This window comes from Lucilia sericata, unplaced genomic scaffold (genome assembly GCF_015586225.1).
Source record: "Lucilia sericata isolate MDLA Ls3-8-SP2 unplaced genomic scaffold, ASM1558622v1 Contig000115F_arrow, whole genome shotgun sequence".
Lineage (NCBI taxonomy): Eukaryota > Metazoa > Arthropoda > Insecta > Diptera > Calliphoridae > Lucilia > Lucilia sericata.
The window spans coordinates 129,459-361,069 of NW_023994147.1; the positions used below are offsets into that span (position 1 = coordinate 129,459).

The 231,611-nt window shown below is 29.8% G+C and overlaps 25 protein-coding genes and 6 non-coding genes across 53 annotated transcripts; 16 read left to right on the forward strand and 15 right to left on the reverse strand.

Moving 5' to 3' along the window:
* Positions 1-2,125: 2,125 nt before the first annotated feature.
* On the reverse strand, positions 2,126-34,376 carry LOC119600488 (mediator of RNA polymerase II transcription subunit 12). The gene is made up of 5 exons (XM_037950742.1): positions 34,258-34,376; positions 33,634-33,750; positions 5,662-6,001; positions 2,523-5,604; positions 2,126-2,457 (listed from the first exon to the last, which is right to left on the reverse strand). Exons 2-5 carry the CDS (start codon positions 33,652-33,654, stop codon positions 2,265-2,267), a joined length of 3,636 nt encoding a protein of 1,211 aa, XP_037806670.1. The 5' UTR covers positions 33,655-33,750; positions 34,258-34,376; the 3' UTR covers positions 2,126-2,264.
* An 8,504-nt stretch (positions 34,377-42,880) lies between these two features.
* On the reverse strand, positions 42,881-44,750 carry LOC119600435. The gene is made up of 2 exons (XM_037950642.1): positions 42,982-44,750; positions 42,881-42,920 (listed from the first exon to the last, which is right to left on the reverse strand). Exons 1-2 carry the CDS (start codon positions 44,748-44,750, stop codon positions 42,881-42,883), a joined length of 1,809 nt encoding a protein of 602 aa, XP_037806570.1.
* A 1,156-nt stretch (positions 44,751-45,906) lies between these two features.
* On the reverse strand, positions 45,907-47,757 carry LOC119600436. Its single transcript, XM_037950643.1, has one exon. The coding sequence runs from the start codon at positions 47,755-47,757 to the stop codon at positions 45,907-45,909; it is 1,851 nt and encodes a 616-aa protein (XP_037806571.1).
* A 421-nt stretch (positions 47,758-48,178) lies between these two features.
* LOC119600437 lies at positions 48,179-50,608 on the reverse strand. Its single transcript, XM_037950644.1, has 5 exons — positions 50,205-50,608; positions 49,671-50,099; positions 49,459-49,571; positions 48,866-49,416; positions 48,179-48,220 (listed from the first exon to the last, which is right to left on the reverse strand). Exons 1-5 carry the CDS (start codon positions 50,606-50,608, stop codon positions 48,179-48,181), a joined length of 1,539 nt encoding a protein of 512 aa, XP_037806572.1.
* A 3,545-nt stretch (positions 50,609-54,153) lies between these two features.
* On the forward strand, positions 54,154-55,967 carry LOC119600438. Its single transcript, XM_037950645.1, has 4 exons — positions 54,154-54,441; positions 54,673-55,406; positions 55,461-55,799; positions 55,964-55,967. The coding sequence occupies exons 1-4, from the start codon at positions 54,154-54,156 to the stop codon at positions 55,965-55,967; spliced, it is 1,365 nt and encodes a 454-aa protein (XP_037806573.1).
* Positions 55,968-56,743: 776 nt separating this feature from the next.
* On the reverse strand, positions 56,744-58,572 carry LOC119600439. Its single transcript, XM_037950646.1, has 2 exons — positions 56,815-58,572; positions 56,744-56,749 (listed from the first exon to the last, which is right to left on the reverse strand). The coding sequence occupies exons 1-2, from the start codon at positions 58,570-58,572 to the stop codon at positions 56,744-56,746; spliced, it is 1,764 nt and encodes a 587-aa protein (XP_037806574.1).
* Positions 58,573-60,259: 1,687 nt separating this feature from the next.
* LOC119600440 lies at positions 60,260-61,328 on the reverse strand. Its single transcript, XM_037950647.1, has 2 exons — positions 60,319-61,328; positions 60,260-60,266 (listed from the first exon to the last, which is right to left on the reverse strand). The coding sequence occupies exons 1-2, from the start codon at positions 61,326-61,328 to the stop codon at positions 60,260-60,262; spliced, it is 1,017 nt and encodes a 338-aa protein (XP_037806575.1).
* A 3,291-nt stretch (positions 61,329-64,619) lies between these two features.
* On the forward strand, positions 64,620-66,249 carry LOC119600441. Its single transcript, XM_037950648.1, has 2 exons — positions 64,620-65,899; positions 66,159-66,249. Exons 1-2 carry the CDS (start codon positions 64,620-64,622, stop codon positions 66,247-66,249), a joined length of 1,371 nt encoding a protein of 456 aa, XP_037806576.1.
* Positions 66,250-66,273: 24 nt separating this feature from the next.
* LOC119600443 lies at positions 66,274-69,139 on the reverse strand. The gene is made up of 3 exons (XM_037950649.1): positions 69,112-69,139; positions 66,333-67,725; positions 66,274-66,280 (listed from the first exon to the last, which is right to left on the reverse strand). The coding sequence occupies exons 1-3, from the start codon at positions 69,137-69,139 to the stop codon at positions 66,274-66,276; spliced, it is 1,428 nt and encodes a 475-aa protein (XP_037806577.1).
* Positions 69,140-69,384: 245 nt separating this feature from the next.
* Positions 69,385-71,046, reverse strand: LOC119600444. The gene has a single exon (XM_037950650.1). The coding sequence runs from the start codon at positions 71,044-71,046 to the stop codon at positions 69,385-69,387; it is 1,662 nt and encodes a 553-aa protein (XP_037806578.1).
* Positions 71,047-73,012: 1,966 nt separating this feature from the next.
* Positions 73,013-74,707, reverse strand: LOC119600445. Its single transcript, XM_037950651.1, has one exon. The coding sequence runs from the start codon at positions 74,705-74,707 to the stop codon at positions 73,013-73,015; it is 1,695 nt and encodes a 564-aa protein (XP_037806579.1).
* A 15,462-nt stretch (positions 74,708-90,169) lies between these two features.
* Positions 90,170-94,079, forward strand: LOC119600464 (transitional endoplasmic reticulum ATPase TER94). The gene is made up of 6 exons (XM_037950689.1): positions 90,170-90,394; positions 91,127-91,229; positions 91,297-91,743; positions 91,890-93,479; positions 93,552-93,706; positions 93,787-94,079. Exons 1-6 carry the CDS (start codon positions 90,378-90,380, stop codon positions 93,878-93,880), a joined length of 2,406 nt encoding a protein of 801 aa, XP_037806617.1. The 5' UTR covers positions 90,170-90,377; the 3' UTR covers positions 93,881-94,079.
* A 707-nt stretch (positions 94,080-94,786) lies between these two features.
* On the reverse strand, positions 94,787-95,983 carry LOC119600446. Its single transcript, XM_037950653.1, has 8 exons — positions 95,973-95,983; positions 95,860-95,895; positions 95,691-95,753; positions 95,521-95,583; positions 95,351-95,413; positions 95,181-95,243; positions 95,010-95,073; positions 94,787-94,894 (listed from the first exon to the last, which is right to left on the reverse strand). The coding sequence occupies exons 1-8, from the start codon at positions 95,981-95,983 to the stop codon at positions 94,829-94,831; spliced, it is 429 nt and encodes a 142-aa protein (XP_037806581.1). The 3' UTR covers positions 94,787-94,828.
* A 5,955-nt stretch (positions 95,984-101,938) lies between these two features.
* LOC119600465 (cAMP-dependent protein kinase type II regulatory subunit) lies at positions 101,939-151,112 on the reverse strand. Of its 13 annotated transcripts, none has more exons than XM_037950703.1 (10): positions 151,002-151,110; positions 148,508-148,568; positions 125,830-126,083; positions 108,179-108,363; positions 107,535-107,635; positions 107,257-107,352; positions 107,045-107,192; positions 106,879-106,954; positions 106,430-106,612; positions 101,939-102,265 (listed from the first exon to the last, which is right to left on the reverse strand). In XM_037950703.1, the coding sequence occupies exons 3-10, from the start codon at positions 126,050-126,052 to the stop codon at positions 102,135-102,137; spliced, it is 1,143 nt and encodes a 380-aa protein (XP_037806631.1). In that variant the 5' UTR covers positions 126,053-126,083; positions 148,508-148,568; positions 151,002-151,110; the 3' UTR covers positions 101,939-102,134. The 13 variants fall into 13 exon arrangements, with proteins under 13 accessions (XP_037806631.1, XP_037806626.1, XP_037806628.1 ...); XM_037950698.1 differs by having other exon boundaries at positions 148,508-149,101; XM_037950700.1 differs by having other exon boundaries at positions 148,508-148,873; positions 150,859-151,110.
* A 1,196-nt stretch (positions 151,113-152,308) lies between these two features.
* LOC119600457 (palmitoyltransferase ZDHHC15) lies at positions 152,309-158,368 on the forward strand. 6 transcript variants are annotated; one of them, XM_037950673.1, is made up of 8 exons: positions 152,315-152,472; positions 152,769-153,086; positions 153,164-153,285; positions 153,468-153,574; positions 153,745-153,982; positions 154,038-154,188; positions 154,252-154,381; positions 155,362-156,791. In XM_037950673.1, the coding sequence occupies exons 2-8, from the start codon at positions 152,954-152,956 to the stop codon at positions 155,741-155,743; spliced, it is 1,263 nt and encodes a 420-aa protein (XP_037806601.1). In that variant the 5' UTR covers positions 152,315-152,472; positions 152,769-152,953; the 3' UTR covers positions 155,744-156,791. The 6 variants fall into 6 exon arrangements, with proteins under 6 accessions (XP_037806606.1, XP_037806604.1, XP_037806601.1 ...); XM_037950675.1 differs by having other exon boundaries at positions 152,318-152,472; positions 152,773-153,086; XM_037950674.1 differs by having other exon boundaries at positions 152,321-152,575.
* Positions 158,369-159,094: 726 nt separating this feature from the next.
* On the reverse strand, positions 159,095-161,551 carry LOC119600471 (putative methyltransferase C9orf114). Its single transcript, XM_037950713.1, has 2 exons — positions 160,728-161,551; positions 159,095-160,142 (listed from the first exon to the last, which is right to left on the reverse strand). Exons 1-2 carry the CDS (start codon positions 161,443-161,445, stop codon positions 159,232-159,234), a joined length of 1,629 nt encoding a protein of 542 aa, XP_037806641.1. The 5' UTR covers positions 161,446-161,551; the 3' UTR covers positions 159,095-159,231.
* A 76-nt stretch (positions 161,552-161,627) lies between these two features.
* Positions 161,628-163,354, forward strand: LOC119600449 (activating signal cointegrator 1 complex subunit 1). Its single transcript, XM_037950660.1, has 5 exons — positions 161,628-161,664; positions 161,729-161,900; positions 162,238-162,340; positions 162,399-162,818; positions 162,878-163,354. The coding sequence occupies exons 2-5, from the start codon at positions 161,744-161,746 to the stop codon at positions 163,269-163,271; spliced, it is 1,074 nt and encodes a 357-aa protein (XP_037806588.1). The 5' UTR covers positions 161,628-161,664; positions 161,729-161,743; the 3' UTR covers positions 163,272-163,354.
* Positions 163,355-163,641: 287 nt separating this feature from the next.
* Positions 163,642-181,675, reverse strand: LOC119600448 (lysophospholipid acyltransferase 1). Of its 5 annotated transcripts, none has more exons than XM_037950657.1 (9): positions 181,423-181,632; positions 180,661-180,938; positions 169,463-169,686; positions 169,076-169,244; positions 168,403-168,573; positions 167,931-168,278; positions 167,665-167,865; positions 167,451-167,582; positions 163,642-167,326 (listed from the first exon to the last, which is right to left on the reverse strand). In XM_037950657.1, exons 2-9 carry the CDS (start codon positions 180,751-180,753, stop codon positions 166,625-166,627), a joined length of 2,040 nt encoding a protein of 679 aa, XP_037806585.1. In that variant the 5' UTR covers positions 180,754-180,938; positions 181,423-181,632; the 3' UTR covers positions 163,642-166,624. The 5 variants fall into 5 exon arrangements, with proteins under 5 accessions (XP_037806585.1, XP_037806583.1, XP_037806587.1 ...); XM_037950655.1 differs by having other exon boundaries at positions 166,093-167,326; positions 180,661-180,918; positions 181,423-181,675; XM_037950659.1 differs by having other exon boundaries at positions 166,625-167,326; positions 180,661-180,913; positions 181,529-181,646.
* Positions 181,676-183,693: 2,018 nt separating this feature from the next.
* On the reverse strand, positions 183,694-187,985 carry LOC119600460 (putative homeodomain transcription factor). The gene is made up of 11 exons (XM_037950681.1): positions 187,618-187,985; positions 187,414-187,553; positions 186,860-187,137; positions 186,603-186,796; positions 185,706-186,537; positions 185,381-185,633; positions 185,182-185,316; positions 184,723-185,122; positions 184,530-184,659; positions 184,209-184,466; positions 183,694-184,141 (listed from the first exon to the last, which is right to left on the reverse strand). Exons 1-11 carry the CDS (start codon positions 187,641-187,643, stop codon positions 183,914-183,916), a joined length of 2,874 nt encoding a protein of 957 aa, XP_037806609.1. The 5' UTR covers positions 187,644-187,985; the 3' UTR covers positions 183,694-183,913.
* Positions 187,986-188,968: 983 nt separating this feature from the next.
* Positions 188,969-198,566, forward strand: LOC119600491 (SRSF protein kinase 3). Of its 2 annotated transcripts, XM_037950746.1 has the most exons (5): positions 189,430-189,516; positions 189,663-189,739; positions 189,824-190,816; positions 195,251-196,270; positions 196,332-198,566. In XM_037950746.1, the coding sequence occupies exons 3-5, from the start codon at positions 190,024-190,026 to the stop codon at positions 197,282-197,284; spliced, it is 2,766 nt and encodes a 921-aa protein (XP_037806674.1). In that variant the 5' UTR covers positions 189,430-189,516; positions 189,663-189,739; positions 189,824-190,023; the 3' UTR covers positions 197,285-198,566. The 2 variants fall into 2 exon arrangements, with proteins under 2 accessions (XP_037806673.1, XP_037806674.1); XM_037950745.1 differs by lacking the exons at positions 189,430-189,516; positions 189,663-189,739 and adding an exon at positions 188,969-189,097.
* A 3,862-nt stretch (positions 198,567-202,428) lies between these two features.
* LOC119600489 (ubiquitin conjugation factor E4 B) lies at positions 202,429-207,752 on the forward strand. The gene is made up of 11 exons (XM_037950743.1): positions 202,429-202,726; positions 202,789-202,889; positions 202,955-203,048; positions 203,114-204,004; positions 204,069-204,775; positions 204,876-205,844; positions 205,917-206,029; positions 206,156-206,333; positions 206,403-206,549; positions 206,620-206,962; positions 207,027-207,752. Exons 2-11 carry the CDS (start codon positions 202,836-202,838, stop codon positions 207,323-207,325), a joined length of 3,795 nt encoding a protein of 1,264 aa, XP_037806671.1. The 5' UTR covers positions 202,429-202,726; positions 202,789-202,835; the 3' UTR covers positions 207,326-207,752.
* A 570-nt stretch (positions 207,753-208,322) lies between these two features.
* Positions 208,323-211,077, forward strand: LOC119600492 (N-alpha-acetyltransferase 35, NatC auxiliary subunit homolog). The gene is made up of 5 exons (XM_037950747.1): positions 208,323-208,458; positions 208,518-209,500; positions 209,557-209,738; positions 209,800-210,819; positions 210,875-211,077. Exons 1-5 carry the CDS (start codon positions 208,448-208,450, stop codon positions 211,013-211,015), a joined length of 2,337 nt encoding a protein of 778 aa, XP_037806675.1. The 5' UTR covers positions 208,323-208,447; the 3' UTR covers positions 211,016-211,077.
* LOC119600493 (programmed cell death protein 2) lies at positions 211,017-212,557 on the reverse strand. Its single transcript, XM_037950748.1, has 3 exons — positions 212,011-212,557; positions 211,868-211,952; positions 211,017-211,813 (listed from the first exon to the last, which is right to left on the reverse strand). The coding sequence occupies exons 1-3, from the start codon at positions 212,277-212,279 to the stop codon at positions 211,088-211,090; spliced, it is 1,080 nt and encodes a 359-aa protein (XP_037806676.1). The 5' UTR covers positions 212,280-212,557; the 3' UTR covers positions 211,017-211,087.
* A 200-nt stretch (positions 212,558-212,757) lies between these two features.
* Positions 212,758-221,121, forward strand: LOC119600490 (protein tamozhennic). The gene is made up of 5 exons (XM_037950744.1): positions 212,758-213,550; positions 215,217-215,379; positions 215,448-215,647; positions 215,713-215,980; positions 216,048-221,121. Exons 2-5 carry the CDS (start codon positions 215,256-215,258, stop codon positions 218,324-218,326), a joined length of 2,871 nt encoding a protein of 956 aa, XP_037806672.1. The 5' UTR covers positions 212,758-213,550; positions 215,217-215,255; the 3' UTR covers positions 218,327-221,121.
* A 2,425-nt stretch (positions 221,122-223,546) lies between these two features.
* Positions 223,547-223,618, forward strand: Trnat-ugu. Its single transcript has one exon. It is a non-coding gene; the product is annotated as a tRNA-Thr (tRNA).
* Positions 223,619-223,803: 185 nt separating this feature from the next.
* Positions 223,804-223,875, forward strand: Trnat-ugu. The gene has a single exon. It is a non-coding gene; the product is annotated as a tRNA-Thr (tRNA).
* A 220-nt stretch (positions 223,876-224,095) lies between these two features.
* On the forward strand, positions 224,096-224,167 carry Trnat-ugu. The gene has a single exon. It is a non-coding gene; the product is annotated as a tRNA-Thr (tRNA).
* A 308-nt stretch (positions 224,168-224,475) lies between these two features.
* Positions 224,476-224,547, forward strand: Trnat-ugu. Its single transcript has one exon. It is a non-coding gene; the product is annotated as a tRNA-Thr (tRNA).
* Positions 224,548-224,945: 398 nt separating this feature from the next.
* Trnat-ugu lies at positions 224,946-225,017 on the forward strand. Its single transcript has one exon. It is a non-coding gene; the product is annotated as a tRNA-Thr (tRNA).
* Positions 225,018-225,724: 707 nt separating this feature from the next.
* On the forward strand, positions 225,725-225,796 carry Trnat-ugu. The gene has a single exon. It is a non-coding gene; the product is annotated as a tRNA-Thr (tRNA).
* Positions 225,797-226,210: 414 nt separating this feature from the next.
* LOC119600487 (SET and MYND domain-containing protein 4) lies at positions 226,211-229,286 on the forward strand. The gene is made up of 7 exons (XM_037950741.1): positions 226,211-226,735; positions 226,822-227,017; positions 227,080-227,436; positions 227,504-227,746; positions 227,811-228,146; positions 228,200-228,539; positions 228,940-229,286. The coding sequence occupies exons 1-7, from the start codon at positions 226,420-226,422 to the stop codon at positions 229,132-229,134; spliced, it is 1,983 nt and encodes a 660-aa protein (XP_037806669.1). The 5' UTR covers positions 226,211-226,419; the 3' UTR covers positions 229,135-229,286.
* The last annotated feature ends 2,325 nt before the right edge of the window (positions 229,287-231,611 follow it).

The window sequence follows — 231,611 nt, forward strand, 5'->3', positions numbered from 1 at the left end:
CTTTCTTACAACTTCCGCACTACGGAACGTATACGTTGATCGATTGTTTGTCTATCACGTGTTGGTTTGTTATTTAAATTGATGGTTTAGTAAATATTGGATCATGTATTAATATTTTTTATTATTAAATTACGAATGTTAGTTTATCAACTCTTTACCTGGTAAACAATAACATATACAAAAGAATAATATTGACAAAAAGAAATATAAATATAACCAGACTACGTCGACGGAGTATTTAGCACATTAATCATTATAAATAAATTTATTATTAATTGAGACCAATGCGTTGTTTAAATAACCATAAGTTATTGTTACAATAATAATAAAACAACGATATAGTCCTTAATAGTTTAATTGAAACACTAGCAGGTGTTGTTCTTGAGGGAATTCAAATTTCCATTATGGGTAATAAATTCCAAAACGTTATATTCGAAATGTGTTTTTATTGCTCAGTTTTTATGTTCTGTAGTTTTTATATTTTGGCATGTTCTAGGTTATAGAAAAGTGATAAAAATTTTGTTTTATTTCCTGAAAATTAGTTTAAGGAATTGAAAGTTTCCTGTAGTAATGTCACTTTAATGCAAAGGTCGAAGTATTAGGGAAATTGGGCAAGTAAATTTCAGAAATAATATTCGTGGGAATCGGAAATTTTAAATCTCGGAAGTCTGGTAATATATCATAAATTTTATTCAAATAGAGTAAAGAAGAATTATATGCTACATATAAATCCCTAAGTATTCCTATCAGTTAGAGGGGGCGTCTTTAAATTGTGACAGGGTGTGAAAACAATTGATCTTATCACGATCGAGGTGAGAGCCTTGACATATTTTCGCCGAATGCTATGTCCTAGAATCGTAACAGTTCGACTGAGCGTCTTTTAAGTTAGAACAGGGAGTTAATTTTATTGAAAATATATTTCATTCTTATCACAATCGAAGTAAGAACTTTGAGAGTCGCAAGGCTCTCTGCGAATTTATCAAAGTCGATATACATAGTTATCGGTTGTCTATCTATCAATCAATCAATCAATCTATCTATCTATCTATCTATCTATCTATCTATCTATCTATCTATCTATCTATCTATCTATCTATCTATCTATCTATCTATCTATCTATCTATCTATCTATCTATCTATCTATCTATCTATCTATCTATCTATCTATCTATCTATCTATCTATCTATCTATCTATCTATCTATCTATCTATCTATCTATCTATCTATCTATCTATCTATCTATCTATCTATCTATCTATCTATCTAAAAAAACAGTTATGAGACTACTTCTAGAAAAGTTCCCCTCGTTCTAACATGTTAGAATATTATAACATTTTAAACTGTTAGCGATAACTTCGATTTTATCCTTTTCAAAATTTTAATAAAAACAAACACTTTAAATAATTTTTTAATAAATTTTTTATAAAAATTTGTTTATTTACTAAAAATAGTAATTTAGATATAATTTGTTTTTCTTTTATAATTTCCATATTTACAAGAATCAAATACAATAATAAAATAATAAAATAGTTTATGTGTAAAAAAATAAAAATTAACTAAAATTATTAATGTTAAAGAAAAATACCCACAGTTTCAAAACCAATCTCATCATTCTCAGATTGTTGTATAATTTCGAAAATTAAAACTAAACAAAATTAAACAACAATCATGGTGATTAAAAAACCGTTAATAAATTTATACAAACTAAAAAGATTTTTACAATAGAGTTTAGTTTTTTTTTTTTTCATCTTGACGAATGACAGGCGGACAGATAGACAGACATTTAGGAAATAATAATAACAATAATAATGAACGAAGAAGAATTTATAAAATTAATTTAGCTCTAATTGTTTAAATTAATTTAAAGTCATTTTAAAACAAATATTTTGCCATTTGTTTTAGCAACGACTAAACTTTTAGTTTAAATGTTAATGTAGCATTTTTTGAAAGTGTAAAACTAAAGAGTTTAACACTTTTGATGATAAAATAAAATTAATAAAAAAAATACACAACTAAAATGAAAAATGAAGAAATAAATGGCGTCATGTGTAATAACGTATGCAAGCAATTCCTTGCTGGACCATTGATTTTAATGATCTTATATTAAGTTGATTTTGTGGCACTTTTTTTTCGTTTGTTGCAAGTAGGAGTGACATTTGCAATTGCATAGTTTACTGTTTTCTATTCCAATGATATTTTATTATACAAGCAGTCTGTTTTTTTGTTTTTGTTTTTAGCTAGGAAGTGTCTATAGTTGATTATTTAACTTGATAATGGCTGCATCATTGTTTCCATAAAGTTGGGATCCAAAGTTGAGCCATGCTCCAAGTCTTCCGTGCTGGCGTTCTCTTCAGCTACACTAACGAATTTACTGGAAAGTTCGCCATTTAATTTATTAATTTCACCGGTTGTTATGTCATACATAAAGATTTCTTGTTCCGAAGAATTAGAAGACCTAGAATGGAAAGAGTTTAATATTTGAAAAAAAGCTTTGATTTCCTGCGTTAAGATCATACTCACTTTGCTACTAACAACACTACAGACTGTTGATCTACATCTGTTCTGGCCTCCTTTTCGAGCCATCTTTTGAAATTTTCCTTGGTGGGTTTTTTCACTAAAGTTTTAATTAAATCACCGCCCAAAAACTTAACCTCTTTACTGTCCTCCACTACAGCACCATCTTGCCCAACGGGAGTATCTACTGGAGCCAAAACTACCACACTTTGCAAAAACTTGCCTCTCAACTCTTCATTGTCTGGTTTGGGGAAGTTAGCACCATTGATTTTCAAAGGCAAATATCTGTTATATTGACGTTCGCCAGATGTTAAGGGAGCCTCAGAATTTTCCAATTTTTGACCATCGAAACGTACTACTTTAACATCGGTTTGTTTGTTGTGGGGCACTGAGCTGGATTGTTTAACACGTTGTATTTCTTTTTCATCAAGCGATACTTTATCGCCATTGGGCTTGAGTACCGTTAAGACCTTTTTCGATTCGGATATCTGGGCACCACCGCCGGCGCCATAAAAGTGTTGCAAATGTTCAGCGGGTAAGTTTTCCAAAGCAATATCTCCCACCTTGTCATAATCCAAAACAGAAATATCAGCATTACCCAAGATACCAGAAGATAACAATTGTTGTCTCAAATCATCGGGTACTTCATCGGGCAACTGCAAAAGCGTTTTGGGATTTACAGTGGTGGAAGAAGTGGTTGTACTAGAGGGTGTGGTGGTACTAGATGATCCAGCACTGGTTGGTATATAAGCATTTTGATTGTTATTGGATTCTTGAGTATTGCTGTTTCTATGCTCTAATTCTTTAAAAACATCCGAGTGATAGTTGGAAACACTGTAAGGTGAGTTGTTGGCTGTTAGAGAGGATTGAGCCTGGGTGGCTGGTTGTCCCTGTCGGGGTTGTTGGTAGTAGTTATTGTATTGTTCCTGTGAAGGTTGTACACTGTTAATAATTTGTGTGGAATGTTGCTGTTGATTGCTGCTGGAACTTTGTGAGTTCTGATAAGAATGAGCAGCCTGATATTGTTGGTAAACATTGGGTGGCATGGGTGTAACAATCATAATTTTCTGTCCATCTGTAGCTTCACCGAATTGTGGGGCTTGAGTTGAGGTAGGGGCACTTTGTTGGGCTGTTACAAAGTTGCTAAAAGATTGTTGATGTTGCTGTTGCGAATGCACTTGAGATTGGCTGTTGTAAGGAGCAGCTGTAATATAATGACCATGCAATGCTTGACTTTGAGGTTGCTGTTGTTGTTGCAACTGTGGTTGAGGAGCCAAATTTGGTGCTGGCATATCATGAATAACCTGATTTTGTGTTTGATATTGATTGTTGCTGTATTGGTTTTGCACGGTCTCGGTTATGTGTTGCTCAAATTTGGGTATCGATTTCAACAACTCGGTTTCTTTAGAGGGTTTAATATCCAACCAACTCAAATTGGGGAGTGTAGAGGAACTTTGTTGGTTGGAAGATTGGGTTTGATATCTGGTATTCTGTTGCACTTGTGTCTGTTGTTGTTGCTGATGTTGCTGCTGTTGTTGTTGTTGATTTTTGTTTTGGGTATAGTAAATGGAATTAGTTTGTGGCTGGCTAGAGGATTGTGATTGTGCGAAGGTCTGCGTATGCTGTTGCGTTTGTGTATGGGCTGGTGGTTGATATTGATGCTGATTTTGAGTTTGATATTGCTGCTGATGTTGTTGGTATTGTTGAGTTTGTGGCTGCAATTGTATTTGAGTTTTGTAATTCACCTGACTGGGTGGCAATGTGGGCGAAGATAGGGTGAAGGTTGGATGTTGTATGTATTGTGGTTGTTTTTGGAATTGATACTGTTTCGTATTATATTGTGTGTTTTCCAATTTGGCGGCAATTGGTGTGGGTTTTGTTTGTTGTGGAGCTGGTGCTGGGGTGGGACGGAATTTAATAGGTTGATAGGGTTGAGATGCATGTCTGACGGGCAATTCTTGGGTTTTTGGTGGAGCTGTAGGGAAGACTACCGATGTCTTGGGGGATTGTGTGGGTTTATGCGATACAGCATTGTAATATTGATTATGTTGTACACTTGATTGTTGTTGATGATGATGTTGCTGTTGTTGTTGGTGCTGCTGTTGCTGTTGGTGTTGCTGCTGTTGTTGTTGTGGCTGATATAATTGATTGTGGTTGACATAATATTGCGACTGTTGTTGCAATTGTTGATGAATTTGACTTAAAGGTTTGTTTTGTGTCTGTTGGGTGGGAGCTGGTGCTGAAACTGTAGGATTTGAGCTGTAATGAGGTTTTTGTTGGGGAGCTTGTGAGTGGAACGATTGCTTTTGGAAGTAGTTTGTAGAATGGTGTTGGTTTGATTGTTGAGAAGAAGATTGTTGTTGTTGTTGGCGGAAATTGCTAGACTGAGTGGGTGTTTTAAAGAAGGTGCTCGAATGTTGATGAGGCAATTGCTGTTGCTGATGTTGTTTTTGCTGTTGTTGACTGTGATATTGTTGTTGCTGTTGTTGAGCTTGGTACTGCCAGGGGGCTGATGACTGGAAGAAACTACTGGTAAAAGGTGATCTAGCTTGACCTTGAAAATCATTTCTAGCATTCAATTGAAATTGAGATTTTACACCAGTTTGAGGTACCGGCACAGCCACCACTTGACGTTGTACACTTTCAGCATCATGTTCCTCTAAGATATGACCAGTCTGTGACTTATCTTCCGAGCCGAATGTTACATGTATACCACTATTACTATGATACTTTTCCGAGTCGGGATGTATAATAGTTCTTAAAGTTGTGGATTTAACAGGAGGCAAAGGTGTTACTGGATAGTGGATAATCTCTTCTTCTTCATCTTCCTCTTCTTCGGTTTCATCGTTATTTAAAGAGGCAATGGGACTTTCTAAGTGCAATTTATTATTTTGATCCTTTTTGTAGTTGACATAGAAAACATGTACTTTTTCCTTCTTCTTTTTGGTTTTGGTGACAACAGGTTGTAAACTTTCCTCTGGTAAAGTTTCATTGGCATCTTTGATAATGATTTCAATAATTGGTTCAGGAGCTTCCAAATATTGGGGATAAGGCGAATAGTTCAAATGGTAATCACTAGGGAATTGAGCTAAAATTGAAGGTATTTATTAGAAAATTGTATTGAAATGTTTAAAGTTTAACCTACCAATAGCATTTTGTCCATTGAAATAACCAGATTGTGTACTATAAGCCGATCTAGATTCTGAACCATAACCAGCTCTTCTGGCAGCGATTTGGGGATACAAAAATGAAGGATTATTGAAATCATATAAAGTGCGTTTTCCACGATTTTCTCCGGGTTTGACAGATTTCAAAGATTTCGCTGAACGTCCAGTAGCAGTAGAAGTTGCTGAGGATTTTGCTGGCTTAGCAGTGGTTTTATTATCACCAATAGCAGGTTTCTCTGTTGGTTTCGATTTCTTATTGGCATGTTCATTCTTGCTGGTGGCAGTAGCTGCTGCTAGGGATATTAAAATCCCAATCAACTAAAAGTAAAAGAAAGGGTATTTAATTATATAACTGATAATTAAAGCTAATAGATTAATTATTATAATGTGTGACAAATTGATTACGAAAAACCCCCCAATGTGTGATAATTAAATTATTTGCGAACAAAATTTAATAAGATTTTTAATTAATTGGAAAATTGCGCCATGTTTAACATTGTTTATATTTTTAGTTTAAATAACCGATTAACATCGCTAAACTAACTAACTGACCGACTAATCCGCTCATTAATCATCTGCAGGTGAAGGTTATTTTATAACAAAAATCTATATCGTACACTTTAAATGCAATATAACAAGAAACCTTATCAACACTTTTGTATTTTTTTCAGTTGTTGGTTTAAAGCTTCTGATATTGGTCCCTAGATAAAAGACTCATGCGGGTCAACTGTTTTTACATTTAACTAAAATTTTTGTTAAACTAATTTTCTTTATATGATGAGGGTTATTAAATAATAACAGTCTACATGTCTAAGTAGTATAGATAAAAATGTGAAAGGTGTCTTCATATGAAAAAAACTAAAGCATTTTTAGTACAAATATTTCTGAACAATAACTAGTCAATGTCATTTGTTGGCCTCTTTTGCTTATTATTTTTTTGAGTTTTTTTTTTTTTTTTTTTTTTTTTTTTTTGTATACAATTAATTCTGAATTTGTCTATTAAATTAAATGGTTATCACATGCTGTTGATAACAATAAAATATCTGACAAATTGTTATAGTCTTAAACATTATTGTTAATGTAATATTTTATGACAGCTTCTATAGAATTGTTGTTTTAGGCAATTTATTTGAATATTTTTTTTGTTAAATTTATTCAACTTTAACACATCTATACAGGGTTTATTGTTTGGTATCTGTTAGTTGGTTTTTCCAATTGTTGTTAGGAGATTAGATAGTGAACTTTTGTTCACTTTAGTTTCGGTGTTATAACATCGAAAAAGGTGCATCATAACACTTTGATTTATGACAGTAACAATTGAATCATAAAAGAAAAAGAATTTCTATTAGAAATCCTAATTTCTATAAAAGAGAGAATTTTTGTGGAAAATTTTATGAAAAATACAAAAATTTGAATTTGCATAAAAATGTTGAAATTCTATGAAACATCAACATTTTTATAAAAATAATAATTTTTTTTGAAAATTTTAAATTTCTACGAAAAAATTCCAATTTTTATGTAAATTCGAAAATTTATAAAAAAAATTAAAATTTTTAGGAAAAATTCGAAATTTTCTAAAAAATTGGAATTTTTATGAAAAATTTAATTTCTAGAAAATTTCTTTGAAAAATTTGAATTTCTATGAAAAATTCGAAATTCTATGAAAAATACAGAGCGAAAAAAAAATATACACACCTGGTATCAAATTGACACCAAATTTTTCAATAACATCCGTTGTCAAGAATATACATACAATAACAACATGTAATGTTGACCACGCAATGTTGTCAACATTGCAACAATTCGTTGTCGCAATCTAAAGTTTATGCACATCCGTTGTCTAAAAGTTAACAAACGTGGTAAGCTCACTATGGACCACGTATTTTGAGCTTACCACGACAACGGATGTTATTTAAAAATTTGGTGTCATTTTGGTAGCAGGCGTGTATATTCTTTTCCCTCTGTGTATGAATTTCCATGAAATTTACAAAATTCTATATGATATATTCAAAATTCTATAAAAATTTCAAAATTCTATTCGATTTTCACAACGGTTTGAGTTATTTAAACGGTTGAAGCGGTAGTTCCAATACCCTATTGGTGCACTTGCCAAAGAACCAATTTTGAAACATTTTGTATCAAATTTAATTTCTTTTTTTCTCTTATTCCAAAGTACAGGAAGAAAACGTACCTACAAGTTATTTTCTTTTCAATTAAACACTTTCAAAAGTCAGCCCCATAAATAAACCTTTTTTGTAGATCTTTTCATTTTCAATGTTTTCTCTCAACTATTTGTGTTGAATTTTAATTACTTTCTTACATTTGTTTGAATAAATAGTAAAAAAGTTAAAAGTTTTACAAACACACATACATATTTTAGGTGTTTTTTACCAATTATAAATTCATAACTTTTTCTTGTCATATTTTTTTTTTTGTTAAATTTTTACGATTTCAAGTTGTGGGAATAATTTTGGACAGGCTTATAGAATAACAAGTACATTATGATTAGAAACATTTCGAAAGTAAAATTTTGACAAAAAAAAAGTTATTTATAAAAAGAAGTCTAGAAAAAGTTATTTGTAATTGAATTTGCATAATTTTAACCAAAAAAAAAAAAAATAAACATATGTATAAATAAATTTTTAATTTAAATAATAAATCTTCGACTGTGGGTTTCAAATGCAGCTTCAACTCTTTATTATGCACTTTACTTGGAAATTTATGAAAGTCATTTTACCACAAAATGCACTTAAACATTTGTCAAGTGTGCGCTCTCAGACTATCAATAAAATGACGTCAGAATATATACAATACTTTGTTTAATTTTTCACATTAAATTCAACTAACTGCAAGTGGAAATTATTGTTAAATTTTCGTGTTTACGATCTAAATTGTAATGATTTCGTTACAATTTACAAATGCCAAATGGCAGATTTACTATCGAAAACACGTAGATTTTCAATTATCTGCGATAGTAAACTTTACAAGTCTGGCCAATTTTTTTTGCAAAGATTTGCACTGCTTTAAGCTATTGCTAATTAAGGGAAATTGTTTTGTAATTACAAAAAAAAATAATTTTAACGTTTAAAGAGAATTTTGATAGTTCCGTCGTTATCATGCCGGTAACTAATTACATTTAACTGCAAGTCCAATTACTTTTAATTGAGCACTAATACATTACTATTGTAATTGATCAATTACCAATTAAAAATAATTATAATTTCAAAAATTCAATTACATTTACATGCAATTGTTATTGAAAATTACCAATTACAAAAAAATGTGATTAGTAATTGTTGAATTACGAAAAATATAATTAGTAATTCTTCAATTAAAATTACAGGTAATAGTATTTGCAGGCAATACTTAATAATTACAAGCAATTGTAATTTTTTAATTGTAATTCTTTAATTTCAATTACAAGTAGTTGGAATTCTTTAATTTCAGTAACAATTAATTGTAATTCTATACTTTCAATTAAAAGTAAAAATAATGAAAATATTAATTGCCATTCAACAAGTCTAGTCTGTATGGTTTCTCATACATAAATCCCTTCTTTACAAACCATTGAATTTTCTAGATCGAAGTTCGGCCCACAAAGCGCATTCCCAATCCATTTATTAGTTAGCATTCCACAATGTGTTTAATCAAATAGAATCAACACAATTAGAAAGCAATTTAATTGTTTAGATACCGTTAATTGTAAGCGTTTTGAATGCTAATGCTGTAACAAGTTTTCATAGAGACCACTAACACCCACGCAATACAAAATGTCTACCACTATGGCCAATATTACACCAAACTTGGTCTTGCAATCAAGTCCATCAATAGTGAGTGTCAAATACAAATTTGCAAAGTTACAACACAAATAACAATTCAAATAAAAAACCAAGGAATTTTGATTTAGTAGACTCTCATTCAACACCAACAATGGGTGTACGTGCACTTGTGTATAAGTTTTAAACCAATAAGGCCATGACTTCTAAAATGCATTTTTTCCATTATTAGAAGTATGCAAAAAGAAATAACAAATTGGCATATAAATTATATAAAAATTCCTAATTTTTTTAACAGCTGCAGTGGGACAGGTGCCAAAATATTTCACACACACATTCCCCCCAAAAAATACTTAATACACACTAACACTTTTAAATAAGCATAAAAACGCACTTACATATACATACATGTATTACGAATTATTGTCGGTTGGTATTTAAATTTTGAAATGAATACCCAGAAACTTTCACCCATTGTGAGTATAAATATAATGGCATTATATTTTTCGATTTGATATACTCAAACTCATAGTAATAAGTGGGATAAACCTAAATTAAAACTTAATACACATTTCTTAAATTTCTTAGTAAATTAACATTAATTTTAGATTTTGATTTTCTTTGGAATATTGTTAATGTATCTTCTTAATGAGCAATTAGTAAAATATTAAATTCATAATACATTTTCTTCAAATAAAACCTTTAGTTGTACTATAAAGCATAAATAAATGAACATGGTTGTTACGCATAATAATAGAGTTGATTACAGAAATCATTATGATGAGATAAGAAGCTCATGATCATAATGATGATGTTTGAGATTATGATAGCGTCATTGATGTTGGTGTTGTTGATGATGTGTGTAGGTCAGTTACAAGTTTAAACTTTTTTCTTTTGAATGAAACATTTCAAACATACTTTACATATATGCAAATTGTTAGGTCATTACAATAAAAAGTTTAACCCTTAAATGATCCACAACGAAACGGCCTCCCAATGAGGTTTTCTTTCATTACATAATGAAAAAAAAAATTACAAAGGAGCAAAATTTAAACAATTTTACTGATCTTGAAACGGTATAGTCTAGTCTATAGTCTAGTCTATAGTCTAGTCTATAGTCTAGTCTATAGTCTAGTCTATAGTCTAGTCTATAGTCTAGTCTATAGTCTAGTCTATAGTCTAGTCTATAGTCTAGTCTATAGTCTAGTCTATAGTCTAGTCTATAGTCTAGTCTATAGTCTAGTCTATAGTCTAGTCTATAGTCTAGTCTATAGTCTAGTCTATAGTCTAGTCTATAGTCTAGTCTATAGTCTAGTCTATAGTCTAGTCTATAGTCTATAGTCTAGTCTATAGTCTAGTCTATAGTCTAGTCTATAGTCTAGTCTATAGTCTAGTCTATAGTCTAGTCTATAGTCTAGTCTATAGTCTAGTCTATAGTCTAGTCTATAGTCTAGTCTATAGTCTAGTCTATAGTCTAGTCTATAGTCTAGTCTATAGTCTAGTCTATAGTCTAGTCTATAGTCTAGTCTATAGTCTAGTCTATAGTCTAGTCTATAGTCTAGTCTATAGCCTAGTCTATAATCTAGTCTATAGTCTAAACTTCGTTAGTTCAAATCTAAACATTAAACTCGTTTTTGAAATGTTAAAAATTGAGCAATAGAGGGTTAAAAACAGTTTGCTACAGCAACTTAACATTTAAGTTAAAATATACATATATGTGTTTGTTTAGTATGTATAACTATGATGTAATATTTCTCCCATTTATGTTTATGTTAAAAAAACAATTTTTTTTTATTTGTTTTCTTAATTTCAAAATCACAACATTGCTTTTAAAAACATAAACAAACTAAACCCATTTATTGAATTCGGTTCCAATAAAATATGCAAATCTATTTTAAATAAACCTCTTGAATATGGAGAATCAGTTTTTTGCCTTTATACATTATCACCTCTTTTTTTAAATATTTATTATTTTAATTTTATATGCAAATCTGCATGATATGTTTGGTATAAAATTACATAATGTTTTTTTTTATTATTGTTTTCTTTAGTATATTATTATGATTTGTTGGTGTTAATTTGTTAAGTATGTTGTTGTTATAATAAAAAAAAAGATAATGTCTGTCTGTGTAGCTGCCTCATGCATTCATTCAACACTTGTATCTATCTGATCTTGTTACAAATCTTCCTCTTGAATAATATCAAGTTTGAATGTGTTAAATGTTGAAAAGAAAAGAAATTTGGCCAAAAAAAGAAATACCAAAAAATAATAGTAAATAACAATAACAAGATTAAAACAAACCCATAACACAACAGTGGCTGGTAATAACATAATACTTTACTATAATAATAACAGCAGCAGCTGCTGCTGTAGCAACATATTGCTATAGCTTTTAACCATAAACATCCAGAGTAATAGTAGTTGATAAACAAATTATAAAATACATATGAGTGTAACGTAATTAATGTTTTGTTACTCCTATATCTTCCATATAATGCTTTGTTTGATATTATATCATGAATATTTATGTCAGTATGTTGTGTCTTTTTCTTTTTAAATTGTGTATTATGATCCATTTATTATTAAACACTTCTCATGTTTAATTTATTCCATCATTATTATTATTATCATTAAGAGGGGGTTGAATTTAAATTTACTTTATTTTAGAGACATTTATCTCATGCCAATTTAATGAAAATAATAGGGTTTGTTTTGACTTTTAAGGCACCCTACACTGTAATGTTATAGAAAAAGGATGATAATGAAGAGCAAGTTTAGACAAGGCATACATTAATCAAAAGACTATATACAAGACTTTTCACCATTCTATAGACATGTTTATATTCCAGACTATCGGCAAGAATATAGGCCTTACTATAGACTAAACTATAGTACAGACTAGACGCCAGCATATAGACAAGACAGTAGTCCAGACTAAGGCAAGGCTATAGTTCAAACTTTAGACAAGACTATAGCCCAGAATATAGACAAGACTATAGCCCAGATTATTGACCTTACTATAGTCCAGACTAAAAACATGACTATAGGCAAGTTCAGATTAAAGACAAGACTATAGTCCAGACTGTAGCTACACAAGACTGTAATCCAGGCAATAGACAAAACTATGGACAAGACCATAGCCCATACTATAGTAATGTTTAAAGACAAGATTATAATAGTCCAGACTATAGATGAAACTGTAGTCTAGACTATAGATGAAACTATAGTCCAGACTATAGACCAGAATAAAGACAAGACAAAGACTACAGTCCTCACTATAGACAAGACTATATACTAAACTATTGACCAGACTATAGACATGACTATAATCCTGAATATAGACTATACTCTAGTCCTGAGTATAGACTTGTCTATAATTCTAACTACAGACTAGATTAAAGTACAGACCATAGACAAGACTATAGTCCAGACTATACACAATACTATAGTCCCGAATATAGACTATACTACAGTCCTGCATATATAGACAGACTATAGGTCTGACTATGAACAATACGTAGTTATACTACGTAGTTATTTCTACTGTCGACTTTGTTACCCGCAATTTTATTTTGATTTCAAATCTTATTTTTCACACGCCTTGTACTCGCTCTTAATTTTAAATGTCCATTGCAATGTAATTGAAAATCTTAAACGCCACCATAAAATCTGTTTTGGATTTAAGCTCATCATGAAGTTTCATGCAATTATGATGACTTACGTTTACCATCGAATATGTGGTGTATTGTTATGATTGTTAAAAGTGTATATAATTTGGGTTTTTCAACGAAGTTGCAAAAAAGTAATAATAAATGACATATAAAATTAAAATTTAATTGTGTCTTGGTTTACTAATGAAAATGTGAGATTTGTGGAAACAATTAATTAAGCAGCCCACGTGAAAATAAAACTGCACTTTAGTTTATTGTTTTATGATGTTATAGTTTTTGTGACAATAGGTTTAGAAAACTATTGAAGGAAGATTTTTGAATTCATTATCAATTGCAATATTAATGATTAAAAATTTTGTAATTATTTTCATTTTAAAATTTTTTTATTATGAAATAGTTATTTGCAAAATTTTATAATTTCTTTTCCAAAATTTAATAAATGTGCAAAAAACTTAAAACATCAGTTAAATTGGTTTTAAAACCACTAAAGAATTATGACTTGCAAGTGTGGTTGCTGTTAAAAATTCGTAAAAAAACAACACAGCATCACAGGTTTGTGGCTTAAGTCTTTCGTTTTTGGGTTTCATATAAACAAACTATACAAACTGCTGCTAGCTAACCATCACAATTACACTTTCAAGTGTTGTGTATTGATAAACTCTAATTATAAGTTGTTAAAGTTTGCTTTGATTTGAAATTTTTTATTTTTACATAATCTCCAAATTAACAGGATTAAACATAAAGGAAATTTGTTAAAAAAAAACACATTTCCTGTCATTATATAGAGTAGTAATAAGAAACAAAATTAATAGCATACATACATATATTGTGCTACTACTAACCCAATTATAAAAAATAATATTGCAAAACATTTTTAATTTATATGATTGATAAATTTTTCTATTTTCTTTAAGATGTTTGTGTTTAAGTTTTTTCAATTTGTTTAATTATCTATAATATGTTAAACATATTTTATAATGTTTTATGTTTTTTTAAGATAAACAATTTTTTAAACATTTTTAATTTAGTAACAGCAGAAAAATTAAGTGTTAAATGCCACTTTATTATGCAATAAAGTGAAAACATGAGTTTGTTTTTACAAAAAAAAAAAACTGCTCATCATCTTTAGTTAAATTACCTACAGAAACTAAAACGTAAAAAAAACAAAACAATACAAGATTTAAACATTTATACTTAACTGTAAATAACTTGTACTAAAATCTTGTTTTAACTTTCAAAACTCATCTTAAAATTTTGCACATACTTATACACCATTTATCATTTAACAATGTGTAGATATGTATGTACCATACACTCTCATCAATATGATGTGATGCAATTCGAAGATTTCAAAAAAACTTAATACAACCGCAAAGTAAGAAATATGTCAGATTATTGCATTTTAGCAACAAAAAAATAAAGGATTTTAGTTGACTTTGCAAAAACAGAAATAAAAAAGTTACCGGTCTTATATAAATTTTTTTTGCTTACACTCCTATGTAGAGAGTCTTATACAAAAATAAAATTCCTAGGCACTTGTTTTAAATGCAGTTTTTTTTTGTGTGTTTTAATTGAAACAACTTTAACTGAAAATGCTTTACAATTAATTGCTTTAATAAATATTACGTTTGTAATTGCAGTAAGTGAATTTCATTACACTAATGTGGAAATTATTCGATTCAAGATTCGAATAAGACAAAAAAAGACAACGGTGCAGTCCTAATAATAGATAAGAATAAAGTCCTGACTATAGACCAGACTATAGACAGGACTTTAGAAAAGATTATAATCCAGACTATATACAAGACTATAGCCCAGACTATAGAAAAGACTATAGTCGAAACTATAGACAAGACTGTGGTCGAGACTATAGTCCATACTATAGATAAGACTATAGTCCAGACTATAGACAAGACTATAGTCCAGACAATAGACAAGACTATTGTCCAGACAATAGACAAGACTATAGTCCAGACTATAGACAAGACTATAGTCCGGACTATAGTCCTGACTATAGACAAGACTGTAGTCCAGACTATAAAGAACACCATAGTCCAGACTATAGACAAGTCTATATTCCACACTATAGGCAAGACTATACTGCCTACTATAGACAAGTCTAAAGTTCAGACTCTAGACAAGACTATAGTCCAGACTATAGACAAGACTATATTACACACTATAGCCAAGACTATAGGCCAGACTATAGGCCAGACTATAGTCCAGACTATAAACAAGACTATAAACAAGACTATAGTCGAGACTATAGACAAGACTGTGGTCGAGACTATAGACAAGACTATAGTCCAGGCTATAGACAATACTATAGTCCAGACTATAGACAAGACTATAGGCCAGACTCTAGTGAAGACTATGGTCCAGACTATAGCCCAAAGTATAGACAAGACTATAGTCCAGACTATAGAAAAAACTATAATCCGCGCTATAGACAAGACTATAGACAAGACGATAGGCAAGACTATAGACAAGACTATAGGCGATACTACAGTCCAAACTATAGACAGGACTATAGTCCAGATTATAGACAAGACTATAGTCCAGAATATACACAAGACTATAGTCCATACTATAGATAAGACTATATTCCAGACTATAGACAAGACTATAGTCCAGACAATAGACAAGACTATAGTCCTGACTATAGACAAGACTGTAGTCCAGACTATAAAGAACACTATAGTCCAGGCTATAGACAAGTCTATATTCCACACTATAGGCAAGACAATACTGCCTACTATAGACAAGTCTAAAGTTCAGACTCTAGACAAGACTATAGTCCAAACTATAGACAAGACTATATTACACACTACAGCCAAGACTATAGTCCAGACTATAGACAAGACTATAGTCCAGACTATAGACAAGACTATAGGCCAGACTCTAGTCAAGACTATGGTCCAGACTATAGACAACACTATACTGCTTACTATAGACAATACTAAAGTCCAGACTTTAAACAAGACTAAAGTCCAGACTATAGCCAAGACTATGGCCCAAAGTATAGACAAGACTATAGTCCAGACTATAGAAAAAAACTATAATCCGCGCTATAGACAATACTATAGACAAGACTATAAACAAGACCGTAAGCAAGACTATAGACAAGACTATAGACAAGACTACAGACAAGACTATAGACAAGACTATAGACAAGACTATAGACAAGACTATAGACAAGACTATGGACAAGACTATAGACAAGACTATATACAAGACTATAGACAAGACTATAGACAAGACTATCGACAAGACTATAGACAAGACTATAGACAAGACTATAGACAAGACTATAGACAAGACTATAGACAAGACTATAGACAAGACTATAGACAAGACTATAGACAAGACTATAGGCGAGACTATGGACAATACTACAGTCCAGACTATAGACAGGACTATAGTCCAGAATATAGACAAGACTATAGTCCAGAATATAGACAAGACTATAGTCCAGACTATAGACTAGACTATAGACAAGACTATAGGCAAGACAATATACAAGACTATATTCCAGACTATAGACAAGACTATTGAAAAGACTATTGTCCAGACTATAGACAGGACTATAGTCCAGAATATAGACAGGACTATAGTCCAGAATATAGACAGTACTATAGTCCAGACTATAGACTAGACTATAGTCCAGCCTATAGACAAGACTATAGTCCAAACTATAGACAGGTCTATAGTCAATACTGTAGACAAGACTATAGTCCAGACTATAGACAAGACTATAGACAAGACTATAGTCCAGACTATAGACCAGACTATATACAAGACTGTAGCGCCTACTATAGACAAGACTAAAGTCCAGACTATAGACAAAACTATAATCTAGGCTATAGACAAGATTATAGTCCAGACTATAGACAAAACTATACTCCAGACTATAGACCATTATAGTCCAGACTCTACACAAGCTATAGTCCAGATAGTCTGTAAAAGTATCAGTGACAGACTACTAGTGATCTAACTATTTTAAAAAGTCACTTCTACAAACGTATTTTAAATAACTAGTTTCCTAGTTCCTCCATTATACAAAATTCGCATAAGTAATAACACTAAGTCAAACTAATTTTCCAACTCAACATGTCATAACGTAAATAAATTGAAAAAAAATATTTATACATTTGTTAACAACCCAGACTTTGTGGTGTCATAAGTTGTCTGTAATTTTTTTTTTTTTCTTACAAACATTTTTTTCGGCATATGATTTTTTCCACGTTTTCTTATTTTCAAACAATTGTTATAGTTTTTCTACTAACGTTTATTTTCGTATACATCTCAGCTAATTTTTTGCCAATTGTCTTGTCTTGTAAGACTAAATTGTTTCTTATTTTTTTGCAGTTCTTTTTCTCAGGTTATCATTTTCATAAATAGTCGTAGTACAAGTACTAAAGTAAATATTATAATTATTTTGCTATTGTTGTTGTTTTTGGTATCTTTATTAATAACTATTTAAAATAGCATGTTTTAGTTTTTGCTTTTTTGCAAAATGTTATGGGATTTAAAACATGTTGTGCATTATTGTTTATTTTTATTCCATATAAATTTACATTTGTTTAAAAACAAATTTATTGTTCCATTATATTTGTTATTACTAATGGATTTTGTTTTGGGTTAATAAATTTATTAATTATGGGAACTAAAATTTATATATATTAGCGAAATATTGAATAGATAATATGTAAAAATAAATTGAAAAGAATTCTCAGATTTTCTATGTATTCAGAACATTTAGAAATCTTAAATTAAATCGGAAAACCTGCTTGCAATATGCGGAAACTGAAATTGGAGAAACTATAGTTGAACTAAAAACTTTTATTTGAACTAATAAGTTCCTCAATTCTGACAGGTTAGACTGGTTTTTTATTAAATTTGCCGATTTTTGAAATCGAAGAAATTAAGTTCAACTTTTACTTCCGTATCAATTTTCTTATACATACTTCGAGGAATTTGAAAAATTTGTGTATTGTTTTTAGTAGTTTAACTAATTAAGCGCCATATTGTTTGGTTATAAACAATAACAGCTGATTGCTACTTAACTAGTCCATATAGTTTATAATAATGCAAAAAATGTTAACTTAACATTCTCCAGTAAAAATGTGATTAGAGTAAAAATAAGTTTGATTGCAGATCACCCATATGACTTTTAAAATTACAAAACTGTAACAAATCATTATTATTAGAAAAATACATTTTGAAATTTCAAAGTAAACCTAAACATTTCTTTTAAATTACGCCCCAGGAATAACAAACTGTCTGTTTTTCAAACAAAAATTATGCGGTTAAGCCCGCTTAAATTCACTTTATACTATTATGCAGTATTTTTTATATATTTTCAAATTATCTACTGATGCCACTTAAACTATTTAAACAAAAAAAAACTGTTTTTATTTTAATAAGATTAACCCACTTTTTGGGTCTTTGTTGAAAACTGAAAACAAAAATTTACAATTCAAATAAAAAAACGGAAACAATAAAAAATTCGCTAAAAATAAATGAACAAAGTAAATGTGCGTTTAAAAGTTTAATTTATTACTTAAATAAACTATTATTGATTATTTGTTTATCGCTACTATTTATATAATAAATTGAAGATTTTGTAAGCAAACTGACAGTTGGATTTTAAAAATGAACTGGGTTTTGTTTTCGAGAGGCATAATATTGATTTGATTTGGCTTAGTTGAATGCAGAAATATTGCTAAAGAAAAAGGTTACTGACACTGAACTGGTGCCATGTGACTGGTTCTTTGGTGGGTGGGGGTCAGTTCTAGTTTTAACACTTTACGTGAAGGACATCTTTTAGGCTTTATTTGTCGGAAAAATGTAGCAAAAATTGTCTAAGAATAAAACGGATTGATCAATATAGCAAGACTTGTATGAACTATATTCTTGACTATATTATAGGCTATAGTCTGGACTATAGTCCGTACTATAGTCTGTACTATAGTCTGTACTATAGTCTGTACTATAGTATGTACTATAGTCTGTAATATAGTCTGTACTATGGCCTGTACTATAGTCTGGACTTTAATCTGTACTATAGTCTGGACTATAGTCTGTGCTATAGTCTGGACTACAATCTGTACTGTTGTCTGAACTATAGTCTGTACTATAGTGTGGACTATAGTCTGTACTATAGTGTGGACTATAGTCTGAAGTATAGTCTGTACTATAGTCCGGACTATAGTATGGACTATAGTCTGTACTATAGTCTGGACTATAGTCTGTACTATAGTCTGGACTATAGTCTGTACTATAGTCTGGACTATAGTCTGTACTATAGTCTGGACTATAGTCTGTACTATAGTCTGGACTATAGTCTGTACTATAGTCTGGACTATAGTCTGTACTATAGTCTGGACTATAGTCTGTACTATAGTGTGGACTATAGTCTTGACTATAGTCTAGACTATAGTCTGTATTATAGGCCGGACTATAGTCTGGACTATGGTTTGTACTATAGTCTGGACAATAGTTTGTTCTATAGTCTGGATTATAGTTTGTTCTATAGTCTGTATTATAGTCAGGACTATAGTCTGTACTATTGTCTAGACTATAGTCTGTACTGTATAGTCTAGTCTCTAGTCTGGTCTATAGTCTATCCTCTAACTATAGTCAAATCCATAGTCTGAACTATAGTCTAATCTGTACAATATTCTAGTCTACAGTCTGGACTATAGTCTAGTCTCTAGTCTGGTCAGTAGTCTAGTCTCTAATTTAGTATACAGTCTGGTCAGTAATCTAGTCTATTGTCTAATTTGAACTCTTCAGTCTATAGTCTAGTTTAGACTATAGTCTAGTCTCTATTTTGGTCAGTAGTCTAGTCTCCACTCTATATTCTAGTCTAGTCAATAATCTAGTCTGGACTGTAGACCAATCTCTAGTCTGAACTATAGTACAGTCTATAGTCTGGACTGGTCTAGTCTATAGTCTAGACTATAGTATGGACTGAGTCCGTAATCTCTAGTTTGGACTTTAGACTAGTTTCTAGTCTATAGTCTGTACTACAGTCTGGTCCCTAGTCTAGTCAATAGTTTGGATAGTCTCTAGTCTGGCCTTTAGTTTAGTCTCTAGTCTGGACAATAGTCTAGTCTCTAATCTCGACAATAGTGTGCGCAACAGTCTAAAATATATTCTTGTCTATAGACTGGTCTGTAGTCTGAAGTTTAGTCTCGTCTCGAATTTAGTCTGTTCTATAGTATATAGTTTGTACTATGATTTAGTCAAGTCTCTAGTCACTAAAAGTCTATAGGGTATTTAATAGTGTTAACTGTAGTCTAGTTTTTGGTCTGTACTTTAATTTCTTCAATCTTTGGTATACAACTTTGGAGACATTTTACTTGGAGAACCGCTGTGACCTTTTCTTATAGAAAATTATATTCTCTTGAAAACACTTTCTTACAAAAATTTTTCATTTTCTGGAAACACGTTTGTACCTGAAATTTTGCGCTTTTTATAGAAAAATGTCTTGTAGTTACGGTTCCTTCAGGCTTTGGATGTTAACCACTGATTTATATAACAGCTAATTTATTTCAATAATAGAAAAATACCATTTGCTTCAAGACTTTAAATAAAATCGTGGGAGTTTTAAGTAATTTCTCAAAAGTTAATGCAAAAACTGCAAATTTATGTTTGTCACAAACATATGTATCTAAGTGCTTGTTAACTTTATCAAAACTTTTATAAAGTTTTCTTTAAATTAAACAATAAGGCTTGCTTATGCAATGAAACGCAGCCATTAACACTTAAGGCCATTAACATCCTGCAAAATACATAGAAAACCAGCAGCAGCTGAATGTCAATAACATTTCCTTAAAAAGAAACAAAACTTGATTTAGTTTTTATTTTAAATCGATTTTTGCTCATATTTGTAACACAAGTTTAATTTTGTTACATTTGCTTCATTTAAACAAAAGTTTAACGGGCAAAAAAAGCAGAAAAACTGCGACAACTAAGCCAAGTCAAGCAGTTTATTCACATAATATTTTAATGTTTTTTAAAAGCGGAAGTAATAAATGACAAACACGAACCAAAAACTAACATTTACAACAATGGCTTATGAAAAAAATAATGCCAAATAAGAAAATTTAAGCAAAAAAAATCCAAATAAAACAGCCAAAATCAAAAACAGCCATCTCCCGCTGTGTTATACAAACACACATTGTAATGAAAACGAAAGTTTAAGCCAGAGCAAAAAAGATTAAGCCAACAGCCAGCAAACGAAACACCAAAGCAGCAAAAAATTATGGGCCAAAAAAAAAAACAACAGCTTAAAAAAAAAACAGTTTACCAAATCTCAAGTGAGTGTGGTCAGTACGATAAAACTGTGTTTTTTACAAAAGAATTTTATTGTTTATTTCAATAATTATGAATTTGTTTTGGCCAATAATCATTAAACATGTTTGTGTCTTAAGTCTTTTTAAAGTTTATTTCAAAACAGAAAGAAAGATGCAGTAATAAAAACCGGTACACAAGTTAAAGTTGTACCTTGGAAGCCACAAAAAGAAAGAAAGATTTGTATTTGTCTTAAACATTTTCAATAAAAAGTAAAAGTGGTCAAACTTGTAGCACAAAACACAAGGACGGACTGTTAAAACCCAATGAAGAAAAAAATTTTAACAAAATTAAATAAATGTAATAAATATGTACAAAAAAAATATATAAAAACAAAATCAAACTATTGTTGTTACAAGTCTTAAACCTGATACAGTTGTTGAGGACGTTTGCTGAAGATTTTAAACAATAAATATTGGTTTAAAATTTTTATTTTATATTGTTATGAAAATTTCAAAATTTTTGTTTATTTAAACTAAACTGCAGTTACTATTTTTTATGTTTTTGTTTTTCGGTACAAGACCACAACATTTCCATTTCAATTTCATTTCAAGACAAGGTCATTTAGAGCATTATTTTGTTAAATTTTTATGTTTCATGTTGTTGTTTGACATAATAAAATTGTTGACAAGAAATCTTTTAAAACTAATTAAATATACATACACACTGATATGGTCATCTAAAATTATGTAAATTTTTAGTTAAAGTTATTTAATTTTGTTGCTGGCAATGTGATAATCAAAACACACACACGCGCACATATGATGGGGTAGATGACGTTGATGATGATGAAGTTATTTAAAAGATTAAAGATGTTAACCGAAAAATCCACACAATTTAATTCCCTTTATATTGCAACTTTAGTGAGTTTGTATCAGTTTTTATTTCACAATGTCATCAAAACAAATCCATATTTATCTCTTATAATAAAATCACATAAAATTCATTTTAATGTAGTCAACCTCATAATGTTGTTTATCATCATTATGTTTATAATTAATATTGGAAACAACAATTTTGTAGTTTTGTTTTCTTTCATTTGGTTAGACAAACCAACGTTTTATTGCAAGTGCACCGGCATTGTGGCCACAATAATTCGTAATAAAACAAGATAGATGCACTTTGTTGTAAGAAATAATCACGCAACAGTTAAGAATAGAAAACTGGCACAATAATACCCTACACTACTATTATATACTTTGCCACTAATGTTTGTAACACTCAATGCAAACATCCAACTTAAGAAGAACAAGAAGTAGATACTCAAAGCCCAAAGTGAAAAAAGTCTATGGACCAGTCTATTGATTATTATGTGCTATTTTGTGGACTATTCTATGCACTACTCTATTGATGAATCTATGAATCAGTCTATTGACTATTCTATAGACCAGTCTACTGAATAGTCTATGGATTAGTCTACTGACTAGTCTTTGGACTGCTCTACTGATTAACCTATGGACCAGTATATAGACTATTCTATGGGCTAGTCCACTAACTAGTCTATGAACCAGTTTACTGACTATTCTATAGACAAGTCTATGGACCAGAATGCTGCCCAGTATATGGACTACTCTATTGTTTAATCTATAAATCTGTCTACTGACTACTCTATAGAGCAGTCTACTGAAGAGTCTATGGATTAGTCTACTGACTAGTCTGTGGACTGATCTACTGATTAACATATGGACCAGTATATAGACTATTCTATGGGCTAGTCCACTAACTAGTCTATGAACCAGTTTACTGACTATTCTATAGACATGTCTATGGACCAGAATGCTGCCCAGTATATGGACTACTCTATTGATTAATCTATAAATCTGTCTACTGACTACTCTATAGAGCAGTCTACTGAAGAGTCTATGGATTAGTCTACTGACTAGTCTGTGGACTGATCTACTGATTAACATATGGACCAGTCTATAGGCTATTCTATGAGCTAGTCGACTAACTAGTCTATGGACTAGTCTATAGACTATTCTATGAGCTAGTCCACTAACTAGTCTATGGACCAGTTTACATACTATTCTATGGACTAGTCTATTGATTAGGTTATGGACCAGTTCATTAACTATTCTATTGACCAGTCTACTGACTATTCCATAGACTAGTCTATGGACCAGAATGCTGCCTAGTCTATTGAGTATTCCATGTACTACTCTACTGATCAATCTATAAACCAATCTATTAACTAGTTCACAGACTAGTTGATGGACCAGTACACTGGCTATTCTATGGGCTTCTATACTGACTAGGTTATGGAGTAGTCTATTGACTAGTCTTTGGGCCAGTATACTGACTAGTCTATGGACTATTCTACAGGGTACTCTACTGATCAATTTATGGTCCAGTATACTGATTATTCTATGAGCTAGACCGCTGACTAGTCTTTGGATTACTCAACTGACTATTCTATGGACTAGTCTATTGACAAGTTTGTGGACGAGTCTACTGACTATTCATCGAAGACTCTACTAGTCTATGAACAACTCTACTGACTAGCCTATAGAGTACTGTACTGACTAATCATGAACTACTCTATTGACTATTCTATGCACTAGTCTATTTATTAGTATACTCATAAGTCTATGGAACAGCTTGCTGACCAGCATATGGAGTAGTTTATGAATAAATCTACTGCTTAATCTATGAGTTAATCTTCTGACTAATCGAGGGAGTACTCTGCTGACAAGTCTATTGACCAGTCTACCAGACATAGTCAGTAAAAGGGCTGACTAATAGATCCAATTTTCCGCAAATCGTATTGATCACAGTGCTAATTTTATGTCAGCAACTGTGATAACACATTATTGAAAGTAAAACCTTTACCACACACAACATACAACTCAAATCGCATCTTTTTGTTTATTACTTTACGTTATTTTTTTTACAATAAAGAAGCCACCTCAAGATAACGACGCTGCAAGTAAAGTTTACTTGACACACAAAGTGAAAGGTTTTTTATATATATTTTTACAATACAATCTGCAAAAAATCAACTGTAAAGAGTAAATATATTTTTATGGATTTATCTGCGTTTGAGTAAGAGTTAAATCATCTTTTTTAATGAATTATTTTTATTTTAATGTTAATTTGAGTTTGAGTTTTACTACATGTTGCAATAGTAATAACAAACTGAAATAGTTGTAAAAACATACAAAGTAAACAAAATCGCAGCAAGTAAAAATGATTCATATGGTAAAATTTGAAAAAAAAAAGTAAATCCCATGAATCATTTTAACAAAAAATTACGCAAATTTTGAAAGAAAATTCCACTAATATCATTCGATCAATCAATTTTGTGTAACATTGACATTATATGAATCATGTTACGAATAATCACATACTGATAACTGTTTATGTAGGTTTATAAATAGCTAATTAACTTAATTTTATGTATGTTTATTAGTTAATTTGAACTATTATATATATTTCCATCCTTCATAATCTTTATTGTACAAGAAGTAGTTAAGTTTGTTACTCAATACTTATGATCTTACTTATACACTAACAGTTTTTTACCAATTATTTATCATGTCTGCTTGAAATATATACAAAATAATATGAAAATTTACATCTCTTTTGTTCAAAACCATTTTTACAGATCATTGAAGTGTTAAATAAGTTTCCGCAAATTTTGACGAAAACCATAAAATTGTAAAGAAATTTATATAGTTTGTAATATTTACACACGTTTAACATGTTTTTTTTACGTCAACAGATATGTTAGTTTACATGTATGTGATAACCCACTTGACCAGGGCTTTGAACATGATATTGCTATTAATCAGGTATATTTGTTCGCTATTTATCCTTTTAAAATTGCACTAGTTTAACTTTTATCTTAAGTCTTGTCTATTGACTACTCTATAGTCTGTCTAGTTTATTGATTAGTCTATTTACTAGTATATTGACTTAACTGTTGACTAGCCAATAAAGTAATCTGTCAGGTGTATAAACTAGTCTATTGACTAGTCTATTTACGAGTCTGTTGACAAGTCTATTTACTAGTGTGCTGACTTTTATATTGGCTTGTCTACTAACTATCTGTTAGAGAATCTATTGTATTGTCTATTGACTAGTCTATGAACTAGTTTATTAAATGGTCTGTTGACTAGTCTATCGACTAATCCCGATACTAGTCCATTGAATTATCAGTTCATTAGTCAATTGAGTAATCTATTGACTTGTTTACGGACTAGTCTAATGACTGCTTTATAGACAAGTCTACTGTCTGGTCTATGGGCTAGTCTGTCGACTAGTCTATTGACTAGTCTATTGACTAGTCTATCGACTTGTCTATTGAATAGTCTATTGACTAGTCTATCGACTAGTCTATTGATTGGTCTATTGACTAGTCTATTGACTTTCTATTGATTAGTCTATTTAGTCTGCTTACCATTGTCTTGTCTATTACTTGTCAATTAGTAATCTATGGACTAGTCCATTGAATTGTCTGTTTATTGATTATATATAGACTAGTCTAGTGAATTGTCTGTTGACTAGTCTATTGACTAATCTCCATACTAGTCCATTGACTTATCAGTTCATTAGTCAATTAAGTAATCTATGGACTAGTCAATTGAGAAATATATGGACTAGTCTAATGACTGCTCTAATGACTAATCTACTGTCTGCTTTATGGACTAGTCTATTGAATAGTCTATTGAATAGTCTATTGATTAGTCTCTTGACTAGTATATTGACTTTCTGTTAATTTGTCTAATTACTACTCTGTTTACTAGTGTGCTTTCTATTAACTAGCTGTTAGATAGTCCATTGACTAGTCAATTGAGTAATCTATGGGCTAGTCCATTGACTGGTGTATGGACTGGTCTATTGACTGGTCTATGGATTAGTCTATAGTCTAGTCCTTAGTATCTATACTAGTCTACAGTCAAGTCTATATTCAAGTAGTAGTGGAACATAGTTCTAGTCTATGGTGTAGTCCATGGTTTTTGTTTCTCAATTGAAAATAATTTGTGCATTCAAAAATTAATTATAATTGATTTCATCCTGTTGCTGTTAATGTTTGTTAAAAAAATCAATTAATTAATATTTATTAGCATAATGTTGAAAAAAATATTGATTTAAACATTTTAATTTTAAACTAACAATAGGAAGAAATCATAAATCGAAGGTTAATTGTCAACTTTAATATTAAAAAGTATCCAAAATAAACAAAATTTTAACATATAGCAAAAAAAAAACGCAAATAATTAGCCATAAAAAAGTTTTGAAATTTTTCTTTTGCTTTAATTAGAAGAGATAAACAATTGGCTAAAAAAACTTTAAAAGTTAAAATAACAAAGTTGTTAAAAAATCAATATTGAAAAAAAAGATGCTGGCCAGAAGTCACAAATAATTTTCAATAAAATACTTTCAATTAACCTTCAAATAAAGTTGATGATGATATTTTCGTTAAATAGTGTGTGTGTGTGTTTTTTTTTTTTTGTTGTTTTTAGTACCATTGAACAATTTAGACCAACAATCATTTTGCTTATTGTTGGTCAAAACAAAGAAGCTACAAGATCATCATCATCATTCACAACCGACAACATTTTATTGTAAAAATCAAAAGAAGATCAAAAGTGAATAAACTTACTGAGTTTATAGTTGTTGTTGTTGTTGTCTTAACAACTAAATAACAAAAGTCACATAAACTTTTTATATACACATATGTATACACATTTGTATGTATGTTTTTACTTACAATTTACTTTACATTAAATGCAACATTTTAAATTGTTTCGTTTATTTGTTATTTTTTTTGATTTAATTGAATCTGTTGGTGAATAATGATGATGATGGCCCCTAACTTTAATGTCGATAATAAATTGATCATTGGCCAAAAAAATTTCAAAATTTTGTTTGAATTGGAATTGACCTAGTTTTTGTTTTAGACTGTGAGGGTATTTTTCAAATATTTTTTTTTATTTTTAATAAAACTGAAAATACTTTATGGCGTTTTAGGAAAATTAATTAAATTAATAATTTTTAGTTTTTAACACAAATTAGTTTTTTTATTAATTTTAAAATTAAAAGTTTTTTTTGAGTTTTAACTTAACAACAGGTGGTTAAGTATTTCAGTTTTACTTTTAAAAGACCTTTAAAATTTTAATTTTTCTTTTTTCTTATAAACAAAAAAAATAGTTTTGAGGGCATTTTTAAATTGTTGTTTTATTTATTTTTGTTGTTTTTTTTAAAGGTGCGTCTCGTTTTTAAGTTTCCATTTCAATTTTATAAGACTGAATTGATTGTTATTTTTTTGTGTATAATATTTGTTTATAATTTTAATTTAATATTCTTGTCACATGCAAACTGCCCATTTGTAGTGTGACTAAAAAGAAATTATTTTTCTGGTAGAAAGTGGGGAGTTTTTAAATACCATTCAAAGAAAGACAAAAATATTTGTGCTATTTTTTTGTCTGTACATTGTAACTTTACTTAAGACAGGAAATATAGTGAAAAAAATAAGAAATTTCTCTATTGTTTATAAATTTCTTTTTAGCAAATTAATGGAATATAGTTGTTTTTTTGTGATTTTCTTTTATAAAGAAATTCTTAGAAGAAAAAAACCCTAATGCTGCTAAAACATGACTTAACAAAAGTATCAGTACTGTAATTTGTTCTGTAATCAAACGAAGTTTGTAAGATAAGTTTTAGCCCATGTTTTGACACCTCATAACTGCAATTTTTTTATAACCTCATCAAAACTCTAAAAAATAAAGTATTGAAGAGGCTTTTAAACTTTTCTTAAAATTTTTTAATGCAAAAAACTTTCTTACTTTATTATATAGTCAAATTAAAAAACTTAAGCTAAAAAAGAATTCTAGACTTTAAATCAAAAACAAAACTGTAGCAGTGGCAGCCTAAAAGAGATTGTGTGCAATGATGTTAAACACAGCTAAACCATCAATGTGTTAGTGCAAGCTGTCATGCAATTAAATATCATTGTTATTTATTTTTGAAAGTTCGCATTGGGGGCCTAGTAGTGTTCGTGTCCTGAGGCAAAGTTTGGTTTTACAAACAAAGAAGTCATAGGTTAAAATCACAAAAAATAATAATTTTAAAAAAAGGTCTGTTTTTTTACTTTAGAGAGAGAAGTATTTGCTATGGCCTTTTACAATATAGCCCCTTATCTTAATAAACCAATAACTCTTATACTTCATATTTGTATGACTTGTTTAACTATATAGTGTAAACTTTAGTTTGTGTAACCGCTACGCCAACATACCTAAAGTACACATGTAATGCTTCCATTGTTGCACTATAATTGTTGTATGTAACATTTAAATTAACAATTTACGGGCATGCTTCAGCATTTTTTTTATGTAAATATTTATTTTATGTATTGTCTTTCTTTAAAATCAAGTAGTACTTGCATATTTAAATAAAATATGTACGAATGTACTTTTGCTGTTGATTTGATGTTAACAACTTGTCTAGGTGTTTAAAAACACTTTTAAGTTTAATTTATTTATTTAAAAAAATTATAGAAAAAAAAAAACAAAATAAAACAAACCAAAATAATAAACAAATTGCTGTATTTACCGCAAGCAAGTAATAACAGTTTTATTAACCAAAACTGTCTGTGTAATGCATGATGACCCATTTGACAAGTCATCAATCAGTCAGTGATTTTTTTGGCCAAAATTATTTTTTTTTGAAACAGAAATGTTGATATTTTTATAATTTTTTCTTTTCTAGACTAGACTATAGACTAGACTATAGACTAGACTATAGACTAGACTATAGACTAGACTATAGGCTAGACTATAGACTAGACTATAGCCTAGACTATAGACTAGACTATAGACTAGACTATAGGCTAGAGTATAGACTAGACTATAGACTAGACTATAGACTAGACTATAGACTAGACTATAGACTAGACTATAGACTAGACTATAGACTAGACTATAGACTAGACTATAGACTAGACTATAGACTAGACTATAGACTAGACTATAGGCTAGAGTATAGACTAGACTATAGACTAGACTATAGACTAGACTAGACTAGACTATAGACTAGACTAGACTATAGACTAGACTATAGACTAGACTATAGACTAGACTATAGACTAGACTATAGACTAGACTATAGACTAGACTATAGACTAGACTATAGACTGGAATATAGACTAGACTATAGACTAGACTATAGACTAGACTATAGGCTAGAGTATAGACTAGACTAGACTAGACTATAGACTAGACTATAGACTAGACTATAGACTAGACCATAGACTAGACTATAGACTAGACTATAGACTAGACTATAGACTAGACTATAGACTAGACTATAGACTAGACTATAGACTAGACTATAGACTAGACTATAGACTAGACTAATAGACTAGACTATAGACTAGACTATAGACTAGACTATAGACTAGACTATAGACTAGACTATAGACTAGACTATAGACTAGACTATAGACTAGACTATAGACTAGACTATAGACTAGACTATAGACTAGACTATAGACTAGACTATAGACTAGACTATAGACTAGACTATAGACTAGACTATAGACTAGACTATAGACTAGACTATAGACTAGACTATAGACTAGACTATAGACTAGACTATAGACTAGACTATAGACTAGACTATAGACTAGACTATAGACTAGACTATAGACTAGACTAATAGACTAGACTATAGACTAGACTATAGACTAGACTATAGACTAGACTAGACTATAGACTAGACTATAGACTAGACTATAGACTAGACTATAGACTAGACTATAGACTAGACTATAGACTAGACTATAGACTAGACTATAGACTAGACTATAGACTAGACTATAGACTAGACTATAGACTATACTATACTAGACTATAGACTAGACTATAGACTAGACTATAGACTAGACTATAGACTAGACTATAGACTAGACTATAGACTAGACTATAGACTAGACTATAGACTAGACTATAGACTAGACTATAGACTAGACTATAGACTAGACTATAGACTAGACTATAGACTAGACTATAGACTAGACTATAGACTAGACTATAGACTAGACTATAGACTAGACTATAGACTAGACTATAGACTAGACTATAGACTAGACTATAGACTAGACTATAGACTAGACTATAGACTAGACTATAGACTAGACTATAGACTAGACTATAGACTAGACTATAGACTAGACTAGACTAGACTATAGACTAGACTATAGACTAGACTATAGACTAGACTATAGACTAGACTATAGACTAGACTATAGACTAGACTATAGACTAGACTATAGACTAGACTATAGACTAGACTAGACTATAGACTAGACTATAGACTAGACTATAGACTAGACTATAGACTAGACTATAGACTAGACTATAGACTAGACTATAGACTAGACTATAGACTAGACTATAGACTAGACTATAGACTAGACTATAGACTAGACTATAGACTACTATAGACTAGACTAGACTATATAGACTATAGACTGGTCTAGTCTATAGTCTAGACTATAGACTAGACTATAGACTAGACTGTAGACTAGACTATAGACTAGACTATAAACTAGACTATAGACTAGACTATAGACTAGACAAAAGTCTAGTCGATAGCTTAGACTAGAGAATAGTTTAGTCGTTAGTTTAGACTAGACTATTGACTACTATGTGGTCTACTTATCAAAAGTAAGAAAAGGTGCAGGACTTGCAAAAATGGGATTTCAGGAAAGCAAGGGTCCATTATAGTAATTATGTACCTTTATTTATTTACTTCTTTAAATATATTACAAAATTATTAAACCTCAATTAAATAAACATAAATGTCTCAAACGACACTTGTTGTCATAATTAAAAGTGGTCATTTAATAAAATTTTAATTAACATTTTAGGTGTAATTACACACATTTTTATATGTAATTACTAAGTGTGTCATAATTATTGCGCATGCGTACGTACGTTGATTTAAATAAAACATGTTATGTTATAATTTGATGAGTGGTTGTGCTACATTCATTTAAATAGTGCAACCGTTATACAAAAAAATTGGAATTTTTATTTTAAAATTGTTATTTGCAATATGCTAATTAATCGTCAAATGTTAATTAATAAAAAGCATAAAACAAAAATAGGTTGTGCAATACATATATTTAAATGAAACACTTAAATCTAGTTTTTTTGTAACACATATTTATGGGAGAAATTGTCAAACTTTTCAATTTTGTTTTAAATATTTATGGATTTATGTTAATTTGTTGACAGTGGTAAATATACTACATATGATAACTGGTTATTACTTGTCACTTTTAAGAGGGTTTATGAAATTTTTAAGTTTTTTTAATTTATTTGTACTTTTCTTATTACTAACAAATTGAATTTTTTTTCTAATTCACAGATAACATTTTATTACGAAAGAAATTTTAAGATTTTAAAATGAAAATAAGGTAAGTTTTTTTAAATTTTATTTGTTTTGATTTCTATTAATGTTTAGTTATTCTATGTCCTTATTAAGACGAACATGCTCTATGCGTATGTCTGTTCGTTGTTTAAATGATGAACATGATACTCTACTGTGAAATATCGGAGGCTTTAAATGGGGACCCTGGGCCCCCTCTACTTAATGCTTAACACACTAACACACTAAAGGTCCTAAAAATAGTCCATATTTTCCATAAATGATTTAATTCCTAATATGGACCAAGAGAAATTTTTATCATAACATATTTTGCCAATTTTTACGTAAATCGTCCCAGAAATTTAGAAGATATTAATATAAATTGATCTTACAAATTCTGATTCCTTATAGATAGCGAAGTCGATTTAGCAAGTGTATCTGTCAGACTGTCCGCATTTTTATTGAAAAGAACTTTTTGAAGACCCCAGATATCTTTAGAATCTAAATCTTCGATAATTTTATCTGTTATGCTTTCAAAAAGTTTGCTATTGAAAAAGGATTTATAAATACTGGAGATATGAGTAAAATTTCGAATTAATAATAGAATCAAGCTTTAGTTAGAGATATCTTCAAGAATACAGAAGATATAACTGAGGTTAAGCCTTCATTTTAAAGTCGACAGCATGGACTTTCAGATGACATAACAAATTTGATAATCATAAGTATAAAATGTCTCAAATAGGGCCAGAATTATGTTTTTTTCAAAATATAGAAATTCTGAGAAAATTTTGTTTCGAATATATTCGATTTTTCGAACATGATTTTATGAAAAAAATTCGAATTTTCAAACATTATTTTATGAATAATAATTTCAAATTTTAATTCAGAAATTATATTGAAAATACTTTAAAATTCATGAAAATTTTAAAATTATTTTTAAAATTTTTAAGTTCGAATTTTGGAAATGCAAAAATAAGCTAAAATTATATATCTAAGATTCCTAATTAAACTTTACTATTTCAACAAATTTGAAAACAATTCTCAGAAAAGTTCGAATTTTCGAACATTATTTTAAGAATCATAATATGAAATTTCAAATATTAATTCGAATTTTCGAAAGTTTGTATTCAGAAATTATAGTGGAAATACTTTAAAATTCATGGAAATTTTAAAATTATTTTCTTAATTTTTAAGTTCGTAATGTGAAAATGCGAATAAACGAAATCATAATAACTACCAATTTTAATTCGAATTTTCGAACACATCTTTAAAAATGTATTTTCAGAAAATAAAGTGAAAATAGTTTATAATTCATGAAAATTTTAAAATAATATTCAAAATTTTAAAAATTTCGAAATTTAAACTTTTTTAAAATATAAAAAAATTAGAAAAATTTTCGCACAAAAATTCGAATTTTCAAACACTATTTTAGAAACATAGAGATTAGTTCAATAACTTTCAAAATTTTTTGAATAAAACTTCGAATTTTATATTAACAGGTTTGAACATTTTTCGAACAGAAATTCGAATTTTTGAAACTTTTTTTTTAAAATCCTGATCTTTTTAAAATTTTTCGAATATAACTTCGAATTTGATTTTGATTTCAAATATGGAATGTGTTCGAACATTTACTTAGAAATTCTGACCTTAACTAACAATACCTCAAAAATCATTACAAAGTAAGTCATTACTTTAACATTCAAAATTTCAAATTTTAAAAAAGCGTTATTTTTCAATTTTTATTTTTTTTTTTTATTTTTTACTTACCAACAAGTGTGTAATCCTCATATTTGATTAGTTTTCCAAACGTTTTATTGGTATTTCCTCAAAATTCACAATTTGAGAAATTGTATAATTTTAATTTAACAACTTGAAAGTATAAAGCTAAAGGATTTTTTAAAAAAGAAAACAGAAAAAAAACGAAAACACAAAGATTATATAAAAACGAATTTAAGGAAATTAAACTACAGGTTTTTTACATAAAAATCTTGTTATTTTTTTTAAATTTAACAATGAATATTAAACACTCCAAAGTTTTTCTTCTGTTAAGCCAAATGTATCCTTTGAAATCTAGTAATTTTTATAACATTTGTTTATTTTCTCTTTATATGTTTTTTTTTATATCATAATAACCATTGTATGTAAATATTGCAAATGTTTTTTTCTGCGTTTTTTTTTTCACAAAAAATATATACAAATTTTAAATAAAACACACAAAAAGTATGAAAGTAACTTTCGCGCCCACTGCCACTTTTGTATAATTATGATACTAAGTATTTGGCTATAGAGAGATAGTTAAAGTAAATATGTTGAGTATCTGTAGTTTAAAGTTTCAAATATAGAGTAACACAAAAAAAAAAAACGAAATAAATTTTTTAATTTTTTGCACACCTTGTGTGTTTTTGGTAAAACACTAAAAAAAAAACGCGACCGAACGTCAGTGAAGCTAAAGTTAAACTAAATTTATTAAAACCAAAATTTCCGTCAAGCCAACACTGAATGAAGACTTCAGACGACGACTTTACACACTACACAATAGCAGCAACAAAAAAAATTATGAAAAAAAAAAACATAAAACCAAAAACACAACTGAAAGCAACACCAACAACATCATCGAAATGGAAATGCAAAGAGGCGTCTTGTGTTTTATTTTTTCTTCTTTTATTTTGAATTTTTGTTATATGGTGACGCGCACACAATTGCTTGGCACCAGCAACAAACAAAAATTGAAGATTTGAAGAAGCAGCAACTTGTTTGAGACAAAAACTACCTTTCGTTTCAAGAAAAACAAAACATACATACAACAACTACATATTTTTGAGAAGACAAAAAAAACGTCATTATTGTTGGCCAAAATACAAAATTCATATAGAAAACAATACAGAAAAAAATAAACTAAAACTAAAATTTGTCTTTTAAATTCAAAACTCTCCCCGTTGTTGGTGGTGGTACTGATATAAAAATATGTTGCTGCTGTTAATGATGATTATGTTGCTAAATGTTGCTGCTAACAATGTTTTGCTCTCTTCATGTTGTTAACCGTAACAAATGCAATTTATACATACAAATATTAAGTAAAAGTGTTGCAAATAAAATTGTTTTATTTTAAGTACTTTTATGTACGAGGTCAAGTTTACAATAGAGAGTATAAAACAAAAAATCATGTAATCAACTTTTCTATACGCTTTACAATTCGGAAACATCCGGAAAAGTAACTTTTAGGCCTATAAATTAGGTAGATTTTAAAACACCTAATTATCTATGGTACATTAGGCCATTTGGGCTTTTTGTGTAAAGAAAATTGCAATTTTAGTTTCGCCCTCAATAAGCTGCATAGTTTAAGGTACAACACGATTTCTTATTACCATATGAAAGGTCTTAAAAAATCATATTTCTAAATTGCTTTCAGCTTAACTATAGACTATAGACTAGACTATAGACTAGACTATAGACTAGACTATAGACTAGACTATAGACTAGACTATAGACTAGACTATAGACTAGACTATAGACTAGACTATAGACTAGACTATAGACTAGACTATAGACTAGACTATAGACTAGACTATAGACTAGACTATAGACTAGACTATAGACTAGACTATAGACTAGACTATAGACTAGACTATAGACTAGACTATAGACTAGACTATAGACTAAACTATAGACTAGACTATAGACTAGACTATAGACTAGACTATAGACTAGACTATAGACTAGACTATAGACTAGACTATAGACTAGACTATAGACTAGACTATAGACTAGACTATAGACTAGACTATAGACTAGACTATAGACTAGACTATAGACTAGATTATAGACTAGACTATAGACTAGATTATAGACTAGACTATAGACTAGACTATAGACTAGACTATAGACTAGACTATAGACTAGACTATAGACTAGACTATAGACTAGACTATAGACTAGACTATAGACTAGACTATAGACTAGACTATAGACTAGACTATAGACTAGACTATAGACTAGACTATAGACTAGACTATAGACTAGACTATAGACTAGACTATAGACTAGACTATAGACTAGACTATACACTAGACTATAGACTAGACTATAGACTAGACTAGACTAGACTATAGACTAAACTATAGACTAGACTATACTTAGACTATAGGCGAGACTATGTACTAGAACAGCTGGACTATAAAATAGACTATTTATCAAAAGTTAGGAAAACAACCGAAAATGTCGTGGGGTACCGCGGTATTCTTCGATATCTAAAAGTACTCAATTTTCCATGTCTGGTCCATAGTAAGCCCTCTTGAAGAAAATAATGTAATTTTATTTAAATCATTTAAAAATTATGGTCTTATGATAAAAAATCCACAAAAATGATTTGTTTTAAGAAAAGAGTCACAGTTTCAAATTATTTTTATTCGCTATTCTGAAAACCTCCAGTCGACATACGTACATACATATATATATATGTATATCTTCATATAGGAAGCTGATAACTTTGAACTGCAAGAATAAAGTTGAGTTTATTATGGTAATCCATCATTAAAAACTTCAAACGTTTCAAGATATCTAAATAATAAAACATCAAATAACATTTCTAAAGCACTGTAATTAATTTTTATTATTTCGAAACACATAATTTTTAAAATTCAACTTTTTTCTCCTCAAATACTTCTTCATACAATAGTGAACGACAATTTCACTAAAAAACAACAACACACTGCACGTCAAACCAATAAATAATATTATCCAAATCAATAGCAAATCATTTTCCGTTAAATCTTCATATGTTTTAAGTCTGCTCTCATCACGAAAAGTAATTCTATTCGAACTCAATAAATCATTAAAAACTTCTACTTGCCAGGCATGAATCAAACCACTCGAATGTATTTTATGCACTAAATAATTCAATGGTTCCTTATAGGGTGAATGTTTTCCCAATGGTAAACCAAATAATAGTACATTCCACATATTCATACCTTCAGAGACACAAAATTTTTTCTGAGCATAATACATTTGTACATGCGAATAAACGTTCCATAAAGCTGAAGAAAGCGTATAACCGTAAGTGGAATTGAAACTATCTCTCACTTCCTCAAAATAAGTCGAATTATCGGTATAAACTATATTATCTTTCATTTCGTTGCTAACGATGTCATCGCTCTCTTCAATATCTATTAAATCCCACTTATTCAAAAGTATTTTTTGTTCACTCTCACGTAACTCCTTGAAAGTTGGTATTTGCGAGTGAAATGGTGGACTGGTGATAAGAGTTTGTAAATGGGCCGAAAAATGTGTACTCATATACAGGCCCAAAATAAAAATCAATACATAAATCATACGAAGACTTAATACACTGGATTTTTTTAAATTAAACGATTGTCCCAATATTCCTGGTATTACTTTATCACACATTAGCAGATTTAACCAAATCATTTGTTTATAGAATAACTTCTCTATAATCGTATGCAGCAGAGAAAATATTATAGTAAAGATAATAATTACAACAAATAATTGCGGATTTAACATCAAATCGTAGACTTCACAAATGTTCATTCTTGTAGAGCAGGGTACCATGATCATCCATTTACTTACTTCAGTGGGATAGGACATGTGTCTTAATGTGCGAGCACTAAAAATTGGATTCACCGACATGGGAATATCCAATTCCCCATTTTTAGTCATATTTAAAATATTGCTGTAGTGTATAATTTCACCAATCTCCGGCTGAAATGGCATTTTCAAAGTGACATTAAAAACTTCCGCAAATAATTCAACCATTTTGGTAGCAAGACCACTGTACCTTATTTGACCTTTTCTATCTCTATACATTATAGAGCGTGGCACCAATTGATCGGGTAAAGTCAATAAGGTCTTACCTTTCATATTACGCCAATGTATGGGAAAATATTCTTCATTTAACCGGCCAAATTGTCTTGTTTTCAAATGATATTGAGGATATGGCAGCAGTTGTAAATATTCCAAAGAAGTTTCTTCCATAATGGAGGAATTTAGAAAATGCAAGATTCCATTTGTAATTTTATATTCTTCGCAGACTTCTAGAACCTCATTTTGCAATTTCTCAGTTTTATGAACATTTACGAAAATCATTAAAATTCTTATTTGTCGCAAATAGTCGAGGACATGTAGGAAATGGTCCCAGAGATCGATGGTAAACGAACGTTCTATTATTACCACTGCTATTACTTCATTATTAAATTGTTCTTTGTAGTTAATATTTGATTTATTGTTCATTTTATTTGTTATTATAACTTTGGGTTCCTTTAACTTATAAATCATTTGTAGTCTAGGATCTTGGGGCATCCTGTGTTGCACCATTAGTATAGAATCAAAGGTTTTTTGAGTTTTTATTTCCATTAATAGTTTTGTATAGAAATGAACACTTTCTTCTTGTATTGGATTTATTAATAATTTGGGATACAAATGTCCGCTGCTAATGGCAGTACAAAATAGTAAAATAATTAAGCGGTTTAAGTTGTACATTTTCAATGTTTGAATTCTAAATGAAACATTAAGGTTTGAACATTTTGTTTATTATAATTTTTCTGCTAATTACATTACTTGTTTGCTCATTAAAGCAAATGTTTATGACAGTTTTAGTTTTAACATTTTTATTAAAATTAATGAAGTTTGTAGGAAATTTAAGAAATTAAAAAGGATTTCCGTGTTTGATTTATAATTTTCTTTGAAGAAGTTTGGAAAAATGGAATCCACACATGTTTTTCATTTACGTAACATTCTCGCACTAAGTGAATAAACTCTCTCACCAAAAGATATTAAGTAGCCCCTGCTGGGCTAATTTATAGTTTGGGGAACCGTGATTCGTTTAAGAAACTTTTGTTTTGGAAATGGTAAACAAATAAAGAAACATTCAAAGATTTTATATATATATATATATACATACATACATTTGATCCTTTGATCCGTTTATACTTAAAACACCAGTATGACGATGAAATTCTAAGGATCAAAATCTCGCTACAAAGTATCATGAGTACCGGTTCCTAATTGACCCTAACATATTCTCAAGTTTAAGTTATCTCGAAGATGGAAACAAGTATAACAGAGATTAATCATTTATTTTAAAGACGACAGATTGGACTTTCAAATGACATATCAGATCAAAAAACTGATATAAAAGGGCGCAGCATAACCCTTAGAAAAGTATACACTGTTTTCTGAGAAATTTATAACTCTTTCAAGTTTCGTATAACTAAGTCCATAATTAACTCGTCCCAGTTTTTGTCTCAAGTATTTTAATCTCAAAAAATGATTTTAAATAAAACAAAATTAAGATTTGTAAAGCATTTTATGATCAACTTTTATTATTTCAAAATCAAGACTTCTTAAAGTTCAACTATCATATCTTCTCTTCAAAATATTTCATCATACAACAATGAAACACAATTTCAATAAAAAACAGAATCACGCTGCACATCAAACCGATTACCAATATTATCCAAACCAATAGCAAATCATGTTCCGTTAAATCTTCATAAGTTTTAAATCTACTCGCATCATGAAAAGTAATTCTATTCGAATTCAATAAATCATTAAAAACTTCTAATCTCCAAGCATTCAACAAACCACTCGAATGTATTTTATGCACTAGATAATCCAATGGTTCCTTATAGGGTGAATGTTTTCCCAATGGTAAACCAAATAGTAGTACATTCCAAATGTTCATATCTTCAGAAACACAAAATTTCTTTTGGGCATAATACATTTGTACATGCGAGTAAATGTTCCAGAGAGCCAATGTAACCGTATAGCCGTAGGTAGAGTTGAAACTATCTCTCAAGTCACCAAATAATGTCGAATTATCGGTATAAACAATAGTTCCTTTCATTTCTCTACTAAGGATGTCATCGTTGTCTTCAATGTCCTTTACATCCCATTTATTTACAAGTATTTTCTGTTCACTCTCACGTAACTCCTTGAAAGTGGAAATATGCGAGTGAAATGGTGGACTAGTGATGAGAGTTTGTAAATGGGCTGAAAAATGTGTACTCATATACAGACCCAAAATAAAAATTAATACATAAATCATACGAAGACTTAATACACTAGATTTTTTGAAATTAAACGATTGTCCCAATACTCCTGGTATAACTTTATCACACATTAGCAGATTTAACCAAATCATTTGTTTATAGAATAACTTCTCTATAATCGTATGAACTAGAGAAAATGTTACTGTGAAGATAACAATTACACCAAATAGTTGAGGTGTTAACATTAAATCGTAAACTTCACAAACTGTCATTCTTGTAGAGCAGGGTACCATGATCATCCATTTACTTACTTCAGTGGGATAGGACATGTGCCTTAAAGAGCGAGCGGTAAAAATTGGATTCACCGACATGGGAATATCCAATTCCCCACGTTTAGTCATATTTAAAATAATACTGTAGTGTATAATTTCACCTATTTCCGGCTGAAATGGCATTTTCAAAGTGGCATTAAATACTTCTGCAAATAATTCTACCGTTTTGGCAGCAAGGCCACTGTGCCTTATTTTACCTTTTCTATCTCTATACATTATAGAGCGTGGCACCAATTGATCTGGTAGAGTCATTAATGTCTTACCTTTCATATCATGCCAATGTATGGGAAAATATTCTTCATTTAACCGGCCAAATTGTCTCGTTTTCAAATGATACTGAGGATATGGCAGCAGTTGTAAATATTCCAAAGAAGTTTCTTCCATAATGGAGGAATTTAGAAAATGCAAGATTCCATTTGTAATTTTATATTCTTCACATGCCTCTAGAACCTCATTATGCAATTTCTCAGTATTACGAACATTTACGAAAATCATTAAAATTCTTATTTGTCGCAAATAGTCGAGGACATGTAGAAAATGGTTCCATAGATCGATGGTAAACGAGCGTTCTATTATTACCACTGCTATTACTTCATTATTAAATAGTTCTTTGTAGTAAATATTTGATTTATTGTTGATTTTATTTGTTATTATAACTTTGGGTTCCTTTAACTTATAAATCATTTGTAGTCTAGCATCTTGAGGCATCCTATGTTGCACCATCAATATAGAGTCAAAGGTTTTTTGAGTTTTAATTTCCATTAGTAGTTTTGTATAAAAATGTACACTTTCATTGTGTTTTGGATTTGTTAATAATTTCGGAATCAAATGTCCACTGCTAATTGCAGTACAACATAGTAAAATAATTAAGCGGTTTATGTTGTACATTTTCAATGTTTGAATTCTAAATGAAACATTGGAATTTGAATATTTAGTTTGTCATAATTTTACAGCAAATTACTTTATTAGTTCAGCTCATTAAGGCAGGTGTTTATGACAGTTTTATTTTTAACATTTTTATTATAATTAAGGAATATTGTTGGAAATTATTAAGGAAGTTTTAACTATGAATTTCCTTGAACCAGAATTTAAAAAGAAAGTAAAAAGGAAGAATGATTGAAGCCCACACAGGCTTATTTCTCTCACCGAGAGATTTTCTTATAAAAAAGTTCTCTTCTCTCACCTAGAGAAATTAGAGCGCCTACTGGACTCTAGGGGCAGGCATGGAAAAGTTGAAAAGGATTTTTTAGGTTATAAAGTATTAAACTAATTTTCCGCTAGACTAAACTATAAACTAGACTCTAGTCTATAGACTAGACTATAGACTAGACTATAGACTAGACTATAGACTAGACTATAGACTAGACTATAGACTAGACTATAGACTAGACTATAGACTACACTATAGACTAGACTATAGACTACACTATAGACTAGACTATAGACTACACTATAGACTAGACTATAGACTAGACTATAGACTAGACTATAGACTAGACTATAGACTAGACTATAGACTAGACTATAGACTAGACTATAGACTAGACTATAGACTAGACTATAGACTAGACTATAGACTAGACTATAGACTAGACTATAGACTAGACTATAGACTAGACTATAGACTAGACTATAGACTAGACTATAGACTAGACTATAGACTAGACTATAGACTAGACTATAGACTAGACTATAGACTAGACTATAGACTAGACTATAGACTAGACTATAGACTAGACTATAGACTAGACTATAGACTAGACTATAGACTAGACTATAGACTAGACTATAGACTAGACTATAGACTAGACTATAGACTAGACTATAGACTAGACTATAGACTAGACTATAGACTAGACTATAGACTAGACTATAGACTAGACTATAGACTAGACTATAGACTAGACTATAGACTAGACTATAGACTAGACTATAGACTAGACTATAGACTAGACTATAGACTAGACTATAGACTAGACTATATAGACTAGACTATAGACTAGACTATAGACTAGACTATAGACTAGACTATAGACTAGACTATAGACTAGACTATAGACTAGACTATAGACTAGACTATAGACTAGACTATAGACTAGACTATAGACTAGACTATAGACTAGACTATAGACTAGACTATAGACTAGACTATAGACTAGACTATAGACTAGACTATAGACTAGACTATAGACTAGACTTATTAGACTATAGACTATACTATAGACTAGACTATAGACTAGACTATAGACTAGACTATAGACTAGACTATAGACTAGACTATAGACTAGACTATAGACTAGACTATAGACTAGACTATAGACTAGACTATAGACTAGACTATAGACTAGACTATAGACTAGACTATAGACTAGACTATAGACTAGACTATAGACTAGACTATAGACTAGACTATAGACTAGACTATAGACTAGACTATAGACTAGACTATAGACTAGACTATAGACTAGACTATAGACTAGAATAGACTATAGACAGACTATAGACTAGACTAAGACTAGACTATAGACTAGACATATAGACTAGACTATAGACTAGACTAGACTACTATAGACAAATGATGAATGATCAAATGATAGGATAAAAAAAAGAAATTTCTTGCTTTTTCCATAGAAAAATCTGTCTTAGAAAACATAAATTAATTTAAATTTTATAATAACTTTATTTCGTGTTAAATCCTTGTACAGCTGAACCTCCATTGCTTTTTATTAACATACAATTTTAGACAACAATTTATTAAAATTTCACAAAAGAATACCAACGAACTAAACATTAAACCAACAATTAAAATCAGCCAAACTAATAATAAATCGTCTTCATTTAAATCTTCATACGTTTTGGCTCTACTCGAGTCCCTTAGAGTAATTGTTTTCGATTTCAATAGATCAATATAGACTTGGGAACGCCAAGCATCTATTAGACCCGCAGTATGTACTTTATGTATTACATAATTCATGGCCTCCCTATATGGTGAATGCTCACCGAGAGGTACTCCAAACGGTATTACATCTTGAAGATTCAGGTCGTCAGTAACACAAAATACCTTTTGAGCATAATACAATTGAATGTTGGCAAAAATTTGCCATAGACCCGTGGTGACTCCATAACCATAAGTTGTATTAAAGTTTTTACGATATTCACTGTATAAAGTAGCGTTGTCGGTGTATTCTATGATTCCCGCCATTTTCTCCTTGACCAAGTACTCGTTGCCCTCCATATTTGTAATGTCAAGTCTATTCATTAGTATTTTGTTGCCACTTTGGCGCACTTCTTCAAATGTAGTAATGGTTCGTTGAAACGGTGGACTGGTAATGAGGGTTTGCAAATGTGCCGAAAATATTGTGCTATTATAGACTCCCATTATAAAAAGCAAAATATAAATTAAACGTAGACTTATTAAACTGGACTTTTTCAAGGCAAACGATTGACCCAATATACCAGGTATAACTTTATCACTCATTAGTAGATTTTGCCAAATCATTTGATTATAGAATAGTTTTTCGATAACAGTATGAACAAGGGAAAATGTTATAGTGAAAAATATGACTATGAATAATAATTGAGGACTTAATATTGCCTCATAAACTTGGCTAACTTTCATTCTACGACCACAGGGTACCATAATCCTCCACTTACTTACTTCTGTAATGTACGATAGCTGTTTTAAGGTACGACTACTAAACACAGGATGTACACTCATGGGCATGTCCAACTTTCCCTCCTGGGTCATGTTCAAAAGTACACTGTAGTGAATTACTTCGTTAATTTTTGGCTGATAGGGCATTTTTAAAGTGGCATTAAATACTTGTGCAAATAATAAAATCAATTTGGCAGCAAAACCACTGAACTGCAGCTGTCCTTTAATATCACGGTACATTACTGAGCGCGGCATATTTTGATCGGGAAGAGTTAGTAAAGTTTTACCTTTCATGTCTAACCATTGAGTGGGAAAGTATTCTTTACTGTCTTTAGCAAAATGTTTTAATTTCAGGTGATATTTTGGATAAGGTATCAAATGATAATAATCAGGAGTCAGATCAGCAGAAGATGAATTTATAAAATGTAATAAAACATTAGTGAATTTAAATTTCTCACAGTGTAATAAAACATTCCGCTTGAATTGTTCCTTATTGTAAATATTCGAAGCAATAATTAAAACTCTTACTTGACGCATAGAATTTAAAATATTTGAAAAATCATGCCACATTTTTTGCTCAAATTCCTGTTCCATTATTACCACTGTCATGATATCGCTATTGAATTGTCCCTTGTAATAAAGACTGCTGGAATTTGTCAATATGATTTTTGGCTCTCTTAATGTATAAATCGCTTGCAATCTTGGATCTTGCGACCTTGTCTCTTGCATCACTATCAGACCATCATAGGTTTTTTGAGTTTTGATTTGATTTAATATTTCCTTGTAGAAGTTGTGATTTTTATAATTTTCTTTATCATTTAACTTTTTTAGTAAAAAACCGTTGATAATGTTGGAGCAAATTAGTAAAATTATTAAACATTTTGTATTGAACATTGTGAATGATAAATACTTATGGAAATATTCTAATTTGTAATTCAAAATTTGATTTTAATAGCAAAATTAACGACTTTTTTCGCCTCTCATTAGGGCAGATGTTAGTGACAGTTTTGTTTTCATTGTCATTAAAATAAGTTATTAAAACAAAACACTAATTTAGTTTCTTAATTAGTTAGTAGATTTGTCAAATAGATTGTAGCCCAAATATCGATTTTTGATTTTAAATATATAAAAATTACAATTATTCTACGCAAGACAATTGACAAGTCAATGTACCAGTCTATTGAATAGTCAAAAAATGGTCTACTGAATAATCTGTGGACTGGTCTATTGACTAGTCTATTATCTAGTATATGGACTAGACTATTGAGTTGTCTACGGACTAGACTGGTGACTAGTTTACGGACTAGTCTATCATATTGATTAATGGACTCTAGACTAGTCAATATTGACTAATCAATGGACTCTTGATTGGTCTATAGACTAGTCAATGGACTAGTCTATTAACTAGTATATGGACTATTAAATGGACTAGTCTATTAAATTGTCTTAAAACTATTCTACTGAGTAGACTAGTGACTATTCTACGGTGTAGACTAGTGACTAGTCTATGTACTAGTCTATTGACTCGTCAAAAACTGTTTTTTCGACTAGTCAATGAGGTGTCTTGGTAAAAACTAGTCTACGGACTAGACTAATGACTAGACTATTGAGAAGTCTATGTACTAGTCTATTGACTAGTCTATGTATTAGTATATGTACTAGTATATGCACTAGTCTATGGACTAATCTATGCACTAGTCTATGCACTAGTCAATTAACTAGTGTGTGGACTAGTTTATTGGCTTGTCTAAAAACTAGTCTACGGGCTAGATTATTGACTAGTCTATGGACTAGTCTAGTTATTAGTCTATTGTCTGATAAAAACTAGTCAATCGAATAGTCTATAACCTAGCATATGGACTAATAAATGAACTAGTCTAAGACTAATAAATGGGCCAGCCTATTGACTAGTCAAAAACTAGTTAATTCACTAGTCTAAGGACTATACTATAGACTAGCTAAATATGTATCAAAATTGGCCTTAAACTATTTTATTGTTAGCCATTACAAATAAAACAAATCAATTTCGGGATACAACAGATTATATATATTACTTTTTATTTAACTTTTTCCAAAATTTTTGACGAAAACTTTCAATAGAACAATGAATCAAAATTTCCGCTAAGAATATCACTAAACTCGAAATTAAACCAACTAACAAAATCGTCCAAACTAATAACAAATCATGTTCCGTTAAATCTTCATACGTTTTAATCTTGCTCGAATCGCGCAAAGTGATTTTTTTCAACTTTATCAAATCACTAAAAACATGTAACTGCCAGGCATACAACAAACCACCGGCATGCATTTTATGTACCAAATAATCCATAGGTTCCTTATATTGCGAATTGTTCTCCAGAGCCATACCAAACGGTATTAAACTTTTTATATTCATATCTTCCGAAGAACAAAATATTTTCTGAGCATAATTCGTTTGCATAGTAGCGAAGATACTCCACAAAGCCGATGTCACTGTATAACCATAAGAGGTGTTGAACTTACCACGATAATGATAATACATGGTGGTATTATCGGTATACTCTATTGTTCCTTTCATTTGCTCATAAACCACATAATCATTATCATCTACATATTTCATATCCAATCTATCCATTAGAATTTTCTTACCACTTTCACGCAGTTCCTCGAAAGTATTAATTTCTCCATGCAAAGGTGGTCTTGTTATAAGGGTTTGTAAATGAGCCGTTATTAAAGTGCTTAGAAATAGGCCCATTACAAAAATCAATATATATACCAAGCGCAGACTTATTAAATAGGATTTTCTGAAAGTAAACGATTGACCCAATACACCCGGTATAACTTTATCACTCATTAACAGATTTAACCAAAACATTTGATTATAGAATAATTTCTCTATAATGGTGTGCATAACCGAAAATGCTAGGGCGAATGTTATTACAATCAAAAATAATTTAGCGGTTAACAATTCCTCATAAACCTGATTTATATCCATTCTTTTGGCACATGGCAACATTATTTTCCATTTGGTCAATTCTATGGGATAAGAAAGACGCAATAATTTTCTACTGCTATCTATAGGAGCCACACTCATGGGCATGTCTAATATGCCATATTTAGTCATATTTTCCAAGGTACTAAAATGTATAATTTCACCCAATTTTGGCTCGTATAGAAGTTTATAGGAGGCATTATAGTATTCGATAAAGGTTTTCACTAATTTGTAAGCAAAACCTGTTATCTGCAATTGTCCTTTGGAATCTTTATATACAGTAGAACGTGGTATAGTCTGATCGGGTAGAGTTATAATAGATTTACCTTTCATATTACGCCAATTGGTGGGGAAATATTCCTTAGCTGTAGTAAAGTTTATAATTTGAAAATGATACTTTGGATAAGGCCACAAATAGTAATAATACCGACAAGGCTGATCCGCCAAAGAGGAATTTAGAAAATGTATAATAACATTGGTGGTTTTAGATTTTTCACATTCCTGCAGAATCTCACTCAGCAATTTCTCATTGTTGTAAATATCTACAAAAATCATTAAGATTCTTATTTGACGCATATATGCCAAGATGTTAACAAAATGTTGCCACAATTCCCATCGAAATTTAAACTCCATAATTATTACAGCCATTATATCACTATTAAATTCTCCCTTATAATAGAAATCCTGGGGATTTGTCATTATAATTTTGGGTTTCTGTAGACTATAGATTGTTTGCAGTGTGGCATCTCGAGGCTGCATATGTTGCACTATTAGTAAACCTTCATATGATTGCTGTCTTCCCATTTCTGTTAGTAGATCCTTGTAGAAATTTTGATTTTTAGTCTCCTTAATCGAGACATAGCTGAACAACTGCCCACTGGTAATTGTAGTGCAAAGGAATAAAATGAATGAACGATTTGACTTGCACATTGTAAATGTTGATAAAACTATTGGGAACTTCTAATTTGTAAGTAGATTAATAGTGGTAGTTAATATTTAAAGTCTGTTAATTAGTGTAAATACTAATGGAAGTTGGAATTTCAGTCATTAATGAATGTAAAGAATATTGAAAGTGTTAATTAATCATATTTGGGTAGGTTGATAGGAGGATGTATACTACATCACATCCGAAGAAATACACACATCCGAATATGTATTTTTATTAGTTTTAACCAGTTCCAAGTTCTAATAAGAATTAATTATCCGAAACTGTCAAAATACCAATTATATACATTTTTTATTGGCGGGGACACGCCCACCTCCCATATATCTCGATTAATAAAAATTTCGTATATTTTGAATCTATTGACCGAATTGGAACAAAAAAGTTAAACAGATAAATAATACTAATTTATGTAATAATCGTTCCAATGCCACGCCTACCTCCCACCAGCTAAAATATAAAAATTTCATATATTTTCAAACAGTTAAATTATATCAATCAACTCAGAGTCACTTCTTGAGTCTATATTTGATTTAGATTATTAATAAAGTTTAAGATAGGTTCATAATTTCAGATAGCCCCAATACAAACGTCCTCTCGGAATATCGTATTAATACATATTTATTATATAGCAATTGTAATGAAAGTTCATACAAGTAAGTTTTAACTACCACGTTGTTAAGTTTGATGAAAATTTTAGTTTCTTATTAAAAATCAGACTAAAAAGTTTTATATATGTAGATCTAAATCGCTTTGAGACTTGAACTATATTACCCTTGGCCACACACAAGTCCTTTTCATCCATTTCCTTCAAAAGCCGAAAAACCCGATATATATTTTTAGACGATCTGCCAAGTATGTATTTGATACTAATGGTAAAAGAGATAGGGTTCCAAAATAGTTGGAAACTGAAAAAATTTTGATCTAAAATATATACAAAATTTACTTACATCTTCCCTTTTTCCAATTAAATATATTCTGCATTAAATTAATTTATTTTCTCTTTGACAATATTTTCTTAAATCTAAAAAATATTCTTTCCATAAAAAGCAATAAAATACCTACTGCCATCAGGAACAAATACATCGAAAGTACCAATTCAAAATCTTGCAATTTTAGAGGTCTTTCACCTGGCACCTTGCCACTCCAATCAAGCATCGAGGGCAATTTATCTTTTGCCAAGTCATCGGGAAAGTTGATAGTCAACCAACGATTAATCAACCCAAAGTCCCTAGCAATCATGATTAAATTGTGGACTGGTGTACGATAGATAGAATTCTCTGCCAAGGGAAAACTTAAGACATTAGTATGGAACATGCAGGCGTCTTCGGAAAATATAAAAAGTTTATTTTTTAAAATATTCTGCTGATGGCTGAAGAGAGAATTCCAGTGTATGCCTATGGTGGGATAAGCATAAGAAGTGTTCAGACGATTTCTCATTTTGTTGTATTCCTCATAGTTGGTAATGCGATGTAATAATTTAAAATTTTTATTTGCGCCACTAAAATATGACACTTCTCGATCGGATAATAAGGTATAAATATTATTCTCATACAAATCCGTAAAAGTTTTTAATTGTTTCTCCTTAAAAGGTTGAGTGGAAAAGGTTTGTAGAAATGCATTGTAAATAAGACTAAGATATAGACCTGTAAAGGACAGTAAGATGTAAATGAATTTGATAAAGAAACCCGCCTTTAGCCACACTTTAAACGGTTGACCCAAAATCCCTCTAAGAGCGACATCGTTGAGTATGTAATCGGAGAATTTGACATAATGTTTGACAACACCTCTTCTATGTCTTCTAAACAGATTTGATCTTTTTAAATTTATTAGTAAAGTGAATAGGTATAAATTAGTTATGCTGATGGTAAACAATTCCGGGGTTATCAAATAAAAGTACACTTCCTTGAGAGGCATATATTTAGCCTTCGGTATCATAAGACAAGCATTCATAACTTCAAATGGATAAGAGTAATAAATCATCTGCTGAGCATTAATCACTGGTACTAATGTGCCGGGTAAATCAATGGTATAGTTTCTGGTTAAGGTCTCCAAATAGCCATAAAATAAAACATCTCCCTTTTTAACGGGAAATGGAAACTTCAAGGTAGCATTTAAATATTCTGCCAGCAGATGAATAAAATGACCCACATAACCGGAAATTTTCACTTTACCATTTTTATTTACAGTCAAAAAAGTACGTGGTACTACTTGATCGGGCAGTGTAAGAAAAACGTGACCCTTTAAGTCTTTAACACGATTGGTATATAGTAAATCCCCCTCCTTATGTTGCCGCATTTCTAAAGTAAAATTCGGAAATGGTGTATAGCTGTATAAATGTTTCGTTACAGGATAATCTTTAAAAATTGCCAAAATATTAAGAGAATTCCGTTGCCAGCAGAATTGAAAAAAATTTTCCAATTTTGTTAAATACTTTCCACTTTCATTGTGATGCATATAGATCAACATTTTAGTTTCACGTATACTTATAAGACTTTTAAAATAGGGAGCCAATTCTATAGCAAAATCAGACGTCAGTTTCTTTAAACAAACAACACACATAAGATTTGTATTTAAAGAGTCTTTGAGAGACCATGATTTAAGTAGATTTTCTATTATCAGTGTAGCATTCAAATATTTTATATACAAATCCAGATCACCACAATTTTTCACTGATTCTTCATATTTAATTAATATAGTTTGTATATCATTCTGCTGTTCGGTGGTATGGATTAATTCAAATATTTCGGATTCTATTGCAAATTTGTGGGTTTTTAATATTTGTTCACTTTGTATTGGTTTAAGAAATATCACATAAAGCACCAACTGTAGCCACATTTCGTTATATTTTGAAAGCTTTTTGAATTTCTTAATAGAATTTATGGAATTAAAGAAATTTTCCTTGTAACATAGGCATTTATAGGTTATTTTTTCGATGTTTATCTCTTGTTTAGCATCTTAATTGTTTGTAAATGAAAGGGATTTACTAATCATTCTATAGTTTTATTATGTGTAAATTTTTTATAAAAACTTAGATTTGGATAGAATGATATTATTCTATTTTTTATACATATTTAATGATAAATAATACAACATGTTTACAACCCACCAAACAGTTAATTTTCTCTAGTATTGTTACTAGTTCATTGTTATAAAAAAGAGGTGTCAACTGATTTCCTGTTAAGTTAAAAAAAAATCCCTAAATTAAAGAATTGAATGGAGAATTTGTTGTAATTGTGAAAAAAAATATTACATACAGAATTTTGAATAATTCAACTGTAAACTGAATAATATACGGGGAGAAGAGTTGGTATTTTTGGTTCTATTTAGTATAAAATACAAAGTCCATTTCTATATAAACTGTTACGTAAACCAGGCATGGAAAATTTAAATTTTGAAATAGTTAATTATCAAAAACATTACTTTTTATGGACTAAACGCACAAAATCACATTTCGTTTATTTATGCATAAACTAGTTACTGACTAATCTATTTTCGAGTCTAATGATAAGTCTATTGACTCGCTTATGGACTTGTATTATGCCGAGCCTTTGAACTAATCTATGTACTAGTCTAATCTATGTATCTAGTCATGTGAGTCTAATCTATGTACTAGGTTGGGGTTATGTTATTGACAAGACTATTGATTATCTAATCTAGTGACCAGTACATTGATAAGTTTGTTGACAACTCTATTAACTGGACTATTTAGTACCCTATGGACTAGTCGATTGGCATTTTTCGATATCAAAAAGTCTTGAAAATATGCAACAATTATGTTTCCATGCCTGTCACGAATCATTTCTACTTCAAGTTTCTTTATATTACGTCATTTACTGGAGTATGAATGGTCCTAATATTTCCGAAACATAATACGATTACTGTGACTGATGTTCGTTAACAAGCTTCTCATGTAGCTACTAAAAGGATAACAGTGTTAGAACTTCCAAACGTTTAATTTAAGAAAATAAAAAAGGCCAAGTAGTGATTAGTAATTGTGTAGATCATTTGGCCTTAAACTGCTAAATGATCTATATACCTTACAGATTTCAAATTGAAAGTAATCTGCTAACAAATGCTGCTAAAAGCCACGAATTTTAAGGCCATAAAAACAAATTTTGCTAATTTTAATTCAAATAAAGTGAAAAATGTAAATAATTGATGCAAACAAGTTTTAGGACTAAATACCTGTCATTCAGCATTGTTAAACATTGTAAATAGAAACGATTTAAAGTGGCACGTTTTAAAAGGGATTGCAATGTCAGCAATTTTATTTTGGTAAATTTTCAAGGTTGGCGTTATCGGTATTTAAACTTATTTTTGTCTTATTTCGGTAACGGTATCTTTGTGTTATCGGTATTTATTCTTATTTCGTTATTGGTATTTTAGCAGTATCAGAATTTTGGCCCATTTCGGTATCGGTTTTAGGACTTATTTCGGTATTGTTATTTTAACGTAAACGGTAGTAGTGCTGAAAAAGTATTTCAGCGGTAACGATAGTTTAGCGATAAAAGTTGACAATCTTGTAAAATATCAAAATTTTCCGGGAAAAAATCGGTTATTAAGTGAAAAATCTGATTTTTCAAGTTTTTAACAAAAATTGAATTTCTTACTAATATCTGATTTAAAATTTCAAATAGAGTCGTCTATAGTATTTACTAAAGAGTTGTCTATAGTCTGGACTATAGAATCGTCTATAGTCTGGACTATAGAATCGTCTATAGTCCCGACTATAGAATCGTCTATAGTCCCGACTATAGAGTCTTCTATAGTTTCGACTATAGAGTCGTCTATAGTCTGGACTATAAGTCGTCTATAGTCTGGACTATAGAGTCGTCTATAGTCTGGACTATAAGTCGTCTATAGTCTGGACTATAAGTCGTCTATAGTTTGGACTATAAGTCGTCTATAGTTTGGACTTTAAGTCGTCTATAGTCTGGGCTATAGAGTTATAGACTGGACTATAGAGTCGTCTATAGTCTGGACTATAAGTCGTCTCTAGTCTGGACTATAGATTCGTCTATAGTCTGGGCTATAGAGTCGTCTATAGTCTGGACTATAAGTCGTATATAGTCTGGACTATAAGTCGTATATAGTCTGGACTATAAGTCGTCTATAGTCTGGATTATAGAGTCGTCTACAGTCTGGACTATAGAGTCGTCTATAGTCTGGACTATATAGGCTCTCCACTTTGGGCGTTGCATAACAAAATAAAAATATTTTTAAATAAATTATTGAAATTCAACTTTAACTAAAATTATGTTTCGCCAACTTTCCAACACTTTTACTGTTTATTTTCAATTTCAAGTTCATTTGCCCATTTGTGGAATTGAACGAACATAATTTGTACAAAGTTGCAACATTTATTGGTGGTTTAAAAAAACTTACTGATGTTTAACAACTCAACAAATGGTGTGATGAACTTTATTAGGTTTCTTTTATATTTTTTTGATGTTTTCTGTTTTTTTTTTTTTACAAATAAAACGAGGTCTTGTTAAGAATTCATTTAATCAAGTTTAATTATATACATTTATTTATATACAATAATTATTTAATAGATTAACACTTTAACAATTGCTTTGGCATTTAACAAATAAAACAAAAATAACTAAAATATTTTAATAAATGACCCCAAACAATAGTGAAGAAGAAAAACGCATAAATACAATACAGACAGAAAGACCATCATAAGTCCATATAAAATATATAACAAACAAATAAATACCACAAATCATTTTCAACGTTTAGCTATTTTAGCTAACATATAGTCATGGTACGTACTTACTACCTTTTTTACAGTTTAATTTTACCAGACAAGTTAAATTCCTATTTGTAAGTGGCGGAATGAATGAATACACACTAGGGAGCGATAAGTCCGTCTGTATTGTAATGGATGAGCACGTGAAAAGATAATTGCAGACCGCATTCATAAATACACAAAAGGTGAATAGATAGAAACCAAATAGGTTACATCATTTTGACTAAACAAATTACTGCAATTATAGGCATTTTTTTGATAAATTTACCACCTCTAAAAAACGATATTTTATTATACCTTTGACCAAAGTAAAAACGTCTATAAATGAATGTTATTACGAAATTTGAATATTTAGTTCACTTAAATCTTCTTTAAATCGAACAAGGCTAAAAAATATATAAAGCAGAAGAAAAAATATAAAAGAAAATAAAATAAAAACTATAAATCGTGCATATATTCAAACAAAAAAACCTAAAACCACAAATAATAAACGGCTGCCAGTCGTCAGTCAGCGAGCCAAGTCAAGCTTAACAAAAAGATGATAAATTGGAGCATATTTTTAATGTCTATTATGGGTTTTAATTACAACCAAATACCAAAACAATTAACAAACATCCTTGATGAAATGTTTCAAAGCCAACAGTATGAAACATTAATATTAATTGAAAATGAAACCCAGCCGAGACAATTTTTATACTCACAGTTCTACGAGAGCAACAATAACAAATCATCCTTGGATTTAATACCAAAATTGTTATTAACACAAGATAATATAGACATTTTGGAAACATCTTGGAACATAAATTCTCAATTGTTAATAATACTCAGCCTACCACTACCATACTCTACACAAAATGTTGATATTTTAGAGAAATTCCTACAAATTCATCCAAAAACTTTAAACATTAAAATAGTGGCTTTAATAAAAACATCCTACCAATTAATTAACAAAGAAGATATACAAAATTATTTTCTATATTTTAAAAAATTAAAATTATATAATGTACTAATAATACCTTTTACATCACCTGACATCAATATATTTTATACCTACTATGCTCTGCCCTCCTTGAAAGTGCTTAAAAGACAATTTAATACTTTGAATGCCTCCGACTATTTTGTAAAACAAATACAAAATTTACAGCAACACCCTTTGCTCACTTACCCCGATCAGTTACAGCCCCGCACTATACTACTATATGATAAAAAAGGTCAAATCAAAATGTTGGGCTACATCGGACGTCTTATTACTTGTTACGCCCAGAAAATAAATGCCTCTATAAAGATCCCATTTCCCATAAAAATCAACAATCCCATATTCTTTACCGATGTTATGGAAATGACCTTAAATGGTTCTTTGGATATACCCGCCAGCATTGTCAACCCGAATGAAGCAAAAGCCATGAAATATTACAGTCGTTATGTAGAATTGAGTAAATGGTTTCCCATGTTACCGGTTGCCGACTATTTGACTCCCTGGGAAATTTATTATACCTTAATTCTACAAGATTTCGGTGCCATCTTCATTACCATGTTTGTCATTTATACTCTTCTTTTGCTGATAATAGAACTTCTAAGGAATCTTACGGCATCTTATACATCTGTACTTCTGAAATCTATAATAAATCAGCAAGTTTTTTTGGGTCTCTTGGGTTCCTCATTTCAAATTGTCAATCGCAGAAAATACTACACCTCCTACAAGTTTTTCATCTTACTTATACAATTTACGGGTTTTATGTTGGCCATTTTCAGCAACACCTACTTAACCTCCAACATAACTACACCACCCAAACATCAGGAAATCAATTCTTGGGATTATCTACAAAAATTAAATTTAAAAATTCTTATGCTACAACAAGGTTACGATTTACTGGACTTGTATGTTACGGATGAATTAAAAAAGAAATATATACCTTTTATTAATGTTATAAAAAATGTTCCGGAATTTGTTAAATTGCGCAATAGTTTAAATAAATCTGTAGCCTATGGCGTCACCAGCAGTCAATGGCTTATCTATGAAAAACAACAAATGTATTTTTCCGAAAAACTTTTTCGCTATTCCAATAACATGTATTTTACTAATTTTATGATTTATGTTCTGCCCCTGCCGGCAAATTCCATTTTTGAAAAATCTTTAAATCATTTTATAGCGAATTTAGTTTCAGCAGGTATATTACAATACTGGTATAGGTCATCGTTCTTTGATATGATTGAAACGGGACGTATGTCTTTTAGAGACATGAGTTGCGCTCGTGGCTATAAGCCGGCCACGTATGGGGATCTAAAAATAGTTTGGTTTATCTGTCTAAGTGGATGGATAGCAAGTTTTTTGGTTTTTATTGTAGAGTTAATATTTTATAAAAATAAAAATTTAAAATAAAACCAACTTTAAACTTGTGCATTTAATGTGTATTTTCTTAAATTTTTTTCTCAAGATAAGGACAATCACTCAGTCTAGACTATAGACGACTCTATAGTCCAAACTATAGACGATTCTGTAGACTAAACTTATGACGATTCTATAGGCCACAGTATAGACGATCCTATAGGCAACACTATGGACTCCATAGGCAAAACTCTATAGGACAGACAACTCCAGAGACGAATCCAGACTATAATTTACTCTGTAGATGACTCTATAGTACAGACTTTAAATGACTTTATAGTCCAGACTATAAATGACTCTATAGTCCAGACTGTAGAAGATGACACTATAATCCAGACTATAGATGACTCTATTGTGTAGACTTTAGATGACTCTATAGTCCAGACTATAGATGACTCTATAGTCCAGACTGTAGAAGATGACTCTATAGTCTAGACTATAGATGACTCTATAGTCCAGACTATAGACTACCCAATAGTCCAGACAATAGACTACTTTATAGTCCAGACTATAGACTACTCTATAGTCCAGACTATAGACTACTTTATAGTCCATACTATAGACTATTCTATAGTGCAGACTAATCTATAGTCCAGACTGTAGAAGACTCAATAGTCCAGCCTATAGACGACCCTATAGTCCAGACTATAGACGACTCTATAGTTCAGACTATATACTACTCTATAGTTCAGACTATCGACGGATCTATAGGTCAGACTACTAACGGTTTAGTATGGTCCCTCTTGTCTTGTGTCATTACGAAAACATCCAATAAATTTAAATTTTATTTTATTAATTTCTTCCACTCTTCAAAACATTTTTAATATTCTTATATCTAAAAAATAATCTTTCTAAAATAAACACCAAAATCGCCAGCATTAGTAGGCCGATATACATTACGAAAACCAATTCCATATCATCCACACGAAGCGGTCGCTTTTCTTCTTTCGGTACACTAAAATCAATTAATGTACTTTTGCCAGCAGCCAACATGTCCAAAAAGTTAGTTTGAAACCAACGTTCCACCAAACCATGATCTCTTACCAGCATAATCAGATTATGTAAAGGTTCACGATATATAGAGTTTTCAGCTTGAGGAAAACTCAGGAAATTTGTACGCAAAAAACAGGCATCATTGGAAAACATAAATATTTTATTTTTAAACATATTCTGCTGCTGATTGACGAGTGTTTCCCATTTCATATTGTCGGTGGGATAGGCGTAAGTATTGTTTAAATGACTTCGTAAATAAGTAAATTCCTCATAGGATACAGTTTTTAACAAGAGATTAAATGACATGCCCATATTTTCATAATGTGAAACTTCTGAGTCCGATACCAAAGTATAGATTTTGTTTTGACGCAGATCACTGAATGTTTTTAATTGTTTCTCCTTGAGTGGACGCGTTAAAAGTGTTTGTAGAAATGCTACATATGTTAGACTGAGATATAGACCAGTGAGCGATAGTAGAACGTAGATACACTTGATAACAAATCCAGCTTTAAGCCACATTTTAAAGGGTTGTCCCAAAATACCCCTTAGAGCAACATCATTTAAAATGAGATCGGAAAATTTAATTATATTTTTTGCCCCTCCAGCAGTTTGCCTCGTAAAAACACTCAACTTTTTAACATTTAATACCATGGTGAATAGATACAAATTTAAAACACTGATAATACAAACTTTTCCATTCATCATGTGGAAAAATATTTCTTTAAGTGGCATAGTTTTGGCTAGAGGTATCATTAGACAAATATTGGTAATTTGATAAGGATATGAATAGTCCAGCAAGTATTTAATATCTAGCACAGGAACTACAGTACCAGCTATATCTATAGTATAGTTTCTGGCCAAATTCTCTAAATAACCATAGAACAACAATTCACCCTTTTTAACAGGAAATGGAAATTTGAGTGTAGCATTCAAACGCTCTGCTAAAAGATGTATAAAGTGACCCACATAACCGGAAATTTTGATTTTACCCTTTTTTTTAATTACAGTCAAATAAGTCAAATAAGTTCTTGGTTCAGCCTGATCAGGCAGTGTTAATAGTGTATAACCCATTATGTCCTTTAAACGATAGGGAAAGATCTCACTGTTATTTGTGTTTACTTTAAATTCCATCTTAAATTTTGGAAAAGGCCTATAGGCATAATAGTACTTCGTTAGGTAATAGTCTTTAAATACAGCTATAACATTGAGCGATTTCTGTTGCCAACAATATTTAAAAAAATCCTCCAATTTTGTCAAATAATTAGCACTTTCATTGTGATTGATATAGAATATCATTTTCGTATCTCTGATACGCTTCAAACTTTCAAAGTACGAATCCAATTCGATTTTAAAGTCAGTGGTTAAACCTTTCAAACAAACTACACTTAAGATGTTGGTATTTATAGTCCCCTTCACATACCAGGTTCTATGCAGATTTTCAATTATAATTGTTGAATTCAAAAATTTGATATAGAAATCCAATTCGCCACAACTATCAACAGTTTCATCGTATTTTAATAATACCGTCTGAAATTTATGTTGGTGTCCAGCAGTTTTGATGAGCTCAACTAGTTTGGTTTCCATTTCGAATTTATTAATTCGAAGGATTTCTTCATTACGTATTTGTTGGAAGCAAACGAAAGTTATTATGAAACGTAACCACATTTTTGTTAGCTATTTGGACAATTTTTAACTATTAACTAATATGAGTTTTTTGGGATATTAAGCATTTATAGAAATTTAGTTTGGTATTATCTAGGATAAAATATCTAAATGCTTTATATTTTTTATTTTTTTGGGCTGGTACTACAATATGAACAATGGTTGGTGGTAAGTTTTGGAGTAATTCTTAAAGAATAATGTGTCTTTGTTAAGAGTTTATTTAACTATATTAAACATTTATTGTATTAAAAGTACAATACCAAATTTGTAAGTTTGAAATACGAAATAATAACTTAAAAAATGTTTTGATTTTGACATGCAACACACTATAGACGACGTCAAGACTATAGACGACTCTATAGTCAAGACCATAGACGACTCTATAGTCAAGACTATAGACTATTCTATAGTCAAGACTATAGATTACTCTATAATCAAGACTATAGACTACTCTATAGTCAAGACTATAGATTACTATAGAGCTTATAGGCTACTCTATAGTCAAGACTATAGACGACTTTATAGTCAAGACTATAGACGACTCTATAGTCAAGACTATAGACGACTCTATAGTCAAGACTATAGACTACTCTATAGTCAAGATTATAGGCTACTCTATAGTCAACACCATAGACGACTCTATAGTCAAGACTATAGACTATTCTATAGTCAAGACTATAGATTACTCTATAATCAAGACTATAGACTACTCTATTGTCAAGACTATAGACGACTTTATAGTCAAGACTATAGGCAACTCTATAGTCAAGACTATAGACTACTCTATAGTCCAGACTATAGAAGACTCTATAGTCAAGACTATAGACGACTCTATAGTACAGACTATAGAAGACTATATAGTCAAGACTATAGACGACTCTATAGTCAAGACTATAGACGACTCTATAGTACAGACTATAGAAGACTATATAGTCAAGACTATAGACGACTCTATAGTCAATACTATATATGACTCTATAGTCAAGACTATAGACGACTTTATAGTCAAGACTATAAACGACTTTTTAGTCAAGACTATGGACGACTCTATTGTAAAGACTATAGTCTCTATACTCTACAGTCAAGACTATGGACGACTCTTTAGTCCAGACTCCGCCAAAAAATGTCCCCCCTTTTGTTGTAACTATTAACTGCAGATCCAAATAATTAACACCTTTTTTGTTAAACTTTATTTAAATATTAAACCGTTTGTGAAGACTATATAGTCAAGACTATAGACGACTCTATAGTCAATACTATATATGACTCTATAGTCAAGACTATAGACGACTTTATAGTCAAGACTATAAACGACTTTTTAGTCAAGACTATAGACGACTCTATTGTAAAGACTATAGTCTCTATACTCTACAGTCAAAACTATGGACGACTCTTTAGTCCAGACTCCGTAAAAAAATGTCCCCCCTTTTGTTGTAACTGTTAACTGCAGAACCAAATAATTAACACCTTTTTTAAGCTTTATTAAAATATTAAACCGTTCGTGCACAATTTTTGTAAAAAGATAATTAACATCACAAGTTTAAAACTTAAATTAAATGTTTTACTGAAACGTATTTAATCCTTTCTATCACAAAGACTAGAAAAGCAAAAATCATACATCCACAATATAAAAACCAAATCCAATAAAAGTCATGCCAATGGATTAAACCGTCATATTTATTCGATGTACTTAAATCCTTAAAGGATAATATTTTCAAACGTATTAAAGTTATGAAAACTTCATCGAACCAGTGCTGCAGCAGACCCGTATCACGAACATCCAACAAGTGCTGATTCAACAATTCCTTATAGGGTAAATCGGGTCGTATAGGTATAGCAAACAAACTCATTCGACTTAAACACAAATCCTTGGAAAAGTAAAACAATTTACGTTGAAATAGTTTTTGCTGTTCATGGTATATAGTCCAACTGGGATAGTCCACCGGATAAACATAACGCAAGTCCATGCTATCACGTAAATTTTTAAAATCCGAATAATTATCACTTGTGATAAATAAAATATCCTGATAATTTTTGTAAAAATTATAATCCCAATCTTCTAAGTCTCTGGGATGTACTGCAACTTTTAAACCAGCTTGTCTTATGTCTTCCAGATTTTTAATTTTTCTCTCCAGAGGTGGTGAGATTAGATTAGATTTTAAATAGACCGTATAGATTGTGGTGATCATTAGACTGGTATAGAATATTAAAATATAAACATATTTTATAAAACCATTAATTTTCTGCGGCATAACAAACGATTGACCCAATAGACCACGTATGATTTTATCACTAAAAATCACATCGATGAGGCATAACTGACGTAGGGTATTAAATTGGCCAATATTTAAGAATACTGCATATATCATCGAAAGCAAAACTATAAAGAGCAACACATGCCATTGTGCAATATTAAAAAATATGCTCTGTATAGGTTTAGCTGTGGGTAAAGGTATCATAAAACATTCATCCATAAACTCCAAAGGATATGAGAAATTAGTGGACAAACCCTCAAGTTTTAAGGGAATCACTATGGAGGGTATATCAGTAAAACCTTGTATAACATAATCATATAGTTCTTTGTAATGTGACACATTTCCCGTGCTAGTTATAAACAAATCAGCTAAATACCTCTCAGCAAAAGTTTTCACACAATTGCCCACATAGCCTTCCAAATTTGTCTGCCCAAATTTATCTCTATACAAAATATTAAAAGGTGGCAATAGATTTGACTGTGTGATGATTAAACGGCCGGCCATGTTAAGAGATTTTTTCACAAATATATTTTCATTTTGTTGCTGTTGTAATATTTTGTAAGTTTGTGACCAAATATCACAATTATAAAATGTTTGTTTAATTATGGAATCCTCAGTTAATAAAATATGTTGAATATTACCAATTTCATACATCTGTGATTGGCATATATCCTTCACTGCCTCAAAGGATTCTAAAAGTATTATATAAGGCAAATAACGAAATTCCACATTTGCAAAATATAATGTTAAAGGTCCCATACACGATATAATAAGCGATTCTTTGGAGTAAGTCTGCAATAAATGTATGTTTTTTATACTCGGCATTATAACCCAGGGTTCATTTAAATGTTCTAGCATAGAATCAATTATACAGTCACTTAAAGATTCTTTAATTATTAGAATATAATTGAAGTTATTTTCTAAGCGAATTTTTCTGAATAATTGCAAAAAGTTTTCTTTGAATTCCGTCATATTCTTTATTAATGGCGGTTCAGATGGGGTAAATAAAATCCCTTTTCTGGCATATACCATAACAAAAAATAAACTGCACCACAATAAAATTATTTTCACTTTACACATTTTAAAAGTCGATTTCAACTAAATATTCGAATTCTCTTTTAACAAACATTTTATTCTAATATATTTTTTTCTATTTTAGCTAAGTAATAGATTTAATTTTATAATATTCACATATGTACATACCCCGCAAGAAAATGTTTTATAAAGTAAAGTTTTTAACATATAAATACATACATAAATACCAGCCAAATATCTAGGTCTTTCGAGAAATGTTCTTAACTAAATTGGAATTATAATGATGCTTTAGATGTAGTTAAAATTTTCCACACTCTTTCGACAATTTACGTATAACATTATTAATAAGTCATGCTTATACTACTTCTACGTAATTCACAAGTGATCACAATATACAAAAAGTTCTTTTGCTGGGATATTTACATTAACATTTTTTTTAATATGTGCTACAGAATTATTTACCTATCTATACCTTTCATCAAGAGTGTTAAGAATTATGATATGTAGTCGTTAACTATTTTTTTAAATCGCATGTAATGTTCATAATATAAATACCCAGCAAAAACTTTTATTACCAATTAAGGGGTTATAATGCTAAAAGAGCATTTTGAAGTCATTATTTTAACACGGTGATGACAAAGCAGGCAATTACTTACCACGCTCTCTTATAAATAGGGAGTTTTGTTTTTGAATAAGTAGTAGTCATTGAAAAGTAAGTTGTTGGGGTAAGCGGAACCCTATTTCCTGGGTAAGAAGATACCGATGACAGACAGAGGTAAATACTTAGGGGTAATTCTTGAACAGAAATTAAAAAGGAGACTCCGCATAGAGGATAGGATCAATAAGGCACATCGGTGCTAGGCGCTATGTAGGAGAATTATAGGCCTGAAGTGGGGCCTTAGTCTAACTATAAAACTGTAATTAGACAAATCCTAGCTTAGGCTTCAATAGTTTGGTGGACACTACAGGGAGTTCAGCGTACATACTGCTTGGATATAAGAAGTGCTATGAGTACAACGTCAACCAAGGCTAGATATTCCACCCATATATAAGATATGAGGCGGCACGTACAGCCAATCGGCTCATAACTTAAGACGAACTGACTAATACGTGGCTATACACAAGCATCGGACGTGTCCGATCGCATACTAGACACAAAACATGTCGGTAACTTTGAAACACTGATCCCAGATAGAATGTCTTGGACAAGCGGAACATTAGAGCAAATACCAGTAGAAATCCGATGCTACACGAATGGCTCTAAATTGGGGGATAAAGCGGGCCTGGGGTTCTATATTAAAGACCCAGAAATAGAAATATACTACCGTTTACTTAACCACAATACTAGCTTCCAGACAGAAGTCCGGGTAATAACGGAATGCGTAAATTGGATTAGAATAAATATGCCAACAGGGTTAACATATTCACCGACAGCCAGAAGGTAATTAGGGCGATGTCAGGTAATAAAGTGCAATCTAAGACCAGGACACTCGGGAGCGGACTGTACTAGCTTTATAGGGGTGTAAGCTTGAAATAGTTAAACTGGCGGGCGAACTCAAAACCATTCGAAGCAACGAGGGTTGAATGGCTTTCGTAAAAATTAGTTCTAAATGTCTTGGGAGTGATAATAGTTATATCTCACGAATACTGATTGGAAAATTCTTAGGAATAACGACCAGAAAATAGAGCTTTTAAACATCGGACGTTAATATGTTCAGTGGATACTATATAAGGTTTTTGTTTTTACCAAGTAACATTTTACAGCATGTAAGCCCGATAAAGGCCTAGATGTATTTTTTTCAGATCCTGCTATCAAACTAGTGTAAATGCCGACTATCGTTATGATCGGGCCACATGACCCTAGCAAACATTTTTTAGTAAATTCGCTTAAAAACTATAGTATCGCGATAAAACTTTTATATAAACATTAATCTATACACTATTTTATTAAGATCGGCCAATATTTGACCCTAGCCCCTATATAAACACACTTACAGAAATTACTTTTTTATCTTTAAATTACTTAACAATGTCGGAATTAAGATACATTTTTCTATATGTCTAGAATAAAGATTGTTATAGTCTGAAACAACTGACTTCTTTATTTACCCATTGGCCACTGGCTGTGAAAAAAAATTATTAAATTTGTTTTAATTTAATAAAATTAACAACCACAAAACACAAAATAATTAAATTGATTGCAGTCAAGGGAAACAAAAACTGTCATTAACACATGTTCCAAGGACTATTCACATAATGGGAATTGAAATATTTCAAAAAATCACAAAATGTTCATCATTCGTAATGTTTAACTCGAACAGTTTAATTATACTACTTGTCTTTACAAGTCAAATAAACGGAAATTTTGTCCAGCAATATTACACCAGAAATGAAGAAAAACATTTAAATTTTTACAAAAACATTTTAAATAAAATCAAACTGGAACAGGCATATGAAACAGTGTTAATAGTACAAGAACAACATTTGCCCAAAGACGAAAGATTAGAGAAAATTTTCGAAATTAAAGAACCAAAAATAATCATTTATATGAATTCTACAAGTTTTTACTATAAAAAACATTATAATAGTGAAATATTAATGGTGATTATTATGGAAAATTATTTTAATGAACATCTTTGGAGTTCTATAACTTTGACTTTAAATTTTATGCGTCAAATAAGAATTTTAATAATTTTTGTAAATACTATTAAAACGGAACCACTCGAAAGCAGAGTTTTAAAAGAATGTGAAAAATATAAAATGATGAATGTAATCATACATTTTCTAAATACTTCGCTAGAAATATCTCAGGAATATTGGCAGTTGAAACCCTTTCAAGATTATCATTTTCAAAATAGAAGATTTGATAGAGAATTTAAATTGTATCCTCAACATTGGCGGGATATGAAGGGTAAAACTGTTTTAACTCTAGCCGATCAGATACAGCCTCGTTCTTTAATATGGCTGAATGCTAAAGGACAACTACAATTAAGCGGTTTTACTGCCAAATGTGTGCAATTATTTGCTGAGAAATATAATGCCTCCTTAAAAATGGCCCTTCCCTTAAAAATTAATGAAATTCTACATTTAAGTATTATAGACAACATGACTAAACATGGTCAATTGGATATACCCATGAGTTTGGAGTCATCGTTTTTAGGCGATAAGTGGTTGAGTCTTTCGTATCCTTTAGAAATTGGCAAATGGATTATTATGACACCCTGTGCCCGGCCAATGGAAACTAAGAAAATATTCATATTAATTATAACACCACAAGTATTTGTCTTTATAATAGGCTTTACGATAATATTTTCCGGTCTGCTTAGCTTAACAGAGAAACTATTTCACAAACGCTGCTATTGGCTGAATATATTTGTAAATGATAAAGTTATACCGGGTCTTCTGGGACAATCGTTTATTTTAAAGAAATCCGGTGTTTGTAGTATAAAATTGTTTTATGTTTTAATCTTAACATTGGGTTTACTATTAAGCACCTATTATTCGGCTCATTTAAAAACACTCATTACCAAACCGCCTTTACAAAAGCAATCAAAAACCTTTGATGATTTACGTACTGCCGGTAAGAAGATATTAATGGATATATTGGATATGAAGAACCTAGATACCAATGATAATGGCATTATGGAGAAAATGCAGGATTCAATTGTATACCTCAACAACACTACTTTATATCATAAATATCGCAAGAGTTTCAACACCACCTATAGTTATACCGTTACCACGGGTCTTTGGAATATTTTCCTAAAGAAACAAACTTTCTTTACCCACAAAATATTTTGTACTTCTGAAAATATATATATAATGGATTTGCTTATGCTTAGTATACCTTTACAGGAGAATTCGATGTACAAAGAAGCTTTGGATTATCTAATACATCGTGTACATTCGGTAGGCTTGTTCTATGCCTGGCAATCTCATACGTTTTACGATATGTTGAGATTGGGTAATATCTCTCTTAGAGATACGAGTAAATTAAATTCCTTTGAAAAATTGTCGGAGGAGGATTTATTATGGATTTGGTTAGTTTTAATAATAGGTTTAATTGTTTTTTTAATGGAAACTTTGGGTAATGTTTTTTTTTACAAAAATCCAAAATAAATATAAATAAAACTATGAAATGAATTTAATACATTTTGTTTTTAATTTAATTTAAAAATATTTATTTTAAAATTGTGAAACGAATATTAAATTATATATGTGCAATTTTTGTAAAAGACCCTTCAAAAGTTTAAACTTATTTAATTTTAAAGTTTACTAAAAGTTTTTACCAAAACATAGGTCATCAATTCCACAACAAAGACCATACCAGCAAATATCATACATCCACAATATAATAACCAAATCCAATAAAGATCATTCCAATGAATAAGACCATCATAATTATTAGGTGCACTTAAGTCCTTAAAGGATAATATTTTTAAACGTATTAAAGTTATGAAAACTTCATCGAACCAGTGCTGCAGCAGACCCGTATCACGAACATCCAACAAATGTTGATTAAACATTTCCTTATAGGGCAAATTGGCTCGTATAGGTATAGCAAATAAACTCATTCGACTTATGCACAGATCTTTGGAGAAGAAAAACAATTTACGTTGAAACAATTTCTGCTGTTCATGGTATATAGTCCAACTGGGATAGTCTACAGGATAAACATAACGCAAGTCCATGCTATCACGTAAATTTTTAAAATCCGAATAATTGTCACCGGTTATATGCAAAATATCCTGGTAATTTTTATAAAAATTATAATCCCAATCTTCCAAGTCTCTGGGATGTACTGCAACTTTTAAACCAGCTTGTCTGATGTCCTCAAGATTTGTAATTTTTTTCTCCAAAGGTGGTGAAATAAGATTTGATTGTAAATAGGCCGTATAGAAAGTCATGATCATTATATTGGTGTAGAATATTAAAAGATAAACATATTTGATAAATATAGTAATTTTCTGTGGCATTACAAACGATTGACCCAATAGACCACGTATGCTTTTATCACTGAAAATCACATCAATTAGACGTATTTGATGAAATGTATTAAAATGTTCAATATTTAAGAATATTGCATATATTATCGAAAGTAAAACTATAATTAGCAATACATGCCACTGAGTTATATTAAAAAATATACCCTTTATAGGTTTAGCTCTAGGTAATGGTATCATAAAACATTCATCTATAAACTCCAAAGGATATGAGAAATTACTGGACAAACCCTTATGTCTCAGAGGTATAACTATTGAGGGTATATCGATTATACCTTGGATCACGTAATCATAGAGTTCTTTGTAATGTAACACATTTGCTGTGCTCATTATGTCCAAACCAGCAAAATGCCTTTCAGCATAAGTTTTCACACAATTGGCCACATATCCTTCTAATTTTTTCTTTCCAAATTGATCATTGTACAAGATATTAAAAGGTGGCAATAGATTTGACTGAGTTACGATTGCACGACCAGCCATATTAATATAATTATTTGCAAATATTTTTTCATTTTGTTCCTGTCCTAATATTTTGTATGATCCAACCCAAAGAGGACAATAGTATAATGTTTGATTGCGCATAGAATCCTCAGTTAATAGAATATGTTGTAAATTGCCAATTTCATAATTCACGGAGTTGCATATGGCATTCAATGCTTTAAAAGATTTCATAAGTATTACGTAACGCACATAACGAAATTCTACATTTCCAAAATGTACTATTAAAGGTCCCATACAGGATATAATTAACATTTCTTTAGAGTAAGTCTGCAGCAAATGTACATCATTTATATTCGTCATTATAAACCAGGGTGCATTTAAATGTTCAAGCACAGAATCAATTATACAGTCATTTAAAGATTCTTTAATTATTAGAATATAATTGAAATTATTTTCTAATTGAATTTCTCTTAATAATTGCAAAAAGTTTTCTTTGAATTCCTTATTATTCTTTATTAACTCCGGTTCAATTTGGGTAGATAAAACACCTTTCCCGGTAAATACGATGACAATAAATAAAGTGCACCATAAATAAATTATTTTAACTTTAAACATTTTAAAGAACAATTTCAACTGAATGTTTCGATTATATTTTACCAAATACTTAGATTTATTGTCTACTAATATTCATACATACCCAGCAAAATATGTTAATTATAAAGTAAAGTTTTAAAATTATAACAAAAATCTTGTTTTATTGAAAACCTTTTTAAAGAAATTATAAAATATATTAATTTAATATAAAAGGTCATATATATACAATTTCCTAGATTAAAACATAATTACTTATGTATAAACTATTCTTAAATAATTGGGAATTATAATAATGCTTTGTATGCTTTTAAATTCCCCTACACATTATTTCAACAGTAAACATATACATATGTATATCATTATTAATAAGTCATGAATTAACTACTTCTATGTAATGCATAACTAAATACAATTGCTTTTGCTGGGATATCTTTTGATACAATGTTGTGTTACTATTATAATGAAATTGATTGCATAAAATTATGAATTATTTATACCTTTCATCAAGAGTGTTTAAAACTATTATATATTTTTATAAATCGCATGTAATTTGCATAATACACATTAAAATATTGGCATAGAGCAAAGTGAAACGGCTCTGTAATAAAAAAAAACTAGTCCCCTAATGGGTTATTAGCGGTAAAAGATCGCTTTCAGAAAGTCGATTTATACATTTTCTAAATACTTGGCAAGAATATCTCAGGAATATTGGCAGTTGAAACCGAATCGATTTATAATCATAATTTATTTGTAAATAAGAATTCAAAACCCCGGGTCATATTTAACTTTAGTTCCCATAACCCTTTCAAATTCTGTAGAAGATAATTAACCCTCAAATGAAAAAGAAAGATCCATAAAGATCAACACAGATGGTAAAAACCGGTAGAAAAGTATTGAAATTGATACAATCCGTTGTCAAAAGTGAACTTACCGCATTTTTTAACATTTAGAAAACGGATGTGTATAAAAATTTAATAACTCCAAGTTATCATTTCGACAACCACCATTGTAGTTTTGACAACGCATTGTTGTCATTTCGATTACACATTGTGTCATTCCCGCAATTTATCGCTGTGATTTCGACACGAATCGTTGTTATTTCGACAACGCAACGTTCACTTTATTATTATTTTTTTTTTTTTTTTTTTTTTGATTTGATAACGTCGTCTATTTTTTAAATATTTGTTGTTGATTTGACAACAATCCGTACATACTTTGACAACGGGTGTTAGTGAAAAACATTTTTGTGTCAATTTGTTACCAGGCGTGTATAATTTTAAAACGTTTTGTTTTTCCCTCTGTGTAGGTTCATATACATATAAATAGGTCAACTTTTTAAAATTCACTTTAAATTTACCACACTTTCTAGTTTAACTTAAATTTTCAATCAAATTTTTAATAAATTTAAGTATTTTAATAAACAAATTAGATTTTTAATGTTAATTTATTAACAAAAGTCATTCTTATATAAAATTCTATATAATAATTCATTTAAAAACTTTACAATACAATAACTCCCCTAAAAACACAAATAATGAAAACAAAATGCAGGCGGCATATAAAATCCATATCCATAAATAGTCCATTAACTCTAAAACCTGTCCATATTCATCAGCGATACTTAAATCCTCAAAAGAGGACAGTTTAAGACTCACCATGGTTAAAAAATTATTCTCCAACCAATGATCTAAAAGACCCGTATCTCTTACATCCAATAAATGCTGATCAAACTGGTAGCGGTAAGGCAATCCAGGTCGTAGAGGAAATGATAGTAAATCCAAATGGCTCAAACATAATTGAGAAGAATAGTAGAAAAGTTTTCTTTGAAAAAGTTTCTGACGTTCATTAAACACAAACCAACGAGTTTGAGAGACCGGATATATATAACGTATATCCATGTTCTGACGTAATGTTAAAAGTCTTTCAAGATCTCTTACTTTAACAAAGATATCATTATGTTGTTTTAAAATTTCAGGACATAGAAATACTGATTCTCGATAATTTATTAATATTTTATAATTATTTTTACGTATATCATCATAAGTCTCCATGCGTTTTTCAAGAGATGGATGAACCATATGAGATTGTAAATAGGCTTCATATGTGGTGCAGATTAGTATACTACTATAGCAGAGCAAAAAACAAATGTACTTCATAAATAGCGAAGTTTGTCGGGGCATCACAAAAGACTGACCCAATAGGCCGCGTATGCTTTTATCATTTAACACTATATCGATCACATTCAAATTTTTGAAATTATTATATTGTCCGATATGAAGTAAAATGGCGTATATAAAAGAATAACAAAGTATAATAAGCATGACATTCAGTTCAATAATATCCAAAAATACATGATAGGCTGGACGTAAATGAGGCAAGGGAATCATATAACAATATTCCATTAACTCTACGGGGTAGGAATATGTCTCCAAAGTGCTGTTGTGCATGGTAAAACGATTCACCACGGCTGCTATATCTAGTAAACCTTGAAATGTTTTATTACCTAAAAGATCGGAATACACTGTCACTCCCATATTAGCTGGTGGCACTATTACCAGAGTGGCATTGTATCTTTCGGCAAAGGTGGTCAAGTAATTTGCAATGAAGCCAGTTATCTGCAATTGGCCAAAATCATCATAAAATAAAATACTGCGTGGAGGTAATTGATCCGATTCTGTGACTATCGGCAGTCCCTGCATATTAAGAAATGGATTAGCGAATAATGTTTGGCTGACGGTTTGTACATCTTTTTGTATATTACACTTTAAATAATCCTCGTTTCCTTCCAGAGCTTTTGATGTTAATATTAGATTCTGAAAATAGCCATTGCTATGTATACTAACACATAATTTGCTTATTTCCTCTTTGCTTCCTTGTAAATCAGCAGTTGTTTGATACCAAATAATATGAGGCACATATTGATAGACGGTATTTGAAATATTCAATTGATTTAAATACTGCCATGAACAGGTTAGTAAAAGAAAATTAGTCGAATGCTGCAGTTGTAGCAAATGTTGCTGTTTCAATGTAGTTAGCAGAATAATGGGTTCACTTACTTCACCAATAGAATCCTCCAATACACATGAACTTTTCTTTGTCACATTCTTCACTATGACTATATAATCATATTGGTATTCGAGGCGTACCATGTTTAAAAACTGTACAAATTGTTTCACTAAATGTTCATCACGAATCAATGGCTGATTGAGTAGTTCATTGGGGAGTAGTCCTTGACTGGGATAAAATAAAATAATGCCCAAATAAATAAAATATATTTTATTCGTATGCATTTTAGCTGTTAACTGAACTAAATATTTTAAACTTTTGAGCAGATTTTCCTTTTTTAACCGCTCGAATACAAAACTTTGTCTTCATTAATTATTTATAGTTGTTGAACATAGTTTTCGTTGTTATTTATGGAAATATTTTGTTAAAACATTTAAGGATAATTGTTTTGACAAGTTACATGAATTTTTTGTGCGACAAAAGGTCCCTGAAGTTTAAATTTATTTTTAAAGTTGGTGATAAACTTAATTTACTTGTTGCTGATGAACTATTTTCTGACGTTTGACCTTAATTCTGATGAAAATTATTCAATGTCAACAAGTAGAAGTGATTTATTTGGCAGGGGCGTTTCATACATACCTCTAACGATGTATCACACAAAAAGCTGTATTACAATGTAAAAATATCGATTCTATGCAGACGATTCCCGAACACGACCTATAACAGATGTACCTTATGCAACAAATATCCTCCTTTAAAACTGACTAACCAACGAACCAATCATCGAACCAACAATCCAATGAACGAACACACCAACGAACCGAACAACCACTAACTAACGAACAACTAATAACTAACTAACTAACTAACTAACTAACTAACAACTAACTAACTAACTACTAACTAACTAACTAACTAACGAACAACAACGAACGAACAACTAACTAACAACGAACTAACGAAACGAACTAACTAACGAACTAACGAAGAACGACGAACTAACAAAAAACTAACGAACGAAAACGAAAACGAACGAACTAACGAACGAACGAACGAACTAACGAAGAACGAACGAACGAACTAACGAACGAAAACGAACGAACTAACTAACGAACCAACCAACGAACGAAAAAACGGACGAACGAACGAACGAAAGAACGAACGGACGAACGAACGAACGACTAACGAACAAACAGAACGAACGAACGAACGAACGAACGAACGAAACAACGAACGAACGAAAAAAACGAGAACGAACTAAAAACGAACGAAAACGAACGAACAACGAATAACGAACGAAAACGAATAACGAACGAACTAACTAAACGAACGAACTAACGAACTAATAAGAAACTAACGAACGAAAACGAACGAACAACGAACGAACTAAAAAACGAACTAACGAAACTAACTAAAAAAAACGAACGAAACTAACGAACTAACGAACTAACTAAACTAACGAACGAACGAACAACTAACGAACTAAACTAACTAAACTAACAATAAATAACTAACTAACTAACTAACTAACGAACTAACTAACTAACTAACTAACTAACTAAACTAACTAATAACTAACGAACTAACTAATAACTAACTAACTAACTAACTAACTAAACTAACAACTAACTAATAACTAACTATTAACTACTACATGACTGACTAAACTTAAAACCTATATATTATCACAGATCAATAAAGCGTAACTGACGCACCGAATTACAACGACCAATACTTAAGAAAAGAGCATAAATCATTGAAATCAAAATATATATAAACAATACTCTGTTCTGTATAATGTTGAAAAATATTTGATTTATAGGTTTTACTCTTGGCACAGGTATCACATAGCATTCATCCATAAGTTCAAAGGATATGAGAACTTACGAGATAAACCCTGTTTCAAAGGTATCACTATAGATTAAGACCTACATATTTTTTGTACAGATATTTTGGTTTGAACTTGTTAAGGTTTAACAAATTTTTTTGAAAACCTCAAACATTATCTAATTGTCACGAACTCAGAATTCGAGTTTAATTATATTCTTGGAATATTTTATTTTAAAGAAAACAAGAAGAAAAATTAAAAACCCTTTTAATATAATTTATTTAAATAATATTATTTAAAAATCTCATAACAATTATTTCCCCTATAAATACCACGCTAGATATAGTAATACAAATCGTATACAACACCCATATCCAAAATAGATCATCTAGTGTGATTTCATCTTCCTCTATATCGGCTGTACTTAAATCTTCAAAATTCGTATGGCCAAATTTTAACATTGTTAAGAAAGTATTACTGGTCCAATGTTCCATAAGACCGACATCACGTAATTGCATAATATGACGATTGAAAAGATCACGATAGGGCCAACCAGGTCTCACAGGCATGGCAACCAAAAATAGCTCTTTCAAACACAATTGCGAGGAATAGTAATACATGCGGCGTTCGAAAAGTTTCTGTTTTTCATGATAGACCGACCACAGGGGTCTAGTAACGGTATAGGCATAACTAGTATCCATAGTGTCACGTTGTTCCACATACAAATCATAGTTTTCGTAAAATATAAAAATGTCTTTGTATTTATTGACTATATAAGGATCCAGATACTTTAATTCACGTGTGCTGGCCTTAATATGCAAGCCTGCCTGACGTATGTCATCATATGTAAGCACCAGTTGTTTAGAAGGAGGTTCGGTAAAATACGATTGTAAATAGGCCTGATAGGCGGTATTAAGCAGTAGGCTGGTTAAACATATTAGAAAACAAACATATTTTAACAATAAGCTAGACTTATCGGGCATTATAAATGATTGACCCAAAAGACCACGTATACTCTTATCATTCAAAAACACATTAATGAAAGTCAAGTACTCCTTGGATCTATACTCAGCCAAAGTTATTAGAATGGCGTAGATATACAGCAACATTAAGATAATGACCATGGTTCTAGTGTCCACTACAATGAAATATAAAATATTAGTGGGTAAATAATGTGGCAAAGGTATCATGTAGCAAAAATCCATAAATTCCACGGGATAGGCCAAATTTATTAAATCATCATAAACCGGTCTAACACCAGTTGCCACATCCAACTTGCCCTCCAAAGTACGATTCTCTAGAATTTCAAAAAATGTTTTTATGCCCACTTTTAAAGGATATTTATAGACCAGAGCAGCATTTACACGTTCTGAAAATGTTTCCAATATATTACCCACATAACCATCCATTTTGATGGCACCAGAGGCATTGTAATAAATAAAACTACGCGGCAACATTTGATCCGGATGGGTGGATATTTTAACATTTTCTATATTAGTCCATAGATAGGGAAAAACCTGAACATTTTCTTCGAATACACCAGGAATAATTTCAGCCACTTTATCTACTTTTCCGAAGTCTACTTTGCAACTGTGGTAAGTTTTTGTTGAGCCATAGTCTTTTAATATAATAACCGCTTTATAAACTTCCGTTTTCATAAGAGTTTGACAAATGTCAAAAATATCTTCCTCATCTGTAGCTAAAATGATATGTGGTGCTAATTGATAATCGGTATTGAACCAATACTCATTATTGTATTCCATATAATGGCAGGACATTATTATTACATTAGTGGAATGTGTTGAGCTTTTCATAATTTCCAATTCCCTTGTATTTAAGAAAATACTAGGAATTTCAATTTTTCTTAGCAACTCCAACAGTAAACAGGACTCCATAGGTGTGGTAATATTTCCCCCGTTAACTATTAAAATATAGTCATAAGTTTGCTGTTTTTTCACTTGTTTCAATAAATCCATCAAAGTTAATACAAATTTTTTCTTTTCCAACCAATTTTCCAAAAAATTTACTTCTAATTTCGCCATTGTTAAATAAATTGTTAAATTTATTAAAGCCATATAATTTATAAAATACTTTTTAAACATATTTAATTATTGCAATTTCTTTTTTCTCTCGACTTGTTGTTATTTATTGGCTGCAATTTTTTCTGTTTTATTTAAAGTTTTGGAATTCAGTCAGTGAATGCCTAATTGTAACTGGCCCACACAAATCACAAATTGTGCAAAAATTGTAACATTTAACAGGCATGTTATGTCATGTTAACTGCATGTAAACAAGTATCATCAATGAATTTATTAAGTAGAAAACAATGTTTATTAAATAAACTTTATTTATTTAAACAAATAACAAAAAAAAATAATTAAAGGAAATAAGAGAGAAATAAGAGGAATAAGAGATAAGACAAATAATTGCTTAAATAAATATTCTAAATGTGGAGTTTACCATTTTGGCAAATCAAGCATCAATTTGACTAAAATTTATACAATTGTTTCATATGTTGAACTTTCTGAAAAGAATATTTGATTATGAATGAATATGTATAGTTTGTTAACATAACATATCGCCCATTTACTACAAGACTGGTATAACTGAAAAAATATTGTTTCGGGAAAAAATAGCTTTTAATATTTTATGCCTTTTTACTATTTTTCAACTATTTAACAAATCATGGGATTTGAAAAAAAAAAGATTTTTGAAAATAGATAAAACTTTAGAACGGCAAATTTTAAGTTATGACAGTTTTGTTATAAATGAGTGTTAGCATAAATTGCATGTTATTTGCAAATTAAATGCTCATTTATAAAAGTTAAAAATATGTATCACCCAGTTTATAATTTAGTTACAAAATAAATTATTGATTTTCTGAATTCAGTACGTCATTTTAGGTTTTCGAACAAAAAGATCTATATAAAGAAATCTATATTCGTCTTTGCCGAATCTTATATATGGGTCATTTTGTGTTAGCTTTTAAAATCGATGTCTTCCGATTTTGATGAAATTTGCACCAAGGTTAGTACTACTGGGCAAACACAAATATTCAGCGCTATCGGTCCAGAACTTAGAGGGAGTCAAAGTTCGACATTTTGGTCATACAGGGGTTTAATCAAATGAGTGTAATTTTTCACCTATTGGTCTAAGCAAAAATTATCCAAAGGAGTCGAAATAAAACACACAAAAACAAAATACACAAAGCAATGAAACCTACACACATCCAAACATACGTTTTTTCCAATTTTGTTGTTGCTTTTTTATCAAAGCATGCAAATGAAATTTTCAGGTGGTTGCCTCGGATTTTTGCTTATATCTCCGTTATTTATGGACGGATTTTGCTGATTTTTAATAGTAAACTTTTCGAAGACATGTTTAACAGAATTATTGATGATTTGGATCCCGAAGATATCTGGGGTCTTCAGACAATTGATTTTAACAGACAGACAGACGGACATGGCTTAATCGACTCCGCTATCTATTAAGATCTATAATATACATATATAGGATCGGATTATATTAAGGAAATTACAAACGGAATAACAAACTTATATGTTTATTCCCTTCTCACGAAGATGAAGTGTTGTGTTTTCACTCAGAAATAACATTTTAGTGGCAATTGGTGAGAAGTGATCACAAAGCCTCCAGTTTAGAAAGTGGATTTCTATGTTTTCACTCAAAAATCTATTTTTGGTGCCAATTAAGAGTAATCACAGATTTTAATCCTTTTTGCCCTAGGTCCTCTCGTTTGGCCAGAAAACTGACATATATGTTTTCACTCAAAAATCAATTTTTGGTAGGAACTAAAAGTGATCACATACTTCAATCCTTTTAGCCCTAGAGCCTCTAGTTTATTCAGAAAATTAACTCTCAACCCCTTCCCTTCCCTAGAGCATCTAATTTAGCCAGATAATGCACTTTTATGTTATCAATCAAAAATCGATTTTTGGTGAAAACTCAAAGTGATCACAGATTTCAATCCGTTTTGCCCTAGATCCTCTAATTTAGAAAGAAAATGAACTTTTATGTTTTCTCTCAAACAAAATTTTTGGTCGGAAATAAAAATTATCATACCTTCAATCCTTTTTGACCATGGGCTTCTAGTTTAGCCAGAAAAGGGACCTTTTTGTTTTCACTCGAAAGTCGAATTTTAGTAGCATCTAATCTATTTTGGCCTATATGCTCCTGTTTAGTCAGAAAATTGACTTTTATGTTGTCACTCAAAAATCTAATTTTGATGCCAATTAATCACAGATTTAAATCCTTTAGGTCATAAATCCTCTAGCTTAGCCCAAAAATTGACTTTAATACCTATTTAATGATAGCCTAACAAAGCTTTAAGCAATTTTAAATTTTGTTGAGGTTTTCTTTTATATCTATCTGCTTTGAAGATTTACATAAAAATACTATTGGGGGACTATTTCCTAACTTAAACCCTTATCAAACACGACCCTGCTTACTCTATATCTACTATTAAATGTTTTCGTTTCTTTATTTTGACATTAATTTGATTTTATTTCGCACAGTTTGCTCAAATAATAATCATTTAGTTTGGTAACACCTCCGCAAACAATATTTTTCATATGATAAATCGCAAAAAATCTTTAATTAAAGTATTTCTAAATCGATATTTTTTTCTAGTGTTTGAGAAGGTCAAAAAGTGGTTAATTAATACAATTTCAAAAAGATCCTAAAACAAAAGTGTTTTAATTTTTTATATTTTTTTAACACAAACTAGAGTGACATATTTATGCAAATTTTTAAATAAAAACAAAAAAATAATTTAATATAAAACAAAAAACAATGTGTTAATAAGTATCTAAAATATTTTAACGGTTTTATGGCAAATGCCTTTTCGAACATCAAATAGGTGACCTAATACCCATAATTGCCCAATAGTGGTAACTAAGGCAGCATACATTTAAATACATATATGTATGTAGTACATAACTGTCATAAATTAAATTGGAGTCTGTCTGCTCAGCATTACAAATATGAATATTATACAACCAATTAGCAGTAGCAGTTCCAACAGCATCTTGTTAACAAACTGCAGCAGCCAAAAAGGTATAATAAATTTAATTAAAATATTTTTAAAACAATAGCAAACAATAAGCAAAATTAAATTATCAACATGATTTACATAGTTTAAAAGACATTTGCCAAGTAAATACCAAAACTATTCGATATATTTTTTTCCAATATAACATTTAATATTTTCAATATTATGTGAAACAAAACAAGACTAAAACTATGTTGACCGTTAAACTATGTTACGTTTTTTTAAATATAAGTCTTGCATAATAGTCGTAATTTAGGCTCATTTGCACATTCATTTGTCTCTCAGTTTTGGTGTGTTTTTGAAATGAATTTTTTGTCACTCGACACAGAAAACGATTTTGAATTTAATGCGGAACTAACATTGGCAGACATTTTACAAATGTTTGAATGTATTTGAAATGTATTTTAATTTTGATTTTTGCATATCAATGAGGATTTTTTAACACCACTCAAACTCAAATTCAAAATGTATAAATTGTTTGATTTGTTTTATTATTTTATTTGGGCTGGGCTTAATCTAATAAGAGTATCATATTTTATTAATATTTTATATTTTGACAACTAATCTATTGATGTGCGGGTCTATTAGTAATCCATCAATCAGTCCATACAATGATCCACCTCCACTTTAAATATCTGTGTGACATACGAATGCATTGATTGATAAGACGCTTTAAATCATTAAATCCATTTTGATTGATATGTAAATGAAGTCTAAAACAAAGTAATTTTCTTTTATATTTTAAGTTTAATATTAATAAAAATCAAAGACATAACAAGTTCAAAATATCAATAAATTTGAAATAGATACCAATTGTCATATAATAAAGTTGTATAAGGTAAATTGACTTCCAAAAAGATATTAAATATTTCTTTAAATGAATAACTAGTGCAATAAATTGTCACTGCAACTAATCTAATGTCTTAAATTCAAATTAATTTATTTATATTGGACAGCTGTGTAGAGTAATAAATTTTGCTAAATTTGTTACGTAATATATATTTCAGCTTACAACTAGTTCTGCAAAAATAAAAAGAAGAAGACCCGAAGCGCAATGACCCTCTTTAGAAAATTCGATTTTAGATAGATCGATAGATCGATAGATCGATAGATCGATAGATAGTAGATAGATAGATAGATAGATAGATAGATAGATAGATAGATAGATAGATAGATAGAATAGATAGATAGATAGATAGATAGATAGATAGATAGATAGATAGATAGATAGATAGATAGATAGATAGATAGATAGATAGATAGATAGATAGATAGATAGATAGATAGATAGATAGATAGATAGATAGATAGATAGATAGATAGATAGATAGATAGATAGATAGCTAGATAGATAGATAGATAGATAGATAGATAGATAGATAGATAGATAGATAGATAGATAGATAGATAGATAGATAGATAGATAGATAGATAGATAGATAGATAGATAGATAGATAGATAGATAGATAGATAGATAGATAGATAGATAGATAGATAGATAGATAGATAGATAGATAGATAGATAGATAGATAGATAGATAGATAGATAGATAGATAGATAGATAGATAGATAGATAGATAGATAGATAGATAGATAGATAGATAGATAGATAGATAGATAGATAGATAGATAGATAGATAGATAGATAGATAGATAGATAGATAGATAGATAGTAGATAGATAGATAGATAGATAGATAGATAGATAGATAGATAGATAGATAGATAGATAGATAGATAGATAGATAGATAGATAGATAGATAGATAGATAGATAGATAGATAGATAGATAGATAGATAGATAGATAGATAGATAGATAGATAGATAGATAGATAGATAGATAGATAGATAGATAGATAGATAGATAGATAGATAGATAGATAGATAGATAGATAGATAGTTTGGAAAAGTTTATTATTTCAGCATTTAATATACAGTGGCAAGCAAAACTGGATACATATCAATCAAGTGTATGTTAAAAACCCAATAAAATCCAGAAAATATTAAACAAAAATTTTATATTGGTTTTAAAATAAGCAATAGAAGAATAAGAAAATAAAACAATAGAAAATTCGCGAATATTGAAACTTTATCTCAAGTTTTAGCTAATTTTATTAAAAAAGTCTATGTATCCACTTTTGCACGTTTAAATTTAATTAATCTAGCAACACAAGTAAATTTAAAAATAACAATGAATTTGAGTACTGCTACTTGATTTACCTTTGAAGAAAGCATCAAAACAAACAGTTACCATTTTTGAGTCATATTTGTAATTTTTTTGCAAATATTTTAATTTTCTAGTTTTAATTAGAAAAATATCAAGTTTATTGGGAAACCAAATGGTCGAAATGACAAAAAATAATTACTGTGCTCGTCAAATTGCCAAGAAGTTAGGAATTTGCCACCGAAGAGTGCTACAAGTGCGAAAAAGAAAAATATGAGCACACCAGAAGTTAAGAAATGTCGATCGTGTTTGCTTTCGGAGAGAGATGCCAGAACTATGGAGCGTTTATTGACATCCAAACAGGTAAAAATACAAAAAACAGGCTATAGTCGCCATAAATAAGTCCTTAAGTGAATGGGCAGTCCGGGGAGCTCTTCGTAGAATTGGCCTTATATCAGCCGTAAAGCAGAAAACACCAGCGTTATCAGAAAAAAGTGTGAAGGATCGTCTTAAATTTAGCAAGAAGCACAAAAATTGGAGTGTTGATGACTGGAAAAGGGTTATATGGTCCGATGAAGGGTTATATGGTCCGATGAAATGAAAACTAATCGTTTTCAGTCTGATGGGAAGGAATATTACTGGCACCGCCCTTATGAAAGCTAAAAAAAGCACCAAGTAAAACAAAAGGGTGAAACAAGCGGGTGGTAGTCTGATGGTGTGGGCTTGTTTCACTTGGTAGAATCTCTGTTCTTTAATAAAATTAGATGCTATAATGAAAAAGGAGGATTATTTGAGCATTTTCAATCCAATATTCCAGATTTTGTGGAAGAATGTACATATCCAGAGTCAGAGGTTATACTCCAACAGGATGGGGATCCGAAGCATACGGCAAAAATCGTAAAGAATTGGCTTTCAGCGCAGAATTTTCAAACGATGCAATAGCCAACTCAATGCCCGGAAATCAATCCAATTGAAAATTTATGGGCTTTGTTAAAAAAACGTCTTGCGCAATTCGATAATGCCCCAAGAAATCTTAAAGAACTTTGGTCGAGAGTACAAACGGAGTGGTCTAGTATTCCGCACCGGACCATTGAGACCTTGGTCAAAAGTACGCCTAAACGTATAAAAAGTGTCATAAAAGCAAAAGGACTTTGCACAAAATATTAAAAATCAAAATTTTTTTAAAACGTGCAAAACTGGATACTTCGACTTTATTTATAAATATGTTTTAATTTTTAGATTAATATTTAATTATCATGAATTTAATTTTGTTTTCTTTTTATATTGCTTTACTGAATATTTAAAATTGAAAACTTTATTATTTTTCCTTTATTTTATGGGTTTTATAGCATTTTTAAGTCTTATTGGCTAAATATGTATCCAGTTTTGCTCGCCACTGTACATACATGTTGCTTAAACGATTATTATTAAACAATAGTAAGTACTTTTAACCAGATTACAACCAGACAAGTACTGTTAATCTCAATTCCTATTATGACTAACATCAATTTGCAATCACTTCATTGAACTCTACAATGTAATCAACCACAAGTTCGATAAAGTACAAAAACCAAATATCGGTTAATTTGAAATATACAACAAATTGAAGAAGAAACTAAAACCAAACCAAGGTTAAAACCAGATAAAACTACATGAATGTGCATATGAATGATTATATACAAACATACAATAATATATAGACAACGATTAAGACTGAGACATAGACAGACAAGACATGCAAACTAAAGTTAAGATTAAAGAGAAAGGAAACAGAAGTGAATAAAAACTAAAAATCAACTGTAAAAATGTTAAAGTTTTTAAAACTAATGACAATAATGGCGGCGGCGTTGATGCCTCTAATGATGATGATGTTGATGCACCGTAATAGAAGTTTAAATATTATAAGAAAACATTAAAAAAATGCCAAAAACAAATTCATAAAATGTTTAAGATTTGAAAGTAAATATAAAAATATAAAGTCAAAGTTCTATTAACAAATCTTGCCACAAACAAACACACTTCTTTTCTGTAAACAGACATACATATATTAAATACATTTTAACAATTTACAATTTGTAATAGTATTATAGTAAATTAATTGAATCTGTGTTGTCTGCAACATTAAAAAAAAAAAAACAATCACATGAAACGAATTTGAATTCGAATGACTTTGGTTTAGATTTGTGCAACACACTCGCAGAAGACAAACAACTAACGAAACGTTTTTTAATTTTTATATCTTCATCTTTAGTTTGTGTTTTGTTGTTTTTTTCTTGTTTCAATATTTGTGCGTGATAAATTATGTGTGTTCAACAACAGCAACTACAATATTATTGATCGTGTTGCATGCTTTTTTAATCTGTTGCATAATATTAACTTGATCACATTCAAAAACAGTACCCCCAGCCTCCATCAAAAAGATCAATAACTGGTAAAAAGCAACAACATTAATTTTAATAATAAAAAATAAAAATAAAGTATGTTTCTGTGCAATCACTTGCCGTCATAAATTTTTTGGATTAAAACGGAAAAATGACCAACTGACAAATGACCTCAACTGTTAAATGTGAAAAAACAAAGAAGAAGATCTAAAATGATCAATCTGGAAAGTGACGGAATTTATTTTTTTAGCTTTAAACAAATAAATATTTTCTAATACTATTTATTAAACCCTTGAGCTAAATGTTTTTTTTTTTTAACTCTTTATTTTAACATTACAGTTTAAAATTATTTTGTAATATTTACTTTTACTGAGGAAAATTTTGAGGGAATAACATCCCCTGGAGTTTTAATGAAACATTAATGACTAAATTATTTCGTTTAGTAGTTTTAAAGTAGAAAACTATTGGACATCAGGGCATCATTAGAAAAAAACTAAATTTTCTAAAATTTAAACAATATATTGAGAATTTTGCTTTAAAAAGTGGCTGAAATCCCAGACTGATTCCGCAAGCAGTTCTGTAATGCAAGCCGCCTGTATTCATTATTGTTTGTGGTGGAACCCAATTAGGTTTTATTCAAAATGGCCACCTTTAGAACTAGTTCGCTGAAAGTTTTTTATAGTCTACTTTGTTTCTAGAGATCGGTTCTGGAATCAAATAATTTTGTTTAAAATTATCACCCTTGAAACTATAGTTTTCGTCTTCAAAGTCTTCTCTTATTAAACAGTTCTATAATTTGCTCTTTTAGGAGACTTTTTCTGGAATTTGTTTTAAATTAAACTTGATTATTTTCATTACAATTTATTTGATATCTTGAAAAGCCCCGATATCTTGAATATATAGTATTTGAATACTTATCCCACCTAGATTTTATGGTTTTCTCTAACATCTTAGATATAACAGATCCTCTCTAACATCTTAGATATAACAGATCCTTACCTCGAAAGAGACTATTGCGATACTAGTATTATGCCTCTTATATTGCCTCTGGAAACTTAACGGTAATAATTTCCACAAATTGTTTGGTATAACTTAAAAACTAAAGAAATATTATTAATAATTTATTTATTGTAATTTTATTGTTTTATTTAATATTTATTATTGCCAATAATAATAATTTAGTTGCTTTAAACATGAATCAAATTTAAAATTTGCAAACAAATTTACTACACTTGTAAGTTTTGGCAAAATAAAGTTTAAACGAAGTAGATAGATAACAATTTATGTGTCAAAGTAAAAGGTATTTTGGGAATTTTATTTTTGGTTTAATTTCGTTTGGTTTTGTAATTTCATTTGATAAATTTTGATTGAACGGTTGAGTTGTTTAAAAATGATCATGATTGCAATGATGACGAACGATGTTGATGTTGTTGATGATGATGATGATGGTGACAAAAGATTACATAGTTTATAGTTTAATTTTAAGCAAAACTTAAACTACATTTGCATAATTTTACTAAAACAAAAAACAAAACGATTTTAAAACTCATCCGTAAAGAAATGCCAATTTTATATCATGATTGTTGTTTTATCATAACATAAAAATTGGCAAATGAAATTGTTATTTATGATTTTTTTTTTTACTTTTATTTTTATATTATGCAGAAATATATAATTATAATGGTTTAAGGAATTTATTTTAGGAGACAAACTTATTAATAAAGAAAAGCACAAAAACCCTGAGAAAATAAATTTGAAGAAATTTAACTTTGCAAATTTTAAATCTTTTTCCTAATTGAAAGCATTTTAAACGGCTGAATATTTCAACTTTTAAACTCACGTTTTATGAGTTATAGAAGTTTTTTTTATGCAAAAAAATCTCCATGACTAGGAAACCCATAAACGGTTATGCACACTAATCTTTAAAAGTCTAACTCTAGTTATTCTAGTTATTTAAAGTTTTTTTTTAACAAATTTTTTATATATTTTAATCAAATGCTTTTTTAAATGATTAATATTTTTAAATAAATAAAACTGTTGTTTTTAATATTGGGGTTTTTTCTTTAACCTTCAAACTGTTTCAAGTCAAATGTCACATTTTTTTATAGGAACATTTTTCAAGGTGACAAATGATTCATTTGTTATTAAAAAAATATGCATTTAAATTTTAGCAATTTCTTAATACTATTTCCTTATAGTTTAAAAAGCATCTCTAATAAAACTAATTGATCTTAAATATGTATTCGTTTAAGTTTTTATACCAGTATTATAATAAGATTTAAGTAGCAGAAAAATTATTTTTATTATAGAATTATTTATGCATTTTTGTTAAGCTTGAAATTTGTATGATTTTTGTGACGAGGAGGGAGGGGGGAGGAAGGAGGAGGGGGGAGGGGAAGGAAGAGGGAAAAAAGAGAAAGGAGGGGGCAGCAGGCGAAGAGGGCGGAAAGGGAAGCAGGCAGAAGGGACGGGGAAGAGGCGAGAGAGAGCGAGCGAGCGAGCGAGAGCGAGCGAGCGAGCGAGAGCGAGAGAGGAGCGAGCGAGCGAGCGAGCGAGCGAGCGAGCGAGCGAGCGAGCGAGCGAGAGGAGCGAGCGAGCGAGCGAGCGAGCGAGCGGAGCGAGCGAGAGAGCTAGCGAGCGAGCGAGCGAGCGAGCGAGCGAGCGAGCGAGCGAGCGAGCGAGCGAGCGAGCGAGCGAGCGAGCGAGAGAGCGAGCGAGCGAGCGAGCGAGCGAGCGAGCGAGAGAGCGAGCGAGCGAGCGAGCGAGCGAGCGAGCGAGCGAGCGAGCGAGCGAGCGAGCGAGGAGCGCGAGCGAGCGAGCGAGCGAGCGAGCGAGCGAGCTAGGAGCGAGCGAGCGATCTATCTATCTATCTATCTATCTATCTATCTATCTATCTATCTATCTATCTATCTGTCTATCTATCTATCTATCTATCTATCTATCTATCTATCTATCTATCTATCTATCTATCTATCTATCTTATCTATCTATCTATCTATCTATCTATCAATCTATCTATCTATCTATCTATCTATCTATCTATTCTATCTAATCTATCTATCTATCTATCTATCTATCTATCTATCTATCTATCTATCTATCTATCTATCTATCTATCTATCTATCTATCTATCTATTATCTATCTATCTATCTGTCTGTCTGTCTGTCTGTCTATCTGTCCTGTCTGTCTGTCTGTCTGTCTGTCTGTCTGTCTGTCTGTCTGTCTGTCTATCTATCTATCTATCTATCTATTTATCTATCTATCTATCTATCTATCTATCTATTTATCTATCTATCTATCTATCTATCTATCTATCGATCTATCTATCTATATATCTACATATCTATTTTTCTTTCTATTATTATAATATTAAATAACAGGTGTTTTTAAAACAATAAAAAATTTAGGCTCGCCATCTATTCGATGCCTACTTTTGGTAATTATTTAACAATTATCTCTCACTGACTCAATTTCATAATATCAGTCAATTCAAAATAGTTTTTCTTTTCCACAAACAAACACTTTTATTGAATACAATATATTTAAAAATCACAAATTGCATTTTAATCATTTTATATCAATTATTAGATCTTGAAAATAAAAGAAAAAGTTTAAACAATTTGATATTTGATTTAAAATAAACAAGCCTCTAAAATTGTAATTAAAATAACAAAAGTCAACAACAATAATGATAATAATATTAAAAGTGATAACAATTATTAAAAGTTTTACAGTCATAAGAAAGTAAACTTTCGATCTTTTTTGGTTTTTGGCTTAAAAAACCTCTTCAACACAGCAAACAGCATAAATACATACGCATGCCAAGCAAATGAAGATCATTAAGAATCACTTAATGGAATGTTAAAATTTTTAGTTTCTTTTTTCTTTTTTTTTAATGTAACTGACTGACCGACCGACTCAGTAGTGACCCGATCAACCTGTTTTTAGTCTGGTAGGTTAGTGATCACAGTATAAACAAACTCTTCGTTTACATACGAACAGACAGACAGACGAAGATACACTCATATCGATTCCAGTAACCAAAGAGAAAATGTCTGTATGAATAAAAATTTAAGAAAATTACAATCATTATGCAACTTTTACAAATAAATGGTATTTTTTCAACGTTCACAAATGATCATGCATGGGAGGGAGTATAGAGGGTTGGGTTGGAAGTTTAGCTTAGAGTTAAGTGTTAGTGGCAACAACATTTAGTTGGTGTTCACATTTTTTTTCCATCTAGTGATAATGAAGCTAAACTTAACAATGAGTTGGAAAAATTCAAAAATTATTTTCTACTAATATGTATAAGTAATTTAAAAGGGATCATTATATCCATACACACACACAAAATTACTTTTTAAATTGGACAGGCGGAAACTAAATGATCTTGTTGTTATTTGTATCATTGTTGTTGTTGCCGGGTTTGAATTCGTTTTGACCGTTGAAAAAGAATGATGACCAACGATTTGTCAATTTAAATGATTTGTTAAGATCTGGTGGTAAGTGAAGAAAAACCAAAACAAATAATTGCAGTGAATGTCCAATGAACAGCAAACAAATTTAAATTTACTTTCAAAAATAATTACAACAAATTATAAATCTACTGACTGTCAGTCGATATGTCTTTATTTGACGGCTATACATATACATATGTATATTTTTGGTCACAATGTTAATTTTATAAGATTTGTTAACTATGATATTGAGGCATAAGTTGATCGACGTCATAGATGATCTTAAAATTTCTTAACAGCTAATGGACCAAAAAGTAAAATATATGTATATACATATGTAAATACATGTGTGTATATAAGTTGTCTTCCTGTAAAGTTTTAAATTTTTCCAATAGGAGTTAATATACAATTTTAGTCTATTACACTTGTAAATGGCTAAATTTTAGCCACATTTAGATTCTTACATGGAGATTAATACATATGTATATATACATATGAATATAATCCAAACTGGTATTTAAATAAATAGTTAACATTTACTTAGTATGAGTAACTATATAGTACCCATAATAAGCATCATCAATCCATTAAAAAGTCTTTATTTTAGTGATGTAATATTCACACTTAAATACTCACAACTCTCTATTATCTCCCCATGTAGGGCGCTTTAAGTTAAAAATAATACTACTATTAAAAAAACAATATAGAAAAAAATTCACAAAAATATTTTATCCATTTACTTAATTTCATATTACAATGTTTATTTTTAATATCCAACATGTTTTGAGTGTCAGTTTGATGTTAGAAATGTCAGGTTTTTTGACAAATATTTAGACAGAATGTTATTTAAGATAAATTATCTATAAAGATCTCTCACAGTTCCCCGTTAATATTATCTTTCATTGGGCATGTGTATCATTTATCACTTGACGATGGCAGTAGGTTATGTGACGCGTACTCGGGGAATAATTAAATGTTATGACACCGTCTTAATGACCCCTAATTTATGTCTTCTCACATTCAAATTGTAATTTCCCAAAAAAAAATATAATTTTAAAAAGAAAACTTTATACGTGCGGGGTAGAGTGACGACGGACGTTGGTCATATTGTTGTAAATGGAGTGATAATGTTTTTTCTATACAATGTGTCTGCAAAATTAAATTCACATGGGAATTTTGTAGGTTGTTTTTGTTAATCATTATTTTTATTCAAATTTTCATTGTAACACTGCGAATTGTCAGTGCAAGCAGTACTTGAAAGTATGCGAAGATTTGTGAAGAAATTTTATGAAAAGAAATATCTTTGAGTCCGTTTATAGTTTTTTGATAAAGGGTAGATTTGTTTTCGATCATCGTCATGGAACTGTTTACTGCAGAGTGGTATTTATCTATCTATATATCTATCTATCTATCTATCTATCTATCTATCTATCTATCTATCTATCTATCTATCTATCTATCTATCTATCTATCTATCTATCTATCTATCTATCTATCTATCTATCTATCTATCTATCTATCTAAACATTGCATTCTTTTATAACTCTTATCACAGTACAATAGATTATTTTAAAATTTTAACAAAATTGTAACATTTGTTGTTATTTTTTCAACATTTAATTTAGTTTTTCCTACAAATAAGTAATATTTACATTTTTCTTTATATTCGACCAACGTAGTATGTAGGTACGTCCCGACACTTGGATGGAATACACTTTGTGTAATTGTCTACGCTTGTTGTTTTTAGTAAAAAAATATTGTCGTAATGACAAGGAAGGAAATAAATTTTAATGTAATTTAGGGAAGTATTTTACGAGTTTAACACACTTTATTTTTCATTTTTTAACTATTAATTTATTTAGTTGTATTTATTTATTTTGTCTTTAGTTTATTTTTCTCTATTATTCAGACTTCTGCGTGTGACATTTACGTTACGCTTTGTTGGACAAATAAAATGATGATACACATGTAAATACAGCCTTTATGGAGGAAATTTACAACTAAAGCAATTATTGTTAAAAAATACCACTTATTTTTGTTAAACATATAAATTTTTAACTAATTAAATAGTATTAATTTTAATTAAGTAAATTGATTTTTTAAGAATTAAGGATTTCCAATGACAACATGAGAATAATGTAATGTATGTATATAGGAATTAAATATTGAGTAGCATTTTAGTAAATATGTATTAGTCAAATATTTAGTAACTTACCTTATCTTAAAGTTTTGATTTAAAATGAATTAAAACTTATTTAAATGTATCTTTTATTTATATATAAGTTATATTACATAGTATATTAAAGAAAACTAATAAAATGAAAAGCATTTTTAAATTTTTTCTTTAATTAATCTCAAACATTTTTTCTTTCTTAATTTAATGAACAATAAAAGTAATATTTTCATTTAATATATCTTTAATGGACATTTTAAATGTCAACTTTAACCGGACGTAATTTTGTTTTCTTTCTTTTTTATAAAAACAAAAACTAAAATGAATCATAAAAACTATACAATGTAATATGCACTTAAAAAAATAAAAATATTTTAATGAATCATAAATGATCATTATGAGCACGATTACTACGATTTACTTGCTTGATGACATGACTTCTTGTGTATTCAAATGGCATTGGGATCCAACATAAAATTTTGACTTAATACAATTTTAAATGGTATAATTGTTTTGATTTAAATACGAGTGAATTTTATAGATACTATATAAACACTTTTTACTCTAATTAATTAAAAAAAAACAATATTCGTTACTTTTTTATTATTCGTTTTTAATTATAAGATTTTTGGCAAATAAAGAAAGACCTTAGTTATTAAAATGCATGATTTTCCAAATGGATTTCTTATGGTTGTCAAATTTTGAGAATTTAATTTATTTAATAAAATGTAGAAGGGATTTTAATAATATTTATAACACTTTAAGATAATATATTATATCTAATCAAAAATATAAATAATCGATAACCTGTTAATTCAATTTAAAAACGAATTGGGTTATATACGCTCCCACATTCTACTGATAGAATTTTATATTTGAGTGAAATACCCATTTCTGTAACAAAATTTCCAAAATTAATCCAGAATTTGGTTTTATTAAGTCTTAAATAACTTTATTAAACTAATTTTTATTTAAAGTTTTAAATTCAGTTAAAAATAGTTTATTTTTTAACAGAAATCAGTATAAAATAACAATAACTGTTAAAAACCAAAAAAAATATAATAACTAACTAACTAAGTTATCGATATCTTTAATTTTACTAAATTAATCACATTCTATAACAATTACAACCCTGTACTTATGCCGTTTTACTACAACCCTGTAATGACAATGTCAAAAAACGAAGGTCTGCAAAATTTGTTGTTATATCAATGTTGTCAGCACTGCAACGAGTCAGCTCTTGATACGAAAAGTAGTTTTTTGTGAATAAAATACGTTCGTGCAGTGCAAAAAGCGACTATTGCAAAATTTAAACTTTCAATAAATAACATAAGTTTTAAGTGTAATTTATTAAATTATTTTTAAATAAGTAATTAACTAAACAAATAATACAATAAATATGGCCGATTCAAAAGGGTAAGTCTAATAACGCCAAAAAATTACAAAGAAAATAGTTGATGAACACAGGCCCTTAATGAAAAAAGCCGACAAAATACAAAAAATGCAGCTGAGACGACGACGTCTAAAAAAAATGTTTCAATTTCGCGTCGTCATTGTGTGGAAATAATTAGCAAATAATGGAAAATGGTATAATTATAATGAAATTCATGAAATTTTAACTGATTTTGTTACAGTTTTGAAATACATTTTTATTTATTTGCCAATGGCAATTCTATTGTTTTGTTTAAATAAATTTTTTAAACAATTTAGAGGGCTTTTAAATTTTAATCAATAACTGAAGTTTTCCATTGTTTTGAGTGTTAAATTTTCTTTGTTAAAAATTTTGAAGAATTATTGAAACCTAGTTTTGGGTAAAAAAGTTGCACATAAATTTAACAGCAAACGACTAAAACAAAGAAAACAACATTCTAGTGTTTTGTGAGAAAGAAGAAATACAAAATAAAAATGGCGAGCGGTGGTGGTAATAGTGGACGTAAAAATGGTGGTGGTTCAAGTAAAATTTTTAGTTATTGGCACTTAGATCCTATCAGTGGGAATGAAGATGATGACTCTAAAGAAAATGATATTAAACAACAAATGCCTATAAAAGAAAAACGGTTGTCATAGAAATTTCACAACTATTTTGTTTTATTTTAAAAAAAGTTTTTTTTTTACACAATTTTACTAATGTTTTGCTTTTACTTACAGTGAAGATTTGGCTACCGCTATTCTTAAACGTAAAGATCGTCCCAATCGTTTGATTGTCGATGAAGCCACCAATGATGATAACTCAGTGGTGTCGTTATCACAGGTTGGTTTATCTAGATGCATTCTAAAATATGATATATTTCTTATCACATTCTTATCCCTTGTTATAGGCAAAAATGGATGAATTGCAATTATTCCGTGGTGATACCGTTATATTGAAAGGTAAACGTCGCAAGGAAACCGTTTGTATTGTTCTCTCCGACGATGCTTGTCCGGATGAGAAGATTCGCATGAATCGTGTTGTTCGTAATAATTTATGTGTTCATCTTTCCGATGTTGTTTCAATCCATCCCTGTCCGGATGTTAAGTACGGCAAACGCGTTCGTATTTTACCAATTGATGATACCACCGAAGGTGTCACTGGTAATTTATTCGAGATTTATTTGAAACCCTACTTCTTGGAAGCCTATAGACCCATCCATATGGGCGATAATTTCATTGTACGCGCTGCTATGCGTCCTATTGAATTTAAGGTTGTTTTAACAGATCCTGAACCTTACTGTATTGTAGCACCAGAAACTGTTATCTTCTGTGATGGTGATCCAATTAAGAGAGAGGTAAGTGTTAAAGAAATGTAAAATAATTTACTCCAAAAAAAATCAAAATAAATGACAGCAAAATTAACTATACTTTGAAAAATGTTAATAATGCTAAAGAAATTTTAAACAATTTTCCCATTTCTTTATTATTTCTACTTTTGCAGGAAGAGGAAGAATCACTAAATGCCGTCGGTTACGATGATATTGGTGGTTGTCGCAAACAATTGGCTCAAATTAAAGAAATGGTTGAACTACCTCTACGTCATCCATCACTCTTCAAAGCTATTGGTGTTAAGCCACCACGCGGTATTCTTATGTACGGTCCCCCTGGTACTGGTAAGACCTTGATTGCTCGTGCAGTTGCCAATGAGACTGGTGCGTTCTTCTTCCTAATTAATGGTCCTGAAATTATGTCTAAATTGGCTGGTGAATCTGAATCGAATTTGCGTAAGGCTTTCGAAGAAGCCGAAAAGAATTCACCAGCAATTATATTCATTGATGAAATCGATGCTATTGCACCTAAACGTGACAAGACTCATGGTGAAGTAGAACGTCGTATTGTTTCGCAATTGCTTACTCTTATGGATGGCATGAAGAAAAGCTCTCATTTGATTGTTATGGCTGCCACTAACAGACCCAATTCCATCGATCCTGCTCTACGTCGTTTTGGACGTTTCGATCGTGAAATCGATATTGGCATTCCTGATGCTACTGGCCGTTTAGAGGTTTTGCGCATTCACACTAAAAACATGAAGTTAGCTGATGACGTTGATTTGGAACAAATTGCAGCTGAAACTCACGGTCATGTAGGTGCTGATTTGGCTTCGTTGTGTTCGGAAGCTGCTTTGCAACAAATCCGTGAAAAGATGGATTTGATTGATTTGGAAGATGATAAAATCGATGCCGAAGTTTTGGCTTCTTTGGCCGTAACCATGGAGAACTTCCGTTATGCCATGACCAAATCAAGTCCTTCGGCATTGCGTGAAACCGTTGTCGAAGTTCCCAATACCTCTTGGGCCGACATTGGTGGTTTGGAGAATGTGAAGAAGGAATTGCAAGAATTGGTTCAATATCCAGTTGAACATCCCGATAAGTTCTTGAAGTTCGGCATGCAACCCAGTCGTGGTGTTTTGTTCTATGGACCGCCTGGTTGCGGTAAAACTCTCTTGGCCAAGGCTATTGCAAACGAATGCCAAGCTAACTTCATTTCCGTCAAGGGTCCCGAACTGTTGACCATGTGGTTTGGTGAATCCGAAGCTAATGTCCGTGACATATTCGATAAGGCACGCTCGGCTGCGCCTTGTGTACTCTTCTTCGATGAATTGGATTCGATTGCCAAGGCTCGTGGTGGAAATGTTGGTGATGCTGGCGGTGCTGCTGATCGTGTTATCAATCAGATTCTTACTGAAATGGACGGTATGGGTGCCAAGAAGAATGTCTTCATCATTGGTGCCACCAATCGTCCCGACATTATTGATCCAGCCATCTTGCGTCCTGGACGTTTGGATCAACTTATTTATATTCCACTTCCCGACGACAAGTCTCGTGAAGCTATTCTCAAGGCCAATTTGAGAAAATCTCCTTTGGCCAAGGATGTCGATCTTACTTATATTGCCAAGGTAACACAAGGCTTCTCAGGTGCTGATTTGACTGAAATATGTCAGCGTGCTTGTAAGTTGGCCATTCGTCAAGCCATTGAAGCTGAGATCAGACGTGAAAAGGAGAGAGCTGAAAATCAAAATTCAGCCATGGATGTAAGTTTATTAAGCAAATTTGTCAAAGGTTCTTTCTATTGTAATTTTGATATAAAAAATACACTTTTTTAGATGGACGAAGATGATCCAGTTCCAGAAATTACACGTGCCCACTTTGAAGAGGCCATGAGATTTGCACGTCGTTCAGTATCTGATAATGACATCAGGAAGTATGAAATGTTTGCCCAAACATTACAACAATCTCGCGGTTTTGGACAAAACTTTAGGTAAAATTTTGCATTAATTACGTTTTTGAGATAAACTTAGTAACCCAATTTGAATTTTTATTTTCTTTTATTACTAAAAGGTTCCCTGGTCAATCCAGCAGTCAACAGGGTTCTGGACCAAATGCACCAGCGAATCCACCAGGCGACAATGGCGATGATGATCTATACAGTTAGATTTTTAGTTTTAATTTTTTATATAAATCATAAAGAAAAAACATTTACAAGAAAAATAAACACGAACGTACTACATTCAACAAACATCATTTAAAAAGAACAAAAAGATAATAATAAAAAAACAACAAGACAGTTTTCTTATTAAAACTTTTTATTAAACTGTCTGTCTGTCATCTGTGAATGGAAAAAATAAAAGAAATTTAAACAACAACAAAACACATTCTCTTATATAAGATATTTCTATGCTATTAATAACATTATATATGAAGAATAAATACATTTAAATAATATAAAAAACAAACCATAAAATGTAAAAATCTGAAAAAAAAACATTAAATTCATGATGACTTGACCAAGAAATTGCTGGGAATATGTGTCTCTTTTGTCCACCGTAGACAACAGCAACTTTTAGATGTAAGTGCAACTAAAATCAAGATTTTGGTAATAAATTATGAAAAACCCAAGATGTTTGAATATTTACTGCGAGATGGAATGGAGTTGCGGAGAATGATGCCAGACTATTTTGGGAAGTTACGAAATAGCTTCTTTAGGTAAGTGTGAAATATTTTCTAAATTCGCATACAACTTTAAATGTTTGGGTAAGGAGATATATATTTATGTAGTTTATATAAACAAGAGATACTACAACTCTTAACGTTCCTATGACAATCGGTTATACACACCGGAACGACTCGGAATTCAACGAATTACGTTATAATAACCACAGATATAACCAGATTTGTCAGAACTGACGTTTATAAAAAGCGATTATCAGCTGAGCTTACCCCCATAATATGAAAGAAAGAAAAAATATCACATATACGCACACTAATGTGAAAAAAATATCAACCATATACTACCTTTTTTAACATGTGTTCAAAAATAAATAAATAAATAAACACAAAATTTATTGAAAAATTTTCACAATTTTTTATTTTTTTTGTTTATTTATAAAAAAATAACAAAAATGAACTCCAACGAAGTTGTACCTTGTGGAAAAATGGTAAGTAATATCTGCAAATAAAGAAAAATACATTTTAATACGTTGTATTTGTAATAACATTAATTCTTTGTTTTTTTGCAAGAAATTTTTTAATATCTGGAAATTTTCTAATTGTTGGCTACTGACCTGGAAGCTAATGGACGAATTGGACCAAATCTCTCCTGGATCAGCGGTAAGTACCCTCAAGTGCCTGAAAATAAAACAAAAAAACAAAAATCATTATTAACAAAGTTTTTCTCTTTTCGTTTAAGGGTACACTATGGACAAAATTTTACAAATTTTGTCAAGGCTACTGACCTGAAGCTAATGGACGAATTGGACCAAATCTCTCCTGGATCAGCGGTAAGTACCCTCAAGTGCCTGAAAATAAAACAAAAAAACAAAAATCATTATTAACAAAGTTTTTCTCTTTTCGTTTAAGGGTACACTATGGACAAAATTTTACAAATTTTGTCAAGGCTACTGACCTGAAGCTAATGGACGAATTGGACCAAATCTCTCCTGGATCAGCGGTAAGTACCCTCAAGTGCCTGAAAATAAAACAAAAAAACAAAAATCATTATTAACAAAGTTTTTCTCTTTTCGTTTAAGGGTACACTATGGACAAAATTTTACAAATTTTGTCAAGGCTACTGACCTGAAGCTAATGGACGAATTGGACCAAATCTCTCCTGGATCAGCGGTAAGTACCCTCAAGTGCCTGAAAATAAAACAAAAAAACAAAAATCATTATTAACAAAGTTTTTCTCTTTTCGTTTAAGGGTACACTATGGACAAAATTTTACAAATTTTGTCAAGGCTACTGACCTGAAGCTAATGGACGAATTGGACCAAATCTCTCCTGGATCAGCGGTAAGTACCCTCAAGTGCCTGAAAATAAAACAAAAAACAAAAATCATTATTAACAAAGTTTTTCTCTTTTCGTTTAAGGGTACACTATGGACAAAATTTTACAAATTTTGTCAAGGCTACTGACCTGAAGCTAATGGACGAATTGGACCAAACTTGCAAACTTACACAATAATCCAATTGGTAAAGATGATATTATCAAATGGGAATTAAAGACGGAAAGGCAAATGTTCAATTTACATTTTGGACATTCATTTTTCCCATTGAAATTGTAAAATGAAAATTCACTTTCCGGCTTTACTGGACACTTAAAAATTCAAACTCCTACCTTGTCGGATCCTTCGGAAAGAAAGCGGTGAAGATTCTCCCCTCCTGGACAATCCTTAACACATTTGCGGCTCCTGAAAAATAAAGAGAATATTAGAAAAAAATAAATTTAAAAATTTCCAAATGAAACTTACATGTTGCTGTTTTTTTGTTTTGTTTTTTTCTGCGGCCAATAAAAAATTACGAAACTCCAACTACTACTCTTAAATGACACAACAGAAATGAGGAATTTGCGCCGAAATCGCCAAAATTGACACCAATTTTGGCGCAAAAAGAAAGTTTTCCTCATTTTTTTCACAAATTTGTTTAAAAAAATTTACATTTCAATGTAAATAAACAATTTTTTATTTAACCCTCACAAAAAAAAGAGATAGCTATACATATTATATTAATATTTGCTGTCTTCTTTTTATTTAAGGGTTAAATGAGTGATGCCACTTTGACAAGTTTTAGTGCATCTTTCCGCCGCTTGGTGGCCGTGTCGCCTCTGCTTACTTTGTGATAATAACTACCAATGTTTTAACGGTTTCTGATTAAGCGAACGATAAATCTGGCAGCCTTATTTCACGCCATTGGCGAAATGAATCTGGCATTACTGTATAATAGTCTTTTCACAAACCGGAAGTAACTACATAAAGTATCATTTCCTAATACAAAACACGTTAAATAAAACACAAATTTAATTTTTAAAGTTTTGTTTGTTAAATTTTATTTGCTTTATTTCTTTTTTTTCTTAATTTGTTTTGCTGACTTTTTCCGTGTTTTAATGTATGTTCTAAAAACATGAATACTTTTTTCTTTGCTTTTTTTTTATTAATATTTTTTGTAAATTGGGATTAAAAATCGATTGTTAATTATTTTTGTAAGTAATTCTGTTTTTTTATTTTATTATAATCATCATCGTCGTCGTCGTCATTATTAGCGTTTAATATTTTATTCTTTTTATTAATACAATTTAATATTAAACACTTTATATATGTGTGTGTGTGAGTTTTCTTTTTTTTATTTTCAATTTTCGCATAGCCAAGACAAAAAAGTTATGAAATAACTGATAAAATAGTTAATATTTAAATATTTAAAACAAAAACTAAAGAAATTTTAACACAAAAATGAGAAATGGGGAAGAGGTGTAAGGGTTATGGGTAGTTTTTTTTTTGTTTTTTGTTATGATTTTTATTTATTGATAGTTTTCTTTTTTTATTTGTTTATAAATTATAGTGGCATTGTGCATGGCTAGCTCTTACATAACTAATTTCTTTCTGTTTAATAATTATTTTCATAATAGTTTTACACATACAACACAACAATTAAATTATTTTCTTTTTTTGTATTACGCTTTTTTAAGTTTTTTTCTTAAAATGTTTTATTATTTTTTATTTATCTTTTACAATTTAAATAAAATTGTTTTAATTTTTATTTTTATTTGTTTAATAAATGATATTACTTTATGTAGTTTTGATGAGAGAATGTATGAAATATGTAAATAGCTTGTGTGTATGTGTGTTATGTTTAAGAGTTTTTCTTTTAGTGTTTGTATGTATGTGTGTTGGTAAATGAAGAAAATGTCCAGCACTTTCATTATTATAATAAATTTCTTTAATTTTATGTTTATAGTTTTAGCTGCTTTTATTTTCTAACAAAAAAAACTATTTGCTTAAGGATTTTAAGTTTTTTTTTTATTAATTTAAGGAAAGTCTATGTTTTATAAGCAGCTTTTTTAAGAGTTTTTAACTTGTGTGTGTGTGAGTTTAAGGTTTTTAAATTATTTTGTTATACAATTAATAAATTCCATTGATATATGTATGTTTGTATGTATAATTTTGTTTTGTTTTTATAATTTTACTTAAATTTAAACATTTATGTTTTTAAATTGTTTTTGTTTTTAAATAAAATTAATTTGAAGAAACATTTTCAAAATTTTTGACTATAGCTGCAAAAGAACCATAATTTATGTTTATGAATTGTTTAACAAATTCCTTTATAGTTCAAATTTAATAGCATTTATGTATGTTTTTTATTTTTTGAAAATGTTGCTTTTCAATTTAATTAAAGTTTGACTTGCTTTCATAAGTTATAGTTTAATAAGCTCATTTTAGTGGAGGATGAAATGTTTTTTTTTTTATTTTTTGTTTAAATTATAAAATTAATAAAATTATTATTTTGCTACCTTTTTGACAGCCTCCTGTATTAGATTTTTTTAATTTAATTTTTTCCTTTTCTTTTGAACAAACTTAAATATTGCTTTTTTGAAAAATTTTTTAGTTTTTAATCAAAAATTTTTAATTTTTTTTTATATCATAAATTAAATATTTTAGTCCTTTTATGATATTTTTTTATGTATCTGTTATGATTGTGCTAGAGTTTTTTTATATGCTTTTATTTTTTTTCTTCTATTATTAGCTGTGTTCCCATCAATTTTTTTTTTTTTTCGTTTTCTAAGAGTTAAATTTTATTAATTTAGAATTGTTTTTATTATTTATTAACAGTGTTTAACGTTTTATTATTATTATGTTTTTGGTAAATTGTTTCTTTTTAATTTTATGGCTGTAGTTTTTAGTTTTCAATTGTATTTAAGCGTTTTTTCTTATAATTGTTGGTTTTTTTTCTGTTTATACCACTTAAAATTATTATGACTAAAAACATCTAACTACAAGTTTTTATACGCAAAATATAACATTTACAAAAATGTTAGGTTTTTATATTTTAATAACATTTCTTTTATAGAAAAAAACTAAAATTTATAATCTAAAATAAATTTAATAAAATTAAAAAAAAAATTTAGTCCCCATTTTCAACCCTCAATATGTCATTTCTCTAACCATGCAGCCTTTTTGCTTTGATTTTTCTCATATATTACCAATCGTTTACTAATTATAAATTAAGGTTTTTTATTGAATTTTGTTTGTTTTATATTTTGATATTTGGTTTTCATATCTAATTTTTTTAATTTGTTGTTTATTCATTTGTTTTCTTTCTTTATAAATTACACTTTACTTTTCCTTTCGTTTTGCGCTTAAATCTTCACTAGAATAAATTATTCATACTTTTTTTTAACTAAAAATAATAATAGGTTTAACAAAAAAAATTAAATTAACATTAAATTATTCCATAAGGAGTAACCTATAAAAAGATGAATGTAAATATTAATAAAATATTTTCTTTACTTTTATTAACTTTATTAAGAGTAAAAATAATGCCTCAATTTTTCATATAATGGCTTTATCCAGTACATTTGTAGACAGTTACTACAACTGTCTACTCCCTTTCAAGACTTGAAATAATTTAGAATTGAAATCTATAATAAACTTCTCTGAAAGTCATCAACTATTTTCTTACTTTGTACTAGAAAAAGTAGTACCAAAAAGCACCCTGCAATATTTCAATTCAACATTTTTAAATGCTGAAATCTTTAAAAAGCGTCTTAAAACCTTTACTCGATACGAAAATGATAAAAGAATGAAGGTCATCAGTATTTTAAACTCTCAGTTGTAATTTAACAGAAATGAACTTTGGAAATTCTTAAGGAAATTCTAATTCATCTATATTAAACTAGCCAGGATAGGCTATCCTTATCAAAGTTAAATACAATCGAAATTTGGATTACAAATGTATAGAAAGATATCATGCGAACAGAACACTCTCATACATTTATTATAATAAAGTACGTTTTCGTTACTATAAAACAGTTGATGCTTCTGTTTTTATGTGCCAATGAAGAGTTCCTTCTTATACATTCTCATTTACCTACTCATGTATATTTAAACTTAATCTTTCCATTTTATAAAAGAGAAATTACCAAAAGTTGCTTCTAATAGATTATCAGACTATGTAGTTTCTTATTGGTTGGTTCCATATTATAGAAAGTTCAATTGGTCCCATTGGAAGAACAAAAAAAATTCCAATAGGTAATAGTAATGATTTTCAGAAATTTTTATATCTAAGAGGTACTAATTGATAGAGGAAAAAGTACTTGGATGCTATCTTTTATAGGTTCTAATTCAATCAAAACGATGTGCGTTTAATTTTCTGTTTTTAGGTTCAATTAAAATGTACCTGTTTAAGAACAAAAAAAGTACCAAAATGTTCCCTCATATATATTATCATTTAATTGGGACCAAGTATGTTAAAATTCTTATAAATTCAACTTTTTATGAAAACTGTTCATTTATACAAAAGGTACGTTTTAAAAAAGTACCAAATTATTCAACCACATTTAGATCTAAGTATGTATTGGAATCTAAGTTCAAAAAAGCCTAATCATTAAGTATAACTTTTAGTAAAATTTAATCAAAATTGGCTCAATGAGTTTCAACTATCTTTTGGTACTTTTTTCTCCCTAGCAATGCAACAGAAATTTTATTCTAAGAATGCAACATCTATAAATATTTATATGTACAAAGCAACTGATAGAAAACAGTTGTTTTATAAAATAGTACCAACAATAGGTTTTAATACACCTTAAACATCCGAATTTCCCAAAAGTACCAAACTTATATTCGTAATTTTTCAGAGAGTTATGAATATGATCTAAATTATATTTATATGTTTACTGGTTTAAAAGGTACATGAGGTTAAAAAAAAGTACCAAAATACAGTTTTTAACCATTTCCCCCTAAAAAGAACCGAATTTCGAAAAAGTACCTGACGCTTTTTTTAAATAAACAACGATAAGTGTATGATAAGAGAATCGAATTTCCAAAAATCCTTCCTTAGTGGATCTACATGACCAAAAATACTTTTACTGTGAAAACCGTTTAGGCAGCACAAAGATCAATCAATCCGTAACGCGACTCTTTTTATATATATAGATGACTCTTTATGAAATAACAATTAAAAGAAATCGTTTTCTTAAATAAAAAATACAATAATTGTAATAATGGCAAATTTACAAGAAAAATACATAATAATAATAATAAGTAAATAAAATTTTATATAAATATAAAATTAACTAAATAATTAGTTAAATATAAACAAAAAAGAAAAATAAACTAATAAAATTAAAAATAATAAAAAAAATCAATAATAACAAAATTAAAAATACATAAAATTAAAAGAAAAATAAAAATTGTTTTATAATAAGTTAAATTAATTTAACATAGTATACTACATACATAAAAAATAGTATAATTAAGATCTTTATATATTTCATTTGATGAATAATTTGTTTTTTTTTAAAGGATTTAAATTAAATAGTTAACATGCTTATTTGTTTTATTACAATTTGTTTTTTAATTAAAATTATTTAAACAGTAATAATGATAATAATTATTAAATATTATCAAACGTTTAGATGTATATGTTGTTGTTATAATTATGATAATAATGTTATTAAAGACAAGGAAGAAAAGGGTCCATATTATAATAATTATAATTATAATAATGATATTTATTTTTATATTTTTCTTTGTTTTTTCAAGTTTTTGTGCAAAATTGGGCTTTGAGCTTTAAAATGTTTTATCAATTATAAATCGAGAAGCATTTTGTTTAATTTAAGTTTTGATTGTTAATTATTTAGGGTTTTTGTTTTGTTTTTCTTTTCTATCTTTTGTCTTATTTTATTATTAATGCAAATCAATTTATTTATTACTTATTTATCTAATGTAAATCTTTAAACTTAAGATTTATTAAAAACAAAACCAAATGTTTTGTTGTTTGTATTAGCTGGGTTTGGTTTTAAGGTTATTTTTAACGTTTCTCTTAACAAACAAGCAACGCCCGGATATGGTCAATAATAAGTTTAATGTTTGTATTTAAGTTTTAGAGAGGGCCTGGCTGTTTTAATAATTGTTGTGCTTTTGTTTATTTTGTAACTTACATTTTGTCAAATATTTTAGTTTTTGTTTTTAAATTTAAACTAGTAGTTGTAGCTTTTTGTTAAATTTTTTTTTGGTGATCGTTTTAAAAACATTTTTCTGCGTTTTCATTCTTAAACATTTTGTGCAGTTGTTTACGTTTTGTAGCTTTTTAATCATGTATATGTTGTTGGTTTATTTGTATCTATGTGTTTTAAATAATATGTTGTTTTTTTTTCTTGTTGTTTTAATTAAAAATATTTTTTTTTAAACATCAGACTTTTTATCGTGTATCGGTGATATTATTTTTGCTGCCAAAAATCTTTATCAATTGTGTTTCATAATCATCTATGTTACGCTTCATGATGTCCATACAGGGTCCCAATAAACGTTCGAATGCCTCAACCTCTAGGACTGTTTTAAAAGATTTGAAAAATTTGTTTAAAAAATTAATGTTTGGTTGAAAATTAATTGAATATATGTGATAGAACACAATTCTTTTTCGGTTAAATTGCTAGTTACAAAACTTTGTAGATTGTCATGCTGTGATAGATATAGGAGAGAAACACACAATAAACATACACACATATAAAATAATACAGATAACACAAAATATACATTTAAAATTATATTATTAACAAATAATCCAGTAAAAATAGACTAGTCTACAGTCCAGTCTATAGTCTAGCCTATAGTCTAGGTTATATATAGTATATAGTCTAGTTTATAGTCTAGGCTATAGTCTAGTCTATAGTCTAGTCTATAATCTAGTCTATAGTCTAGTCTATAGTCTAGTCTAGTCTATAGTCTAGTCTATAGTCTAGTCTATAGTCTAGTCTAGTCTAGTCTAGTCTAGTCTATAGTCTAGTCTAGTCTAGTCTAGTCTATAGTCTAGTCTAGTCTATAGTCTAGTCTATAGTCTAGTCTATAGTCTAGTCTATAGTCTAGTCTATAGTCTAGTCTATAGTCTAGTCTATAGTCTAGTCTATAGTCTAGTCTATAGTCTAGTCTATAGTCTAGTCTATAGTCTAGTCTATAGTCTAGTCTATAGTCTAGTCTATAGTCTAGTCTATAGTCTAGTCTATAGTCTAGTCTATAGTCTAGTCTATAGTCTAGTCTATAGTCTAGTCTATAGTCTAGTATATAGTCTAGTCTGTAGTCTATAGCCTAGTCTATATTCTAGTCTATAGTCTAGTCTATAGTCTAGTCTATAGTCTAGTCTATAATCTAGTCTATAGTCTAGTCTATAGTCTAGTCTATAGTCAAGTCTATAGTCTAGTCTATAGTCTAGTCTATAATCTAGTCTATAGTCTAGTCTATAGTCTAGTCTATAGTCTAGGCTATAATCTTGTCTTTAATCTAGTCTATAGTCTAGTCTATAGTCTAGTCTATAGTCTAGTCTATAGTCTAGTCTATAGTCTAGTCTATAGTCTAGTCTATAGTCTAGTCTATAGTCTAGTCTATAGTCTAGTCTATAGTCTAGTCTATAGTCTAGTCTATAGTCTAGTCTATAGTCTAGTCTATAGTCTAGTCTATAGTCTAGTCTATAGTCTAGTCTATAGTCTAGTCTATAGTCTAGTCATAGTCTAGTCTATAGTCTAGTCTATAGTCTAGTCTAGTCTATAGTCTAGTCTAGTCTATAGTCTAGTCTAGTCTATAGTCTAGTCTAGTCTAGTCTAGTCTATAGTCTAGTCTATAGTCTAGTCTATAGTCTAGTCTATAGTCTAGTCTATAGTCTAGTTTATAGTCTAGTCTATAGTATAGTCTAACCTATTGAGTGCATCGTATATACTAGTCTATCAACTGGTCTATGAGATATTCTGTTGAGTGGTCTATGGATTAGTATATTGACTAGACTATTAATAGGCTATTGACTGATGAATGGGCTGGTCAATGGTCTATTCTATGTCTTTCGACTGGTCAATGGACTAGCCTATTAACTAGTTTTTGGATCATTCTATTGATTAATCAATATACAAGTCTATTAAACGTACTACTTTATTGATTACTTAGATAAAAAAGATACTTAATATGCCGTGGAGGTACTGCGATATTTTTCGATGTGAAAAGTACTGAAAAAAGTACAATAGTACTGAATTTTACATGAGAAATCAAATTTGTAATTTGATTAACTATAAAATATTTTATTAAGGGCTTGGTTTTATTATAATTTATTATATGAGAGGAAATTTTGTAAAAATAGTTTCATCCTTAAGAGCGATGTAAAATTATTCAGAAAATTAAGTTAATCACTTAGGTTAAGTTACGAATGTTAAGACACAAATACTAAATTTAAAACTAAACACCAAATAATTCTATTAGGATATGGATTATACAGACCAACAAAATGGGAAAAAAGGTAGAAGCCCAGAAACCAAAGTATACTTTTACTAAAGCGCTGAATCCGAATCTGCCTTCAGAATATATCGTTTAATAAAGTTTTAACATTTGAAGCCACTATAAAATCCAAAAAGAATATATTGCCTTTATTTTACAATTTTAAAACTTTAATGGTTGATATTTCAGCAAGTTATTTTTAAACAATTCAAAAAGTATCCTAGCAGTTCGATCGGTCGAACAGTCCCGAACTATCTATTTAACCTACCATTTAGGGTTACCACATAGCCACCGTCTGCTCAGGTGACTAGCTATTTTAACATATGATTGTACTACGAGTAAGTCAATCGTCACCCCAAAGATTACGAAGAGGTAGATAAAAAGCTTAAGTTTTCTTTTAAGGGGATACTAAAGTGACGATTATCTTTCGATTATCTTCCTCGTTTACAAAGAGTACGTCAGTGACGAAAGACGAATTGGAGCCAGAGCAAGAGAATCAAATATAGCCATTTAGGGAACTTTTTCAATCTTTATGACACGATATAAACCTCATTTTGAGGCCAGATTCTGCGCTGCTGCTTTAGAAAAGTATACCTTGGTATCTGGATTAAACATGTACTGTCCTGTGTTATTAATACATCGAATTACACACATATACACAAACATAAAACACAAACATTAAAAAATAAAATGTATAAGATTAAGGAAAGGACTGGAGTTTTAATATTCGAAATTTTTGTTTCATAAAAAAATGTTTCATAAAAACATAATTATTTTTTATTTGAGGCCAAATTCTGATTTCGAATTTAAAAATGATAAAGATTGTCTAAAACCCAATAATAAAAAATAATCATAAAATTTTATAATAAAACCTTCACCAAATAGAAAAATTTCCTTTAAAAATTGTTCTTAAGTGTAATAAACATATTTGTAAGTGTTTGTGTATATACATATATAAGTACATATGTGTGATAGTGTATTAAATAATAATATATTGTGGTATTAATAAAATACAACAATATTTGCAAAAAAAATATATAAAAGCTAAGTTTATACCCAAGTGGCACATGCTGTTGCAGTTTTATTTTTGGGGTTAAAACGACAGTCAGTTTTTTTACAATATTCATTACAATTTCTTTTTAACACCAATCTTATCTTACCAGTACGAGAAAAAAACAATAATTTTGACAAATAGCATTCAAGCGCCATAGTAAAGGGTTTAAACCTAAAAAAATTTTGTGTGTTTTGCTTTTCTTTTCTGCCAGATTTAGATTTTTTTTAAATAAATTTAATAATGATTTTATTGAACAATACAAATTGTACAATAATTGAAATGTAATTATATTCAAATAGTTTTTCTTGATAACTCAATTAATTGAGATTCATAAATGCCCACCCGCTTTTTCATGATATCTTTAAGGAAACCTAAAATTCTTTCAAAGGCTTCAGTTTCCAAAACTTAAAATAAACAAAACAATTGAAAACAAAAATGTATTTATTATTAATTAAAACATTAGCAAGTTATGTATAAAAATTTAAAAAAAACAGTATATAAAAAAAGAAGTAAACAAATCTATAATTGTAAATGTTCCATATCTTTAAGTTGATCATAATAGGAACGTAAATCTTCATCCAAATAACGATAATCACTAATGGAACGTTCCAGTAATTTAGTACATTTTCCCAATAAACGTTCAAAACAATCTGTATCTAAGACTACATAGATTATCACAAAAAATCCCATATAGAGATATAAGGAAATGCAGTATGGAAATGTAAAGTTATGAAAAATGTTTAACAGTTTGCATTTTTTATAAATGTTTGATAAATTTATATGAAACAAATGCATTTCAAAATATATTAATAAATACAATTCAATTATTTAAAGCCATACAGGGTGGTTGGTATATTTCGTAGGAATGTTTTTTTTGATTGGGAATGGGGGTATGGAGGTAGAAAAGAAGCATAATATGTGTTAAAAAAATGAGGAAAAACAAAAGGAATGGAAAAAATATGAAATTAATAAAAATATATGTAACAAATAACTACATAAAGAATAAAAAAAAACTTCAACAATACATAGAGAAATATTAAAATTTAACACTACTACTAGTCTAGTAACAAGCTTAAGGCTTTTTAAAAAAAAAGACAAAATAGAGTTCTAAACAAAGAAATAAATTTTAAAAATTTCTAGCAAAATATTTGATTATATGTTTTGTAAATACTTTATGGTCTACTTACATGCCACTTTAACGTCGCAATCTGCATAAACCGAGGCAGCACGTGGCCGATGTGTTACCAGGGCCAATTCACCAAAGTATTCTCCCTTGCCAAGTTTAGAAATTTCTATTTCCGAACCATCTTGATCCATTTTAATGGCCACAGTACCTTCTTCTATGAAATACATGCCATCAGCAGCATCACCTTTGGGTAAACGAGAGAGAGAAGGATTCATTAAAATTAAATTTTAGTTTTAATCCCGGTCATTATTTGTTTAGTTTTAAAACTTCGAAAATAATTATAAAATTTTCAGGAATTTTTAAGTTTTTTTTTTTTTTTTGTTCATAAAAATTTAAATTATCTTATAAAACTAAATTTTTCATAACTTTAAACAACTTTTTCACTCAAACCAATTTGATTTCAAGAGAATATAAAAAAGCTTTTAAATAACACCAGCCAGCAGCCATTACCTTGTTTAATAATTCTTTCATTTTTGTTATAACGTTTGGTAACCAAAGCATCAGCCAAATTCATACGTTCATAATTCTAAAAAAAACACGTAAAATATTTAATATTCCATAGACATTAAAGTAAAAAAAATGTTGGTCTGTTTTTATTATTACACAACGCACACACCTGTAAAGCTTTTAGCATTGGCACACTATCCAATAATGATTCATACATTTTTCTCTTTTTAAATGCGGATTTCAATAGGATACGACGGAAAGTCTGACGATCCATAGCCCACAATAAACCTTCTGTTTCCGCCTGTATAGTTGCAGCTCTAAAACATATTTAAATATTCAATATAAAGCATAAAAACAAAAAAAAACATTTAATTCCTTTACCTGGGCATATTGTAGAGTAAAGCCAGTTCACCAAATATACCACTATTGTTGTATGTATGTACATGATTGTCATTAACAATAACTTTGTATGTACCGCTGTGTAAAATAAAACAAAAAGAACAAAAAAACACACACAAAAGTTATAATCTACTCAAATACATAGAAATTGAAAAAAAAAAACCCTACAGGGCGTATGAGTATTATGAACATGTTATTAACACTCATACGTCACGTATGCATACGTTAAATAATATTTTATTGAAAATGTTAAAACTTACGATTCAATAACATAAAAGTTATCACCATCATCACCCTGACGTATTATATACTCATCGGGTAAAACCCTTCTTTCAAACATGGCATCCAGTACTTGATTCATCTGAAATTTTTAAGAAAAGAAATTATTATTTTTATTTAGGGAATTAAAACAGGGATGGAAAATTCATTTTTTTTGTAAATTATCCCCACGATATTAAGTACTATTTTCTATTGAAAACTAAACAGTCAATCGACTGGTCAGTAGACTAGTCCTTAGAGTAGTCAAACGACAAGTCCATGAACTAATGAATAAACTTGTCTAAAGCCTTGTAAATCTATACAATATAGTCTATAAAGTAGTCCATAGAGTAGTCTACAATCTGGTCAATATATTAGACTAATCCTTAGACTGATCCATAGACAAGTCTAAAGACTATAAAATAAACTAATTCATAAAGTAGTCCAAATACTGGTTAAACGGCAAATCTATACATTAAACGTTAAACGGCTAATCTATACATTAATCCATAGACTAGTCAATAAACTAGTACATGGACAAGTCTAGTGTATAAAGTAGTCTATAGACTGATCAGTATGCTAGTCAATTGACTAGTGAATGATCTTTTAATCCTAAAAGTACTCCATTTGACAGCAAGTTACTTACTTGTTCTTTTTCCAAGGAACGGAATAATAAAACATTCTTAACCGATTCTACTAATCGGGCGCGCTGTTCATCTGATTTGGGAAATACGGCAGTGGCCCCCTCATCGTCATCAGCATCATTTTCTGGATCATAGGCCTCGGCAAAGACAGACTTACGACGTGTGGAAAAACGTGGTGCTGCAGGTTCTGAAAAGGTAAAGAAAACAAATATTTAGATAAGTTTACTTCTACTTCAATCCAAGAAAAACAAGAAACCAAAGAGGACTTGATGGTAGAAAAGTTTCTCAGGACTAAAATTCCCTGCTAACTTAACAAACACTTCATACTTTTAGGGATTATAGCAGCTTTAAAGATATTTAAATGTATTCGTATAATTACCTAAAAATCTACACAATTTTAATGCGAAAATTAACCGAAGTTTACTATAATAAACTACATACAATTCTAGAGAATATCTCCCTGGAATCTTAGGAATTTCTTAATTGTGCAATAAATTGCAAAAAAAACATGTAAGCTATTTATTAAGCATATTTTGTGATGGTTTCATTATAATTTATTCTCAACTGTATTTTTAATTTTATTTAAACAATTAAGGAAATATAAAACAAAGAAAATGATATACGATATAAATGAAATATAGAGGCGCTTACCAACAAGTAAAGATCCAGACACTTGTGAACTCATATTTATCAAATGTTGCACACAACAAGAAGACAACAATAACAACGTAGAGAAGGATGACGGACGGATGTTAGTGCTGATTAAAAACGTGAAGGCTACAACTATGACCACAATAAAGAAGCGAGACGACGAGACAATATATAACACTTAACGAAATGTTTCTTGTTGTTGTTGTTTTCTATTTAAACAACAATTAAATCTGAAGATGAATGCAGTTGCAAATTAATTGAAACAAAGTAAGTAAAACACAATTTAATATTCAATTTAACAGTTTCAAGAGCTTTCACACATACTACTACTAATGATTGATGATGTGTTTGTATGTATGCATGTTGAAATAAATAAATCATTGTCTTTCCACTGTGAAACAATAACTTAAAAGCAAAAACAATTATTGAAAATAAAATTACATTATGAGTATGAATATGAGTATAAACGAATGAATAGCAACAAGTACATTAATATATTGGCTAAGGGCATTAGTAATTTCGTTAAAATTATTTCCCTATTATTGTTATGTTTAATATTTAAAGGCAACTTTAAACCTATTTGAAAACCATTATTATAAAGAATGACAATACAATATTATGTTGTTTTGTTAAAGCTGTTGAAATCAGATTTCCCCTGATCTGGACAATATTCTGATCCAACAAGATGGTATGTATTGATTTGACCATTCCTTTTCTAACACGGCAAAATATTGGTCGCAGACTCATTGGGTTCTTATTACATTTTACGATGATCTAGACTGGACTATAGATAGCCTTTGTTTGACATTGAAAATCTGAATATATAGATTCACACTTGTCCAAAGTCAGTATAAGATTTGCTCAAAAAAAAAAATACCAATATGAAATTCGACATAAACTAGTTTTAAAAGAATCAAAATCTCTATATTAGAATCGGTCTATAATTGATCCTTTTTTACTTCCATATAACCCTTAGTACAGAAGATCAAGCAAGAGATCGTTTAAAAGTCAAGGAATAAGTATAGAATTTAAAGAAAATGATTTGTTATAAGAAATTAATTACACTCTTGACCTCCGTAGAGTTCGGACCATAATCCTGATCAAAAATTTGATCTCCATATAAAAACCGACACATTCTAACAAAATTCAGCATGAATCTTATATGATGATAACAAGTTTTAAAAGTATCGTTCCAATATAACCTATACATACATAGGATCGATGGTAATTTATGAACATAGGTAGTAAGACGTAACTGAGTTTTGAACCAGTTCCGGTATACCTTGTACATCCCAATCGTGAGAAACAAATTTCTAACATTTCCCAATTTTAACTATAAAATTGTTGAAAATAATTTACAAATTTTCATAAAAGGTTTTTCAGAAGATAAACTTTTATAAATTCGAACTTAAGTTCGCAATTTTGAAATTTTAAAACTTTTGAGAAATTTATTATTAAAGAAATATCCTATAATATTATTATTTTTATAGTTTATTCACTTTGCAATTACTTTTTTTCCCCACACCAATATTAATAAAACTGAGAGTAAACAATATAAACGTATGATATGAAAACAAAACGAAAAGAAAAAATAATTTTCAAAAATAGATTTGAATATTTTTTTTGCATCAATCAGAAAAAAGCACACTAATTTTTCTCATTATTATTATTTGTTATAGCAATTAGAACAAAAATAAATTACATCATTTTATAAGATTTTTAAGATTTTATCTGATAAATTTAAACGAAAAAAAAAAACAACTTGAAAATTTTATTTTGTTTAAGTATAAATTTAGTTTAAAGAAAATATTTAACATACATTTGTGTAATTACTTTGTACACTTTATTTTTCCGTTGATATACCGTTTTTTATTTTTAGCTTTTTTTGTCGGTATTATTTTGTTATAAAGAATGTTTTAATTAGATCTATCGTAAAGTTTGCTTTTAAGTTTAATTAGCTGGCGCGTAACTTTAACATAATGAATAGTGTGACTTTTGTCTATAAAAAAAATGTGTAGAAGGCGGAAAATGGAGCAACAACAAAAACAGATAAATTTATTTTAATTAAAATAAAATACAAAAAAAAATGTCTTCAAAAACACACGCATAATAAGGTAACTGTAGGACAAAGTAACAAAACAATTTAACCTTTTTTGGTAAATGAAATAAAAAAATGAAATAAATTAAATGTAACAAGCCTTTTTTTCTAATTCTATATTACAAGAACTTTGACAATTGTAAATGTCACACATTTAATATAGTCGTAAAGAGAGAAAGAGGCGGCCTTAGAGTTGTAAACTCTACACTCTTTCCTTAATCTGCATACATGACTTATTTAAGAGTTTGTATCACTGTCACATACATATACATAAGTAAAAATGACACAATTTTAATTAAAAATTTTAGCTAATGTATTTCAATCACTTGATAAAAGACACTAAACGAAAATGAACACACCGCAATAAACCGTGTTGAGAAAAGAATAGAACTGACAACTGAGAATGACAAACGTAGACTGAAATTTGTCTACTAGACCAAAGATGTAAAAAGCATAAAAAGCCTGTGAAAATATTACACACATACATACATATATAGAGGGACAGACAGACAGACGAACGGACGCACATACCCAATGTACACATAAAGAAAGATTCAACAAGTCATTAGCAGTTTATGCAAAATGAAGAACACAACAAGTATGACAAAACAAAAAACAAAAAGAAAAAACGAAACTACTCATATTGTTCTCCTACACAAATGCTCAATTTTATTAAAGCCAAAAAGTGAAAAAAAAAGAAACTACTCAACCTGTTGGTTACAGCCACACAACAGCAACAACAACACAAATAAACGCAAAATCCTACATCCAAAAACAGCAACAAAAGAGAAAAAACCCACAAAATTTTTTAAAAATTACAACAGCTACTGGTGGTTGGTGGCACGCTACTGTTTGTACATTAGACTTGCCTTTAAAAAGTAAAAACATTTGAAACTCTGGTTATCATATCTGCTGGTAAAAATAATCTTTAGACATTGAGAAAATAGGCGCAAATGTACGGAGTCTTACAAATTCCTGTAAATTTTCGATATCTTCACATTTAGGAGTTAACACACCCACAATATTGGCTCTGCCTCTTTTCTTTGTTCAGATTCTTGTTAAAGAATTGTAGAGATTCTTGTTATTTCAATTTTTGAAACATTTAAACCAAATCCACTGATATAAAGCCCATATGATATAAATAATTATTCAAGGAAATCGGTGCAGCCGATTAGCATTCTATAGGGAACAGACAAATAATGTTTGATATATAAACAATCAAACTTTTCGGGTTAGTATGGGGGCTAGGGCTATTTTAAGCCAGAACTATACGGAATTTGAGGGAGTGATTTCTTAGAACAATCGAGTTTTATCTGTTAGGTTAGTCCAGTCCAATTATGGACCGATTCGATGAAATTTGGTAGAGATTTTCGTTCTTGTTTATATCGAATTTTTTTCGCAATATTGGAATATTTAAGCCAGCTAGGAGCGTTGAAGGCATCTTCTGAATTTGATCTTATAGCCCCTAGTTCTTTTAGTATGGCCTCTATTATGTTTTCAACAAACAGACGGTCATAGCTAAATCGCCTTATAATATTACAAGGACCCAAAATAAAGAACAATGTTTCGATGTATTTCGATACCCGAAATTTTCGCCATAGAAAGACACATTTATTATTCACAAATATTTATAGAGTCAATAAAAATCGTCAAATGAAAATATTTATGTATGTTTGCAATTATGTGATGGTAGAAAATACCTTTGAGTACATTGCTTATATTGGTATCGAATATTTATTAGAAGACCAATATGAATGACAGCAGCTAGGATCTATTAACAAACATTTAACTAATACTCAGAATGACATGGGCATCAACAGCATTAACATCAACATCATCATTGCCATCGTCACCACCATCGAAGCAAACATTGTTTTAGAACCAAAGACTGTCAAACAGTTCCATTGAGTGTGTGACTGAATGACTGACTAAACTACAAACCCAGTATTAAGTATGTACAAACAACATACACGAGTATACCAGAAACTGACCTTTTTAATGTACACACACACACACGCTATTATAAATATTATTATGGGTATTCTCAAACCCAATACCCAACTCAACGTCTAATATACATACACACGCACACAAGGTTTTGAAAGGATTTTATGTTGACGGAACAAATAAAACTTTTAAATGTCTATTTGAAGAAACTAAAGAACTTAAAATACTATTTTTAGTAAAAAGTTTAAAATTTATGAAAACAACTTATGCACCTTTGACTTATTATTTTATAAAAAAAAAACTTTTAAAACTTTCTTGAACCCATAATTGAGAATCATATTAAGGAGTCATTTTATTAAAAGGAAATAAACTAAAGTAAAACTTTAAAAGTTCTTGGAGATTGGTTGTAGTTTTTATTATGGGATCACATAGTTTTTATTATGGGATCATATAGGACGAATATGCCGATAAACGGGATCTTTTCAAACTTGAAATATCTCGAAAACCTGATCGGTTACGAATTCTCAATTTTTTAGAAAACTATACTCCAGCATGTAAAATTTAAATTTTCAAATAGTACTAACTTATAACTAAAGTAATAAAAAAACTTCCGGTAGACTGATTATAGAATAAACTATAGACTGGACTATAGACTAGACTATAGACTAGACTATAGACTAGAGTATAGACTAGACTATAGACTAGACTATAGACTAGACTATAGACTAGACTATAGACTAGACTATAGACTAGACTATAGACTAGACTATAGACTAGACTATAGACTAGACTATAGACTAGACTATAGACTAGACTATAGACTAGACTATAGACTAGACTATAGACTAGACTATAGACTAGACTATAGACTAGACTATAGACTAGACTATAGACTAGACTATAGACTAGACTATAGACTAGACTATAGACTATAGACTAGACTATAGACTAGACTATAGACTAGACTATAGACTAGACTATAGACTAGACTATAGACTAGACTATAGACTAGACTATAGACTAGACTATAGACTAGACTATAGACTAGACTATAGACTAGACTATAGACTAGACTATAGACTAGACTATAGACTAGACTATAGACTAGACTATAGACTAGACTATAGACTAGACTATAGACTAGACTATAGACCTATAGACTAGACTATAGACTAGACTATAGACTAGACTATAGACTAGACTAAGACTAGACTATAGACTAGACTATAGACTAGACTATAGACTAGACATAGACTAGACTATAGACTAGACTATAGACTAGACTATAGACTAGACTATAGACTATACTTCATGCTAGACTATAGACTAGACTATAGACTAGACTATAGACTAGACTATAGACTAGACTTAGACTAGACTATAGACTAGACTATAGACTAGACTATAGACTAGACTATAGACTAGACTATAGACTAGACTATAGACTAGACTATAGACTAGACTATAGACTAGACTATAGACTAGACTATAGACTAGACTATAGACTAGACTATAGACTAGACTATAGACTAGACTATAGACTAGACTATAGACTAGACTAGCTAGACTAGACTACTAGACTAGACTATAGACCTAGACTATAGACTAGACTATAGACTAGACTATAGACTAGACTATAGACTAGACTATAGACTAGACTATAGACTAGACTATAGACTAGACTAGACTATAGACTAGACTATAGACACTAGAGACAGACTATAGACTAGACTATAGACTAGACTATAGACTAACTATAGACTAGACTATAGACTAAGACTATAGACTAGACTATAGCTAGACTATAGACTAGACTATAGACTAGACTATAGACTAGACTATAGACTAGACTATAGACTAGACTATAGACTAGACTATAGACTAGACTATAGACTAGACTATAGACTAGACTATAGACAGACTATAGACTAACTATAGACTAGACTATAGACTAGACTATAGACTAAGACTATAGACTAGACTTAGACTAGACTATAGACTAGACTATAGACTAGACTATAGACTAGACTATAGACTAGACTTAGACTAGACTATAGACTAGACTATAGACTAGACTATAGACTAGACTATAGACTAGACTATAGACTAGACTACTAGACTAGACTATAGACTAGACTATAGACTAGACTATAGACTAGACTATTAGACTAGACTATATACGGACTTAGACTAGACTATAGACTAGACTAGTAGACTAGACTATGACTAGAACTTATAGACTAGACTAATAGACTAGACTAATAGACTAGACTAGAACTAGACTTAGACTAGACTAGACTAGACTAGACTATAAGACTAAGACTATAGAACTATAGACTAGAACTATAGACTAGACTATAGACTAGACTATAGACTAGACTATAGACTAGACTATAGACTAGACTATAGACTAGACCTATAGACCTTAGCCTATAGACTAGACTATAGCTAGACTATAGACTAGACTAGTAGACTAGACTATAGACTAGACTAGAGACTAGACTATAGACTAGACTATAGACTAGACTTAGACTAGACTATAGACTAGACTATAGACTAGACTATAGACTAGACTATAGACTAGACTATAGACTAGACTATAGACTAGACTATAGACTAGACTATAGACTAGACTATAGACTAGACTATAGACAGACTATAGACTAGACTATAGACTAGACTATAGACTAGACTATAGACTAGACTATAGACTAGACTATAGACTAGACTATAGACCTAGACTATAGACTAGACATATACTAACTATAGACGATATAGACTAGACTATAGACTAGACTACTAGACCTAGACTATAGACTAGACTATAGACTAGACTATAGACTAGACTATAGACTAGACTAGACTAGACTATAGACTAGACTATAGACTAGACTATAGACTAGACTATAGACTAGACTATAGACTAGACTATAGACTAGACTATAGACTAGACTATAGACTAGACTATAGACTAGACTATAGACTAGACTATAGACTAGACTATAGACTAGACTATAGACTAGACTATAGACTAGACTATAGACTAGACTATAGACTAGACTATAGACTAGACTATAGACTAGACTATAGACTAGACTATAGACTAGACTATAGACTAGACTATAGACTAGACTATAGACTAGACTATAGACTAGACTATAGACTAGACTATAGACTAGACTATAGACTAGACTATAGACTAGACTATAGACTAGACTATAGACTAGACTATACACTAGACTATAGACTAGACTATAGACTAGACTATAGACTAGACTATAGACTAGACTATAGACTAGACTATACACTAGACTATAGACTAGACTATAGACTAGACTATAGACTAGACTATAGACTAGACTATACACTAGACTATAGACTAGACTATAGACTAGACTATAGACTAGACTATAGACTAGACTATAGACTAGACTATAGACTAGACTATAGACTAGACTATAGACTAGACTATAGACTAGACTATAGACTAGACTATAGACTAGACTATAGACTAGACTATAGACTAGACTATAGACTAGACTATAGACTAGACTATAGACTAGACTATAGACTAGACTATAGACTAGACTATAGACTAGACTATAGACTAGACTATAGACTAGACTATAGACTAGACTATAGACTAGACTATAGACTAGACTATAGACTAGACTATAGACTAGACTATAGACTAGACTATAGACTAGACTATAGACTAGACTATAGACTAGACTATAGACTAGACTATAGACTAGACTATAGACTAGACTATGGACTAGACTATAGACTAGCCTATAGACTAGACTATAGACTAGCCTATAGACTAGACTATAGACTAGACTATAGACTAGACTATAGACTAGACTATGGACTAGACTATAGACTAGCCTATAGACTAGACTATAGACTAGACTATAGACTAGACTATAGACTAGACTATAGACTAGACTATAGACTAGCCTATAGACTAGACTATAGACTAGACTATAGACTAGCCTATAGACTAGACTATAGACTAGACTATAGACTAGACTATAGACTAGACTATAGACTAGACTAGAGTCTAGACTATAGACTAGACTAGAGTCTAGACTATAGACTAGACTAGAGTCTAGACTATAGACTAGACTAGAGTCTAGACTATAGACTAGACTATAGACTAGACTAGAGTCTAGACTATAGACTAGACTAGAGTCTAGACTATAGACTAGACTAGAGTCTAGACTATAGACTAGACTAGAGTCTAGACTAAAGTCTATAGACTATAGACAAAGCAAATGCATATTCAACTGCCTTTTGAATAATCATAAGTCTTGTAATGGTTTGGTTGACATTGTAGGGTTAATACAACATGTACTTTATTGCCTGTAAATCGGTCTAATGTAGGCGTATTAAATTTCGTATATTTATAAACTTTAATAGAAAAAGGACCCAAAAATATATGTTTGTATGTGTGTGAGTAAAAGTTGTATTAACCATATACTAAAATAGACAATAGTACAGTCAACATAACTAAATCTACTAAACACAAAAATATCTATTGATGACTTCCTGTAGCCTATAAAAAGAAAAATTCATTTAAACATTTTATTTTATAAATTTATATCCTTGTCTTTGCAGCACTCAAATGCTATTAAAACATTAAAAAGGGGGGAGAAATAAATTCCTGTAGAAAATATTTGTTTTTTTTATGAATTTTCTTGGAGTTATCAAGTATTCGAATAAAGTAACGATATTTTATATAACAAATTCTTTGAAGACAATAGAGCTAAAAAAGAAGCTATCTTATTTTTATCAAATTACTAATTTTTGAATGCTCAATATAAATTTGGTTAAAATTGACTTTACATTTTAAACCAAATATTTTCCAGAAAGTATTTAGATAAATATACAATACCAAATTTTTAGGAATACAGTTTATTGTGTTTATTAACCACTAAAGTCGAGATAGCTAACTTTGCTTCTAAACCATTTGAGAGCTAGTGATGTAGTAAAAGTGATATAGCTTTATTTTCGCTTTATGGCTAATCGATTAAATACAAACGATTAAATGAAATAATTGTTTGAACACCAATTTTTTTGCTCATAAAAATAATAATAATTGTCAACATGACTTTGTTCATGTTCGTGAAAATATGTGGGAATAATGTACAAAATAATGTATGTTGAAAAATAATCTAAAAAAAAAGAATTTAACAAGAGTCGAAAAGTGTTGGTTGGATTTTATTTTTATGTATGTGTTAATGATTGTGAGGGTGTTTCTTTATATGAGTTTATCATCATCATCATCATTTTACCAAAAAACAAAAAATGTGACAGTACAAGTCGTATTGTTCTTTTGTTTTAAAACAATAACAACAACAAAATTAGGGCATATGTATACTCGGGTGGTCGTTTCAATTGAAATAAAAGTTTAATTCAATTTAGGAATAAGTTTTTTTAAATGTATGTACTTGCCTCAATACTTTGTAAACTGTATCAAAGTATAAAAAAAGTAATTTCTAAAAGTTAACAACTTTTATAAGAAAAGTTATTTGAAAGATTTATTCAATATACAGATTTTGGTCTACCCTAATAAGCATCCAAAAAATAATTTATTTACAAAGAAAAATTAATTAAATAAAATTTTTACATACATATGTATGTATATTGTAAATAAAAACATATTTCAAGATAATCTGGATTATTTTTATTATATATTTTCACATATTTTTGCATGTGTAATTATAATAAAATTTTATTTTCATTAACATATTTCAACCCCTTTGTTTGCTTTTATTACTTTATTGAGGACTAAACATCCTTTTTTGTTTGTTTCTAGATTCATTAACATAGAATTAAGTATTTTAAAAAGTGTTATAAGGAGAATAGGATTTATTTTTCTAACAATATTACTTCTTAATTTTTAAAAATTTTTCTATTGAAATAAATCCTTTATATGTTAATTTAAAACTTTGTTTTTAGGAAAAGCTTCCGAAAACTTCCGAATCCTTGTGCTCATTTTTAGAGATTTAAACATTTTCAAACATTTGGTCGTATTCTTTAAGTGATCTCGTAATATAGAGATTATTTTAGCAATTAATTAGTTAAAATTCTGAAATCGTTGTAATACTGTTCATAAAAAATTCATTTTATAGCAAACACCACTATAGTGGAGAGAGTATTTTGCGTATGTGCTGATGTTTGTAATACCTAAAAATATTGGTCCTACTCCCATCTTAAAGTGTACCAATCGGCTCAGAAGCACTTTCTTAGTCGACTTAGCTATGTCCGTTCGTCTATCTGTCTGTCCGTCAGTGTGTTCCTGTAAACCTACAGGTCGCAATTTTCAAGATAATTAGATTTGGCACGTACTCTTCCTTTGACCTATGTTTAAAATCGGTCCATTATTTCGTATAGCCTCCACACAACCGTATCCCCCGAATAGGGCCTTTGAGCTCATAAATAGGTTAAATGTTCTGTATCACTCCAAAAATCGACAAATCTTTGTTTTATATTAAATGTAGGGTATCATATGGCTATATATAAATTCTTACTTGTTTTGGGTTGGTTGTTCTAGTGTTGTTTAGTCCACAGTTTATGAACTAGTCTATATAGGTATCACTCTTTTGATTTGATTATTGACTGGTATATGGATACGTCTATTAAATAGTCTGGACTATTTTATTGATTAGTCTAGTAACAATTCTATGAAATAGTCTATGGACTAGCAAAAGCAAAACTATTTCAAAACGTACTGCAAAAAGCTTAATAAAATCGATATTTTGTATAAAATTGATTGCAAAACTAAAATCGCTTATAACTTCGTAAATACTGCGCTTTTAAAGAAAATAAGCTTAATCCGTGATCACTTCCAAATTTTTAAAAAATCGATATTTTGTATGAAATTGAGTGCAAAACTAATATCGCTTATAACTTCGTAAATACTGCGTTTTTAAAGAAAATAAGCTTAATCCGTGATCACTTCCATATTTTTCAAAAATCGATATTTTGTATGAAATTGAATGCAAAAAATAGCTTATAACTTCGTAAATACTGAGTTTTTAAAGAAAATAAGCTTAATCCGTGATCACTTCCAAATTTTTCAAAAATCGATATTTTGTATAAAATTGATTGCAAAACTAAAATCGCTTATAACTTCGTAAATACTGCGTTTTTAAAGAAAATAAGCTTAATCCGTGATCACTTCCAAATTTTTCAAAAATCGATATTTTGTATAAAATTGATTGCAAAACTAAAATCGCTTATAACTTCGTAAATACTGCGTTTTTAAAGAAAATAAGCTTAATCCGTGATCACTTCCATATTTTTCAAAAATCGATATTTTGTATGAAATTGATTGCAAAACTAAAATCGCTTATAGCTTCGTAAATACTGCGTTTTTAAAGAAAATAAGCTTAATCCGTGATCACTCCCATATTTTTCAAAAATCGATATTTTGTATGAAATTGAATGCAAAACTAAAATCGCTTATAACTTCGTAAATACTGCGTTTTTAAAGAAAATAAGCTTAATCCGTGATCACTTCCAAATTTTTCAAAAATCGATATTTTGTATAAAATTGATTGCAAAACTAAAATCGCTTATAACTTCGTAAATACTGCGTTTTTAAAGAAAATAAATACAAATTTTTCAAAAACTTCGTAAATACTGAGTTTTTTATCCCTGAGAACAAATCAAATATCAAAATAGTTTTCTATTTAATTCACTTATAATTCGGACAAGGAAACGACTTTGGAGTTATCGGCAGCAAGTTTCAAAACATGGATAAAAAAGCAAAACACTAAAACAATGGTTTTTATCCTTAACAGTCCCTTAATTATGTTAGCGCTCTAGTTACTACTCAATTGGTCAGTTGACGATTTATATGATCGTTGAATAATACGAAAACCATGCATGGAGAATTAAGTACTATTGTACTCCTTCAAAACTTGTTGACAATGTGAATAGACTGCCTCTCTCATGGACTAATCAATTGACTAGTTAAAATGCCAATCAATACACTAGCCCAAAGCTTTTCTTTCCAAAAATGTAGGTTTTTGGAAAAAGTTTATACTTTTTCATAATTTTATTTTTCTAAGCGTGGAATGTCATTGGCGTATTACTCAAGCCATGTCTTAAAATAGTTTCTTAGGACAAAAATAACTATTAGCCCAGCTAATTGATCATAACTACACTAGAAGCCTATTTTGGAAGCAAAAATGTCTTATAAACATTTGGCCAAATATTACTTTACCTTTTTTCATTATAATTTTTCTTAATTATCTATACTATCAAACACGAGACCATTACTTTTATCCCCAAATATGTATCAACATATTCCCTTTAATAAAAATGTCCTTTTTTTCTCCTAAAATCCTAAAATTTAATTCAATTATAAAGTGTGTGTTAATAAATAAAGACCTTAAGCTTTTCTTTTATCTATTTCGTTTAAATCATTAAAATAGAGACATTATAAAAAAAAGCGGAAATTTAAACAAACAAAAAAAAAGCAACAAAATCTGTCTGTTATTTTCTGCTTGATCGACTGAAAGGAAATGTTCAACATTTTTAAAAAACACTTTAATCAGGACGATTTTTTTTATATTTTTAAATCAGCTACACTTCGATAAATATACAAAAAAAGGATATGAATAATACATATACACACACATATACGCATACACTTACGCGAAAATAAAATCATGTTAACACACTTACATTCTTTAGCTATCACTCACTCATTTAGGTGAAATCACTAACAACACAAGCGGAATACAAGCGAACGAACAAAAAGATTGATTGAGTGGTTTTTATCTTATTAAACATCATGTTTATTATAAATATGTATGTATGTATGCATGTAACCATTGATGAATTAAGTTTAACAGAAGAAGAGAAGAAATCACACCCACCACCCAACAAACAGGAAATACTACTAATTGTCCTCTTTTCTTATTGAGTATTTTGTAAACAATATCAAGCTTAATGTTATTGTAAATATATACAAATGGATGTATATACATATATGTACATATATGTATGTATTTAGTTTGTATGCTTGTTCATGTTTATGGTGGTATTTGTTATTGTAAATATCCTTTAGTATTATTACAACAATAATAATAAGAAAAGACTTGTCTGTCTGTCTGACTGACTGTTAGTCAAACAAACGGAACTGTTCGATAACAACACATTTAACAAAACAGTAGCAAATCAAACTACAAGAGAATTTCTTTTGTTGTTTTTAATAATACAAGAACAACAACACGAGTACTTTGTTTTTGTTTTCGCTCTGATTCTGTTGTTGTCACTATAACAACAACTACATATAGCAACAATTTAATGTATAGAGCAAGAAGTGTTTGTTTACTTATGGGTCTTGTAAATGTTGTTGATGTTTTGCGATTTCTGTTGCTGATATTTTATCAAACAATATTCTTCTTCATCTTTTTCAATTCACTTGTACACTCAACATGATGTTAATAAATACATACATACATACATCTGTATATCTGTATCCTTTTATATACACAACTATAATTAGAGCCCTGTAGTTGGGGTTGGTACTTAGGATTAAAGACTTATCTGTAACATGAGTTATTTTAAAATGTTCCAAGATGATTAATTCCCCTTTTGAATAATACAATCACATTTTGTTGTACTCATTAAAAATCCCAGAATTTTGAGTTATGCTATTCTTATAGTAAATAAGCGACATTATAAAAACATGTTAAAATTAATTTAAGTTTTGTGTGTTTGCATGTTGAAGTGTGTATCCTCGTTTGTTTAACATCCGTTAGTATGTAGTTGTTGTATTCCTTTTAACCCCTTTAGATGTTATTTTTTATTGATTTTACATGCAAATCATTATACATACATACATCTATTTATCTATTAGTATACCTATCTATGTATGTATACATTAGGATGCCCTAAATAATCTTTATATCGTATTCAGGATCCATATCTCGAATAATTCTTTCAGACATGAACAATATGAAACTGTATGTTGTTATTGTTTTGTTATTAAAGCGAAATTCCGAAACAACTTATGAATATATTATGAAAATTAAAACAAAAAAGTTAATGATAGTCAGGGATGGATGATAAAAGTACGTTATATCAATTGCCTTTTTTCCAATGTAAAAAGTACCAACCTAATACTTTTATCTGTAAGTATGAAAATAGAAAAGTGTAAGTTTTTCATATTACATACATATTTTTTTTTAATATGTAAGTCTATTTGTGTGCAACTCATATATACAAAAATAAAAATAACGGAATATTGTTTATATTGGCGCGTGTCTATTTTGTCTTTGTTCATTGATGTTGAACATGTGATAAAATTGAAACGGGTTTTGTATTTTAAATGAGAGAGTATTATTGAAAAAAACCCACAACACAACAACAAAAATATCACACAGGACTAATACCAATATTAACACACGTAGAAGAGTAAGTAATTGTATGTAAGTGTTATGTGATGGGTGGTTGAAATAAAAAAAAGGATTCACCTAGTAACATTATTCAACTTAAGTGGCAATATGAATACAATTAATGATTTTTTTATACATATTTACATACATATGTTTGTATTAAACTGTGTGAAGGCTTTAGAAGCTGATAATTTATGCCATAATATTGCTGCTAACATCCCATTCCAATAACTAGACTGTTATTAAATAATTTTGAAAAGCCTTATACAGTAATCCCTTGTTTTACAGCATTAATTACTTCTAATCATTTTTGGCTTTTCAATTTACGTTGACAAAATTTGTATTCCTTTCTAATTGATTTACATTTGACATTTTCTAGATTTTATTATAACGTAAATCGAGTGATTACTGTAAACATGTTTTGCTATAATTATGTACATTTGTATGTACGCTTGCTTGATTTTCTATTATATAATTGCTTTCTATTTATAAATCTTGAAGACATATTTTATTTTTAATTTGCTATATTTTTTTAGACCTTATTAATATTGAAAATTTGATTACATATAAATAGAATATCAGAATTATTAAAACATTTAGTTTGAAAATAAAACCTTATTTAATATAAATTGTTGAAGTTGTTTATACAAAAAATCGATTTTTTTTAAATTTTTGAAGTGATAATGGAAAAATAGGTTATGGGAGGGAGGATATACGAAATTGCATACAACACTTTTGTAAGAAGTTTGTTCCATAAACGAACAACGCGGCGGTGCTCAAGTAAATCAATAGAGTTAGATACCCTACTTCGCCCTCTCCCATATGCGGTCGAGTAGCAAAAGACTAGATAGAGTTGGATGTTTGAAAATAGATGGTCATTTATGAAAATAAAAAGCAGGGCTGGGGAAAGAACGGAGCCTTGCGGTAACCGTGGATTAATCTCGTATAGATGTCGAAGTGATTTACGTGAAGGGCATCATTTCCGTTTATGCGGATGGGATGGCCACTTTTGAGTCACCAACAGCACCTAGTGACGTATTCTGTAGACCGAAACACGAAAACAGTACTTACAGTGAACACACTGTGGTAAATTTGGTATAAAAAGAGAAAACCCTGAACATTACCGGACAAGGAAGGAAAAATTCTATGATATCATTTTTATAAGATACTTTTCATCGATCACTATTCAACCCAACACTCTTCTCATTCATCCAACACCCTAGGTATACGGGTGGGTAAGGTCCGCATACTCCATCATATACACTTAACACCAACTCATTTCCAACGCTTAGCCCCGCAATCTGCGGGGTATCTGTTGTCTTCGCAACAGCACTGAACTTATACAGAATCATAGACTTTTAACCATCTTTTAACCGAAATTCTCTTCCCACGAATTTGGGTTTAAGCCACAGCCACCACGTGCTCCCCAAATAGACCTCTCCAATAACCAGGACAAGAGAAAGTCCTAAACTCTGCCCTGTGGGTTAACGGTTCCCGTGGTTACAGATTATATGGTTCTCTGGTTCGACCCCATATCAAATCATTCCAAAGAAAAGCCAAGGATACATTTGATCATTTATAGACCCGGCAGACTTAAACCTTTATTTTGTAAATATTTTATATATTAAAAAGGATCAGTTTGCTAATTTCAATTAACAAAATGGTCCCAATCTATATGAATAAAATATCTAAAAATAAATTGTTTTATATTATTTATAAATTATATAAAATTACATAATGAAGTCGCCTTTAAGTATAGGTATATAGTAACACCATTTCCAATTGATTGAGACTTATCGAATGTAGCATTCATTAATTTTATTCTTTGGATATTAACTTAAAAGCTTAATTCTATGATTTTTATATTCAATGTATATATGTATATATATAAAAAAAAAAACTTATTTTAATTCAAAACTTATAAATTCAACAAGCAACAGATTAAGTTTAAATTAAATTGATTCATTTAAAAGGAATTTTCGGACTTAAAGCTTTAAAAGATAAATCAGGTTCAAAAAAGAAGCTTAGAAGCTTTTTTAAACTTTTTGATATAATAAGAAAGTTTCAAAATACACGTGAAAATGGTGTAATCAGGCATATTGCATATATATTTACACTACGAACACAAACAAACTAACATGTATACTAAATATGTATGACAACAATGACTGACAAAGCGCCACATTGTTGCATGCCACACAATAATTGTCGTACAACAAGCGGCACAACATTTTTTACTTTGCTTTTCTTCACTTCTAAAACGTGCGTATTGCTTTTTATTTCTTTTATTCTATTATTCTTTTTCCCTTCATCCCCTACCGACATTAACATGAAATTTATGCATGTTTGTAACGACAATATCAAACTATTATACAGTATGACGTCAATCTTTTCTTTAAATTACATAGAAAATATTGTGGAGGTTGTCGTGATTGAATTACAAAAGAAGAATTATACAAAGAGAGTAAAATTTTTACCTATTTGGTGTAAAAGGAAAACTTTAATGGATTGATTGCAGTGTAATTTTTATTGTACTTACCATCATCTTCTTCTTGAGACATGACGCTATCGTCGACGGAACCACGATCCGTTTCACGAATGAATCCCACTTGTCGGCGATTCTCTTGAAGTTTTGTAAAGTATTCGACGGCAAAGTCAACAACATCACCTGGCTGTTCCAGCAGATAGGCAATGGAGAATTCCAATAGCACCTCTCTTAGTGCATCGGGCACTTGAATACGTTGCTTTTGTTCGTTTGACATTTCGATTGATGTGTGTTGTAATGGCTGATTTCTGAAAAAAAGTAATATTAAAATTTACAACAATTAAGTTTCAGAAATATGTAAGAAAAACAAAAATATTTTAAAATACATTTTTGAAATAAGGTCCACTTTCGCTAATTTGCAAAAGTTTGGCCAATTGAGAATCGATTTGTTCTGAAATGTGATTTTATTGTTGTGGCAACGTAGAGGTCTAGTTGTGCAGTTCACGAACGGTGAAATTCTTTTAAAAATATTTATAAAAATCACTTAGTTTTTAAACATATTTTTCTAGATTTAATCAAAGAAAATTCGTTTCATTTTATCCACTCAGTTAGCAAATAAATCATTTCGAAAGTTAATTTTCTAACAATTTGTTTTTGTTAATTAACTAATGATATTAATTATTTTGTACATTTCTCTTTATATTGTTTTTTCAAGTAATTCATTTTTAATGTAAATGACAATATTTTTATATGATTAATAGGTAGATTTTTAAGCAATTCACTAAAAATATATTTTACGAGCTATTTTTAGAATTCATGGAATTACTTGTTCAAAAAATAAGTATTTTCAAGAACAATAACGATAAAGATATTTGCACAACTATTTATAACATTTTTCAAAATAATTTTTATAAGGTTTAAAAATAGATTTAACCAAAAATTAAAATAAATAATAAAAACTACAACAAACATTATCATATTATGATAAAAATATGAAAAGAAGAAAAACAATATTGCCCCTTCGTAATATAGCAAATGTTTATGTGTAAAATGAAATATTAATTTCAATAAGTGGGTGTGAAAAAATTATAATAAATCTTCGTTTAAAAGGTATGAAAATAAAATAACATAAACCCAAACACACTATTAATTAACATTTCAGAAATTTACACTTTATTAAAAGCTAATAAACTGCATTTTAATGAATGTGGATTTATTAAAATTGTGTGAGACAACAAAATGATTACAATAAAGTTTTTTTTTTGCTGTTGTTGTTATTTTACTACAATGACAAATACTATAAATATTATTAGTCCGTGGTTTATGAAACAGTTCAAACAGTTAGACAAACGGATGATAATATCAAAATTTATGCACATTTTATTTAAACGATTTATTATTATTCATCACGTGACGTTAATTTGATAGACATAATATTAAAGAGAGGGGACAAAGAGAGAAACAAGGGGGGAACGAAAGGGGGGAGCAGGGGAGAAAGGAGAAGAGAGGATAGGGACAGAGGGCCCGAGGGAACAAGAAAGAAGGGAGGGGCAGGGCCGGGGAGGGAACGCGCGGAGAACGAGAACGGCAACAAAGCGGAAAGGGGAGAAGGGGAGCGGGGAAACACAAGAGCAGAGGGACACGAGGGCGCGAGCGAGCGAGCGAGCGAGCGAGCGAGCGGCGAGCGAGCGAGCGAGCGAGCGAGCGAGAGAGAGAGCGAGCGAGCGAGCGACGAGAGAGCGAGCGAGCGAGCGAGCGAGCGAGCGAGCGAGCGAGCGAGCGAGCGAGCGAGCGAGAGAGCGAGCGAGCGAGCGAGCGAGCGAGCAGCGAGGAGCGAGAGCGAGCGAGCGAGCGAGCGAGCGAGCGAGCGAGCGAGGAGCTAGCGAGCGAGCGAGCGAGCGAGAGAGCGAGAGCGAGCGAGCGACGAGCGACGAGAGAGCTATCTATCTATCTATCTATCTATCTATCTATCTATCTATCTATCTATCTATCTATCTATCTATCTATCTATCTATCTATCTATCTATCTATCTATCTATCTATCTATCTATCTATCTATCTATCTATCTATCTATCTATCTATCTATCTATCTATCTATCTATCTATCTATCTATCTATCTTCTATCTATCTATCTATCTATCTATCTATCTATCTATCTATCTATCTATCTATCTATCTATCTATCTATCTATCTATCTATCTATCTATCTATCTATCTATCTATCTATCTATCTATCTATCTATCTATCTATCTATCTATCTATCTATCTATCTATCTATCTATCCATCTATCTATCTATCTATCTATCTATCTATCTATCTATCTATCTATCTATCTATCCACATGTATATATAATAGAAAATTGGTACTGGAAAAGCTAAATTTACGAAAATTCTTCAATGTTGCAGGATAAAGAATTTAAAGACTTCACTCCTGTAACGCGGATTGGACATATTCTCTAATTTCAATTGTTTTATTGGAAACTTAATAATTAAAGATGACAATTTTTTTGCGGCAGCCTAATTTCCTTTCGCAATACATTTTATATTTTTAGTTTATTAAAGCAAAAATTACAATAACTTCAAACAAGGTTTTCACATTTAGCTTAATTGTCATTATGATGAATAACAAAATATAGATCAAGTGTCACATCAGATAAACAAAAAAATCAGATTAGAATAAACTCATTGAAAATTGAAATATTGAAAACAAATGATTTTGTTTTTGTTAGCTTATAAAAACACGTAGAAAGTTTTTGTAAAACACTTAATTCTTTAACAAATTCTATTGTTACAATTAAATTAACATTTGAATAGTTTTTGTTTAAGCAGTAAATCGTTTAATTTTTATAGTATTTTTGTTAAACAAAAATTAGGTGTAAAATATGTGACACTTTTATTTTCCGAAAAATTATTTTCATCTTATTGTTTCGATTGTATTTGTAACGAAAATTGAATTGAATTTTGTTCAGGTATCAGTAAAAAGCTATTGTCTAATATATTCTATTGTAGTAAAAATATACTTAAAGGATCAAAGATGAAAATTAGAATTTTAAATTGTAAGATTTTGTTTTACAAAATAAGATATTGATTTAATCCGTTTTGACATATTTATGTTAAAAAGGCATAAGTTATCATTGGTTTATTAAATGAGTTTCTCCAAACAAAATTCTCTTTATGAACTATCAATAACTTTATGAATATATAAACAATGTTCAATAAGGATAAGAAATTATATTTAAAATGCATAGCCTACCAAATGTTCTTATATTGATTTCCACAATATTATGTGATCTTTAAAAACCACAATTAGTACTAATACGACTTATAAATGTTTAAGACCACAAGAACAATTATATAATAACGACTTAACTAATATATGTATTTGTAGTTACATAAATATAGTAATGCCTATTTGTATTACCAAAAGTTGATGGCCATAAAAATATTAATTTTTTGGCACCATTTTTGTTGCCACTTTGAAAAGAAAAAAAGTTTATAAAACAACAAGTTTACAGCAACGTGCTCATGTTTAAAGTCATATCGATTTTTAGTGGTGTCTGAAAATGAAGAAAAATAAAACTTATTTTGGTCACACAATAGTTATAATCATTAAAAATGCAAGTGAGAACCTAGTTACGTAGTGACACAGACAGACAGACGGCTATGGTGGAAGGCAGGCCGGCAGGCAGGGAGGAAGGTAAGTGCATAGTCATTCAGACAAGGTGTTGTTTTTTTACATTTCAATTACTTATGCGTCTACGATGAATAAGTATTTTGTTGAAAGAAAACTACTACGAATAAACAAAGATTGTTGTATAAAACTAGAAATAAAATGAAAAATTTTTAAATAAAAATCAGCAAACGAGTAGAAACAGATAAAGTTTTAAGCACAAACACCTTCACAAACAAATAAATAAATAAATAAACAAACAAAACCTACAGCGAACGGCAGCCGCAGTAGTAGTAGTTGTTGTTTTAGCAGTAGAATTATTTAGCCAAAATACATTGATATTCAGACAATCAGCTAGTAGTTAGCCAATATGTCTGTCAGTACGTCACTGCGACAGTTAATCCGTCATTATGTATTTGTATTTTTTTATAGTACAACACGCAGACACACAGCCTTAAAGTGGTCTTATGGGTCAAGGTGGTTTGGCTTATTGTAGTACCTATACAAATGAAATGCGAATACAAAATGAAAATAAACAAACAAAAACAGATACGACACAATTAGAATTATAAAAATAAGTATTTTTTCAAACCCTTTTTAGAAAAATAAAGAATTATTTTACAATTTCTATTTTAAAGAAAATGTTTATTTTTTACTAAAATACCGAATTTGCAAGTAAAAGTATTTTAAGAGAAAAAACCCAAAACAAGTGGTGACAAAAACAAATTCAAAACAAACAAAAAAATTTTAAAATTTAGATCCCGCAAATACAGACATCACCAAATCGAAATATTTTACACTCTTTAGGGTCGGGATATCATATTTATCCTTCTCACAAATTTGAAGGGCATAAGAACTTAAATACCGGCACCATAAAACGTTTCATTTACCAACTCTGCATAAAAACAGGTTTTTACAAAAACTCCCGACATTCGGAATTTTAAAAACAATCTCAAAATCTTGGAATATTTTGTTATAACAGGATTTATCAGTTTTGGATTTTTTCAATTTTAACACATTTGAATCAGTCTATTGTAAATGCAATTTAGTTCATAAACATTCACAATCGCTGCTGGCGGCTGATAGTTATAGAACAGCAGTAGATGTAATCAATTTGAATTAAAATAGATTTTAATGGCCTGCAATAATACTCGATGTACTTTTAGAAGAATAATATAAATATATTTATTAGCGACCGACTTAAATGAAAATTGGCAAATTTGACATTTTTCATAAATCTTAAATATTTATTAAAAGAGAAAAATATTTTTTATTAAATGTATTCCAGCAATAGAGAAAGTTTAGTAAAGTGGAAAATTTAATAATACTAATTAATAACAAAAATAGTACTTTTTGGTCTTAAAGTACTAAACTAATTCTCCGCTAGACTAGATTGTAGACTAGACTATAGACCAGACTATAGACTAGACTATAGACCAGACTATAGACTAGACTATAGACCAGACTATAGACTAGACCATAGACCAGACTATAGACTAGACTATAGACTAGACTATAGACTAGACTATAAACTAGACTATAGACTAGACTAGACTAGACTATAGACTAGACTATAGACTAGACTATAGACTAGACTATAGACTAGACTATAGACTAGACTATAGACTAGACTATAGACTAGACTATAGACTAGACTATAGACTAGACTATAGACTAGACTATAGACTAGACTATAGACTAGACTATAGACTAGACTATAGACTAGACTATAGACTAGACTATAGACTAGACTATAGACTAGACTATAGACTAGACTATAGACTAGACTATAGACTAGACTATAGACTAGACTATAGACTATAGACTAGACTAGACTAGACTATAGACTAGACTATAGACTAGACTACTAGACTATAGACTAGACTATAGACTAGACTATAGACTAGACTATAGACTAGACTAGACTATAGACTAGACTATAGACTAGACTATAGACTAGACTAGAGACTAGACTATAGACTAGACTATAGACTAGACTATAGACTAGACTATAGACTAGACTATAGACTAGACTATAGACTAGACTATAGACTAGACTATAGACTAGACTATAGACTAGACTATAGACTAGACTATAGACTAGACTATAGACTAGACTATAGACTAGACTATAGACCTAGACTATAGACTAGACTATAGACTAGACTATAGACTAGACTATAGACTAGACTATAGACTAGACTATAGACTAGACTATAGACTAGACTATAGACTAGACTATAGACTAGACTATAGACTAGACTATAGACTAGACTATAGACTAGACTATAGACTAGACTATAGACTAAGACTATAGACTAGACTATAGACTAGACTATAGACTAGAACTATAGACTAGACTATAGACTAGACTATAGACTAGACTATAGACTAGACTATAGACTAGACTATAGACTAGACTATAGACTAGATTATAGACTAGACAATAGACTAGACTATAGACTAGACTATAGACTAGACTATAGACTAGACTATAGACTAGACTATAGACTAGACTATAGACTAGACTATAGACTAGACTATAGACTAGACTATAGACTAGACTATAGACTAGACTATAGACTAGACTATAGACTAAACTATAGACTAGACTATAGACTAGACTATAGACTAAACTATAGACTAGACTATAGACTAGACTATAGACTAGACTATAGACTAGACTATAGACTAGACTATAGACTAGACTATAGACTAGACTATAGACTAGACTATAGACTAGACTATAGACTAGACTATAGACTAGACTATAGACTAGACTATAGACTAGACTATAGACTAGACTATAGACTAGACTATAGACTAGACTATAGACAAGACTATAGACTAGACTATAGACTAGACTAGACTATAGACTAGACTATAGAAGACTATAGACTAGACTATAGACTAGACTATAGACTAGACTATAGACTAGACTATAGACTAGACTATAGACTAGACTATAGACAAGACTATAGACTAGACTAATAGACTAGACTATAGACTAGACTATAGACTAGACTATAGACTAGACTAGACTAGACTAGACTAGACTATAGACTAGACTATAGACTAGACTATAGACTAGACTATAGACTAGACTATAGACTAGACTAGACTATAGACTAGACTATAGACTAGACTATAGACTAGACTATAGACTAGACTAGACTATAGACTAGACTATAGGACTAGACTATAGACTAGACTATAGACTAGACTATAGACTAGACTATAGACTAGACTATAGACTAGACTATAGACTAGACTATAGACTAGACTATAGACTAGACTATAGACTAGACTATAGACTAGACTATAGACTAGACTAGACTAGACTATAGACTAGACTATAGACTAGACTATAGACTAGACTATAGACTAGACTATAGACTAGACTATAGACTATAGACTAGACTATAGACTAGACTATAGACTAGACTATAGACTAGACTATAGACTAGACTATAGACTAGACTATAGACTAGACTATAGACTAGACTATAGACTAGACTATAGACTAGACTATAGACTAGACTATAGACTAGACTATAGACTAGACTATAGACTAGACTATAGACTAGACTATAGACTAGACTATAGACTAAACTATAGACTAGACTATAGACTAGACTATAGACTAGACTATAGACTAGACTATAGACTAGACTATAGACTAGACTATAGACTAGACTATAGACTAGACTATAGACTAGACTATAGACTAGACTATAGACTAGACTATAGACTAGACTATAGACTAGACTATAGACTAGACTATAGACTAGACTATAGACTAGACTATAGACTAGACTATAGACTAGACTATAGACTAGACTATAGACTAGACTATAGACTAGACTATAGACTAGACTATAGACTAGACTATAGACTAGACTATAGACTAGACTATAGACTAGACTATAGACTAGACTATAGACTAGACTATAGACTAGACTATAGACTAGACTATAGACTAGACTATAGACTAGACTATAGACTAGACTATAGACTAGACTATAGACTATACTATAAACTAGACTATAAACTAGACTATAAACTAGACTATAGACTATAAACTAGACTATAGACTAGACTATAAACTAGACTATAGACTATAAACTAGACTATAAACTAGACTATAGACTAGACTATAGACTAGACTATAGACTAGACTATAACCTAGACTATAGACTAGACTATAGACTAGACTATAAACTAGACTATAGACTAGACTATCGATTAGACTATAGACTAGACTATAGACTAAACTATAGATTAGACTATAGACTAGACTATAGACTAAACTATTGACTAGACTACAGACTACATTATAGACTAGAAAATAGACTAGACTATAGACTAGACTATAGACTAGACTATACACTAGACTATAGACTAGACTTAACTTTCAAACTATGTGCTTATTTCGCCATACCTGTATCCTTAGTAAAAAAACATAACATGAGTGTGACAATTTGTGGAAAAAAAAACTGAAAACACTTAAAAAGTTTCAAAATTTAATTAGAAAATACAAGTGTAGGCATGTGTGAAAAGATAAACATGATTTCCAAATCTCGCTCAGCAGACGACAGCGTGTGTTCATGTGCATTTTATAAATTTTATTGGTTTAAAATTGATAAAAGTTAAATAAAACTTAAAACATCATGTTTTAAAACTTGACTAAATGCCAAGTTTTATATGGCAAACTTTTCTTTTCAAATGGAATTGCAACGAACGGCAGCAGAATGGTTGAAGAAGAGCTCAACCAATAGGAGACCATGAGGATAATAAATTCAAACAATGAAGAAATTGACTTACGTAGGTGCCAGTGATGGCGGCGTCGGCAGTAGAAAATCACCAACAGCAGGATTGCCTGTAGTTTGAGATGATGCTGGATAATTTTCGTTTTCATTATTGTTATTAAACATTCTATTTCTTTATTTTCTTTTAAGTATGTGGCAAATAAGATTAGTATTGATTTCTTGCTGGTGTGCTATTTTTCTTTAAAATTTGTCTAAAAGCCAAAAAAAAATATATTTTTGGTTTTTTTCTCAAGTTGATTATAAAATTGTCATACTGAAGTAGTATTGACATATTTTTTTAAAAATCATTTTTTACCAAATGTTCTAAAACTTGATTATATATTTTTGTAGATTTTTTTTTACACTAACAAAAGTCTAACATTCACTGCTGGTTGGTAAATCCTATGAATTCATTCAATGTTCGTGAGGGATGTTATATCCGGAATAATATTACTCCCAAGATATTTGGATCTATTTTCGACAAAAGCGTAACAATGAAAAGTAAATCGCTAGAAAATCGATCTTTTACTAGAAAATCGATCTTTAACTAGAAAAAACGATCTTTCTGAAAATCGATCTTACACAAGAAAATCAATCTTTAACTAGAAAATCAGTCGTTAACTAGAAAATCGATCTTTCACTATAAAATTGTTTTCTCTAGAAATTAATTTTTAACAAATTGATTGATATTGATTCTAGGGTTCTATAACTCGACTTTCGAATAATCGAACAATCGACTTTTTGTCGAAAAAAGTCGAAAAGTCGAAGTCGACTATTTTGTTCCAAAAAAGTTGATAACTCGACTATCGTCTGTGAAAAAAGTCGAAAAGTCGACATTGTTAATAAAAGTCGAAAAGTCTGAAAGTCGAAAAAAGGCGATAAGTCGAATAAAGTCAAAAAAAAGTCGTAACAACTCGAAAACTCGAAAATTGTAGAAAAAAGTCAAAAATAGTCGGAAATTTTAAAAAAGTGGAAAAAAAGTCAAAAACTCTAAAATAGTCGGAAAAACTCGAAAAAAGTCAAAAAATAGTCGAAAAAATTCGAAAGAAGTCAAAAAGTCGAAAAAATTCGAAAAAAGTCGGAAAAAGTCGACTATTTATAAAATACTTATAGTCGAAAAGTCTAAAAGTCGTCTTTTAATTAAATGAAAAAAGTCGAAAAGTCGACTTTTCATAAAATGCAAAAAGTCGAAAAGTCGACTTTTAACTAAATGAAATGATTCCTCCTTTTCAAAAACAAATTCAACATAAAGATCAAGGCCTTTATTAATGCTGCAAAAACCCCGTTCTTAGTTCCCAAAACTCAAAATCGATTCATGTTTAATTTTTAGAACATAAACCCAATATTTGTAAATTTTATATTAAATTTATATTTGCCTAAAATGCAAAAGTTCACTTCACACGCTATTAAGCTAAACACAAAAAAAAAAGATTCCCAAAATATGTAATAATAATGATTTCAAGGAAAAAATTAAAAAAAAAATCTCAAACTCAGCAAAATAATCCCTTTCCTGGGTACTGTTATTTTAGCAAGAATTTTTAAAAATCTTCCACATGATTAAATTTTTGATTAAATTTATAACAAAAGATAAACTCACATACACTAAACATAAATAAAAAAATAAATGTAATAAAATCTGTGACAAAATATTTAAAAATTTATGCATCAAATTACAAAATGTGCAAAAAAACACACGACCCAAAACTATATAAAGTGAAAAAAGTGTTTTAAAAATATGATCATGTGCTTGTTGATATTTGTTATTCGTTCATACTTGTTTGTAACACAAACATTAGAGACAACAACAGTTGGTCAGATAAAATGACCTTCACAATTTATGTTATTGTTGTTGGTGTTATTGCTATTTGATTCACACTAAATTTATTATCGATACTTAAATGTTCTATATAAAAAAAAAAAAAAACAGCATCAGCAGCAGTTGTTTAAATTTTACTTTTTTCATCAAAATAAATATAAAGAAAACTTAAATGATGTAATTTCACAGTTTTTATATTTTTATTTTCATGTTTTGTGCTCAACACTTGTTTTAGAAACCATTAAACTTTATTAGACCTGAGCAATTAAATAAACCAAAAAAAAATATTGAAAAATTTTTGCTTAAAACACGTTTAAGTCATACATTTTTCATAATAAAGTTTTTTGTTTGCTCAATATTTGTTTTCTTATCAAGTTGCACTAAATTTTTAGTGGAAAATGATAAAAATATTATAACAACAACTAAATTTATTCTAAAGTAGTTTCTAGTTAATGAAAAAATATTCTACTGGTATACATACATGCATATTGTATGTTTGTATGTAGGTACAACTTTATAAGATAGAAGTACGTTAAGTACGTAGTATATTTGTAGTTACTTAGCCTACACTCTTGAATATTTTGTGAAATTTAAAGCAGGAATGTTGGAGTATTCCAAAAATAACTTTTTCAAGTAAAACTTTATAATTTTATATAACTACAGTCGCGTTTATGGTAATAAGTACAATATAGTCTAGTCTATAGTCTAGTCTATAGTCTAGTCTATAGTCTAGTCTATAGTCTAGTCTATAGTCTAGTCTATAGTCTAGTCTATAGTCTAGTCTATAGTCTAGTCTATAGTCTAGTCTATAGTCTAGTCTATAGTCTATAGTCTAGTCTATAGTCTAGTCTATAGTCTAGTCTATAGTCTAGTCTATAGTCTAGTCTATAGTCTAGTCTATAGTCTAGTCTAGTCTATAGTCTAGTCTATAGTCTAGTCTATAGTCTAGTCTATAGTCTAGTCTATAGTCTAGTCTATAGTCTAGTCTATAGTCTAGTCTATAGTCTAGTCTATAGTCTAGTCTATAGTCTAGTCTATAGTCTAGTCTATAGTCTAGTCTATAGTCTAGTCTATAGTCTAGTCTATAGTCTAGTCTATAGTCTAGTCTATAGTCTAGTCTATAGTCTATAGTCTAGTCTATAGTCTAGTCTATAGTCTAGTCTAGTAGTCTAGTCTATAGTCTAGTCTATAGTCTAGTCTATAGTCTAGTCTATAGTCTAGTCTATAGTCTAGTCTATAGTCTAGTCTATAGTCTAGTCTATAGTCTAGTCTATAGTCTAGTCTATAGTCTAGTCTATAGTCTAGTCTATAGTCTAGTCTATAGTCTAGTCTATAGTCTAGTCTATGTCGTAGTAGTCTAGTCTATAGTCTAGTCTATAGTCTAGTCTATAGTCTAGTCTATAGTCTAGTCTATAGTCTAGTCTATAGTCTAGTCTATAGTCTAGTCTATAGTCTAGTCTATAGTCTAGTCTATAGTCTATAGTCTTAGTCTAGTCTATAGTCTAGTCTATAGTCTAGTCTATAGTCTAGTCTATAGTCTAGTCTATAGTCTAGTCTATAGTCTAGTCTATAGTCTAGTCTATAGTCTAGTCTATAGTCTAGTCTATAGTCTAGTCTATAGTCTAGTCTATAGTCTAGTCTAGTCTATAGTCTAGTCTATAGTCTAGTCTATAGTCTAGTCTATAGTCTAGTCTATTGTCTAGTCTATGGTCTAATAGACTAGTCCAAAGATAGTCTAATGACTACTGCATAACCTATTTCATAGAATACTCAATACTATAGTCCAGAGACTAGACCCGTCCATAGCATGGTCATTAGACTACTCCATAGACTAGTCAATAAACTTACTCATAGACAAGCCCACAGACTGGTCCATATTCTAGTTCAAAACTAGTTCATATACTACTACATTCATCAAACCTGTTCCTACACTTCTCAATACACTGGTTGATAGACCACTTAATTTACTAATGCACAGACTAGTCCGTAATTTAATATTTAATAAGTCATACTAAAAAAACTTATTACTTTTGTTCTTGCTATCACATCGCTAAAATTTTAAAAGTAATAAGAAAAGTTTTGAAAAGCATATGAAATTTTCTAATACTTAAGTTATATGTAAAATACACAAATATAAGTTTTAATAGGCAAAAACTATTTTTAGAATTTTTGCACTTTTATTACTTGCTAACTTTACGTTCATATGTTTCATTGATTTTTTTTTTCATTCACATTATTTAAAAACAAAAAAAATATTATTAAAACTAAACCAAATACTTAAGGTCAAATGTATAAGTGTACATATAAATACCACTTGACTTATTTTTGTAAATTTTGTAAAAGTAACCAACAAACTACTTTTATGAATAACAAAAATTTACGTAGTTAAAAAAATTTAAATTTCAAATTCATATTCAAATGTGATCTTAAATTATTCAAAAATATAAAGTCTGTAGTTGTTTTGGAAACCGTTATTAAAAAATCGGTGTTATTTTGTGATTTGCATTGAGGAAACTGTCCGTATTTGATTCAAGAGCCCTTCCAAGTTTTAACCAACAAATATAAGTTTTTATATGTATATAAAGTCTGTGTATATTTCAATATTTAATGAATAAGACAGATAAACAATTTTTTATTTACTTTCAGCTCTAGCCTAGGAATACTGATAAAAACAACAACAACAACAAATTAGCGGTCTTAATTAAATGAATTACGCTTTATATATATCCAATAATGACTCTTTTAACTGACCTTCATTTATAAAAATAAATAAAAAATTGGTCGTTGATATTTTTCTTCCTTAATAATATAACAGTTTAAATATTTAACAAATTATTTATGGAAAATACTTAATAAATTATTAAATAACGTAAGTATTTATGCGTACGTGCTCTATTGTTGAAGGTTGCTAATCATTCGTTACATTTACGAATTTTGCAAAATTTTATTTTTGGTTAAATTTGGAAGCGTTCTTTCGTACAAATTAATTGTATTTAATTGATTAATTGTGTGCAAAATAATTATTTATAACATTTTAGCAAAAAGTTGTTTGAAATACTTGCCTAAACATAATTGCGACTGTTTTGCACTAATAGACTATAGTATAGTATGACAATTAGGATCTGAAAATATTATTTTAAAGGAACTGACTCAGCCTATTGATGAACAATGAAATAAATTCTGGAACTAATCAAAAAAAGTCGTCTGGAATGGTCGAAAAACTGGTATCTTTTTGATTCTATTCGAAATTTTGACTAAGATAACACCGTTTTCCCTGGATTGCACATTTCATACAATTCATCAAACAATCGATCTTTTTACACAAAATTCGGTAATAGTGTTAAGCCGCAACTTTTATCAATATTATGTAAATAATTCAGAAACGATTCACACTCTAAAGACTAAGAAAGTCTGGACTATTTGTGAGTTAGAAACAGAAATAATCAACAATGTTTGAGAAATAGAACTGACTAGATGCTATAATCGAGATCCACAGTTAAGGGAAATATTTGTAAGACACCCTGTTCATTAAATTCTAACTTTTGTCCCAGTTCAATAATCTTTCGATTGCCAACAAACATTTTAGTTTAAAACTGCTAAATGAACTTTTACTAGAGTCTATTGTTACTTTTTCTTCCTTTTTTGAAATGTTATTAAAAAACATAAAAACAATAATAAAAAAATGAAACCACCGACATATTAAAATTTCATTTGTGGCCAAATGTATATAAATTTTAATAGAGTTAGACAGTATCCATGTTATACAATGTGTAAAAAAACGAATCCTAATCATGATTTACTTGCATGACGTTGCTTTTAACCTCATAAATGTAGGAGTGTTTGTATACAGTTAGTTATGTAGGTTTGCATGTTGTATTTATATAAACTGCATTACCCTTCATGTTCGATGGTGACAATGTATTACATTTAATTTGTACTAATCCCACTAGGGACTATTTACCACACTAACCATATTGTTAGTGTAGTATTTATATTTTTAGGAAATTCCCGATAATTTCCACTTCTCTTGTTGTCAGTTTCGTTGTCTTAAATTGACATCAGAATACCTCAAATTTGATAAGGCAGTAATTTCTAAAACAGCTCTTAAATTCAATTATTTTGAAAATTGCCGTTAAAAAGGTTTCAGTACAAAACACAAAAAAAACTTAAATTCGTTTTCGATGTGAAAAGAAATCGTTTCGATTCAAATCTTTTATATGTCCCACATACTAAAGGATATAAAAATGTGATAACACATTACACATATTTTACACTAGCCATCCTTGCCGTTTATACATATATACCTTCCTAATTGTATTTCTAACTAAATTATTGCCTAGAACAAGTTACATTTAACTATTCTAGATATTTCTTCATGTTTTTCAAAGTTCCAGCTAAAAAAAAATCAAAATCCTTATGAACGAAAAGTTGAAAGACATTTATTCATTTATATATATGTACATAGAGTTAAAGACACATACATATGTATGTATAACAAACAATCCTTATATATTTACATTTCCAATATCATGTAACCAAGTAAGAAGTAAATTACATGTACTAAAGTTGTAACTTCTCGTAGTCGAACAAAAATCTGGGATTTAGTTATACAAATGACTAAGCCAAACAAACATGTAATAATAGCAACCAATTATATGTTTGTCGCAATCATTTTTATAATTGTGCAGGTTTTCATAATACATACATACATATGTATATGCTTGTTTACTATAATCATATATGTATATAATTGTGGAAATCATTTGAATGATTGATTTAACATAAAATTATTGCGACAACTAAAAATTTCCAAATCTTACTTTTACATTTTAAATAATGTGGTATACCCTTTTCCAACGCGTATACAAGACTATTTTAGTTTATAAATACCCATGATCAGGGAAAGCAAATAATAAGCACATAAGTTATTTATAGGTTTCCTGAAATATTAAGAATTTGAGAATTGATTTGTCAGATATTTCTCTTATCGGAATATTAGAACTAAATTAACAAAATGTGTATAAATGTTAGTAGTTAGTGAAATTTTTAATACTTTTAAAGTTTATATCTTTTAGAATACTTTTCTGGCAACCCTGCTTAAGAGTATTATTTGCACAACTATTGCATGTTCAATGCATAATGTTGTCCTTTCAGTTAGGTTAAAAGTAAATGGAATAAGGCAATAATATTAGAAATACCAATATTGTTAATTTATAAATAGAAAAGTTATATATTTACCTACATATTAAAATATAACTAGGTCTAAAGCACGGAAACGCCTAGACAAATATATAACAAAAGTGACCAGATGTTTTGTTCTAAAAGCAAAATCTAATGGATAAAAAAATCGACAATTCGAAAACGATGTTTTTAAAATGGAGCCAGAATTTTCGATCAAACAGAAACCCTTTTTCGATCGAACAGAAACTTATACTGTTAAAAGATACTTCTTAAATCGATGTGACCATTCGAGTTTTCAAAAAGAATCCAGAATAGATTCCCTATAATACAAACATTTATTACTTCTGCAAACATTTAACATTAATTTAAAGTCAATTGAATTGATTATATGTGTTTGAGTTCCCAGTTTCCATTTGTATTGGACAGATGTATGTGGGTTAGTTAAGTAGTGTCCTTTTTTCATAATGATTCTAGTAAATACGTTTACCATACAATCGTAATGAATACAATAACTAATAATGTTTGTATATAAATTCATAAAATTGTTGATAAATTTATTTATTTGTGTGCATTTACTTCTTAGTAACCACAAGAGTTAAGGTTGGGTGTGTAAATGACGTTGAAATCAATTAACCGTTAAGTGCTGCATTGCAAATAGGATTTAGTTCTTATTGTTGAAGGGCTATTAGAGATTTTCTATTGAAAAATATTTAATAATATCGTATTTATTTTGTATAGTATACTCCAGGGGGGTTTGGATTGAAGTTTTCTTTTTAATGTTTTGTTTATATTTTGAATTCATACTGTTTTATTGACGCTTAGTCTAGTCCGTTAATAAGATATGTTTAATAAGGAATATATTTATAAACATAAAATATATTTGATTAGAGATTTCAAAAATTTCTAACATTTTTCGAAATTATATAAAATAAAGTATTGAATAGTGATTTTTACCAAACAATCCAGAAAAGTAATAAACAATTTTATTTGCAACACACTTTAATAAGTCTGGCAATAAAGTAAAGACCGAAAAATAAAACAAAATAAATAATTATAATTCATTTTATATATACAGGGTGGTTAAACTAGTGATAACACTTTTAACCGTCGTGTTACTAAATAAAGTGAAGTAAACTTTAACTGAAGAAACTAATATTTTTTATAAAACACTTTTTTATTCATATGGCTAACTCGGCTGGTTTCTCAGCAGACCCTCCGGCAGCCTATTACACAATACTTTGTTGATCGTTTCTGATGCTATCGGGTGATAGATCGGACAATATTAGCATTGAGGAAGTGGATCGTTTCTGTATTATTTACATAGCTTCGGTTTTTTACTGCCCCTTTCGTGTCTGTATTATTCACATAGCATCGTTTTTTACCGTCCCTCTCAAAAAAGTCTACACTCAGCACAATTGTCGTCACTAGTAACTAGTAAGACGGGTCATAGATCCAATAGAAGGGGTGTACCCAACATTAAACCCTATTGATGATATGAGGAATGTTCATTTCCGTGGAACATTCCCATCGTCTAAAGACCCATTCCAGTGCATTCCTTAACCTCTTAAAGTCGACCAACCGCACTACTGTTTCGGCAATAGCACCTAGGGACGAATTGGTTGTCCGAAGTACGACTCCATTATTAATTGACTAGACTTATTCCACTTATTGCGGCCCTGAACCTGATCTTTATCTAGCTTTAGGATAAAATATCTTGAAAAAAGAAGAATATACATATGTACATATAACAGAGTTCAAACCTTTATTTAGAAGTCGAAAGATTGTACTTTCAGATGACTTATAAAAAAGGAATTATTTAAAAGTGGGTTCGCTTGTGTTATCTAAGTTTATATTATCGATTTTAGCCCACAAAAAGTTGGTCGGTCTTATTCGGTATAACGATAAGTTGCACACTTTCGGCAACATCAGACACATTCTCGACCATATAATCTATACGACATCGGTAACTATTATATACTACTAGATATCTACAAGCAATTAAGTCTCGAGAACTCGAGATGGGTCGAGAAGAACTTCTTCAAAAATAATGCACAATTTGGGTAAGTTTGCAATACTTCCCAAAGTACAAATGCAAAATGGTTCATTTTAAGTTACGGCTTCATAATACTGCCTGATAGCTCAATCTTAGTATTGAAACTAATCGACCTTTGTCTAATTGTACCATGAATTAAAAAGCTATCAGCATTTGTAGAACCCTGTAAGTATACACACTTCAGTCCCACACAAATACGAGTGGATTTAATTTAATACATTTCAAAATGTTTATTTTCAAAAACAAATCTCGGTTTTTTATATACATACGTACATATGTATGTACTAATGTACAAAAAAAAACATGATTTTTTTCGCAACGTTTATCAATAAATATTCATGTACAACATTTATTGGAGAGAAGTACACTACAAGTGCTTGAGAGATACAATAACACTAATGTATCTGTAAGATACGCATTTTGCGTTTGATGTAGATACAAATCTATAGAAAACAAGATTTTTTATTTCAAAGAGATAAATTGTATTTATGGGAGATTTTATAAATGTGAGTTTAAAAGTATATCTAATGAAATAGAGTTTGTTTAGATGTATAACGAATACTTTGTACTTTGTATGTATGTATATCGAGAGTAATGTATATTAAGAAAATGTTTTCTTATTTACTTGTTTAGATACATACGTATCTATTTATCTAAATATTGCATTTGTATAATGAATGTATATATAAAAGTAAATTTAAAAATTATTTAAAAACTTTGTATCAAATTTGTTAATTAAAATTATTTAAAAATCAAAAAAAAATCAATTTCAAATCTTTGATACAAGTTTCTGTATTGCAACTCAATATTAAATCGGCCGAAAATATATTTTTAAAATAATTATAATCTTATCGCAATATTGTCTAGTGAGTATAGCATATCAACGCCGGTTTGCACCAACCACAATTCACTTTTTGTTTATTCTTTAGATTTGTATAAAATTAAACATTTTCTAATCTCTTTTTATACTTTTCTGTTTTTATTCTAGTTTGCTTGTTCTTATTTTTTTTTTAGATAAGTAGCAGACTAGATAAATAAATGTTACACAAAATTAAATTTGTATTAAATTTTTTTTGGTATTTTTATATAAAAAAGAAAACTTCTAGCAATTATTGACACATATGTATATAATTTATCATTTTAATTTAGTTTTTTTTTTAAGTACAGCCTCATACTTTAAGTGTATTCAATATTTTTAATAATATTTATGATGATCATATAAAATCGCATAAAACGAATTATCAGTTAGTGTATTCGTCTTATCAAAGTCGACTCTCATAAAAGCTAAAAATAATTAAAAACAAATTGTAGGGCACGGGAGTCAGCAAATGATTTCATTTGTTTTCTTTTTCTGTATTTAATGCCGACATTGAGCGTGTTTTTTTTGCTTGTTGTTAAAAGGGCGCGAAATATGTGTAATATGTACAAACTGAACCCAGTAGGAAATTCTGAAATATGTACTATACAAAATTCGATTTTATTCATGTTTTTATTTTGTAAATTTGAGATATAAGCAAAATCCTCAAAGCCCTATATTTACTACCCTATTTCTACATAGATCTCTAACTTTTAGCTTTAATCTATACTAATATTGCCTTTAATATATTGTTTATCTTTAGAAGATGTGGGGGTTTTAGGAATTGTGTTCATATTACTTTAATTTTGATATATGGGGGCTTTAGAAAATGAGAAATCTATAAATATAAGCTTTCAGAATATTATTCCAAAGTTGTCAAATTGAAACTTTATGGTACACATTTTGATTCAAAACTGTTTACCGGTTCAACACCTAATTTTCTTCTAACATTTATATCTTTCCCAATAGTATCTATTATGATTTAACGCTGTTCATCAAGCCTTCATCAAGCCTTATCAAGACAGAACATTTCAAGAATGTCTTCTTCTCTAATATTATCCTAACATTTATCTCCTTCCCTATAGTATCTAATATGATTTAACGTTGGACAAACGAGGATTTTACTCCTTTGTGTTTGCTGTTGCATAGGTATTCAGCGATTTCTATACTGGACACACCTTATCAAGAGAGAGCATTTCTAGAAGTTTAGCGCAATAGCTCCTACTCCTGGTCCCCATAAGATTTTAAAACTTATGTGCTTTTGGACCAACAACCGATGTTTTGATGCGAGAAAGTAACAAATTCAATAACACAGGCTAACAAAAATTGAAGAAAGTCGAGACCCAGAGACCAAAGTATATTTTTCTATAGGACTGAGCAGTATTAAATTCGAATCTGACTGATCTGGTGGTTAAAACAGTGTGGATAAAGTTGACATCATTCATCATTCTTTGAGATGGCTGAAACGTTATGCTTGCTTTCATATCAAGGCAAAATTTTAACTAAATTTAGATTCAGATCTCTCGTAGATGGGAGCTAAAATAACAGTGGACTTAACGGACTTTAGAAACAAAGATATAATCTCTCAGGTAAAACCTCTCAAATATAGACAAAGACAAAACTCTATTACTCAACATCAGTTAAATATTTTCGATTTATCGTTATCAAAATCATTATTGCAAAATAAGTTTGAATCAGGTGTCTCATTACACATTTTCTTCATTATTTTCGATTTTGATTAAAATTAATACTCAATATCAATTATAATAATTTAATAACAAATAAAATTGGCAAAAGTAATCCGCCACCCTCTTTTCTTATTGGCAAAAGTTTTATTATTTATTTATTTGTTTAATAAAATGTATGATTATTATTTGGATTTTGTTTTTGGGTAGGTATTGCACAACTTTATAAATGTATATGGGATGTGGATATGTCATGGTTAGGTTTACAAGGATGGCTCCCAACTAAAATTAAGAACATTAAATTTACAATTATCTTTATAGTATTTCCTTGTTAAATGTTATCAAAAGAAATATGGCTAGACTAGTTTATAGTTAACAATATTATAATAACCCTGCAGGAAATGAAGCGATAATTGTCTTAATGCCACTAGTACTAATACTAGAACAACAGACACTAGTACAAATTGGGTTAGAGTTTATATGAAAAAATACTAGTACTAGAAGTAGTTGAATGGCGCCACTTGTAGATTGATTTTTGTTTGACATGTGTTGGAAAAAATAATTTTTTTAAATTATTAAAATATAATTTTGAAACATTTTGCATAAAAAACGATATTTTCATACATATCCCTTCAAATGTGAGGATAAATAGTGCATGCAAATTTAGGTCCGGTTGCAGGCAAATCCCTATGTAAGTACGTCTATTAAATTTAAAAACTGCAGTAAGTTTAATATTTGTTTTATCGTACGGCAAATGTTTTTATAACGAAATGGAGATATATACCTGAAGGGAATTTTTGGACATAATGAAATCAATGATGGTGATACGGATAGAACCAGAATTTCTTCAAACTTTCATATTGAATTGTTAGGTAAATGTATTTACAACATTTGTTATTGTATCTTTAGAAATAAAACCTTATAAAAAACAAGTTGTGTAGTAATTTTCACTTGGAATTGTGCAGGAGGCTTTCAAAAGAGCAAAACCACCAATTATGGCGACTTTTTATGAATATTAGAACTAGTATCAAACTGGTTCTAAAGAACCCAATTGGGTCGAAGTGTACTAGTATAAGTCTAGAACTAATGGTACTAGTAATTTTTCAAACACACTCAATGTTAATTTGAGCATTATGATGGTATAGGAAAGTTTACAGTTGGGAACTAGTACTGGTGATTTTGGTACTAGTTAAATACTAGTTTGGTACTAGTTCCATTTCCTGCAGGGAACTGTTATTATATAATTGGTTGTCTCAACCACAATATGTTGAATACTTAAAAACATAAATATTAAAGTCAAAAATCCTTAGCATTATTTGGGGCCATATTAATAAAAGCATTTTGTATATCTACACATGCTATAATCATATTATTATTATTATGAATCAGTATGACGTTTGTCTGATATGTTTTATTACTATTATTGTTGTTGTTATAATTTAGATATGTACATATATTTAAAACGATGAGAGGGACTACGTAAATGTAGAATATTTTTTTTTTTGTATTTTTACTTATAAATATGTATGATAAAATAAAATAAGAAAAGATAGGAAAGATATGAAGAAGGCAAATAAAGCAAATAAATATGAAAAGTAAATAAATTTTAACTAATTTTATTACGAGTATATCTTTTAACTGAAATAAAAATAAATATAGTATTAGCCCAGCATTTCAAAAAAGATTCAATAGCTATGAAAATGGCAGTTATTTACTTTAACGTCTAAGCAGCTGATTTTACATGTTACGTCGCGATTGTCCTCTTTGTAAATATGAGTGAAGTCGTCTTTTTAGAGTCCCTATTGTAAACGAGAGCTTAAACAGTTATTACTGTACTTTCCTTAAGTAGTCTAGAGTATGGATACTTAGAAACTTAAGGGAAAAGGTTTATTGTCATATATTGACTCCTTTAGACTAACTTTCTACACATCTCTTTAGTCTATCGATTGGCTAAGGGTAATCCTAAGTGGTACATTAAATTGCTAGTTGGGGATTGCCTCTCCGAACTGTAAATGATATTGAAGACAGTCGTCAATTAAGTGTCTCTATTGTAAGTGAGAGTGAATACAGTCGTCACTTTTCTGTACCCAAGAAATCTAGAGGGTGGACACTTTAAAACTCAGGGGAAAAAGTTTATTGCCATGTATTGACTCATTTAGACAAGCTTTATGATCGCCTCTTTGTACTCTATGGAGTAAGAATTGAATTAAATTATGTAGTTACCAGGATAGTCAGTTCGCAAGTGGTAACCCGAAGCGGTAGATGAAATAGCTAGTTCGGGACTGTATTTCCGAACTACTGGCATACTTGTGTATGTTTATTTGGGTATGATGATGTTTACATGTTTACCTACACAAGTAAATAAGAAAGTTTACATAGTAAAGGTAAGTATTTGTGATGACCAGCCGTGTTGGAAATTAAACTTAGTTTTAAGAGATATTTGGTTCCTAAAAAGCGCCTTAAAAAGCAGATAGGATGTTTTTATACAACTAAATATTGAAAGTAAATTAAAAATGTCTAGTTTTGCTAGTAAATATAATAATTTATGTAAACATTCAATGATTTAATAATACACTCTTTAAAACTAATACTAAAACTCTACTCAAAACCAAAACATGAATTGTAATATAGACTTGGAGTAGTAAAAGAAAAACTTACCCTCTTAAAACTTGTATTCCCAGTTGATGAAAATGATGAACAAATTCCTACTATGTAGCAGCTGCTGTGATAGAGTTAAAGTTGTTTTATTTATTTTTAAAAATATATATTTTCACTTTTAAATTTTATTTTCTTTTTATTACTTATTTATTTATTTATTAACTTGTTTTAAATATAAAGAGTGGAAATTTTTCAAGTATTTTTCTAAATAATTTTTATGTTTCTTTTAATTGTTATCTATTTAAGGAATATTTATTAAAGTATTATTAGTTTAAGGTATTTTGTTTATAATCTTTTATACAATTAGAGACAGTAATTTCACTTTTTGTTACAGTTTTTTTCTTAAATGCACCATCGATCGATTAACTAAAAATATAAGTTTTGTGGGTATTCTTTTATATATTTCGTTTGGTTTTTTTTGTGTTAATTAAAAATATTAACAAAAAGTAAAGCAGAAGAAAAAGTTGAAGAATTTTTTTGATGTTTATTTTGTTTTTTTATTTAAATTAAATTGTATGTGTATGAGAGTGTAAGTTGCTTTTTTTTATTTTGTTGTTGTTGCTGTGGTCCAAATGATGACGACCCTGTTGATGGCTAACAAAAAATGAACAATGTTGAAAGAAATTTTTTTGATTTTTTCATAATAACTTGTTGTTTTTTATTTTTTTTATTATGGAAAATGTCTACAAGAACAATTTAAGGGGAAACGAAATGTTAATTTTCTTTTTTTCATTTTCCCGAATCTGTTTGTTCTTTTTGTGAATACATACATTTTCATTTATTTATAAATTTGAATAAAAAATACACATAAAATAGAAAATATTGTGAGGAAAAACAAATGTTAAAGATTGATATAGATATTTTTTTTATATATCTATATGAATTATATATTTTTATAGAAAAAAAGTAACTTTTGAAACTACATAAATATACTTTGTGTATTGTTGAATCTGTGCAAGAAAATATATTTAAGAAATTTCCGTATATGGTCTTCTTTGGATGATAATTTTTAAAAATTGTTTAATAATGGTGTTCATTATTATGATTTAAAACCTTTACTAGTCCTTACTATAGTGTTATGGTTTTGGTTAAATTTTCTATATTAAAATGGTAAATATTTCTTAGTATAGTCTTACAACATTGTAACTAATTTTTCAATAGGTATTAAAATATTATTCTGGATTTTCGAACATTCCAAAATGTTATTCTGTTTTATCGACTTGACCCATATACATTTCTCATAAACAGATCAATCTCATCCCCATAGTTAGTATTGTGTAAACACTATCTTACTATATATGTAGATGGATAAACGGATCCCACGTCCTTTTAAACGTAAAAAAATAAGTTTTAAATTGTTTTAGAAACGGTAACTTCTTTAGGGAATGAGCAATACAATAACGCTAATAAGAATATTATTTATTTTCAAATTTTATAACAAAATTTATTTTCGGTGCTACCGGTGCAGAAAACATCACAAACTATTTTATTTACATAACCATACCAACTTATTTAATAATTAATATTTCCAGTAATTATTTAAAATTTCTTATAAAAACTTGACAATTTTTGGTCCGTCCTATTTTACACAACGCACAAATTGACAAATAACCCTGATTGATACATAGATACCTACCTACATACATACATACGTACATAGAAATGTGATTCGATATAACTAACGGTATTACTGTTATAACAATAAATATACACAAATCGAAAAATAAAACATTTTTGGAGGTTATAGCCTTCAGTTTTCATTCATATAGAAATTCAAACAACAACGTCAAGCACTATAATACAATTTGAATTACTTATGTACATACATATAAAATGGATTGTATGTACGTATGTACTTACACCTACAATCAATCAATGACAACAATTTAAAACAATAAAAATTAAAAATTAGTTATTAACTTAATTCTTCACAAATAAAAAAATAAAAACAAAACTAAATAATTCTATTAATTTTAAGCATAATTTCTTTTCATTGATCCCAAACAACAAATTCCAAATAGATTTTAATTGTCAAAACGACGAACATTAAACAACCTCCCTCCGCCCTCTCAATAAATATGTATAAAATAGCAACAAAACATAAATGTAGAAGAAGAAAAACACCAACAACAACAAGTACTGCTCTGAAAAACCGAACGAACCGTTTTATTATTTCAATAGTTAGTTGAAAAAAAAAGAATATTGATTGTTTCACGCTCTTAAGTACAGGAGCAGGTAGTTAGGTACACATTTTTTCCAAAATAAAAGCTTTTTCACTTCACTACCACATTATATCAATCATCATGTGTTTTTTCTTTCTTTCTTTTTTGTAATTAACAAGTTATACATACAATTATTTTGTAAATATTTTTCCGTTAAAATTTATTTATTTTCTAAAATTATCAATTAAATTGTGTGTGAATCAATTTTTTTTTTTATTAAATTTATTAAGTAACCACTCAATACTAAAACATTTTTTTGCAAATACACATACTTTTTTTACTTTTGCTTTTTATTTAATTGATATTCGTAGACGATTACTTTATAAATGGTACGAATACCGAATCCTAAAAACCACTTCACTCAACGACTTCTCTACGACTGAAAAGTGAAGTAGGTGGATGTCAGTGCTGATAACAGTTATCAATAAAACCCGTCACGTCTGCTTAAAAAATCGCTAGAAAATATATAAATTGATTTTTGGAGAAAATTTTAGTGATTAATCACTAAAAATGTAAACCAGATTTACCTGACCTTTAATATACCTACATAATGCTTAAGTTTGTTTTACCTTATTCTTTATTTTTAAATAAATAATTTAATATATTGTTCGATTGTGTTCGTGTTATACAATGAGACATAATTGGATTTTTTTACACAACGGTTACTTGTGATAACGGTAAAAAACCATATATAAAGAAAATATCGCTAAATGATCATCATTGAAAACTAGAGATAATCGACAAATATCCAATTGGACAAGTGAGAACAATTGGCAGTAATGCCATATCATCAAATGAAGGCTTTGCAATATGGTATATTAACATTTAACCGTTATGTCAGATCGATTTAGTTTCCTTATTTTTATTTTTCCGAATAACTTGAACATCAAGTGAAACTGAAACAAAAAATATTTACCTTAAATCCTAAGGATTTATATCGCTTATTTGGAGTTTGCTTATTTGGAGTAAATCGGCATTTTAGTTTTCTTCAAATGTTTCAACACTAATAATCGCAAACATTTGATATGCGACTTTGACCTTTTGACAAACATTCGATTGTTCGAAATGCGATTAATAGAACACTAAAACCTCCACTTTGTTCTAATAAACTTTGTAGTTTGTTCATATTTGTTCAATTAGTATGAGTTTTGTCTTAAAATTTTGAAAAGGTTTTTAGAGGTTAATTCTAATTAAAAGAATCAGTTATCCATTCAATAATGGTCTCGATTTTGTTATTTTCAATAATCTTTTCAACACTCTTATTTTCTGGTTCACGAAAGATTTGATTCTGAGTCCATTGGTATACTTTAAGGTGGGTGTAGTATCAATATTTTTGGATGTTACAAGCACTCTAGTGTTGTAAATAAAAAATATAATATTGCATACATTTTCTTTGAAATAAATTAAAAATTACAAAAGTTATATCATATCCTTCGTTTTCTAACCAACAATTTAAATTTTAAAACATTTTAAAACACCACATCCGTTAAATAGCGCTTTTTATTACAAAAACACACACGTTGCCGTATTGTTAATACTTGTTTTAAGCAACACTGTTTACCTACTCCCCTTAAAAACTACTCTGTTATTTTTCTTTATAAAAATAAAACTTTTTTTGTGTGCAATTTGGTGAAAATAAAATTTTTTGATGTCGAATACAATAATAAATAATATTAAAATGTGTTAAAAAATAACAATAATAAAGCGATCGACAAAACCTACAACATTATAAGTTGTACTCATGTAGGAATCATAATTTAACAACAACTAATCCCGTCAAAAAATTGTAGAAATTGGAATACTATTTATCTTTTTTACTAAGAGAAAAAAATATAGCTTAAAAAAAGTAATAGAAATAATGATTAAACAATTTCAATAACTGTATAGTAGTCGTAATTTTAATCAAAAATAATAAAATGTTTTAATGGAAAAACTAATAATAACATTTCAATTTAGTGAAACACAGAGTTATTTTAAGTTTTTGTTTTTTATTGGATTTTTTTACTCAATGTGCATAATTTTTGATTTATTATCTTAAGATAGTACAAAATCTACCACTTTCCCCCTAAATACCTTTGTATGAATAAGTGATAATAGTGAAAGAAAACGCCACCTTGACGCACGATCTACCAATAAGATTATATAGCTGCCCAATAACAAAAACAACAACAACCGCAACATCAACGGAACCTCAACTCAACCCTCAACACCAATATCGGTGACCATGAGCAACTTTGAACGTAAAAAGACTACGCCCTGTGCGGGCTGCATGCAGGCTATTAAATGGGTACCAGTCATATTTATAGCTTCCGTCATTGTCTGGTCCTACTATGCCTATGTGGTACAATTATGTATACGTAAGTGTATTACAACAATTCTGGAATGCTAGTTAAGTTTATTTATAAATCTCGTTCTCATCTCATTTTCATTTCAGTTGCCATTGAAAACACATTTGAAAAAATAGTATTCCTTATATTCTATCACATCATTTGTGTATTATTCTTTTGGTCCTATTGGAGTACGGTTTTTACACCAGTAGGCATAGTACCTTCTAATGTAAGTTTCAACTGATGCAATGAATCAGCTAATTGTTGTTTATACAAAAAAGCATAGATAGTCAGTCAGTGCTTACAATTCAAGATAACAATTACTGATAAATGTTCAATATGATTACAAAGTTTAATTTTCATTATACATAATATATTTGATCTTGGTTTTTTGTTTTGCTTAATTTGCAGTGGCGCATACCAGAATCAGAAATAGAGAGACTTTTTAGAGCAGAAAGTCAAGAGCAACAGAAACGAATCTTGGAAAATTTCGCTAAAGATTTACCAGTAACAAATCGGTAAGACTTAATATAAACAAATTGAACTGCAAACGTCTTAGAAAAATAAAAACATTCTTATCATGCTTTGAACTTAAAAATGTGCATGTAATGATTTACGTTATAAATATAAAACAATAATCCTAAATAAGCAAAGAAACGAAAAAACTCATTAAATAATATATTTCCAGCACACTAAATGGCTCGGTACGCTTTTGTGATAAATGCAAAATTATTAAGCCCGATCGGGCACATCATTGTAGTGTTTGCGGTACATGTGTTCTAAAAATGGATCACCATTGTCCCTGGGTAAATAATTGTGTAAATTTTACCAATTATAAATTTTTTGTCTTGTTCCTCGGTTATGCACTACTATACTGCCTCTATGTGGCCTTAACATCGTTGGAGTACTTTATACGCTTTTGGAGGGTATGTAAAATGTAACCATACTTAATAATGTTCAATAATTGATAATGAAATCAAGACTGAATTTGATCAACAGGGTGAACTGACCTCAGGCATGGGACGTTTTCATATATTGTTTTTATTTTTTGTTTCCATAATGTTTGCCATTAGTTTGGTCAGCTTATTTGGTTATCACATCTATTTGGTATTGATGAATCGTACTACACTGGGTGAGTAAAATTAGAAAGGGAAATAGTTTAGAGTTTAGAGTGTAATATTTTGTTTATTTACAGAAGCTTTTCGTGCTCCCATATTTCGTATTGGTGGTGCGGATAAAAACGGTTTTAATTTAGGCAAATATGCCAATTTTCAAGAAGTTTTTGGTGATAATTGGAAGTTATGGTTTTTACCAGTTTATACCAGGTAATTTAAAAAACTTATATTTTATTGTTTCTTTGTGTGTTTCTATTAACTTATTGATGTGTTTGCTTTAGTTGGTAGAATGTTTTAAATTTATTTTAATACTTTTTTTAAACCAAAACTAATGTACATATTATAAAAAAGGAAGATATATTTGGCTGTTGTATCTTTTATATAACAGTATATTTGACCTTTCAGAAAATCGAATCTGAATCTTTAGTAATAATTTTGAAATTGATGTTTTCCGAAAAAGCTTTTGTGTGAAATATAATTTACACTGATGGCAAGAATTAAGATTCATTCTTATAATTAAAAGGAATTATTTCATTTAAATAAAAAACTAAATTTGTTAAAAAGTCATTCATTGTTTTCTGCATGATGTTATGAAGGAATCTAAAGCTATTTTTATAGTCTTACAAATCACAAAATACATGATACCTACAAAATAATTTTTATTATATTTATTTTCATTAAAAAAAAAAAAAAAACATTTGTGTTATGTCCGTAACTAAGTTAATTTTTTCATTTCATAACAATTATTTTGGTTTTTATTTATTTTGTTTGTTTGTATTTCTATTTTTCTTTAAGTATTTATAATTTTGGCAAATTAAAAGCATTTGCTTATATACGTTATTAATTGCATCAACTAAAAAAAGAAATTTTATAAACTTTTCTAAACTTTTAACACACAACGTTTTAGACTCAAAATTCTAAAACATAAAATGTGCATCAATCAACATAAGATAAATGTAAATAGCAAATGATTAAAAATTCTAACCCCGGCTTCTTAATTTGTTTGTTAAAATTAACACATTTAAAATATTTAAATTTGAATAACACGATACGAATCAAATTAAAATTGCGTTTAGCAAAATAATATCAATTGAAATAAATTTTAATTTAATATTAATAATAACAAAGACGATTGATTCACTACCATTTTCCACAAACATCTCTTCTCCTTCTAATTCTCTCTAACATAGTATGGGTGATGGTCGGCAATATCCAACGTCAAATCAACAACATTTAAGTCCCACATCGTACCATTCAATGGATGATACAAGAAACCGTCCAGAACTACAGCCCACAGATAAACTAATCAATACTGCCACAACAGATGCATTAATGACCTCTCCTAAAAATGACGATCAACATCTGTCAACAATTGTTATTGATATGAATCATGATCAACATGATCTCAACAATTCTAATGGTGGTGTTGTTGGTGGCGAAGGTGTTGTTACACCTAATGGCAATGTTATCCTTAATATGGATATGTTAAATGCTAACAATACAACGAATTTTGATACAAACAGTAATTCAACAGCTGTAAATAATGTTGTTGAAATACATGCCAGAACATGAAATTAGTTATTTTTTTTGTTTTTGTTTAAGAAAAATTAAAACTAAATTTAACTTTGTGCATTTATAATGAACGATTAGAGTGTTATTATAACGGTAACATAACATTTTTTGATTTTAGTTTTGTTTTTTTTATTATTATCATAATTTTACTGTACACACTTATAAAGCTTTCTAAAGTAGTTGCTAAAAAAATAACGATTTTTTTTAATTTATAAGTATTTTCCCCCTTTTTTACCATTTTGTAATGTAACCTTTCCAAACTTTCTATTATCATTATGCATTTTTTATCATTAATGTCTTAATTTATCATTTATAAACATATTTTATTTAAATATGAACATAAATAGTTTTTTTTTTTCATTTTTAAGCAGCTTTTAAATTACATATTTTTAATAAAAATTATATTAATTTCATTTTAAAACAAGTATGTAATAGGAATATGTATGTATGAGTACATACTTGCATATCCTTTATCAAGGTATGTAAAAAAGGAACGATTGGTAAATAATTTTGAAAATATTGCCTTAATAAACAGAAGTGGCAATTTAGATTTCAAAATGGGTCCAGTTTAGGTGTAATATGGGCGCATAACAATATTGTATTGCTCTTTAAGAACCCAATAAATTGATTTGCAATAAAAGATCGAAGTCATATATATTCAAATATATATGTTTTTAAAAGTGATATATTTATGGATCTACAACCACATCACCTTGGTGGACAAAAAAAAGCATTTCCAAGCTCTTTATAAACTACAAAGATGTAAGTTTTAAGAGTTAAGACTGTATTGAGATTGTTTTTCGGGACCAAAACAAATACATACTTGTTTTATTACTATTTTTTTATTGAGAATGAAAATTAATTGTTTTATTTTATAGTTAGTTATTGTAGTAATAAAAGATTATAATAATTGTCACACTGTAATTAAATAGTAAACTTATTTTCTTGTAATTTGTTTAAATAGAGTATTAATTATAAAATGAAACAGCATGTTAATTAATTTTTGGCAATACATTTTTTTACACATACCTATAGGTAATAATAAATAAATATAAATATAAACAATTTTTTAAATTGCTAAGTGTTTTTTACACTTTTTTTAATTATTTATTTGTTAAAATTGAAAAAAAACAAAACGAAATATTTTTAATAAAAAAAAACTTTAAAATGACAAAAGAAACTGTTTTTAATTTGCCAAAATTTTGCAACATTTCAATTATTTGTTTAATCGCTAATAACTTTCATTAAAATTTTTTTAGCTTTGGTGATGGCATAAGTTATCCGATGCGTCATTGTGAAGAAGATACTGAAACTTTATTGGGTAATCATGCTGATACCAGAATTGATATGGAAGATGAAATTGATATATTCCCAGAGACGAGATTTCATGATAGTATAATACCATAGTTAATATTGACCGAAGACAATGTAGCCACCTATTATATATGATCAAAATAATTGAAGGACTTAATGCAATGATATTACTCTCTTCGAAAATACCTTAACTAACCACAGAAAGAGAGAGAGAGAGAGCAAGAAAGTTGCAAAAGTATTTACATGTATGTAAGTATTTATTTTAAGTATTGTTGTTTGTGTAACAAAAATTGTTTAGAAATCGAAGAAATATATATGAATTGTTGTAATTTTCAAAGATTTATACATATATTGGTGGTTACATTACAATTTACGACTATATAAACGTAGAACCAACCCCATAACAAATACAAATAACACAAAGTTTTCTATTTGTAACTTAACTGCATACACAAATGTAGGATTTTTTGTTAAGTAATTTGAAATTAAAGTTAAAGTTTAATTTCAATAATTTTTTTCTTATAGAAAAATTTAGCAAACAACTAAATAAAAAAAAAATAATAATTAAAAAAAACATTTGTTATAGATTGTATATAATTAATACCTCATGTAAACAAAAACCAAAATGTGCAAATTGAAAAAAAAAAGAAAAACAAAATAGAAAACAGCCTTTTATAAATAAATATATTTAAAATTAAGTTTAATATTTAACAAAAATAGAAAAAAATGGGAAAACTATAAAATCCTTACTGCTTCAACGATCGATTGTCATTATAAGTAAATAACTATTTTTAGGCTAAATTTTTTAATTTCTTATTGAGAAATATTCAAAATTAAATTAAAAAAAAAAAACAAAAAATACAAATTAATGTTGTTGCGTCATATTTTATAACGAGTCAAAAGGTTACATTATAATTATAAATTCATAAATTTATAATTATACTTTAATATTTTATCAAATATAAGAATTAAATGTTAAGAAACAAATTCTGTATAGCTAAATAAAATCTTTAATGTGGTTTAGAAAATAATTTAAATGAACATGACAGTCATGTTGTCAGCCTCTGTGTGTCACGTATGAATACTATTTATGGAATGTTATTGAAAATTAAGAGCATTTCAAAAACTCTATATATTTTTTAATATAATGTATTATTTTGTTTCAAAATAAAAATTGTATAAATTTGTTAAATTTAATTGAAAAATATTGAAATTGTTTAAACAATTAATCTTATACATTTTAGAAATAATGTTTTAGTAAGAAAGTATATAAGAGATTGTAGAACATCTTGGTAAAAAGGGTTAATTAGTTTTAAATTTTTTTTTTTTTAATTTTTATGGATATTTGCAATGTTAAATGCAATTAATCATATTTATTCAAAATATTTAGTTTTTATCAAAATTTTTAAATTTTCATGAAAATTTTGAATTTTTGGTAAAAATTTGAATTTTCAGGAAAATTTTAATTTAATTAGTTTCGAATTTTTAAATTTAAATTTTTTTGATGAAAATTTTGTATTTTGTAATTTTGTAAAATATTTAATTTTTATCAAAAATTTAAAATTTTTAGAGAAAATTTAAATTTTTAGTAAAAATTTGAATTTTCAGGAAAATTTTGAAAAAATGGCAAAAAGTTGAGTTTTTAGAAAAATTAATTAGAAAATTTTTAACTTTTAATTTTTTGTAAAATATTTCAATTTTATCAAAATTTTAAATTTTTAGTAAAATATTGAATTTTATCCATTTTTTTATTTATTGAGAATTTTTTTTAATTTCTTTAGTATTTGAAGAATTCTAGTACGAAACACTTAATTAAACAATTTTTTAATAAACATCACAAAGAATAAAAAACAATCAAAATAAAATCTCTTTTTAAATTTTTTCATAAAGTATAAAAAAAACATCAAGACAATAAACCCATACTCTACATACATACAAACATTTTTATGCAAAATTGATTTAACAAATTTATGAAATTTTTGCCAGCTGTTAAATTTAAAAAAAAATGCTCTTATGGAAACCAGTTTGAAAAAAATGAAGTGATGATTAAATGTACTGAATAGATTAAAATAAATGTAAAAGGAAATACTATTTATTGTTGTTGTTGTTTAATTTAACTTTATTTTTGTATTTCTAACATACAAATTATAATATTTCATTTAAAAAAATTTAGCTTAGTCGAATCTACTTAAGTCATCATCAGACGGTTTGTTTTTGGGAGAGTTCATTTTTAATTTTTCGGCTGTTACAACACCAAAAACGACATCATCATAATTATTAACTTTTGAAACGGGTATTTTTTCTGTCTTTACAAAGGGATTTCTGATTTTTTTAGGTACAAACGGCACTACCTCAAAATCTGCATCATTATTATCGTTATCATTATTAATGTCTGAAACGTTTGCTTCTTCTGTTTTATTGAAAGGATTTTTCTTGCTTTTCTTTTCTTTTTTAACAACAGGTTCACTAGCTGTTGTAATCTCTTCGGTTAGTTGTTGTATAGGTTTTTCTGGTTTGATTTGTTTTTCCGCTACTTCCTCAATTTTAGCTTGTTTTTCTTCCAAACGTTTACGTTTCTTAGCCATTTTAGTCTCTCCCGGTCTTGGTATTATACCACCCGTATCTTCACTGCGTGGTAAAGCCTCTTTAATAAGTTCTTCTTCCACATCCTCGTGTTGAGGATTTAGCTTTTCCTGTATGGCTGCCATAGCTATAAGAATCGCTTCTTCGGTTCTTATAGTACGTGAGCCTTGTTTGGGTAACACATTGATGTAATTATCGAATAATAGTTCGGGGTCATCTACATCTAATTTATCATCGTTGGATAAGGCTGATTCCAAACCCTGTAGACCGCCAAATACCAAGAGTACATGGTTAAATTGTAGGGATTTTGCTGGTATTTCCTGAACATTAGCACCACGATCAGAGGTACCAATTGTTAAATCATAGCCACCAGGATAAGGTGATTTCGTAAATATATCCGACATAGTATGTGCAATGCGTACAGTGTAACCCCAATAGACACCTGTTTCACGGCGTGGTTCGTCCGGACTGACAATGGTTCCTCTTTGTTTGCGTACGTGTTCTATATATTTTTGTATAATTTTAAAATAGGAATTATTAAGCAAAAAGTTTTCACTTTGTTTGAATTTTTTTTTTTTTTGATACCGATTTTTATTACATTTTATTTTGGACCCATACTCATAATAAAATTTGCTTATTTTCCCTATTCATTACTAAATTTAAAAAATAATTATTTAAATATTTAGTCAATGAAACCTAAAATACAATGTATAGTCAAAACCTGTGTAATTTTTATATGAAAACAGATCCGTAAATAGTACTACAATTAAGCAAATAGCGAAAATATTTTGATCACCTCAATGTTCTACAATGGCTGTGGCTCCATACCATTCATATTTATGTGAAACAACTATAAATGTTATAATCTTGATCTTAAGGTAAATATTGCTCGTTTGTTATATATTTTACTGAAAAAATCCTATACCCTCTTATAAACTTTACTCGTTTGGCCAAAAATTAAAAACATTATAAATGGCAACCTACAAATTAGTGCCTCATTTGGGAAATTATTTTCTTCTTTTATCACAAAATTAAAAATAACATCTTTTACTACCCCTTATTCTAAAAATTAAAATGTTTTACTCACCTTTAGTATCATCCAATTTTACCGTTACTCTCAAACCAGCCGTTAGAGCTTTATTAACCAATACATCATTTAAAAGACCAACATTGACATAAGAATGACCGGGTTTCGCTTGTTTTTCCGTTACAATACCTTCACGATAACGGAAAATATTTTGTTGACGCAAATGATGAGGTGCATCCAGAGGATTTAATAAACCGGAATATTTTAGATCTTTATGCAAAGGAAAGAAGAATTTGCGTAAATATTGGGGACATTCCAAGTACTGTAGAATGCGGGCCAGTTGTAGACAACTACTGCGCACAGTATGTGAAGTATCATCGGCTGCGTCTTCATCATCAGCATCATAGTTACGTTTTGTCTCACGAGCGGTGGCCAAACCAATATCATCGAATACAATAACTTCATTTACCCTATAGATGCAAGCAGCTCTGGCTATTTGACCAGCCACATATGTTCGCAATTCCACAGATTGGGCATTTTCCAATATTGAACCAGGCACCGCTATTGAGACGGTAGAGGGATTTGGTTTCTTTTCCGTTGATTTATTCGTTGTCGTTAATTCCTTTTCCTGCTTTTCTTTTTCTAGAGTTTGTTTCTTTTCCAACTCTCTCAGTAGCTTTTCTTGTTTGCGTTGTTTTTTCAATGCTTTACGTTCTTCGTTTATCTTTTTCCATGACTTATGGACTTCGGTGGGTTTAGCTGTATTCACTGAAATCATTTTTTCGTCATTTAACTATTATTTTTTGTTAATATTTATTAAATTTCTTCTTTTTAATTTTACTGCACGTGTTCACAACAATTGAAAAAAATAATAAAATGAAAACAAATGAATTATTAGAGTTGCCACACTTCAATTAAATGTTTACAATTGTCTGGCAGTTTTGAAAAACAGCTGTAAATTGTTTGTTGGCAAATTGCTATTGAATCACCCTGTATTGTAGTTGATTTGTTTTTATTAGTTGATGTATACAGATTTTGTTTAATCCGAAGTTTCTTTCCAGAAATTATTCCTAAATATGAGCCGAGAAGTTTTAGCGCCTCCATTGATGCGTATGGGACCGAATCGTTGTTATCGTGTAAATTTGATACATGAGGATTTTAGTAGCCAATATGGAGCTTCTCTGGGATCCCAACAACAGGCTCAAGCAGCTAGTAAAACTTATGCCGAGGAAGGTAAATTGGAATGGATATAATAGCTAGGAGTTGTGATATTCAAGTCAGTAACGTAAATTTTGAGATATGGCAGTTTATTTAACAATTAACCAACACAAGGGCCGTTTGCAAAGAAACAGTCATAAGTCTGAATATGAGTTTGATCTAAAAACCAATTGACAACCGAAACCGTCATTCAATTATCAATTCCCTCTATATTTTATGGAATTGTATGCGAATTAAAGATTTACTAAAAATTTCCCCAAAACAAGTAGATTTCCGAAATGTTTAAAATAGTGTTTTCTTTAGCCACAATTCTTAAAAGTAAATTCTATTTTGTATATTTTTCTCTCTGTAGATCTCTATGGAGAAGATTACAATGATGAATTAGACGCTGAAGTAGATTGCCAAATTGAAGAAACCCAAAATGGCATGTTTAAACTACCCATACATGTGGCCTCGTAAGTTATAGTTAATAAATTTAACTTCTATTATTTTACTAACAATTTAAATTCAAAGATCATTTTATGGTGGTATAATTGGTCATAAAGGATCGACGAAACGGCGTATTGAAACAGAAGCACAATGTGACATTACTATACCGCAAAGAAATGCCACACAAAAGCAATCAAATTCAAAAATTATTATTAAAGCGAAAACAAGAAATAACGTTTTATCGGCAAGGCGAAAAATACAATTACTTTTGACTTCACTGCGTAAGCGAATGGCACCGACACATTTCTATGGAATAGCTTTGAATTTTGGTGAAATACAAGAAAAATTTATAGATTTAAGAAAACAAATTATGTCGGCCGAAATAGCTGGTATTGAAGAGTCAATATTTCAAAGTGAAAACTCGATACATTTAACATTTGGCACCTGTGTTCTAATGGACGAGGTGGAAAGAACAAGAGCCATGGAGATATTGCAAAGTTGCCGGTAATGTTATTTCATATATTCGGTAATAAATATTGTAATGTGGTTTTGGCTTATTTTAGAGAATTTCTTACTGATTTAAAGCCTCCCTTTACGGTGCGCGTTTCGGGCTTGGAAATTATGAATGATGATCCCAGTTCGGTGCGTGTTTTATATGCCTTAGTGGAGTCCCCAGAACTGCAAATATTTGCAGATCGCTGTTTCCAACGTTTCAATCAGAGCGGCTTCGGATTTGACGATTTTGATCGCGGCAATGTAAAACTACATATGACCGTTATGAATAATCGTTATCGCAATTCAGATGCTAAAAGTTTCGATGCTCGAGAAATTTTAAAACGCTGGAGTAATTTTGATTTTGGCACCGCTCAATGCAATGAGCTGTTATTGTGTGTTATAGGCGGTTCTGCCAAGGATACAAGTGTTTTTTATAAAATCACAGATTCTATGAAATTTTAAATTTGATATTTAAATTTCCCTAAATATTGCATTAATGTAAAAATACCACTGAAATTAAATAAAAATTTTCTTTAGTATAAATATTTAGTCATTTCTTTTTATTACACATAAAACTGTTTGCAAAACAGTTTAGTTTTTTATTATTTTATTTTATTACATCGTGAAACTTAATTTACAATTTATATGTTTTATTCTTATTTTTTGTTAACATATTCTATAATGCAAGTTTTAGTTGATACTTATAGTGATGTTCTTTCTGTACTGGATTTAGTATACCAATAAGTTTATTATTATTAATTTAATTATAAAATATGAGATATATTCAACTTTTAACAGGAATCCCAAAAGAAAAAGAAAACATTTAAAGTGAGTAACTTAAATATATTTTTAATTAATTATACATATGTATTGTATTTTAAACATTTCGATACAATGGATTTGGTGGGTATTAATGTTTTAATTCTTTTCAAGGGGATTTTTGTTGAGGTAAGAAAACATAGGGAAAATTATTCTCAGTTATTTTGTTAAAAAAAAATATTTTGGAAGACCTAAAATATTAAATAGAAAAACTTTAATTTTGAACAAATTTATTATATACACAATAAAAAATCATAGTTTTTAGAATAAAAATATTTCCCTTGTTATCTAATAATAATAATAAATATGCAATGAAAAATAACATTTTATAGTAGGTTTTGTGATTAGGAGAGTGTTGCTTTTTTTTCAAATAGGGAGGTGCAATTATTCATATTATAGAGGTAAAAAGCTCAATTATATAAATAACTTTCGTTTGCGATTAATTATTTAGCGGATATTGTATTAAGTCAATAATTTTTTTCTTATATCTTTATAATAATATAAAGATATAATTTTAAACTGAAAAAGTGCCTAAGGTGGGACCGACTTTACATTTTAATTATGACTTAAAGGATTTTTTTTGTAAAACATCTTTAAATAATTAATCGTCCAAAAACAATTGTTTAAATTTCAATAACAAATTAGTAAAATTAGGAAATAATAATTAACAGTGTTTTTTGTTTGTGTTTTTATATGCACACATACATGGAAAAATAAGGATATAACATTTTGTTTTTGATTTATTTTTATAAAAATATATAAGTTTGTTTAATTTCTTATTTACAATAAAATCTAACTATATTTAAGTATGTTTGTTTGTTTTTTGTTGTTGTTGTTGTATATATGAAAAGTGTTATTGTTGTTTTGTCTGTAGCGTTGTGTGTTTAATTAGTTCATTCCATAGGGGAAAACATCTTTAATCTTTCGATAATTTTTCCAAAAATCTTCTCTAAATAGGACCAAATTGTAAAATTATAAAAGGAATATACAAGATCCTATTAGATGTTTTTTGGAATAAACTTATGGCTCAATTATTGATAGCAATCGAACCTCGGTTGAGTTGTCATTCTGTCAAAATTAATACAGATGACACAATATCAATAAATTTTTTGGCAACTAACGAAATTTGCGTTCATAACACCAAGATTTATGTCAGTTGCTTTGAGCGCTGACAATTCAACTGAAGTTTGATTGCTATTCATAATCGATCCAATAAATTGTTTTAATAAATCTTGTTTAAAAATATTGCACTTTAAAATACTGTATGGAAAGAAAAATCATTGAACATTTAGAGAGGGAAGTATTTCTGTGGAACTTTATATTTATTGTTTAAAATTTGTTATTGTTTCGGCACATATGTATGTGTATTCTACTTGCGATATGTATCACCCATAAACTATGACTTTATTTAGACAGAAATTGACCACAAGTTAGCTGATTCATATAATACTTGGGATATATATTGCACAGAGCCGTCAGTTAGTTAAAAACAAAAAAAATGGCTGAGATTTTTTATAATTAAAAACTTTTTTCTTAAAAACTCAAAAAATGTGATGAAAATTTTAACTAAACTTTTTATATCAAAATATGGTAACACCGTTTATAGAATTTTTTGTTTAATATTTTAAAATCTTTAAAAATGTTACAAATAATCAGTTAAATAAATTAAAAAAAGTTTTAAAATCTTTAGTGTTTCTTTTTTTATTCAAATAAATTATTACACAACTATGCTTTTAAAAAACTACTTAATTTAAAACAGATTTCTAACAAAAGAGTTCTCTAAACTTTTTTAAAAACTGTATTTAATTTGAAATTAACATTACAAAAAGAGAAAATTATAAAACTTTTAGCCATATTCGATTTTCATTTTATATGAATTTAAAATTATCTCGAAAATGAGATTCAATTTAAGCAGACAAATTGTTTTTAGAAAAAAATTTTGTTAGCCAGCTGTTTTAAATCTTTAAATAGTTGGGGTTTTTGCTTAAATTAGTTTACAATTTGAATATTTTTCTATTTTATTAATTATATCAATATCAATTCATTTCACTTAAAAACAAGTCAGTTACAATTAAAAAAACAAACATACAAAAACACCTAAATAAAGTGTTAATTTAATTTTGATTAATTTTACATAATTTATTATTTTTGGTTTCAAAAAGTCCATTTTGTATAAAATTGTATGAAAAAAAGTAGCGAAAAACAAATTGTTTACATATTTTCTTCTTAAAAACATTTTTGGAAGATATAAAGTTAGGAGGACTTTTTATTTGATTGTTGCTATATAAAAAAAAATAGGAACGATAGTAAAGTGTAAAATTTTTTTTCTTGTAAAAATTTAATGCTTTTTGGAAGGACTTTTGTCAATCTTGTTGTGTGTGCGTTTGTTAGATTTTTTTCTTAAATTTTTGTGTCACTGAGTGTGTTTTGTTATAAATTTTGTATGTGTGCGTGCGTGCTTTGGAACAAAAAAAAAAAAAATGTTGTAGTTGTGCTTAATTTTTGTTAATATAGTGCCTTAATAATGGTTATTAAAAAAGCGTAGGAGTTGATGTTATAACAAACAATAAAATGATCGTGATAAATGATAAAGTGCTGATGATGATTTTGTTACATTTCATTCATTCATTACATAAAATAATATGGATGGTAAAGGTGGAGGTTTACTTTTTGTTTTTGTAATAATAATTATTATTATTCCATTTGTTTAGTATGGGGTCAAGTTGATCTTCTTTTTATCTGCTTTAAATTTAAATTGTTCTTGTTGTTGTTGTTTTACATACTATAAAATTGTATTAAATTTATGTTGTTATCCAACATTTGTTCAAACGGTTGTCATTATTATCCGTAATCATCAGAGTGATTAACAAATAACAATTGGAGTTGGAGCATTTAGAAAAACAAAGAAAATCCATGCTATTCTTATAAATAAACTTTATTATTACGACGTGTAATAGTTGTAGTAGTAGTAGTTGGATTGCTGTTGCCTATAGTTGCTATTTTGCATGACCGTTGCTTAAAACAGCTGGCAAAACGTTGGCTTGCTGGACGACAGCATTAATCACTTCGATTTCTTTCTTAAGAAATGCAGCACTCTCGTCTGCGGATGGCTTGCCGGTGGCACCAGCTACTACATCACTAACGGTTGTAGCCAAAGAGGTACGTTTGCGTAAACCGTTGGGTATTTCGCGCATTAAATCATTTTTAAATTCCACAATACCCGTAACGGTTTCCGTCACAGTCTTATCAATGAACTCCTCAATGTTCTTAGTTTCAGCTTCGATTTTCTCCATGATCTTGCTAGACAATTGATCCATTTCGCACTGATCGTGGGGCACACTTACGGCATCCCGTCCGGGATTTACAAGAGGTAATTTAGGTGGTGCGGGAGACGTATGCCTTTGTTCGGCCTCGGGTAATACATTTGTATTTGTAGTTGAGTAGGATGTGTTTACATTTACAGCTGCCTTAATAGCTGTTTTATCGTTTGCGGACTTTTTAACCTCATCGCCATCATCCTTTTTCAAATTATTAGAAATGAGAGGCTTTTCCTGTTCATCACCCAGTGATGTTTTGGAAGATGATTGTGGTGGGTGTGGACGTCTTTCGCCGCGTATAAATTTGGGTAAAACAAAAATGGTAATGAGTGCAACAATGTGAAGGCACAAATAAAATTTCAGGTACAATCTAATGCTGCCCTGTAAGGATTAGAAAAAGTTTTTAAAACAAACATTTTAATTTACGACTTGAGATATTTGTACTTGTTGCTACAACCAGAGTATTAAAAACCTTTAATGTATATTTAGTTTTCGGTCAACTTACCATGAATTCAAGCAGAACAAATGGGAATGTAGCGTAACCCATAACAACACGAGTTGTCAGGCATGTCAAAATGTCATAAAGCATACGTGTCATGCGTGTTTGTTGGAAACGATGACGGAACATACGGCGAGCCTAAAAGTCGCGAAAAGAAAATAGCAAAAAACCAATGACATTATGCATGAATATAAGTAAAATTAAAGTAAACCCCACTTACCATACGAGCTGAGGTTACCATTAGAGCTCCAGTGGCAAATGTTAAATAGTAACCAGGATAAAAACCATGCCAGACAGCACTTAAAGCAAAAGTTAAAATAGTGCCATATTTCTTGGGGACACGTTCATAAACGATGGTACGTAACCAACGATTTGTGCCACAATTCCAATTGTTAATGGCATCACGCATATTTGTAGCAAACTGAAGACAAATTACAATTTAATTGTTATTACTATAAGAAGAGTTAATTGAATAATTGCACTTACTTCAAAACCTAAAACATTAATATTAGAAATGAGATCCCAGTTGGCATTGCCATCCTTATCGTAACCCGTAAACCCTAAGCCTGAATTATTGCATATGGCATCGGCCAATAACCAGGCATGATAATACTTAAAACGTGTGCAGGTGGTAGCCATCATGGCATACCATATTTTATACGCAATGCTGGTGTTCTCAATAAAGTCGTCGTCTTTCATATTCTTTATGGGATACATTTTAACGAATTTCATAAAGATAAAGGCGCATATAAAGCTGCCGATAACTTTTTTCACCACCGTTTTCACCGGTGAAGGTTCTAGCACCAATTGTGATTTGCCATTGTCCACGCTTCCCTAGAATGTTTAGGAATATACAAACATATATTAAAAAATAACATGATGAAAATGACGTTCAATTACATTCAGTCAAACACTATTGCATCATTAATTTGATGATAAGAATGATGCTTGAACTTACATTTGTATTTGTGGGTTTAAGTAGATTACAACCCTCAACAAAATCAATATAATCTTTGTAGAATACCAATGGACCAGCCATTAAACCTTGAAAATGTAAGGCGTATGAAAAGTATTCTAAAGCTGAGGGTAGTTTACTAACAGCATGATATTGTTGGGCCTTAGTAAGATCCTAAAACAATAAAATATTGAGTTTTAGATTAACTGGTCAATACTAAAGGTTTACACGTCAATGGTTTCTCCTCTTGCAAAAGTGCAAAATTTTCCACTACCTTTAACCTAGTGCATAAATTTTGAGCGAAATTTTGAACAAAAGTTTTTAAATGCTCTAAATACTCATAGTATTATGTTTAGTATTATGCTCCCTGTCATCGCCTATGCACATAAAGTGTAGCTATCATTCGAATACGGGCACTTTCGTAAAATGATTCCAGCCTAATTAACTCTATGTCTAATTGAGGAAATTATCGGCAGGAACAATAATTAATCTTTCCTATATCTTAAAATTTTATTAATTTTTAATATTGTTCTACTCCCATGTGATTATTGTTGCAAAAAAAGGGCTCACGTCAACTAGAACAAGATTTTGCATTTTCACAATTTCGCAAGAGTAAAATCGGTGACGTGAATACCATTACTACTATGTTTTTTACACAATAATTATTTTAATTTACCTTTGTTTGTCTTACAAAACCATCATGTATGCTAAAGGCCAAACTAGTAACTTTTTGTGTTATTATCATAAGTGGACCAGTTATGTCCAAAGTATGTGAACCATCATCATATATTTGTCTTAACAAATGTATGGTTAGCAAATAAGCCATGGCCACGATCATAACGCCCCTAAAAATAAACAATTATTTATTTATTTTTTTCTTTATATAATACAAATGTTAGTGCTGCACTATCTGAGATTAGATTGACTAATTCATTCTATATCGGAGAAGTTTTTTTAAATCTTTTTATGACACATTGTTTAAATTGTTGAGATATAAAAAAAACACCTCTCAGATAAGAATTAAGCTTGTGTAATGAATGGATAACATAAATGTCACACTTACCTTTGTACAACTTTTGGACTTTGTGTGCGTATGACTACATAACATGCAGCTGGAAGACCGGCAATATGTATGGCTTGTGGTCCGAAGCAGAAATAACCAAAAACTAGACCAATACTTAAAGCCACTATATGACGCACTGATGAAGCTACCTTGGAAGGATGTAGCACTGAACGAAATAGTGATGCTAGGAAGATTGCGGATATTTGGCATATTATAAAATTTACCTAAGAAAATAGAAAAAAGAAGAAGAAAATTATTAATTCGAATCGACACCAAAGCCAAATATAATATTAAGAGCAGCTGAAATCTGACCAGATAATAACAGTAAACATGTATCGAATGTAACCGATTACTTTGATGCGAGTTTTGGGCGAAAAACGCCTGGAATATGCAACCAGACACTAAAGCTTAGTAAAAAGTAACATCTGTTTAAAATTATTTAGAAAAGGTTATTGGGAAACGTTCTCTTTAGAACAAGGTAATGATTTGATTCTGTTTGGCGTTAAAAGATGAGCACTTCTTTTGGAAGGGAATACATAGCCTCTACTATTTGAGTCCAAAAAATACGGCTGTACCTTCAAAACATATTAAGGACTTTTTATATTATAAACGTTTCCTAAGTAGTCCATTTACTAGTTAGTAATCTAGCTAGTAGACTAGTTAGCAGACTAGACCAAAATCTATTCGGCGGACAATACAATAGATAAAAAAAGCCGAAAAGTAATTTAATGCATTCAATCATATCATATTGAAGTTCTATAAACGAAATTTTTAGCCCCTAAATACCACTTTGCATGATATTCTCTAGAAAAACTCTGGAATTATATTCTCTATTTTACAAAATTGATTAGTAATAATAACATCAGGTGATTGAAAATATTCCGCTGACTCACGTTTAGTTTTTATATCAATCAGTATCACTTTATCGCAATATTTTTATTGTTTTAAAACCAAAAAAATCACCTTATTATGACTGTATGATAAAAAAGAAAAGTATTTATATTTCCAAAAAAAAATGTTTATGGGAATATTTTGCGCACAAAAAATGTACATATGTACATACATATATGTTGTCCTAAATTTATAGATTTAAAATGAATTTAATGACTTGATTAATAACATTTTTTTTGTTAATTATAAAAACACAAAATGATAAAGGTAATTTTCTTTTTCATTATTATTTCTTTTGTTTTAAATTTAATTCAACATTATTATCAACATCTCCTAGTAGTAGTTGACCTGTTATCAGTGAAAATGCGGTTGAGTGTGACACTATGAAAGTGCGACACAGTAGAATGTAGATTATTATTTTGTTTTTGTATAGCTTTTAAAGAATGTGGGGCTTTGTAGTTTTGCAAAAATTATTCTATTAAATCAGGCCACATACAAAATTTGCTTTATATATTAGACCGATTAATTTTGTGTGAAAATAACAAAAAACAACACAAAGTTAAAATTAACTTCCTTTGTTTAATGAGGATTTTTAAAATAATTTGAATCTAGTGATGTGAAGCAGTCGAAGAATTATCTTAAAGGACATGCAAATATTTTGTTTAACATTATATAACAAAATACAAGCTCCTAATTTTGCGCTTCAGTCTAATATAAGAAATTTAAAAATTGGCATAAACTTTTCAAATTTAAAATTTGATTTAGCAAATCAATTGGAAATTTACAAATTTGTTTAAATAAATATAATATTATTAATGCTTTGTGTGGAGGTTTTTTTCATATATAAAATTAGCGCATCAACAAAATCAGCGCATACAAATCGGTCGTTTAATTCCATAGTGATTCTAAGTCAAAAATGTTTATTTTTGTCTTAAATATTTTAAACATCTGTTTTCTATTGTTTAAATAGAAGAAAAGGAAAAAGGGAGGGAACAAAGCGGGCAGTAGGGGGAACGAGAAAATGGAACCCAAAAGAGCAGGGAAGAGAAAAGCGAAGCCGGTGACACAGCACCAGGGAGGGAGAAAGCACGCGAGAGACGAGGGAAGAGAGGAGCGAGCGAGCGAGAGAGCGAGCGAGCGAGCAGCGAGCGAGGAGCGAGCGAGCGAGCGAGCGAGCGAGCGAGCGAGCGAGCGAGCGAGCGAGCGAGCGAGCGAGCGAGCGAGCGAGCGAGCGAGCGAGCGAGCGAGCGAGCGAGCGAGCGAGCGAGCGAGCGAGAGAGCGAGCGACGAGCGAGAGAGCGAGCGAGCGAGCGAGCGAGCGAGAGCGAGCGAGCGAGCGAGAGAGCGAGCGAGCGAGCGAGCGAGCGAGCGAGCGAGCGAGCGAGCGAGCGAGCGAGCGAGCGAGCGAGCGAGCGAGCGAGCGAGCAGCGAGCGAGGAGCGAGCGAGCGAGCGAGCGAGCGAGAACGAGCAGCGAGCGAGCGAGCGAGCGAGCGAGCGAGCGAGCGAGCGAGCGAGCGAGCGAGCGAGCGAGCGAGCGAGCGACGAGCGAGGAGAGCGAGCGAGCGAGCGAGCGAGCGAGCGAGCGAGCGAGCGAGCGAGCGAGCGAGCGAGCGAGCGAGCGAGCGAGCGAGCGAGCGAGCTAGCGAGCGAGCGAGAGCGACTAGCGAGCGCGCGAGCGAGCGAGCGAGCGAGCGAGCGAGCGAGCTAGCGAGCGAGCGAGCGAGCGAGCTAGCGAGCGAGGGCGGGCGGGCGAGCGAGCGAGCGAGCGAGCGAGCGAGCGAGCGAGAGAGCGAGCGAGCGAGCGAGGAGCGAGCGAGCGAGAGAGCGAGCGAGCGAGCGAGCGAGAGAGCGAGCGAGCGAGCGGAGAGCGAGCGAGCGAGCGAGCGAGCGAGCGAGAGAGCGAGCGAGCGAGCGAGCGAGCGAGAGGGCGAGCGAGCGAGCGAGCGAGCGAGCGAGCGAGCGAGCGAGCGAGAGAGCGAGCGAGCGAGCAGAGCGAGCGAGCGAGCGAGCGAGAGAACGAGCGAGCGAGCGAGCGAGCGAGCGAGCGAGCGAGCGAGCGAGCGAGCGAGCGAGCGAGCGAGCGAGCGAGCGAGCGAGCGAGCGAGCGAGCGAGCAGGAGCGAGCGAGCGAGCGAGCTATCTATATATCTATCGATCTATATATCTATCTATCTATCTATCTATCTATCTATCTATCGATCTATCTATCTGATCTATCTATATCTATCTATCTATCTATTTACTATCTATCTAATCTATCTATCTATCAGCTATCTATCTATCTATCTATCTATCTATCTATCTATTATCTATTCTATCTATCTATCTATCTATCTATCTTCTATCTATCTATCTATCTATCGATCTATCTATCTATCTATCTATCATTATCTATCTATGCTATCTAGCTATCTATCTATCTATCTATCTATCTATCTATCTATCTATCTATCTATCTATCTATCTATCTATCTATCTATCTATATGTAGCAGTAACAGTGACTAGTACAGTTTTTGTAAGAAATCTACTTTCTATGCTTACCCAGAGTAATAACAGTTTTATCAAAATTCTTTAACTACGACCAATGTTTTCTAACATTTATGTCAAGAGACTGAAACTTCAAGTTATTTCACTATCACAGTAAATGAGCATTATGTACGTATATGTACGTATAAAATATTTTTTCTATATACAGTATGCGGGGACACTTGTTGTTTACTTTTCTATAGATTTGGGTTGGTGGTTGGTTGGTTGTTTTGTTAATTTGTTTGTTTACTTGGAATATTTATTCATCCATCAGAGACATAAATAGTACGTGCATACGTACATACATACATATATTTTATACACATAAGTGAATTAATAAAAATGATTTCTAAATTCTCTCAACTTATTATTTAACGAGACCATTGTTTTTGCAATCTAATGTATATATACATATGTATGTACAATAGTAATAATGATATTCAAATTTTATATTTTTTATTTAATCATAGATTTAGGTTATATTTCTGCGAGTATTAATATGATAACTAAGTATGTCAAATGTCTTATTTTAAACTCAGAGAGTTTCAAATACCTAAAAATACTTTACCGATCTAAAACGTGTATGTACATATTAAAAATATTGAGAATATAAACCTTTTTCAAAATATCTTTCAATTAAATTCTTAATATTTTGCAAATAATCAACATTTTAAATTCACTAATCTGTCATTATCTGTAAAATATAATATGGCGTCTATTAGTCTAAACAAGTATAATCTAATTTTAATTGCAAATAAATAAATAATACTTAAGTTTCACAATCTGATTTATGATTTCATAAAAATTTGATCTTTATGTTCACTTATCACGTTTTATATGCAAAATGATACACGTGATTGTAACCATGTAATCATTTTAAATTGAAAAGTAAAACTGGTATATTTAATTGCCGGCATATTTTTACGTGCATTAATTTACATTTAATAATAACAACAACACTAGGTCACTGTAGGAATAAAATTTTTATTTTTTTTTTGCAATAACACACATTTTGCATGAAATGCAATGGAACTTATCTTCTACTTAATATCGACTGCAAACTTATACCTCTTAACATGGACCCTTTTTAAGATTATACTTCTAAAAAATGTTAAAAATAGTTATTTATTAAGTTTTGATTTTGAATAAAATTGTTATACAATTGTAAACTAGGGTAAATTTTTATTGAAAGACATTTAATTGTTTGAAAAGTTATTATTATTATTTTTGAGTTCAACGTTTAGTAAATATAGATAAAAATAGTTGTACTATAAACGTGTATATAGCATGATAATAGCATGTGCACTGTGGTTTAAAACAAAAATGTATGGAAACAAATTTTAAGAAATTGAAAATGTTTTCTTATTTTATAACTTTAAGCCATTACAACGAGTTTTACTTCTTTTTTAAATAAATGTCTCTTGGAAATCTTGTTGTATTTTTTTAGTAGAAATTTGTAACCGTCTATGGCCTTATAAAGGCTTGGTCATGGTAATAAAATAAATAATATAAATATATATTACACAACAACAAAATTATAACCCAGAGACCAAAGATAACTTTTCTAAAGTATTGATTCTGGCATCATATCTAGTTTTTGAGATATCGTGCCCTAAAATTGAAAAATTCCCGTTTTGAGCCGTTTATTGATAAAATCTGATAAATCCTCTCAAAGTCCTGATTTTCTATTTAAAACTAAAGGTTTAACCTTTGGCATATGTATATTCATCCTTCTTCGAGATATCAAAACTTGTGACAAACTTAGACCCCTCAATTTGTCACAAATATGTATGTAAATCTTATGTTTGCGGAGATATAGCCGTATAATAAGGGCAAACTATTTTTTGGGATTCAAAGTTCTTTCAAGCTTTAAGTTAAGCAATTATCTTTACAATCGCACAGTGCAATGTTAGTTCATAACCATTTAAAAATGTTCAACAATCAATTTAAAATTTTATTGATATTTACTCGATTTGATATTTAATTTTACTTCACTGCAATAATAATTGAGATGTTTACATCATTAAAAAAAGATGTTTGTATTATAAACTAAACGAACAAAGTATATAGGTCTATGTTTTCATATAAGTATGGAAAGATGTACTTATATTCATTCTTACAAATAAGACTAATTTTAAAAGCGAATTATTACAGCAAGGTGAAAACAACATTTCTCCTATAACTCTCAAAATATCATTCAGATTTCATATGTTAAAAATATCAAATCATTTGAATTCGTCGTTTTCTTTTTAAAAGATCTTATTTCATAAAACATATTTTAAGAAAGTAATAAAATAAAAGCTAAATTCTTTTCTTAAATGTGAAATTTAAAACATTTAAATGACTACATTCTTTTTATTTTAGACCTATAAAACCTGTAAAGTTTGTATTATAATGAAATCCTAAATAAATCGCTTTAAACTGTGATAATTTAATAATTCTATAGTACTTAAAATATTTGAAAAGATTAATATTAACGGGTATAGTTAGTTATTAGCAAACAACTTATCTTGCAATCATAAACAAATCAGAATTAAATTATCGTACATTTCTGATCTTTATTAGTTAATAAAAATTCAAGTTTAAACAAAAATTTCTCTTATTATATTTGTGAATTTTTTTTTTTTTCAAGGTCAGACAACTTTTGTTTATAAACAAAACAGTTAGTATATATTTCAAATGTCAAAAAAAAAGTAAAACAAAAACCGTTATCAATAATTGTATGCCATAGAAGAGAGGGTGACGATAAAAAAATTCACATTAATAACGGATTTAAAGTTTTATTCGTTCACAAAAATAAAACTTTTAATTTCATCATAGTATTTTACTATTATAGTCTATACATTATAGAGAAGCGACGAATGATTAATGAATCATATTTTGAAAAAAAAGCGAAAAAAAGATGCAAATTTATTATAAACAATAATAATACACAGTAGAAACTGTTTATGCAAAATAAAATAAATTAATAATAAATAAAAATAAACAAATATGACGTATGCATCAGTAGCAGCATATTAAAACGTGAAGAACAAGAAAATTAATGTAAATAGAAGCATTAAAAGCAAAACAAAACTCGAAACTACTAATCGACATGACAATTAAATTAACGGGTTTTATTATTCTTCACATTTCTCATCGATATATACATACATATTAGCTTGAACATCTGGCATTTTAAGATAAAATTAATAATAAGATACCTATGCAGGTTCATTATTTAGTTTATTTTTAATTAGTTTTAATTAAAAAAGAGTTTAATCGGTTGTCGAAGCACCTTATATGCCCAAAATTTACTAATTTTCCTTCAAAGTATATATTTTTCAATAAAATGTTTATTCTGTGAAACATTGTTGTGATTCCAAAGTACTTTTAAGGAGTTTTCAATGAACCCTAACTTTAACACCAGTTATTGATTATTGAAACCTTATATGTACAATCTTTAGATAAAAAGTTTATCGTTACAATACGATTCAAATAAGGTGGAAACAGTCCTAAACAGTGTTCTGCAGGCTAATCTATTTGCCATTATAAGAACTGCTTATTGTCTTAGGTTCTACGGAGTATACGACGTTGATGGAACATAGTTCGAATATGTTAGGCAGCCATTTTCTACACGATTTAACGGATTTATCTGAGCTGAGTATCCAAAAGATAAACTTCTTTATTCGTGCAATTATCTGAGCTGAGTATCCAAAAGATAAACTTCTTTATTCGTGCAACAAACTGTTTTCGGTAGGATCAAGTAGTTTACAAAGGAATCAATATGATGAACCCAAGTTTGTCGCCAGTGATAAAACACATGGAAACCTGCTTACTAATTATTAGCTTAAGCTAACAACAAAAATCGCATTATTAGAACTAGTTCTGAGAGAGTTGAATACGAACACCGAATTTTGAGTTAAGACAATTTATTGAAAAATGTTCACTATGTACGTATGTATTTCAAAATTAAACTTTTAATGCAGTTTTTTTTTTTTAAAAAAAAGTATGTTTGTATATGAATCGCCATAAAATGAAATAAATTGCCAAAACAAACATGTTGGAAACGAAATAATAAAAATAAAATTACGCCTCAAATTAATGGTGGGCACAAAAGCACACAAAAAATAAACAAAAATAAAAAATATGTACACATTTTTTTAATGTTGCAATGTTATGATCAATACACCGGGTGATGTTGTATAGCGTGATCTAACACACATTTATGTTTTATGTATAAATTTTCCAGCAAACTGGCCGGACAAAGTTTATTGCTACAAAAAAAGTGTATAAATTTTTGTTGTTAAACAAAATGTATAATGTATACAGCAATATCTAATCACTGTGTAATTATCATTAGGGATCAGGTGATTTTTAATAATGTCACCTGAATGATAAAGGCGCTTTTTACTATTCTGTTTGTAATTAAAGGATCAAAATTTATTATTAATTTCAATAGAATCTCAAGATAGTATACTTTCAAAAATTAGCTCATTAAAATGATATTTAGTATGTATGTACTTTAATTATCGAGATAGTAAACATATTTTTTGACTTTATGTATATATAAGGTACTTATACGCCACCGGAAAAGTGGCATCCTGTTATATTGTCAAAAAGAAATCTTTTAACTATTGCCAAAAAGAACCATATAAGTTTGTGTATAAATGTCAATTAAAAATTAAATGTCATTTATGACACAATTTACATTTAGAAAAAACCAAATTTAGTGCTATTTTTATTTATTTTATTGCATTTCACTCTTTTTCTGCTCATCCTGCTGTACATGCACTGACTCAATGTTTATTCAAATTAGTTTATTTCATTGCTGCATTAACAGTGCAAGAAATCTAATTAGGTCAAGTTGTTTCATGATCATGAATAAAAAATATAAATAATTCGTAAAATTTAAGCATGAAGCAAAATTTTCTTTAATATAAACATAAAACTTTTAAACAAATAATTTAATTAATTTAAATTAATCTTTAAAAAAAAATAATATTAAAAGTTGTATCATGCTAGAGTTTTTTTCACTATAAACTAAATTATATATTTAAATATGGCATGATTTAATATATTTGTTGTACACACCACACATTAAATAAGTTTGAATATAAAACATTGTTAGTTTTTACATATCGCACAATGTTGTTGTTGCTTAATTGGTCGCGATCAATGCCAAAACTTAAAATTAAGAAAAAAATACTAAATGAAACATATAAACGCCAGCTGTCACGTGACGTAAATAACCAAACGATAGAAATTTAAGAAATGAACTTTCAAGGTCAATACAAAAACTGCATTCACGTTCATATTTTTATTTTATTGAAAATATACAAAATAGTTTATAAAAAAAAACAACACATCATCAAAATATTTAAAATAATAATATGTATTGACGAATAAGTGTTTGTAAAATTCATAATAGCTGAGCATGTTAAGTTGCTTAATACAACAAAAATTTACTCCAAATATGAATGAGTATTTCAGTAAACAGTTGCTTTATATGCCGATTTTTTTTTTTCAATTTGAACTGTAATTGTGGAACGTGTGTTTTGGGTTTAATAACTTTGAAGGTTTAATGTTCATCGAGAGCTTTAAATATATTAAATCTTATACATATTCATTTAATTATTTTAATTTTTTCTGACATTAAAAACTTCTTATAGCCCTTTATCTTAACTTCCGGTTATCGTTTTTTAGGATTATGGATTATACAAAATTTTCGAAAATTCGAACTTTCGAAAAGAAGTAAAGCTCGTAAACCTTATTTGAAGCAAGTTTTTTTTTACTTTTTCAAATTTCGAAACAAAATATTTTGAAAATAATTTAAAAAATTTCAAGAAGTTTGAAAAATTCTAATATAAATTCCGAATTTTGTTTTGTCTAAAATCAAATTTTTATTCAATGATCGAATTTTTAGTACAAAATCTGATTTTTGTATAAAATCCAATATTAAGTTAAAAATTTATATTTTTATTAAAATATCTAATTTGTATTCAATATAAATAAAAAAAATTCTATGGAATTTTTTAATTTTTACTAAATTGCATACATTTACTACAAAAATTTGAATATGTAAAGTGACTATACAATGACTGAGTAGTAATTTAGATATTTGTTATAATTTTAAACAAATTCAATATAATTTTGTATAAAATATACAATTATAAGCATAATAAATAAGTACCATTGACTAGACAAATAATGTAGATATTAAAAAACATACTCAGTTAAAGTACAGTCGTTTTTTAAATAATTTCTTTTTTTTAACAAAATTAAATATTCATCGTTTTTTAATTACGTTTTAATATGCTATAGATAAATAGCTACTTTTAATACAAAATAAAAGTTCAAATGATGTCATTTGAATTCTATAATTATTTATTTGTTGAAAAGTGAACCATTGTCTAAATTTTAATGAAAATTTACAAAACTTTTTAAAAAATATGATAAAATTTACTTTGTTTTTAAATGTAGAGTGGTAAATTACATTAAACTCTTTCTTTTGTTATCATTTTCTTTTCATACTTGACTATATATTTACATATGTATGTATGTAGTATACTTGTTTATTTTTATATATGTACATATTTTGTTTTCTTACTTTCGATTCTTTGTTTTGAATTTTGTTTTTTACATTTTCCATTGCTTTTGTCAACAGTGGCCCCAAACAGGATCTATTGATAAACTTTATGTCCATTAAATATGTCACTCAATTTTAAATTATTGAAATGTAAATGACATATTTCATGTTCCCTTTAGCATACAGTATGAAAATGTACAAAAGGACAATATAAACTTATTTAAAGTTTCATACACTTTTTAAACTTGTCGATCATTTCATGTACAAGTTGAAATTTAGACCCTTTATATGTTTAATTTACATACATATGTAGATACATACATACATATATTGCGATTTTATATCTGCTTAGAATAATTTACATCTTTAAAAATATAAATTTAGTAAATTTGTATTTGTTTGAAATTACACTAAACATACATATATTTTTAAAAAAATAATGAGTCATAAATTATTATAAACTATGAATGTTAAACAAATCTTACGTCATAATAATTTATTTTAAAGGTAACAACAAGAAGTCGACAATTTTATAAATTTGTATTTCAAATTTTATGTTTAATAACTTCGACAAAGTGTATTATTAATGGTTTTTTGTTTTTATTTTTGATGGTTTTACATAATATGTATGTAAATATGTAAGCATTTTTATTTTTACGTGATATTTTTGACAAGAACAGGTTTCATGTGGAATTTAGGAAGAAATTAAAACTAAAAGTTAATGAAAAATTAAGTTGAATTAGATCTAAATCTTAAATCAAGCGATTTTGATTTATAGGAATTTTTAGTAAAGATTAATAATAATTCAAACTTAAATTTTGAGTTATCCTATTTTTAATATAAACATTATGTAGTTTGATACTTGCACAACTGAGAACGCATTGGAGCAACAATTTTAATGCATGTATGTATGTATGTATGTATGTATATTTCTTGGAGTTATCAGTCCCAACTACTATTCTCTTAAAAAACAAACAATGAACATAAATTACAAATAAAGTTAAAAATATAAACAAGTTTATGTATACACACACAAGATTCTTTCTTTAACCTAATTGATGAATCCAACAACTTCTGCCTATTTCTTAGCTTAACGAAACCAGTGATTTCGTTCGATAGAAAACCGGCAACATTTCAAATCACTTTTTTTAGTTATTAATAAAATTGAGTAGCAATTCTGATATTTAATTAAAATTAATTGAAAGTACTTACCACATCAATTGATAGACCGGATAGATCTGCCAACCAGGTAAATGTACGGCTACCGCCATAGTTGTCGACCTCATTCAGTGGTGTTTCTAACATTTTTGTTTCGTTTTTCCTAGACTAAAATTTGTTTTTTTTTTTTATTTATTTATTCTTTTTGTTTACTTTTTTTTGTTATTTAATAACATGGAGTTGAGAAATTCATTTGTTTCAGGTCATTTGTGGGATGGTCGAATTTGGGGCGTGAGATTTTGAATTTCTAGACTGCAAAAACAAAAATTATACTTGAAGACAATTGCAAAAAACAAAAAAAAAAGAGAAATTTCTTTTTATTTTTCTTTAGGGGAGTTTTGGTATTAAAAACAAAACAATAACAAAATACAAAGCAAAAGAACAACAATATTATTGAACATCAACTGTCAGTTGTGGTGTTTTTATATACATTTGTACACATGTATAGTATATGTAGAAATGTATGTACATCTATATACAATTATATATATTTATGTACATACATCCATATGAACAATATTGAGTATGGAAGTTTGTTTGCATGTAATGTTTGCAAAAAAAAAAATGTCCTTCACTTGAAACACAAACAATTTTTTTCTTCTTTTAGACTTTTTCAGTTTAACTTTTTAATTAAAACTTTTCACTTCTTAGAACTTATTTTTCCGTGATTACCACACTCAATCATCAAACTCAAAAAAAAACTTGAGCCTCCATGAGCTAGCGAGCAAAATTATATTACAACAAAAATAGACTCACATTGGTTAAAAAAAGAATTATTAATTGCGTTTCATTTATATTTTCACAAATACCCGTCGATTTTTATTTGTTTTTATATATTTTCACGTTAGCTATTTATGTTTACTGTAATTTTGTTAATATTTTTATTTCTTTTGCTGTTCCAGATAAAAAATAAGAAGAAAATATATAAAACAAAAAATTCTAATGAATGAATTTTTTCACTCCTTTGTTTTATAATCAAAAGCAAAAAACTGAATTGACTGCTGTTCAGACCTACAAGAAGAAAACAAACAGGGGCATTTTTAGCAAACTTTTTTCAGAGTTGCATAAAAAGGTACTTTTTGTGTATACACGTGGAAAAGTACATAAAAAATACGTAAAACACGTAAACAAAGAGAAAACAATAACAAACTAATTGATTTATTTCTAAAATATTGAATTATTGATATAAAATGAAATATATTGACTGTGCACCAAAATAAACTATACCGATCGATAGGGAATCAGAAAATGAATGGATTCCAGTATTTCATTTCTGGGTACTTGCTAACGGATGCTGAGACGTAACAAGCTTTAAAAAATTTGCATATTTAAAAAAACTTTCTGTTTAAAAATTTTTAAATATTATTTAAGCATCAAGGAAAAAAATCAATATTGGTATCGATTCCTTACTCGATTCCCTATCAATCACTGTTTGCTGTTTTGGTGCACACATAATACAATTAAATTTTTGTAGTATAAAAAACCTTTTCCTCTTTTTCGTTAGATTTGTGAATTTGTCAAAGTTTGTTGCGTTACAGAATCCAATAGAAAGTATCCAGGAAAAAAATCAATATAGGGATCGATTCCCTATCGATCACTATTGGCTGTTTTTGTGCACACGGAATATTTAAAATTTTTTTATGCAAAAACTTTTTCGCATTTTTCATTAGATTTGAGAATTTGTCAAAGTTTGTTACATCACAGCATCCGATAGAAAGTACCCCAATATAGTAATCGATTCTTTAATCGATTCCCTATCTATTACTATTGGCTGTTTTGGTGCACACAGAGTATTTTCAAATTTTATAGTAAAACTTTTTTCTTTACTTTGTGAATTGTTCAAAGTTTGTTACGTTATAGCATCTCATAGAATGTACCCCGGAAAAAAATCAATACAGAAATCAATTCGTCCTTCGATTCTCTATCGATCACTATTTACTGTTTTGGTGCACACGGAATGTTTTAAAATTTTTTTGTATAAAAACTTTCAAAAAATTTCCAAATTTAACACGTTCTGCGTTTGTTACAAACTCAAAATGTATGTAAAATGCAGAAGATGATAAAAGAAGAATTTGCAAAAAATTGGCGCGAAAACATGCAACTGCGCGCAAAAAATTGCAGACTTTTTCCTTCAAACAGATTCTGTTTGATGTCCCTTTAAAATACATTTGTTTGACGACCTAGGAAAGTTTGGTTTGTCAAACAGCAAATGTATTTTTCGTATCTCGTGTTTGCTACAAACACAAAGTCTTTGAAGTAAAAGCAGCGACTCGAATTTTACGCGCCTAATTCGAGTCGAATTAGGCGCGTAAAAAACTGAATTGACTGCTGTTCACAGCCCTGCGTCGTCAAATGTTAACGGCGGCGGCTATAAATCGACTGTGAAGCCTGCTAAAATTTCAGCCAAGGCGAATTCACATAAGGTGGTGTTGTTCAATCAGCTGATATTTTTTAAGTGCGTACGCACCGCTGTCAAAGTTTATTATTGTTTACATTTTAATATTCAAAAATTTCCGTTAAAACAGGGAAAACTTCGTTAGTATTTTGAATTATTTATGTAAAAAATCTGAAATTAAACGAATACTTGCAAACTTGCTCATTTGCACAAATGGTTATCTGTGTTATTTAGAAGAGAAAATTTAGTTTAAAATTATCAGTTCAAATAGGCGATCAAATGTATCAGTGTTGTGGAAGTAAAATACCAAACAATTTGTGAATAATTCAATGTAAAATCGAAAATTCACAGATTGCACAGTTTGCGAGGTTTTTGAACGTTTATATGTTTTATTATTTTATTTAAATAAAACAATATTCTATATTATTACTCGTTTTTGTTAAAGATGAAAAACAAAACAACAGTTTAATCAAGATATAATCCTTATTTATACATTAAACAAAATTTTGTTAGTTTTAATATTTAACATTTTTTTAAATTTTATTATACAAATATTTGATAAAAATTAGTCTTTATAAAAAACAAAAAGGATACATTTACGAAAATATAAAATAATAATTTCACCACTTTAGTTTTTTAATAGGAATATAATTGGTCTACATACTAGAATATCTAATGGCAACAAGATTTTTTCATGATTCCTCTTTTTCTAGATTCTATATTAGTAAAACGTAATACAGGAAAGAAGAGGAATTAATAAATTTCTATAATATTTGAATTAGAAAGTAAGTAGTATACTAATAAGTAAAATAAAATAGAAAAAATAACAAAAGAAAAAATATAGAAGGTACTTTATTTAATTTTAATTTTATGTAGTTTAAGCTTAAAGCCCAACATTTCACTAAGAACACCAGATAAAGCTGAAAGTATAACCACTTTAATGGTGGTAAACAGATAAGGATTAGCACTAAGGCCAGATATTTTAAAAGGTGTTTCCAGTTCTTTTAGAAGATCAGACGCTAATTTTAAAACGCTATTTGAAACCATTAGCTCATCTTTCTTTTTCGGTTTCTTTTCAATCTGTATAAACATAAGAAATATTATATAAACATGAAAACTTGATTAAATATATATTTTAATTATATACCTGTAAATATAAATTTATTTGCTCTGTTATCAATACAGAAACACTACGATATTTGTGATGAATTTTGTTGCCCAAAGTCATGAAACGCAACAGAAATATACCAATGGTGGTGGACCACATAAGAGCCTCTAAGTTTAAGTGTGAATGTAAATGTACCGAATCCTTAAGCCATTCTACACTTAAAAATGCCAATAATAGTAAGGTGATAATAAAAGCAGCTGATACTATAATGTCCACTGAACGCTGAGGTCCACGTTTCTGCAAATCAGTCAAACAATTATTGTTGAGACATTTAAGCAATAGCGTTTTATGCATACATACCTTCAAATATGATCTAACACTCAACCACGTTTTAATATTTCGCACTTTATTCAATCTAAAATGGGGTAAATTGGATTTTCTAGCCCGACGTGAAGATGTTAAATGCGAAAAAAGCTTTGCATATAAAAATCTGAAAATATTTACATAAGTATTTTTTTCCTTAATTTAAGTTACTTTCATAATATATGCATACCTTTGCTTAAAGGTCCTTTCGGCCACAGCAAAAATCATAAAAAGAACAAGAGTCAAACAAATGCGTTGTATTAAACCAATCACCAATACTGTACGTTCCCATTGTGTATGGCCGAAGGCAAATCGAAAAATGGCCATAAATGAAAATGAGGCCTTTTCCCATAACATCATGGGCAAATCTAAGTAATTTATTTCACTGGGATTTTCCGTATCGAGTGTCACTTCGCATAAACGACAAAAGCACGGTATCAAAGACAGCAGCAATGAAAAGAATATACCAATGTATATGTAATCATTTGTTTCCGGCATTGATTCTACGTTATCAATGATACACGATGATATTTCCAAAACCGACATTTGTGCTTTTTTTATTTCACGTTGATCCCAAATTGTGCAACTTACTGAATTGAAAATTTATAGGTTAATATAACAAGTATTTTTGAATCATTAAAACACATACTTCTATCACTTGTTCCATGGGGATTTAATATTGTGGTAGGCGTAAAATCCAAATCACAGTCATTTTCATCAGAATACTGATTACTTTTATAATTATCTGAATTGTCATATTCTGAACTATAGCTGCAGTCATCGCCTGTTGGTTTTTAAGAAAATTAGTAAACTGAAGTGGGAAATAATTCCTTGAATTATCTACTTACTGTTCGTTGTTATGCCCAACCATTCTGTAGCTGATGTTGTGCATTCGTTATAGTTCGATACATTGCCTTGTGAAGCTGGACTGGATATAAGTTCGCCATCATCGCCCTCATCCTCAGTTTCCTCGCTACTTATGTCACGTGATTTTGCACTATTCATTTGTTTCGTTGTTGTCTTATAATCAGGATTATCTGTGGTCGTAAGATGCACTCCTTTTCGACGATAACAAATGGAAGTGGTACTTTGTTGTAAAGGCTTAAAGTATACATAGAAGATAAATTTGTTACATCCGTTATTTTAGTTAATATACATACGCCAGAAATATACCTCATTTTGCAAACGTTGATGATTGTCTATGGTGTTTAAACGTAAACGTAATTGATTTTTTGTTACATGAGGTGAAGCGTTTGTATCCTCACCACTTGAACTTTTGCCATTGAGACTTTCGAAACCATCATCTTCGCCAACGGCGCGACGAGCACTGGAAACCGTACTAACGCCCCTAACAACTCCCGCTTCAGTTGAAACTGCAGAGGGTTTTGTTATGGGTTCTGTGGTACGATTGATTAGATCATCGTAGAATTCCTGCACACATTCATCGATACGTACTGTTTTTGTGGGCGAAACAGGTGACGTACTGCCTGATGAAATACTAGAGTTATCACCAACATGTGATGTATGTGTACTGCTAGTAGTGGATATGGATTGTGGAGAAGTTTGCTGTTGTTTTTCTTGTGTCGAAGTTGTTGCGGAGATGGCATATTTGTGAATGGGAGAATGCCAATTGACATTGCGTTTTCTAATCGAACACTCAGTGTCGTTGTCTAAATGTAGGAGATCTTCAGAATTTGAATGCGAGCACAGGGTTTCCACCAGATTTAATTTTAATTTATTACTAGTAGCAGTCTGAGTTAGAGGCAGGGTTGATGTGCAAGTTGTAGAATGAGATTGTAAAAGTAATATATCTTGTGTTGTGGCTGTAGGAGAATTGGTATTGTATTGTTTAGCCGACAGTACTGTAGTAGCAGTATTGGTAGAGGCATTAGAGGAAATCTCAGAATTTGATTTTGTTAAAATCTCTGTGCTACCAGCAGCATATTTTTTAAGAGACATGGATTTAATTGCAGTATTTTCAACCAATAAATCATGATTACGCATTCTTTTATTTTTGATAGAAAATTTGTTATATTAGTAGAACGAAATCTTTATACAATCTTTACTTACTTTACCAACTTTTTACGTCGACGCAATTTGTTCTCTTTCGCATGTTTACCATTTTGGCTGGTATTTGAATAACGTCGTCTTTTACACTTGGTGCCACTTTGAGCAATGTTTGTGGCCACAATCTGCGAGTGTATTAAACTAAGGAAAAGGCTTAAAACCATGGGTATTAAAAGTTCAGATATGGAAACTATATGCTAAAAGTAGGAATTATTAGGTAACAATGAAATAACAGAAATAAAATATAAAAAAATGTTTACCTCATTTTCCGTTACTTTATCTGCCGCATTATTATTTGTGTTATTGGTTTTAACTGAAATTAATTCATCATTTGATTCTGAACGGTTAACATTAAATGTGTAAACCGCCCAATTTATCATTTGTGTTATATACAGAAATAGCAACAGGCCAAAGGCGTTCGGAGATGTTTGTTTCACCCACCATTGTGCATAAAGGGGCAAAAGTAAGTAACGCAATACAGCCAAACGTATAACAGTTAAAAGAGATTGTTTAGGTTTTGCTTTGGGAAATGTAGAGCCTATAAAATTTAAAAAATATCAGATTGTTTTGAATTGTTTTCTTTTGAATCTGTTTACAATTCTTTGGAAATAATATTAAATCTTATAACGGGTTTACTTAGAGTTACCAGCCTTAAAAGAGCTACATATTCTTTTTTCTTTAACCCACCCACCCCTAATGCAATTTAGAGGAAATAATATTTAATAATAAACAAACAAACAAATACAATCACACACACACATTCAGTTTATAGGTTTTTTTTAAAAAACTAATACACATTTTTATACATACGTACCTCTAACTAAATCCACATCAATTAGTTCGGTTTTTAATTTAGCTGTTTTCAATGTCACACTGCTGAAACCATCCAGTATCTTTTGTTCAACTGTTTTTTCCCATGGCTCCTTATCATATGTGCCAATCTTTTTCTGATACCTGTTTTTCAAAGAATAATTTTAACCGTTTATTTTTTTAAATAATAATTAAATTTTTTACTTACCATGACACAATTTCATCCAATATCATAATTTTTTGCTCCACTTATTGTTAATTTTGTAGGCAAAACAAGAAGTTCAATGTTTTTACCACAACAATAGAAAAAAGTAAAGAAACAATAACAATCGAAGAAGGAGGAAGAAACAACTTACTGGCAAAGTCAAAGAAAAAATTTCCTTCCAATAACTTTTGCAATTTATGAATTATTCTAGGACAAACATTCAGTTTTTTATTGTTTATACTCAATAATTTTGCATTTAGTTATATTTTTAAATTAATGATCAATAATTTTATTAAGCTATTTTTGAAATTCTTATCATGATTTCTTCAGTATTTTTTTGTATATCTCTACAAGAAAAAAGAAACAAAACTGAGGAAAAAAAAACAAACACATATGTACTAAGGCGAATTCATATAAGGTGGTGGCAGTGCGGCCACATCAAGGTATATTAATTATAAGGTGGAGATAAGAAAACAGCTGATTCAAGGTATATTAATTGCAATGTATTATTAAGAGAAAAGCTGAATGTTTTTTTATAATACACTTTTATTTTTCTATGTGGATTCTGAAAATTTTTATATTTTATAAAAAATATACATTAAAATATTAAAGTAATATGAGAACATTTTTAGTTAATTTCATTGTCTACACAGTGTAAATTTAAAACAATACTGTTTAATATGCATACGAATTATTTCAAAATTAAAAATGTAAACAATAACAAAATAGCGATACGTACAAAGCGAACTTAAAAAATTTTATATATTTTTATAAGTTTTAATTGATTGTTTTATTTTAATTTACTGTGAACAGCATGTTTTTTGTGTAAAATTTGTATACATTATTGTATTTAATGAAAAGTTGACTTTCGAACTTTTTCCATCTTTTAGATCTTTTGCAACGTTTTGCGAATGGAAATAAATATTTGAATGTAATTTCACAACACAGAAAGTGTAAAGCGAATATAAAATTGTATAACTAGAAATTTTCAATTCGAATGAAAAATAAGTTACTATTATATTAGTTAGTCAAACTAACTAACTAACTACTATTATATTAAAAACACAAAAAATATGAAAAATTTTGAAATGTTTTTAAATATTTTTTTTAATTATATAAAAATTATTTAACTTAAATTGTTGAAAAAAATCGTTCTTCTACTCTTTTGTACAAGATAGTCGACTCATCGACTTTGTTAGGTCAATAGGGCGACTTCCACTTTTTCCGACAAAAGTCGATTTATAAAACCCAACATTTAAGCATGGCAAACACAGATTTGGTTTTTTCTAGCGATTTTTTAAAGAGAAGAGTTGTATTTTTTGACATTTCTCGTAAATTCATTAATTTCAATTCCATTGCATTTCACACACTAACATCACACTTTGTAGTCTGTTCGTTGCGAAAAATAGCATTTTGCCAATTCTTCAGCATCTAGAACCAGCGTGTTTTTTATTTCAGAGTTTGTGAATATATTTCTACACATGTAAGCAAAATTTATTAAAATATAATTAAAAAAAGTTCCCTTAAAAAAATTGTACAAAAATAATTATTACAAATGTTTATTTAGATTGTTTTTTTCAACAAGATTGTGCAGAAAATTCTAAAGTATGTCAAAAGATATATGCAAAATATAGTGAACGATTAAGATAGAGACAAAAAGATAGTGTCTAAAAGAGAAAACATATGTCAAAGCATGTAACAGAAAGAGAGGTGTATTTGGAAATGAAACGAAAAATATAGTTACATTGCTTTGCTTGCTAGTTTGTTTTTTATTTTACTCTTTGATGAAGTGCAAGTGTGTGTGTTTTTTACAATATCTGAAAGAATAACTTGGAACATAGATTTTTTCCACTTTTTTGGAAAAAAGCATAAAAATCTTTATTTGTAATCTTTGAATTTTACGTAAACAAATTTGACAATTATAAATATATAAATTATTTAGATGCAACGTATAATTTGATTGAAATTACAGAAAATTGGAGTTAAACGAACATTTTACCAATATTTTTTTTCTCTTCTCTAATTTTCTTCTAACCACCCATTTGTAGTGTGTGCGTTTGTAATTCTTAAAAAAAGAAAAAAAATCAGTGAATTTGAGTGATTAAAATAAATGAGTGCGAGCAGTGTGAGTGAGAGTTTTAAGTGAAAATACGAAACGTAAATTAAGATTTTTTACAAAATTACAACATTTTCATTTTGTTTATTTTAGGACTCCAAGGCATTTGAAATCACCAAGACTCCTGAAAGGAAAATAAATACAGCAAACACACAACTACAGAGCTCTAAGATCTAGGCAAAGTTGACCCGATTTTATCTTTGTAAGATTTTTGGTTTCGTTTCGGTTTGTATATTATTCGCTCAATACCAATCAACCAACTAACAACCAGTAGTAGTAACAACCACAAAAAAATGAACAACAAGGCTGACGTCAACAGACGGGTTTTGGCCATACAAGCTAAAAAGAAACGTCACAAGGCAAATAAGAAACGCGGTAAAGCAAATGGTGTTGCCGGTGGTCAACAACAGCAGCAGCAGCAGCAACAACAACAGCAACAACATTACGAGGCAAATGAAGAAAATTCATCGCCACCAGATGTTGCCATCAACAATCATTTGGAGGATAGTGGCTTACAGTCGCCCAATTTCGTAACAGATGTCTGCGATATTTCGGCAAAAATTTCTAAATCTTTCTGTGCTGCCCCCTCCTCAAGCGGTTCAAATTCGTTAGCTGATAACACACCTATAACTGGCTCTTCCAATACACTGGATGAGGTGAATTTTATGCAAAGGTCTTCGACTACAACAACAAAGAAATGTAAAGCAAAAAAACAATCTCAACTTAGTAGTCAACAACAACAACGCAATGATAACGATGATGAAGATTATGATGATGATGATTATCGACAACAATCATCCCAGCAGCATTATGCAACGGAGTCGTTGAATCATGATGATTACATGCATTATCAAAATCAACAGTACACAGATCCTATTTATCATGCTGAAAATCAAAAGAGACAACAACAGCAGCAGTTGCAACAGCAACAACAACAGCAACTACAACAATATCTTTATCCACCACGTAGTTCTTCCAACGATTCTGAAGAATCCGAAATAAATAGTGAAAACGATGAACAAGAATTAAAAGAGGATTACTGCAGGGGAGGCTATCATCCAGTTAATATTGGTGATCTTTTTCATGGTAAGTTGAAAGGCAAAGTTTTATGATAATTTTTTTTTCTTATTTTTAAGAAGACATAAGGTTATTTTGATAAGGCATATGAATAGGGGGCACTAGAGGTTTATTAATAAATTATTTTAAATGAAATTATACGTAGTACATATAATAATATTTAAGAATATAGATATAGGACATGCCTGAATCTACACCAGCTATTTAAAGTAATTTTCAATAATGCTAACGAAATTTATTTAAATGAATTATATCTTAATGATTATTGTTAATTTATTTTATTTATATATCAATATTTAAAATTTGTAATCTTGAATGAAGGGGCTATTTAAAGGGGATTATTTTCTTTTATTTTATATTATTTCTTAATTTATCATGCATAAAGTTCTTTTAGTCTAGATGACGGTAATATTTAATAGATTCTTCATATACATATGTACATACCTACGTACATACATATGTATGTATGTAATTGCAAATAACCTGTTTTTGGACACTCTAGTTGCCATTTCATATTTATAAGTCACAGACTTATGTTAATTATTGTCTTTGGGTTTTATTTTTGGTTTTCTAACGTACTACACATCAATAAATTATGAAAATATTTTGCTTTTAGACCAAAATAACACACATACATACACTGGGAGTGAATAACATTTTTATTAAATAGAAACAATTGTACATGCGAGTACACACACGTCATGCATGTCTTTTTAAATAAATTTGTTTAAAAATATATTTTCATTACATTAAATCATACAACGCGAGTATGTGTGTGAGTGTATTTGTTTATATTATTGTTTTATAGTACGTCCTTCCGTCCGATTGTCTGTCATATTTAAAGTTCTGAGATTTTCATTTTTATTTTATATAACGGTTGAATGGATTTAAATATATGTTAGTGTGTGTCGTTTATTAAAGCAAATCAAACTCAACCCAACTACTTGTACTACTAATAATAATATTAGAAACTAACATAATCATCAACAACAACATTATTATTATCATCATACCTATTGTATATTGTTCTTTTTAAATTAAATATATATATGTAGATATATGTATCTGAAATATATACAGATGCATATGCATATAGAAAATATACAAAGTGCCAAATAGTGCACAAATCAATTGTTTATTGAATTGAAAGGGTTTTTTGTTCTCTAATAAATACAATATGTACTTTGATAAAACAAAACACAGGTGGCAATTGTGGGACGAAATATATGTATGTTTGGTGTTGTATCATCCATCTTGAATCGAGATGATGAGTGTGATTTTAAAACACCACAACAAATATTTCAATGATTAAATGTCAGATATTTAAAAGAATGCATTTTATACCCTTCTAAATATGTACATAATATTACACTAATGATAAACTAGAGTAGAACACTGAATGTTCCCGTAAACATAAACTTAAATATTCAAGTATGTAATGAAATAATTTTTCATAGTTTTTCATAAAATTTTAACATATTTCTCACATAGAATGTTTTTTGTTGTCTGTGCAGTATTACAAAATAATAAACCATTGATGGGAATTCTTCACACCCTTTCTAATCGCTCGATTTCAAATCGTTCTAGTAGGACCTAATTTTAACATCGTGTTCAGTATTCTATGAATTCATTATTTTAATCCCTGTATTTGTCTAGAAAATAAACAAAAACACAACAACATAAGATACCTACGAACAGCCACAACAAAACCCATTTATCTTAACATACATATTTTTATCAGACTGATGAAGCTTAAAAAAAATAATAAAACAAGAAGCAAACAAAATTTTACATACATACATATAAACGGTCGGTGCTATAGTTAAAATGGCAATGGCAACAACAACATCGTCATAACAAGCCAATCGATTGGCTAGTTGATTGATTTTGTGGTTCTGTTCCAATTAATAACAAAACATGTTTCTATGATTCATTTCGAGAATGCTTAACAATTTCACTTCTACTACTACTACCGCTACTGCTATTGTCTTTTCTTTTAGTGTATAGGTATTCACTTTTTGTTTTTGAATCACAAAAAAATCTAAACTTAATATTTAAAACTGTTTTGGGCATTTAGAAAACATACACACAGTAATTAATTACCAGAAAATGTATTCGTTTCCAAACGTTTGCCACAATTAACATATTTTTGCGAAATTAAACAATTTAGTAAAATTCGATTTAAATTCATAATAACAGTAATATTCTATCTATCTATCTATCTATCTATCTATCTATCTATCTATCTATCTATCTATCTATCTATCTATCTATCTATCTATCTATCTATCTATCTATCTATCTATCTATCTATCTATCTATCTATCTATCTATCTATCTATCTATCTATCTATCTATCTATCTATCTATCTATCTATCTATCTATCTATCTATCTATCTATCTATCTATCTATCTATCTATCTATCTATCTATCTATCTATCTATCTATCTATCTATCTATCTATCTATCTATCTATCTATCTATCTATCTATCTATCTATCTATCTATCTATCTATCTATCTATCTATCTATCTATCTATCTATCTATCTATCTATCTATCTATCTATCTATCTATCTATCTATCTATCTATCTATCTATCTATCTATCTATCTATCTATCTATCTATCTATCTATCTATCTATCTATCTATCTATCTATCTATCTATCTATCTATCTATCTATCTATCTATCTATCTATCTATCTATCTATCTATCTATCTATCTATCTATCTTATCTATCTATCTATCTATCTATCTCTCCATCTATCTATCTAATAGATCTGTGCTAGAGTAGAATTTCCTTTTTAGTAATTGAAATATGAGAAGATATTACATTGAAGTCATAGCGTACTTTCATTTCCCAGTAAACCGGTATTTATTTTAACTTCCTAAGAACCCAAGAATTCTCGACTTTAAAAAGTAATTTGATACTACGATTAAGTGTTTCATATCTACGTTTCCAAATGAAGTGTTCTTAATAAAATGTCTATTAAAATTAAATTAATGTCATTCATTAGCTTAAATCGTAATAACAAATTTCTATACACATTTCCACACAGACATATTAGTACAAACAATATAATAATAAAAAAATACAAATTAAATCAATTGATTAAAGTTTATAGCAAATTTATATTTAATGTCCAACGAATGTGCAAGTGTTTACAACATAAACACGAACACATATGAAAGATGGTGTGCAGCAACAAAGGAATTGAGGGTGGATGATTAAACCCAAGTGTACAATGGTCAAATATCAACGTATATTACAATATTGAATTCCATTACAAGTTGAACTCATAAAATACAGACATATGTATGTACATTAGACCGACTCATTCTTTATTGAAAATATGTACATATGTATATATTTAATATGGGGTATCATTTGAAAGAATTTTTAAAGCGATGAAAGTGTTATGTGAAAATAAAAGTACTAAAACTCAGTTTAATAAGTTTTGCATATACTCAGCTTCGAAAAAAAAGCTTTAAAATATTAAATTTTTTAAAAATCAAACTACATTTTATTTATAAACCCAAAAAAATCCTTTTTTTTAAATTGGTCCAGCTGACAAATGACCCAAGCTTGACTTAATTAATGTTGGAAATCATCATAAAACATATCAAAGGTACAATTTTAAATTGAACACCTTAAACGGTCCAGCTCATGAATGGTTGACTTGATGTGACATATTTTTTTAAGAAGGGAACTCAAGCACTGCCATCTATGAGTAGGTCTAATGTATGTACATATTAATGTTTATGTATGTTTGCAATTTGTATACTGTTCATACATCATGTATTCTCAAACTGCAACAATAATTGAAGAATGTAGTGGCATTTTAATTGACTACAGATCTTTAAATATTTGGACAGTTCTGATTTAATATTGAACAAAAAATAAACTAGTTAAATATAAGTTTCATCTTTTTTCCTTTAGAATTGGCTAAGTATTTGCGTTTTAAAACTTTTTAATTTTTGCCAAAGATATATTTTTGATAGTAGTTAAGTAATACATAAATTTGAAACTCTTTTAAATAGCTGACTGATTTGCCACAAAAACTGAACAACAATTATTGTTGTCATAGAACACTATACAAACAGACAAAGTCAAACAAAAGGACAGTAGTAGTGGACGTTAATAATCCAAAAGTTTTTTCAGTCTCCAACTGACATTGAAAGTAATGAGTCGATTACGACGACTGCAATAAAAAAAGAACAAAAAATAAACTAATTCATTTTAATGTGAATAAATCAGAGAAAAAGAAACATGATACCAGTTCCAACATGAATTTGCTTGATGATTGTACGGAATTTACAGATTTTATTTATCTTTTAGGTGAATTTTGCTTTATTTTTAAACGCCTGCTATTCATATATCGATTAAGTTATTTTAAAATTTTCCTTAATAACAAATAATTTTTTTTTTGTTTTTTCAGGACGTTATCATGTTGTACGCAAGTTGGGCTGGGGTCATTTCTCTACTGTATGGCTTTGCTGGGATTTGCAAGAGAAACGTTATGTGGCCATAAAAATTGTCAAATCTGCTCATCACTTTGCCGAAACAGCAAAAGATGAAATCAAAATACTCAAGTCTGTGCGAGATTCGGAACCGAACAACCCACGTCGTCAAAAGACCGTCCAGTTATTGGATGACTTCAAGATATCTGGAGTGAATGGTACCCATATTTGCATGGTATTCGAGGTACTAGGAGATAATCTCTTAAAGCTTATTCGCAAATCAAATTATCGTGGCATACCGATCGAAAATGTTAAAACTATAACGCGTCAAGTGCTTGAGGGTCTTGATTATTTACATACTTGCTGTAAAATTATACATACCGACATTAAACCCGAGAATGTCCTGCTGTGCGTGGACGATAATTACGTACGCAAGCTGGCAAATGAAGCCACTGAGCTGTATGTTATGAATTTTAAAATGTTTCCATCGTTTGTGAGCCGAGCTCCGAAGGAGTATCGCGAACCTCAAATTACGGGAAAAATGAGCAAGAATAAAAAGAGAAAATTGAAGAAGAAGGCCAAAAAACGTCTAGAACTATTCAAGAAACAATGGGATTATTTGGAACAAACCGGTGCCGAGGGCGAAGACCCCAATAAACAGCAACAGCAAGAAGATAGTAGTAATAGTGGTAGCGGTGCTACTTCCAAAAAATCATCCGAACTTGTACAAAACGGCGATGCTTCTGATGCTGAAAATGACGAGGATGATGCGGTACAAGATGATGTAGCCGAAGAGAAAGCGGCCGATGCTGATGCTGACGACGATGATGAAGTAGCAGTTAGAGGAGAAAAGACTGTTGCTAAAACTAAAACACAAAATAAACCACCAATTAAACCAAATGCTGGTACTAGTGGTAATAATGGCGGTGCTGATGAAAATGAAGTTTCTACTACTGGAAATCAGGAAAACAAGAAGAAAAAGAAAAAGAAGAACAAGAGTAAGTATTGAATTTAAATTGCAACAGTGAACACTCTACTTATTTTTTTTTTTTGTTTCAGAAAAAGCCAATCAGCAGCAGCAACAGCAACCAATTCAAAAGGAGCAGCAACAAAAAGATAAAACTGTAGTAACTGAAACAATTTCAACAACATCATCCAGTAGTGGCAGCAATACGATTAAGGGGGAATTGAACGATTCCAGCAGCTCGTCAGCTACTTTAAAGGGACAATCATCTAATGCTGGAGATGGTGTTAAGCAGCAAAAACAAAAGAATAAGGCTCATCATCCTACAACAAACAACCAAAATAAAACGAATAATAACAACAACAATAACAAAACGAACAATAAAACAAATAATAATCAGAAAAATTCAAATCAACAGCAGCAGCCTCCACAATCTCAACCACAACAACAGCAACAAATACAACACGGGCAGCAGCAACAACAAATTAATGGTCCAACAGAACGTCCTCACAAACAAACCCCCAGAAAAGATCCGGCACTAGAACCTTGTGCGTTTGAAGTTAAAATTGCCGACTTGGGCAATGCTTGTTGGGTCGACAAGCACTTCACCGAAGACATACAGACGCGTCAGTATCGTTCATTGGAAGTGATATTGGGCGCCGGCTACGATTGCTCAGCCGATATTTGGAGCACAGCATGTATGGCTTTTGAGCTGGCAACCGGCGACTATTTGTTTGAACCACATTCGGGTGACAACTATTCACGTGATGAAGATCACATTGCCCACATCATTGAACTGTTGGGCCCCATACCGCCGCACATTATATTCCGTGGTGCATATGCCACACATAGTTTTAATCGTAAAGGTGAGTTGCGCAATATTACCGGACTGAAGCCATGGGGTCTTGTTGATGTACTACACGAAAAATACGAATGGGCATTAGAAGAGGCTGAAGCATTTGCTGATTTCCTAAGGCCAATGCTAGAATTTGATCCAGCCAAGAGAGCTACAGCATCGGATTGCCTGCAACATCCTTGGTTAAGATAAAATAAACTAATTAATCCCTGTCCATCGTCATCATCATCACCACGACCACCAACATTGTCTTTATCATTTCTAACACCCACTGCAACTACGACTTCTTCATCTTCCTCTTCTGCTGCTACTTCTACCTCTTCTTCTGGATCCGGATCATCCTCTCCGATACTACCACCGCACACACTTCATCCACGTCGTTATATACCCTGTTTGTCTCTGCCAGCTCCCATAGACTGCGACTTAGCTACCGGTACTTGTAGTACAGCCACGTATCTGCGGTCGCCCTCAATGCCTGCCGCTATTCCGTCTATGGAAAGACCTACACCCTCCAAGAAAACCAAGAATACACCGAACAACCGATCTCCATCTCAATCCTTGATAACATCATTTTGGCGTCTCTCGTCTTCAAAGTCCCTATCACCGCAACCGGTTACTGCAACGAATGCTGCGCATAGTTTGTGCTGGCGCAAAACACTGCGTCGCATGTTTAAGAAAAAATGAGATTACGAATCATAATATTTGTAATGGACGATATCTATGTATATCTCTATATACGTTTTTATATACATCCGTATACAAAATTATATATATAGTACGAAAATGCAGATAGATTGATTGGTGGTATTTCTTCTCTCAGTTAACTCTCCAGTTTTTAGGCATTTTTTTCTTAAGTAATTTTATCATATTAGTTTTGTTTTATTTTAATTCCTTTTTATGAAAAATCGAAGACTAACAAATGAAATTGCAATCATTTAATATGTTACAAATTACATGACTATTGTGTGTTTTTTATATTTTAAATTTCCTTTGTTCTAATGAATTACATTTTTAGTTGGATTTTATTTGCCTTGGTGGAAAAGAAATTTAAATAAAATGGAGCGAGCAAATTACTGAAAATGAAATAAATCTTTTTAGAGAATAATTAATATTAAAAAAGATGCCACTTCTACGTATAAAATAAATAATTAAAATAAAATACAAAAAATATAAATATATATAATATAATAAAATAAATACAATACCATACTACATTTAATTAAAAAATAAATAACATTAGAGCTAAACGTTAGAGCTGTCTTTAAACAAAAGAAAAATAAGAAAAAAAATATGTGCGTGAATACTTTTGAATATAACACAAGTTTGATTTGAATTATTATTTTGGAAAATTATATTACAAAGTAATTAACTACAAACACATAAACATTAACTACATATTATTTTCTAAATAATTTCAAACAAATTTCATAAACGTATAAACTTTAAATAAATTAAATTAATCGGTAAATGCAAAGTTATTGTTTTCCTTTTTTTCTCTTTTTTTTTATTATTAATCACTTAGATATCAAAAAAAAAAAAAAAAAAAAAACAAAAACAAAATGCTTTAACTTGTAATCTTTAATGACTCTGTTTAATAATTTAAATAATCTTAAAAATAATAATAAATTAACTTATTTTTTCCCGTAACTATTTTTTTGTTTTTTTAATTTTATTTATTTTATGTTTATTTATGCTATTTCAGTGAATAATATCGAAATGCTATGGAAATTGTGATCTAATATTGCACCGATCGATTGATGAGTAGTGTCTTTTACTTCCAAAATTTTTATTACATCTTCTTTAAGTTCTTGGTATTTAACAATTTGAACAATTTTTACAAAATTAACATTTTTTACGTAAAAATTATGCATTGAATGAAAATTAAAATATGACTTGTGGTCAAATATTTTATCAATCTTGAAGGTATCTTTAAGTCGAAGACATTTGGGTTTTTACACTTTTTACAAATTATTCTTTAAAATATTTTGAGTTTTAGTTTCCCTTTTCAGTGTATTTCACTATGTAAATCGAATTTTGGTTTAATGTCGAATGCCATAATCTCAAAAAAGAAAATAAAATTATCTAAAAAACATTTTCAGCATTATCAAGTGGTGTAGACATCAATGAACGTGGAAACTGGTTCAAAATATTTTACACGATTATGATGCGACCCAAAGGGCTAAATATTCCAATCGAATTTGTTTTGGCTTTATCAACTCCGTTCAATATTTGATTGTTAAAATACATACAAAAGTTAAATTATAAAACTAAATTACTAGTAATATGAACAAATATGTGTTAAATTTTCACAAAAAAGTAGAATTTCATTTATAAAACAATTTGGAATACTTTATAAGAATTAACACGGAATTAACTAACACACTCACATTTCTAAAACCCTTTCAATTTGATTAATTCTTAATTAAATATTTGCATATAACAATAATTCAAATTGTTTAAACAAAAAACAACAAAAAGAAACACCAACTCAAAATTTGTTATATTAAAACATTAAACAGTCCCTGATTTAGTATCTCGGGGGGAATTTTATTTTAAAAACTCGTAGGAAAGTCACTAAGTTTTATTTAATAAAAAAATAAAATTTTAAACTGAGATAAAAATCAAGGTGTGAAATTAATAGTAATTTTATAATTTGGAGTAATAAAAACATATAATTATTAAAAACAGTAGTGAATATTACAAATTAAATAAAGAATAATGGTAGTATGTATAAATTAATAAGAAAGATAAACACATAAAACCCATACCGTGCATTATTAACAACAATATTATTTTAACCTAAAAAAAATTCAAAATTTTTAAATTATCATAATTTTTTTGTATTCATTTCAATGATTAAGGTACATTTTGGTTTCTAAAAAACAATATATATTTTTTTTCAAATATTCAATATTATACAAATATATACTAGATCATGGGTATTAATTTTTATAAAAATATTAGCACCAATAATTATGGCAAACAAATAATAAATTTTTTAATAATCAAACATTTTCACCGGATTTTTTAATTAATGTTTAAAATACAACCAAAGAAAAAAATACCAAGTTGCCTTAAGTAAATTTTATGTTGTGCAAAATTTTTAATTTTTTTTATTCCTTTTAACAGTTGTTTAATTGTTTAATTTTTTTAATATATTTTCGATTCAGTAAAAATACATACATACTTTACGCAGGTCCACTAAATAATTCACTTATGTTAGAATTAAATAATTATTATAAAAATTAATAATAATGTTTATACATCAACAAATATAAGTTAAATTAATTAAAAATATATACATATATGCACTGAATAATGCCGATTCATGAATACAAATTCTATGACTTATAAGAGAAAAATAAAATAAAAACTTTATAAGAATGGAGGGAATAATTCAAAAACAAGGAAACAATATAATAAAATTTATTCTATGTATCTTAAACTATATTTATAAAGTTGTAGGTCAAAGGTAAAGAAAATAAATGAAAAGAAAAACAATAAATGACATAAATACTATTTAGTTAAAATAAATACAAAAATTGTATTATTATTAAAATGGAAGAATTCTAATGAAAATATATAATAATTAAAAATAATAAAAACTATTGTTTGAATTTATTAATATTTTAAACTCATCTCGATAAACCGAATTAAAAATAATGGAATTGTATTACAAACGCAAAATTGGGATAATTTTAAATTTTTCGTAACCTTGAAAAGACATTAAGCACGTCTTTAACATTATTCGTAAAGTGGTCAATGTGCATTCAATCTCAGAATTACTAAGAGTCCTATGCGAAGGAGGAACGCTACCTGTGCAGGTCCCTCAGAAAGTCATCCCATAGCATTTTCTCATTACGAAGTGAAAATACGAAGAGGTTTGTAGTATAATATCCAATTTCAGAGGAAAGTGGTCAGACATTGTGGATAGAGAGGAGAAAGTAATGTTATTACTGTCAAAATCCACCAGATTCGCGCTTAACAAAAAGTGAAACAACCGTTAAGAAATGAGGGATTAAGTAGCCATTGAAACCAATACCATTAATACCGATTTAGAGTAATACCATATTCTTCCTCATAGAAATATCCCTCCCTAAAGCAGATCTATACCTAACAGTTTTCAAGTTATGCCAACGATGATCACAATCCGATGAAATTCTCTGGTCTCCAATTCATAATTACCTTATTCAACTCAATTCTCATAGCGATCTCATATTGTGGCATTGCTTAAGAAGCTCATTCCTATTCACTCCAAGTATCCTCTTTAGTAACCGATCCGAAATTTAGCATAAATTTGGAAATCTATTTGCGCTAGACAAAGGAGCCTTCTTGGCATAAAAAATACTGGCAAAAGATCTATCTTGTACAACAGAACTCTGCGCCTTAGCCTCCCTAACAGTCCGTTGAAAATTCCCTGCCAAAGCTGAATCCTATCATAAACATATAAGATGGACTACCCTTATTACTCTCACCTAATTTTTCAATAACTCCGTCATCGTCTGATCCTCGATTAGATTGTTGAGAACCTGCAGCAATCTAATGCTCAATATTGATTTCACTCAAAGTGGTAAATCTGTCGTTATCGGAACCAACGTAATCAAATCAAGAAACATCAGGATGCATATATTTATTTGCTCGGTAAAACTCTAGGTCTTTTAGTTCTGTTTGTCACCTTCTGAAATCCCATAAGACTTAACGTACATCATCATAATCATCCATTGGGAGGTTTAAACTAGAATTCACAACATTCTACTTGTCTCCTAAAGACATATCGGTTCCTCCGCCCGAAACAACATTGTACGGCGTTAAAGTTAAAATCTTTCATTAGCCGGTAGCAAGAACTTCGATGACAAATTGGCAGCCTGCCCATACACCTGGGTGCTATTCAAATTCACGTCCGTCCAATTAAGACTTATCCGGTGGCACTTTGTCAAATAGAGCAAGGTTATTGTTCATTTGCATATCAGCAGGCGATGCTTCACCTGGATCAGGCAAACGTCCCTCAGGATCACAGATCATCAGAATATCTCAAATTAAAAAAAAAGCATGATGTATTCCCACATACATGTGTAGATTATTAAAAATGTAGTTGATGTAGTTTATCAACCGACTCTCAACAGTCATTTAAAATTTAATTCATGGTAGTATGTAGCAGAAATCCGCACAAAATTTTCGAAATTAAATTCAAAAAGATCAAATTTAAATTGACGCTCCATAAAATATGAACTTCACTTCTCAAGCCTTGCCAGATCATCCCTCCTTTTGTTTACTTTTTTGCTCCGTTCGTTCTATAATCTGGCAACTTCTCAATGAAAAATTGTTTGTCATTGTGTATTTTCTTTTGTTTTACTGGGTCTGCGGAAGAAAAGAAATCGTTTTGCCAAACAGCATAAAAATATAAATTTTATACAATAAAAAAATTAAAGTAATTGCGCATAGTACAAGAAAATAGTTATTGCCGTGTTATAAAGTAAATTATTTTATGAAATATAGTGCAAAAACCTAATCGCAAAATTTGCAAATTGTTTCCAAAATTTTGATTTTTACCAACAAACAAAACTTCCAATAAGAAGCAGGGTTTAGAAATCAGCTGGCGAAAAGAAAATCAAAAATAATAGAAAAAGGAAGACGGTAATACGTCAAACAAAAAGAAAAAAACCGTATAATATAACAAAGAAAAGAAAATTTTGTAGTTGCTGGTTGGTGGGGACGACATACATAAAAATATACAAGAAGCAAAATGTCGGAACAGGAACAAAATGTTGCTAAAATGAGTGAACTAACGGCAGAAGAGGTAAAAGACCCTAGAATTTTATTATTGTTATAGTGACAAAATAAATATTTTTTTTTTATATAAAGATACGAGCCAGGAGATTACGCACTTTAGCCAAATCATCATCTAACACTACTGCCAATGAGAGTGCAGCATCCTCAAACACACAAAATGTTGAAGGTATGTTGTATAGGTATTGGAAAAAATAAAAAATGAACAATTTGTTCTAAATAAAATTGGTTTAGGTCCACGTACAGCTACCAATGTTTCGAATTCTTCCCGTTTGGTCAAAGCAATTCCTCCAACGCACAGCTCCAGTTCGTCATCGTTAGGCGGCGACATTGGTGCTCAAGAAACTTCCTCCATTTCAACAGAATGTCAGGAATTGATATTGCCAGTTGGAGAACAACAAAAAATGGATGTTGATGTTGAAATGAAATCAGTTTCCACAACACCCATTAAAAGCCAAACATTAACACTACCAACAGCACCGTCAGCTCCCATAAATATTATGCAAACTGATGTCTGTATTGAAGATGAAATTTCGTCATCGTCCTCGTCTTCAAATAACAATAAAAATAACAAAAAATCGCCAACAAATTTAGATGTTGGCATTGAAAATATGGAAACATCGGAACAACCATCACCGGCCGAAGCTAACACTACACAAAAGCAGACATCCCTAGAACTTGTGACAGCAAAACCACAAAAATCCTGCAATGAACGTATAGAATCAATGCTTTCCAAAGTTCTTAATGCAACATGGAATGAATATTGTACCGGTTCAATGATATGTCCACAAACTGCCAGTTTTATAGAACAGCATCCAGACAAACGATTTGATTTTGAATCGTTGATAACAAATGTGCTCACGGAATGTGTTTTGCGTCTTTACAACGATGAAGAAACAGGAGAAGGAGCAGTTGCCGGTACTGTTGACAATAATGATGCCGATATGAAGTCAGAAGGTGCGACTGGTGCTGCAACAACAGACGAAGCAAAGGGAGTCAATAAAAGTTTAAAAGTAGCTGCACATTCAACACCGAAAAAAATCAAAAGCGATGATACTGAAGTTCAAGAAATTATGGCAAATGTCATTGATGATCAACCCTCAACATCTCGAGGTTTACAAAGTGGTAAGTAAATTACTGTTATTTTCCCAATACAAAATTATTTTAAACTCACCTACTGCTTCAATAGGTATTGCCAGCTCAGAATTCATTGGAACTTGCCCAACACCATCTTCAAATATTTTCACACCGATGGCCTTGGCCAAACACAATGTTATTTTACACCTAATTAAATGTTTTAAAAATCATCATCAATTCAGTGATAAATTCAACACAAACGTATCGCAAGAGAAACCAGAGGATGCGGAAAAGATTCAAGAAATACTCAAAATGACAATAGATCAGATATTCCAAACCACTACATTGGTTCTGACTGATCGAATATATGAGAATCTCAATATTGCACTGGATCAGTCTGCCCTGTTGGAGTTGTATTATCAGGAACGTGTGCCCGATGATTTTCTATTTGAATATATTGCCAAGAGTTACGAAAAGACGCAAGACTTTGAATTTATATTCTCCCAAATGTTGAGGGGTCTCTTTATGGGAATGCAGCGTAACCTATGTTCACCCACAATCATAACACATCACATGGAGTTGTTATCCAAATTGATGGCTGTTAAGGTGGGTACAGCTAGACCTCTGTGTGATCTTTTAGCCAAGCAGATGAACTTTTTACCACCACTATGTACACAAATACCCGGAAGAGAGATTGTCAAGTGCAGCTACTTGGGTCCGTTCTTGTCAGTGTCATTTTTTGCCGAAGAAAATGTTCGTTTTGCCGAGGCTCATGGTAAATGTGATGCATTGGCTGCCAATTCAGAGAAATTTAGATGGGTGAGTGACCACAAATTGCATAGACATATGCGTCTTTGTTTTCCATTTGTATAATAAACATATAAATATATTTTTGTACCTCCTCCATTTTTAAAAACAGCAACTGTTTACTATGCGTGGGCTAATGCATTCGGTTTTCTTATCTTTGCTTGTTAATGTCAATACACGTCCCAAGACTCTTGAATATATATCGCAAATATTACGCTACAATGAACGACGTGTGCAATTTGCCAGTGATGAAAAACTCTTGGCTCGCGATGGTTTTGCTATCAATCTGATGTGTGTCTTGCAGCAATTGTCAGTCAAAATAAAATTGGATCGTATCGATCTTTATTATCCCTTTTATAAGAACTCATTGATTTTCATAGAGCAAGATACAAAGCTGCGTTTTACTGACGAGGAGTATAGGAAATTCTTAGAAAAGGATTACGCCAACACCGAATCAAATGCCAATTTCCAAACACAATGCTGGTTTCTCACACTGCAGGCCCACCATTTGGGCTTCATGCCAGCCATACAAAGATACAGACAAAAATCACGAGCCATCAAAGAATTGCAAAAACTGATCGATGAAATCGATCGCACCAAATCGCACTGGGAAAATACACCGTATGCCTCGCGCAACAAACAATTTAGAGATCGTTGGTTGAAGCAATTCAAAAAGTTGACAAGATCTAAACTATGCAGTGAAGTTTGTCTGCTTGATCCCAAACTTTTGAATGCATGTCTCTTCTTTTACTCTTCGGTGTGCGAATATTTACTCTATCAAATGGAGGGGCGAGCAATTGAAGGTCGTTTCATGGCCAAAATGTCACCACAGCAACTACAACCGACCGATGCATTTTCTGCACTGCCCGAGTGGTACATCGACGATATTGCCGAGTTTATTTTGTTCGCTATGCAACATGCTCAAAATGATATACGTCATGCCATCGATCTTTCAATAATAACATGGTTGTTGACATGTGTTTGTGCACCACATATGATTAAGAATCCATACGTCACTGCCAAACTGGTCGAAGTATTATTTGTTTTCTCCCTTGGTCCAGCCAATGTTCTTAACGTTGCGGTGAGTATAACTTTTCAACTCATCGGTTGTTTTATATGAGATGGCTAATTTCTCTTTTTATATTCTTATTAGATATGGAACCATGAATTGGCTCAAACTGTATTGTGTAGTTCATTAATGAAATTCTATGTGGATATAGAAACAACTGGACAAAGTACCGAATTTTATGATAAATTTACTATAAGGTAAGTAACAAATTTAGGTTTCAAGTATGAGTGATATTTAAAGGCATTGTGTGTTATTTATTACTCACTTGTTTTCATGCTTAATTTTCTATCGTATTAAAACATGTCTATACAAATTTCTTCTAGATACCACATCAGTCATTTGTTCAAGTCAATGTGGGAGAGTCCAGTACATCGTCAAGTCATGATAAATGAATCAAATAATGGTAAACAATTTGTAAAATTCATAAATATGCTTATGAACGACACAACATTCCTCTTGGATGAATGTTTGGAAAATCTTAAGCGTATACATCAAACACAGGTTTGTTCATTTCCATTATATTCTCAGGATTAATAAAAACGTTTAAATTTCTAAAATTACACAATAAAGATTCTAATGATGAGTGAACCGGCTTGGTCCAATTTGGGCTCTGAACAGCAGCAGAGTCGTTTATCACAATTGGCCACAGATGAGCGACAATGTCGTTCATATTTGACATTGGCTAGAGAAACTGTTGAAATGTTTCATTATTTGACTGTAAGAGAAGAGTTGCTTATTTTAAATGGCTGACAATTGAAATAAATATAATATATTCTTTTCGATATAGGATGACATTAAGGAACCGTTTATGCGTGACGAGTTGGTTGATCGCTTAAGTTCAATGTTGAATTTTAATTTGCATCAATTGTGCGGACCCAAATGCAATGATTTAAAAGTGCGCAATCCAGCGAAATATGGCTGGGAACCCAGACGTTTGTTGGGACAAATATTCGATATATATTTACATCTAGACTGTGATAGATTTGCCCAAGCCTTGGCTGCTGACGAACGATCCTTCCAAAAACATTTATTTGATGATGCTGCCAATCGTATTGAACGTTTAAGTATACGTTCAGCAATAGAAGTAGAAAAATTCAGATCTTTAATAACAAAAGCTCATGATATTTATGGTAATTATTGCTTTTTCATTGATTCATTTAACCTGTAAAACCATTTTTAATCATTTCTTTATAGTTGCCAATCAACAGTCTGAAGACGAGTGTGCGGATGCACCTGATGAATTTAAGGATCCCTTAATGGATACTTTAATGTCAGATCCAGTGGTTTTACCATCGGGCACTATCATGGATCGTGCCATTATAACACGTCATTTATTGAATAGCAACACAGATCCGTTTAATCGCCAACATTTGACTGAGGACATGCTGGTGCCAAACATTGAACTCAAAGAACGCATCGATGCCTGGCGTAAAGAGCAACGTTACAAAAGGCAACAACAAGGAAATTTAGATTTAAATGATAAGACCTCTTAAAAAAATACTAGTAATGATAATAATTCTTAAAGGGAATCACACAATATCAATTGTTTTTTTTTTTTTTTTGTAGAAATTAAAAAATAAACATGTAAAATGAAAAATGATTTTTTACATACAACATACAATTTTAGCTTATAATTCTTATAGTTGTACAACACTCCTTACATCAATCTGATGAACATCCCAACATACACATTTAACAATTGTAATATTTCAATCGTATGATTTATTTTTAGTTTATTCTCCTCCTTTCCCCCTCTTAAATTAATATGATGTAATTTATGTGGTCTTAAGAATTGTTATAATTTTTATATAACACTTTTATAAAAACGTTTATTTTTTTAAATTTATTTACCCGTCGAATGTTAAATGCAAGGAAGATATTCTAACGACTTTCAACGAATATTTTAATTGAAAAGTAAAACTTGTTTTCTTTTTTTCTATGCATTAATTAAAAATATATTTAAATAATTGTTTATTAACAAACATGCAAAATAAAATATACATATATATACGAATCAAGCCCAATTTATCCAATAGTAATAATACGAATAAAATCAATGGTACATAAATTACATCTATGCTATATACATAAATATAAATATTCAAATCAATATTAATTCAAATTTTAATTAAATAAAAAAGTATTGAACAATAATTATTTTAAAAATGTTGTATAAATTCTATTTCAGGGGTGTCAGTGTAAAGCTTATATTAATATTTTGGTAAGACGAAAATTGGCCAATATTCGGCATTTCGTGTGTATTCAAATACTAAAATTTTTTATTACACATTACAAATTTATTTTGGATTTTGATGATTTGAATCTTTGGACTACTTATATCACAGTGTGCAGAACGAAAATATATATACATTTTACTTAATGTACATTCGACACTGAGTAAAACTATACATATTTTACATTAAGTAAACGGTTCTACTACGATTTTATACAACTCTGCAAAAAATAAGCAAAACAGATGACTGTCAAAAAACTGTCAAACACAAGGGGTATCTATCCCCTGACAAATTTCTTCGTTGGATTTTTACTTTTTTTGGATAAATTTGGGTTTTTACAAATATTTACAATAAATTAAAGTTGGGTATGCTAAATAAGTTATGCATCCAATGTAAGTAATTGTGAGTTAAATAAAGATTCCATAAAATAATTACATTAATTTCTAAACAGTGTAAATGAACCTGGGTTTCAGGCTGCAACAGCTGCTACTGCCGCTGCTGCTGCTTCCACCGGTAATGTGCAACTGGCCTCCATTATGGATTCAATAGATTCGGAAACATCCGAAGCTGGTCAGTATCCAATGGAGGATTGTGGTGGCTTTATGGATCCAGAAGTTCAACGCATGATGCGTACGAATAATGAGGACGCCAGTGAATATCCCAAGTATGGTTGGGTCGATATAACGCAAAGTTTTAAGTCAGCCTGCGGTGAATTGAATTTAGGTGAATTAGCTCAAGATATGCTATTTGGTTTGTTTGAAGCCATGTCTGCCATTGAAATGATGGATCCAAAGATGGATGTGGGCATGGGCTACAATAAAAATGACGCCACTCCTCATACATTTGAGTCGGCGGTAGAGGCGGGAGTTTTGAAGCTGAATAATTTAACAAATGAAGAGCTTATTGGCATCTTTGATGCTTTATTCACCTGTATAGTGTCCTGGCTGGAGGGAAATTCAATGGATCAGGTCTTATTTACCTGTTTCTATTTGCATGCTCCTGCCAAAATAGAGGATAAGTCACTGAAGGCATTCTGCCATGCTGTTCGACATTTAATTATCCACATTAAGAACATTATTATATCAAGCAATGTCAATGAAGAAGAAGATTTTCAACTTTATGGCAATTCTTCGCTTTTGGCGCCGGAGGACTCGTTTCAAGCCTCGTTAATTCATTCAATGCTTAAGGAGGCTGAAGATGATTTAGTTAGACAGAGCAAGATGGCTCCTCAGCCTGAAGATATCATGGCGGTAGTTCATCGTTTGCGTTTTATGCGTCATTTTTATCAAGCCATTTATAGTTTGGACTGTGCCATGGTTAATAGCATCGATGAAGCGGTTATAAATGAGATTTATAAACATTTGAATACTTCTTTGGAATTGACGCCGCAGATAAAGAAAACCATTGACAAAGGCACCCAGCCCAAAGAAGGATGTAAGTAATAACAGTTGTTAACAATAGTTGATAATCAATTTTTCTGCTTTTTTTAGCTGACTCTCCCAATCCTATTGGATTTTCACCCCGTATTCACGATCGCAGTCAACCACCTACATTTCCGCGTAGCGTTAAAATGCGTGATAGACCTTCTAGTTTAATGTTTCTAGAAGAATTGGTGCAACGTCTTAAATATGCCTGCAAAGTTATACGTATGCGAGACTACTATTCAGCTCTGGTAGGTTAAAATAACAGTTATACGTTAAAATTTCTCCACTTTTAATAATTTTGCGTTGTAGAACTTTTTTATAGAATTTAGTCGTAAATCAGGACAATGCATACTTTCGCGCAGTGTACTTCAAGGTCTTTTCATATCAAGTCGTCGCTTGATTTTTGGCACAATTCCTGTTAAAGATTTCCTATGGGACTCTGTGCGAGTGTTTAATTCACCACCGATTTTGAATCCCAAAAATCCTCTGGCTATGGAACGTGATATTCAGTTGAATTTGGACTCATTCTTTCGCTACTGCATCAGCACATTTACACAATTTTTGCGTATTTGTGGCTTTAATCGTGCTCGTCAACGTGACAAGTTGGGTAGATTTATTGAAAGCTTCGACAGCATACAAGTCGAAGCAGCACGTCTGGACTCACATCTCAGCATGTTGGCCAATGAGAAAGCTGTTGAGGGAAATGAACCTGCTGCTACAGCCCTAAAGTTTAGTACCCAGTTTGCAACATGGGTTCTATATAATTGCTTCAGAGCTATGATGCTGTATTTAATGTCGGGCTTTGAACTGGAGTTGTATTCAGTACATGAATTTCTGTACATTTACTGGTATCCCTATGAACTGCTCATAGGCTTTATCGTATCGGCTCTGACACGAACTGAGAAAAATCTATTGGCCCAAGAGGAATACGAAAAGGAACAACTGAGCAAATTGCAAGCCAAAAATCGCAATAAGCCCAAGCCTAAAAAGAACAAAAAACAACAACAGAAATCATATCGTCAGGAAATTTTCTATTATCACGCACTAATGAATATGTGTGGTGGCTTTTATAAGGCCATGTGTGCCTTAACTAAAGACGGTCGAATACGTCAACCCATGCCCAAGTTTGATAATGAAGAAATTCGTTTTAATCGCCGTTTTGCGCCATTTGCTAATTTGACTTCACCACCACCAGTATCGTATGAAGAGTTCAAGAGTATACGGGAACATATGATGAGTCCGCCATCATCAGATATTTATGATTTGGCGGCCAAGCATTTTGATCAAGCACGAAATGCTTTGGAATCGATACAAAATCCTGAACAAGAGGTATAAGCTACAATCAATTGTTTATAATATATTACTCTATTGCTGCTTTTTTCAGATTCTGGACATGCTCCAGGTGGCTAAAACCAATTATATTGTAATGAATGTTTTGGCGAAAGGACATCAGAAGGATACAAAACGTCAACCTGAATTTGATTTCTCCAAACATCGTCATTTTCCTATTATAAAATTAACCTAAAGCAAAACAAATTTGTATTATAAACATTTTTATTGATTTATAATAAAAACACATTTAAGGGAAACAATATCGTCATTGGCTATTTACTATATCCTGTTTAAGACAAAATTCCTCTACATATCCTTTGTCTTTTGGTAAGGGACAACTTTTAGGACAGGTATAGACAGCTATAACACCCCAGTCAACATTGGAATCTTTTAAATAATTCAACATTTGTGGCATAATTTGAAATTCAAATACCCGTTCAGCACCACATAAACCACACTTGGGAATATTGTACAATTGTTCTTTTATAGTAGTTTCTGTGTCCGCTATCCATAATACTTGACCGTTGCGCTTGTAACGTATAATTTGCATAGGGTCTTTATCGCATTCCTTGCGAAATTTTCGAAAATATTTGTCATCTATTTCCTCACTGCCTTTTGTGTATTTTTCCAACTCCGATTCGGGTAAATTTTGGAACTCTCCTGCTTTACCTGAAGCTGTTAATTGCTCCAACTTTTTCAGTTCCTGTTCTTCGTCTATATCTGATTTTAAATCTTTTGTTGTGTCATTGTTGACATCTTCATCAGTATTTATATCAATTTCCCATTCTGGAAACAAAATTTCTGGAATAGGCTGGTGTTGAGCTTTAGCTGAAACAGAGTCTTCGGTTGTACATGTCAATTTGTGAATTTTCCAGTGTAATCTTTGATGTGGGGCTCCACAATAGTTGGCTTTTTTACAACGACCGCATTTTAAGGGACCCACACAGCCACATGCCAAACACAGCTTCGTATTGGGGGGAAGAACTTCAGGCTAAAAAAAAAAACATGTTATACTGTTTAAAACAAATAAATGAAGTAAACTTACCGCAGCCTCGCCTTCCTCCGGAGGTGGTACATCGGGGTAAAACTCATTGCGCAAAGGCAACTGACTCCGTAAAACTGTAATATTGCTATTGAAAAATAACTTTCCATTAAACTGACCATTGTTCTCAACATAATAGCGCTCACCTATTATCATTGGCAGTAAAACAAGATTCTGTCCGACAGACGAAAACATACACCATACGATGGAAATTGTAATCATCATCGAAGGGAGCATAAATCTGACACAAGAAGCTCTTTTGATTGTTGCACTTACTGCATTTTAAAGCTTCTGTTGATGGTAAATCTCCCAAATGAAGCCATGCCGGCTTACCTCCCAGTTTACTTGGAAAGTGAGCATTGGTCAACCATTCACTTTCACATTCTTCGGCGAATCCTAGATCAATTTCCTGCATTCTTATATTCTTTCTGCTTGCAAATCCTCCCACCTTCTGAATTCACGTGTAAAAACAAAATAACTTGTGGGTTGCCAGCATGTTTGTTTGTTTTACTACATCTATCTCTCGATTTACACAATTTTGATTTTAATTTTTAAGCGCATGTATTTTTGATTTCAATGTCAATGTTATGAGAAATGAGAATTTTGTTTTATTTTTCGAAAATATTGAAGCATATTAGTGTCGAAAATTCAAATTTAATAAAATGCAAAAAGTTGACATTGTTCGAAAAATCGAATATTAAATACCAGTAAACTCATTGGAAACACCTTGAATTGTTTTACACAAAACGAACTGATTTCAGGCGAGCAACAGTTATTAAAAATTTTTATATAGTTTATTTAATAATTAGCAAACAGCTAAAATCTTAGCCGGCTTACAGACGATTTTAAGCCATCGTCAAAATTTTTAGTGTCAGTCATCGCCGCCGTTTATATTCATCGGCACAGGTCTTTGCCACAGATTATACGCAAATAAAAATAAAACGTAAAATTGTTAAATTTTTAATATAAAAGATCTAACACAACCAACACAGTTAATAATAAACACAAACGAAAAAGAAATTAAATATTAAATTAAACGAGAAAAAGTATAAGTTATTTTAAAAGAAAACAACGAAATTCCTTTGCAAATATTTGTTGTATATGATAAGAAAAACTACAAGAAAAAAGAAAAAAAACGGAAGTGAGAAAAAAATTGTGAAAAGAGACAAAGAAGGAATTTATGCAATATTTATTTTTTACATATACAATGTACAAGTGAATATTTTTAAACATATAGAACGAAAAGTTATTTTAAGACAAATAAGAAAACTATAAGATTTATAGTTTTACCAATAAAAGAAAAGAAGAGCTTAACAAAAATCCTAAAATAGAGATTGTTTTAAACGAAATTCCTACGGTCACAACCACCACCCAATAAAAACATACAATACAACCACTTCAACCCAGCCAGCCAGCAGCAGCAGCACCTACCCCACCATCATCAGCACAACCTTTTACCTTCAAAATACCTTTTATGGAAGATATACCCGGTCGTATAATTATTACTCATCATACACTTGTGTTTATTGTGTTTTTTATAAACAAAAGAAATAAGAATAACAACAATTGAATATAAAATATTAATAATATGCAGATGAAGAATTTTCGCTAAAAATAACAATAATTATTGTTAAAAAATATACCTACTGTGCATAAACTGTTTTACAAATAATTTTTGTTTTAAAGGTACATATTAATTTCGTTTACAAATATTATAAAAAATCTTTAGTATTTTAGAATTATGTTGCAGTCTTAAGGTTTCTCTATAGATACAATATTTTTATAAAAATAACATATAGAACAACCTGCATTTTCCTATCATCAATACATTTCATCCATCGTTCAGTCAGTCATTCATTCATACTTTCATGCCCAATACTTTTTCTTAGAGGTGATGCCACATTTAATTATAGTTTGTTAAGAATCCTTTCAAGTAAGTTTTACAAATCGATTGCATTGTTTTCCGGAAAAATTTAATTTTGGGATGAATGGAATTGAAGAATACAGTATGAGTGTTCATATCAATGAATTTTCATCGATCGTCAGCATATAATTCGAGATATACATATGTATGTAGGTATCCAAAGTTATGGGATTTTCAAATTCGTGTACCGATTTTGCTGGTTTCAAATAGTAATATCAATATAGAAACGCATTTGTTTCTTCGTTGAGGAACTGAAATATTTTATAAAATATACATTCATAGCATAATAAAATTAATTGTTTTATTTATGAAAATTCCAAACTTGTTATTTTTTAGTATTGTTTATTTAAAAATTCCAAGTGTCATATTAACTCTATATTAACTGGCATTGCATATTTTTTGTCTATTTCAGGTGACACATTACATTTTATATATTTTTTTTATATTTTTCTAGTACATAGTTTGTTGCTTCTGTCATAATGTTGGTATTTCTATTATGGTTTGTTTTCTATTAAAAAGGCCCTAGTTTTCTCCAATTGAATGTTTGCCAATTTCTTGCTTTGATGACGTTACAACAACGCATTATCCTCTATGGTGTGCTCTGCTCAATTTTATATATAGATCATCATATTATATAGTAGACTTTGTTTTTTATTATGAATTATGCACAAACTGACAAACGTACAATATTAATTTGAATAAAATACACATTTTCATTTTTATTGCTCACATTTTCTCTTTCATTTGCCAAATCTTTAGAATTTTTATTGTGTTGTACAATGTACATACATGTATTGATATGTATAAAAGTAGCAATTTAGTATAAATGCCGGCTGTCCTATTTATTAAATATAAACTATTATTTGGTGCATTAATACAATAGTAGATTGTACTGATCAGGGCAGAGATTTTGTATGAAATTGCATGTTTGCTGTTAATTAGTTGAAATTAGTATTGATTAAAAACTATTTCGATTTAAATCATTTCTAAATGCAATATCTATTTGCTTTAAAATGGAAAAAAATGGAGTAAAATAGAATTGGTGTAAAAACGTTTAAAAGCTTTTTAAAAATCAGCAGCCAAATCGGTCTACAAAAGTAAAAACGACTCTAAATCAGACTTGCAACATTAGTTTGTATATTAACTTTAAAAACTTAACTTTAAATCAGTTCATTTTTAAAATTAAAAACTGAAAAATTAGAAATTCTTTAAAAATCTACATGTTTTTATCGCTACTATGTCATGTCCAGCTGTTGGCAAATAAATACCCATAACAACAGTATATAGTAATACGGTGATTTCCCCTTTTTTAAACAAAGAACATACAATGAAAAGCAAATTATACCAACAAACATCAACTTAGTTTTGCTGATACTGCTAAACAATTTAATTTATACATCTAAAAAAACACTTTACTTTTAATTGCAGTTGAATCAAGAAGAACAGCAAGAAATTTACGAATAAAAAATGTCGGACTTTGTGACACAAGATATGTTACCCGAACTATGGAATGAAATTGTAAAAAGGCATTGGGCTTATTTTGATACCGAAGAAAGTATAGTAAAGTTAGAGAAACGCAAACAATTAGAAGGTAAATTTAATACTTTAACTTTTGAAATATATTTGAAAAGTTAAATTGTTATTTTTTTATCATTACAGATTGCTTAAAGGAATTTTTATGCATAGTACAACATGATCGTAAATTCTTTTTACCCGAAACAGCAAAAGTATTAAAGAATTCCATAAGGGATTTAGAGGATTTCAGTGCCCAAAAAGCCATAACTGCTTTCGAGTCGATTAGTCAATATGCTAATAATTTATTTACAAAACCATGGCGCAAAGAGTTTCGTATTTTAAAGGTAAACTATTGCAATTATTAAATTAAAAAAAAAAAAACTTTTAAATGAATATTATTTTCCTTTAGATGTATTCGGGTTTCTATCAACATGAAATTAAATCGAATTTATTAGATGCTGAAAAATTATTTGAAGCCATGGGCTATCGCCGTTTATCGGATGACACCTTAATCTTGGATGGACCCATTTGTCCGGATCAAGTTACAAATGTTTCTCGTGACGCTATGACGGCTTATGTTGAGTTGCAAATAATTAAACACATTTATACAGGTTTAGATACTATAGGAATTAATTGTTCCTGGATGGACATTTTTCGGTATCGTGAAAAATATACAGGTAAGCAGGAGCAAAGAAAAATATTGATTTATTTTGACTAAAAATTTTACATTTCTTCACTTCACAGGTGGAACTTCACAGGCTGTAAAAGCTCTAGCTTATTCAGTTGAAGAAAAACGTTTTCGTTCTAGACAGAAGGCTTTGGCCGGTGATAATTATGGTTATATCGATGTACAACCATCATCCAATTATTTCGCCTCCACAAACACCCAATTTTGTCCAGCTCAATGCCAGTGCAATCTTTATCAACCAGTCTCCAGACATCGACCAATGGCTCAGTCAAATGGCATGTGCTGTGTACCTGAGCATCATCAACAGCAACAACAATCTTCAAGAACTGCATCAAATTTAGTTTACAGCAACATGGCCTATCCTGCTCAGCATCACTACCAACACAATCATCATCATGGAGGTATTTTAAACGACAGTGGAGGTGTACCAATGTCACAGATGTCTCACTCAAGAAGTTTAGAACATTACACTGAACCAGCCAATCATCATCATAGCATTTTGCCACATCGACATTCATTCGATCATCAACAACAAGGCTGCACAGGACAACATCACCAGCAGCAGCCACACCAACCACAGCATTACTATCAACATCTTAATCAGCAGCAACAAAATTTATATGAATCACCCTACGATTGTATTGATGGCAATTCAATGGGTGGTGGTAGTAGCACTATTTCCTATGCTGCTGTTGCCGCTAACGCTGTAGCTGGAACAGCTGCATCGGGTGTTGGAGGGGGTGGTGGCATTAGTTGCAATCTTAACTCTAACTCAACGTATTCTCATCCTTATAATGTTTCCGGTAATCGTTTTCCCTTGCCACTAAATATTTCTAATCAATTATCTGCTTATGATAATATTCAATCCTCCAATTACGTGGTTCCTCAAGAACCTACATATGCCCATATTGCAGATCAACACATGTATTCCTCAGTCTCGAAATTACCCCAGAATTGTATGTTAAATTCAGCCAGTTACAATCAAACGAACCATATTCATGGCGTGCAAAATCCATCCTTAGCCAAAGATTCCCTTCAGAGACAACGTTCTTATCAGCAGGAACAACTAATTAATTTCGAAGATCCTTCAATAATGCCACCTACCACACCACAACAATTTGATCCGCTCAATCAATATCGCCATGGTTATGAACCATCGAATCATCTAATGGATAAACGTTACAATATGGGCAATATTATGGAGAGTCCCCTTGCTCCGCCTCCCGCTTCGTCTTGCCAGCAGCAACAGCATTATGTTACCGGCAAACCTACCGCTATAAATGACGATATGTATGTGTATGCTAAACCAACGCCGAGGGAAAATCGCAAACCTCTACAGAATGCAATAAATGTACGAAAATCTTCATACAACTCCGCAGATCGGGGCGATACAACAGATATAAGTTATGAATCAGCTAACGATGATTTCATCAACTTGCCGCCACAAGAGAACGAACGCAATCACTTGCGTTCTCCTACACAGTTTACAAAGAATCAAGAGGGTGTAGGTTCGTTTGAATCATGGAATTATGTTTTTCAAAATTTAGAAAGATCAGGCTACTCAAAAGATCTGGGTGAACGGGAAGACTTTTTAGTTAAATCTTTAGATTTGGACTCGCTTAATATTAATAACGATACCTCGCCCAGTCAGAGCAGTTCGGCTGAGAAGAGAAGATCTAATTATGCAGGAAATGATAATAAAACTACAATACAACAGCAGCACCAACAGCAACAGCCGCAATTGGAACCTAAACAAAAAAGCAGAACTTTTGAGAATTCGAAATATTCATCGAAAAATAATACGAAAATGGAAATCACAGCTTCTGCTTCCTCCTCAATAAACGGTGGTCAAAAGCAGAAAATTTCAATGGACAATAATACAAAGAAAATAAAATCGGCCCTTAAACAAACCAATGAAACCTCAAAATCCAATACCAACAACATTAATCCAAATCATCATCCCAATAAAACACAACCAAAAATTAATGACAATAAAACACCACCCAAGACAATGAACAATAACAATAATGACTCTCTAACAAATACGGCAAATGGCAGTACACAGCGCAAAAAATCCTCAACGTCAACGACAACAAGGAAAACATCAGCATCTGTTGGTTCAACAAGCGCACCTCCTAATGCAACCCAAATTATTGTTACTAGTCCCTCCGAATGGAGTTGTAGTTTTTGTACCTTCCTTAATCCCAATACAAAGCGTATTTGCGAAATGTGCTGTCGCTCTAAAGACTTTAATTTGGATTCATCCACAACTTCCACTGCTGCAGGAGGAGGAGGAGGCACTAGCGTGGCTCACAATACCACAACATGTGCTTAAAATTGCATGAACTAAAGAAAACCTAAAGAAATATTTCATAAAAACGTACCTGCATTGGATGATTTCTCTTATTTAAGTTTGTTCTGTGGAAAACAAAATATTAAGGTTTCCTTTTATTCACTCTCTTTCACTTCTCATCATTATATAATAATCAATCTACTTACTACCTATATTTTTAATAATTTTTATTTTATTAACTACAAAAGATCTAAAAGATCCCAGACTTAGCTATTATATCCTAATATAAACAAAATAAAACAAGAAAAATTCAACAATATGAAAACAAAAATGGACTGAAGAATTTAAAACATGTTAGTTGTACGTGTATGTTAGTCAAATTGTAAACATTTATTTGTGGCAATCGTCTTTCTAATAATACAACCTAAATAATACATAAAATTTGATAATTAATTATAAAATGCAATATACTATATAATCTTACTTGCATACTTGCAATTATGTATGTAATACATAATAGGCTTTATAATTATAAAAAAGAAAAGAAAAAGAATACTTAAAATGAAATAAAAAACAATATTTAATCACAACTTATTTTTATGATTCATTTGTTTAATATGTTACTTGTTAAGGATTTTTCATATAAATATTGGGCAAGTTTTGTTTTTAAATTTGAATTCTCAGTTGAATATGGTCGAAAAGAGCAAGATTAGCTCAGCGTTGTGATTTCAAAAACTTTTTTCGAATCATTATATGGTATTAGCGGCCATATTCTCTCCCCATTTTGATTTGTTTTATATATTTTATTTTTATTAAAAATTGCATTTTTATTTCGAATTTATTTTTTCACATAATAAATATATGACATTAATATAATAATCTTAAATCCTTGAACTTTAGAAATAAGCAAAAACGAGTATAAATTTAATAACTACACATAAGTTTCCAAAATGTGCCTCCCCCTTAAAAAATAACAACATTTGAGTTTTATAATTTATGAAAGAAAATACATATTTATTGCCATTCACATTAAAGTTAAACAAAAAAAAACTTTGGAAATATTCCCTTGAAGATCTTCAGGTTAGGTTTAATAGTTCATCATAAGGGACGAAATTGTACTTTCCTGAATTGTTAAGGCAAGATTTCATTTATTTGTCTCAAAACTTAAATACCTTTTCGTCCTTTAGGATCTACTGTCAAATCCACCCTTAAATGAGTTTTTATACTTTAATTTCACAAAAAAAAAATAGTTCAAACTAAAAACTGTATAAACTTTTCCATTCGGATTTTTTTGTTAAGTTTCAACATTAAAAAAAAAAAATAATTCGAAATTCAGTTCTAAATGTAAAATTCTGCATTTCAAAACGATTCGCAAAGTATTTTCTATTTACGTAAATCCTTTTAAAATGAAATGTATTTATTATTATTAATTTTATTTAGAAAATATTACAAGACCTTGTAAAAAAGCAAAGGGGAATAGGACTGCTTCAAAAATTTCAAATAACCATGACGCATGGGACCTTAATTTTGAATATTTATTATTTCAGATTTTGTAACAATTTCTTATTAAATTTTTGTTATACCCTACATCACTATAGCGGGAAGAGTATCATCCGTTAGTGCTGATGTTTGTAACACCAAAATTAGGTGTATCAATCGGCTCAGAATTACATTCTGATACGATTAAACTATACCGGTCCGTCTGTGTGCCAAACGAAATTTTCAATATAATTCGATGAAATTTGTCCTTGGCCTAAGCACGAAGCAAATGTTTAAAATCGGTCCATTATTTCACTGCTGCAATATTACTGCAGACTTTCGTAATGATCGGACCTCTTTTGACTTTGTTCCCATACAAAGTTCTCTTCAAAGAATTACTTGTAGGTCAATAATTCACTTATAAACACTAGTATCACGATAAAATTCTACATAAATAACTTAAAACTCTGTACCAACATTTATAGGGATAGACCCACAGTAATGCCAGTATAAACATTATTTTAGAAAATCACAACAAATTGTCGGAATTAAGACAAAAAACAACATAAATACGTTATTATTAAAAATAATCAACATTTATAACATACTACTCACTGATGTAGGGTACCATATGTTCGACCATGTCCGACTATACATTCTTACTTGTTTTTTGAATCAGATCAATAGCTAATTCCTTCGTCAATCTCTAAATTATCTAAGAAATGATAAATGATCCTTAGCACTTATATTCTCAGAGTCAAAGTTCCTATCAATTCGAAGAACATTTTAATTTCGAAGTTACTTTAATAATGGCACAAACCGCACTATGAACAATATTTCTCCTTTTACATGCTTTATGTATAGTAGAGGGAACAAACTCCAAGGGAGTCTATTATTCAGAATAGGCCTGTATGTATGTAGATTTTTGATGATTGACTTGATTAAATGAAGAAAATTTGCACTCCACTACATTGCACGTCGGAATAAGAGGTAGCAAAAGTTTGAAGCAGTCCAATACCGATATTTTATAAATGTACAACTATAGAGGTTTACAGATAGAATATCTGAGATGTCAAACAAGGTCTTAAAACGTTTTTTAATGTCTTTTCTTTAAAATATTATGATTATCTTTTCTAACAAATCTATCACTATCCTAAATGAACATTTATACAAAACTCTACAAGAATCCTATAGAAAAATAATGAAACTTGTCGTAATGCAACAAATATATTAAAATTATATATTTATCTTAAAAATATATACTATAAATTAACTGAAAAAATAAACATAATTAATGTTAAACACAAAGAAACAAAACTTAAAGTTATTAAACTAAACTATGAGCTCCCAGAAGAAATATAAAATGTATGGTTTAAATTTTAATAAAAAGTAAATGAAAATAAAACTAAAAAAAACTTTTTCTAATAAAAATAAAAAAAATCTTTAAAATTTTACCTACAAGTATATTCATTTTTAGAAAATATAACTTATATTTAATAATAAATATTAAATAACAATAAAAAAACGTTTAAATACTACTTACCTAAAATTTAAATATTTATTTACAACCACATAAATACATGTATGATGTGTGTATGATTTTAATGCGTTCAGTTTTTATTTTCCAAAAACATAAGGTTGTTAAATGCCTGAAACAAAATAATTAAAACGAAAAAAAGTATTAATAAAAAGAGAGAAAGAAATGCATAAATATTAATTAATAAAATTTAAAGAAAGTGAATGTGTTAAAGAATATTGTAGTTGCGAATGTACGTATGTAATGAGATTGAAAGAGTTTTGCAATGAAATTGTAAAATGATAAGTCTGTATTACGTTGGATTAAATAAACAATAAAAACAACTATTAAATTTAAACAATAATTATGAAAAAAAATGATTTTCAATGCTTCAAAGTATTTTTTTAATTAGTTTTTTTATTAAGTATTTATAACCAAAGTAAAATGAAATTTCAAGAATAAAACAATAAATTACATTTAAACCACTTTTACCAAAATGAAAATGTTTGTTAAAAAGAATTTACTGTTAAACCAAATTCAGACAACTATTATGTGAGTTTGGAACATACAATGTATCTCTTCCCACTTTGTATTCTTCTGCTGCATAAATTAAAATTTTTCGAGTAATAGAATAAAATTTTAAATTTTCTAAATTTGGTGAAAATTTGTCTATGTTTAAATACTTTTGAAGTCCTGATAATAATGTTATATGTAGCTGTTTGTTGTGTAGAAATTGTGACTCCATTCGGAATGATTTCAGTATAGTTTTTGCTATCTACATGTCTATCTATCTATCTATCTATCTATCTATCTATCTATCTATCTATCTATCTATCTATCTATCTATCTATCTATCTATCTATCTATCTATCTATCTATCTATCTATCTATCTATCTATCTACCTATCTATCTATCTATCTATCTATCTATCTATCTATCTATCTATCTATCTATCTATCTATCTATCTATCTATCTATCTATCTATCTATCTATCTATCTATCTATCTATCTATCTATCTATCTATCTATCTATCTATCTATCTATCTATCTATCTATCTATCTATCTATCTATCTATCTATCTATCTATCTATCTATCTATCTATCTATCTATCTATCTATCTATCTATCTATCTATCTATCTATCTATCTATCTATCTATCTATCTATCTATCTATCTATATATCTATCTTATTCACCCAAAAGGTAAGTATGTACTCCCACTTTGCTCCAGTAACACAGTGAGACAAAATAAACGAAATTTGAAATACCTGGGAAATGACACTACTGCGAACCCTCCTTCAGCGAATGACTTTACTTCCATAATTCTCTTAAGTATATTACTATCACGAGGAAATTCACCATAAATATCTTTTATATAAAACGAAATGCTTTCACTAAATTTTATAAGCATCGGTCCATATTTAACCCCATCTTCAAGCATCTTTCAGGAAATCAGTTTTTGAACAATTTTGTATTAAGAAAAAGATCAATAACGTCGTCATAAGTAAACATAGATTTCTAATCAATTAATAAATAGTACGGTTCCTATATAAAATACTTTCAAAAAAACTTGAAAAACGGTGCAAAACTATAAATCAAAAACATGTTTGCCGATGAAATGCACACATATGTATTTCTCCAGGCTTCTTTATATCGGTTGAGATTCAACTAAGTTATTGACTTATAAGTGCTTAAAGATACGAAAAACCGGGTTTTTAGCCGTATCTCAAGATTATGGAGGTGTTTGGCAAATATCAAAAACAGATTCTTGTTCTATTCGGATCCATATTTCAGAATAGTGCATACTTACCGGGTAAGTAAAGTTTTTACTCGACGATTAATTTTCTGAAAAAAATTATTAAATATATCTATTAGATTAGTCCAAGAATTGGATCTTTAGGACTTTATATTAATAATTTAAATAATATTTCAAAGTGTTTACGGCATAAGATGACGAGGTAGAAGCGGTGATTTTTGTACAGGAAATATGCGGGGCTACAGAAGCAAACGGGTTAATGTGGGGTAAAATCCCATCTAAACGAATAAAAAAACATATACTGAATAAGGAATAACTTACATACATATATACTTTTTTAATGCATCTCATTACTTCTCTACTTCTATGTAACGAAAATCGCATGAAATATTCATTGGAAAGTTGGTATGAATAAGAATCATATTAATTTGGACTTAAGGTAATGGTAGTTATTTCAGTATTACTTCTTTAAATAAAAATTTTAGCAAAATATTGGCGAAAACGCTAGCCTCTTTAGCTCAGTGGCAGAGCACTGGTCTTGTAAACCAGGGGTCGTGAGTTCAATCCTCACAGGAGGCAAAAAGTTCAAATATTTTATAGTTATGTACCTCATCATGTAATTAATAAAAGAAAACATTTTTCTTGTGTTAAAAAAAATAAAAAAAAAATAAAAATATATTGCTGTAAAGTAATGGGTTGGGTAAGCTTATTCTGGTTAAACTGTGTTTAGTTTCATATGTTATTAAAACTCGTCGAATTTGTGAGCCTCTTTAGCTCAGTGGCAGAGCACTGGTCTTGTAAACCAGGGGTCGTGAGTTCAATCCTCACAGGAGGCAAAACAAAATTTCAAATATTTTAATTTAAAGATTAGAAATGAAATCGAAGTAATTAAGTATTTGTTAACTTTTGCAATAATTACCTCAAAATTACATACTACAAAAGTAATTTTTTGAAGCCAAACTTTAAAAATTTAAGTTGTTATTTAAAGTAGGGGGTCGAGTAAGCGTTTGAAGAGTACATGTAAATACATATTAATAAAATTCGCCGAGATTAAAAGCCTCTTTAGCTCAGTGGCAGAGCATTGGTCTTGTAAACCAGGGGTCGTGAGTTCAATCCTCACAGGAGGCAAAACATTTTTATATCAGACAGATGATACCAGATCTTAAAATAGAATACAAATCGTTCTATTATTAAAGGCATTACTTGGTAACACATAATCATTACCAGGTCATTACTTAAAATCTAACATGTGTAATGCTGGTTTAAGTAAATCCCCCCATATTCATTTTGTAAGCTTTGGTTATATTTTCAACTCAATTTTATAAAAAATGCTGCTTTTTTAACAAGAAATTATGTAAATATTACTCTAAAGTAATGGGTTGAGTAAGCGTTTACTAGGTAATGTAAAATTATAATAAAACTCGTCGAATTTACAAGCCTCTTTAGCTCAGTGGCAGAGCACTGGTCTTGTAAACCAGGGGTCGTGAGTTCAATCCTCACAGGAGGCAAATCATTCAAACAAATTTTTTGTTATTAATTTTTAAAATTTTTCTATTTGTTCCTCTGATTCATTTTAAAACTTTAACAAATCTAACGGTATCAATAGATATGTTTAAGTTTATGTTTTGTACTTACCTATTTGTAAGTACATATTTATAAGTCTGGAGTCTATTATTAGGAAAAACTTGTTAAACAGTACTTCGATATTAATTACGTCATTTCAATACGAGATAGTACTGATATCGTTTATCATTATTATCAGTTTCTCTTGTTTGAAGATGTCAGATTGTGACTAACATTATGTTAAATAATTACCGAGTAACTAGTATAGAATTTCCTATAAGTTCTATAATATTTTTAAAATTTCATTCGATTGAAGTAGTATTTAAACTCGTCGAAACCACAGGCCTCTTTAGCTCAGTGGCAGAGCACTGGTCTTGTAAACCAGGGGTCGTGAGTTCAATCCTCACAGGAGGCAAGCCTTCATATACCAAAAGTATAATTTTTATAAAAATAGCTTTTGGCAATTAGTTAGTACATGTTTAGTAGTTAATGTTTTGAAATGATTCCGAGCTCTACATAGTATAATGGACCAACGACGTTCTTTAAAAGAAAGTTTTTCGAAGATAAAACCTGCTATAGAATGAAAAACAGTGAAGTTTTTTTCAAGGGTTGATAAGAATATTAAATTAGTAATTTCCCTCTTCACGATTTTTCATTAACATGTTGCTAAACATGAGTATAAACATATTGCCTCATTATACATATGTATTTTAATGTTGTCACAAATTTTTGTTTATAAACATTTTGCTGTACCTCTTTACATAAACATACTCAGCAACATTTTGTTTAATATGATCAAAAATAAGGAATTACATTTCTAAAAATATATATATATTTATTTTTTTAATAAACTATTTTATAATTCTCAAACTCTTTTAAAAAAAAAAAACTATTTTTTATAACATTTGTGTTCTTTTTTTATAAACCATTTTGTTTGCATTCTAACACAAAAACAATACATAAGGAAACAGTGGGTAAATAAATAAACAAAGAAAAACAATTAGTCATATTAAATTCAAAATAATGTGATGAAAGTTTAAATGCCGAGAATTGAGTCACACTCAGTGGAGAGAGTAGAAGAGAAATTAAAAAACCCGTTATAAAGACGAGCGAAAAATGTAAGCCTCTTTAGCTCAGTGGCAGAGCACTGGTCTTGTAAACCAGGGGTCGTGAGTTCAATCCTCACAGGAGGCAACTCGTACAAATTTTTTGTTTATTTTTTTATATTAAAGAATTTTTTCAATTAAATACAAAAAAGTAAATAAAACATTTTGGACTTTTACTATAACATTAAGATACGTACTACTGTTATTACAACAATATCTATGGAATGAAACTTAATTTTCTAAGACGAGGAAAAATTAAACATTTTTGAAGACTAGAACTGTAGCTGCTCAGAAATATTTATAAAATGTTTACGACATCTTTTATATATCAAATATATAATCAAATTTGTAAACAAATTTTAGAGGTTTTTTGATCTGCATCTTCTGGCATCCCCTTCTATATACATACATCAATATCAATCTCTTAAAATCTTAGAATTCTCTTTAAACTTATAATGGCCACTAGTTGAATTCATATATTCTAAAAATATCTGCCAAAATGAGTAGAATATGTGTATCTATTAGGTACATATCTACCTCCCCACGTTGCTAGACATACAATTTTCTTATTTTTTGGAATTAGTGCAGTTTTCGTTGAGTTTTCCTGCGGTAAATGTCAATATATTAGCTTCTACTACAAATAAGTTTAATAATTTATTTAAATTTATATAAAATAAATTAAAACTAATTAAAAATTAAACAAGTGCAAAAATGTCGTTCATTGAGAGAACTGGTTTCTTTGCCGATTACTATTTGAATTTGAAAAATTCTATTAACAATTTCGATGAGGAAATTGAAAAAATTAAATTGTGCAAAAATGATCTAGAACGTGTAAAATTTCTAAAGAATTTAAAAGGTGTCCCAGAACAAGACGATAAATTGTCCATAAAGCGAGAATTTGAGGGTAAAAATTCGGGAGCAGCAGCCGAATTTAAGGAAAAGGGCAATTTAGCTTTTAAATCAAAACAATGGCTGGAGGCTATGGTTTTATATACCAAAAGTTATGTAGCTTTGCCGGAGGATAAAGGTATATATTTAAGAGTAAAGAAAAAAGAGTATACTTTTCTTTCTCTTTCATAATAATAATGCTCTCTGTTTATGTCTTCATTGCAGTTCTCGAAAAAGCCATTATCTTGGCCAATCGTTCGGCTTCTCTTTATCATATGGAAAAATACGATGAGACTTTAATTGATATTAAACGTTCTTTGGATTATGGTTATCCCAAAGATTTGTTGTATAAACTCTACGATCGTCAGGCCAGATGTTATATGGCCAAAAAGGATTATCCCAATACAATTCACTGTTTCAAGTATTCATTTCCCTAAACACAATGTTTTTTCTTCTAAATATTAAATATATTATTGTTTACAGAAAATTTATTACCGCTTTGGATGATGCACCTTCTGTACAATCTGATAAACGTTCCAAAATGATTATGGATGCCATGACCATGATTAAGATGTTGGAAAGAGATCCTCGCACCAATAAACAAATTGAGTTCCAAAAGAAAAAAGGTATTGCCCCGGAAATTATACCCAGTTTGGCTATACCAGATGAAAAGGAATTATTAAGTCCTTCTATACGTTTTGATGAAAGTCGTCAAGAAGGTCGTTTCGCTCGTGCAGCTACTGATATTAAAGTAGGTGAAGAAATTCTGATTGAAAAACCTTTTGTGGCAGTGCTTTTGGAAAAGTTCTCTAAATCTCATTGTGATCATTGCTTTATAAGGTAAGGAAATTCGGAAAGAGATGAAATAAATCCTTCATTAAATAATGTTATATTATATATTTTTTAGAACTGCCATACCAGTGGCCTGTCCCAAATGTGCCGATGTTATCTACTGTTCCGAAAAATGCCAGCAAAGAGCGATGAGCTCCTATCATAAATACGAATGTGGCATGTTACCTACAATTTGGCGCTCGGGTGCCTCAGTTAATTGTCATATGGCTCTGCGTATATTCGCCAATAAACCAGTAGAGGAATTTTTACAAATTGCCGATAAAGTGGACGCAAAACTCTATATAGAACAAATACAACAGTGAGAAAATATTGTTTACTAAAAAATTATTTGTTTTTAAACTAATTTCAAATTTAAACTACAGATTACCGAAAGACGATTATAGAAGAGTTTCTCACTTGTTAAGACATGAAGACACTAGAACCGCTTCGAATTTCTTCCAACATACTTTAATGGCGCGTTTTCTAACCAAATGCTTACTAAAATCGAACTACTTTGGCGATAATGCTAAAACCGAAGATATTGTAAAAATTGAGGCTTTGGTTTTAAGAAGTCTACAATTTTTACAATTCAACACTCACGAAGTGGCTGAATTGCACAAATCCCAACGGGATGGCAGTGAAAAGACTCTATTTATTGGTGGTGCTTTATATCCCAATTTGGCTTTATTCAATCACTCTTGTGATCCAGGTGTTGTAAGGTAAGTTATTTTAGATTTGGCTTTATGACGTAAATTTAATGGGAATTTTTTAGATATTTCCGTGGCACTACTATTCATATAAATACCGTTAAACCGATTGAAGCTGGTCTACAAATATCAGAAAATTATGGTCCCATTTATACGCAAGAGGAACGCAATGAACGTCAAACAAAGTTGCAGGATTTGTACAAGTTTGAATGCTGTTGTGATGCTTGTTTAGAGGACTGGCCAACATTTGATAAATTGCGCACCGATATTATCCGTTTCCGTTGTGATGCTCCAAATAATTGTACTGCTGTTGTTGAGGTGCCACCATCTTGCAACGACTTTATGATTAAGTGCCCCAAATGTTTGGAGTGTACCAATATTTTGAAGGGATTGAAAGTTATGCAGGTGAGTAAAAGAGAGGTTTGGGATTTCCTTTAATCGAAATAGATATATAGGAATTATCAGATAGATAGATAGATAGATAGATAGATAGATAGATAGATAGATAGATAGATAGATAGATAGATAGATAGATAGATAGATAGATAGATAGATAGATAGATAGATAGATAGATAGATAGATAGATAGATAGATAGATAGATAGATAGATAGATAGATAGATAGATAGATAGATAGATAGATAGATAGATAGATAGATAGATAGATAGATAGATAGATAGATAGATAGATAGATAGATAGATAGATAGATAGTTAAATAAATAAATCTACGACTTATATATTTAAAATTTCATCACAATATTTTTCCCCAATTTCATTTTTAATATCTTTAAATCTATTTCCAGGATACTGAAATGATGACACGTACCGCTAAACGTCTCTACGATACGGGTGACTACTCCAAGGCTCTTAACAAATATATCGATTTAATTAAAATCATGTATGAGGTTTTAGTACCACCCTTTCCCGATTTCTGTCAATGTCAACAATACCTCAAAGATTGTTTCTTACATTTTGGTAATTTCTATAATTTAGATTAAAGTCCCAAATAAAACAAAAGAAATAAAGAAAAGGATTATTACAAATTATACCCCTAATTTTAGTGTTAAATATGACTTTTAATCCAATTACAATTTGCAAAAAAAATGTTAGCAAATTTTTATCGTCAAAATAAATCAAGTCAACTGTACCCCCTGCAAAAATGCTAAATGTCTAAATTAATGATGAGGTAGTAAGTGAGTGAATGACGCATGTGTAGTCATGTAATTGTCAAATGGCAAATATTCTGCAAAATGTCATGTTGTAATCAAATAGAAAGAGCGACAACGAGAGTGAACACACAAATCCCATAATCAAATCTAGAATTCAAGTGACAGATTACATGAACAATTTATAAATCGTGATTAAGTTAAATTTAGGCAGCTGTTGTGGATTTTGATCTGTATGAAAGCAAAAAGATTGAAAAAAGAGGTTGGGGTGGTGTTTGTTAATTCTAAACCACCCTTAAATATTACAAGAACTAAGCAGGAACGAGCAGTGTGAATTTTATAATAAAGGTGGTTCAAATCCTGCAATTAATGTAACGTTTCCTTTTTTATTTATTTCTAAATGTTTTCTACTACACGTCGAGCGATTTATATAAATGCTGCACTTTACAGGTCGTCCGTCATTAAAGCTGAGCTATTCTATTCCACTGCACATTAATTAAGCAGCAACAAACGGAAGTGTCAGGCACCACTCCATGTTATTTACTCCTAAATGTTTATATGTATAGTTAATAACTGACAAAAACTGTTATCAGTTGGGTTTTGTATATTTTAGAGGTTTTTCCCTGTTGGCGGCTGCATCCCTTAATTTTATCATGTATTTGTGTAGTGCTTCTTCGGAAAACAAAAAATGGACAATATTTACTTGTGTATTCATTAAATATTTTTTTTAGTATTTATGTTGTTTTTTCGTAATTTAAGTTGTTCTGTAATAAATTATACTAGAACAATAGACAAAAACACTTGAAATTGTTTGAATAGGTCTTTAATAGCCATATCACCGCCACCTAAAAAACAAAAACCCAAACATTGGAATAACAGAGAGATTACTTTCTTTCGTGTGTGTTTGTGTTTTGAACTAGAGCTGGAAAATTGATTATTAAATATTAAAGAAATAGCTAAAAGATATCACTAAAATTAGTTATACTTAAACATCAATTATCAATTTGCTAAATATTTGCTATTTGATATTTGCTTCAAATATTTTAAGATCTATTTTTAAAATTTTAAGGAATTGGGTTACGAGCGAAAAAATGTAACTGACACTTCCTTAATGTCTAGTAATAGTGAAACTGTCAACATTGGGAAAAATGTCTGTCAGTTATAAGGTAACCCTATTCAAATAAACAACAACAAAATAAATTTACACACAATTGAAATATTTCCTGTTTAAACAACCAAATTTGTAAATATTAAGTCTAATAACAATAATAAAATCCACAACAGAAATCGCTCTATGTAAACAATAAAACGCATTTCAAATTTTTTGTCATCAACAACGAATTCAACATACCTTTCAGTACGAATTTAAAGATGTAAAAATTGTAAAATATTTCCATTTATCTATCTATCTATCTATCTATCTATCTATCTATCTATCTATCTATCTATCTATCTGTCTATCTATCTATCTATCTATCTATCTATCTATCTATCTATCTATCTATCTATCTATCTATCTATCTATCTATCTATCTATCTATCTATCTATCTATCTATCTATCTATCTATCTATCTATATATCAATCTATCTATCTATCAATATATCTATCTATCTATCTATCTATCTATCTATCTATCTATCTATCTATCTATCTATCTATCTATCTATCTATCTATCTATCTATCTATCTATCTATCTATCTATCTATCTATCTATCTATCTATCTATCTATCTATCTATCTATCTATCTATCTATCTATCTATCTATCTATCTATCTATCTATCTATCTATCTATCTATCTATCTATCTATCTATCTATCTATCTATCTATCTATCTATCTATCTATCTATCTATCTATCTATCTATCTATCTATCTATCTATCTATCTATCTATCTATCTATCTATCTATCTATCTATCTATCTATCTATCTATCTATCTATCTATCTATCTATCTATCTATCTATCTATCTATCTATCTATCTATCTATCTATCTATCTATCTATCTATCTATCTATCTATCTATCTATCTATCTATCTATCTATCTATCTATCTATCTATCTATCTATCTATCTATCTATCTATCTATCTATCTATCTATCTATCTGTCTGTCTGTCTGTCTGTCTATCTATCTATCTATCTATCTATCTATCTATCTATCTATCTATCTATCTATCTATCTATCTATCTATCTATCTATCTATCTATCTATCTATCTATCTATCTATCTATCTATCTATCTATCTATCTATCTATCTATCTATCTATCTATCTATCTATCTATCTATCTATCTATCTATCTAT

Bases quoted from the DNA above. Each gene is read 5' to 3' on its own strand.
- LOC119600492 (XM_037950747.1), top strand. The intron at 209,501-209,556 runs GTAAGTAATAAC...TGCTTTTTTTAG, and splicing joins CACCCAGCCCAAAGAAGGAT to CTGACTCTCCCAATCCTATT. The intron at 210,820-210,874 runs GTATAAGCTACA...TGCTTTTTTCAG, and splicing joins TACAAAATCCTGAACAAGAG to ATTCTGGACATGCTCCAGGT.
- LOC119600449 (XM_037950660.1), top strand. From the start codon at position 161,744: ATGAGCCGAGAAGTTTTAGCGCCTCCATTGATGCGTATGGGACCGAAT. The intron at 162,341-162,398 runs GTAAGTTATAGT...TTAAATTCAAAG, and splicing joins CTACCCATACATGTGGCCTC to ATCATTTTATGGTGGTATAA. The intron at 162,819-162,877 runs GTAATGTTATTT...GGCTTATTTTAG, and splicing joins GAGATATTGCAAAGTTGCCG to AGAATTTCTTACTGATTTAA.
- LOC119600488 (XM_037950742.1), bottom strand. From the start codon at position 33,654: ATGAGGATTACACACTTGTTG. The intron at 6,002-33,633 runs GTAAGTAAAAAA...TTTTACTTTTAG, and splicing joins TGAGGATTACACACTTGTTG to TTGATTGGGATTTTAATATC. The intron at 2,458-2,522 runs GTGAGTATGATC...TTTCCATTCTAG, and splicing joins GTAGTGTTGTTAGTAGCAAA to GTCTTCTAATTCTTCGGAAC.
- LOC119600490 (XM_037950744.1), top strand. From the start codon at position 215,256: ATGTCGGACTTTGTGACACAAGATATGTTACCCGAACTATGGAATGAA. The intron at 215,380-215,447 runs GTAAATTTAATA...TTATCATTACAG, and splicing joins GAAACGCAAACAATTAGAAG to ATTGCTTAAAGGAATTTTTA. The intron at 215,648-215,712 runs GTAAACTATTGC...ATTTTCCTTTAG, and splicing joins AAGAGTTTCGTATTTTAAAG to ATGTATTCGGGTTTCTATCA.
- LOC119600457 (XM_037950673.1), top strand. From the start codon at position 152,954: ATGAGCAACTTTGAACGTAAAAAGACTACGCCCTGTGCGGGCTGCATG. The intron at 153,087-153,163 runs GTAAGTGTATTA...TTTTCATTTCAG, and splicing joins TGTGGTACAATTATGTATAC to TTGCCATTGAAAACACATTT. The intron at 153,575-153,744 runs GTAAGACTTAAT...ATATATTTCCAG, and splicing joins GATTTACCAGTAACAAATCG to CACACTAAATGGCTCGGTAC.
- LOC119600487 (XM_037950741.1), top strand. From the start codon at position 226,420: ATGTCGTTCATTGAGAGAACTGGTTTCTTTGCCGATTACTATTTGAAT. The intron at 227,437-227,503 runs GTAAGGAAATTC...TATATTTTTTAG, and splicing joins TGTGATCATTGCTTTATAAG to AACTGCCATACCAGTGGCCT. The intron at 227,747-227,810 runs GTGAGAAAATAT...TTTAAACTACAG, and splicing joins TATATAGAACAAATACAACA to ATTACCGAAAGACGATTATA.
- LOC119600445 (XM_037950651.1), bottom strand. From the start codon at position 74,707: ATGGATTTATTGAAACAAGTGAAAAAACAGCAAACTTATGACTATATT.
- LOC119600446 (XM_037950653.1), bottom strand. The intron at 95,754-95,859 runs GTCAGTAGCCTT...TTTTATTTTCAG, and splicing joins AATTCGTCCATTAGCTTCAG to GCACTTGAGGGTACTTACCG. The intron at 95,414-95,520 runs GTCAGTAGCCTT...TTTTATTTTCAG, and splicing joins AATTCGTCCATTAGCTTCAG to GCACTTGAGGGTACTTACCG.
- LOC119600493 (XM_037950748.1), bottom strand. From the start codon at position 212,279: ATGCAGGAAATTGATCTAGGATTCGCCGAAGAATGTGAAAGTGAATGG. The intron at 211,953-212,010 runs GTGAGCGCTATT...ATTTTTCAATAG, and splicing joins TTTACTGCCAATGATAATAG to CAATATTACAGTTTTACGGA. The intron at 211,814-211,867 runs GTAAGTTTACTT...TTTTTTTTTTAG, and splicing joins CGGAGGAAGGCGAGGCTGCG to CCTGAAGTTCTTCCCCCCAA.
- LOC119600437 (XM_037950644.1), bottom strand. From the start codon at position 50,608: ATGTGGCTACAGTTGGTGCTTTATGTGATATTTCTTAAACCAATACAA. The intron at 49,417-49,458 runs GTTTCTTTATCA...TGTCCTTTACAG, and splicing joins TAAAGTGTGGCTAAAGGCGG to GTCTATATCTTAGTCTTATT. The intron at 48,221-48,865 runs GTACTTTCGATG...TTTATATTTTAG, and splicing joins AATTGCAAGATTTTGAATTG to CTGGTGGGAGGTAGGCGTGG.
- LOC119600435 (XM_037950642.1), bottom strand. From the start codon at position 44,750: ATGTTCAATACAAAATGTTTAATAATTTTACTAATTTGCTCCAACATT. The intron at 42,921-42,981 runs GTTGGTATTCTT...GTTAATAAAAAG, and splicing joins GTTGGTTTAATGTTTAGTTC to CAATGGAGGTTCAGCTGTAC.
- LOC119600439 (XM_037950646.1), bottom strand. From the start codon at position 58,572: ATGTGGTTACGTTTCATAATAACTTTCGTTTGCTTCCAACAAATACGT.
- LOC119600460 (XM_037950681.1), bottom strand. From the start codon at position 187,643: ATGATATTGGATGAAATTGTGTCATG. The intron at 186,538-186,602 runs GTAAGTAAAGAT...CAAAAATAAAAG, and splicing joins CGACGTAAAAAGTTGGTAAA to AATGCGTAATCATGATTTAT. The intron at 184,660-184,722 runs GTATGCATATAT...AAATATTTTCAG, and splicing joins GAAAGGACCTTTAAGCAAAG to ATTTTTATATGCAAAGCTTT.
- LOC119600465 (XM_037950690.1), bottom strand. From the start codon at position 134,384: ATGTTTAATAACAATAATGAAAACGAAAATTATCCAGCATCATCTCAA. The intron at 108,364-125,829 runs GTAAGTACAATA...TTACCTTTTCAG, and splicing joins GTCTCAAGAAGAAGATGATG to AACCTGCAGCACCACGTTTT. The intron at 107,353-107,534 runs GTAAGTTTTAAC...TATTTTACACAG, and splicing joins AACTTTTATGTTATTGAATC to CGGTACATACAAAGTTATTG.
- LOC119600491 (XM_037950745.1), top strand. From the start codon at position 190,024: ATGAACAACAAGGCTGACGTCAACAGACGGGTTTTGGCCATACAAGCT. The intron at 190,817-195,250 runs GTAAGTTGAAAG...TTGTTTTTTCAG, and splicing joins TATTGGTGATCTTTTTCATG to GACGTTATCATGTTGTACGC. The intron at 196,271-196,331 runs GTAAGTATTGAA...TTTTTGTTTCAG, and splicing joins AAAGAAAAAGAAGAACAAGA to AAAAAGCCAATCAGCAGCAG.
- LOC119600436 (XM_037950643.1), bottom strand. From the start codon at position 47,757: ATGTGCAAGTCAAATCGTTCATTCATTTTATTCCTTTGCACTACAATT.
- LOC119600443 (XM_037950649.1), bottom strand. From the start codon at position 69,139: ATGTTTTTCACTAACACCCGTTGTCAAA. The intron at 67,726-69,111 runs GTATGTACGGAT...TAATAATTAAAG, and splicing joins CACTAACACCCGTTGTCAAA to AATCTTTAAATGACTGTATA.
- LOC119600441 (XM_037950648.1), top strand. From the start codon at position 64,620: ATGATGAATGTAATCATACATTTTCTAAATACTTCGCTAGAAATATCT. The intron at 65,900-66,158 runs GTTAGTTTTAAT...ACCAAAACATAG, and splicing joins GAGGATTTATTATGGATTTG to GTCATCAATTCCACAACAAA.
- LOC119600464 (XM_037950689.1), top strand. The intron at 91,744-91,889 runs GTAAGTGTTAAA...CTACTTTTGCAG, and splicing joins GTGATCCAATTAAGAGAGAG to GAAGAGGAAGAATCACTAAA. The intron at 93,480-93,551 runs GTAAGTTTATTA...ACACTTTTTTAG, and splicing joins ATCAAAATTCAGCCATGGAT to ATGGACGAAGATGATCCAGT.
- LOC119600440 (XM_037950647.1), bottom strand. From the start codon at position 61,328: ATGGCCGGCCGTTTAATCATCACACAGTCAAATCTATTGCCACCTTTT.
- LOC119600444 (XM_037950650.1), bottom strand. From the start codon at position 71,046: ATGGTACGCCTCGAATACCAATATGATTATATAGTCATAGTGAAGAAT.
- LOC119600489 (XM_037950743.1), top strand. From the start codon at position 202,836: ATGTCGGAACAGGAACAAAATGTTGCTAAAATGAGTGAACTAACGGCA. The intron at 204,776-204,875 runs GTGAGTGACCAC...TTTTAAAAACAG, and splicing joins ATTCAGAGAAATTTAGATGG to CAACTGTTTACTATGCGTGG. The intron at 206,963-207,026 runs GTAATTATTGCT...ATTTCTTTATAG, and splicing joins AAAAGCTCATGATATTTATG to TTGCCAATCAACAGTCTGAA.
- LOC119600438 (XM_037950645.1), top strand. From the start codon at position 54,154: ATGTTTCAAAGCCAACAGTATGAAACATTAATATTAATTGAAAATGAA. The intron at 54,442-54,672 runs GTGGCTTTAATA...CAAAATTTACAG, and splicing joins AAACTTTAAACATTAAAATA to CAACACCCTTTGCTCACTTA. The intron at 55,407-55,460 runs GTATGTTACGGA...TAATGTTATAAA, and splicing joins GGTTACGATTTACTGGACTT to AAATGTTCCGGAATTTGTTA.
- LOC119600448 (XM_037950657.1), bottom strand. From the start codon at position 180,753: ATGTTAGAAACACCACTGAATGAGGTCGACAACTATGGCGGTAGCCGT. The intron at 169,687-180,660 runs GTAAGTACTTTC...CTATTTTCTTAG, and splicing joins CCGGTCTATCAATTGATGTG to GTAAATTTTATAATATGCCA. The intron at 167,583-167,664 runs GTAAGTGGGGTT...CGCGACTTTTAG, and splicing joins TGGTAACCTCAGCTCGTATG to GCTCGCCGTATGTTCCGTCA.
- LOC119600471 (XM_037950713.1), bottom strand. From the start codon at position 161,445: ATGATTTCAGTGAATACAGCTAAACCCACCGAAGTCCATAAGTCATGG. The intron at 160,143-160,727 runs GTGAGTAAAACA...AAAAATATATAG, and splicing joins AAAATTGGATGATACTAAAG to AACACGTACGCAAACAAAGA.